The sequence below is a fragment of the Ochlerotatus camptorhynchus genome, unplaced genomic scaffold, assembly GCF_037179485.1.
Source record: "Ochlerotatus camptorhynchus isolate MF236.1 unplaced genomic scaffold, CSIRO-AGI_Acam_v1.1 ptg000216l, whole genome shotgun sequence".
Classification (NCBI taxonomy): domain Eukaryota; kingdom Metazoa; phylum Arthropoda; class Insecta; order Diptera; family Culicidae; genus Ochlerotatus; species Ochlerotatus camptorhynchus.
Window position 1 is genome coordinate 1,146,735 of NW_027040706.1, and position 237,678 is coordinate 1,384,412.

At 38.4% G+C, this 237,678-nt stretch overlaps 16 protein-coding genes and 1 long non-coding RNA gene across 21 annotated transcripts; 6 read left to right on the forward strand and 11 right to left on the reverse strand.

Annotated features, from left to right (window-relative positions):
- Nucleotides 1–1,507: 1,507 nt before the first annotated feature.
- Nucleotides 1,508–3,313, reverse strand: LOC135703622 (uncharacterized). The gene is made up of 2 exons (XM_065224900.1): nt 2,762–3,313; nt 1,508–2,704 (listed from the first exon to the last, which is right to left on the reverse strand). The coding sequence occupies exons 1-2, from the start codon at nt 3,311–3,313 to the stop codon at nt 1,508–1,510; spliced, it is 1,749 nt and encodes a 582-aa protein (XP_065080972.1).
- Nucleotides 3,314–3,733: 420 nt separating this feature from the next.
- LOC135703623 (trypsin-1) lies at nt 3,734–32,742 on the forward strand. Its single transcript, XM_065224901.1, has 4 exons — nt 3,734–3,803; nt 4,287–4,343; nt 30,831–31,005; nt 32,086–32,742. The coding sequence occupies exons 1-4, from the start codon at nt 3,734–3,736 to the stop codon at nt 32,708–32,710; spliced, it is 927 nt and encodes a 308-aa protein (XP_065080973.1). The 3' UTR covers nt 32,711–32,742.
- Nucleotides 32,743–39,380: 6,638 nt separating this feature from the next.
- Nucleotides 39,381–49,121, reverse strand: LOC135703558 (uncharacterized). Of its 2 annotated transcripts, XM_065224804.1 has the most exons (6): nt 48,738–49,121; nt 41,903–41,980; nt 40,431–40,507; nt 39,896–40,303; nt 39,693–39,829; nt 39,381–39,415 (listed from the first exon to the last, which is right to left on the reverse strand). In XM_065224804.1, the coding sequence occupies exons 1-5, from the start codon at nt 49,068–49,070 to the stop codon at nt 39,724–39,726; spliced, it is 1,002 nt and encodes a 333-aa protein (XP_065080876.1). In that variant the 5' UTR covers nt 49,071–49,121; the 3' UTR covers nt 39,381–39,415; nt 39,693–39,723. The 2 variants fall into 2 exon arrangements, with proteins under 2 accessions (XP_065080876.1, XP_065080875.1); XM_065224803.1 differs by lacking the exon at nt 39,381–39,415 and having other exon boundaries at nt 39,472–39,829.
- Nucleotides 49,122–50,356: 1,235 nt separating this feature from the next.
- On the reverse strand, nt 50,357–58,297 carry LOC135703560 (putative inositol monophosphatase 3). Its single transcript, XM_065224805.1, has 4 exons — nt 57,662–58,297; nt 51,146–51,294; nt 50,927–51,044; nt 50,357–50,841 (listed from the first exon to the last, which is right to left on the reverse strand). Exons 1-4 carry the CDS (start codon nt 58,170–58,172, stop codon nt 50,585–50,587), a joined length of 1,035 nt encoding a protein of 344 aa, XP_065080877.1. The 5' UTR covers nt 58,173–58,297; the 3' UTR covers nt 50,357–50,584.
- A 27,008-nt stretch (nt 58,298–85,305) lies between these two features.
- LOC135703561 (uncharacterized) lies at nt 85,306–87,245 on the forward strand. Its single transcript, XM_065224806.1, has 2 exons — nt 85,306–86,285; nt 86,348–87,245. The coding sequence occupies exons 1-2, from the start codon at nt 85,441–85,443 to the stop codon at nt 86,925–86,927; spliced, it is 1,425 nt and encodes a 474-aa protein (XP_065080878.1). The 5' UTR covers nt 85,306–85,440; the 3' UTR covers nt 86,928–87,245.
- A 6,562-nt stretch (nt 87,246–93,807) lies between these two features.
- On the forward strand, nt 93,808–103,635 carry LOC135703578 (glycolipid transfer protein). Its single transcript, XM_065224826.1, has 4 exons — nt 93,808–94,074; nt 94,142–94,197; nt 94,262–94,531; nt 102,958–103,635. Exons 1-4 carry the CDS (start codon nt 93,942–93,944, stop codon nt 103,123–103,125), a joined length of 627 nt encoding a protein of 208 aa, XP_065080898.1. The 5' UTR covers nt 93,808–93,941; the 3' UTR covers nt 103,126–103,635.
- Nucleotides 103,514–104,116, reverse strand: LOC135703580 (uncharacterized). The gene is made up of 3 exons (XR_010517747.1): nt 103,933–104,116; nt 103,663–103,766; nt 103,514–103,600 (listed from the first exon to the last, which is right to left on the reverse strand). It is a non-coding gene; the product is annotated as an uncharacterized LOC135703580 (long non-coding RNA).
- Nucleotides 104,117–119,430: 15,314 nt separating this feature from the next.
- LOC135703616 (bombyxin B-1-like) lies at nt 119,431–126,114 on the forward strand. The gene is made up of 3 exons (XM_065224895.1): nt 119,431–119,860; nt 125,456–125,794; nt 125,856–126,114. The coding sequence occupies exons 1-3, from the start codon at nt 119,852–119,854 to the stop codon at nt 125,979–125,981; spliced, it is 474 nt and encodes a 157-aa protein (XP_065080967.1). The 5' UTR covers nt 119,431–119,851; the 3' UTR covers nt 125,982–126,114.
- A 5,132-nt stretch (nt 126,115–131,246) lies between these two features.
- Nucleotides 131,247–135,213, reverse strand: betaCOP (coatomer subunit beta). Its single transcript, XM_065224827.1, has 7 exons — nt 135,123–135,213; nt 134,758–134,873; nt 133,179–134,688; nt 132,275–133,092; nt 131,935–132,208; nt 131,752–131,857; nt 131,247–131,686 (listed from the first exon to the last, which is right to left on the reverse strand). The coding sequence occupies exons 2-7, from the start codon at nt 134,843–134,845 to the stop codon at nt 131,612–131,614; spliced, it is 2,871 nt and encodes a 956-aa protein (XP_065080899.1). The 5' UTR covers nt 134,846–134,873; nt 135,123–135,213; the 3' UTR covers nt 131,247–131,611.
- Nucleotides 135,214–137,160: 1,947 nt separating this feature from the next.
- On the reverse strand, nt 137,161–143,497 carry LOC135703624 (uncharacterized). The gene is made up of 2 exons (XM_065224902.1): nt 138,931–143,497; nt 137,161–138,023 (listed from the first exon to the last, which is right to left on the reverse strand). Exons 1-2 carry the CDS (start codon nt 143,495–143,497, stop codon nt 137,161–137,163), a joined length of 5,430 nt encoding a protein of 1,809 aa, XP_065080974.1.
- Nucleotides 143,498–147,639: 4,142 nt separating this feature from the next.
- Nucleotides 147,640–150,101, forward strand: LOC135703562 (uncharacterized). The gene is made up of 2 exons (XM_065224807.1): nt 147,640–147,916; nt 149,321–150,101. The coding sequence occupies exons 1-2, from the start codon at nt 147,773–147,775 to the stop codon at nt 149,798–149,800; spliced, it is 624 nt and encodes a 207-aa protein (XP_065080879.1). The 5' UTR covers nt 147,640–147,772; the 3' UTR covers nt 149,801–150,101.
- A 3,099-nt stretch (nt 150,102–153,200) lies between these two features.
- LOC135703563 (putative OPA3-like protein CG13603) lies at nt 153,201–154,366 on the reverse strand. Of its 2 annotated transcripts, XM_065224810.1 has the most exons (4): nt 153,886–154,366; nt 153,690–153,832; nt 153,508–153,624; nt 153,201–153,449 (listed from the first exon to the last, which is right to left on the reverse strand). In XM_065224810.1, the coding sequence occupies exons 1-4, from the start codon at nt 154,194–154,196 to the stop codon at nt 153,382–153,384; spliced, it is 639 nt and encodes a 212-aa protein (XP_065080882.1). In that variant the 5' UTR covers nt 154,197–154,366; the 3' UTR covers nt 153,201–153,381. The 2 variants fall into 2 exon arrangements, with proteins under 2 accessions (XP_065080882.1, XP_065080881.1); XM_065224809.1 differs by having other exon boundaries at nt 153,206–153,624; nt 153,886–154,365.
- Nucleotides 154,367–165,230: 10,864 nt separating this feature from the next.
- On the reverse strand, nt 165,231–166,696 carry Rpt4 (Regulatory particle triple-A ATPase 4). The gene is made up of 3 exons (XM_065224811.1): nt 166,517–166,696; nt 165,580–166,420; nt 165,231–165,521 (listed from the first exon to the last, which is right to left on the reverse strand). The coding sequence occupies exons 1-3, from the start codon at nt 166,611–166,613 to the stop codon at nt 165,278–165,280; spliced, it is 1,182 nt and encodes a 393-aa protein (XP_065080883.1). The 5' UTR covers nt 166,614–166,696; the 3' UTR covers nt 165,231–165,277.
- Nucleotides 166,697–172,249: 5,553 nt separating this feature from the next.
- LOC135703610 (uncharacterized) lies at nt 172,250–176,052 on the forward strand. The gene is made up of 3 exons (XM_065224881.1): nt 172,250–172,513; nt 172,574–172,714; nt 175,603–176,052. The coding sequence occupies exons 1-3, from the start codon at nt 172,359–172,361 to the stop codon at nt 175,982–175,984; spliced, it is 678 nt and encodes a 225-aa protein (XP_065080953.1). The 5' UTR covers nt 172,250–172,358; the 3' UTR covers nt 175,985–176,052.
- LOC135703596 (beta-galactosidase-like) lies at nt 175,897–196,474 on the reverse strand. Of its 2 annotated transcripts, none has more exons than XM_065224857.1 (9): nt 196,330–196,474; nt 187,333–187,422; nt 187,121–187,278; nt 186,844–187,058; nt 186,623–186,787; nt 186,462–186,566; nt 184,181–184,527; nt 183,847–184,125; nt 175,897–176,609 (listed from the first exon to the last, which is right to left on the reverse strand). In XM_065224857.1, exons 2-9 carry the CDS (start codon nt 187,411–187,413, stop codon nt 176,061–176,063), a joined length of 1,899 nt encoding a protein of 632 aa, XP_065080929.1. In that variant the 5' UTR covers nt 187,414–187,422; nt 196,330–196,474; the 3' UTR covers nt 175,897–176,060. The 2 variants fall into 2 exon arrangements, with proteins under 2 accessions (XP_065080929.1, XP_065080927.1); XM_065224855.1 differs by having other exon boundaries at nt 196,262–196,474.
- Nucleotides 196,475–201,593: 5,119 nt separating this feature from the next.
- Nucleotides 201,594–210,228, reverse strand: LOC135703565 (beta-galactosidase-like). The gene is made up of 9 exons (XM_065224812.1): nt 209,933–210,228; nt 209,668–209,825; nt 209,392–209,606; nt 203,323–203,487; nt 203,147–203,257; nt 202,940–203,090; nt 202,638–202,873; nt 202,329–202,570; nt 201,594–202,269 (listed from the first exon to the last, which is right to left on the reverse strand). Exons 1-9 carry the CDS (start codon nt 210,023–210,025, stop codon nt 201,694–201,696), a joined length of 1,947 nt encoding a protein of 648 aa, XP_065080884.1. The 5' UTR covers nt 210,026–210,228; the 3' UTR covers nt 201,594–201,693.
- Nucleotides 210,229–216,704: 6,476 nt separating this feature from the next.
- LOC135703566 (beta-galactosidase-like) lies at nt 216,705–234,075 on the reverse strand. 2 transcript variants are annotated; one of them, XM_065224813.1, is made up of 7 exons: nt 233,932–234,075; nt 219,014–219,328; nt 217,851–218,543; nt 217,513–217,788; nt 217,323–217,454; nt 217,004–217,255; nt 216,705–216,941 (listed from the first exon to the last, which is right to left on the reverse strand). In XM_065224813.1, the coding sequence occupies exons 1-7, from the start codon at nt 234,043–234,045 to the stop codon at nt 216,753–216,755; spliced, it is 1,971 nt and encodes a 656-aa protein (XP_065080885.1). In that variant the 5' UTR covers nt 234,046–234,075; the 3' UTR covers nt 216,705–216,752. The 2 variants fall into 2 exon arrangements, with proteins under 2 accessions (XP_065080885.1, XP_065080886.1); XM_065224814.1 differs by lacking the exon at nt 233,932–234,075 and adding an exon at nt 219,416–219,531.
- Nucleotides 234,076–237,678: the final 3,603 nt, after the last annotated feature.

Here is a 237,678-nt window from a genome sequence, read left to right on the forward strand (position 1 = left end):
TATCGCATGATCAGCGAATCCAAACATATAAAGCAACAAACGATACAGACAAAACGGTTGCTACGACTGCCATGACAAACTCGCTCTGTAACTTGCTCGATCGGAGTGGTAAAAGGAAATTGATATATTGCTTGCCGGTTTTGTTGCAATATACACGGATGAGGACATAGCTTGATCTGAATCGAGAAAAGACATAACAAAAAAATTACCACTAACACACGGGTATCATCTTCGGCTTTACTTCGTGAAGCAGCTTGCCAACAATTTGCTCGTTGCCTTCTACCGCCCCGAGTGAGCTGTGTCGCATGGGCTGCTTGTCATGAATAAAAGGAAGAAGATTATGCATAACTAACCCTAGTGGCGAAAACGTCATTTTGAACTGCTCGAATGATATGATCCATTAGTAATGCATCCGTGTACTGAATGGGATTTGTAGGTTCAAATTCCGCCGGTTGCTTTTTTCCGAAAATTATATCATACACACGTGTCCTGCTGTTGTTGTGTGTTTTTCTTCTCAGTATCTTCTTTCTAAAAAAAAAAAAACTTTCAAATTAATGTTAGTAAATTTATGTACACAATGTATGTACCCTCTGTAAGTTTCTGCAAGAAAAAAATGTGGTGCAGAAAGTACGGATACATTATTTTACTTTTTGCTGAACATAATCTTACAGAAAATCAAGTACGAGACTAAACCTTGTAACTCAAGAAAGTGATCATACAGCTGTCATTAGACTTTGGAAAATGTACCAAATTCTTTGAATTTTTGCTCATGTGTTATTCAAGACCTATTTACATGCTGCAAATTTTACGAAAATCCACTTACTATGAAAAAAGCTCCTACTTGAGCTAAAACTATTTAAACCTTCCGTAGGCCATTCTTAAGTAGGGGTACTGGGGGTAAGACGGACACCCTAAGGATTTGCTCAGTTTTATCTACGCTGAATGCAATATTTTGCCTGCAATCTCAGTATTCTGTAGGTTAAACGTATGCTTTGAGAAACTACATGCCTTAATTTATTTGAAGTTACGAAATTTAATGATTAATTTTGAAATTAAAAATAGTGTAATAATTCATAATTTGAGTTAGGTGTGGGTAAAACAGACAGGTGGTGGGGGTAAAATGGACAGGTGGTGGGGGTAAAATGGACAGGTGGCGGGGGTAAAATGGACAGGTAGTGGGGGTAAAATGGACAGGTAGTGGGGGTAAAATGGACAGGTGGCGGGGGTAAAATGGACAGTCTTGTAAATTTAATTTTTCTCTATTTTAAAAATTATGCAATGCATTCTCTGAATGTGACACATTTAAAGAAAGATGGTTTTTACGATGATGGTGTTTATTGCTCTCCTTACAGTAAGTATTCTTATGACATTACAGAACGGTAGTGCTCTAAAAATAGCGATAAAGTTAAATGCTTAGGTACAGGTATAATGGATTAATTTTCACATTGTATGTACATGTCATGTAAATATAACAATAACATACTAAAAAGGAACCTTATGAACTTGTTTAGGTGCAGGAGGGACAAATAGTATCAACCTTACTGTAGCATTGAGCATGGAACCACTTCAAGCACTTCAGGCATTTGTTCCAGCCTTGCCCTTCAACTGATCCAGAAAAACAAAATCCACATAGTTCGCATAGAACATCTTCAGGATGGCTGTCCACTTTTTGACGTTTAGTAGACGATTGTTTCTGGCCCTTTTTGATTGATTTAATTTCCTTCAAAGCCTCAGCTGTTGCTAGACCTTGGCGATAATGTCCAGAAGTGATTTCTACCGCTTTTTCTGATTTGCGTTTTCTCTTTGATGCTCTCGGTACTGCCATTTTTGGTAGCGGACGAATCTGCGACGGTGACACCTCGAACGAAGATTTCGGAGGAGTTTCAGAAACTTGACTCAGGGCGTTATTTCTGTTTTCGGGATTACCTGAAGAAGTACCAACTGTATATGGTTGTTCTTCGGCCGAGTCGTTCAACACGACGATAGCCGAGTTTTGCATAGGCGTACCACAATGTTGCACATCCGTTGAATCAGTTGCTTCAGGCTGGTCGGTCACTTCGGATGGCGCGAAGGCTTCGTCTGGAAATACTGTTCGATCTGCCGGCCATATTCCGGACTTTTTGAAACCGTTGATGGCCACGCTTGTAGTGGCGGCTTTTACAAACGCAGTGCCCATCAATTCGGCTACGTCATATTGACCGATGTTACGTCCCGGATATTTCCGCATGAAGGCTTCTGCTGCACTCGCGTAGTGGATTTTAAACGGCCCCATGAAAGAGATGTCGAGTGGCTGCATTTTATTGCTGCAGTGTGGTGGTAAAACCAACACTGTTACAAAATTCGCTCGAGCTCTTTCTGCGAACGCCAAGTTCTTCGTATGCGAACTATGACCGTCTATGATCAAAAGAACGGGATTGCTCACAGTTGGGTGCACATTTTCCAGGAAGTGCTCAAACCAATCCAGGAAGATATCTGCGGTCATGTATCCAGAAGGGTTACAAGAGAACTTGGTTCCACTTGGCGCTCCCTTTTTTAACGATTCGTGCATCCGTGCCCTAGCAAATATAACGTAGGGTGGCAGGTGATGACCAGCCGCAGACATGCACATAACTACTGATGTCGTGTCTCCTCTATCTGCCGACGTGATGGAACCCACCTGCTTCTTCCCCTTTTTTGCTGCTATTTTCTGTTTCTTGGGAGGGACCTAAAATATTACAGTAAGTGTAAGTTTCAATTATAAGAAAATTGTAAAAGAGCTTACGGTACTGATCCCGGTTTCATCTGCGTTGTATATACGCGAAGGCGGGAACCCTTTGTCGGTCAATGTTGCTTCCAGCATATCAAAAAAAGCATTCACAGAGGGTTTATTGAACCCTCTGGCACGTGCCGTAGATGTCGCTTCCGGTTTGCGGAAGGATAGAGTTGGATTCCGCTTTAAAAATCCGTGAAGCCAGTCTCGTCCCGCTAGCTGCTTCTTTCTGTTGAACGAATGGGGTATCCCATTCTTTTCCGCCAACTCATACGCGAGCTTCTGCACGTCCGTCATATTAATTCCGTAGAACCGCGATTCCAGATCATGCAGGTGCCGAACAAGTTCCTGTTCTTGCTCAAGCGTGAAAACAGTAGATTTCGGTCCCATCTTCTTGGGCACATCTGGTGAGGCGATCCGCCGGATGAGAGTACTTCGTGGAATCTGATACTTCGCAGAAGCTCCATACACGGACATGCCACAATCGATGGCATGCCTAGCTGTAGCTAATTGCGCTTCTGTCCAGGACTTCCGGCTTGTTTTACGCTTGTATACACGCGGCATCTTTAAAAAAAATTAAACCACTGTAATATAAACTGCGTATTTTAAGATATCAGCACTGTTCGTCTTGCCCCGGGAGAGACTGTCCGAATCACCCCACTGGTAAGTTATTTATGAAAGTGCCAGTGCACGCACTCCAGATAACAAAATTTACCTACTTACTTCATCCAACAAAACAACCGGAATTGAACCAGGAACAGAATGACAACACGTTTTTTATGTATTTGACTGTTTATAAGCAGAAAAACCTTAAAAATTCAACACCGAAATTAACATCGCTGCGTTGCGCGAGCAAGCTAGATTTGTTTTTGTTTATATTTTTACATTTGACAGTTCCTGCACATAGCAGGGTGTCTCGAAAGGCATTCAATGTTGTGAATGAAGGGTGGGTGTGATAGTTTTTCAAAAAATCAAAAGATTAACATGCAAACAAGCAACTGTCCGTCTTACCCCCACTGTCCGTCTTACCCCCAGTACCCCTACCTTGCCGAAGGTGAGAGAGTTTTAATATCATGTTGAAGGCCTGCATGGGGGACCAAGACATTGGCCCATAGTATTTGAAGTATTTTATCACAAAAAAGTGTTACTTAAGACGGACAAAGACAAGATTAATGTTGCAGGTCAATGTAGACAGGTAGCATAATAAGGAGATAGAGAGAAATTTTACTTTTAGGCTGTTTTCGTGGGAAAAATAGGATGCGGGGGGTCCGCATACGAAGGCAACTACTATTGAAAATAGAAGCTTCGAAAATACGGGAACCGGGACAAGCAATAAAATGCGTAGTTTTCTACTGTTGCCCAACGCTGCAAAGCTGTAAAATTTATTAAGCTCTTATAAATAGTAAGTCAAATAATTATAATTTAAATAACTCACATCTTCAGTGATTATTCATAGCGAATAAGTAACGCAATTAGTTACTTATTTACTACGCCGGTGCTTTCGCTTCTAATTACCATATCACTTCTCTTGTTACAGTTGCTTTAGGTTGTAATCAAACCGCTAAAGTGCTAAAGCCCTGCCAATGTAGAATCGGTATGAAAGCGGATGTTTCTCAGAATTTGTTTGGTTTAGAAGAAAATGTTATGTATTTATTGTAGTTTAAACATACAATACCAACCATTGAAATAGCATCCTTAGCCATTTTTCCACTCTTATTTAGTTAAGCTTTAGCCCCAATACATTTCGATTGCGTGGAAGATGTAGGAAAGTATGCATATGCTTACATAGCTGAACGCACAAAATTGAATAGGGTAACTGATGATGGTTGGACCTATTTAGGCCGGTTTCACACGACGTCAATATTCATGTCGTAATTTTTTTTATGAATTCAACATATAATTATGAAAAATGCGTGATTAGGGGAAAGATCTACCTTTCTTGTTTCTAATAATAACATAAAAAGTTAAATATTATCAACAAATTATTTTATAAAACGTTTTTATTCAGCAAAGAATTATGATGTTGGTTGGACCTATACTGATCTTGGTTGGACCTAAAAAATGATGATGGTTGGACCTATTTTTGAAAATGCTAGTTTAGCCCATATTTGTTCAAAAACTTTGTTTAGAGCTTATTGGTATCATAAAAAAACCTTTTTTAAACAGTTTTTAAGAATTTTCTATTAAAAAAAATAAAGAAATTTGAGTTTAACTTCGTTTTTAAAAAAGTTCACTTTCCACGCATTAGCTATTCATCATGGCTCATTTTCCCGGAAATCATTGACCCGATTTGGAAATTTTTTAACGTCAAACTATAGGTATTGTGGTCCCATTGAAAGCTATCGAATATTTTTGGAATCGGTCAACTGGTTCCGGAGATATGGCCGGAACAAGTTCCAGGGTATATGGAACATGGACCTAATTTTGAACATGGAAGGAATAAAACCTATCATGCGACATTTCACATTATTTCCAAATTCGATAACAAGATCAATAACAAAATTGAGTGCCTTGGACCACATTGGCCACTTCCGGGCATGTTCCCCCGGGGAATTTAGGGGATTAAAATGACAGAATATCAGAACTTAATTCCGATTTTATGGGTTTTTTTTTTGGGAAATAAGTTTCAGTTAGCAATTTTTAGTTTGTTAACATTTTATTTCAAGTTAATTCACTCACAGAAGGTGTATGAGAAGTGCTTAATGTAAATTCATATTAACAGATTCTTTCGGCGCTTTCGTGGTAGTTCGGAAATCGGTGGTTACCCTTTCAGCCAACCTGACGATGGAATTCCTCCTTTAAATTTACGCCCAACTAGTGACGCAAGGTCTTTAGCAGCTTCCAAGATCTTTTTGGCCGTCTTGAGACTGCCAGAAGCAGCGCACATATAAACCCAATCCCCTAGCTGGTTCTCCAAATCAACACTCAACACTATTTCCTTTCCATATTTCTTGCCGTGGCTTCCCTTAATTGTTGCGTGAAGTGTCGTTTTCGGAATATTGTACCTTTTCTGTGCCTGATACGCGGTAAGTGATTTATTTCTTACTAACAGCCTCTTGAAGATTTTCGACCGTATAACTCTTTTCTTTAGCCATTTTTTCAATCGAAGACACTGATCACTCGGCCAAAACAAAATCGAATTTCAAATCAGCTGCGCATGAAGGATGTAGACAAACCGAACCGCACCTAGCGGCCGTCTTAGGAAACACATAGGTCCAACCATCATCATGCGTAGGTCCAACCATGATCATATTTATCGATTCGAATTTCGTCAATTATTCAAACATTTTAGTGAAACCAATGGATAAATGGCATACTAACGTGTTGTTTACACCTTAAAGCAGTATTTTACTGCATGAAAATAAAAATAAATGTAAAAAGTATTCCTTTTTTGTATGTTTGAAAGTAAGGCATAATGACGAGCTAATGCGTGGAAAGTGAGCTGTTTTGAAAACACATTGAAACTCAATTGTTTTGAAGTTTTTTCAATAAAACACCCATGCAAATTGAAGAAAAAGAGTTTTTTATGATAGTAAAGTGATCTTTGAAAATAAAAAATTAGCGAAGATTGACTAAACTAGCGATTGAAAAAATAGGTCCAACCATCATCAATTTTTGGATAGGTCCAACCAGAATCAATTACCCTAATAGGTTTAGTTGCAGCACATTTTTGGTAAAGTGTTGTATGGCATATTATGCATTGGCTATTATCGAACTTTTGTGCATAACCACTACCACCACTAAGCTAAAATGTTGTAATAATTCATTTCTTTTAATAGAATCAAGAATCAACCAAAAAATTTCTCTTTGGTAATCATAAAAATGGGAATGACTTCTCGTATTTTCTCATGTTTCAGTTCGGGATATTTTGGTATATTGTTTCCGTAATAATTGTACAATTACAGAGCTGATATAAAGTTGAATAGGATTAAGTTTTTTCATACTTCAAATCTCCTTCTCCCTCTCTCCATCAATAAAATTGTCATCCACGACCTCGAATATTCGGTTGAATTTCTTTAGCTTTAGATTTAAGACAATAATAATGTATAACGAAGAGAAATGAAGATAGCTGTATGCTGGTGTATGGAGAGGCTTGCAGTGATTGGAAAGGTAGAGAATCATTAGTAATTGGGGAGTAAGTGTAATTGAAAAAGAGAAGAATTAATAGTGAACACGTGTTAGTAAACACATATTCGCAACTGAACTTACGAACGTTGACCGAATTTTGTTGCATGTGCAAAGCGAACTGTAAAACTTGCAAAGCGTTTTTCTCGAAATAAAGAGTTTATTTACGGGTCCCACGATATCTCAGGACTGGATGAACCAAATTGGCTGAAATTTGGGGTAAAGACTCACAAGATATATTCCGTGTGCATCACGAAGCCGGATCTTGAAAAAAATTAAATAATGATTAAAAACTGACGATTTTTTATATGAAAAAAAAACATAAAAATGGGAAAATGGCTTTAATGTTGGCCTATGGATCTAAGATTGGGCCCATCGCTAAAAATCTGCTATTTATCAATTTTATCTAGATGAACGCGTTATTGGGACGGTACTAATGGATATTTTTGGTCGCTATTGAAAATTTATTTATTTTTTTATTAATTTATTCGTCAATCAATCAAATCGTAGACTACATATTAACATTAGGACTTATGTTCTATGCCTTCGCAGGGTTCTGAAATATATTTTTAATTCTGTTGAGGGCATATTTAGGTCAATCATTTCACAATGATGATTATAAACAGTCATCATCTGATTTACAGGTCCAAATTTAGCGTAATTGGTCCGATGGTCTTGACAATAGATCAGCTGAGTAAATGCGTTGCGAAATGATATTGTTTAATAAAGAAATCTTTGCGTAATCCCGACATTCTGAATGCTGATCAGCAAGCAACGTGCTTCATATGACGGGAGAGGAAAAGCCGTCCAACCTAACTTACGTAGTGCATATAATAAAAATTACTTTTGGATTGACTTTATTCGTTCTTCATGTTTTTCATATAGGGTGACCAAACAACGCTACAATATTCTAAAATTGACCTCACATGAGCAACGTAAAGTGATTTTATTGTATAAGGATTGTATAAAGATCTTTAAAGTGGAGACCGAAACGTTTTATAAAATTAAGCATATTGCCTGCTCTATGTATTATTGTGTTATAATGGTCCACAAATGTCAATTTAGAATCTAGAATTACACTTAAATCTCTTACATTTTCACATTTTTGAACATTTTCATTACCTAATGCAATACGAAGATTTTGTTTGTTTAGTTTCCTACTGTACGTTATAAGATTACATTTTTAATATTTAGTTTCATTAAACTTTTACTACACCATCTGTAAAAAACATGTATTTCATTCTGAAACACATTCATATCGTTCTCGCTTCCTATTTCTAAAAATAGCTTCATGTCATCAACGTATATAAGTACTCTGATATTTTTAAAAATAAGAGAGGCGTCATAAATGTACAAAATAAAAAGAAGGGGACCTAGATGCTAGCCCTGGGGAACCCCTGACGTGACATGAATTGGCTTAGATGTTTTCTCGTTGAGTCTTACAATTTGCTGGCGATCAACTAAATATGACTTAATTCAGGTGAGGAGCTTCATCTCAATTCCCATTTTTTTCTAATTTAAAAATCAGCATTGGGATATCAATTCTGTCAAACGATTTGCTGAAGTCCGTATATAGAGCTTCTACTTGGTTACCTCTGTCCATTGCATTTAATACGAAGTCCACAAATTCCAAAAGGTTTGTGGTGGTTGAAAGGCTATTAAAAAAGCCGTGTTGTGCACTAGTTATTCTTTGTTTTATTTGGCCAAAAACGTTTTTTATTTATAATTGATTCGAAGAGTTTTGGAATGCACGAAATGACGAATATCGGATTTTTACCAGATTAATATATGGGTATTAAGTAGGATTTTTTCCATTCCTTCGAGAATATACCGAAGTGACATATTAAACAGCCAGAATAAAGGGGTTGTGAGTTCAGTTGCTAAGTTTTTCATAAAAATTGGTGGGATTCCATCTGGTCCTAAACCTTTAGTGACGTCCAAATCTTCCCAATATCATGAACCGAAATGTTATTAACGCCAACAGTAATTGAAAAGTCAGCTGAAAATTTCGTGCATGTTTCTTGAAAAAAGTGGCGAAAAGATTACATATATCATCCGAATTATTACCTTCCTTTTCATCCAATGTCATTTTTGATGGAAAGCTACACGATTTCATTTTAGTTTTGACGTAATTGAAGAAGTTTCTTGGACATGATTTAATTTCATTCTCAGTTTTTATGTTATACTCAGACAGTGCCAAAGAAATCGCATCATTAAGTTGATCACAAATACTTTTCGAGATTATCACGATTTTTATGATTTCTATTTTGTGAGCTGTTTTGTTAACGGTCTTCGTCAAGCACACGGGACCTGCTTAACCCCAAAAATGAGCCGATTTGGTCAAAGTAGTGATGAGATATCGTGGGACCCGTTTTTTCAAACCACTAACTTCAATCTCAGCAATTTTGTTACCAAATCAAGCTGAACATTGCATTAGGTCCTAAGTAACATTGATCGATTCTCTTCGTCAACTTTCTCTTTCGTTAATAAATTGAGCACCTGACCGTTTCTTGTTGTTTTTGTCATATTAGATGGTAGATAAAAGCATCTTTTATCGATCTGTGTGCTGAAAATTCTTGGGAGTGGCATAACATGGCCGTGGGGATACAAAGAGAATGTCGACGAATAGAATCTGCCACGGTTACTTAGGACCTAATGTAATGTTCAGCTTGAATTGTCTTCATATGTATTTTGATTACAGTTGAAAATGTATATTTTGATACCCTGAAAACTTGTTCTTTCAAAAAATAAATGTGTGTCTATAGGGTTAACTACCCCATTCCCGGCCTATTAAGAACAACCCGCACTTAGTCTTTCTTAATCTAGCGCAGTTTAACACCAAACGGAATGTTATTATTACTTATGGCTTCCTAAATGAATGTGGACGTAAGATTTGATAAAGAGAAACCAATCGTTGAGATAATGTTAAAAGTCTAACATTGTTTCTTGACGCCAAACTCGGCCTACGGATTCAAAACTCGGCCTACGGATTCAAAACTCGGCCTAACGCATTGAAACGCCATTGAAAAGCCAAATAATTCACTTCGGCCTATCGGATGAAGATAAAAATTGATTCGGTCGGAGCGCTTCTTTTGTTTTTGCGAATAATGGGTGCAAACCTTCATATCACGCGTTCTCATTGACTTCTTTCGGTAGCTTATTAACTAAAGTATTACACCAAACGCATAATTGACTTGTTAACTCTGAAATCATGGATTAATTTAAAGTTTTCTGCTTGAGTTTTCTGCTAAAGTCTTCTGGCCCAAAATGGGCGATTGAGCCGAAATAGTTCTCTACCCTACCAACCTATGATTTTTTTTACCGACTTATAAGCATTTGAACAGGGATAGAAAATAAGGATCGGCAATGTAAGTAATCTTAAATTGGTGAGCGCAGATAGAAAAGAAATTTGTAAATACGCATGTGATGTGATAGGGAAGAGCGCTACTTCGTCGTAATCGCCCATTTCCGTTCTATCGAGCAGAAATCATCAATAGATCCGTTAGTTCATAAGCCACAACATGAAGCCTTTTACAGCGCGTTGTCCTCAAAACAAAAGAAGCGCTCCTAGCGAATCCACTTTTTCTACCATCATCCGTAAGACGAAGAAAATCTAATGACGTTTCAATGCGTTAGGACGGAACTAAAGAACGTAGGACGAATTTAGAATCGAGAAACAGCGTTAGTTTTTTTTAATAATATCTCAACATTGTTTGACTCTTTATCAAATCCAACGGTACGTATGGAAGGTGAATAAATTTAGAAGTTATCTTTGATGAAAACATTTCAAGTTTTGTACAAACCCTTTCAAAAAAGAGAGGTAAAGTGCGGGATGTGCTTAGTACTTCTATTCTTCACGAGTGCCTACTTTGATTTGCTAATTGCACTCGTATACCTCCCCGTGGAAAATTTTAAACCATCATCACTTTCATAGTTCTTCTATTCTCCACGAATGCCAACTTTGATTTACCAATAGTGCTTTGAAGTAAGAAGAATGAAGGTGAACGTGTTTAGTTAACAGTTTATGCCGAGTAGACGTGAAATGATTTCAGTTGATTAGGGTAGAGTACTACTTCGGCCTAATCACCCATTTTGGGCCTATCGAACAGAAAACTAAAAAGAAATCCATTGTTTCAGAGTTAACAAGCCAATTATGCATTTGCTACGATACTTTAGTTCAAAAGCTACCGAACGAAGTCAATGAGAACGCGTGATATGAATGTTTACACCAATGTTTGTCAAAAACAAAAGAAGCGCTCCGAAGAAATTAATTTTTATCTTTATCCGATAGGCCGAAGTGAATTCAATGCCGTTTGAAGGGCGTTTCAATGCATTAGGCCTAATCTAGAATCCATAGGCCGAGTTTTGTTTCTCTTTAGCAAATGTTACGGTACGTCCGGAAAGGTAAATAAATTTAGAAGACATTTGCAGAGAAAACAGAGAAAGAGAAAGAGATTTTGTGAAAAAAAGTCCACTCGAAAAATCAAGGAAAATGGTGGGTTTTTCTTAGTAGGCCTAAAGTTAGATCTAAGCCCTATTAATATCTGTTGATTGAAAAGATGAAACGATAAAGGAAGAAAACTAGAATTGGAAACAAATGCATTCTTGAGGAAGAAGGAGGAAAGCAGTGACGATAAAGGGTGATGGTCGAAAAGGATTGCTGGACTTTAACTTTAAATTATTTTTATATCTTGTTTTGTGTGGTTTACATGCATGAATTATCAAGTGACACAGATGCGTCTATTCAACTTTAATTTATTTGAAATTTTTAATGATTAAATGCATTAATTATGTCACGCTAAATCGAGTAAACATTAACCCCCCCCCCCCCCCTCTACTATCACGTTTTTCATATACCTAATGCATTGCTTGTCACAAAATCTCAGACCCCCTATTTAATGAAATTGAAGTAACATTTTAGCTGATTTGGTGTCTACTCATTTTGCGGAATAAAAATGCCTGAGCTGTCAAGGTTTTTCCAAAACTTTTCGGGTAGTTTCCGTGTTTATAAGAAAGCTGTTTTCTAAATGCGTTAAAACATATGTTACTTTTGGTAAAACAAAAACTTTATTTCCTCAAACAATTTCAAGACATGACAGTTTTGCAATCAAAACCATTACTTATGTCTAAGATCTCATGAAATATCAAAGCCGTAATGTTTCGCACTCCAAGTTCAAGATCTAGAAACTTTTCATAGTGCCAAAATCCTAGAATTAGAAGAATGAAGGCCTATTTGATTAATTTTTCAGCTCGGAACCTTAAATTTCAAAGTTTGGCTTTTAAAATATTTTTGCTAGTTTTGGAACTTGAAAACTTCTCATGTTTCCTAATCTTCTTCGTATTCCCCCTTCTATGTCCGGAATATTTAATTTTAAATAAATCACCCTAAATCTTGAAGATTTTTGCTAATCCAGGATCATATTCAAAGCACGAATTCTTTTAAAATCTAAGCCTCAGAAATTCTATTTTTGGTCATTCCTTTTCAGAGTTCAGGATATCGAAATTAAACATCGAAAAATTGAATTCTCTTATAATTTTCTCCATAATACTTTTTAAAATCTTCTGCTCTTCATATTATTAATGATTCCCAGCAGCAATTCCCCGAAAAACACTCCTGAAAAAAAATACCTTGGAGTTCTACTCAGCACTAGTATTTTTCTGAAATTCCCGCGGAATTTTCAACTTTATTAGTTCTGCCATTAATTCTTTGAAATGGTCCTCATAAACTATAAAAAAGGAAAAAAAAATCACCGGAATACTCCTCAGAATTTTGAATTTTAGAATTTGAAAGTTTTGAATTTGAAATTTTTCGCATTATTTAGTTAGAACTATCCTCGGAATTCAGAAAAAAACTATTTTGGAATACTTCTAACAATAATTATTTTCTTACGATTACTATTAAAACAATTACTATTGTTCTTAAAAATTGAAGCCTCAAACAAAAGATATTACATGGTAATTCGTTCTATGCACCTTATTTTTTATTTGGATGTTGATCATTTTCAAGTTAATTTGCATTTCAAATGAAAACGCATAAATGTTTTAAAATAATGTTTCAGAAAAGGTAGGCCGCTTTTATTTAATAGAATCTTGTAATATAAGGGTGTTTTATTATTTTTACTAAATACTCAGAATTTATATTACCAAGAACATTAGCAACTGAAGATGATACAATGATAGCATGGATGGCTCTCAATTTGGAAGTGCTTCAAAGAATACTAAGTTGAGAGTAGACAAAAAGCTAATATGCTATAGGAAAAAAGCTTGGAATGTCATGTAGTAGTAAAACAAATGATGTTTTTAAGCAATGAAAACAGTTTTTTATTTGTCGCAGATAAGTATTTGAAGTCGCGGATTTCTTTTGAGCAATTGCGGATGTCACGGATCAAATTTTGAAAATCTTGCAACAGCCCTGAATTTGACATACATTTTTGCTTATACCCCTTACTCCCCTATAAAGTGTACCCCGTATTCCCCTAATATCTCATGAACTGTTGTTTAATGACATAGTATTCTAAAACCATGCATAAAGTGCTTATGTTTTTCGAAAAACAGAGCTGTGAAAAAACATTTCCTCCAAAAATTAGGGGAAAATGGGGTAAAATGTTCCAAAACACATACCTACAAGGCTCTCCGGTCTATGGGACCACGTGCAATCGATTCCCCGGACGATTTCTCTTCGGAAAAGTCGTTTTTCATGGCCGGAATTCAGCGTGATGTTGAGATATTGAATTTTGGGTAATTTTGGACCCATTTTTGCCCATAGTGCGATGCGTTCAAAAAACACGAAAATGCACTGTACGAAACCTCATAAGAGGAACCAGATATAACATGATATCAACCAGATATAACATGATATCATTCTCTTTACAGAAGGACACATACACATAATCGAAGATCTTTTTTTTTTATTAAAACATATTCCTTTACGAATTTGGAAGGAACATTTTGTTTACAACTTATTTTCGATACAATCCTTTACACCCCATACAGACTATGGCTTATAAAATGTAATATAGGTTGTCTTGCAATGAGCACTCATACATCTTGTTATCACTGGAAATCCTATGTATGAGTGCTCATTGCAAGACAGTCTATATTACATGATATAAGCCATAGTCTGTACAGGGTATAAAAGCATATCAGTCCCATCTGGAAAAACAGCAAGCCGTGAAAAACGGTGTTGAAAATGTATTTCTCCGTAGACTCTTATGGATTGGACAACCTAGTTTTGGCTTCGTGATATATTATGAACAAAACATGTAGCTTTTAGTGCTCAGTGTAAAATGCTGGTAGTTTACAGTATGCGTGATAATGTTTTCACCATTCATGAAGGGGATAAAGTGAATACGGTATACACTTCCGTGTGACGGCAACCCGTAGTAAGTATGTCCTTCCGTGTGTTACTGAGCAATATGGATCGGAGCCGAATGTGGTATTTCAGCACGCAGAATTGGCTGAAGGAACATCTTCCGTTTTGACCGAAAGATATGTGGCCACCATCCAGCCCCGATCTTAACCCCTCGGATTATTCAGTGTGGCGCCTCATGAGGCCAAGGCCTGTGCACTGATAAAACAGCAAAGATTCTGTTTATGTGATTTCACACATAACTTTCATAGAAAGCTCCACACATACATTTTATAAGCCACACCTAAACGTTATGTCTTTTACATATGCCATGTTTGTATGTCTAAATATATGTCATATGGTGAAAAATGATGTGTGTAGACACATAGAATAGATTGTACACCCAACGAGGGAAGGTGAATTGCAAAATGGATACCCAAACTGATGTGGGAAAGTTGTGATCGAAGATTCGATTTTTGATTAGGAAGTATTGCGTATTTGAAGGTAAATATGAGTGAAATTACTTTTAAAAACCAGAATTTATCCACCTATGGTGTGATCAGATCCTTCTTACTTATTCAAGTTTATTTATTTTATTGTCATTATCAGTGACCAAGCCCCCCACCCCCGTGTCATCCAGTGACGCTACGCCACTGCCTGGGGGTACCCGGAATATATCCGGGTGTAGTCTATTTGGTGAGGCTACCAATCACCTTATCATCGTATTTTAATGTGATTTAATGGGTTTTAATTCAATTCATATTCAAGCAACTTCCCCGGGGTACCCGGAACATGTCCAAGTGTGTCCAATGTGGTCTGGAACACTTAACACGACTTGCATTGATCTTATTTTTGAATTCTGTAGTAATTTGATGTGTCGCATGATGGTTTTGATACGTTTTCCGTTAAATCCAGCGTAAAGGCCCATATTCACCGGATCTTATTCCGGCCATATCTCCGGAACCGGTTCACCGATTCCAAAACCGTTCAATAGCGTTCAATGGGACCCCAAGACCTATCATTTGGCGCCGAGTTTGTCCAAATCGGTTGAGCGGTTGCTGAGAAACGTGAGCGCATTCATTTCGTTACATACACACACACATACACACATACACACATACACACGTACACACACACACACACACAGACATGTTCCGATCTCGTCGAGCTGAGTCGAATGGTATATGATGGTTTTGATACGTTTTCCGTTAAATCCAGCGTAAAGGCCCATATTCACCGGATCTTATTCCGGCCATATCTCCGGAACCGGTTCACCGATTCCAAAACCGTTCAATAGCGTTCAATGGGACCCCAAGACCTATCATTTGGCGCCGAGTTTGTCCAAATCGGTTGAGCGGTTGCTGAGAAACATGAGCGCATTCATTTCGTTACATACACACACACACATACACACATACACACATACACACGTACACACACATACACACAGACATGTTCCGATCTCGTCGAGCTGAGTCGAATGGTATATGACACTCGGCCCTCTGGGCCTCGGATCGATAGTCGGTTTTTCAAGTGATATCTATACCCTTCTTTGTAAGAAGGGTAAAAACATCTAATGTAATGCATGTGCTGTGTTTTTTTAAAGGAAAAAGCTCCTGCTCCAACAATGGTGAAGTAAGAGACAGCTTCATTCAGAACAGCAATAAAGCTAATCATGAAGCGAACAGATTGCATAAAGATATCGTTTTGTGCAAAGGAAAGTTTAGCATTTGTTTGTTGAGTACGCTTTCAGTACGATGAGGTACTGCTACCAGAATACTGAAATCCTTACTAGCTATTATACGAAACATTATCATTATCATTAAGAAGGATCCGTACATAAATAAATAAATAAAATATTTCCGAACATTGATTGACATGCAAAAAATAGAAGAAATGAATCGGAAAATGGAAATCATATGTCACTAACGAGTGTATCCCATTAGGCATAAATACGTTAGGCATACGGACGTTAGGCATACGGACGTTAGGCATAATGGACGTTAGGCATAAAGTCATTAGGCATAATGGACGTTAGGCATAATATACGTTAGTCGTAATGGACGTTAGACATATAATACCTTGCTGCTGTGCAACTCTAGAAACCTGTTTCGAGCATGGTAAACAATGCTTAAATTAGGCTAAGCGTTGAATAAAAAAAATGATACAAGTTAAATAAACATAGTTTATTTAATAAGCACAGTTTGGAATCCATTATTTATCATTTCATAAGTGACGAAGCTACATATTTACTTAAATCCAAGATAAGTAGCGATAGCGGTTAAGTAATCTGGCAATGAAAACTCAGCATAGTTTTGAACTATATCTTGAAATCAATCGCATATAGAAATAAAAAAAAATAACATATTTGTTGTAATATATTCTTACACACATATTGCAATTGTCAAAGAAGAAAAAGGTTTTCCTCAAAGAACAGCTCATAAAATAAAGAATGGTGAATTCTGTGATTTTTCATTCAATAACGAAAAAAAAAACAGCTGAGGTTGAATAAAATATGATGCCAAAGAACAGCTCATGAAATGAAGAATGGTGAATTCTGTGGTTTTTCATTCAATACCAAAACAAAAAACCCGAATTTATCCACCTATGGTGTGATCAGACTTATTCAAGTTTATTTATTTTATTGTCATTATTAGTAACCAAGCCCCCCTCCCCCGTGTCATCCAGTGACGCTACGCCACTGCCTGGGGGTACCCGGAATATATCCGGGTGTAGTCTATTTGGTGAGGCTACCAATCACCTTATCATCGTATTTTACACTTAACACGACTTGCATTGATCTTATTTTTGAATTCTGTAGTAATTTGATGTGTCGCATGATGGTTTTAATACGTTTTCCGTTAAATCCAGCGTGAAGGCCCACACACTTAGATTTTTTTCCGAGATGGGCACCACCGAGCAGCTTGGCATTTTATTTTGCTGGAAATTCAGCAAAAAATATGTTTGTTAGCTGAGATCTCGGCAAAATTCCCGTTTGTTAGCTGAAACTCGGCAAGTTTTTCACTGAGATCCAGTATTATAAAATGCCGAGCTGCTCGGTGGTGCCCATCTCGGCGAAAAAATCTAAGTGTGCATATTCACCGGATCTAATTCCGGCCATATCTCTGGAACCGGTTCACCGATTCCAAAACCGTTCAATGGGACCCCAAGACCTATCATTTGGCGCCGAGTTTGTCCAAATCGGTTGAGCGGTTGCTGAGAAACGTGAGCGCATTCATTTGAACTGATTTCATGCGGTTTATCTGAGTATCTTGATATGGAGCCCAGATTATGCTACAGTTCTCAATGAGGGGCCAAACATATGCAACGTATAATGTTTGATTGTGTATGGATCATTGAAATGAAAGTAAACCTTTTAATAAACCCCAGCATCCTGATGAATGTGGGCGTCTTAGAAAGATTAGTAATTTCCATTTAATTCCACTACCTTATTTGTTTATCCGCGTATTTCATCTACAATGTGCAGACTTCTTCAGTGTCTTGTACTAATACCAAAGATGAATACTAAGATGAAACTGTCGGAAGAAAAACTTTCTATTTTAGTGTCCTCTTTCACAGTCCCTTTCATCCAATGTATACCCCCGTATTAAAGGTAATTTTGTGGTTTTGCTGCCCCCTCGGTATAGAGATGAAATTTTGCGCTGATTTTTATCAAAACAAACACACCAAAATCAGAGGTGTCCCATTTTTTAATTACTCGATTAACAACTCATCGATTTTTTTTTGTTCGCTGTGCTGCCATTTTTCCACCAATGAGAGTGCAGCACATGTTTGAAACGATTGGTGCTGATCCTCTGGAGAAGTTAATGCTTATATCGGCATGATATAACCGATTACAAATATTTTACTCTTCGGTTCGTTAATCGATTAATCGATAATTCGAATGAAAATCGGCCATCACTAGATGAATGTGAAACGTCATTTCAAATATAAGGACCGTACATTACTAATGATACAATTTGAAAGGGACCGGGGCTCATCACAAATTACGTTCACACGGTAACTGAAATAAACACGAGTGTTCACCGGTTGCTAATACTCGACTAAATCCTAGCGTGTTGCTTGCCTTGTAGATAATGCTTTGTAGATAAAGATAAATTTACGGAAGTTCTGAGTTATTTTTTTTTTTATTCTTTATTTTATCGGCTGGTTTACCTTGGCTTCTGAGTAGGTTATACATAGTATTAAGCCAATATGAACAAAAACACTCAATAGGACTGTCAATTCTTGAAATTTAATTTTAGTCGCATGAAAAGTTCTGATTCATGGTAAGATTTCGCTATTTGCCCCAAGGTTGACCAAAATAGTCATGAATTATTGACCATTTAAAACTCATCAGATTTGATCTACCGCACAACGGGTGGTGCTTCTAGACTATGAGCGCTTCTTATTCGCTTTTAGCCTATACATTGGAGAAAGCACAGGTCTGATAATAGCAACGCTCGTGGTTCGGGTCCCAGTCGGCAACCTTTTTTTTTTTCGACATGAATAATTTCACTCACTTATCACTCCACATTTTTCTTTCCCCATTTTCTTGCATTGAGCCGGTATAGGGAGCTTCAAAGTCGGGTTAACCTTACTTTTTTGACATCTGGAAGTGGTTTGTTTACATGGACTTAGAAAAAAAAAATAAAAAAAATATTTTATGTTTGTTTTTAGATTTTTTGGAGAGGAATATTTTTGAAACGAACATACTCGGATATCATATCTTTTAATTCTTTTTTATTTAAAACCTCAAATCCACTTGAATCGACTAACAAGCAAACTTAAACAAACAACCACTGGATGTCAAACTGATGAATGCGGGCTCATCGCGTTCATTCGTGACGTCAGCGTGCAGCATTCTATATCGCATCCTCCGTTCATGCGGTCTCCACTAACATCGTCCGATGATGAATCCCACATAATTGTAAGCGAATCATGGGTGTAGATATTTGCTATTTGAGTTCATTTCTCGGGCGCTAAATAAGTTTTCAGACTCTTTAAGGTGATTCCTCGTAGGGTCCACAAATTGCCCCCACGTAGGCTATACATGCACTTCCACTTCGAATTTTCAATTACACAAATCTCGGTAATCAGTGCTCCTTTTCCAATGATATTGCAACTTCATGTATGTATGTCAAACGTGGAGTAACAATTTAAATGTTGCACATGTCATAGAAGCTGATATGTGTGCACTTAAAGTTCCGAAGTGGTTACGAGAATGAGGATATCACAGCGAGTCATTTCTCTCATGAATTTGGGGAGAATCGGGCAAAATTTACCACATGTTGAGGTCTGCTCAGTATGAAATGGGTGACATTTGATTCGTCTGATATTTTTACAATGTATTATACATGGATATAATAGGTGCTACTTGAGTTCATTTCCTATGCTTTACGTAATTAGAATTGGACTGTATTTCCATTACCATCTTATGAAGCGCACTGCATGCTCATCAATATACAAACACTTAAAGAGCGTAGCCAATTTGCAATTCTTTTCTTCACAGATTCGACAGAAATTTTCGCATAATTAAACTTTTACACACCTTGTTGACATCTTAGAACACGGAATTTACTTTCTGAAAAATCGTGCAGAACAAACTATGCAACAAAAAAATAGTCCAATCAATCGAATGATGTGCCTGTATATTTTGCATTGTTGAACTATTGACATTAATATGTCCAGCAAATTAAGCTAAAACAGAATAAAAATAAATCCTGATGAATGTTGGTGTTTAGTGGAATACCTGTATAAAGCGAGAGAGAAGGATTAGTAATTTCCATTTAATTCCACTACTTTATATACCTACGTATTTCGTCTACAATTTGCAGACTTCTTCAGTGTCCTGTACTAACACTCGACTGCTGAGTATTAGTACATACAAGACACTGTAGAAGTCTGCACTTTGTAGACGAAATACGCGTATCTGTCAAGGATAAGCAAATAAGGTAGTGAAATTAAATGGAAATTACTAATCTTTCTCTCTCTCTCTCTCTCTTTATAGAATATAAATAATGTATAGTATGTAAGTAAACATTATAATAATCATTGTATGTAGTCTACATTGGCTTGACGAAATCAATATGTGAATAAATATCGTGCGCTTAAACAGATTTTTTGGTGCCGTGAGAGGAGAACCAAATGGCACGGTTGTACACTCAGGTATTTTTTTACACGGGGGATACGTACCGTGTAAAAAAAACCTACGTTATTTTGATTTTTCACAAGTTTAAATGTTTTTAAAAAATCGGCTTTTAATGCCATTTGTAATTATAGCATACTATGGTCCATATAGACATATTTTAAAAATTTCTGTACACCGAAAATTGTGATTTTTTTTTAAAGTATGCCTTTCGATTACCTATAGCTTGAAACGGATAATGTGATTGAAATCAAGTCGATAGATTGTATCGTTGTCAAGAAATCGTTAAAAACGTACCGTGTAAATCACGAAAAACCGTGTAAACAAGACAGCGTTCAATCATGAGTAATGTTTGAGTAAATCTTGAGTAGCTCAAAGTTACTCGCGTTGCTGAATAATGAATATCGTTGTCAACATGTCAATTTGTATCGCAGCAACTCAGTCAATGAGAGAAAACTGTTGATCGAATTATTTGTCTCCGCAGAAGTTCAAAACAATTTAGTAGTCTGGTGATACCTTGTTGCAATTTTCTATTGTTCTAGTGTATTCGTTGATTACTTTGGTTAGCCATATTTAAGGAACAAGTCGCTTCAACTATGGATTATTTCCACTTATCGCAACCTGTCTCTTCAGTGGCAGTGGAACATAATTTTAAATTGAAAAGTATACTCCGAATGCGAATATTCTTACAGTAACGTATTGTTAAATACATATACATTCTTTCAAAGAACCAATAAGTTGTGAAACCAAATACAAAAATATCATTTATTTCCTCATGAAGTACAAACTTTTCGACAATGTAGACATAATGAACACATTCGAAAGACGAAGTTATTTGTATATATGAGTCAGTTTATTGTCAAATTCGTTTCAAATTCTGAGGTTGCACTGGAACTGTTTCGATAGTGGTTATTTCATAGGGATTTGCAGGAGGTTCAATCGGCTTCAGAGCCGTAACTACATGTACATAGGAACAACAAAGTTGAACAGGTTTCTCTCCTTATTTATATATTTGTGTTGCTGCTCACGCAAATGAAAATGACATATTAGTTCTTGATAATCTGGGAATAAGAATACGGGATTTGATCAGGGTAAAACTAAACGACGGTATACATTATAACACTATCCTTCTCGTTACTAACGAATGTCCAAATAAAAAGATTGTGGATGTTTGAACATAGACAAACGCTTTCAGCTTGCATCAGCATCTAAACATGAAAAATAATGGTTTTACCTTAGGTAAATTAGTAGAGGCTATTATAAAGAAAAAATTTAGACCAACAATTGAAATAGGCGGAACAACCAAACGTAAACAAAGGCTTTAATGGGAAATTTTTCGAGAATCAAAATACATTCAAGCAATCTAGTAACAGCATATGATAGAGCAAACTTCCTTCATCTAAAGGCATTGTTAGTTAACGTGAGTGTGTTTTGGTTCTCGAGAAATTTGCGTCTAAAGCCATTGTTTATGTTTGGTTGTTCCGCCTATCTCAGTTGTTGGTCTAGAAATACCTCACTTGCAATTTAAAAAATCTGTTCAAAATGGCAGACGTTAGTGTGTTTGTAAATATAGCTGTTTGAAAAAAGTAAAATTGAGGTTACTTCGTTAGTTGTTGAGAAAATACGAGTAACTCACAGTTACTCAATGTAAAAAATGGAAAGCCTAAAAAATCTACCGGAAAATGCGGAAATTGACGAAAATTTTATTCAGTCTCGGAGTAGTACCAACAGACTGTGTGATTCCAATCTCAAATTCGGGAATTTTTCACTGAAAAATCCTGGGAAAACATGAGACAAATTTTACTCATCGCTGAGTTCCTGCACTTTTGGTGATTATGAGTGAACTAAACTCAAATTTGGGTCGTTCTCATTCGCCGTGTTGCTACCATTGGCATGCCGCCATCACATCGCTGAAATTGTATTCAAACACGTTTTACAACACGAAATATATGGCGATAAGTCCAAGTCGAACAATCTCGATTCTGTCAATGAATTCAAAAAAGAATTCAACCAGAATCGGAGCAACTGAACATTCCGGACCGTTATTGATGATCCGGAGCTGAGGACCTTAACTGAACCATGGAGAGACGGAATCATCGCGTTTTGTAAGGACCAGCTGTTGATTAAACAACAACGATCAGATTACGAAGAGCTCCTCGAATTGGTCGTAATGTTTTTGGGTGGAGTTCCTCCAAAAGGATTAAGTTTCCACAAAGCAGGTAGCCTCAGCCGTGCGAGGTGGATCGGTGGCGAAAAATCATCATTTTGAAATCGTGGATGTGCAGCGAAAACTTCGATGATCAGTCTATTTGGAAGCATAACACAACTTTGGCTCTATTTCTATCACAATGCTTCATTCGATATTGGTATCGTCTAAGTCTGTTTCGGCCTTTCGAGTGGATCTGGAATTTTGAGCAGATCTCCACAACTGTCACGATCAACATTACGCTTTGATTGCCATGAAAGCCTTTTAAAATCATCTATGGTACTTATCAGAATGGAACGTGGCCCTTGCTTTTTTCGATTCAAAAGTAGAATAGACTCTGATTGATTGATTTCTTTATTAAAGACGAAAGAGTAAAGAAACTACCAGCTTTAAATGAGCCAAAAAAATCGATCAAAAAATCCGGAAAACGACGCAAACTCAGCGAGGATAAAGTTCCCGTCAGAGCAACTAACATCTGGGACCATTCGACCCTTTCGGACTTTATTTCTGAGGCTTCAAGTGAGTTTTTTACTGTAACGAACATCTCCACCGATTTTCTCGGTGCAAACCCTGAACAAGATTATCTGAGAGGTAAGTAAATATAACAAATCATCAAGATCAAAGTTATTTTTTGTTAATTTATCTTGTTCATGAATATGTATTGACTGTTACCAACCGAAAGAGAGTGACATATTTTCATAAACATTGTTTCGATTTTGAAGAAAAAAAGTGCTTCAAAATTATTGAAAGTGACGGCGGTTCTTTTCTACTTAACAGCGCAGCAGCGAGTTCATGCTCTTGGGGTTGTGAATGATGTCACGGAAAGGGCCGTAAAGCTTGTTTCCGACATCAACAACTCGGTAACCAAGAATCCCAAACAACATGAATACCTACTGCAAGTTGTGGAGTACCGTGCCGATTCAAATTTCGGACACTTAAACTCGAATTTCGGACACTTTTAAAAGTTGATTATCTCGGTCGAATATGATCCACATGTCTTGTAAATTTTAAATTTTTTTGACTAGTGCCCTCCACGATCATCTAACATTATTACTTTGTTTCTAACTGGATTTAATATTTAATTAAAAATGAAAGTGTCCGAAATTTGAATCGTCCGAAATTTGAATCGGAACGTTACCACCACCAATGAAACCGATGAAATATTGAAGTCTGAGCAGCAGCACATCGCCTGATAAGGTTTGAATAAATTGTGCGCCAAAGCAAATACACCCTTGTGAATAATCACGCTTGTTTCCAAATGACCCCCGTAAAACATAATTCTTGTACTTTACCGGAAACCTGTGTAAAGTTTCAACAAAATCGAAGATTCTTTGCGCATGATATCGGCTTTCCTCCATGCTGAGTGAACCCCCACACAACGTGACTGCCTCGCGCAGACAGCAGCAGGCGGCAGCAGGCAATGCTGCTAGAAAAAAAAAAAGAATAATGAGCAGTTCGTTTGGTTAGCAATCAGTAATGGCTAAATAACTTTTTCCACAAGCGTTGGTCTTCTAAGAAAAGTTTCCTTGTAAAATTTCCTAGAGAAAAATTGGGTGGGTTTACTTTTAGAGGATAATGGGTGACTTACCAGATTTTTATTTGAAAAAGTAAGTTTTCCCATCGAAAATCCTATGTAAAATTAAAACCGCTGGCGCTAAAATATAGTTCCACCGACCGACCTGAAATTTTACACAGTTATTCTAGGACCCAGAAGGCCCCCGGAAATCATACTGGAACTGGAATTTGAATTTTGTCCCACCCTAGTAAATATATTAGCTCAGAGTACAGCTAACTTACCCCTAGGATTGGAGTGAATGATTGAGATTAGTGATGAAAGTTCGTCGGTCATAAAAGTACCGCTCGCAAGATACTGAAAATTATACGGAAGAATGGTTAATCATATCAAATTATCGTGCAGCTTTAGAATTGACAGCATAAAATTTGCGACACAAATTTATATTATCACTTTTATCAGTTCAGGCAAATCAAAGAATGTTGTAATGGACGAACAAACTGATTTATTTAAAATTAATTTTATTTTTCACATTGTATCAATACCATAATCACATCACTTATCAAGGTCAAATATCATCAAATCTTGTTATAATAGTCCGCTGAAAATTTGATGAATTCATTTCAAGGAGAATACAGACGGCATTGTACCTTTTACAAAAAGACGAAAAGTCTTATTTTCAAAACTTTCTTTGGAAGGAACAGAATTAAAATTTTCGTCAGAAGTTAAATACTTAGGAGTAACTTTAGATAGTAAACTTTATTGGCATTGCATGCCCTTAAATCAATGATCTACACTTAAAAGTTAGTGTGATAATGCTATAATCAGCTTGATAAATTGTCCTGTCGCAACAACGAAAATCTATATTGGGTCGAAGAAATCGAAGAAAATGAAAAAGCTGATCAATTAGCAAAGCTTGGCTCATTCTAGCAATTTATTGGTCCAGAATCGTTCATTCTTCTATCACCTTCCAATCTGAAAATAGAATTTAAGAACTGGGAAAAATCAAGGTACAATCCAGTTGGGATTAACACCTCAGCAACCCGGTAATCTAAACGATTCAATGGGCCCAACGCTTTGAATACGCAAAGGTTACTCAATCTTTCCAAAAAAGATTTGAACATCTACATTGGGTTAATAACAGGAAATTATCCGAGTAAATACCATTTAAAAAATGTTGGAAAGTTTAGTGATGATGGATGTCGCTTCTGTAATTTCGAGAGTGAAAGCTCTGAATATTTATTGTGTGATTGCGTTGCACTATTCAATAAACGATGCAGATCTCTCGATAAAGGACTCACCGTACCTGGAGAAATCTGGACTAGTATGCCCAATAAAGTTGTAAACTTCAGTGCAATTCCGTGTTGGGAAAATGCCGATAATCAATGGTGAAAATCACTCTATCACAAGGATCATCAAACACAAGGCAAACAGCAAAAAGAGGATACACCACAATAGATCAAAGCACTGGTCGCAGTGGTAAATGTTCACGACAAGGGAAAAAAAGGTGAATACTGATGATACAAACCTAACCCTCTAACAAAATTTCCCTTCCGTAATCTTTGTGGAGATGCAGAGGTAAACTATGTCTCCAATACACCAAAGATCACGCTCAACCATTCCCTTTCCATTCCCACCTGATTGCAATGATGTGACCGGCACCAATATTGATCCTTAGATATTTGGAATCACTGAAAATTGTACAGTGAGAATGAACGGCCAGTCAGTCATTCAGTTGATTAATTGCACAGAGGAGTATTTGGGCAAAAAGCTTCTTAGCACATAATTTTGCACGCCACTGTGTTCCTAACTCTCCAGTGCACTATGTGGCAGCCATTTTATGTTCCTTTATTTTGTTTTCATCCCGTTGTCGGCTGTCAAAGTTCTGCTGTTAGTTGCATCACCGACAAACCGACATGACACTTAATTCTGACTTATGCCCGACGGCCGATTTAAATGTGAAGTGATCCGAACTGTCAAAACCATAGGATTTTTTGATCTAGATAAAAATAATTTGTCCAGAATAGATCAGACACGAATTCAAAACTTTTGCATGCGGTTTCATGGATTAGCTAAATATTTCCCGCGAACACGGAGCCAGATGTCAGTAGTGTGCTTTAGCGAGAAATTTTATTATTTTTGCTATGGTCATTCATGTTGGTTTGTCGGTGGTTGCATGTCGAAATTTCGTTTTAAAATAAAGACTTTCTCTCAAAAGTTTTTCGAATTTTAAGCTAAGCGCCAACCTGAATCAAAACGGATTTTCAAGATAAAGGTATGTAGAATATTTGGAACTCAAGAAGCAATGAATTTCAAAGTAGTAATTATCAAGGTAGAAGCAAGTCACGATTTTTGCTTATGTGTTTATGTTTGAAAGGTATTTTTGTTAATATTCCGGGCATTTCCGGGCAGAATGTTTGATACTGAAGGATATATTAGGGTTCTAACAAATGATCTACGGCAGAAAATTATATGAATTTTTGCGATATAAGGTACACTAGTTAAGGAAATTAAGCTGTTTTCTCGTTAAAATAAAAAGCAATAGTGAATACCATGTATTGCCTAAATTCTCTTGAGCATTATTCAGTTGTTTATATTCGCAACATACATGAAAACTTTGAAAAAATACCTATTGATTTTAGAAATTTATAAAATAATCTTGAAATGCCACTAATCGCGGCAAAATGCACCTACACGGTAACCGCAAAATACCCAATAATGACTACTAAGTAAGCATTTTCGATGGAAACTGGGACTACCCATTAAATGAGTAAAATTTTACCCATTTATGAGTAATTACAACTACAAAAACAAGTAGTAAGTATTCATTTTTGAGTAGCAAATACTCATAAATAGGTAATATATTTATTCATTGAATTGGTAGTCCCAGTCTCCCTCGAAAATGCTTACTTTGTAGTCATTATTGGGTATTTTGCGATTACCGTGTATGCTGGAGTAAAATACACAAAGGGGCAAGACGCACTATAATGATGAGGCAAAATATACCCAAACGATGGGGCAAAATGCACTTCAATAATGGGGCACTATTTAGTGTTTCGATTTAAATGTTGTGAATACCAGGAAATGATTCAAATATTAGTGCCAACACCGCCCACCACCCATTGGACAGCACTCAACCACACCACGAAGTTCCGCTACTCACAGCCAGATGCCGCTGACATCAGGAGTGGTTGGTCATCGGAAGGTGGTGTAAAGGGGGCCATAATGAGGCGAAATTGGGCAGAAGAAAAATTGATCAACGATCGAGAGCGCAAGGAAATCACCCGCCATCGTTGCTAGCCAATTGACTGGCAAAAGTCAAAAGTTGTAGTCGAAAACCAAGCTAGACAAACCCAAAACGAATATGATATACATCTATACTTAGTGAAAGATCGTTATTCGAAAAGGGAAATAAATTGATTAGTCTGCACGAGTCTTGAGGCGTGAAACTCGATCAGTAGTGGAGGAGGAGCCAACCTACTAAAATATCCAGGACCCCGTAGTTTACCGTTAGCATTTATCTACGGTGCGGTCAGATCCCGTAGTGTTCGTTGTTTTCGACCTACTGCTGTCAAACCCCAAAGTTACCGTACAAATACAACCGTATTCACTAGTCCGTGTTCATTTTCGCCATTTTGGATCTGCCTTGAACGTCGTGGACTCGTTATACCGTTCGCGAACGGCTCGGCAAACGGTACCGTTGGAGCACCCGTAGGAGGAGAGGAGAGTGAAGTGGTAAGAGGTGAATCGACTGGGCAACCCACAGTCGAAACCGAGGGACGAAGGACAGAAGCAAAAGAAAGGAGAAAGTGAAGTTGAAGGTGTAGCGGAACGGAGGAGAAGGGGTCCTCCCCCCATCGACGACGGAAGACAAGGAATAACTAGTGAAGGCTAAGGTAGGAGATAGCTGATAAGAAAGTGGGAAAGTTTAGAGAAATAAAAAATACCTGTGTGAAAGTTCATCGGGGTGTGTTAAAAGTTTTTGAGTGTTTTTTTTTGCCGCGATAGTCAATCGTGTATGCCGACCCTGAGGCAGTGTAGAGGGGGGTCTAATTAGTGCTGGGCAGGGAGTACCCCACCTGTTACAACCATTTGTGGCAGAAGAACGTCTTCGTTTTTAGCTGCCTCGAGTTCCGATCGTAGTTGTTCAAAGGTCCATGACCGCTAAATAGACTTCGGAATTTTGCGGATCATTTCTGAAGAAAGAATAGCACGTAAACAAAGCTCGTTTACTAAAGGATCATTTTGCCCCGAACTTAGGAGTGCATCTTGTCCTGAATTCATATTTAAATATACCGGTATTTTACCAGAACGATGTAGCTCTGATCTCAATCAAATGCTTAATGTCTTTCTCCGATGCTTAATAATGTTTGAATCGCAAAAAATCTTAACAATGCGTAGGACAAAATTACACTACATCCAATGCAAACTGGTTTATGTTTTTATTTACATTATCTTATAACATAGAGCTGCCAAATTGATACGGTGTCCAAAGCAAACATAGATTTAACTTGTAGGGTGACTACTTTGTTGTGAAAATGTATTATAGGCTTTAAACGAAGGAAGTACATCTTTCCCCAATGGTGCATGTTACCCCAGGTACCCCTATTGGTATTTTTTGCCAAGGTAAATATTTCATTCTGCATATGGTTGCATGCAATTATTGAAAGTTTTGTTCATTGAATTCATTGCTTTAGAGTCTAGAACATAGTATTTGAGTATATTAAGAGTATTTCTATAATCGATGATGAAATAATGTTGCAACATATTATATACCTTTAATTAGATGAATTATAAACAATAGAGAAAAATTCAAATTGCACTTTTAGGGGGATTTTTTTTTTCTTTTTTCATACAATTTTACATGAGAACACATTATAATCAAATTTCAACAAAAAATTATCGATTTGTAGTTTTGGCCAACTTTTTGGGTCAAATACTCCTATGTGCATTGTGCAATTTCACTGTTTTGGATCAAACGCTGAGTAGCAACCATTGATATGTGCAGTCAGAGCTGACTGCACGTTGCTACTCCGCGATTGATCCAAAACAGTGAAATTGCTCTAAGCTTCGTCATTATTTCATTGTACTTTTCAAAACGTCTTATGGAATTTCTTCGGAAACTAAATACTTTCACAAACTTATAGGCGGACTATTTTTGGTCTTCCAGGCAATTGTGCACAATTATTTTTCAGGCACGGTTCATAGCATAAGATTTATAGGGGAATTTACGTATTCTCGTCAATCTAAGCAGCGTCCGTACTTCTATTAGCGATTTCTCAGCGTCACACACACACATGACAGGTTTGTTTGTTGACATTTATCTGCTGCTTGCTGTTCTACCAATTCCAATCGACAGAATTGATCAAAACGGGTTGAACATGTTTTTACAACGCTGCAAACTTCTCAGGTGAGTGTGACTATTGTTGGCAGTCTCTTTTTCTTCGGCACCCTTTCCATTTGAACTGCGTTCTATTATCGGCAACTCGAAATCAGCCGTATTTTGTAGTGTGTATATTTCATTTAAAGAAAAATATGGCAGAACCGGATTGCACAGTCGTAAAAATGTAATCCGATTGAAGCTGAAAAGGTAAGGAATCGGCTTAATACATTCAGCGAAGAGTTTTGATGGGAAAATACAGTGAAATTAACGTTTCAATTTCGGTTGCCGAAAACAGTCAATGGGTGCCGAAGCCATAAATTACCCTACATGAAATGGATGTGTTTCACAATAAGGGCAAAAATGAGTGTGAGATACATGATGGTGACGTGTGGATTTTTTGAGTACAGAAAGTTTAAATTCACTCGTTGGCGATTTTCTTCTTCAATGTTTGTTCTATGGATATGTTTGTTTTGAAGAGTATTCCAAGAAAATAGTTCATGTAAATATCAACTAATATTTTTGTATATTTAGACAAGTTGGCCCAAACTCAAGGCTACTTTTGGTTCGGAGTTCGCTAGTTGTCGTCTTAACTAAACGACGTCTAAACGTCGGACGTCTTAACTAAAAAGCAGTTATCTCGCCAGAAAATTGTGTCAAACTAGCCTTGCAATTTTATTGTTGTTACCTGGGAATAATCTTAGGGCATAGATTCTCAACGCTGTCTCAATGTGAGATCATGCTCGCTCTATATCGCTTCTTTTTATGACCTTTTCATTCAATGGAGGCAGGCGATCCCCAGATTGAGCATCGATGATCTAGTGAGCTGTTTTGCATCAAAATCTAAAGTTTGACAGCTGCAATGAGCGAATGCTATTCGATAGATGGGATGAGGTTGCGTCAACCAACAAATGATAACAGAACCCCGACCTACGTTGACAGCTAGTACTGATAACCGACCTTACTGTTGAAGGTGCCTATGTCGGAATCAATTAGCATTAAGAGCTTGACATTTTATCAATTTTTTTTCGTTTTCTCTCTTCAAATAACTGTGAATGAAAAAATATTTCCCACGGTTTGCATAATATTTACCGTTATACTATACTTAATGTAAGTTATGCAAATTAATTCGAAGCTTTTTACGGATGAACGGAGAATGGTAGGAACTGTATTGGTATATCATACGGGTGTTTGGGTTATTAAACTGCAACTGTTTATTGTTTGTTTTGTGTATAGTGTGCTGTTTAATTTATTTCTCCACATTTGTCATGTGTCATCTCACTCAGTTACTAATCAATTTTGTTTATAAACTAATTGTTAAAAAATTCAACCAAAACTGTTATTGTACCTCATCCAAATAGTTTCATCAATTCCTTGTACCGGAACCAGTAGGCAGCAAAGAATTGTCGGTGGTCAAGATTCTGCCCGTGGTCAAACTACGTACATAGCTAGCCTTATGAGGCGTGGAGGCCATTTTTGCGGTGCAACTATACTCAACGAGAAATGGTTTCTCACGGCCGGCCACTGCGCATGCAAGTAAGTTGATGTACAATGTTATCGGCACAAATGACGTTATTTTAAAATTCCAAAGACCTCACACTAAAAGGTGTATCACGTGGAGTTATAAAAACACTCAAAATTATGTTGTCTTAATGGTCATAATTGATTATTTATTGCATGTACAAACTTGATTTAGTACTAGGGGAAACGGCTCTCATGTTTGCCTACACAGATAAAAATACTTTGTAAATTTTAGCTACCAACGGAAGCAGGTGAATATAAAATTAAACGTTTAACTATCTGCAATTAAATTAATTAAAAATTAAATTAACACGTTCATGTAAATGTAAATCGTTGTTCGTTCAAAATTAAATCAATTTCAATTAAACAAAATCAGCGGCGCCAGTGGTGTAGTGGTAAGCGTGATTGCCTCTAGCTTCAAAGGGCCTGGGTTCAATCCCAGTCACCGCCGTTGGGATTTTCTGAGATGAGTCGATAGGTAAGGTCCAGGTGTGGAAGCTGCCGCCCTGGCGTCGGTAGTATTGGTACTCAGTACAAGATCGACTGAAAAAAAACTGAACTTTTGACATCCATGGAGAAGCACTCATGCATGTAAAATGCAATGCAAATGAATGTATTTCTAAATACTTTGATGTAAAATTAATGTTTTTTTTGGGCAGAAAATACATCAATGTGCCAAATGGAAACTTACAAAGTTTTTGCTGTGTATGGATCTAAAGATTGGGCTTATCGATAAGGAGGAGAAATCTGTCCATAAACTTGTTAATATTTGAATGGGTGATTGTCAACGGAGATGGAGGTGGTCAAAAATTTCGACGTGGTTTATGGAAGGCCCCTTATCGGAATTGTTATAGAAAGTGCCGAAAATGCACATTACACTTCTTGTTTACATTTACATACTGTTGACATAAATTTGGACGGTATCGTCATTTGTGCCGGGTAACCCCATTCTGGAGAGATATCGTCAGTTCAGAGAAAAATTAGCATCCTGCGTCAGATTATTTGACAACCGCATGTTAAACAACATGCTGTGGTTGTCAGTTGCAATGCTATTTTTTCTCTGAACTGGCAATATTATTTACATATTATTTCTAGTGGTCTTAACAAGCCTGTTCGCTCCAGCCAGATAAAAGCAATAGTAGGTTTGTACAAAATTTCTGAATTCAACAGAAACCGAATAGATAATAGTGTAGGTAACTCATATGAGGTGTCAATTCAAACAATCATTTTCCATCCGGAATACGCGTGTAGTCAGCCCTACAATGACATTGCGCTGCTAGAGGCTACTAAATCTATTTACTTTGATCAAAATATCCGTCCGGTTTGCATAGCCAACAAACAGGACTCTTCCGCACATGTCGAAGGTAAGACTGCTATTGTCTCTGGCTGGGGTTGGAATCAGGAGAGCCAAAAGGACGGAAACAAACCAGATACTCTACAACGTGCCATAGTCGACGTGTTCCGAAACGAGGATTGTGAAGGATTCTACCACGATGGAAACCGACCGCGAACCATCGCCAGTACGCAGTTATGTGCGGGCAAACGAACCGGTGGGGTTGATTCCTGTTGGGCAGATTCTGGAGGACCACTGGTAACCAACGACGACGTGCTGATTGGTATTGTTTCCACCGGGATCGGTTGTGCACGACCCGGATTTCCAGGAATTTACACACGAGTTAGTGAATTTACTAATTGGATAAGTGATGTCGTACGAAAATGAAGTTGAGGCAATGTAATGTGTTAGGCCACATCTCTAGTCAAAATAAAAACTAAGCAAATGTGATACTTTTGATTATAATGTACAATTGGAAAGTATTTTAAAGTTAAAATTATATTATGTACATACAACTGTAGTGTTATGTTTATTTTTCCGAACTCTCATCAGTTATAGTGTAGCACTTTCATTTCGCTATCAGCTGTTTTTGAAACCGGCAGCCAACCGCCCGAAAAGTTATAGTCGATAGCAGCTATTGTTTCGTTGCGCTTTGTTCGTTTTATGTAGCTCGGTCGATACTCTTGTTGTCACCGTTTGTGGATGAGTGTTGAAATAAATAATTCACTTTGCTTTCATTTTGCCAATGGAAGTGGTGTTGAAAGAAAACTACAGTAGCAAGAATTGTGGATTGCAGTCAATTTTACTCTTATGAAACGTCATTTAACTACGCAATTAGAAAAAATGTAATTAGGTTTTGTTAAATAAAAGTTAACTAGTGCTATTCTTCGAACCGGTAGCATATTTCCCTTTTCCCAAAATGTCCCTTTCATTCTTGATCCATTAGTCCCATTCCTAATTTCCCTACTCCTTCATGATCCGGGTGAGTGGGTGTTGTTTTCTGTATGCTAAGTGTAGGTGTATAACAGTTGGTGTGTTTCTGTATTTCATTCGACCGTTCATAGTGGAGTTAATGTTATTCAGTTCCCTAACTGGGTTCTTTAAGGGTATTGAAGTAAATGCATATTCGCAATCCTCTTTAAAAATGGAATCCAAACCCAAAATTTCATCAATTTTGGTACATTGGAACTATTTTAAATAAGAACGATTACATTTGCAAAAATCACCTTATTTGCGCCCCTCGGTGTCACTTTGTATGGGAGCGAGCTGTCAGTTTGTCAGTTTAGTGTCAAATAGTGAAGTTATTATTTTGCTTTAAATCTTGATTTAAAAATCGAGATGAAAGTGTGTGGATTCGAAAAAAATATCGCTGTGCTCAGAAAACGGAGGTTTTTCAGATGATACATAAAAAACGATATATTTTTCAAAATTAAAGAACCCAATTCCTATCTGTTTTATGTATATGAATGTACCATTTGATGGAAACGTAGATCAATGTGCAGAAAAAGCTCCTGGAACAGCTTGTGAAGCTGAAGGAGAGTTCCTGATGGAGACACTCATACGATCCACGAAAAGGAGTGTGAGTGAGAAGTGTTTTCCAAGGATGCAGCTGCACAAGAAGAGGTAAACCGAGTGTGAATTTTCACCTGGTTCAAAGGTGAATCTCTCAACGGTTTAGCTTGCAGGTAAATTATTACTTACCTCTTGGAGCTCCTGGAAATGAAAGGCCACGAGTTCTGGGTTTTCAAATCTACGAAGCATAGCCTACTTTGATCAAATCGACATAGAGTGTACTTCGACTTTAGTTCCGTATACATTTCTACCGAATCATTAATACACCCAACAAACAATTTCAGCTGCAGATTAGCTTATACAGCCAAAATTTGCCTTATGCAACTAATTTTTGCCTGTATAAGCTAAGCTGCAGCTAAAATTGTTTGTTGGGCAGCTCATTTCACACTTTCCTAAGCTCATGACTGTATACCGCACACCGAGTAAGATTGCTGTTGCAGAAACTGAATTCGATGGATCACGGCCGATATGTGAATTGTATACTACACTCAAAGAATTCTAATTATTTTATTCATTAAAACAATTTAATTATTTTTATAGCTGAAAAACACCATAGTTTTTATGAACCTTGCACATATAATGCATCTACTTTCTATATACCTTGTATTTCTTTACCCAATAAAAGGTATAAGTCATGCTTCATGACTGAAGGTTATAAGGCTTGACTTATAGTTTTTATGTTTTCTGGAATTAAAAGAAACAGCGTTCAATATGGCGCTCGAAAATTTTGAATCCATGGTGTTGGATGAGTTACAGCTGCGAGAAGAAATTTTGCGAAGCTTATAAGGTAAGTTATGCAAAGAAAAATCATATACTATTATCCTCAACTGAGACTAATGGCATCCTATGGTATTTGGTTTTTTTTACAGACAACGGCATCGACTCACAAAGGCTCTCAGTAATAAGTAAAGACGAACTAGGAAGAATTGGTATATTGCCGAACTTTTCAACCAACTCACTTTTTGGAGACATAATAAGGTGAGAGCAAAATATGCTTGTTTTCACTAACAAATAATAACGCTCTACTATTTTTGCAGGGTTTTCAATTACTTGGATTTGAAGAAGTTAATTTTGAAGACAGCCAAACATCGGAGTCCACCGAACGCGAAGAATTACTCGCTGATGTTGAGCAAGACAAGTGTGGAGTACTGCATTCAGAAGTTCCAGTCAAACCGGAGGAGGAGAATTGTGAAACACTGGAAATACTATATTCGGAAGTCTACCAGTCTCCTGTCAAATTGGATCGGAAGGGAAATCTAAAAACAAAGAACGGTGTATTTCCGTAAAAAGCATGATTTCAACACAATGAATCTTTAAATTTGTTCTGCAGAATGAGGGTTGTTGTACGAATACTTGTAATAATATACTAATAATGTACTTTATATAAAAAAGTGTTTCGATTGAAAACGGATATGGATAAAAGAAAGCCAATTCCAATACTACCATGGATAATCTATATTATTTAATATTGTTTGTGAGACTCATAATATTAATATTCTTTATAATATAATATAAATGAATTGCTTCAATGAGAAATCTTTGGCGTCTAATAAAGAGTATGTTTGATTGTACATGAAATGTATAAGTTTATGTTATGAAATTATTTTGACATGACTTATACACTTCATATGTATTAATTTTAAGCTTTATGGGAATATATCCATTGCAAAAATCTATGTTGTGTGTGTGTGTGTGTGTACAATCTAACCCCCACTGTCCGGCAGTGTTATTATGGAAGAAAACTGCTTTTTATTACCCTTAAATTAAAGCAGGTTTAGTCCGGGAGTTAGAAGGTGTTAGCTCTATTGCAGCTCCAGTGACCCATTTCAGAATGCCTGGTAATTCACGACCACTCCGAGGTCACTTTTACTTACAATAAGCCCCGTATGTTCACTCTACCTTTATCAAATGGATAATGGTATCATAAACACACTTCCAGATTCAAAAAATATTATTTCCAAATCTGGCACGTATATAGTTTTGAAATTTGTTCAACTGTATTAAATCGATTTGACTGGACATTTCTTATCAATTTTGTTTCGAATACCTCTTGATTCATCTGCTGGCAGCACTTACTGGCCCTTACCGGCGACCAACTCATCTGCCCGCAAATGCAATCGAGATATGTATAAGAACAATCTTCAACTGGAACGTACTCACCAAATCAATACATCCGGGAGCAAATTCCCGATGCTTATTTTTCTTTCGCAAACCCGTCGTCGTCGAACGGCAAAAAAAGGACACTCGGTGAGCAATTTTGTGACACGGAATTTTCACTGAACATAAACCGCGAATTCACGAATTTCACCACAACCAACTGCGAAACACGTTCAGAAGCACTTTTGGTACAATTTCGATCAATTTCTTTCGAAAACACAACAAAAAAAGCATGCCGTGGTGGGGTCAAAACTTGAGCATCTAAATATAAATATAAATCATAATATGTAAAATACTGTGGTAGCCACAGCATAGCTCTGTCAAAACTGTAGGGAAAACCGTTACTTCAGAATAGGTCTATTTACGCAATTGCCCTATTATGGAAACACCGGACGTTTTAATAACGAAATTCAGGATACGTTTCTCCTATCCATTGCAAAAATCTATGTTGTTTGCTTAATACATTCAATATGAATTTTTTTTTCGTGTACCGAGGACCCCACGAGAAGTAACGTTTTCGGATACAGTGAAAAAGCTGAATCAAATATTCGGACACCAAGCATGTGTGCTTTTCCGTGGTTTCGAGTGTTTTCAGTGGAACTTTGACGATTTTGTCACCAATGCCAGTGCTGTGAACAAATCCTGTGAAGACTTAGGGTGCCGGTGGTTCAATCCCAGTCGGCGCCAGTGGGATTTTCTGAGATATAAAATCTCTGATCACGCGAAGTAAAACCGTTCGTCCCCGGTTCATGTGTTGATGGGTCGATAGGTGGTAGGATCCAGGTGTGGGAGCTGCCTCCTTGGCGTCGGTTGCATTGTGATACAGTACGGAAACAAATCAAGGAAAAAATCCTGTGAAGATTGCAACGTGAACACCATTACTGCTGATCTTTGTCGCTGGGCTGCACTCGGAAAAACAAAGAAATCGAACGAGATTTCTAGCTAAGATGAAAAGCGTAACTGCGGTGGATCCAATTACGCTGAAGAAGTTGTTGTTGGAGTGTCAGCAAATGTATAACCTTAAACACGACACCTCTGTTATTGAGAATCATTAAGCTGCCGTGTATACTGTGTGTGATGCTGTTCGATATAACAAAAAACAGACAGAAATCGGAATCACAATTGGACACTGGAGAAACATAATGCATCGAAGGAAGTAAAACATTGAAATTTGTATCAAAGATTTACCGGTAGAGATACAAATCGATTGCTGTTCGTAACCACACGAGTGTTTCTGAGGAGTCACTAACACAGCCAACATGTCGAACGAATCTAAAAATGGCTACATCCACAACCGCTGAATTCCGAGTTCGAGTGCCAGGTCACGTTGACGGGAGTGACCTAGCGATCGTTTTCCCTTTGACATCAGTGAAAGGCTTCAACGTTATTGAAAGTGATCTCATGGATGCGTTCAGCTTAATTCGTTTTGCAAACTGATTACAGAAGTAGGAGATTCGGAGTTGTATTGTCATGCTTTGATGGCAACGTATCAATGCGGTGCTCGAAGCAAACAAGTTCCCTCTTCCAACTCCCGACGACATTTTCGCAAAGCTTGGCGATAGTCAGTTGTACAGTGTGCTGAACCTTTCGAATGCATATCTGCAGATGGAGGGCAGGATGATTCCCAGAAGTTGTTGACAGTGAATCAACTCCTGAAGCTTTCCAAAAAGTTATTTGTTTGGAGATTTGGAAGGAACAAAATCGGGTGACTTTATTGTGGGTAAAACGCAAGCTGAGTATAAAGGAAGTGAATACGGTTTTCGGCTCAAGATTATATATGAGTCAAGTGAAATATGTGCCTGCGCCGGTGGTGTAGTGGTAAGTGTGACTGCTTTCTAACACCCCGATGGGTCTGGGTTCAATCCCAGCCGAGGTTGGTAGGATTTTTCTGAGGCATAACAATCTCTGGTCACGTCTTCCTTCGGAAGGGAAGTAAAGCCGTTGGTCCCGGCCCATGTATGTTGAATGGGTGCGATATCCTACGCAGGTGGGGAAGCTGCCTTCCTGCACATTCGATTGCCGTCAATGGATGGCAATCGATGTCCGTCGGTGATTGGCACTAGATTGCGGAACAGAGATCGACGTTAAATAAAAGAAAGAAAAAAAAAAAGTGAAATATTTGGGGCATATTATCGACTTCGATGGCATTCAAACAGAGAAGGTATCGTCAATTTTGCCTCCCCCCAGGAATGTCACGGATCTAGGTACTTTCTTGGAATCAGTGCATGCATGCGAAGCACCAACTGTGTAAACCTTTGGACCAGCTACTCCTGAAGGACAGGTAGTGGGACTGAACAGAAGAATGTCAACGATATGAGGTTCAAAGAACTGTTGAAGTCTGACCTGATGTTTACACACTACTCAACTGGAGCCAGTGCTGGTATCTGGGCTGGTTTATCCGACGGGTTCGGTTCGGGTATGTATGTATGTAAAAAAACAAATTTTCGAATTCGGGTTCGTTACATCTTATCTAATAGAGAAAATAATAATTTTCTAATACAAATCACGCAAAACACCACAAATGATCATGAAAAAAGTAAAAGTGGCAATTAAATTTTAGATGGTTAGGAACGGGTAGGGGTATTCAAAAAACTAAATTTTATGGTTCGATTCGGGTACGGTTTCTTGAAAATGCTATCAAGATATCATCCGATGGAAGGAATGAAAGTGACAAGAAGGCTAGGGCTGCCGTTGTGAGTTTGTGTAGTATTTGGAGATCGAATGCTGAGCTCCATCGTCGATGTCATCAGAAGCCGATATCAAATGAAATTCGAGAACAGAAGTGAATGTTGGTTGGTATTACACTACGATGTACAAGTACAATGTACAAGTAAGCACTGGATTGGAACCCAGCAGGACATTGCAGCAGAGGCAGGCCCCAAAGCTCATTTCAGCGGAGCCTCAACAAAGAAACACAGCAAAAAATAACTTCAATCATGTCGAGAATCTCATGTAATTTTAGGTAATTGCAGTAAAAGCAGCGTAATATCAGTTCATGCACTGTATTAATGATAGTTTTGTCCTTTTTGGCAAATAATATCAAACCATATTTTTGACACGATTGAAGTGCATCCACTTTGATGTGATATCAAAGTATTGTTTTACTGTGAACCAAGACAGTTGACACGAATTTGACCTTTGCCCAGGAACGCAATGCCAATCAAGCGCTCATAACAGGAGCTTTCTACGTTTGTCCTCTGCTCCACAGAAGATTCCCAGGATACTTTAATTACTTACAACAGTAACTAATGTCATAAATATCAGATTTGAGGAAAAACTAGCTGTTAGACAGAAGATTCAGTTGTCCTTACAACAACGTATTAAATCCGGATTCTATTTGCTATATGCTGCGTTACTATATATCTGAAAGGAGAAAGAATAAATCAAAATTAATGATAAGTCTGAGAATAATTCCGTTTATAAATCTTTATTAGTTCCTGGTGTATGATAACCTCAAAATACTGAGCTCAATACAATTTTTATTCCGATTTTCAATTAGCATAATTCTTTACATATATTGCATATTAGTCGCTATCAATATCATTATCGTTTAAAATCTAATATCACCTTAGAAGGGTTAGGCCTGACGTTAAATTTGCTTAATGGGTAAGCATTATTGTTTTCTATGATAAGCGCTTACAACTTATTGATGCTAACTCCATTTCACCTATTCACTGGTCAGCTCGCCTCTGTTGGCTTTTGCTTACGAATTCAATCATATTTGGTTTTAGCCGTTGTATGCCAGTAATCGCCGCTAAAACGTCTTCGTCATAAATCCTGCAATAAGAGATTTCCGTTTCTTAACCTTTTGAATTGAAAATTCCAGCTAACGGTTGTACTCACGGTAATACATAAGCCTCGTTTTCTAGAATACCTTCCAATGGGGGATTCCAAAAGTCTCTATCGGAAAGGCATTCCTTTGAAAGGCACAAACGGTCGAGCAGCACATCCTCATTCCAAAAAGTAATATCACTAAAAAATTCGGCTTCCGCAGATGTCACGTAGTCATCCTCTATAAACATCCCTTGTTCTGAGCAATGCGATGCCTCCGAAGCTTGTTCGTCATCCAGATGGTTGCGCATTGAACTTTCCCAATCAATTTCATAATGTTCCAGAAGGCGGTCCAAAGGGTCCATTACATTATATTGACGCAAGATGTCATTGTAATCATCGTCTTGGAAACCATCACCGTCCTCATCTTCAAGATATGTAACGAAATGTATATTTTCATCCACCGTATCACCTGAAGAACTGAAAATTATGTATTTAGTTTAAAAATAATGTATACTATTTTCATTTCAATGATGAAATGGCTATTGAATGTAAGCTATCATAATATGATCTCAAAAACTGTTTTTGTATTTGAAGTAATACTTACTTTAAATCTATGTTGTTGCCCTCAACTTGCTTTTCAATAAATATCCACGAATTTTCATGTATCATTTTGAAAGGTTCCTGAAACAAGCAAAAGTCATTTAATATGTTTTACAAAGTTACATTTGGCCAACAATCATGTTTTACAAAAACCAATCAATTTATTATGAATCAAAGGGGTGATTATTGTCATGAAAATCAGCCCTTTCGACTTATATACCCTAACCCTACCCTAATACACAAACACCATAAACGAATGGTAACCCGGATGGTAGAACCATCCCACAAATGGTTAGGATGATACCCCGAACACTTCGTTAAGCTCTTTCTTATGGTTATTTTAATTAGGGTAGCCCACTTAATTCAAAGCTTTCGTTAGTTTGACTGATCTGTAAAAGCTGGTTGAGATCATTATCAAAATCGTTTAGCAACTATGCAAATTATTCGTTCATAAGCCCCTTAAAAGGAATCAGCACTGTCATAAATGACGTTTGACTTCGGTTTAGGTGGGCAACTATCGGGAGCCCCACTAAAACGTAGCCCACTTAAAGATAGCGCAACTACAAAAATTCGAATGTCACACCATTCACACCATGTTCACACCACTAGAAAACTACGTGAAATCGAGCGTTAAACAGAGAGAGCTGAGACGATGAACAGATGCAGTAGAATTAGGACATGGTGAAGAATGCTAGATGGACCTAAGGCTAATACTGAAACTCTAGACCTGGGTGAACAGAAAGCATGAAGAGGTAAACTTTCACTTGACATAATTCCTATCTGGTTACGGTCGCTTCAGAAAGTACATACAGCGTATTGGAGATGCAAGGTTTTCCCTCTGCCCAGAGTGTAATAATGTGGATTACACATCAGAGCACGTGGTCTTTGACTGCCTAAGATTTGAGCCAGTGGGTAGAGAGGTGCCAAATAAATATTGTCAGAGCAGCAGTGAAGGTGTTGAGAGGATCAGAGCAGCGGTTAGCTGGGGCAAAGATTGAGATGAGATGAGATGAAGATTCTCGGCGCGAAGATTTTGAACGTATTAAGAACTGACCCGGAATATGGCCGTATGTGGCCAGTGTGGTCTTGGGCACTTCAAATGACTATCATTTAACTGGTTTTTGAATTCTCATGTTAATTGATGTGTCACATTATGAGTTTTATTCGTTTCAGGTTGGATTTAGTCAAACCGGAAAATGCTCCGGCCATATCTCCGGAGCCAGATGCGCGATTTCAAAAATATGGGCGTTCTAAGAGACTTTCATTTGGTGGTTATTGTCCGGATCTTGTTCCGTCCATATCTCAGGATCCAATTGACAGATTTTAAAAATATTTTGCCAATAAACACGTCCTAATATTAATAAATTATTAATATATTATTGAGCTGAGTTGATTAGTATATGATGTAAGCGGTATGTATATCCATCTTTGTAAGAAGGGTAAAAACACACACGCATGAATTCATGTTATACTCACCATTTCACTTAAGTCGTTGCAATATTCTTCTTGATTGACTATGATCCATGAATCGTCGTAGCATAATTCATCCGAGGTCTGAAAACAGATTTTTGATTTTATTATGTAATTCAATGTCAAAATCCAAAATATTTCTTGCAATAGGGGAAATAAACCAGTTAGGGGCCATGTATTAGGAGCGGTACACAACTTACAAAACGACGAAAATCCGGGTTTTGGACACCCTCTCCCTCTATGTAACAATGCCTTCTAAAATTGCGCATAGGACTGTTCATAAACTACGTATACCGAGACGTTTACGAACCTCCGTTCTCCCGCGCATACAATCGTCCGTACAATCTTAGACATACCGTAGGCGCTCGTAGAATAAAAACAAGAGATCCCAAATGAGAGCCTTGGTGGACACCTGAATTGGATTCGATTTCTATTACAATTTATTATGATTTGGCGGTGATAAGTTAAGTATGATCTAAGCCATTTCAGTAGTCCATATTAGAAACCTCGTAGAAACGATTACAGCAGACATTCAGTGGTGTCGTGAACTGGTCGAGGTTTCAAGCCTCTTCCATGATTCACGTCAAAGGCGATGCTGAATTATCCAGAGCTGAAAATCAGCAACTATCCGCTTTGAAAATCGTTTACAGAATGAAGAGTCAACCTGAACGAACTCGATGTACCAGTACACACCTCATGTCGCACTCTTCCAACCCAAAGCCTCATACAAATTATTCGTATAATTTCGCTCACTTCGCATCTTATGCTCTCTTCGTTTCGAAGCTGAACATCGATTCTCATAACACGAATTATATTCGTGTATATGGAGCTTTCCGAAGCTCAAGTTCAATCAACCTCAGACCTCAGCGCATATGGAAGAATCAAAGTGGCGATTGACTCACAGATGGCAAGTGGGCGAAAATGGTAATGACATTTTTTTTGCGGATTATCATTTTTGCAATTGCGGATCTTAAAACTAGGTGTCGCATGACCAGTTTTGGATTTGCTTTGATTCGCCACTCCAAATGAAGGTTAATCAAATTTTCATTCAATTACTACAAGTTGGTTGTTCATTCCATAGGCAGGGCGGTGATTCGATCGGCGGAAGAACTCAGGATGACGCGTCACTCAAAACAGTGTGTTAAAGCGGAGTTTTCCAAGTATGTTCGCACATTCGTTGTCGTCTGTCAGGACATCAAAGACGAGCATACGATGAAGAAAAACTCGTTCCACATACTGTGTTACGTTGCATAATATTTGTTATCATTTTGCTCATTAAAATTCATTTTGTCTAGCTAAAGAAAATGATCAGTAATAAATAACTGAAAAGTTCAACCGTCAAAACACCGTCGCCTTGCCATGAATTCGTATCGCCGGTGCGAATTCCTTGGCTCAGTCGGTAAAGGCGCAGCTACAAAGCAAGACTATGATGGAGGTGGCTGAGTTCGATTTGAGTTGGAAAATTTCTCGACTTCTCTGAGCATAAAGTATGATTGTACTTGCCACACAATTATACTAAAGCAAAAATGGTACAGACATCGAAAGCTCTCTATTAATAACTGTGGAAGTGTATCTAGAACATAACGAAAAACTTGATTGACGAACATCTGCCTTCTATCGTTGAATGGCTGCCTTTCAAACATGTTCTCCATCCCAGCAGGTGTTCCGCATGGAAGTCTGTTGGGCCCTTTGCTTCATAGCATCTACACTTCTGACATTCCTCCCCTCGGAGATGGTTGCGCGTTTTTCCTGATACCGCAATATCCGTCAAGGGTAGAATGCCTCGCGAAATAACAAACAAGCTCCAACGATGCCTTGACGCCTTTGCTGATTATTCCACCACGTGGAAAATTAAAATCAATGCTTCCAAAACACAAACAATCATGTTCCTTCATCGACAATCACCCAAACTAAAACCGGCTCCCTCTTGTAATGTAATCATGGATGGCGCAAGGGTTGAGTGGTCCGCCGAAGTAACCTATCTCGGTATGTTGTTTGACGAAAAGCTCCTATTCCGCTCGCATGTGGAGAAAACCGTAGTCAAGTGTTCCGCCAAGTGAGGTCTAGAAAATTGCAGGCGACGGTTGGCATACCGCAGAGGCCAGGAAATTGTGGACCAATTTAATGTGTTAAACGTTGTTTCTCTTATTGAAAGACGCCGGAAGCTCTGATTATAATCATAAAAGTTGTTACCACTGTTTCAAAATTCTGACTTATATTCTTAAAAGCTAGTCTAATATTTAAATTATATACCTCATACATGTCATTAAATAGTCTACAACATCTATCCAGAGGATTGTTATATCCATATGCAGTGTGGTGCCGGGGAGTCTACAAAAAGTAAATGTTGCTGATAAACGCGTGGATGTTGACGATCTGAAGCATACTACTGCAATCAATATGATTACTCAGCACATCATAAACGAACATCCTCTGCGGTAAACTAAGCCGGCTCGACAAAGATTCAAGTACAATCAGTGCGCATCTATGTTCGTATGGAGGCAGATGTTCCAGATTGGTTCACAGAAACCGCCGTAATTCAGCTTTAACGAAACTTTTTTGTATTCTCTAGATGCGTGATACATGTACACACTAATCCAGGCCTCCGGCGTTCGGTAAATTTTGAACTACAGAACTGTTCGGTAAAAGTTAAAAAATCAGTGTAAAATCCAAATATGAGAAAATTTATCCCGATCTTGTACAGCATTTGTTCAGTTTACCCCATTTATTGATGAAAAATAAAATTTATGAATTTTCTTGGTTTCTCACGTGTAACGGTCATTTGAAAATTTTACCGACTTGTTCTGCTGTTCAAAAACCCGGTAAATTCCTACCGACTTCGGTGATCTGAATTAAGTGTGTACAGTATGATACGGAGCCCAAATTTTCACTTCATATTGAAGCACGCTACAAACCAGAGAACAGTACAATTGTTTCATGCGTGCACGTCGGCGAATTGTGCTGTATTGTGACGCAGGAATCCAAGCACAGAATTTGCCTTTGCAATTTTCATGAATATGTCCTCGTTGAACCATCTAAGATAAGCCGAAGATCCATAATAATGCTTATTCTATGATTGATCGAGTACTCGAATCTTATCGGTGATTGACCACGGCTGAAGGTAATAATTTTGCACTTGGCTGCGTTGGCTACCATTTCGTTCGTTTGACTCCACAATGTCAATCGCTCGATATCGGTTTGAAGTGCGCAACAATCAACGATCGACTTGATCACACGGCAAAGTTTCAAATCATCTGCATATAATGGCTTACAGAACCTTAAGTGGTTGCACACGTCATTTATGAACAAAGCGAATATGAGAGGTTGCAGGTTGAGAAACACCTGATGGTATATTGAACGAGGGCTTTGTGGATAGCGTCATGACAGAAATAGAGCTGCTGCCGACGACAAATATCAAAGCTGAGTAAGTTATATTGCTGCGGTGGTGGAGCCTGATCGACTTCGTAGACGGTTCGGAAGAAGGCAGCAAAGAGGTTTGCAGAAATAGCAGCGTCGGAGGAGCTTTGGCTATAATATGTGACGTCCACTGAAATACGAGCTGAAACTTTCCGAGAGTTAACAAATGTCCAGAAAGACGATGGATTTTCCTTAAATCTATTCTGCAGGTTGTCAATGTATTCTAGAAAGCGAACTTCGTGCAAACCAGCGTATTCGGCTTCTGCTCCATACAACGGCTTCCATGTGAAGGCAGGTTCGCTCCAGTTTAGGGTTCATATTTCGCATATGCGTTTGAATTCATTCGTCCCAATTGATGTGAACTGCATGGTACGGGGCCTAAACTTACACCTCATATGCTAAGACGCGCACAAGCAAGCAATACAGCGTCTTTAGGCTGTAGCACACCGACTGCCTCTCAGTCCAAAGGGCCTGTGTTCAATTCCGGTATTCGTGAACAAAAAATCACGATAACCTGAACTGCTAGTTCATTTGAATTCATGACTTTGTTCCCGTAAACGTAACGTGTCGAGCAAATCACGTTTTCATGAAATAAATCCCAAATCCATGAACTTGGTTCACGCCTGTTTTGCTCGACTAACGATTTCGTAACGCTACAGAAAACACAAAATAAAATCATGACTTCGTGATTCATGAACCCATAAATGTGATTTTTGTTCCTGAAATAGAGCACAGCTGTCTGTTACCGCGAGGGAATTAATTTAAAACCAAAACCATAAGATACCTACATAGTTGCATCTCGTATGCATAGCCCTAGCTGACGTTGATACCAAGGCCAAGAATATGAAATGAAAAGTAGGGCAAAAGGAGCGAGAGCTCGTTTTACATAATCTAACTGCAGTATTTACTTAGGAACGTTTCTGCGTTCAAGTAGGATAAACACGCCCACGCATGGCATGCTTGCGCATCTAGGTTACGTTTAGCTTTCCCTCTCTGTTTATCCTTAACGAAGGATATAATTATAATGTTTAAACGTTACAAATTTCTCATTCTTATTTGTAGAGCCATATTAGATCTGAGTTACGAAAATAAATAAACTTACAAGAAATCTGAGAAATCCCAGATCTGAGAGGGCATAGTATATAAGGCCTAAACAACACAAATTTACCCTTTCAAGGGCGATCGGAATCCTAGCTAATTAGAATAGGCAAATTAGGTTAAAGTTCGGTATTGAAAGGAATATGTTAAACCCTGGACAAATCATGTAAAAGTTTTACATAATTATAAGTTGCTAATGCAACACGTAGCCGTAAGATCACTTTGTACAATTTTGTTGAATAAAATTAAGTTTCGTAGGTTACTCCAGATTCTTCTCTTTTTGAATCCGAAAGAACTTTCGGCCTAGAAGTGAAAACTTCTCTCCTTAATCGGAGAAAAAAGTAGCTCCTAGAAGAACTCTTGGCTTGGAAGTGAAAACTTCTCTCCTTAACCGGAGAAAAAAGTAGCTCCTAGAATCGAGGAACAGTGTCTGACCTACACACTTAGATTTTTTTGCCGAGATGGGCACCACCGAGCAGCTCGGTATTTTATTTTACTGGAAATTCAGTAAAAAATATGTTTGTTAGCTGAGATCTCGGCAAAATTCCCGTTTGTTAGCTGAATCTCGGCAAGTTTTTCACTGAGATCCAGCAAAATAAAATGCCGAGCTGCTCGGTGGTGCCCATCTCGGCGAAAAAATCTAAGTGTGTAGTAAGCGAAAGACTCTCCCTAACCGGAGAAGAAAGTAGCTTTTGGCGGCGACAGCTGTCATTTTCAATTGTTGTCGAATTTACAGAATGCTCGGATCCGTCGAGAATAGTGTGTTGGTTATTGTGTGAATGCAGCTGAGCCGTATCATCCCAATGGTGGTCCGATATAATAAGGTGATTCAAGAGACGTTTCTCAGTGGAACTGACAGCTCCGTAGCAGAAATCAAGAGTGCGTGAGTGATTTTATGTTAATGGTGCTGAATGTAAATATAAACAAAGCAGAAATTATATGAGATTTTGTGACAAGCAATGCATTAGGTATAAGAAAAACGTCACGATAGGGGGGGGTAAATTTCTCCTAGATTTAGCGTGACATAATTAATGCATGGGCCCTTTTGAAAAAAAATCAAATCCCTTAGTTTGGATTTGTTTTACCTATTATAGTGGAAACATACCCAAAGTCTAAATTACCTTGGTAATTGGCTTGTAGAAAATTTCTCAACAATTTTAAAAGAATTATCATCGTATTTTTTTCAAAACTCTTTCAGGCTTCCAGTCTCTTTAAATTTCTTACATCACACTCAAATTCCATGGAATTTTGATCAGAGCTAATTTGTGTACTAATGTTAAACGACTTTTAGACAAATTAATATTTGTTTAGTAAAATTTGAAGATACTGAGAAGCAAAGCACACAGCTATATTTTTGTTCTCCTGAAAAGGCCCTTAGATGTATTTGATTCCCCTTGAAATTCTCCTCGGAATTGCCTTGAAACTTTTTCGAGAATTCTCTTCAAATCATATCTAGAATTGCTTCTCATAGAACATGAAAGTGTGTTTTAAACTCTTCTCAATTCATTCAGAGTCACTCTAAGAATTCAATTCACTTGGAATTCTTCTTGGAATTTCCAAGAAACTTTGTTCTAAATTTCCTTGGTATACTCTGCAGTAATTCTATGAAGTTATCCTCAGAAATCCGTATAAATTATTTGAAGATTTTTTTTCTCAAGAAGATGGTCTACGATACGTTTAGGATCTAGATGCGATAAATGAAAGAAGATTAATTCACTATTCATGAATCTTCTGTTTGAGATTTAGACGTGATACCTTCTTCAACGTATACGAAATTGCGATCAGCAGTCAAGATCCGTACGTATAACAGAGGGATGTGACTCTATCTTCGATGCAGAAATGATTTCGTTTTACGGTGCTAAGCTGCGTTTACGCTGAGTAGAAGATTAAAGAAAATTTTACCAATTTTCTGCAAAAAGATGAAACGTGATGGAAGTAGATGTAAAAAATGAAAGTAGATTTTTCGTAGATTGATTTGCTAGCCTGAAATATTTCGAGCATCTAGGATTGAGATTTAGATTTGTCGTACCCCCTGCATTTAACGATCTGCAACTAATATTGGAAAACTGTTCGCGATATTGGTGCTAAGTTTAATACAGAAAGTAACGATTCTTTGAATTCACATACGATGCCTTTATATCAATCGCTAGGGTCAGATCGGCATTTTTAGGGTTTTACTTCGAGTTATACGTTTCCAAGATTTTTGCTTCTGGGATGTCTTACAACGTTTCTTTCAATTTCATTGTGATGTGTAACCTCTCCCATCAACAAAGTGTAACAAATTGCAAAACTTTTCACCTTTACCTTGCCACGAATGAATACTTACTTCATTTTCCTCAGCTGCTGCTTCCGAATGTGTTCTTGAATCAGTATATGCTACCATTGAAGATTTTCTTTGCATCTGGTGACACGATCGAAACCGTCTCATTTTTTCAAAAGTCTTATGATACTGCCATAATACACCCCAAAAGAGATTGTAGAAGACAAAACAAATGAATCTGTATAATGACAATAGGAAATCTATGCGCCCAAAACAATCACACACAGCGTGTTCGTAATCACCACCGATACTCTCATCGAAAGATGTTTTTAAAGGATCCGTATTTGCGTTGTTCACAATCCTTCTTTTCGAAACTACTGTTTCTCGTGTTTCACTCATTATGATTATTTTCAGTTATTGTCCTTGAGTGGACCACTTCCAAACAGCTGTTATCTTACCGATGCATCGATCGTAACTGATCATGTATGGATACATTCCACTCAAAGTGAAAGCGAAAACCGATCTTTCTATTGTTGTTTATTATTCTGTTTTGCTTTTAATGTCCGTTGTACCTGTAGTCCATCTTCTATAGCAAAAAAAGTAAACTCATGCAGAAAATTCTGTTTTTTTTTTCGCTCGGAACCATCCATTAAGTACGTCACGCTCTAGGAAGGAACGGGGGGTTTACAAATATGTGACAAGCAATGTATTAGGTATAGGAAATACGTGACCAAAGGGGTGGAGGGTGTCGATTTTCATCAAATTTAGTGTGACGTACTTAATGCATGCTCCCTTATATTATTACCTGATAACAAATGTGTCGATGAATCTTCGGAGGCGAACCAGCCTCAGGCTGAAAGCCTTCCTAATAAAGAAAACTTAACTTAACTTGATGAATCTTAATAATTATTGTGGGTAGTATTATTTTAACTTGGGTGGGGGTAGCTTTGCATAAAACATTTCTAGTTGTAAGTTTAGCATTTTGAAACAATCCAATATTCCTTCCAAATTACAGAATTACTCGTGCAGACCCGATTGAATAATGATAAACAGAAAAACACTGGGCTTTGGTTGAAAGTATGAAGTATCTACTTGTGTGGTTTGCCATAGAAAGCTCTTAATTAACTCTTTCCCGCTCATGGTTACTCTGATGCACCACGCCTTTTTAACATTTTATGCAATGGCTCTATGAAAGTTCAACCGATTTTTGTGAAACTATTGCCTACTAAAAAAAAAAAAAAACAAGTGAATATCTTAAGACACTTAAGAGACATTTGTTTTCAAAGCTTAAATATTTTACCAAAACGCCCTGGGCGGGAAAGAGTTTGTGAACATTTCAACAGGCTGACTCTACTTTTGTAAATAATGACTTCAACCGCCAAAGTATCGTAAATAAATGTTCACTCTAGCAAACAATTTATACCAACCAGTAGAGGTTCCCTACCAGGCAATGTTGTTAGTTTGAGTATATGAGCTTATAGGTTATTGTTTGCCAAAGCAGTTCCGTCCTATTGCATGATGAAAATCTGTGAACGTGGCCAAAGAACAGCGATATGTTTAGTTTTAGATTTAATGGGTAAAGAATCAGTCAAAAAACTACATTAATCGGTGAAAAATAGATCCATGCAGGCAGGATGTTTCGTTTGATGTTTTAGTTTGAAAGTTAATTATGTGAAGTAAAAACTATTCTATATTGAGGAAATTTATTCGATTTCAGAGCGAATGTCAATCACAATCTTACATAGACTTACATGATTAAACTATTTCCTAAACAAAAGTTAAACCCGAGGAACTCAAATGCGTGATCACAAATTAACCAAAAAAAGTTGGTAAGCTATGTGTATGAGTCTTTTACGAAATCATTTCACCCCGAACGTACTCTTATGTGTGATGTATTTGAAGCGTGACTTATTTTAGTGCTGCAATTTTTGATCGATTATTTTTTTAATATACATCTCGTGTATGCTCTCGACTGCCGTTGCCAGCAGTCCATTTTCATTCAGAAACGAATCCTTGTCGCTGTATGCGATATCCTGATTCTTCAGGTTCGTCATTTTACCTCCTATGGCAGCAAGGATAGCATTTCCTGCACATATGTCCCATTTTTTTATTGCCGTAGAGTGGAGGTACGCAGTTGCATTGTTATGCAGTACCTGCAAGACCTTGTAGCCTACGGATTAAAGAACATGAAAATTAAAGATGAAAAGAAGTGAAACAACGATCCGTTACCGCTCGGAACAAACCAATCAACTAACCTGCTCCTCCTGCCGGGATAATATGTAAATTTTCACCAAAAACCTCCTTGGCTATGCTCTTCACTTCGCCACTATGAGATCGGGAAATAATAACAACAGGATGCTTAACATCCTCGTCCTACGATATAGAAGAAGAATGCATGGATAAGAAAAGCAATTTCAAAAGCGCCCGTTTTCTAAATATTTAGCTTACAGCCCTAATCATCCTCGCATACCTACCCTCTTAATAAAGGTCAGTGGTTCGGATACGGCCTTATTGGTCCAGGCCCAAACAGTTTTCTTCGTGAAGGGGTTGTGAATTACGCCGATCGTTGGAACGCCTTTTATCGCCACGCACACCATTGTTGTGACGTACTGGAACAGGTTCTCTGCAAGTCAAAGGTAGCAGAATTTGAATTAATTTTCTGGTGGACTCTTTAGAACACAACAACGGCTACTACTACGCACACCAATGTAGGCCTTCGCTGTTCGGTTTTTTTTTAAACTACGGAAGTGTTCGGTAAAAGTTAAAAGTTGAAAATCAAAAACTAGACAATGTATTCCGACTTGTTCAAACTTTGTCAAGTTAACTCCAATTAATGATAGAAATATAATAAAATTTGCCGATTTTATCGATTGAACCATAAATTTACTGACTTCTTTCTGAAGCGCTTTGAGTGAGTTGGTTTATTTCCTTTAAATTCCGTTATAATTGCTTATCTTTTGACAGATACGCGTATTTCGTCTACTACTTGCAGACTTCATCAGTGCCAAGTACTCAACACCACTGTTGTGTTGAGTGTTGTTGAGTACTTGGCACTGATGAAGTCTGCAAGTAGTAGACGAAATACGCGTATCTGTCAAAAGATAAGCAATTATAACGGAATTTAAAGGAAATAAACCAACTCACTCAAAGCGCTTCAGAAAGAAGTCAGTAAATTTTAAATCAATCGATATTTAAAATCGGAATTTAAAAGAAATAAACCAACCCACTCAAAGCTCTTCATAAAGGGATTCCGTTAAAAGGTTCGACAAATTTAAAGAATTGAATTTTTCTGCTGTTCAAAAACCCTGTAAAATTTTACCGACTTTGATGATCTGAATTCAGTGTTTCAAAAATCTAACTAATCAAGATTCGCGAGAAATCGACGGCTAAAGCCATTGTTTACAAATGCAATTACGCCCCTTTGAAATGTTGGCACTGAATTTTTTCTTCATTTGAAACCAAAGTTTTTGAAACTTTGGGAGTTTCTGTTGCAACAAAATTTGGACAACTTACGTTTATAGCTGCCTATTTGCCATTCCAATGCGTAGGCCAGCAAAAGAATTTTCTTAAGGTTGATCTTCAAAAATTTACCCGTCATAGGCAGGCATGGACAATCATTTACATTCATTTCATGCATTCATTTACATTCATTTGCCTCTAACTTTTTTCATCAACAGCATTTCACAAAATGATGTCTAGAGCTTTAGTAGGTTTTGTTATAAGCTGCAACTTTTGTATGTAACTCAAATCTGTATCTCTTATGCATCACGAATTATAGCGGGCAGAACTCGTTACTGTTTTTCAGTGAATGTAAAATACATTCACTGAAAAACAGTAGTGAAAAACAGTAGTGGATTCTGATTTGAGTTACAGGCAAAAGTTGTAGCTAATAACAAAACCTACTAAAGCTCTATACATCATTTTGTGGAATTCTGTTGATGAAAAAAGTTAGGGGTAAATGAATGTAGATGAATGCACGAAATGAATGCAAATGATTTTCCATGCCTGGTCATAGGTCTAAATTCTGGATCAACAATAGAAAAGGGCCCATCAGCATTTGTAAACAAACCGTTCCAAAGCCTTTTACTCACAAAGCTAAGGCTATCCACGCAAACCAACACCATCATTGGATAGGGGAAACTTCTACCTACACGAAGATGGTGTTGGTTTGTGTGGGCGGCCTTCGATTTGTGTGGAATAGTCTTTGAAACGGTTTGTTTACAAATGGTGATGGTCCCTTTTCTATTGTTGATCCAGAAATCTTCATTCTTGGTGATTTTAATGCAAAAAACTGCTCATATTCAAACAGCCCAACATGCTTTTCTTCAGCATGAAATCCCTCAACTATTGATTTGGTATTAAATGATTCATGTCAACGTTGTAGCCAATTGGTTACCCATGCTGATTTCGGTTCTGATCACCTTCCAGTAACTTTTGAAATATCCCAAGAAATAATTTCTAATCCCAACAGCTCTACTTTCAATTACCATAGAGCTGATTGGGAGTAATATCGATCATTTATGGAATATAGCTTTGATCCAAACATACCTTTGCAAACCAAAGACAATTTTAATCATGCTCTTGAATCTCTGACTACTTCTATAGTTGAAGCAAGAGCTGCCTCAGTACCAAAATGCGAGGTTAAATTCGATTCACTTATAATAGACTACGATCTTCAGCTCTTGATCCGTCTTAAAAATGTCCGTAGAAGACAATATCAAAGAACACGCGATTCTGCCATAAAAGTTATCTGGCGGGATTTGCAAAAACAAATTGTGATTCTCTGCCCTGAGGAACAAAACTTTTGAAAATAATGTTTCTAAATTAGACCCAAGTTCCAAACCCTTTTGGAAACTCACAAAAAATTTTGAAAAAACCTCAAAAGCCTATTCCAGCGCATAAAGAAGGTGGTAAAATTTTGATCACAAATACGGAAAAAGCTCAGAAACTTACTAAGCAATTCGAGAGTTCCGATAATTTCAGTTTGGGTCTTACTAGTCCCATTGAGAATCAGGTTGCTCGGGATTATCTGAATATTTTCTCACGGGAAAATATTTTTGATGAATCCTGGGGGACGGATTTGGACGAAGTAAGATCTATAACTAAAAAGTTTCGTAATATGAAAGCTCCAGGTGATGATGGAATTTTATATATCCTCATCAAAAAAACTCCCAGAGCGTACCTTGTATTTCTTGGTCAAATTATTTAACAGATGTTTCCATTTGGCATACTTTCCTGATAAATGGAAAAATGCAAAAGTTGTTCCAATTTTGAAGCCGCATAAAAATCCAGTGAAACTTCTAGCTACCGTCCAATAAGTTTGCTTTCTTCAATAAGTAAACTTTTTGAAACGATAATTTTGAATAGAATGATGCAATATGAACTCGATTTTTGCAGATGAGCAGTTTGGATTTCGCCATGGGCATTCAACTACTCGTCAATTTACCCATTTAATTCGTTCAAACAAATCTGAAGGCTGCTCAACTTGAGTTTCTCTTCTAGACATGGAAAAAGCACTCGACAGTGTTTGGCATGAAGGTTTGATTGCTAAATTGAAAAAGTTTAATTTTCCACTCTATATTATGAAATTACTACAAAATTATTTAACTGGCAGAACTCTGGAGGTAAATTATCAAAATTCCAAGAATGAACGACTACCTGTTAGAGCAGGAGTTCCTCAGGGTGAGCATTATTGGGCCTATATTGTATAACATTTTCACTTCGGACCTCCCTGATTTGCCTCAGGGTTGCCATAAATCATTGTTCGCTGATGACACAAGCAAGAAGTCTTCGTGTTATTTGCAGCAGACTGCAGAAAAGTTTGGATATTTGCTCTTCTTATTTATAAAAATCGAAGATTTCTCCCAATGCTTCCAAAACTCAACTTAAAATATTTCCACATAAGCCTAGAGCTTCCTTTTTGAAAACTAGTAGTAGTCACATTTGGAACAAATAAATAGTATAAAAAAATTATGAGATTACAATGCTTGACGATCCATAAGAACAATAACCGCATTCTTTGCTTCTGAATGTTTGGCTCCCGTTTGACAGTTCACACTGGATCCCAAGTGACAAGCACACTGAGTGAGTCCGCAGTACCCCGCTAGACAATTGTAGTGGCCCAACCAAATAATATAAAGGCTAATACAGAATAAAACCTGAATTTATCCACCTGTGGTTATATCTTACCAATTTAGGGGCCATTCATAAACTACGTAGACAGTATTTGAGTGGTTTTACACTCCCCTTCCCCCTGCGTAGACACTCGTCCATATACTTTTTTTTCACGCCGAACCACCCAATCTAAAGTGTCTATGTGGTTTATGAACAGTCCTTTATTTAAATTCTTACAAAATTGTTCAAGTTCGCATTCTGGGAAGAGATTCAATTTGACGTATCGTTTGAAAAGTTTTGGGCCTGGGATCTCGTTATGATCGCTAATGATCTTATTGGCAACTCAAAGTTGGTTCCCGTGGATAATAGAAATACTATGAAAGTGCTCATGATTTCAAAATTGTCCACGGGGAGGTATACGAGTGCAATCTTAAAATGTTTTTATTTTGTAAATGGAGCATTTCTCTTAATCTGGTTAATCTGGTGATAGAAAAGCTGAAACCTATGTATGCAACTAAAAATGGGAAAAGAAACCAACCAACATTTATTGAGTAGCCCTCAAGTTTTCTACTAACGTATCATTAACCAGATTTTATTGAAATAATTTGTTCGCTAAATAAATGCATTTTAAGATTGCAAAATTTTGAAACCATCTTTTATAGTTAATAGTTGCCAATTATTTAGTACTCATGTGATTTAGGTATTTTGTGTTGGCCAATGGTTAGGGCCCCATTCGTTATGACTACCATTGAACTTGGTTTTGAGTTCTCATGTGATTTGAGATGTCGCATGACGAGATTAGGTCCAGAACAGAGACTGGCCACTTCCTCGGGGCTAACGAAACGTGTCCGGATGCGATTAATGTGGTCCTTGGTACTCGAACTTGGTTTTGATTTTTCATGTGATTTGAGGTGTCACATGATGGTCTTTAGTCCATGTCAGAAACTGACCACTTCCCCCGAACATGTCCGGATGGTAACAATGTTGTCCTGGGCATTCGATATAACTACCATTGTACGTGTTTATTGTATTTTTTTTATTTGCTTTGAGATGTCGCATGATGGGTTTTGGTCCACGTCAGAAACTGGTCACTTCTCCGGGGCATCCGAAGCATGTCCGGATATGATCAATGTTGTCCTGAGCACTCGAAATAACTACCTTTGAACATGTTTTTTTTTTATTTCGCATGTGATTTAAGGTGCCGCATAATGAGTTTTGGTCCATAACAGAAACTGATCACTTCTTCGGGGGTACCAGAAACATGTCCTGGTGTGGCCAATGTGAACCTTGGTACTCGATATGACTAAGGGGCTGTCCATAAACTACGTAGACAGTTTAGGGGGGGGGGGGGTTTGACAATTATCCACGGCCCATACAAATTTTAAATTTTTTGTATGGACAATTGTCTACGCAGGGGGAGGGGGGGGTCAAGAATCCCAAAAAACTGTCTACGTAGTTTATGAACAGGCCCTAACATTGAGCTTGGTTTTGAGTTCTCATGTGATTTGAGATGTCGCGTTATGGGTTTAAGTCCATGTCAGAAACAAAACACAATCGACGGTGTCCATCTCGACTATTGCTTTGGCGAGATTCGGTGCAGTAATAGCGATAATATAGAGTTTGTTTTTGATTCAGGTCCAACCTGGATCGGGTATCAAGATTGGGTCTGCTTGTTGTCTGTTAAACGTCAGTGTGAACGTTTGTGTGTGTATCCAGGCTCGGGTTGTGATTCGCTCTGACAATAAGCTCGGGTTCGCATGCTATCTTGTCATGGCAACTTTTTTAATTTTCAGAATTTATAATTTTTTAGGTACATCATTGCATTCAATAATCAAATAATGGATATCAAAAAATAGACGTGCAATCGATCTAATTCAACAGAAAGATGGGGAATTTTAGGTTTTCTGGTGTATTGTACATTTCCCAAGTATTTAATTTATTTGAAACCTTTTACAATTACTTTCAATGAATTCGACATATTTGCGAAAGTAATAATAATAGAGGTTCACAGTGAATTTTATTCAGATTTTTGCAATATAGCCAATCCAGCGAAAAATTTGCATCTTGTATCAGATAATTTGACAACAGCAGCTTTAAAAGCATGCTGCGGTTGTCAAATGAAATGTTATTTTTTCTCCGTTAACTGGCACTAGTAGCTGAATAGCTAAATTTGCAATTACTCAGCGCTCATTAAGAATGTGTTTAACTCGTACCCCTACACAAGTGGTCAATTAAATTACGCACCTGTGTAGGGATACCAGTTAAACAAATTCTAAATAAGCACCGTTCAATTGCAAAGTTTAGCTATTAATATTGGGTATTTTCCACCAAAGTAGACTCCTGCGCTGAAAATAATTTCTCAGACGAGGGGCAATCAGTAGAAATATAACTGAATTCAAAATGCGTAAAAAATGTTAATTTTCAATTCTATTGTAAAATGTAGCGCTATATTACATTGAAAAGTCAAATTTTGTATCTAACTCGCCTGAGCAAAAACCATGGTGCAAAATGCGCAAAATCAAACTCGTTAAAAAAAAGTCGAAAAATGTCATGGCTTGCTACAAAAGTTTTGCTCTTCATAAATGTGACGTTAAACATAGAAACTGATTGGAAAATGTATGTCGGTCAGGGGTCTCGACTGCATTTTTTGTTTCTATATCATCATGATAAAAAGTTAGGCCCAAAAATCGACCTTTCGATTTTGGTTTTTGACCAACTTTTTATTATGATATAGAAAAAATGTTTAAAAAAACATATTTATTTTAACATAAATCTTATTTAGATTTTTAATCTCATTCTGCGAAAAGCTTCCTTTTCGTGCTTTCGTTGTTTTGTTCTTCTCCGAAATGTATAACTAGTAGTGAAAAATAACCAACCTGTATATTCCTGCGTGGCATCAAGTGGATCGATCCATACCATAACATCTTCGATCCCAACTATTTCATCCGGGACATTGGAGTTTTCGTGTATCACGGTCGGATCAAGATCAAACAATTTTGCATCAGGACAACTCTGCTTTCCTTCGTCCTCTTCTGATATTATTTTCAGCTTGGGGAAAATTCTATGCAATCCACTGGCCATAACGCAGTGCGAACGGAAGTCAGCATCTGTCACCGGATCATTGGCACCCTCTTTTGTTTTGCCTTTGCTTTGCACCTTGAAATCCGCACTCTTGGATACCTCCACCACCTCGAGGCCTCCACGCTGGGCTGCTTGGATCGACCCAATAAGCAACTTCCGCAGGTTTACTTCATTGGGATTTTTATTCAATGCGTAGTTTGAGCTGCGTGATTTTCCGGTTGATACATAATACACGAAAACGAGCAAAAGTGCTGTGATGATTAGTACACCAAATTTATTGATACGAATTGAGCCACCCAAGTTCATTTTGGTTCACTTTTTATATCCCAAAGGTTTAACAATAAATCATTTCAGTGAAAACGGGATGTGTTTATTCTAATTCTATGCAATGTTTTCAGTAAAATTGAACTACTTCAACGTAGACATTTTCACAAGGTTTGTTTTTATCACCTTTCCCTTATGGCTGACGTTTGCGCATAACAAAAGAAACAAATCCAATAGTGTATACGCTTACAGACTGATAGAGGTAAGACTAGCACCAGGATGAACTGTTCTACATAACATACATACATTCAAGCATACATCGTACTCGAACCCTACCCTACCTCACATTGTTGTAGCATAGCTATGCTAGCCAAGTAGTAGTTGCAACAAATGGAAGACCTTTGAAGATGTTGCATTCGATAATCGATAAGCTACATCATTTGTAAGAAAAAGGATCCAAAAGCTCTAATGACGATGCAAAACTTTTGCATCCCTTTTAGAGCATCCGGTCTATTACTGATCCTATAATCACAGAGCTAAATCACATGAAATGATAATCTGAATGATCTTGAATCTGGAAAAAAAATGAAACATTGTCCCCTCCAATTATGAAATGTAATGTAATATCATATGAAAAATTTTCACCTCCAATTATGCAAAGGGGGGACCAAGGTGAACATATCATATGAAAAATTGTCACCTCGAATTATGAAAAGGGGGGACCAAGATGAAAATATCATATAAAAAATTGTTACCTCCAATTATGCCAATTAAATTAAAAAAATTAAATTAAAATTAAAATTAAAATATCCTATTAAATAAAATCTAAATATGATGGAGAAATCTACATTCAAAGCATTTTTTTTTAACATTCCGAGATTAGTCTTTGTCACATGCTTCTTGTGCTACAGAAAGTGGCTAAAGCTTGTTGTTATATAAATTTATATGGCAAAAACAGATTTTTTCGGTGTAGTTTTCAAGACAGACATGTTAGACAAACGCTGGGAAAAAAATTATTTACTAGTTGTTGGATCAGTGGACTGTAACACCTCGTTACCAAACGTTCATGGAGCGGATTTAAGCTTTGGATGTCTTGACCAGTTGAACACTTAACCAACGTAATTTTTAGAATCAGATACCAAACTTCAAGAGTTTCTCTTTACTAGGGGAATTTACGTATTCTCGGCAACCTAAGCAGCGACCTTCTTTCTATAGCCTTTTTCTCTAAGGAACGCACACATATGCAGTATTGGTTTGTTTACAATCTTTTGCTGCCAGCTGCTCTAACAATTTCAGTCGAAAGAATTGTCAAAACCTGTTTTGAAACGCTTTTACAAAGCTCCAATCTTCTCTAGTGAGAGCGAGTATTGTCGGCAACCAGTTTTTCTTCGGCAACCGTTCCATTTGAACTGCATGTAAATCTGCTGTTCTATTATCGGCAGCTCGAAATCAGCTACAATTTGAAGTGCGTGTGTTTAATTTCAAGAAAACCCTGCTAGATTGCTTTTTCTCAGTGGTAAAAATATAGTCAAATTGAAGCTGAAAGCATAAAGAATCGTTTGCATGCATTCAGCGAATTGTTTTCGTAAGAAAATCCAGTGAAAGTAGTGTTTCAATTTGGGTTGCCGAAAATAGTCTGTCATGCCGAAGCCGTCATTTCCCCTATTTCTATTTTCCCTAAATTAATTTAAGTAAAATAACTTCGTTCGCGTCGTTATTCCAAACTTCAATGGTGAACGATCGATTGCCGGCTGGCTGCACTCTCCACACGTCGATTGGTACGCAAAGGTTGGTAGCGCCGCTGTTATTGCGTATGGAAACGAATCGTAGTGGTCTGGGGCTCGGTCGCTTTCATTGCCATAAAACATTCGAGCTGTCACATTGTAGCTCGAACATCCTCCCCCCGGGGAAAACAATAGATTTTCCAGAATAGGTAGTGAGCTAACTTGCTGATTGGGCGCATCAAGATACCCTTCGCCGTGCGCAGCTCCACCACTCGCACTATATGGTCCTTACCTGGGAAATTAGTTTCGATCATTCCAAGTTTCCAGCATAGCGGAGGTAAGTTGTCCTCCTTTATAAGCACCACCATTCCCGGTCTAACGTTCTGTTTCTTCGTTCTCCATTTGCTTCTTGTTTGTAGCTCCATCAAGTACTCTCCGGACCAGCGTTTTCAAAATTCATTCCGAATGTTGGCTCGGGGATTGCTGTCAGTGGGCGATCGATCATAAAATGTCCATTCAACTCTTTCTTAGCTCCTACAAAATTTGTACCGTTATCGGAGAAAAGGAACTCCACGGCGTGATACGAATCGTTGGAGGGTAGCAATAAACGGTTCCGAGGAAAGGTTTTCCACAGCTTAGAAATTGGATACCCATGGTAACCATGCAAACACACAAATGTAACCTTTGGCTGGTACCAACGTGCTTCCACTTTGCTTTATCATTATAGGACCGGCGAAATCGATACCACCTTCTGGAACGCAAGTGATCTGTCACACCGACTAGCCGGGAGATCACCCATAAACTGCTCAAGAGTAACTGGCTTCATCCGGAAACATTACACGCAGGCACGAATTATCTTACGAACTGAAGAACGGGCATTGGTGATCCAGAAGTTTCTACGAAGTGATGCTAGAACTCCCAGAGGACCGGCATGGAAATTCTCTTGATGGATGAATCGAATCAAGCTTTCCACAACTTGATTATGGCTGAGCAGAACTAGCTGGTGCTTATTGTCAAATTACAATATTGAATTCGCCACACGACCTCCAACTCGTAGGAGACCCAAGGGGTTGGTCACTCTACACAGTGTGCCAAAATCAAACTTGGGCACACCCGGGCGTTGTCATTGACGCTGTTTTACACCCGTGGTTACAATTTTTATGATCTTTAAAGTTACTAGCAACACTGAACTTTTTATGCGCTTACGCAGTGTGCATGTGTCAAAATTTGTTATTGATGTTGCCACAATATAATCAAATTATTTTCAAAACAACCGTGAACCTCCACCAAGTCTCGCCATAGATTCTCAAAATCGTTACACCCGTGACGGCAGTCGCATCCACATTTTCTCCCAGACGAAGAACAGTTGACAGCGCTATCATGACCTGACTGAGGTTTCCGGCCATGGCTACACGAACTAGCGATGCAGCTCCCACGGCTGCTTCCAATGCTGCTGCTGGTCCTTCTTTTTTATGAATTTTAGAGGAGATGGACCAGCAGAAGGAACAGCAGCAGCAGCAACTGAAGCAGAAGCAGCATTGGAAGCAGCCGCAGCCGTGGGAGCTGCATCGTTAATTCGTGTAGCCGTGGCCAACGCTGGAAATCTCGGGTCGGCCACGACAAGTAGTGCTTGAGTTTTAATCTGAAAGTCAACAACCAAACAAAAACTATACCATTCGACCATTCGAACATCCATGGTGGTGGCTGCTACACCAACCATTCCATCGTCCAACACATATAATGTTGGAGGATCGTCTTGGCAAAATCTCAAATAGTTCAACAAATTATATGTACTCTCCTGCCTTTTTGCACTTCCAACTAACACAATAAAAAATTATAATTACGAATCATTACATTAACTACACAGAAAAAGGAAAATCCTTTTTTTTCTCAGAAAAAGAAAGCTGATGTGTTTTCGATGTTCTCGTTGCTCCTCGCGCCGGTCATTTTCTTGGAAAAGAAGAAGCACAGCTTCATAATGAACGGGAATTTTGTGCATTTGTGATCGATCGCGCTGTGGTTGCACTTCATGATGGCGTTCACCGCCAGGGCTACGCTCGGGAACTCGACCAATCCGGAGGAGGAAATTTCCGATTTCAGCGGGAACATTCGCACTTGCGACGGGTGGCAGTCCTTGGTGGTGAATGCAGTCAGCAGCAGATCCTCGGACGGCATCCGGGGGGTATTGAAGAAGTGGAGAATGCGATTTTTGCTGGCCTGGGAAGTGATTGTTCTTGGAGGCGCTGTAGACCTTGAAGCTGATCGAATTGTTCGGCAGGGTATATGTTCGGCTGGTTCGACTGCGATGGCGTTTTCCATTAAAACCATGGCGGTACCCTCTTTGGTCTTCAGGAACTTTATTCTGACATTTCCATACAGGAAGAACAGATTGAACAGCTTATCGGTGTTCGCTGTGTTGTTATCAAGTCCGTAGACCATCATCATTGCTGTGCCGGTTGAATGAAGTTGACTGGTCCGTTTCGGGTCAGCGATGCGTCCTTCATCAGTCCGATGTGTGTTCCGGCCGGTGTTTCCAGTTTTCCGACGGATGATACTCGAGCGGTGAGAAATTCGGAGCAAATCCGTTTCCTCTGCCGGCTCCCAGAAGGGCTGGTTGACGTTCGTTGTGCGGGGACGGTCTTGCTCCGAAGATGGATGGTTTTGAAAACATTGAAAATCAAAACAAAAACAAGAGCTGTTAAAATACCGGGTTGCCAAACAAGGCATTATTCACACGCAAACAAAAATCAGTTCAATGACTTCTTGGCACTGCCGATACAGCTGCGGCACACTGAGGTACACTGAGAAAAATAATGGCACAACATAAGTGTGTAGAGTGACCACTCCTTGAGAAGACCATTGTTGTCGATGAAAGGACTTAATGGCCTTAATTTCTTGCTTGACTCACCTGACTGGACCACGGCAACTTCTTCAGCTAGATGTTGGTTCTGTAGAACTCTCAAAATCACCTTCATCGATTCCCTCAGTTCCGAAACCGTTGGGAACAGCTTGAGAGTACGTGTCTCTTTCTTCTTCTGCTTTGCGTTTCAGTCGAACCTCAACACATACGCTAAAACGCGCTATAACTTTCGGAACGATTCAAACCGTTTGAAAACAGGTAGCTCCGTATATTGATCCACCGGATGGATCACAACTACACACTTTAATGCAGGAACATCTTCATCCGGAATTGGAACCCGATCTTCCCTTGCGCTGAACTGGCCGGCTTGACGTGCCGCAAGGGCTCAGTAAGGGTTCCTACTTGTAGAGACCTGAAGCTAAGTGCTAGTTCCACAGTGACAATATCACATCATTAAGTTTTCAATTGTTGTACTAACCCTTCATTTCGATGATTGTATGATTGCCAAAATGATACGGAAATGGGTTAGTGATCTGATATTGTTTATACAAGCTGAGGTGACATTGATCGAGTCTCTTTATCGATTTGCTTCTGTGTTAATAACTTTGCTAAAAAACCGTTTCTTTTCGTGTTTTGTTTATTGTTTATTGTTTATTGTTTATTGAAAAATTCAACTGACAAATACTGTCTAAATGAATAAAACTTAAACGGTCAACGGTACGGAAAAGGCCAAGTAGCCGATGACGAAACACGTCAGCTGATACATTGAAGTCGAACATATAAAAAAAAGTTGTTGTATTGCCGGCTGATTGCTCGAATTGGCTCGTGTTGTGTATAATTCCGGCTCCGTGGTTCCAAAAACAGAAAGTCGCGTTGACGAAGAGACCTCTCGGGGGCATACATATTTAGTTGTGACAGCAGTGTTGGGCAGTCAATGTCACCTGTAAGCAGCTTTCCAGCGAACATAGCTTGAGCGACCGTCCGTCTCACCTCTAATGGCTCGATTCCCAGGAGACGGCAACGCTCCTCGTACGGTGGCAAGTTCGTTGGGTCACGCCAGTTGAGGAAACGAAGAGCATATCTCACAAACTTGCGTTGAACGGATTCAATTCTAGTGATCCAGTTAGCATGGAAAGGGCACCAAACAACTGAACTTGACTCCAATAAGGATCGCACAAGCGAGCAGTAAAGTGACCTGAGACATAGCGGGTCACGAAACTCGTCGGCAATTTTGAAAATAAAGCCCAATTGTCGATTAGCTCTGGAGATGATGTCATTGTAGTGGATTCTGAAAGTGAGTCTGCAGTCCAAGGTAACGCCGAGATCCTTTATGTGCTCTACACGAGCAAGATATCGTCCCCAGAGAACATAGTCAAACATGATTGGTTCAATTTTTCGGTGATATGAAATAATGTTACATTTTTCTATGCTTAGACTCATCAAATTTCTTGAGCACCAGTCAGCAAAAATACCTAACATATTCTGGAGATCCCAGCAGTCCGAGAGGCTTTTAATAATTTTGTAGATTTTCGTATCGTCTGCATAGAAAACGCGGCATCCAAATGGTATCAGCAAGGCGACATCGTTTAAAAAGATCGAAAATAGTAGCGGTCCTAGGTTACTGCCTTGCGGAACTCCCGAGTTGTTTGAGAAAACATCCGATTCCGACGCGCCAATCTTGACATGTACATAGCGATTAACCAAGTAAGATCTGAACCAATCCACAGCAGTTGACGAGATGCCAAGTATCTCCAGCTTGGCCAGCAGGATATTATGGTCCACCGTGTCAAATGCAGCTTTTAGATCCATATACGCAGTATCGACTTGCCATCCTGAATCCATGCATCGCAGACAGTTAGAAGTGAACTGCACCAGGTTCGTGGACACGGAGCGCTTCGGGTAGAAACCGTGTTGTTCTGTATCGATATAATTTTTGCAGCGTGCGAACAGAGCACCATTTATGATAATCTCGAACAGTTTTGAGCAGGCACACAGGGAGGTGATTCCACGATAATTTATGACATTCCGTTTATCTCCTTTTTTGTGCACTGGGAACAGATAAGAAAGTTTCCAGCGGCAGGGGAACTCACATTGCTGTGCCGAGAGATTGAATAGCCTCGCAAGTGGAAGGCAGAGATTGGCTACACAACGTTTTAGAACTGATGACGGAGTGCCGTCAGGTCCGGAGGCGAACGATAGCTTCAGTCTGCGTGTTGCGGCTATCACCATGTCTTCTGAAATGCGCGGAATAACGAAACTAAACACATCACGTGGCATCCCAACAGCAGCATCCAGCACTTGTGTTGGCGAAGCGGAGAAATCGTTGAACACTTGCTTGAAATGACGAGCAAACAAGTCGCATTTTTCTCTTTCACTATTAGCCGAGTCATTCCCGAGAAACATGGAACAAGGCAATCCGGATTCCTCCCGTTTTGAGTTGACAAACGACCAAAAACTTGTCGGATTCGTGCGAAGGTTCGCTTCCGTGCGTCTCACGTGTCGATTATAGAGAAAACGATTGTAATTTCGATAACTACGACTCGCAAAATTGAACAGTCGTTTGTAGTACGGCGAGCGAGAGTTACAATACTTTCGGATGGCGGCAGAGCGTTGACGTTTTAGCACGCGTAGGCGTGGGTTAGACCATGCAGGCTTTAGCGGAGGTCGTCGAGCTGGGACAATGCGGAAAATAGCATCTTCCAGTGCAGCACTGAAAAAATCCACTGCATCATTCACGCTAGCGGCAGTTTCGATAAATTGCCAATCAATTTCCGCAAGCGCATTGTTCAATGCAACATAATCGGCCCGGCGAAAGTCCAAAGAGTAGCACTCAGATGACGGTGTAAAAAGAATCGGCGCAGGTAAACTAAATGACACGACGAGAGCGGGATGATCGGCATCTAGATCAATCAGTGGCTCGACGGGCAAGGAAACAGAAGTGCCCGGTAGTGCGGAATCATTTGCCAGGACAAGATCTAGCAAACGTCCATTTCGGTTCGGAAAAGTATTCACTTGTGTGAACCCGTAAAAGTTAAAACCGTCCAAAAGAGCACAGCAAGCAACCGGCATATGCGAAAGCAGTGGATCAATTAATGGTGTGCCACTGTCTGTAAAGCGCCACTGTAGACCAGCTTGATTGTAGTCACCAAATACGAAAGCGGGAGAGCAGGGACTTAATTGTGACGAAATTGACCCTAACGATTCCACATGCTCACGGATGATCGTGATTCGATGATCGTGATTGGATCATATTCGGCCTCCGCAACAGCCAGGAAAAACGAGTCGATTTTAGTCCTCAGCCCACGCACGTTTTGGTAGTAAATCCGGAGACCGTTTAATGCGCTAGATAATAGCTGCACATATCGAACTGCGTGCTGCAATGGCTGAAAATTTATTTTCATGGCCGTGGGGATGCAGGGAGGGGATCGATGAAGAGAGTCTGTCGGTGTCGCTTGGGACCTTATGCAGTGTTTCGCTTGTATTATTTTCTTTGTTTTATTGCTAATATTACGGTTTTCTCTTTTTGTTGTTTTCTATGTCACGTTACAAACCATATCAAATGTATTACGGACCGAGCGCTCTTTCAGATGCTGAGCGGACTGTCATCTGGAAGGGTTGTGCACGCATTTGCTTACAATTAAACGATTTTAAGAGCTCTGTCAATGACTCGCGCTTGTTGGCGGTAATTGTTGCTACAGATAGTAGTAGACCGAAGTCACAGTCATCCGCAACCGAGAAGACATCGTAGTTGGATGCCAAACAGGACCCGACCAGGCCATACTCGGTATGCATTCGCTTCTCCGTAGCGGAACCGTATAGGGTGTCCATCCAACCGGGAAAAGCGGGAAACCCAGATTTCACTGGGAAAGAAGGGCTTGAAAAATCCTGTTAACCTTTAAATTTGCAATGTTATTTGGAATTAATCAATTTTATATCACACACACCATTATATTATCTAGTTTAAAACTTTCATATTATGTGGTAAAGTGTAAAAAAAATCCTAAAAATCACAAAAACTATACTTTTTACTCTCACTTTCAATCTGTTCGAGCCCGGGACACGCCGTATTTTTTTCGCTGTCCCTACAACGATAGCTTACAGAGCAAATTTTAAGAATTTCATTTGGCGACATTTGAAGAAAAATGCTTGAATACTTTTGCTACAGTTTTCCGAGTGAAGTAGTTCTGAGCAAGACATATCCTGTTGCAAAGCTACTTGAAGATGTCATCTCATGTCATTTTTTTTTTTTTTTTTTAGTCACTTTAACACTCTTGGGTCATTCGTGACTTGTCCGGGGGTGAGATTTGAACTCGTGACTTTGGCGTGAGAGGTATGGATGTTAACCACTACGCCGGGCTCACCCCCCCTCTCATGTCTCTCATGTCATTTCATGTCATCTCAAACTGCTGCCCGATCATGCTTGGCATGCAAATGTTCGACACCGCACACAATCAACGAACTAAACAAATCAGAGATTATTTGTCAAACTAATAAAGTAATTAAATTGAGTTGTTAGCAGAATGCTTTAAATAAAACAGCAAAGAAGGTTATTTTCCATTAAATTCCACTTAATTAATTTTGACAGATGACATAACAGATACGTATTTCGACTACAATGTGCAGTCTTCATCAGTGTCATTCCCACTAAAGAACTTATCAAAACCTAACCCCCTTAAGTACTAATCCCCTAGGTAAAAATGTCAAGATCACAGGTATAAAAATGAAACTACAACGTGTAGAATCGGAACCTACCTAACTACTGAAAAACCACAGATTTAAGTAAACTAAAGGAGAAAAATCGATACAAATCTCTAATATGGAAAATTCCGAAAGATATTTGTAGTTTCATGTTTATACTATATATATATTTATATACTCACTGAGTGTTAAAGAGAAAATTAACATCTGATCTTTAGAAATTGTGGAAAACCTAATAAAACAAACCAATTATGTTATGGGGCATCACGAAGGTTCACTCATTCTATCATTAAGTCAAATCACGGTATCAACTAGTTCAGTCTGCAGAACTTCAAGATCTGATATCCGGGATGATTTGGATAACCCAACAAAGTTATTTTTACACACAATTAATAATTTTAAGTCTCCGTGAAGTACCAAATGCTCAAAAATTCTGAGTGGACATCGAACAACGTTTCGATTTGCCTTTAAAATATCTCCAGGCCAATTTAGAGGATGATAAATATTTTGGTAACACATGTTTGTATTCCACAAAATATGGTTTGGCTTCAAAGTTGAAGAATTTTTAATACTGCGCTTCTCTTGCTCAGGTCCATTGTATTGATGTATGCTTTTTCCAGCATATCAAAACAACATGTAAGCTCATTTTTTGCAGCGAGACTCTTTGATTTTATACGAACTCATTATGGAGACCTAGATCATCAACATGTTAATGTAAGTTTCATCTCATATATTTTGCTACAAACTCAGGGCTGGTAGCAGCTCACTTTTTAGAAGCTAGGTCACTATTTTTGAGCCAGTCACTAAAAAATCACTTTTTTCACAAAATTTCTCGTTTGATGAGTTTTCCTAGACTCGGATCTTAATTATTTTGTAAGCATGAAATCGTAACAGCTGTTCAAAGTCTCAGAATTTCAAAAGCTATTTGCTCAATCCTGAATGTTGAATTTCATGAAAGGAGCCCGAACAAATTTTTAATCTCTGTATTACCTATGTAGATTATTTCTATATTTCTAGAAAATAACTCTTCATTAGATATCTTTGGATTTTTTTTTTGATTGGATTTGGGTTTTATCATGCGCTTGTGATGTTACTTGGGGTATTTGATCATATTTAACTATTTCAATTTACTCGGAAAAACTAGACTAACAACCGGAAATAACCGAAAAAAAACAGGTATTTAAGTTCTTGAATAGAAAGGCCAGAGTGTATTTGTCTTTTTTTTTCCTTTGTCTATGCTCTCGAGATATCACAAATTTTCTTAAGTAACGATAAAAAATAAACTATGTTTCCGATAGCTTGGTTTTTTGCTTCGCCATCTTGAAAGTTTTCCAAGTCTAAGATGTTGAAAAATGGTATAAGAAACTTTCGAAACGTTAGAGATTTTTTAAAAGACCTGAAAACATGGCCGGTAGCTTTAGTATCTGTCCAAACATCGAAAAATTATGTAGTAGAACCTTTTTTAAGAAGTTCTTTTCCTAGTCCATCAAATTATATTTTTTACAAGTCCTTAATCAACAAATTTCCAAGTCCGGATTTTAGAGAAATTCTATGTCCAAAATCATGTAATCTTTTGTATGTTTTAGAAACATTTAAATTGTTCTAGGACTGTGAAATTACATTCTTACATATCGTAAATTATTCTATGTGTTCTTAATTTGTTTGTACTAGAGATCGCGAATTACTAAGTCCCAACATTGAACAAAAATGTCCAATATCTCTAAAATGTATACCAGAATCATGCTTGGTTTAAAGGGTGTCCACGATGAAATTGCCACACACAAAATTGATTCGCAAAATTCGAGTTTTCATCCGATTGCCATCAAATTTTCAGGGATTGAGAAATAACTATTAAACTTCATTTTACCATTTTACTCGTATTTTATTTACAGTCCATACGCAAATGCCCGCACCTTGGCCTTAACCCCGGCCATAAGATTCTGCACAACCTGTGAATCAACCGTTTTTTGCATGTAAACCCATACTTTCTTCAGTTCCTCGACTGTCTTCACTACCTTAGGTCGTTTAAGAAGGTGCTGCTTCATAATCGCCCAGTACTTCTCGATGGGGCGGAGCTCCGGAGTGTTGGGAGGGTTGAACATTTTCGGCACGAAATTGACCTTATTGTCCGCATACCACTTCAGCACGTCCTTGGAGTAGTGGCATGAGGCCAAATCCGGCCAGAAGATTGTTGGGACGTTGTGGGCCTTCAGGAGAGGAAGCAGCCGCTTCTGGAGGCACTCTTTTATGTACACCTGTCCGTTCATCGTGTCCTGGGTCACGAAAGGTGCACTCCGCTTCCCGCACGTGCAGATGGCTTGCCAAACCAGGAATTTCTTCGCAAATTTGGACATCTTCTGAGTGCGGACATGCTCCGGAACGCTGAACTTATCCTTGGCCGTGAAAAACAGGTTGCCGGGGATCTGTTTGAAGTCGGCCTTCACATATGTTTCGTCGTCCATGATGCAGCATTCAACTTTCGTCAGCATGTTGAGGTACAACTTCCTGGCACGGGTTTTGGCGGACTTGTTCTGCTTCTCGTCGCGATTAGGGGCCTTTTGTACCTTGAACGTTCGAAGCCCAGCCTTAGTTTTGGCCTTCTGGACAAAACTTCGGCTTAGGTGCAGCTTCTTAGCCACATCCCTAACGGAGGCGTTCGGATTTCGGTTGAAGGCCCCAACTACGCGGTTGTGATTTTTGGTGTTGTACGGAATACTTTTTCCTTCACTTCTGGGCTTCCGATCGGTGATCAACCGTTCCTCGAACAGCTTAATCACTCGCGACACCGTGGAATTCGCGATTCCCAACGTTTTAGCGATGGAACGATGCGAGAGATCCTTGTTCTCGTGATGAATGCGCAAGATTTTATCACGCACGAGCTGATCTTTCGACTCCATTTCCGCGAGTTTTGATCACAGGACTTTAAAACTTGCAGGATGTAAATAATGCACTATGAACTAAATCCACCCAAATTTTCATTAAATTCTACCCAACGGTTAAAAAGTTAGAGCAGTTTCATAGTGTGGCAATTTCATCGTGGACACCCTTTACGCTGTTTTGGCTCATTTGCTAACCACTTTGCACACAGTTGACGAAACATAATTCTTTTTGAAGCAGTCGATAAAATTGAGTTTAAGCTTGTTATAGATACGTAAAAAAGTAGATTTTAATTCTAGTAATAAACTGTATTTGTTTTTGCGTTGTAAAACTGAAGTGAGAAATGCTCACTGTACATCTCGGACTTTAAGTGTAAAAATTCATTGGTGTTGATTCAAATGTTAAGCGTTACCTACTCCTTGCATATCTATAGTTAACTAAGATCCTAATGTATCAATTACTTTAATCAATTACTACAACAACTGAGTGTGCAAGCTACCAGTTACGCCAAATCGACGATCAAATGCATTGTTTACAAAAACTGATACGTCCCTTTGAAAAAGTAATCGAGATATCTAGATAGAGCTGGAATTATGGCGTAACAGCTTTTGTAAACAATGACTTCTCTCGTTGATTTCTCGGAAGTCATGGCTCTCCCTGGCAAATCGACATCAATAGAGGAAGACTTCTCTTACCTGATGGATACGTTGGTTTGTGTAGGCGTGCCTTGAATTTGGAGAAATAAATAAAAGAAGTCAGTGTTTACAAAGGCTGTTACGCCTTAATTCCAGCTCTATCTAGATATCTCGATTCAAAATTATTGAAAAATCATAATGACATTACGAAGCACTTCAATTTCTATTGATATCGTTTACCATGTGGCTCGACACGCGGTAAGATGGGCACTACTGAAACTAATGATTCTGAATGAAAGATCACAGATGGCTTTGACTTTGATGATGACTGTCAAGCTGCCATTCAATCCCAGAAGCTGTTTGAATATCATTATGAACAGTTGAAAGAACGACAGGATGGTTCTTGAAGATTTCCAGATTGCTTGAAAATGGTTCCAAGGTTTGAAGTTGACTAAATCTTCTGCAGATTGATCCATTGCACGAAATCTACAAGAACTTGCCCCAAGTGTCAAAGTCTTCATAGTTGCTAGTTTCAACTAAACAACAACTGGAGTTTTAAATTGCAGTAACAGGTAATTTCTGAGATAGATCATTATAATTCTAATTGCATTTCCTTGCTTGTTCTCTATAGGATGTGTAGGAAAGTGATGCTGTGTAATCATAATAATATAAATAATAATAAAATATAAAATAGCAACTAAAAGTAAACTTACTGTTTAATCACATCTGTTTGTGTCCTCCGAAAATTGGAAGATTACGATTGGTTGACGGCTTTATCAGTAGCAAAGCAAATACTATAAGAGCAAGCATTATCATTTTCCCGTCATTTAATTGACGGACGGCGAGGAGAGCACATCTCCATAAAAACAGCAGCGGTGCCCCACTCGGGCTCATTCAATTGACGGACGGCGAGGAGAGGACATCTCCATAAAAACAGCAGCGGTGCCCCACTCGGGCTCATTCAATTGACGGACGGCGAGGAGAGCACATCTCCATAAAAACAGCAGCGGTGCCCCACTCGGGCTCATTCAATTGACGGATGGCGAGGAGAGCACATCTCCATAAAAACAACAGCGGTGCCCCACTCGGGCTCATTCAATTGACGGACGGCGAGGAAAGCACATCTCCATAAAAACAGCAGCGGTGCCCCACTCGGGCTCATTCAATTGACGGACAGCGAGGAGAGCACATCTCCATAAAAGCAGCAGTGTCCCACCCGGGTTCATTCAATCGGTAGGCAGCAACCGCTTTGGCCAGCTGAGGGTTTTTCTGAGTTTACCTCACTGCGGCTTTAAGCGATCTGCAATCCCCATTCAGCGAACTCCCAGTATACCCAGACGGTGCCACAACCGTGGTGGATCTGCTCGGCGGACGGAGAGGAAAGCAGCAGCCGTGTCCATATTCCGTGGCCGACGAACAGTAAGCAATACGCTTCGGCCAACTGAGGGTTTCCTTGAGTTTACCTCACGGCCCCAAAGCGATCTGGAATCACAACCCAGTGGTCATCCGGACAGTACTGGACAGCGGGACACCCAGATCTGCTCGGCGGACGGAGAGGAAAGCAGCAGCCGTGTCCATATTCCGTGGCCGACGAACAGTAAGCGATACGCTTCGGCCAACTGAGGGTTTCCTTGAGTTTACCTCACGGCCCCAAAGCGATCTGGAATCACAACCCAGTGGTCATCCGGACAGTACTGGACAGCGGGACACCCAGTAAGGCTCCCTCAGACTTGAGACATCCCACACCTGACACCATGGAGCAACACCATTTTGTGAAGGCACCCGACAGGCCCGCTGAAAATCACGACAATGGCGCAGCTGGTACGACGAACGACGAATCAAAAAGGTAAAGTTTTTTTTTCTTTTTTTCAGGTAATGCTGTTGCTGTTGAGGCCTCCGGTGGGAAGACGGAGAGCTATAAAAGTTATGCTTAAATCTTTCTCCGATGAGTAGGCGGAGATACAGTTAAATTAAAAAAAAAAAAAGCAACCTCTGATGAGAAGGCAGAGGTTGATCAAAATCGTTTAAAATCGGTTTCTGATGTGAAGACAGAAAACCAATATTACGATCTAGTTAAAACCTTCACCGATACTGCGATCAGTAACGATGTTGTATGGTCTATTCCACAGGAAGCGCAAGAAAGGAATTACAAAAAAGATGCTCATGGAGGAGTTATCATCCGTCAAAGCGGAGTTAACTAAAATGCGGAACGAAAGGGAGGCTTTACTCCTCACCGTATCGAGTTCAAATGTGTCCAACGAGTTTGAACAGGCAAGCACTGTACGTGAGGATTCCACTAACGACGTAAATGAAACACTTCTTGCAAGCGTGAACAACATGTCGCTTAGCACAATGAGCATCCCAGAGTGTAAGCCATCCGACGGGGAAGTTGACATAGATAAAAAAGGCTACGAATATTGGAAAAATATTCTTGTCGCTTCGTTGAACCTTTTTCAAGCGAGCGATGAGAAGACCAAAATGGACGTATTCAGAATTAAGGCGGGACCTAAACTCTTGGAGTTGTTGCAAGGAACCAACTCCTCGGCGGGTATGCCTGACGAAAACACTCACCCTTTTGCAAACGCGCTCTCTCGGTTGGATTGCTATTTTGGGTCGAGAGCTTACATGCTTTCACAACGAAGCAAACTTCTGAACACGATGCAGCGTCCTGGAGAAACAAATATCCAGTTTGTCCGACGTGTGGCTGCATCCGCAAAACTTTGCGGTTACGACAAAGATGACGATGAAATGGAAGCAGTTGCACGCACAATAATCAAAAGCTCAACCGACAAGCGTGTGCGCACGTTAGCGCACCGTAATAGGGTCAAGCAAGGTTCATTAAATGACCTAATAGACCTTGTACGAGATCATGAAACCGAGTTGTCTAATGAAGAAGAATTCCAGAAATTACGCAAGCCACAAGGGACCGCTACGGTCGCAGCAATCACTGGTAATACAGATGGACGCGGACAATTCTATCGAAATTCTATGAGCAGAATCAACCACGGAAATCGCGGTAGGGGCACATTTCACCGTGGAGCAATCCGCAAGCGAGAACTGCCGAGAAAAGCTTGTTCACGTTGTGCAAGCATTTACCATGGTCCTGCACAATGCCCATGCATCGACAAAGTTTGCCACAACTGCAACAGGCGAGGACACCTCTCTCGATGCTGCCTACAACGGAATCGAGCCAATCCGTCAACGCAACGCCAAGCCGACTCAGACGATGAAGCCCCTCCTCGTAAAATTGCGGCTATCAAGAACGAAGAAGAAAATGATGCAGCAACAGTTGATGTAAGTGAAATTGAATAATCTCAAACGTGATCTTTATTTTTTTAATTTGACATGTTATCTACGAAAACGGATTTGTTGAATTCTGAGAAAATGGTTAAATAAAACTTGTTATCGATAAATTTGTTGGTTCACTACATATTAGAAATAGTACACTCACTCCCATGCTTCGATATCAGACTTTTATCAGTAAGCGTTGATTTCCTTAAAAAAAAAAAAGAGAAAAAAAGAAATCTCTAAAAAAAAAAAAAAAAACATGCGACGCTGCTCGCGAGAAAATTTGCTGACAAGACCTAATTTTCAAATCACTGTTCTTTCGCTTCGAATTTCCCGTCGATATCGACTCATGGTTGACCGAGAATAAAATCAAGTTGTAACCGTCAAAACAAAAACAATCTTTCAGGTACAGATTCCACCGCCGAGTTACTCCGTAGAAATTGATAAAGTTGCCTCAACGATACAAAATTATCAAGACGAGGAGGATGCCTTCGTAATAGCACGTGTAGCCGGAACACGTGTCATATTCTTTATAGACTCTGGAGCGCAAGTTAACACAGTAACAAAGTCAACCTTTTACAAGATCCTTGAAAAAGAGTCAACACGAAATAAGTTGATTGACTTGAGCTACACACCAGATAAATCACTTAGAGCCTATGCTGCAAACTCCGATATCAAGATAATAGCCACGTTTTCGGCTAAACTGCTCATATCCAAAGATCGGCCTGTCTGTATCGAGAAATTCTACGTTGTAGATGAGAAAAGATCGCTATTAGGGTTCGACACTGCAACAAGATACAGCGTTCTTGCGGTGGGCTTGAAAATCCCAGTCGGTAATTTTCATGAATACAGCAATTGGTCATGTGAACTAGCATCAGTAAATACAGTATCTAAGTCACCCGGAGAGGAGTTCCCCAAGTTTAATGTCCCACCAGTTGTTCTGTACTACGACAAGAATATGCCTCCATCCAGAAATGTGTTCACCCACATCCCGGCCGCATACAAAGAACTGACAAAGCGTAAACTAGACGAATTGCTAGCTTCTAGCATAATAGAGGTTGTAACTGAGGACATGGATCGTTCATTCTGTTCGTCACTTTTGGTTGTGCCAAAAGGTCGTGATGATATACGACTTGTTATCGACCTAAGAGGCCCTAACAAATGCATCCATCGGACACCGTTCAGTATGCCGACATTTGAGGAGATATTGATGGATCTTCATGGAGCCAAATGGTTTTCAACCATTGATCTTAAAAGCGCTTTCTTCCACGTCGTTCTTGACGAGAGCTGTCGTCACCTTACCAACTTTTTCTCCGGCGAGTCCATATATAGATGCTGTCGATTAGCATTTGGGCTCTGCAATGCCCCTGATATTTTTCAGGAGATCATGCAATCGACTATTCTTTCGGGATGTAAAGGCGTAGTAAATTATCTAGACGACGTTCTTGTTGTTGGAAAAACAAAAGAAGAGCACGATGACAACCTGAAGGAAGTTATGGCACGATTAAAAAATCATTACGTGAATATCAACCTGAATAAATGTGCACTAAATCAGCAAGCGGTACCGTTCCTGGGTTTCAGGTTGTCCGAAAAGGGTTGGAGTATTGAAGATGACAAAATCCAAGCAATAAAGCAATTCCGGAGACCAGAAACTCAAGCCGAAGTAAAGAGTTTTTTGGGCTTAATAAATTTTATAGAGAAGTTCATACCACAACGTGCAGATAAAACACGATATCTCAGGGAGCTTGCAAAAGCGGACAACTTCTATTGGTCACACGATGAAGATAAAGAGTTTGAATATCTCACACACAACGCCTGGAAAATGATTCAAACATTGGGTTACTATAATCTAGAGGACGTTACGGAGCTTTTTGTGGACGCTTCACCATATGGACTAGGAGCAGTACTTGTACAGTTTGATCAAAACTTGAAACCTAGAGTGATAGCCTGCGCTTCTAAAGCACTCTCAGCTACCGAGATGAAATACCCACAGACACAAAAAGAGGCTCTGGCGATGGTGTGGGGGGTGGAAAAATTTTCTACTTATCTCATGAGTATCAATTTCACAATAAGATCCGACGCAGAATCGAACGAGTTTATATTCGGCGGTATGCACCGTATTGGTAAAAGGGCAGTATCACGTGCAGAGGCGTGGGCGCTCAGATTGCAACCGTACAACTTCAAAGTGGAGCGAATACCCGGAAATAAAAATTTAGCAGACGCACTATCCAGATTAGTCCAGGAGCCACAACCAACAGAATCGTTCGATGATACAGCAGATCGCCACCTTCTGTACTTGTTGGATGCAGGAACAATGGATTTCTCATGGCATGAAATCGAAATACATGCCGAGGACGACGAGGAACAACAAGAAGTCAGAGAATCCCTCAAAACAGGTCACTGGAAAAGACAGCATCGTTGTTACGAGTCTCAAACAAAGCTTCTTCAAACCTTAGGAGCACTGATTTTTAAGGTGGATCGTGTAGTTTTACCAAACATACTTCGAGAAAAAGCTCTCAAGATAGCTCACCAAGGCCATATGGGAGCTGCTGCTATGAAAAGGATTCTGAGGAATTATTTTTGGTGGCCTGGGCTGAGCAAAGATGCAGACAACCACGTTAAACGCTGCGAAACATGTTTAAGACTATCTCGAAAAAATGCCCCATTGCCTTTGACGAGTAGAGAACTCCCAGAAGGACCGTGGGAAATACTTCAAATCGATTTTTTTACTGACCAAGATTTCGGCTATGGAGAGTTTCTTGTGGTCGTCGATACATACTCCCGTTATCTACATGTTATCGAGATGAGAAGTATGGATGCTGATGCTACTAACCAAGCTCTTATGCGAATCTTCGAAGTTTGGGGCTATCCATTGGCCATTCAAAGTGATAACGGCCCACCATTCCAAAGTGACAAATTCGTGAAGACATGGGAAGAAAGAGGAGTCAGAATTTACAAATCTATTCCCTTGAGTGCTCAATCAAACGGAGTGGTTGAAAGACAGAACAAGGGAATAAAAGATGCTCTGGCAGCAGCAAGACTGGATAAAGGCAATTGGAGAATGGCACTTGAAAAATACATTCATATGCATAATAAAGTGAGACCACTTTCACGGCTAGGGGTGACACCATTTGAGATGCTAGTAGGATGGAAATTTAGAGGTACATTTCCGAGCCTCTGGAGTACAAATCCAACGGAACAATTAGATCGAACGGATATAAGGGAGAAAGATGCGGCATCAAAGCTGGACAGCAAGAAATATGCAGACACGCGAAGAGGAGCGAAATGTTCGGACATCGTTGTCGGCGATAGAGTGCTTATTGCGCAGCAAAAAAGGCGAAAATCAGACCCAACTTTCTCAGAAGAAAGGTATATTGTAAAAATAATTGAAGTCAAATTAATTTCTGTTTAAAAAAAAAAAAAAAATTACAGGTTTACTGTTGTTGCCAGAGATGGTGCCAAGGTGGTCATCCAAAGTGATCGAGGTATCCAGTACTCTCGGAATGTCCAGGATGTAAAAAGAGTACCTGAAGAACAAGAAGCGGAAGCGATTAACCCGGCAGATGACCAGATTGAAGGAGATGTAATTGGTCCCGAGTTACAGGATGAAAATGTAAATAATAACCAAAATAATATGCTGGTGCGACCTCAGCGAAACATTAAGAAACCTAATAGATTTAAGGACATGGTATTGTACTCAATTTTCGAGTGAAGAGTAGGGGAAAGGGGTAATGTAGGAAAGTGATGCTGTGTAATCATAATAATATAAATAATAATAAAATATAAAATAGCAACTAAAAGTAAACTTACTGTTTAATCACATCTGTTTGTGTCCTCCGAAAATTGGAAGATTACGATTGGTTGACGGCTTTATCAGTATCAAAGCAAATACTATAAGAGCAAGCATTATCATTTTCCCGTCATTCAATTGACGGACGGCGAGGAGAGCACATCTCCATAAAAACAGCAGCGGTGCCCCACTCGGGCTCATTCAATTGACGGACGGCGAGGAGAGCACATCTCCATAAAAGCAGCAGTGTCCCACCCGGGTTCATTCAATCGGTAGGCAGCAACCGCTTTGGCCAGCTGATGGTTTTTCTGAGTTTACCTCACTGCGGCTTTAAGCGATCTGCAATCCCCATTCAGCGAACTCCCAGTATACCCAGACGGTGCCACAACCGTGGTGGATCTGCTCGGCGGACGGAGAGGAAAGCAGCAGCCGTGTCCATATTCCGTGGCCAACGAACAGTAAGCAATACGCTTCGGCCAACTGAGGGTTTCCTTGAGTTTACCTCACGGCCCCAAAGCGATCTGGAATCACAACCCAGTGGTCATCCGGACAGTACTGGACAGCGGGACACCCAGTAAGGCTCCCTCAGACTTGAGACATCCCACACCTGACACCATGGAGCAACACCATTTTGTGAAGGCACCCGACAGGCCCGCTGAAAATCACGACAGGATGGTGTCTGAAACGTTGGGAACAACACGAGGAACGTACCTTTTTTTAAAGAAAGGCAACTTCGCATCTGGTACAGCGTGAAAAAATCTCCATGCCTGTGCTTTTGGTGCTGAAGAGCAGAAGTTTTGTGAGTGCAATTTAATTTTTTTTAGTTATATTCTTCATCTCTTCGTAAACAAACTCTGTCCCGTTTTCTGTAATCTGAGGAAAACCTTAACTAGTTTTTCAAAACACAGGCTTCCCCCAATAAGATGGCACCCTCTAATTTTGTTCCTCACCACCTTTTCTCAGCGGGTTTTCGACCAATCGGTCAGATGTTTTCCATGTGAGCAGTGTCAATTTTGTAGAAAAAAGTGAAAAAGCGGTGGGTACAACTCAGTGGGCGTCATATTATTGAAGGGAAACCTATATACTGTATTCCCACGAAGAAGGCGGAGGGACAAAGTTGCTATAGTTTGGCTGTTTTGTATCCAATCGGTGGGCACTAATCACAAACAGCAAATCAGATCTAGTTATTGGATACAAAACAAAACAACGGTGGGTCCGACTTTGTTCCTACCACGTTCTTCGGGTAATATTATTATTATTTAGCTTTATTAAGGAGGCTTTCAGCCTTGGGCTGGTTCGCCTCCAATTCGGGTAATAAGGAAAATGTACGTAGGGTGTTTAACGGTTTGAACATAATCCAAACAGCTCTGTGATGAAGTCATCGAATTCATCGTTTGCCACCGATGGAGCACTGCCATTGTTTGATGTAGTGGACGTAGAGGGATTGAGTTGTCCAAACGGTTTGTCAAGCTAAGTAGTACCTGGGAGGGGAATGGATTTGATTGCATTTTGCGGCCGCCACTGTATGTAAAAATCACCAAGAGAAACATGCACTGCTAGCATTTTCTTTGTAGCCAGATAAAGTGGTTTGAAGGCTGTTCATAATTAGTGATGAACTCTCAATGACTTGATAAATCTATACGAAAGTTTAATGCAAAATTAGGAATTGTGAAAACGTGATTTAAAATTTGTGGCAATTATAATCTATTCACCATATATTTACGTGGTAGAAACACTTGATTGGAAATCCCTATTTATTTTTTTCAAAACATCTGAGCTACTAGGGGAGAGGATTTACTTGGCGTTTGAACTGTCACATGTTATTTGATAGCTTTCTGAAAATGGTTTGTAATATTTGCACATATTCCGGGAATCGGGTTGCATTCATAAATTAAATTAGGCTGCACTGCCTAATCCTAAATTGAACACTTAATGTTGGATATCATACTTCTTGATGAGATCAGATTTTTGTGATAACACTAATAACACATTTATTTATTCTTAATATGTACCAGTATGCGCCAGTACCAGAGGACTAAAAATACTTCGCGCCTATGGCAAAGTTCCAATGCCGGATGGTATTACCTCATATGGTTTCTGGTAAGCCATGGTCAAATAGTTTACTTAAAACGTGATTATTAGTTTACATAGAAATTTGGGCCTCGATTAAAATTATAATACTTAATTGTTAAGTGTTCGGTTTGAGAAAATGTTGAACTTATACTGTTGCGTTTGGAAAAATATGAATTTTTTTACTAGTTTCTAAAAGGATAAGTTTTCAATATTCTCCGTAAACGTTTACACGTATCAAACAAACCACGTAAATGGATCGATGACTGTATAAATACTTACCAAGTTCTGGAAACAAGTTTTGTTGATAAAAGAAGCTTTCCATCATAACGTAAATTCCTCCCCATCGAGTTGACCCCAGATGGGGGGAAATGAGGTGCCATGAAACTCGAAGTTACCCTTGTATTTTATTTTCTGATACCTATTAGCAATTGCAGTTATCTTCTTGACGAACTCGTTAGACTTGTTAACTACCTCCAATATAGCGAGCTGCAACGTGTGTGCAGCCCAACGGATCAAATTTAGTTTATCTTGTAACTTACGGCTCCACAATTCCACAACACAATAAGAAAACGCAAGCAGATCAATAGCATTAAGCAGATTAACAAGGAGAGGGATAGTTTATGGAATAAGTAAAATTAGAGGCATGTGACAATTAATAACTTTTCAATCTTTTATCGTTTATTGTACTCGATTACTATATTATTCTCTCAGTACGCGAAATCTCTTATATATGCGGTTAACGCATTTGAGTTATCTGATTTCTTACCGTTCAAGTACTTACATTTGTAAACAGCAGTCAATGTTAATCTGTGAACTAAACCCTACATGACTGTAAAATCGATCTTTCCTCATGTGGTATTGATGCATGTTTAACTTTTCGCGGCTGTCGAAATCAACGCGCCTACGTCTACGGAGCTTACATATAAGTGATTCGCAATTCGGTAGACCTTACCAAAAGTTTTTTTTTTAGCTTATGTAGTTTAGAATGTTCGGTGCGGTCGCGATATTTTGAAATGGTTGATACGTTCTTTAAATTAACTAAATTAACAAAGCTCAGTAGTAAATAAGTAGAATATCTAGGGAGGAAATCAAAATTAATCAACTTGCTGACGTAGGCTGTCACATTTATTTTGGTGATTTAAATGATAATAAGCCTTTTTGTTCGCTTCGGTTGTCTCGCACGGCTTTCGGAATTTGCGCGGTTTTCGTAACTTACATAATTTAGATATTTCGTTCTAAACGGATTTACTTATTCAATCGGATTACTACGCGGATGTATCTACGCGCACACATCACAACATTTTTTCCATAACTATCTTGAAACAAAACACACGGAATCCACTGTTCAAGGTGCCAACATAGACTATTCCTTCTGCTGTATTGTCAAGGCTTATAAGGGGAAATGGATGTAATATTGGCCTAAATGTCCCTAATTTGGGCCTATAAATAAATTCAGCAATCGACTAAATTTTCAATAGCAACCAAAATATCCATTAGTACCGTCCCAATGACGCGTTCATATAGATAAAATTGATAAATAGCCGATTTTTAGCGATGGGTCCAATCTTAGATGCATTTCATAACATACGCCCTTTCAAATGCTGCAAAAAAACTTTTTTTTTTGTTTGCTCCAACCAGAGATATTAACATTTGAAAAGTGTATATTTTTAGTATACAAACGTCGATAACTCTTGATCGGCGAAAGATATTGACAAGCTTTGTGCAGCAAAAATTTGCGCCTTCTCAAGATCTAAAAGTTATCTGAAGACACCTTTGCTGAGAAATTCTAAATAAGAAAAAAAGAGCAAAAAACCTGTTTTTTTAAGAGTAGGGTGGCTCAATTCAAGAAAATAGCTCTAAATCGGCCAATTTAAGAGATACAAAAAAGTTATTTTCAACACGGGGGGCGACTCCGGCGTAGTGGTTAGCATCCATACCTCTCACGCCGGAGTCACGAGTTCAAATCTCACCCCCGGACAAGTCACGAATGACCCAAGAGTGTTAAAGTGACTATAATAAAAAAAAAAAAAAAAAAAAATATTTTCAACAAAGTTGCTTGAAATTAGCTATAACTTTGCCGAAGAATGTATACCTTAATTTATTCAAACAAAAAAGTTAGATTTTTGATTTAAATGATAATAGGAACCACCCTAGAATTTATTGTCATAAAAATGAGGGCCTAACTATAAGGAAAAACTTTGTAGAAGAGACTTTTAGTCTAAAGTTTCAATTTCAGGCTCAAAACATATCATTCCACCTAAATCTGCATTCTGTACCACTGTGCATTGTCCAAAAGCGTCGAATTAACTAACAAATCCACCAATTTCCTACATGCATACAGAAATAGTTCTCCAGCTCTGCTAGCCATTAAAAGAGGTTGTTGTATAACCCACCCTCACTGGTAGGCCGTTGCTTTGCCAAGCCCGCCAAGGTGTTTGTCCTGGTAGCCCCCTAGGTACCCCACCCTAGCAGCAACAAGTTATTAAATTTCGTTCCATATTATCCCAGGTTTTATCATTCAATTAGCTGCTGAAGAAGCAGCTGTGATCTTCACGATATTGTCCAGGTAATTCATAATAGAAATTTATGATTGATTTTCTTGATACATCCTTGATTCAAGCAGCAGATAAGGTACTGTGAAACCGAGTTTGGATTAATTTTACTGCAAACAAAATCGGGATGGTAATTTGTTCAAAATATGCCGCCTAAACTTTTCTTTTCAGAACTGATGTAATCCTGGTTTGGCAAGGAGATGATCTTTGTGAAGAAGAAAGGTGCAGTTCAATTTTTGTCAAAATTTTCGTAATGTCGTTGTCGAACGGAATTTGGAAGAACGATCATCCGTATGGCGATTCCAGTCGTAGTCACTGCAGCTGGAGGAATATTTGTCCCTTTGGCGTGATTTATCGACCGTAACGGAGAACGGGAGTAAGAACGAGCCATGTCTGGACCAAACAAAATCAATTTCAATAAAGTTCAGTATTATTATCTATTGTAATTTAATAATAAACATTTTAAATAAACAATAAAAAAAAAAAAAAGATTAATAGTATGCAGGACACTCAATTCATATATGATAGACAATAGGCCTTTTTAATAGAAACTAAACGATCGATTCAACCTCTGGTGGTGAATAGGAGAACGTCAAAAAGAGTGTTGTGAGCATAAATTTTTGCCTTGAGACATAGGAAGCGGAACACTTTTTTACTTTTCCTGATAAATTGATGCATCTGAGATGCTGCAAAACTTAATCTACAGTTGAAAAATTTAATTCTGTAACGTTTTTGAAAAGATCTTGCTGGTGTTCAGCAATATTTTTGTTGAAAAAAATCGAAAATTAGAAAAGTGCCTTAGTGGTTATGATCTTCCGGATTTCTTGTGTGTGAATAGTTAAGGTGCAAATCAGTTCAGATTTGTGGAAAATCGTACAATAAGACAATTACCGATGGAAATTGGCAAGATTTTGAATGAAAAATGCTGTTATTTGCGTTGGGGAAAATACTTATTCTGATGAAAACAAACGGTTTGGTTGACTTTCTTCTTGAACTCGCGTGGCGCACTCTACATTGGTGGTGCATTAAAAAAGCGTATATGATGTTAAGAGTAGAATATTCGACAATTATGTGATTGGTTGTTGACACTGACATTTGAAGTCCATGAAATCCAAATGTGTAACAAATGGCTTTATAGCGTTACTGAATAGATTGTATTATCTGATCCACACATGAAATAGATGTGTTTAACAATTTGTGCGAAATCAAGTGTGAAATACATTATAGTGACGTGCTCATTTTTTTGAGTGTGGACAAACTGGCTCTGTTGCGTGGAAAGTATTGTTATCGAAACTAGAGGAAACTTTCACAACCCACGGTAAGTCATCCGAGGTCTAAACAAAAACAAAGGTTGCCGAAAATGCATATTGATCGACATCAATGCTGCAAGCTTCACTCTGCCTAACTCTTCTATTATCCTCGCTATTATCAACTCTTATCGTTATTGCAGGAAGTTTCAATATTTACGTTATTTGACAATTCCCAAGTAATCATGAAGTTTAATTATTTAAAACAAAATTAATGGCGAACAGATACCTACTGCTGTCCTGATTATCTCGATTACCTGGATTTTCTCAAGTAATGTAAATATAATTGGCATGAAGAATTTTATATCATATAACTACGGGCTACTTGTTAAGGAATATGTATATACACCCCTATTCCCGTTCTTGATGGAAACGGGTTTTCCACATAAAAAAAAGTATTTGCATGGAAAATTCATTTTTATCAAAACGGGGTAGGGTAAATGACGGCTTCGGCAATACCTTATTCTAGAGTCGGTGTATAATGAGTCACGCCAAGAGAAAAACAGTTGAACTCGCATCACGGTTTTCGAAAGATTCCCATTCTTTTCACTTGGCAACAGAAGACTACTACAACAACTTCAAATGACTTCTAGTGATGCGGCTGTAGTAAATCATTATATCAGTGATTTTGTCAAATTATCTTAACAAAAATTAGTAGAAATTCTCATTACTGATCATTTCCGAACGTATCCCATGACAATTTAATGCTCATTGCAATCCAATGCTCATTTCTTCGATTATATTTTATATTTTATTGCAATACCTTTCGTGAATTTTTCATAGCATCGTAAAGTTTGTTTACTTTGCCCGATAGGTAGCCGGTTTGACGGTTCAATAGGTAGACTTGGCTTCACTCTTGGCGTGACTCATTATACACCGACTCTACCTTATTCTATTACCGTCAGGGGGTAAACAACGTCCTTGAGAGCTCAATTCTGGCATGTGAATACATTGTGTTTCAGATGTATTGGCCAAATTTGACTGCTTGATAGGACTTTGTTTACTCCCCTGACGATAATAGGTTAAGGTATTGCCGAAGCCGGCATTTCCCCTATCAGTTCACGAAAATATCGCAGCAAAAAAAAATAACTAGGAAACAAGTCATATTTTGTGACATCATGTGTTCTAAGATTTACGTTTCATCACGAACGCTAGATTCAAAATCCTCAATGCAACAAAATGATAAATGTGTGTGACATTTAACTCTTGTTGCACGCCGACTACGATGATTCACAACAAAAGCAATCTCGTAGAGCATCAATTTCCTACAGGCCACTGCTAAACATATGATTTTGACAATTTGCTTTCTATGAATTTATGCTACCTCACGGCATGTTATGCTCAGCGGTGGGTGGTAGGTGGTAAGTCCATGGTTCGCAAGCCATTTCAGTCATTCAGTTACATTCCACCCACCAGTAACAGCGAATCGGCGATTTACCGAGTATATTCAAGAAAAACCGGTTAATATTACTTCAAATCAAATCGAAATTTTTAAACCTGCCGAGAATGTGTAACTTGAGCCATTCCATTGAGTCTATCAATGTTACCGACAACGAAAAATTCACCCATCCGATTGTTTTAGTTAAGGGTGTGATAGTCAATCGTTGTGAGGCAGGTGAGTTGAAATTGCAAATCGATAATTGCGATTGGCCAGCATCCAAAGATGTAAGATTCATCAATGACAAGCGAGGTCAATTTAAAGTGATATTTAGGCTTAACAACGGTGTAAATAGGGTGTCTCTTGTTTACTGCCATCATGAGATGGAAATTAACTTATTCTTCGAGGCTTCAGAGAATCCTTATTCGGTTACCCCTCTATATATAATATGCGAAGGGCACGATGGACGTTACCAATCGGATACAGAAGAAAATGATGTCGAAAATGCGTGCCGTAAAATTTCTCTCGGAATCGAGCTAGTGCAAAGCCTGTACGCGGAAAAACTTTCGGAGAAAGGCTGGGGTAGAAAAACTTTCACTATAAGCTCGACCTGTTTACCATTTCATAGTTTACTACTGATCGAAGAGTCGAAACAAATGTCTGATCAACAACTGTGGAACTATTTTGCCAAGGAAATTCTGCAGTCAGATTTATTCTTATCGGAGAAGCAGAAATTCATAGGCTTCATCAGCAGTACCTATTACGAAGGGATATCAGATAACGATTTCTCGTACGAGAATATCAAACGCAGAACGACCGGTAATGCTGCCCTAGGAGGAGGCGGCCTGGCCCTGTTCGGCACCGGTTGCCTCTACACGTGGCCTAGTAAACTGGAAGATATTGTACCTGCATTTTTGAACACTGCACTAGTTGATCGAACACTGATGATGGATGATAGCAATTACCGACACACGTAAGTATTTTGAGTACATGCTTTATGAAACAGAGACAACACCATGTCCTCATTTTTTCTAGCTACGGTGGTTGCTACGCTACTACAATCGGTTCAGTTTGCCATGAGATGGGCCACATTTTTGATCTTGGTCATACGAAGGATGGCATCATGGGTGCTGGTTTGGATCATATAAACCGTGTTTTCACCTTGATAACGAACACCGAGGATCTGCCGGATCGAATCGTCGGTCGTCATGCGCCCACACGAAAATCAATGAACAGTAAATTGACTCAGATAAAACGCCCGGGAGAATTCTTGCGAAAGTACCAACAGCAAAAGGAAAGTGATGTTACATTTTTTGCAGACAATTGTGTCATAACGTTACAGTTGCATAAATGGTTCAATTGCGGTATAAGCACTGGGGACAATAATTGTGATACTAGGATAAGCTTCAATTTTGTAACACGGCACGTAACAAGTGTTAACTCCACGCTCAAACTGATTGAGCTACGTGACAAAGAGGATGGAATGCTTAAGATATATTGGTCCTTTTTAGACAGCGATACTGAATGCTTTCAGATTCCCGAGGAGATCCAATTGGAGGGACTGACGTTGTTTGTGATTGATAATTTTGGTAATATTTTGAAGCAGGATTTATAAAATATAACAGTGATAATAAAATGATAATTAAACAAACATTTATAGTCGGTATCAGAGTCTTGTAAAGCATAGTTTTAGCAAAACCCGACCAAAGTCAAATCAATATTTATTGTTAGAACAAAAAATGAGAAGTAGCTGATAGCTAAATTAAAATTAAAAGAAATCAAAATGTATTTAGAAGACCCCGTAGAGAGATTTCGATTTTCTCTTCCAAATTAAATGTGTTCCAATGAATGCTTAAATCGTTCAAATCTAGTCATAATATAAACTGAATGCTATTTATGCAATGAATCTATGGCATACTAAAAAATAAATAGATCTGCAACAACAATGCTTTTATTATTTTAAACTTACTAACAGCGTAATTTAAATTTAGTTTAAGGTAAACTATAGTACGTCGCTAGTCTACTGTTGTCATCTGAATCACTGAATATGATCATTTTTGTTTACTGTTTACTTAAGCTGAGTTCCATTGTTTCCATCAACCATTTAGTGCACGGCGAATGAGAACTGTTCAAATTTGGGTTTAGTTTACTCATAATAGCCAAAAGTGTAGGAATTCAGCGATGCCTCATGTGGAAAACTTCAAAAATCTGCCGGAGAATGAGAAAATTTGACGAAAATTATACTCAGTCTAGGAGTACCCAACAAACATTGAAAGCAGGAAGTAGCTTCTTCAATTTAAAATATGCTTCTTCAGCTAAAAAATGGTTATTCAGCTCTTAATCAGTTCTTATTGTTTGTTGGGTAATAGGAGGCTGAGTGAATCCAATCTTTACTTTTTTCATATTTGGGAATTTGTTCCTGGGCAATCCTTGAAAAAACAAGAGGTAAATTTACTCATCGCGAGTTCTTGCATTTTATGTGATTTATGAGTAAGCTAAACTCAAATTTGGGTCGTTCTCATTTGCCGTGTATATATGCTTGAGCACAAAAACTTTGTTAAAACTCTCTGCAACATTCTCCAGCAGCAACGAAAATCTCCCCCGAATGCGCGGAAAACCTGCTCCCCTGAACGCGAGGAAACTTCGTTGGCAGCATCGGAAATCGCCACCGGAACCTTGCAAAAGCTTCTACACCGAAATTGTGCGGAAGCTTCTCTACCGTGAATGCGTGAAACTTCTTCGAAACTCCCTGGAACCTCCACTGGCAGAATTGGAAACCTGCACCGAAATCGTGCAGAACCTCCTTCGCTGAAAACTAGAATGGGGTACGCTTATAGATGTGCTTGGGACCAATATGCTAGTCAAGTGGTGAGCAAATTTTGAATCGTTAGTTTTCACCGGTTGGTAGTACCAACAATCAATTCGAAACTAACGATTTTAAATTGGCTCATTACTTGACTATTGGTCCCAAGCAAATCGATTAACGTATCCCATTCTAGTATAAATTCCAGTACTACACTATGTTTGTTTTGATTCGCTATGAAAGTTTAACAGATAAAATGAGGGCTTATTGGATTTTCCTATGTTTCGAGGGGTGAATCAATTAGCTTGGGACCGAAGATAGTGCCAGAGCTGAGCCAAAAAGTTTCTTCAGGACCTTCTAGTCTTAGAGTTACCTCTATGGTAGTACCATAGAGGTAACTCTAAGACCAGAAGGTCCCGAAGAAACGACCGAATCAAAACAAACATAGTGTAGTTCTAACGGCGCCGGTGGTGTAGTGGTAAGCGTGATTACCTCTCACCCCAGCAGGCCTGGGTTCAATCCCAGTCGGCGCCGCCGGGATGTTCTGAGGCATAACATCTCTGATCACGCCTTCCTTCGGATGGGAAGTAAAGCCGTTGGTCCCCGGTTCATGAGTTGATGGGTCGATAGGTAGGGTCCAGGTGTGGGAGCTGCCTTCCTGGCACGTTGGTAGCATTGGTGCTCAGCACGGAAAACAAGATCGGCGGAAAAAAACAAACCAAAAGAAAAAAAAAATAGTGTAGTTCTAGAATGTCGACTAGAATGGGGTACGTTATTCGATTTGCTTGCGACCAATAGGCAAGTCAAGTAGTGAACCAATTTGAAATCGTTAGTTTCCACCGGTTGGTATAACCATAGAGGTAACTCTAACACTGGAAGATCCCGAAGAAACGTGTTCAACTTTTTTGCTCAGCTCTGGTACCATCTTCGGTCCCAAGCTAATCGATGCACCCCTCATTTTATCTGTCAAACTTTCATAGCAAATCAAAACAAACATAGTGTAGTACTAAAATTTCAACTATTTTTCCGATTCAATGACTCTCAATGTTGCCACTTTCAAGTAAGTACCAAGTTACATATGTATGCTATTTGACATAATTTATATGAAATCGATTTATATGAAGGAAAATATTATTTTTCAATTATATCAAGAATACCATCAACCGTCTCCTGATAAAAAGCTATGAATATTTCACTTGACGCCTTAACCGTAAATATAATAAATACTTGCACTATGATCAATTTCACCTCGTTGATCAATTTGCCCCCGATCTATGGTGTGAGGTTAAATGAAGAGTAACATGCATGGTAAGCCGAAGATTTCAAATACCGTAAGATGGGGTGACATTGGGCCTACTGTGTTTCCTGACTTATAACGAATATACGTTGTGCCCGCGGGCCCCGGACACAACGTATACGTTGTCTAATTTAACATAGCATTTGCAATGCAAAATTAAACGAGATCGTGTTCCCCCAGCATACAACATAATATTTAAGATTTCTCGAATGTCATGGCTCTCCCTGGCAAATCGACATCACCATCGAGTAGGGGAAGACTTCCCGTACTTGATGGATGTGTTGGTTTGTGTAGGCGTGCCTTGAATTCCTAAAAATCAACATTGTTTACAAAGGCTGTTACGCCCTAATTCCAGCTCTATCTAGATATATTCGTTATAAGCCAGGTAATACCAACAATCAATACTACAAATTCGCTATGATTCGCTATGAAAGTTTGACAGATAAAATGAGGGGTTCGTGGATTTTCCAATGTTTCGAGGGGTGCATCAATTAGCTTGTGACCGAAGAGAGTACCAGAGCTGAGCCAAAAAGTTGAGCTCGTTTCTTCGAGACCTTCTGGTCTTAGAGTTACCTCTATGGTAGTAAGACTGTGGACCATTTGCCGAGTTAAATTTAACTAGTGGTTAAAAATGACATTTTGAAAGTTATTTTCTATGTTCGAAAATCCCCGTGCTGTCGATCGACCGGATTTCGAGCCATGGTTGTCAAAATTTAACTTCTTTTCTGTCAGAAATAACCATGCTCGGATAGCAGGGTTCATCGATAAGTTTCCATCTGTCAAATTTTAACCAAAAGTTAAAAAAAAAATCGCCAAATCAGGCATAACATTTGATAACGACACAAAAGCATTTGTAAACAAACTTTCTAAGGCCCTTCACACGCAAACTAAAGTACGCCCACGCAAACCAATACCACTTTCGGAAAGGTGATATGGTAAACGCTCCTATAGTTGCGGTACGTTAGAAGCGTTAGGTTCCTATAGTTGTGTATGGAGACTCCATACACAACTATAGGAACCTAACGCTTCTAACGTACCGCAACTATAGGAGCGTTTCCCCAGTTGCGCCTAAATATCTGATGATGTTGGTTTTAATTGTTCAGAGCCTTAATCCATAACTTTCCATCTGTTAAATTTTTACCAAAAGTTAAAAAAATTCAAAGTTGGTTGGAAATGCTAACAGTTTTTAGTGTGATGATTTATTAGCTAGAGAATGATCTTTAGAAGAGGGTAGGTGGATAGTTCCGTTAGAGTACGGCAGTATGAAAATTGAATAGAAGTTGAAAATGAGCGAAGGGTCATTAAAGCGACAGTTTTCAAGATATACGCACATTTTTGCCTAGCCCGTACGATGTACGCGGGGACTTGAAGTATGTCTCCAAGTCCACAGGCAAAAATGTGCGTCCCTCTTGTTGCTCATAAACTGACTGCGGTTGTGGAATAGTTCTAGCGACGTTTTCATCACTACCTAAAGCCCCACGTTGCGAGAGCATTTCCAGTCGATGGTGTGTTATAATGCAGTTCTTCTTTACCCAACTACACGCAGAAAAAAATATTTTAAGCGTAATAATATTTGACGTAAATGCAATAAGAATTTCATGTTGTTTTGGCTGCAAAAAGAAATCATTATTGTTTCAACAATCCAGTATTGTTGTCCCTTAAAACCCATGGATTGTTAAATCAAAAAGAAAATCTTTTCGAATTTACAAGAGCTTTCATGGTTTTGACGTAAGCTGTCAAATTTGGCAGCTGGGTCAACAAGAAAATATGTTTGTTTTTAAAAGAGATTTCTTGTTGATTCAATCAAATTTATTTTATGAAGGCTGACAATTCACGCAGTAGAAATAACAATATGTTTATTGATTCAAAAATAATGTCGATTTTTTTTTTGTGTTTTGTTTTCTTTTTGCAACAAACAGAATTGCAATTGAATTTTTGAGGCATAAAATCACTGATCACGCCTTCCTTCGGGAAGGGAAGTAAAGCCGTTGGTCACCGGTTCATGAGTTGATGGGTCGATATGTAGGGTCCAGGTGTGGGAGGTGCATTCCTGGCGTCGGGAGCATTGGTACTCAGTACGGAAAACAAGATCGACGGAAAAAAATCAAGGAAAAAAAACTTAAAAATTGATTATATTTAACAACTGCAGCTTACTTGCTTACCTCAAGTCTCAAGATTTTCGGAAATCTCGTACTTATTTCCCGAAATTCACAATTAAAAACAATACTTAATCAAATGAGAATTTTTTTGTTATTATTTACATTTTTGTCCGGGTGAAAACGAGGGAATGGTTGGTAGTTATTTTTGTATTCATGGCCCGGGGAATAGACACAGCAAATAAATGCTAAATTAAAATTAACTATTGTTGGCTTAATAATAGAATATTGTTATTTTTACAATAGTTGCAATTGAAAAGTGGCTTATTAAAACAAAAAGAATCTTATGTTGAATTTATTTGAATAAATTTTATAGAAACAATAAAATGCAATATAATTTCAACCGGAATTGTTTGTTTAAATACAACTAAAGTTTTGTTTGGTTCAATGCAAACAATTTTCTGTCCGTGTATTGTGTTGCTCCTCTCGTCATGACCAACGTGATCATCTCAGAGAGAAAGCAACGGAACTATCCACCTACCCTCTTCTAAAGATCATTCTCTAGCTAATAAATCATCACACTAAAAGCTTCATGTTAGCATTTCCAACCAACTCTGAAAATCGTTAACTTCGCGTATGAAGTAACATAAAAAACACTTTGAATAAAAAAATTCGCCAAATGGTTCAGAGCCTTAAAATTGTTTTCCTTGCTAAAATGTGAACGTTAGTCCAATGTTACCTCCACTTACTGAATTACAAACAAAGGTAGGAATCTCTTTCGTTGGTACCTATACTAGCTAGACCTGTTTACTAACATTCAGCTTCTACACTCTATGTACTAACATACACGCCATGCGCTAATGCTACCCGGTTTATATTATCTACAAAGCTTATTAGGGTGAATAGGGGTAAAATACCCATACCGGAAATAGGTGCCCCCATATATCTCAGCTGCTACTATATGCTACTATATGAACGGAAGCAACCGGTTGGTATTAGCATAGAGGTATCATTTGAAATTTATAAAAAATTAAAACAATTTTGGCAGAAAACATCGCAAGAAAAATTATTTACGCTTATTTACGTGTTTTTCAAAACAATTTTCAAGGGTTTTCTCCCAGAATCGCTGAAAGAGCTGCTGAACCGTCATCTGGGAAACTCACTAGGAAACTGTTTATATGAGTTAGTACGAGAAAAGCTGTTGATCATATTACCGTGTGGTGCGTATTATCCCACTTTACCCTATCTCTGAACACTACCAAAATTAACGAATTGTTTATTAGAAAAATACAAGGTACACTGGAGTCGCTTTTTACGCGGTTTTTTTACACGGTTTTTTTTACGCGGATTTCGGAATTTACGCGGTTTTTTTATTCGGATTTTTGTTTTGTTTTTTACGCGGATTTCAGATTTTACGCGGTATATCGTTATACACTAGAGTCGCTTTTTACGCGGTTTTTTTACACGGTCTTTTTACGCGGTTTTTTTACGCGGATTCCGGAATTTACGCGTTTTTTTTTTACGCGGGACGTATCACCCGCGTAAAAAGCGACTCCAGTGTATTTTCAACATTACTAGGGGTATTCACTATGCGAATTGTAAACATATACACTATCGTAAAAATACCAGGGTCAATTGGAGTGTAATGGAAGTTTACACATTTACGAAGGTGTATACGTTTACGATGCGCTTTGTGAATACCCCTACTCTTTTTTTTTTTGCTCTAAGTGGATCATGCGAATTGTAGCGTTGAAAGCATAAACATCAGGCGTGAACCTTTAAAATGAATAAGAGAAGATTCATAGATAAAGCCTAAATGTATGTATGCGCATTTTCCCCGCAGTATTTCGTAAACCAACATAAGGGTCTTTTTAGTTTTCCAACTTAGTCGAGAATTTAGCAATTTTTGTTAAGCATATCAATTGTAATATCTGGCCAATAGCTCAATACAACATTTAGATGGCATTAAATATCGATTCACTTTGTGGAGATTTTCCTTAGCATGGGCATTTTACCCCCATCTCTCCTACTATACAAGTGCTACAGTGACACGGGAACTATGAGCGGCAGTACTTACACCACATCGCTCAGTAAGGGTATGTGACAAAACATTAAAAACCGTGTGCCGTGTAAACATACTGTCAGCGATACGGCAAACAGATAAGTAAAGTTCCATGTGATAAAGTAATGCCAGTATCAGTGGTTTGCAGAAGCCTTACGACGACGACAAGGCAGATAAAAGTGCTGATTGCTGATATTGTATTGGTAGGGCGCTGGGATGAATCAAGAATGAATCACCGTTGCTTGAATCAATCAGGGATGTGCTGTGTTCGAGATTGTTCCGCCTTTGTAGTTTCGTGACAGGTTCGAGCCGTACTACTAGGCATAAAGTTTGTTCGTGCAATCATACTATATCGTCTCTCTACTCCAATCATGGGTGAAATAGAAGCCAGGATAGACTTTTCAAAACTGAAATGCTTTCCAGAAACAGGCACCCAAAATAACAATAATAAAATCATTTCTAAAGCGTTCCTTGAATCAGCTTATCAAGTAGTTGAAAGTATAGGTTGGTACACATGTTCAGCTCGATGAATACATTTTTAGCAACTGATTAACTCCTTTCTATTCCGTAGAATCATTCGGAAAACTATTCACGCCTATAGTGAAGGATATGCGCGGCAATGTGAAGGTTTGTGCTTTATTCAATATTCAATTTCATTAACAAGTTTTAATTTGGCATTGTTACATATCAGCGGCTGGAGACAAAATACAAGGTAAACGAACAAACATTCTACTACCTAGAAGACCTGGTCCTGTTAGACAAAGATGGAAATGAAAATATCTTCGACGCGGTTACAGAAGGACTGTTGTGGCTCAAACGTGCTCTGGAAATGATTGAAATATTCTTCAGAAATATGCTTGAGGATGAGAGCTGCAGTGATAACGTAAAACACCACCTCAGGAAAGCCTACGAAGACGCTTTGCTACCTTATCATGGCTTCTTGGCACAAAAAGGATTTCAGGTGAGAGTGAACTTGAAGTGAAGCATAAACTGGTTAAAACATTTTCTTGGGATGAAGACAGGAATGCACCATTTAAAGTTGACAATCAAAAAACATTTAAATCAAGTAGATGACCCATTTTACCGCGTGACCCATAATGTCCCAGCCTTTTTTACATAATCATGAGCATGATTGACCGCCAGCGGATGCTACTCTGTTATTGCCAGATCAGCTGAAATTACACAGAGAACCAATAGACGTTGCTTGGGACTAGAAATCATCCTCAATGTGTAAAAACTGGTGATCTAGGACTAGGCAATACCATAGAGGTAACTCTAAGACCAGAAGGTCCCGAAAAAACGTGTTCAACTGTTTGGCTCAGCTCTGGTTTCGATCCCAAGCTAATCGATGCACCGAAACATAGGAGAATCCATGAACCCCTCATTTTATCTGTCATACTGTCAAATAGCGAATCAAAACAATCATAGTGTAGTACTAGAATTGTGACTAGAATGGGGTACGTTAATCGATTTGCTTGGGACTAATACCAACAATCAATACGAAACTAACGATTTTCAATTGGCTCACTACTTGACTAGCCTATTGGTCCCAAGCAAACGATTAACGTTCCCCATTCTAGTCGAAATTCTAGTACTACGCAATGTTTGTTTTGATTCGCTATGAAAGTTTGACAGATAAAATGAGGGGTTATTGGTTTTTCCTCTGTTTCGAGGGGTGAATCGAGTAGCTTGGGACCGAAGAGAGTACCAGAGCTGAGCCAAAAAGTTGAGCACGTTATTTCGGGACCTTCTAGTCTTAGAGTTACCTCTATGCTAATACCAACAATCAATACGAAACTAACGATTTTAATTTGGCTCACTACTTGACTAGCCTATTGGTCCCAAGCAAATCGATTAACGCATCCCATTCTAGTCGAAATTCCAGTACTACACTATGTTTGTTTTGATTCGCTATGAAAGTTTGACAGATAAAATGAGGGGTTCGTGGATTTTCCTATGTTTTGAGGGGTGGATCGATTAGCTTGAGACCGAAAATAGTACCAGAGCTGAGCCAAAAAGTTGAGCACGTTTCTTCGGGACCTTCTGGTCTTAGAGTTACCTCTATGCTTGTAGTAACATCGTTTGATTATCGTGTGCTTTGTGAACCTTAACATCATAATAAACGTCACCTGGCCGGTTTTGAATGGTTACAATAACAACGCGATCGTAGCTTATATGATGTATGATATGAGGGGCTTGGTGGCCTTAGAGCGACCATTTTTGCTTACTGAGTAGAAGATTATGAGTTTAATCTCAAGCTCCTTCACATTCAAGCTTCGTTAACTGCTTTATTTGTTAATGTGAAAACATTGGAATAACATCTAATCGATCATTGGTGTATTGTAATAAAAGAAGCTCGTTTGCAAAGTGGCAAACGTTTTTGCTTATTGAGCAGAAGACCGTGGGTTCAATCCCAAGCTCCTTCGCGTTACATGATCGTTCGGACATCAATTCAGCTTATCGTTTACCAAAACGAACCCTGCTGCAAACCCAACCCTCTTATCCAATATCCCAGTGATTCCTCGTGGAAGTGCAGAGGTGTTCTCGGCTTCCATCAAAGCGAGTGTCACGTCAACATATTCCTACACAATCCTTTCTTAACCAGTGTTCGGGCGCCTTCGTTTTCTGAGCACAACGATATTTTTATCGATCCCGTAGACATTCATCTCGATGTTTAAATGAAGATTTAAATTTTTAATCGTTGACACTAAATCCATTCGTTGACAGCTCGCTCCCACACAAAGTCCCACCAAGGGGCGCTAAGATGGTGATTTTTGATAATGTAGTTGTACTTATTTAAAATAGTTCCAGTGGAAATTTTGGATAACGAATGAACGGTTTGTTTTGTTTTCGCTGGCGCTGATTTCATCTGTTTTCCGCATATTTTAGAATTGTACCAAGTCAAAAAATATTAGTTTTAGCGTTTGGATATGCGTAAATTAAAATCTATCACGTTTTAATGTGCTTAAAGTGATATTGTAATTATCGTGAGTACTGGGACAATAAATTGTTCCGAGAAACTGTGTTGCTGCGGTGTCGGTTTTTGCCTCCCTCCCAAGAAAAGTTTTACCGGGTATATTTTTCTTTTCTTGGTGCTAGCGTTCGGCCTTCTGGAGGATGCACGCGAATGAAGTGTTAGGCAAAAATTCGGTGCAAATGGGAAACTTCGCATGTGATTCAAAATGTTGTGTTAGGTTGAAAAAATAACGCTTAAGATTTTTTCGATTACCGCGAGTGAATAAACCGGTGCTTTTTCGGAGGCAGACTTTGGTGAGATCCATCTGATTATAAATCAATCATAAATGCATATTTCCATATATTACTAAATACGCGCCAGATTTTTAAATATCACATTTCGAAATCTAGAAGTGTGTTTGCAGTACCATATGATTACGGTAGTGTTTACATGCGAGGCTTATTGTATGTGAAAGTAATCTCGGAATGGACGTGAATTACCAGGCATTCTGAAATGGGTTGCTGAATCTGCAGTAGAGCTATCGCTTTCTAACTCCCGGACTAAACTTGCTCTAAATTATTACATCAAGGATTGTTGTAAGCAAATTTCTTCCATAATACCACTGCCGGCCAGTGGGGGTTAGATTGAATACACACAATACACACAAACACACACATTTTTAATGCAAATAACGAATATGTATTAACCTCGATACCCCTAAACAACCTGATTGGTATATGGATCAAAAGTAGTTTTTTTTTTGCAAAAAGGGCAATAAAAAACAAATAAGTTCTATGTACGAATTCCTAGCAGCTAAGCGCATCTAAACAATCTTAAAAATTACGATTAAAGAAAACCTAACTTTGATCTCTTATTGTCACATTGAATCGCATCAATCATTGCTGTATGTGATGGCAAACAGTGTAGTTCAATTTGTTGTGCAGTGAAAAAAATATTTTTAATTACGTGTGAAATTGTGTTGTGTGCCGCGATTGATTAATTGCAACGCGTGCCCAATTGTATTTGATAACAGGATAAGTAGGAGAACAGGTTACAAAAGTAGCCGTTCTCGTAAAATTTTGCTTATTCTTCGATCCCCCCGGCGCACTGAAAGGAAGCAATTGCTTTCCTATAGTAGCTGCGGCGGTGAAATCGATATTTGATTGTCTCTTCTGTACCCTGTGTATTGTTGCATGCAGCGTCTGTTGACTGTGTTTAGGTAGAAATGGAATGTCCAAAATGCGAGTCGGGGGTAATGGCAAGCGATCTGCCGTTAACCTGTAGTGGTAAGTGTTCTCGTGTGTTCCACATGAGATGCACTACACTTACTAGGAGTACGGCAAAGGTTGTCATGGAGAATGTTAATCTCCTATACAAGTGTGACGATTGTCTGTCTAGTTGTGATGAGCCGAGTGATTCGATCTCGCATGTTAGAAATATTGAGGAAGAAGTGAAAAGAATATCTTCTATTTCGGCCTCGATCACAAACATGCGAGATCAGATTGCTGCTCAAATTGATAACGCGTTGAAGACCGGTATGGAAGCTATCCGTTTAAATGTAAATGGTACCCTGAAGGAAGCCGTTGGCGGACTTGAAATATTATTAAATGAAAAATTGGAAAATATGACTAGTTCATTTTCGAGAATTATTGCGGACAAAAATTTAGTTGCAATGAATAATAGCAGTGGATCTAGGCCGATTCCCTCTGAAGCGGGTCAAATCCCCGATGTTAATAGTAATAGTCATGACGAAGAGAATTCTACTAATGATAAAGTTAAATGTAGTTTCTCGGATGCTTTGAAAAACGGACAAGGGGACGGTAAAAATAAGAATATCAGTAAAAATAAAGTTGAAAATGATAAAAGTAAGTATGAAAGTAAAAAACAGAACAACCGTAAGGCTCGCCCGGTCATTGTGAATAAACCTAAAGAGTCCAAACAAGACTGCGAGGAAACTCGCAAGTTTTTGAAAAAAAACCTGGATCCAAAAACACACAAAATTAGTAACTTTAGAAACGGGAAAGATGGCTCCATTATTGTTGAGTGTGCAACAGGATACAATGTAAATGAGGTGAAAAAGGGCATTGAAAGCAATTTGGGTGAAAACTACAACGCTGTTGTTCCCACATCGGTGCCAATGTTAAAAGTGGTGGGCATGAGCGATCAGTATTCCTCCGATGTCTTCATTGACTTCTTAAAAAGTCAAAATGAAGACATCGCAATTAATGATGTAAAAGTAGTTAACATGTTTGAAAATCCACGCTTCACTTACAACAAGTTTAGTGTTGTGATTGAAGTCGATATCGAGACGTATAAATGTTTGTTATGTGCGAAAAAAGTAAATGTAGGGTTTGATCGGTGCTCGATAGTTCCCGCGATTAATGTTTTGCGATGCTTCAGATGTGGAGAATTTGGGCACAAAAGCACGGATTGCAAAAATTGCGAACGATGCTCTAGATGCAGCAAACAACATAGCACCTCTAAGTGTACGTCAACTGTATTGAAATGCGTTAATTGTTTAAAAACTAATAAGGAGCGTAAATTAAATCTGGACGTCAACCACGCAGCATTTAGTTCTAATTGTTTTGTGTATAAAAAACTATATGATCAGAAAAAAAGCAGCTTACATTTCAATAAATAGCAACCAAGTTCCAGTAGTAATGTGAGTAAATTAGAGATTTTATATTTGAATATTGCGGGGTTATCTACAAACTACGTAACATTACGTCAGATTGTAGAAGAAAATCGTCCACTTTTGGTTTTGTTAGCAGAAACACATATTGTAGAAATTGAATCTTTTGATCAGTATAGCATTCCGGGATATAAAGCTGCTGCTTGTTTGTCACATTCGAGGCACACTGGCGGTGTTGCTATTTATGTCAAAGAATCAGTTCAATTCAATATTCGCCAAAACGAAGTTATTGATGGCAATTGGTTCTTAGGCATTACAGTTGAACGTGGCATGAAGATGGGTAATTATGGTGTTTTGTATCATTCTCCCAGTTCAAGTAATCAGCGTTTTATTGAAATTTTAGAGAACTGGTTCGAGACATTTTTAGATTCTAGTAAATTAAATATACTTGCGGGTGATTTTAACATTAATTGGCATGATACTAGCAATTCGAACCATCTGAAGCAATTAGCTGATTTTTTTAATTTGAAACAATTAGTAAGTGAATGTACGCGTATTTCCCGGCACAGTAGAACTTTGATTGACCATGTTTATTCTAATTTTGATTCTGTCAGTTCAGTTACTCAAGCTGATTTGAAAATAACCGATCATGAAACTTTAGTAATTAATGTCTCAGACAGTGTTAACGATAACGATAATTTTGTAAAATTGAAGTGCTGGAGGAAATATTCGAAGCAAGCTGTTTCGAATCTTGTTGAGAGAAGCATGGATTTTCCATTAGTTACCGGAACTTTAGATGAAGATGCAGCTGTTTTTACTAACGTTTTGAAAACTTGTACCAATAAATTAGTTGAACAAAAGTTTGTTTCTTTGAAAAACTCGAACAGCTGGTACAATTTGGATCTTTTGCGTCTTAAACGTAAGAGGGACAAATGGTACAAAAAGTTTTGTAGATCTAATAGTGATAATCATTGGAATAGGTACACGGTCGTGCGTAATAAATATTCACAATCGATTAAGAAAACTCGATGTGAATATATTCAGAGGAAAATTGATCAGCATCAAAACAACAGCAAAGAGTTATGGAAAATTTTGAAATCTTTGATGAAGCCTAGTAATTGTAAATCGCGGACCATAACTTTTGATGGCATATTAGAACAGTCAGAACCAGTAATTGCTTCTAAGTTTAATGATTATTTCGTCGAGAGCATTTCACTGATCAATCAATCTATTGAACTGATCAATGAACCGGACGAAATAAAACAGCCGATTAATAGTAATTGTAGATTTAATGGTTTTCACCCAATAACATTAGATGAACTTAAAAATATTTGCTTTTCATTAGGAAAAACGGCTGGAGTAGATAATGTTAATGCTAGAGTTATTCAAGATTGCTTTCATGTCATTCGACACACTCTGCGGGACCTTATTAATCAATCATTGCAATCTGGGCACGTGCCGCATATTTGGAAAGAATCTTTAGTTGTTCCTATACAAAAAGTTGCTGGGACGATTAAAGCCGAAGAGTTTCGTCCCATCAACATGTTGCACACATTAGAGAAAATTTTGGAACTTGTTGTAAAAGGCCAGCTGTTAGAATATTTAAATAGTAACTGTTTGTTGATACCGGAACAATCGGGATACCGGGAAGGCCATTCTTGTGAAACCGCGTTAAACTTAGTGTTAGCTAAATGGAAAGAAAATTTGGAGCATAAAGATACGATTGTTGCTGTGGATTTGGATCTAAAACGCGCTTTTGAGACAATTTCTAGGCCCTTATTGTTGAGAACAATCAAGCGCTTTGGAATTTCGGGTTCTGCATACAAATGGTTTGAAAGCTATTTATCTGACAGAACACAAAGGACTGTTTTTAATGATTTTGTATCTTGTCCCGTTGACAATGACCTTGGAGTGCCTCAGGGAAGTGTATTAGGGCCCCTTTTATTTATTATGTATATTAATGACATGCGACGAGTTTTACGGTTTTGTGATATTAATCTTTTTGCTGACGATACTGTGTTATTCATTGCAGCTAAAGATTTAGAAGAAGCCGTTTCACGCTTGAATGAAGATTTGCGTTCTCTAAGTAGATGGTTGAAGTATAAACAATTGAAATTGAATATAAGTAAAACTAAATTCATGGTAATTTCGCGGAATCGTGTAGATGATGATGTCTCTGTTGTTATTGATGATGAGACACTTGATCGCGTTCAGGAAATTAAATATCTTGGCGTGATTATTGATGACAAACTCAAGTTCAATTCTCATATTGACAATGTCATCAAGAAAATTGCCAAGAAGTATGGAATCCTATGTCGCTTGCAAAACGATTTAACTATTGGTAGTAAAATACAGTTATACAAATCAATCATCTCCCCTCATCTAGACTTTTGCCCTTCCATTTTATTTTTGGCCAATGAAACACAAATATCGAGATTACAGCGTTTGCAGAATAAAGTAATGCGTTTGATTTTAAGATGTAATAGATTCACTTCCTCAACTTTTATGCTGGACGCTTTGCAATGGCTGTCAGTGAAGCAAAGAATTGTGTTTTTGACTATGGTGTTCATTTTTAAAGTAGTTAATGGTTTGCTGCCTCGATATTTGTGTGATCGGATTGAAAGAGGAAGTGATTTTCATAGATATAACACTAGAAACGCGGATGAAGTAAGAACACCACATCTTTTGAATAATGCTTCACAAAATTCATTATTTTTCAAAGGTATAAATGTTTTCAATTCGATGCCTAGACACATCAAGCGTGCAACTACACTTACAGAATTCAAGAGACGCTGCATTTCACATGTAAAAGCTGTTTATTGAGCAGTTAAATTTTTATGAATGGATAAATCATGTATCTTGACAAAGTTATCTCTAACGGATTATTTTGTATGGAGACTGTCATATAGACATTTTAGTAATTGGTGTAGCATATACAAAAAACTACATTGTTTGCCTCGATGGTGATGATGGATTTTTAGTTTTTTGATTTTGTAGTAGTAATAGTAAAAATAGCTTTGAGTAGTCTACGATGGTTTGAGCCTCGCGCGCGGAATACAGGTATAAATGACTAATACGTGGAAATTGTGGCAAAAGCCTTGAATTAATAAAGGGTTGGCTGGAAGTCGTTTCCTTGGATATAGTCCTGGCACTGCGGAAGCTTAAACGTGTAAATCCCAGGTCACGTGTAAATGGAAGTATTGTCGAGGACTATACTTGGACTTTTGATAACTAGTTACACCTTTGAATGTTTTTGGTTGATGCCTATAGCATATTTAACAGGACATTTATATCTGTAATTGTAACCAGCTCGATTTTGTTTGCAAACCTGGTTAAAATGTTTATATTTAATTATCTTAAAGATAACTCGTCCAGCTCAAACCTTTGTAGGGGTAAGAGGTGGGACCATCATCATCAAATCAGAAGTATGATTTGCAACATCGTTTAACTCTTGCATCATCATCAATTTCGAATTAAAATTAACTGCACTGTAACTAACGCAGATAACGAAATAATAATATTTCAAGCAAGCAGGGGACCTCGAAGTCGGTATAGCTTTATGAGCGACAATTAACAATAGTTTAAAATATAAATTCAGTGACTAAAGATGATAGCGTTATTTGCTGATAATGAAACATTGTATACCATATCAAAAATAGTGACAAGATGACAAATGTTTGTTTAGTCGCACAGCAGACGATCATACCAGACAAGTACCATACCATACCAGACCATACCAGACAAGTATATATATTACATACATACATCAACAATAATCAACCTATTTGTATATTTTCAGTTTCTGCACCATTGCGTTCCTACGAGAACGACACTTCTAGGCCCATCGGAAAGCAATCGACAAAACGTGGAAGCTTTGAAAAACTTTCTTGTCACATTCCGTGCGAATCTTGATCACTTGAACAACTTTTTCGAAGTTAATAATTTAAACAGAACCTACAAAGTCTAATGGTAGATTATTTTATTGCTCTATAGTAAAAATAATCAGTCACTAATAACAGAAATGTTGCTCCCCGGTCGACGTTCCATATCAAACAAAGCTTTCTCGTTCTGAAATTGTTCGCGGCGGAACCGGGATGCCCTACGAATGGCAGTAAAACTCGAAGCAATCTGTAGAAATAGCAAAAGACACTGAATTGCTTGGGACATAGTGCTGGTTTTGTATTTCAAAATTTGTTCACTAGTCATAAGATATATTTGCAGAGGGGTCTGTATAAAAACCGACAGTATCCAAAAGCCAGCAAAATCAGGAATCTGCAATGATGGATAAATGAAAGCGAATACTTCGTGAAAACAGCAACACCATTTACCTTATCCAGCAGATTTCCTGAATATCCTAAGTACAACCGTAGACATTCGACTGGAGCAGCTATGATTAAAGACAATACCGATAAAACACGGTGAATAGTTGATAAGTTCCAGTACTAAAAATAAATGTATACGATTCGAATAATCTTTCTTGAGCTTCCTTCTTCAAAAGAAATACCTGATAATACAATGTGATAATGCTGGAAGCTAGCCAAACTCCACAGAAATGCACATTTAAGTAAAGAAGTAATTGAACCCACACGTTGGCATAATACCTTTCCTCTGTAAGATTTCGAGTAATTTAGTAGAGAATAATTATCACCCATATTCTTGTTTTCGTTCGAACCGTATTTTCCAAACAAAAAAAAACTTTTTGTATAGAAAATACGGTTCGAACGAAAATGAGAATATGGGTGTATGCTATTGATCAACAGATGTAAAAACGTACCTCGATATTCAGAGAACTGACCAAGCCTTGCTTTATGTCTTGCAGTACTACTGCCGATAATGACACTCGAAAATAATTGATCTGTTGAAGTTTCCATCTTTCGATTGTTGGTTGTTCGATTTGATTAAAAAGAAACACACCTACCTAGTAAACATTGACTTATGTTGTCATGGTAACGGACTCGTACACACAATGCTATACTTTTCCCTACAGATTGTCTGTTCTTATTGAAACAAAACGCGCCGAAATCGTCGCCATAGGAATTCCTAAGGAGGAATGTTCAACATCCTCCTTCTTGAACAAATCAAAAGGAAAAGATTATTCTTCTTAAACTAAATTTTAAAGGTCCAGATTATTGTCTAGATCAAAATATTTTGGCAGCTAGTGTCATGGGTTGTTATTATGAATACAAATGTAGATTAAAAATACAGTTTATTTGTGCTTTCAACATCGAATTCTCGTTAAGAAGAATAAAAAAAATAAGATTATTGAAGAAAGTTGAAATTCGATTTTTTTTTGCTGAAATTTTTTATTGAATTTGTGTGCAATTAAATATTTTTTTTTTCTAAAACCCTATGTGTTTTGTACAGATTCTCCATAAATTTGTAACCGCAAATAAATGTATTGCTAATTCAGAGAAAAATTAGCATTTGGCGTCAGATTATCTGTTTTAATAGTATGCTATGGTTGTCAGTGCCGTAGCAATATTTTCCCTGAATCAGCATTATGAGTATAGGCTTTCGAGTAGCTTCCATGAGATATTCTTTTTAAAAATGCTTATTATGGTTTCCCTAAGGCCTTGTACGAAATATATTTTCAGCAGATATTATGGAATATATATTTATTGAATGCAGTTGCGCATGAATGTAGGCATTATTTTATTACCAATGGTATAATTTTACAGAAAATCATTAATTTCTAGCATTCGAAACATTTTACAACATTTAAAAATATTCGCTTAGTTCAATGAAAAATGTCACTTTAAAGTTAAGGTCAACTATTGTTCCAAGCCTATGATTCGTATGTTTGAAAACCGATATTGAATGCTATTTTGATTTTTGATTTTGATTTTGATTTTGATTTTGATTTTGTGAGACAGAAGGGGGTCGTATGAAGGCCAAATCTCAAGTCTCAAGGCCACATTCCAGAACGTGAGTGGATCATGGTGATCACGTCAAACTATAATGTCTAAAATTAACCACATGCCCCAAACAACCCCTAGAACGGCTTGCATACGCTCTACATGCTGAATCGTGAGTCTCCCTTTTTCCCATATGATTGTATGCAAAATAATAACCCAATGCAGGTCAATTGAATATGCCTCAATGAAATAAATTGAATAAAATTAATATTTACCTGTTACTAATGATCGAGATTGGAGAAAAGCAAGGGAAGTTGTTGGTTGATTTTACCATCACAGGGTTTGAGAATAGCGCGATGGTATATTATTATGAAGCTGATTAGACGAATCCTGGGAAAGCATCATAGTGTAGTGGTAAGTGTGACTGCTTTCTCACACCCCAATGGGTCTGGGTTCAATCCCAGCCGAGGTCGATGGGATTTTTCTGAAGCATAAAAATCTCTGGTCACGTCTTCCTTCGGAAGGGAAGTAAAGCCGTTGGTCCCGGCCCATGTGTGTTTGAATGGGTGCGATATCCTACGCAGGTGTGAAAGTTGCCTTCCTGCACATTCGATTGCCATCAATCGAAAAATTCAGTTTAGCGACTATCGTTTTTGTAATTTAGAAAACGAAACTGCAGAACATACACTCTGCAATTGTGGAGCACTGTTCAAACGAAGAATGTCAATATTTGGAAAAGGGCTATTAGAACCCTTTGAAATTTGTCAAAGCAATCCCAACAGGGTATTAAACTTCATAAAACGAGTTGGGCCTAGGTGGGACTGCATGCTATGTCAACCAGTGTCTATCACACCTTAATTTTGATAAGATATGCGACTAGCACCCATTACCGTAACTAATGGGAGTGCCATGGGGACCTAGCCCCCTCCCCCTAGAATTTTAGGTGTTTTTTTTTATGACTCACCGGTATTTTGTCAAACTTGTCAAGTTCGACGTTACTATTTAACGGCGATTAATAAAATTTGACAACTATCAACGATTTTTTTAAACTCCTTTGTGTTGACTACTTTTCTTATGATCTGGACTAGAAGAAGCAATTTTGAGATATTATATTATATCGATATTTAATCGATGACATAATAAGACGTCTCAAGGCTCTAAAAATTGGCCATTAGCACAGGGATTTTCATCTAACTTCTGGAAACTTCGTAACTCAAAGATCAGGGAACATCGTAGAAATTGAGGAAACTTAGTAGAAATTCTGGGAACTTCATATATCTTCACAATTTTTTTTGTAGAAACAAGGAAATTGGAACAGGAAAATTTATTTAAATTTGGCGAGCTTCGTACAAAATTATTATATTTCAGAGAAGCTTTTTGGTCGGCAACCTCTATATAATTTCAGGGCACTTTTTTGAAGCCTCATGGACTTGGAATAGTTATGGAAAGTCCGTACAAATTCAAGAAATTTCGATCGTGGAATGTCTCGGAAAATCAACGAGAAACGTAGAAGTGCAGCAAACTTTGTAGAAGTTTAACGAATTTAGTAGCATTTTGTGGAGGTGCGTAAAACTTCATATATATTTATAGAAAATTATAGAAAATTTTGTAAAACTTAAGGCCCAAACGCAATGTGGGCGGAAGCGGAACGGAAACGGAAAGTTTGACACTTGTCACTAATGACATCAAGATGCCTAACCGAAGCCGATTTGGATCTAACTAGTTTTCAATCCGACAAGTAGGCTTACTCAGATCGGGCTTTTCCGCTGCCGTTGCCGTTCCGCTTCCGCCGTCATTGCGCTTGGGCCTTTAAGGGAGTTTTGTAGATGTAGAAACGTTGCAAACTAACGATTTTAAATTGGCTCACTACGATCGGTTTTCGAGCAGAACTCAGCCACTGTTGTCAAAATTAACTTCTTGTCTGTCAGAAATAACCACGCTCAGATAGCAGGGTTAATCGATAACTTTCCATCTGTCATATTTTAACCAAAAGTTAAAATAATCCACCAAATGGTTCAGAGCCTTAATCGGTAGTGTGGGTTTTTGCCGAGCAAGATTGATTGTGTACTTTCGATTGAATCCAAGTATTGTCGTGCGCCCACAAGGATGACGAGAACCAACAATTTTAACAAATAAAGAAGCTTAAGCAAAACTTGAAACAACATGGAACAGTTAAAATCCAGCATCAGCTGTTACTTAGCCAATAATTATCAATCATTAGCAATCAACTTTAAATTCTCGACGACCGTGATCAACAAATGTTGATAAAAATCGCAAACGTGCTATCGCTGAATTGCAAATAAATCATAAAATGTTTGTTAAACAGCTTTGTTTGAAAACAAGCTCTGTTGAAGGACTTTGACCGTTCACTCTCTCAAAGAGTGACCTGTCACATAAGAAAACTCGTTGTGAATATGTTCAGAGGAAGATAGATCACTACCAACATGTTATAGAAATATTTGATTTTCATTAGGAAAAACGGCTGGAGTATATAATGTTAACACTAGAGTTATTCAAGATTGCTTTCATGTCATTGGTCACTTCTTTTTGGATCATATTAATGAATCATAGGTAACTGGAGACGTGTCGATGTCAATTATACAAGCTCTAGCCAAACTGGCTTATTGGTATAAGCGATATGTGGAAATGTTTAGGGGTGTTCGTATTTCATCGCAATGTTCGCAGTATAGAATTTAGTGCAGTCGTGAGGTCGTCATTTGCTTGCTTATCAATGTTTACACGCTATTTCAAAACTATCCAAATTTGGGTAGAATCCACCCAGATCGGTCAAAACTGAACCTACCCAAAAATTGGTAAACTGTGTTGGGACTGACAAGTTGACAAATGAACAATGTCGATCGGATTCATGTCGATGTTGTTCATTTGTCCACTTGTCACTCCCAACACAGTTTACCCATTTTTGGGTAGGTTCAGTTTTGACCGATCTGGGTGGATTCCACCCAAACTTGGGTAGTTTTGAAATAGCGTGTACAGCATTTCTGTTTCTAACACCAGACTGATTGACACCGGCCACATGTTACTGGTTCGGAAGGAATTGTTGTTCATATTCAAAAAGTTGCTAGATCGATTAAAGCCGAAGAGTTCAGTCCCATCAACATGATGGATCGCTCTTTTGTGACTTATTCATAACTTTTTAGCAGAGAATGCTTACGTTAAATCATATTGAATTTTCAGTTGACCCATCTTAAAATAGATAGTTTAGTCACAGACAAACAGACGTAACTCTTTGAAAAAGTATTTCTTGAAAACATAGTATCTTAAAACATAGGACCTCAGTAACGACACCTCTCGGGCTTTTCGCGGAAAACAAGCTTACTCGCTAACTCGCAAACAATATTGCATAAAAGATCTATAGAATGTATAGAAACGTCAAAGTGATCCGATGCCAGCGCTGCGGCGAGTAGTTCGCGGAACTGATAATATTCAAATCAACCGTTAAATGCGTGAACGAAGATACACAATGAAGGGCTACGTCTGTTTGTCTGTGGTTTAGTGCAGCTAATCTCCCTATCAAAATTCAACACATCCTCGCCGCAGAGCCACACTCTTTGTTTTCGCTGAAGGTACACTCGAGAGCGCCCTCGAGTTTCAGTGAGAGTGTGGATCTACGGTGTGGAAATTTTGTATTTTAATATGGAGATTAATAGCATTAAACTATCTACTTTTCGATGGGTTAACTGAACATTCAACTGGATTTTACGTTAACATTCTATAAAAAAAAAAGTGGTGAAAAGCCCCAAAAGAGCGATCCATCACTGGTCACATGCATTAGAGAACATTTTAGAGCTGATTGTGAGCTGTTGAAGTAATTAAATAGTAATAGTTTGTTGATACCAGAACAATCGGGATATCGGTTAGGTCATTCTTGTGAAACCACGGTAATAGCACAAACGAAGTGACAGACGACTAACTGGCGAAGAAATCCATTAAAATAATGTGGTTCTTTATAAAAGAATTTTCTTGGAAGCTTGTACCATAATCCACCAGATGGGTTAGTTTTTTTTGTTTTGATTTGAACAAAGTTGATTTTGTGTACAATGATTCTTTGACAGTGTGCAAAGAGTGCGTATCATTTTGTCATTTTTTTATGCATTTCAGTTTTGAGTAGAGTGAAAGAGATAGAACCAAAACATTCTACACGGTGTTTCGTGAAACCCATTTATGGGTAAAAAAATACCCATTTTCAAACCATGTATGCAGCTGTCAAAAAATGGGGAAATTTGGAAATCATAAAATGGGTGAAAAAATACCCATTTAAAGAATCAGTTCACGAATGCATAATGGGTATATTTTTTACCCACTAATGGGTGAAAAAACACTTGGAAATTTTATCGTATCATTCCGTCACCGACCATTGGGAATGCAATCAGTTTCTGCCCGCTTTTATTTTTAGCAAAAATGGACGATCTCCGGAAAATGTTAGATTCCGAAACATTGGAGAGGCTTACGGATAAGTCCATACAGTTTTATCCAATATGATATTATACCTTCTCGTGTAATAATTTTTTTCGCTACACCTGCATTTATTTTCAATGTAAATATTAGTAAGTTTTTTATACCAGCATCCTCCATTTGAAGAAATGGGTATTTTTTTACCCATTTTACGAAAAACACAATTCAAGAAGATGGGTAAAAAAACACCCATTTATTGACAGATCCCCCATTTACCCATTAATGAATAAACCATAGTTTACCCATTAAATGAGGAGGGGCACTTTTAGCTGAAATGGGTGTTTTTATACCCATTAATGGGTTTTCACGAAACACCGTGTAGTACATTTGATGAAAATGCTAGTTCAATCTAGTAGTAGTGTTGCCATGTGGTACAATCCAGTAGTAGTGGTGTTGGCATGTGGTACAGTGAAAAATTGCAATAGCAGGTTAGTCACCAAAGTTTTCGCGCCGCTCCGCCTGTCACTTCGTTTGTGGTAATAGCGAAGAGGAATGATAACTTAGAGCGTAAAAATACGATTGTTTCTGCGTCTTTTTTTTAATCTAAAACGTGCTTTTGAAACAATTTCTAGGTTCTTATTGTTAAGATCAATCGACTGCTGCACAAACTGCATAAAAATGGTTTGAAGACTATTTGTGTGACAGAACTCAACGAACTGTTTATACTGATCCAGTGTCCAGTCCCATGGGGAATAACATTGCTGTGCCCCAGGGAAGTGTATTAGGGCGCCTTTTATGTATTGTGTATAATAATGACATGCGCCATGTTTTATGATTTTTCGACATTAATCTTTTGACAGATGATACTTGAATGACGATTTGCGATTTCTAAGTAGATGGTTTGTGTGGTGAAAACTCAAACCACTCGATAGGACCACTGTGGGTTTCGTGGTCGTGCGGTTAGCGGCTTCAAGCCGGCGCACAATGGATAAGTTTTCAGGTTGTTTGACAGTTAGCATTATCGGTCAAAAAACCCGGAAACTTGTACATTGTGCGCCAGCCTTCACCCGTCGTTCAAGATACTGGGTGTCTAGTGTTAAGTATTCAGTCTATACAACCTTTGGTTGAAGACTTTGTCAATTATCTTATAGACTTATCCTATTAATATTCATAATTTTTCAAAATATTAAGATACATAGAAAAAAATCATTGAAACTTTGTTTTAGAAATAGTAGAATTTTAGAGAAAGAGAACGTTATTAATTTTTGGAAATTCAAAAGCAGTTTTTTAATTTAAAACCAAAACTCTGTGAATGACAATGAGTACATAGTGTTCCGGTAGCAATGATTACATTTTCATGAACGTAATTTTGATTTTAAACCAAAAACTACTTTTGAATTTTTGAAAATTAATGACGTTCTTGAAGTCTGCATCATTACGATGATTTTCTAGATGGCCTCGAGAGGCCTTGTTTTATATCAAAGGCTTACAAATGAAATGAAAGATTCAAATGAATGCATTCGCAAGAGTGCCATTGACATTTTCCAATCAAACCTTAAAACCGGTCCAGATTATCTTTAAGGACTTATTCAAGAAAATCCATGGGAAATTTTAACACCATAAACATCATACAATGCAAAAGTAACCATCGAAAACCTAGTAAACAGTGTGTGTACCATGATTTACACAAGTTAGTGGACAATATGTCAGGGTGAGAATCTTTATACACACCAATTATTAAACAGTTAGCAGATCATGTCGATTTTCTGCCATGAAAAAAATAATCTCAATGCAAAAACATGGGAATATTTTTGGTGCTCATGGGAATGCGTGTACGTGAACATATAAACATTCTTACCCCATAATACAATGCTTTCCCGATTTTGTCAGCCCCTTCTTAAATTTTAGGCTTTAGGCTTTTTAGTTAGAATTATTGAATAATCACTTTTCCAACATTCATTACCAGTGCGTATTAAATTACGTACGAATTATTGCGATTATTATACAATTATTACACGCTGATTACATACTTATACAATACATACATACAATTATTCACTGATTACATACTTCGTGCTGCATCGAGTAAGAACTGTTAGCGTAGTAAAAGATTCAAATACGTTTCGACGTGCACATAAACATCTTGAAGATGCTTTGTTTCTTTGGTTCCTCAATCAAAGGCGCCTGGACAAAACAGTGTCGACGACGATGATTATTATGAAAGCCCAAGCGATAATTGAAGGTTGCAATGTTCCAGAAACGTTCAAATTTTCGCAACATTGGGCTCTTATCTTCAAACTATAATATGGAATAAGAAAAATCAAATTGCAGGGAAGTATTGTTCAGTGGCACAACAAGTATTGAGGGTTTCCTGAAACAATTTCACGAGGAAATTTGCCGTCGTGAGCTTTCAACTAAAATGATTTACAAAATTGATTGATTTTTAAAATGTTTCCGTCAGAATCGTTTGTTGGGTCGATCGAAAAAATGCTCCAGGGCGTAACAGTATCAAGCAAAGCATCCCATTTATGCCATGTTCTAATGTCACGGCAAACAACAAACTTCGATTGGTAGTTATTGGAAAGTCCCATTCGGTAGCATTCAAAAATGTTTAAATTTCCGTAACAAAAAATGGTTGGATGAGACCTGAGTTGTTCCAAACCGGGTCCATAATAACTTTGTTCCAGGAGTCCGACGCATTGCTGCTGTACAACTGATAACTGCTCAGCTCGTCATCTAAACGATAAACGATATGCTTGTAAAGCTCATACAGATGACGATATTTTGAAACTTGTGATGAATGATCAGCAGGTGATAAATGAAGAACAGCCAGAAGACCCGGAGCAAAATGATTCTCATATCTCCGAATTCATCGAACCAGCAAATCCAGGAGTAAACAGCAACATAGAAGCAAAAAGAATGTTCGATAAATAATTGATTGAGCTGAAGCATCGTCTTTTTCAATTTACGATGTTATTTATCACCGTCGAAATCAAGAATTTGTGATGACGAAGTATCTTGAAAATTAAAAGTAAATTAAAACATTTAATTTTAATTTGCATTTTTAATACAATATGTAATGCTCTTTTTTATTATCTAGGAATAAATGTTGTTGAACATGAAGCAATGTTTTTTTATTACAATAGCAAAGAAGATAGCCGGCGCCGGTGATGTAGTGGTAAGCGTGAATACTTTCTCACGCCAATGGGTCTGGGGCATAAAAATCTCTGGTCACGTCTTCCTTCGGCAGGGAAGTAAAGCCCATGTGTGTTGATGAATGGGTGCGATATCCTACGCAGGTGTGGAAGTTGCCTTCCTGCGCATTCGATTGCCGTCAATGGATGGCAAATAATAAATTTATGATGAAATTTATAAATAAAAATTATTCATAGCGAAAAGTTTGAGAATCCATGTTTAAAAACCTGAAAGTTTTAGTGAAATCTGCATGCTGACAAAATCGGGAAAAAAAAGCTGACAAAATCGGGAACTGATAAAATCGGGAAAGCACTGTATGTCCATGCCTTCATCGACAGTGCGTCAGATTTTTGTTAGCATCTTCATGTTCCCCCGGATACAACGTATAATATTCGTTATCAGTCAAGTATTACAGTAGCTGAGAAGACATAAACTATCGGTAGTAAATGTCTTCACATATCACACCTCTACTTTTAAAATATGCTTGTGGGGAAAGGTGTACACTATTTCAGATTTATAAAACAGGGGCCTTCAGAGGCAATTCAGAACGTCATTTGTTTTCAGGAAATTCCCTAAAAGACTGGGTTCTTCGTAAAAGTTTAGGAAATGTTATAACATATCAAGGAACTTCATACATCCCAGAAACATTATAGAACTTAAGAAAACTTCTGAGAACTTCAGGGACAGCGCACACAACAAATTTAAATCGCTAACAAAACATGTTGTGTTGGTTTTAGACTTGATGCAATCTTTAAACTTTCCAGCAATTCAGCAATCCAGAGAATGACAACATTTTACTGTAAATTAGCAAAGACTTCAGCAATATTTCTTTACTGATTTTTTCAACAATAAAACATTCTGACATTACGCAGCATTTTGCTGAAAAAGCTCAGTAAATTGAATTTGATTTCACTTGAAGCTGGCAGCTTCTGCAAAAGATCGTTGATATAAATACACAAATAATAACGAAAAAATCGCCAGGCTCTTTTCTATATTTCTTTCACTTTTTATTTTGAACCCCGCTAATCTGCACTCCATGCAAACTATAAATTTCTGAAACGTCATTTAACTCATGAGATGGAGAAAAGCAAAATGAAACGATGCAAAACTGAGCGCAAATAGCAAATAAGGCTACCAGACGGGTTACTAGAAGTTTAAATTAAAAATGAACCCCGGTAATATGCACGAAGTGTCGTTCAGATTAACGGGGGTCCATGTTGTAGTTTTTTTTCTGCTGCAATGGAAGCGCTCTGCCTCACGTTGGCGATACTGCCATTCAATTAAACCATTGGAAACGGATTCCGTTCTGATGGAAGATGCTTATTGGATAGCGGAATATGAAGTGTTTATTGTGAAGAAGAATCCTCGGCTCTGTAAAGTTAATTCGATTCAGCCTTATCAAATAATTCAATGAACAAACAAAAATGTGGGTTGGAGCAAGCACAAAGAGAGCTCAAAATAAACAGAAGATAATCGATTATCAACCGTACCAAAATCAATGTAAACATAAGTAACATTTTGAATGTTGATTCCATAGCATGGAACAATATTATACTTCATTCAAACTTTAAAAATTGTTATGTTTTTGAAAATAAGCACATTCTGCATGAGCGCACATTTTTCGCTAGCACAAGCAAGGTTAAGCTCATTGCATCTCTATTTATTTTTGACGTGCAAGCACACAGCCCAACTAACAATTTTCGCAATTTAAACGCTTTACTCATTTCATTTATACAGCCTCAAGTTGTATTTAAATGCTATACAATATGAGGAAACCTTTACTCAACCTCTCTACAAGCAAATCTGGCGAACTTAGTCAGCTACTTATGGCTGTTATGGCGGTTGGGACCAACTCTTGTTGCATATCTATTTACGCTTCTATACAGCTGTTATCCTGCTGTTTAGATGTGTGTGAAATTGAAAGGCGCTTACTCAACCTTTACCCGATTATCCAATAATCGCTTGACGCCAGTTTAAATATTGTTTACGCAAATTTTTTTTTTATTGGAGGAATTTATCAAATTTATTTTATTACGAATCAAATAAATCGGAATTAGTTATAAGCACACCACCAAATGATTTACACTGTACCGCACAGCAAAAATAAATTTTAATATTACATCCAAAAGGATGCACTTCAATCATGTCGAAAATCTCATGTAATTTTTATGGCCACAAAAATAAACAAATGCAGTGAAAGCAGCGTAATGTCAGTTCATGCACTGTATTGATGACAATGTTGTCCTTTTTTGCAAGTAATATTACACCATATTTTTGACACGATTGAAGTGCATCCACTTTGATGTGATATCAAAATTAATTTTATGCTGTGCTGGAATCGAACTCGAGACGATCGCATTGACGAACCTTGATACTACCAACTTCGCTACGCCAACACTTTGAACTGACGTTAACAAAAATACACGTCCTTCTACAACAACATTGCTGATTAGAGACTTTATAATAGTGCACACGAATCACTTTTCTAGACTAGTTAATTCAGCTTTGTATAGAAGCTGTAACCAACGCTTCCACGGTTACAATGATTCTTTGATTACTGAGGCAGCTTAATTTATAAAAATGAATATATTGTAAAAAATAAATATATTGTTAGTAAATGTTCAAATATAAAATATTTGTATATACTTCATGTTATGTGCTTTGGGTGTCAAATATTGAGTATTTATTAGCCTAAGGTTGGTATTGTCTCTCGGCATTGTGAATATTTATTCAGCAGTATTTAAATTTGTTTCATTAAATTAATTACCATGCAATATAAGGCGAACAAGCAATGAAATTATCATGCCATAAAAATTTAAATTCAAATTATCATTGACCGTAATACCAACCTTCTCAAATGAAATTGTTTGTTGCTGCTGTCATCACCACTGACGCTGAGTCAAGAAGGAGCCAACGTTCGCGGCTTTTGTGTAGGGGATCCTTTTGATGCGATGCTTTCCCGATTCCGGGGACATGGTGATGCTCTCTTTTAATAATAGTTCGTCCGGAGGAGTGAAATTCGCGGCTAGTCATTTTTTACACGTGACTTAGCGTTTCCACGTCAAGTGCTAGTTCAGATCCTTAGGATCGAAATTGTGATCAACTAGCGTCACCACACACTCGCCAAGGGCTAGTTGATCCGTCGAGTGGGATAATAGTGTGGTGTTAAGTTTCTGTGGTCCACGGTTCAGAAGGTAGAAGAAAAATAAATCGTACTAGTACGACGCGAGTGCACGGACGGTCAGTGTGTGGCAAGTAAAACGCCAGAAAGTGACTTTGGTGAACCGTTGGACCTTTTGTTAAGACCGTCCAAGAACTTTCGTTAGAAATCCCACTCGACTAAAGTTAGACACTCGCGGTTAAAGTGCGCGCGCACAAAAGTGTACCACTCCCCGGACAAAGCGAAGTGAAACGCTGGCCTCCGTTACATAAAGGCCACCTGCCGCCGCATCTGGATTCCCCCCGTCGTCTGGAAGCCCTATGCAGCTGCGTACGTTTGTTGGCAGCTCGCCGACGCCGCCACGTGGGCCATTCCCGCCATCTCATCAATGTCGACCACCGATTCATCACGGCCGCAACGAGGAGCAAGTGAATGTCCAGAGTGAATAAATGCGCAAGTAAAATGAACCCCTTTTAGCTTATTTTCACCATCCTACAAAATCTCACACTCTTTTAGAAAATCCCTCAAAATAAAATAAATGTCAGGTCTAACTAAATTAAGCTGTTAATTATTAATTTGTTTGAAAATTCACTATGTTCTCTGCTTATTTTCCACTTTGATATATTATCCACTTTGAAACTGAAATATAATCCCTAATAGAACATAACCCAGTCATCGAGGATTAGCACAGAAGGTGCAAAAAAACGTTGAAATTTTTCTAGGTTACCAATTATTAAAACGACCCTAACAATTCTCACAAAAGAGGCCATTGTAAGGCCCACCCCGGACGGTTGCCGTGGCATGACCAGCAGCTAGGGGCGTAGACACGGGTCCTTCTGACCCTTGTGAAAGAGAAAATAGTTTCAAAGCAGTGCAAAAGCTGTAAAACTGCACTTTGCATAGAAGTGACATTAGCGTTTATTGGCTGCTGTTATTCAGTACGACTGACAAATTGAATAATGGTTGTGAAAAAGTTGAGCAAACGCTCACCAAAACCAGTTTGCTAGCTTCTGCTTGTAGCTGTATCTGCAGCTTTGTTTCAGCTACTTTACAGCACAACGCTGGAAAAGTTGGCTTACAAAGCTGAAAATGTTAGTTGGGAGGTGCTGTTCCCTATCCCAGTTTCCCTAAATTATCGTATTGTAAACTCAGTGGCGTCCCGTAACCTCACTTTTTACCTGTGCATTAACTTTCAAATCCAGATTTAATGCCATATTCATACTCCAATCGGTTGAAAAATACACTTAATCTTCTAGTTTACTCGATATCTATCCATTGTAAGCAATATTTTGATAATTGTTTATGTTTTGAGAGTTGGTGCACAGGTAGATTGAGGTTAAGGAAACGTACTGTAAAAACTTAAATTTGGTGTGCAGAAGTGCTGGAACTATCCAGAAGTGCAAGAAACTATACAAGCGATAAGGTAGCTTTGAAAAAGCTCAGCGAACTTCATGGAAAACCAATGAACTTCGTAAAACTTCAATGAACTTCATGGAAAAACAGATAATTTTGTAGAACTACATCAAACTTTGTAGAATGTTATAGAAATTTTAGAAATTCATTGTTCAGTTAAGAAAAATGAACTTTTTTTGATTTTCTTAAAATTTCAGTGACTTTGGAGATATTTTAGAGAAATGGAAGAAATGCAGAGAATCTAATATGAATTCCGAGAGCTTCGAAATAATTCTAGAAAACTTCGTAAAACTGCGAAACTTGTAGAAGTTTGAGGAACTTCGATGAAGTGAATTAAACTTTGTTTTATCACAGAAAACTTTATTGAAATTTCAGGACCTTCTTTTAACATTAGAGCTTCTTTAAAGATAGGAGTTGGAATAGTTAAGGGGATGCCGAAGAAGTTGAAAATTTGTATAGAATTTAAGGAAACTTGGCAGAAAATCACAGAAATTCTCAAATGTTCGGGAAGCATCATAGAAGTGAAGTGAATTTATAGCAAGTAATTCAGCGATCTTTGTAGAAGTTAAGCGAATAATGTTGAGTATGTTTAAAGTTCAGGGTATTTCACAGAATTTCGGAGGCAGTGGGGAATATTGTAGAAATTCAGCAAACTTCTAAGAACTATTTTTGGAACTTCCCGGAACTTTTGAAAACTTCGTTATGTTCAGAAAAATTTGTAAAAAGGTTAAGGGTCTCCCAGGAAGATTGGAAATTGTCATTGATATTCTCAGATCCTGGACAAATTAAGAGAGCTAGGAAAATTATAACAGTGGTATAATTGGTAATTTCGCATTTCTCAGGAAGTATTTGAAAGATCTCCAGCTAATCGAAGATTTCTATAAAGATCTCTAGATGTAATTTCAAGGTTACAGGTTGATCTAGTACCATTCTGAAGATTTTCGCTAGATTGCTGGTTCAACAGATATTATCATAGGAATGTTTTGAAAGCCTGAGAATAAATTTCAGTACAGTCCTCTGGTTCCTTTTTCAACACTTCAGATTGATAACGCTCATTCTGAAGTTCAAATTGCGTACGCTGATATTCTCCTAAGACGGCACGTTTATCAAGAAGTATTTCCAGCTGATCGAGGATTTTAATTAATTCCTTTGAATATTTCTAAAGACTTCAGGTTGATTAGTTCTTATTGTGAAAACCGAAAACTGTTCAAAGATTAAAATGTCGTCCCTTAAACATACTCTCATAATGCCACCTTTACAAGAAAGTATTTAATGATTTCCAGCTAATTAAAGATAACAATAAAATCATGCGGTCGATCAAGTATTGTTTCAAAACAAAACAAAACAAACAAAATTGGTTACATTATCCATAATTAACATGTATACAGCAAAAATCTTCACATGTCTGCTTAAAATTCAAAAAGCCTTCGGATGTCTTCCTCAATTTTCTCATATTTTCAAACAATTCAAACATCTTCATAACATATCTGCACATTTTTGCAGGGAAAAATTACTTTATAGTCAATTGAATTCAAAATGGAATGACATGTCTTAGAATCTGGTATCCCTGCTAAAGAAAATCAACCTTTTTATAAGAAGTTTGCGTGTAGCAAAGAAACAAATAAAAGATGATGGCCAATTATCATCAGTAGGTAATATATTAAAGATATTTAAAATCGCAGCAAATTGAAATGCAAAAATAGATTGCTCCGGTATTTATTCCCTACATTGTCTGGGGGGAAGCCCACCATACCCCCCCCCCCCGTATTGTGATCATCATGTGTTCTCAAATTAGCTTCCATGGATCGGTGTGAACCACTATCAAGCGAAAGCTCACTCTTGACTTGGTGATAGCAACATATTCCAAAATATGACGAAGATGATGGGAAACCGCGCATACTGAAGGAGATTCCGGCGGAACAAAACAAGCAGAGAAATGCAAAAAAACACATTAACACCGCATCCTTGATACCAAGTGTGTTGTTATTGTTACGTGATAATTGAAAGGTTACAATTTGATACCCCTTTTTAGCAAAGCAATTCGAGCACGTCTTCAAGTGAGGGAGCAAATCATGTAGTGCCAACCTAAGCTCAAAGACTCCTATCAGCTATGTGTTACAGGACAGATTAGCCTTATTTTGCGCTACAGTTACAATAGTCACAACATCACCACAGTGGAGCTCGGCATCGCCGGGCAGGTTTGGCTCTATTGATCCGGTTAGTCGAGCTGCTCAGTCAGAGCATAACAAGATACTGCACTGCACGGAAGAGCATTCAATCCAATCGGCTCAAGAAGACGTGGTGCTGTGTCTATAAAATTGGAAAAGGTCCGATGAAGTGTTTCATTTTCAGCTGCACGCTGAACCGGTAGACACCTTTCGCTTTACAATGTGAATAAAGTGTCACGTTTTGTATAAAGTGCTACAAGGAACACCATGGACAGTGCCTCGAACATAAGCTCACCAATGTGCTCTAGAACGTCTAGAAAGTGCTAACGGAAAGAGGTCCATGAGAAGTGAAGTCTGAGCAGAGTGCTTCCTGAACGGTTCCAGTGTGTGTTAAAATCAGTCGAGAAGACACTGTCGAAGAAAGTTTCTTCCGTGAGCCTTTAGCTACTTTACTACGAAAGTGTGTCAGTATTGTGAACAAGCAGGACCATGAAATTGGTAGGTTAAATTCATCGAAGATTTGTTGCAATCGTGAATGAATGTTTAAAAAACAAAATCAACGGCTTATTATTGTAAAGCTAGTGGTGACCGGTATTTTCAAGCCTCAGAGTTTTTGCAACAAACAGCATGAATGTTGATAGTCCGAAAGGTTACAAGAATCACGCCCATTCTAGCTGATCAGTAGGGTGAGCTTGGGATTTGCGGAAGATAATCGTCTTTTTGATTTTCGCAAGGATGGGCTTGATGTTTTCAAGACCTCTTCCTTTCCGAAAATTAAGATTATGGATTGCATTCAGTTGCAATCAGTGCATACCGTTGGGACGAAGAAAACCTTAATGCTGTCGGACTTGTTTCGTATGAGCTTCACCCGATCGGTACTACCGGCAACTCGAAATCGGCAGCGTGTGCTTCAAGAAAACTCTGCTAGATTGCTTTTTTTTTAGTTTTAAAAATATAATCAAATTGAAGCTGAAAGCCTACAGAATCGTTTGAATGCATTCAGCGAAGTGTTTTCAAAAGAAAATCCAGTGAAATTAACGTTTCAATTTGGGTTGCCGAAAATAGTCTGTCATGCCGAAGCCGTCATTTCCCCTATCTGACTCGATGAGAAGCTTTATAAATTTAATGCTTCCTGTTGGGGGGAGCCCTTGGGAAGTTGATTCCTTCATTGATTGTATTTTTGGGAGGTGCTCCACTCCTCCAACACGAGTGGAGGACAGTGTGTATGCCTTGATTCAGGACCAATCACCTTCTTCGTATACATTAAACACGCATAAACACATAGGCAACCGAAGGGGATGACTCTAGCTACGCTGCAGGAAAGATTGTGTTTTGCTGTGGCTAGCTGCGTGCACGCTGAGTAGATAGAAAGAAGATTGATGAAGATTTTGAAGATTTCCTCCAAAAAGATGATGCGCGATGCAAGTAGATGCTAGAAATGAAAAAAGATTTTTCGAAGATTGATTCGCTAGTGTGAGACTTTTTGAGCATCTAGAATTGAGATTTAGATGTGTCACACCACCCACCAACACCCCCCCCCCCCCCCCACCACTTAAAGGCAACGGTAATGTTCCACTACTATACAGCCATTCCATAGCAAAACGACACAGTGGTACTCAGAATTTCGTAAAAATTCGTAGTTGTGTTCCTTATCGCAAAATATTAGGCTCGTATTTTTTTTTATTTGGTCATTAAGATGATCATTTCCATGTTAGGGTAGCTCAAAAAAATTTTGTTTTTTTTTTTTCAAAAATTACCACTAAATCGTTTTGCTTGCAATGGCTGTATATTTAAACATAGAACGACTACATACAGGTACAGGTACCTAATTTAAATTTATGATACATTAAACATTGAACACATTAAACTTCTGCACGGTTGCCAATCCATCTTCCTTGGAGGACTAACCGACACTGAAAATGACCTAATTAATTGCCTCTTATCGTCGTCTTCAAATGCTGAATGGCTGAGAGCGAGAGAATTTCTTCCATCTCCTATCGCTGGTGATCGATGATGTGTAGGTGCTTCTCCGTTGCTCCATGTATGTGTCAGGTATACACCTCGCACTAATCCCGTATGGTGCGCACTGAAATATTGTTTGACCGGCTTCCTTCCAATTTGGGGTGGGTTGCTCTCCAACAAACTTTTAAAACTCTTCTGAAGCAGGTAGCTTCTAAGTGGCCCTTGCTTACTCCGATCATACATTTTGATGGATAATTTTCCAAAAAAAAACATCGAGTATATGATTTCTGTCCTGCAGTGGAATTGTAGAAGCGTTATACAGAAGCGTGACGTGTTTAAATTTTTACTTCACAACTTACATTGTGATGCATTAGCTCTTTGTGAAACATAGCTTTCTCCAGATATCGATCTCCCTATTAAAGATTTTAATAACAAACATCTCGATCGTGGGGAGCCCATCCGGAAAATTTGATAAGGTTTTATCGTACAACCATTAGGGGAAACCGCCCTATTGTTGCGGTACGTTAGCAGCGTTAGAAGCCTATACACAACAATAGGCTTCTAACGCTGCAAAACAGTGAGTGTAGTAGTGTGGATGATTCCTCACTTATTATTTTTTCCATGCTGAGCCTTTTACGATTGCATTCTGCTGAGTGAACCCAAGTAACAATTTTGGTTTTATGAGGGTTCTGTAGACCATGATTTAGACTTGTAGAATGCTATAAACCCGCGATAAAACCAGCAATGTTACTTGGGAACTGAATGAGAATTTTGCAGAAAGAATCACATTTTATTGTCTAGTTTTAAACGTTTTAAACATATACACCAAGTTGTTTTTACAGTTGTCGGTAAACATTTTACTGAATTTCAAACAGCTGAACATTCGGTTATCAGTTCGGCAAAGGTTTGGTTCACTGAACGATCAGTAAACTTGCAATGTATACTCAACTGTCAAAAAATACCGACTAGCTCATCACTCAATACCGAAATTCGGTAAAATTTACAAAAAAATCGGTAAAAATAGAAACTTCGCCAAAAATTACAGTTCTTTCGATAGTTCTTACTGAAAACAAATGAAATATAGGGAACTGGATGCAATTCGTTCAATTTTTATTATACGTCAATCTGTTTATCCAACAAGTCAGCGATCGCCAGCCAATGTATTTGAGTGCTAAAAACTTAAAACATTAAGATAACATAAATAGTACTTACTGAAAAGATCCCTTACTCCTTTATTCCCGTCATTTCTACTGAAGCGTTTAGTAGTAATTACTGAACTCCTGTATTTTTTTTTTTACATTTTTCGTCAGTATTTATAAATTGTTCACTGGAAATCGGTAAAACTTTTACTGAACAGTAATTAAATGACATTTCATGGCTTACAAACAACATCGGTAAAATAGATGCAAATTTTCAGTAATATTCTCATAGAAATTACCAAAAACTTGTAGTTATTTGACAGACAAGAAAATTAAAGCAATTTTACAGATCACTCGGTCAAGATCACAGATCAAAACCGTAAAAAAAAAATACAGAACATCAAAACTAGAATTTGGTGTACACACGCAGGCAAAAGAACGTAAGAATTCCATAAGAAACACTTATGAATTTTAGCCATAAGAAATGAGTGTGCCTTTCATTGATTTGCCTTATGAAAAATAATGTTGGCAAAAAATAAATAAATCGGAGCAGACTAGAACCGGAAAATGAACGCTGAGGTTAGGGGACCCATGTGTTGACCACTCGTCTTTCAGCGCTTAGGAATATGAAATGGTTAAAGCCGTATACGAGCTACCTCATGTTACCCGAAAATCATTCATAAGTCACGCTTATGAAATTCATATATGTTGTTCGCTTATGAAATTCTTAGGTGTATTTGCCTCAGTGTACATTGACACATTTAAATTGCTATTATTATGTAGAAAACGGTTATGCTGTAACACATAAATGACGATAAACGTCACGCAAATACCGTAAAACTGATGTGGCCAATTCAACTGATTTAAATCAGTAAGCCAAAAACCACAGACAAACAGACATAACACTCGCAAGTGGTTCATCGAACAAGCATTTAACGGACAATTTAAAAGTATCGTAGTTGGTAGCACCGCCACATGTGGCGCGCATAGTCAATTCCCTTGCGTTTGACGTTTACACACTACTGCCATATGTGCCAACAGATGGCGGTAATGTTCTACCGACGATGTTTTACAGAGAGATGTTCTATGTGTTAGTGTGTATTAGTGAGGTAAATTAGTTATATCGAAAAAAATTGAACACAGACTGCCGGCTGGACTCGAACCACGAACGTTGCGATTATCAGACCTGTGCTTTCTCCACTGCTCTCTACATGCTTCTGAATATGGAGAGCCTAAAAGCAAACATGAAGCGCTCATTTTCTCGCATACTCGACTTCGTATGCTTTTTCTGCTGAAGAGATTCGAGACAAGTGTGTGCGTCGTTCTAGAATGTTCTACAATGTGCGTCGTTCTACAAGCTTACTGGTATAGTCGAAAGCGTAGATAGAACACGATATATCGCCTTGTAAGGTCAACTTCTAACATTCGCTGGGATGTTCATGAACAGAGGATGATAGGAAGTGGAACTAACATTCATTGTAATAAATTTTTGGTTTGCGTGTATGTTAGCAGGTATAAATATGAGGTAGGGTAAATGATGACTTCGGCAGCGATCGACTGTTTTCGGCAACCACAATTAAAACGTTAATTTCGCTGTATTTTCTCACTAAAACGCTTCGCTGAATGTATTTAAACGATTCCTTAGTCTTTCAGGTTCAATCCTAATACATTTGTACGACTGAGAAAACCTGTTATGCCAGGTGTTTCTTCAAATGAAACATAAGCACATGAAAACACGGCTGATTTCGAGTTGCCGATAATAGAACAGCTGGTTAACATACAGTTTAAACGGAAAGGTTGCCGAAGTAAAAGAGGCTGCCGACAATAGTCACACTCACCTGAGAAGTTTGGAGCGCCTTAAAAACGTTTTCAAACCATTTTGGACAGTTCTGTCGATTGGAATGGATAAAGTAGCCAGCAGCAGATAAATGTAAACAAACAGACACGTCATATGTGTGCGTGACACTGAGGAAATGCTAATAGAAGTGCGGAAGCTGCTTAGATTTCCGAGAATACGTAAATTCCCCTACCTAAGCTGGTTGAAGACATTCTTGAGACGAATTTTGATGGAAAAGCAGCAGCAGCAGCAGCAGGAGAGCAGCCGAGAGCATCGCGGATTCGTGTAGCTGTGTCCGAGGCTACCTGATGTTAGGTCACGACATCAGGTATTTAAATCGTTTAGGATTTTACGCATTTCATCTAGTTTTCTCTCGGTTGAGAAAATTGTTCGGCTGCCTTTCATTTTATCCTTCTTTCCTTCTACTGCTGTCAGTTGTGAGTCGACCTGCAGAGTCACTTGGTTGGAAGAATTTACACTCGTTCGGCAATCTGTTTGTAGGTGAGGATGTCTATTTTGATTATGTGGTGCTCGCGCGTGTGAATGAATTTTCCCATGCTTGGCCACGATCTCAAATATATGAGGTTGATTTACAATTTTCTAATACTGATCGATTTAAGAATTTCCTAAGTCCACGTCCAACCTGTTTGAAAATTGTATTCCTTAACCACGAGTAAGTCGCGAGTATCCCCCCCCCCCCCATTCTACTAACTTTAGTCATAAGAAATATTGTTATTATATATCGAATTACGGCTCCGTAAATCTAACGCAATTGAGCCTTGACAAATAAAATAATTAAAAAAAACCCTATTTTGTTCATTTTTTAATGCGATATCTGCTTTACAAGTGTAACCATGGATGTGCTCATAATTTATTATACAAATAATGCTCATGTTCATAGTTTGTCATACATTATGCGCGGATACACTTGTATGACAAACTATGAACATGTGCATTATTTGTATAATAAATTATGAGCCCATCCATGGTCACACTTGTAAAGTTTGAGTATAGTTGTTGTATAGTGCTCATGATTATTATACAAATGATGCTCCTGCTCATAGTTTGTCATATAAGTGTATCCGCGACCTTACACTTTTTGCATATTGTACATAGAATATTATAGTCGATCAAAAAATTTCCCTTTATTTACAGACGTTCATGGCCGTTGTCCTCTTGATAGTACTTTGCAGTTCAAATGTTAACGCAAGAGCTTTAAGAAGGTCATGTGGAAAGTACTTGGCGGATCGAATTTCTGACCTGTGCAAAGCTCGAGGTGGTTACAATCAACTGAGTTCCACTGATAGCGTACTGCAGACTCATCACCGTGCCAAGCGTGGAGTAGTAGAAGAATGTTGCAAACAAAGCTGTACTGATACTACACTAATGCAATACTGCATGGAACAGGCTGAAGAACCGGAAGTGGTGGTTATTTCCAACGAGGAAAGTAAATTGACTACCCCAGCACCAACAGAAAAATCTCTCGAACAATTTGTATGTATGCTTGCACGATGCTCCAAATATACAAACTGCTAATGGCTTTGATTTCTTTCAGAAATTTACTACGAGATTTCCCATGCATACAATTCCAATGGAGATAGGAACAGTGCGACCGGAGTTCAACAATATAAATGCAAAATATCTGGGCAACAGGCGGAAGCAGTACTATTTTTACTACTAATGGAAAGCGGGCGATTGTGATACGTAAATAGAAAACGCTCGCAAAGAACTGAACCTCCCTAAAGGACCAGATCCTAAGGCTGTGAATGAATTTAAGCAACAACAAAAAACAACTTCTAGTCATCAACATATAATGCAATGATTTCAAACTATATTCAAATGTTGTCCGAATTTCCAATATTGTACGGGAGTACCTATTATTGTAAACGAGATGCTATCCTGTTTCCGTGTGTATCTTCATATAACATAATTTTTTTAGGCCCATTGCTAAAGCAGTTTGTGATTTCAGTGACTCAAATCTCGTCATCTGCCGTGTTGATCTGATAATTTTGTAATAGGGTATAGAACTACTTCGGCCTAATCGCCCATTTTGGGCCTATCGAGCAGAAAACTTCAAATAAATCCATGATTTCAGAGTTAACAAGTCAATTATGCGTTTGGTACGATACTTTAGTTAAAAAGCTACCGAACGAAGTCAATGAGAACGCGTGATATGAATGTTTGCACCCATTATTCTCAAAAACAAAATAAGCGCTCCGACCGAATCAATTTTTATCTTCATCCGATAGGCCGAAGTGAATTCAAAGGCGTTTTAGTGGGTTTCAATGCAATAGGCCGAATTTAGAATCCTTAGACCGAGTTTGGGGTCAAAAAGCAGTGTTAATTTTTTAACAATATCTAAACAAATTGATACTCCTTATCAAGTATTACGGTACGTACGAAAAGGTTAATAAATTGAGAAGTCATCTGCAGTGAAAACATTCCATTTTGTGAAAAAAAAAATCCACTCAAAAAATAGGAGCAAAGGGAGGGTTGTGCTTAGAAGGCCCAAAATTAGATCTAAGCCCTACTTCTTCCGCGGTTCGCTGCTAAAACCTCTATTCCTTATCCTTCCTCCACTATCTGCTCTCCTTGTTGCACCGGCGTGGAGACCAACGAATTACACTATCCTCCGTACCGCTTTGAGCCCATCGCATACTTTTGGGACAGTCTTCACGGTACAACATGAGTGCGATGATTTAGATTTAAATTACACTCACTTGTTCTCCACATTGTATGTTCAGCTATGTTCATGTCCATTTGTACACAAGTTTGTTCGCAAGTACAATGAACAACACTGTAAACTTCACCTCGTACCAATATACAAACTCATGTACAAGCGCAAAAGCTCAGAAGAAGAAGCGAATATAGAATGTGGGGAACAAGCGAGCGCAAAAACATGGAAACGAAAGTATTCAATCCGGATACCACAGCTGGAAGGCTTCGAAACTGGAGATAACCTGGTATGCCGTCTGAAAAAGTGTTTGTATGTGTTGAAGCAGGCGTCGCGTGCGTGGAACGAGCGGTTCCATAGTTTTGTGAAGAACAGACTAAAAATTGTGCGAAGCTTAAACGATCAGTGCTGCTTATACATGTGGAAGTCCGATAAGGGAACAGTGATTATGGTTATTTACGTGGACGATATTGTAATCGCCGTGTTACTGGTGAAGACGGTGAAAGATTCCCAACAAACATTGAATGCTGAATATGAGCTTATACAGGCCGAAATTTGCTTCTTCTGCTAAAAATTGGCTTATTCAGTTTTTAATCAGCTCAAATTGTTTGTTGGGTTGCTCGGCTCAAGAATTTGAAATGACTGACTGTAGGGAGATTAAGTGTTTCCTTGGAATGCGTATTGATCGCAACGTGAAGAAATGTGAAATACGAATTAGTCAGAGACAGTACCTCGAGGATATGTTGTGGCGGTTCAACATGAAAGACTGTAAGGCGGTTTCAACACCAATGGAAAATCGCTTGAAGCTTCCTCGTGGTGAAGACATGGATCGAACGACTCAACCTTTCAGAGAATCGATTGGGTGTTTGACCTATGCTACGTTGACAATCAGGCCGGACCTGGCATCATCCGTCAACTTTTTCAGCCAATATCAGAGCTGCCCAACTGGGGGTATTTCAAGCAAATTTTGCGCTACGTAAAGGGGTCACTGGATATGGGTCTAGTGTACAGGAGGAGTACTGAGGTAGGCACTATGGAAGTGTTTTCGGACGCAGATTGGGCCAACGACGTTTCGGATAGGCGTTCTGTTAGCGGTGGTGTATTCAAAGTGTTTGGTTGCACCGTATGGTGCATTACGCGGAAACAGTCAACTGTGTCTCTTTCTTCGACATAGGCGGATCTGACTGGCAGCTTCCCATGGACAGTGGTTGACACGATTGTCGCGAGTCTTGGGGTACGATCCTGGAGAAACAATCGTACTCTACAATGATAATCAGTCTACGATGCGTATTGCGAAAGAATCGAAGGATTTCGGACGTATCAAACATGTAGATGTCAAGTTTCACGTACGAAACCTTGTGTGACAGAAGAGAATCAAACTTCAGTGCTCTCCTTCAGCAGATCAACATGCCGGCATAATGATTAAGAGTCATCCCGTGGCGGCTTTTCAGAAGCATTGCGCTGGCATTGGGCTAGCTAATTCCAGTGGTTGAACAGGTGTTGTTCTTTTGCTCTCTTTAAAAAATATTTTTTCGTGAATTTGTGTCCATCCGAAAACCATTTCATCAACAAGGGATTAGAAAATGCGATCTCCTCAAACATGACGTGGAATAAGCCATCGTGTTTTTTTTTTATCTAGTTCGTTTATTTGGAAGGCTCAATCGCGTTAGCTTTACGTGGTTATATATAAATAATCATATTTTGTCCTCTAAATTCAAATGGTAGCACTGTATGAAACGAACAACAGAAATATGTAAACTAATTTGTATACGACGAACGTATTCGAGTGTTTCTCTCGCGAAAACCATCACATTCCGAAATCGTATTTTGAACCAGTGAGCTATCGTGGAACAGTTTTGTTTATAAAAGTTGATAGTACCTTTTCAATTGTTGATCTACAATATATTGAATTGGTTCCGTTTTTTGATAAATCGAAATTCTATCCGCCAGACTATAAATATAGCGACTATACTCCGCTAATTACTTTTTCCTACCTTCCTCCGTATGACGAATAAAATCCAATGGCTGAATTGAAACTCGTATAACGAAATTGAAACCAAGACACAGTGTTAGATGTTATTGTTATTGTTATTGTGTCATGCTGGAGGGGGCATTGAGCCTGGTCGCCAGTGTAATTTTGGTGACCAATTATACACCTTCCATGCAGCAATCAGATAGATAAAGATGAGATGGCTCTTAGATAATGACTTATGCGAGTCGATTGAAATCAGCCGAATATTGAATGAGGGTTTAGGTGATCCTTAACATAGAAGCGTAGATGCATAGATGAAGGATAAGAGAAAGGAGAGAAAAAGGTATTGAAAAACAGAATTGGTAGAGAATGAGTGCTGATGAATATGCATTTATGTTTCATTTAGTTATAATGATTATCAATAATACTTATTGTATTATTGTATTGTATATAATCTAGTTATGATTATTGTCAATAATACTTACATTTCGATAAAGATGGTGCTGCCTACTTTACCTGTTATGTGATACTTATCATCACAGAGTCCAACCTTGAATAGCAGACCAGGTCCACTAACAAAACACTCGTTCCGAGAAGGGGTTTATGGTCTTCTTCTTCTTCTTCTTCTTCAGGTTCGCTCACCACCCGGAATGAAGGCTCGGTGCGGTTAGTAATATCAAACAGTGTTACATGCAAACGAAAAAACGAAAAAGAGATACAACCAGGATTAGTTTTTTAAAGTAATAGTTTCATCTGAATACCCAACTAACCATATCTCAGTGACATTGTACCACTCTGAACCCACACCTAAAGCTATTTTGTGATTATATGGTTACTTTGGTATTCAGATGAAATGTTGTGCAAGTACCAGAAGTTCAACAACGCCCAACTATGGACAGCTCAATGTTAATACCATTTACTCTTTGAATCAGCTTACACCAACATGATAATCTACTAAGAAACATCTAAGAATGTATAGAGATAAAGTTCAAATATACAGTTTTAACTGATGCTACTTTATAAACGTCAAACTGTCCAATATTGGACCCTGCCAACACACGGCGCCTGCACGGCAATGTGGGCCGTCAGAATGGTTCATCGGTTGCGAAGTGAAGTGCTTCTTAAACTGAAGCGATACATTCCTCAATGTTTCAACGTTATCCTAACGTAAACTTAATATTATCGCCCATATGCCTGTCCACGCCCGAAACCCATCCACCACACAAAATCAAATAAAAATGTTTCTGTATGGCAAACATGTCCAGACATAAACGAGAATATGGGTGTATATCTTCACTGTAACAACTACGGGTAATCATCGAAAATACTTGCATTTTACTCAGGCACTTTTGAGCAAACTGCAATCACTCTCTCATACTCGAAATGTGCCACGACCAAATTGGCACAACGACGCCCTATACGCTCTCTGACCAAAGCGCAGGGACCAAGACACAGTGTTAGATGTTTAACAATATCTTAACAATTTGTGACTCATGATCAAACTTAACGGTACGTATGGAAAAGTAAAATTAAAAGTTATCTTTAGGATAAACACTCAATTTCAAACCCGTTCGAAAAAGAGCGGTAAAGCGCGGGTTGCGCTTAGAAGGTAGAAAACAAGATCAAAATCCCTAGCTCCTTTTCGGATTCAAAATTTTGATATAAGGTCCGTTCAAATATTACGTAACGCTTGAAATAGCATTTTTACATAGGGTGGATGTACCGGTTAGGACTATACGTTATTATTATAGTGTGTTCCAAATATGGCATAGGTGAACACCTATAATTGGGACACACCATAATAGGAACGGATATAACTTTTTTTTTTTAATTCTTTATTAAAGAAAAAAAAAAAAATATATATATATAACAATAAATTATAACGGATATAACGATTATTGTCAACCCCACCTCCACCCCTAGTGTTAATGCATAACAACGCTATTTTTACAACAACAAAAATACAATATGTGTGAACAGTGTTTTATGCTCTGTTTTGAGTTAATAAAAAAAAATCCACGTCACGGCCACAAAAGGGCCTAGCTGTTGTTTCGTCTTTTGGAGGATTAGTGAGTCCAAGTTTCAGAAGTTAACGCTTAATGCTCAAATTTCGTTAAGTGTCCGGAATAGAACATTTATTCTCCACGAGGACTAATACAACAATAGTGAAGAACCCACTGATCTAGCCGCTATTCGCATAACAGCCTCATGTCCTGTGACATTCTTATTCACAAGGGACTGTTATGCGAACAGCGGCAGTATACTACAAAGAATTTCTTTCTAAACTAAATCCATGAGACTCGCATGTTTTGGAATATATTAATAGTCAATAGTTTGTGTTAAACAATAACTTCATGCATAGATTTTGATTTTTCAGAATGTGTTATTATCAACGACAAAAATATTCCATATCCGTTTTGCATGTTCTGTTGAAATGAGAGTGTGTAGTCGTTATTTACCTGTTGCAGTTAATATTCACTTTTTCTCGTCATCAGAAGATTATTTCTAATACTAGACGTATTGTATAAGAATGGAATCTACACTATGCTCCTTGCTAACAAATTGCATCGTTGAAAATTGGGATAGGTAACGACGATGCAAGTGAGATGCAAAAAAGAGTAAAAACATAAATTTATCAAGCAGCTAATACATATGTATGGTCCTCCTAAGCCGCAACAGATTTTTCCTGTAGACACTTCTGGGTGTGATTGATTTTATCGCCCAAACTGAGAGCCATACCCTAGTAGTAAATGGTAACATTAAAAATTGCAATTTCAACAAACCAAAATGACCTAAAAGTCTCACCTGACTCTTGGCACGTATCCTTATGTGTCCAGAGACTGGTGCATCTGGGCGATCCAGCGGCTTCTCGATGCTCAAATTGGCCAGAGCATCTTCCCCGAAAATTGATCTTGAAGTTGAAGAGGATAAAAAGTTTTATAAGAGACGTACATTTCTTCATTTCACTTTGCTATTTTCCGGCCATACCTAGCGTACATATTGGCGGCCATAAATCCGCACTGTCCTGAGAGGGCTTTCTCCGGTGTGAGACATTTCATGTTGGTCGACTTGAGCAGCATTTTCAGATACTCATGCAGATCGGTAACGGTGGTATTTACCGATACTTTGTTTTCCCATTCGAACTCGACCCACATGGTCCGGAACTCGGTGTCCGTGCAGCTTGCCGGAAGGATGTAATCCATGATATCGATGTGAATCGTGTTTAGCACTACCACGTTCGATGCACCAGTGGTGTCATATACTGCAAGATGAAATCGAAGTGAATTTTGTACCTAATGCATACAATTCTGTGTAGAAGTTAACTCACCAATGTTTCCGAAAATGATTCCATTCTCTGTAGACGACACCTTAACATTGGCCTTGATGTTACAGAAATCATGCGGAGCCAAAACAACCGGATGTGGACGTTCTACCAGCTTTAAGTCACCAACTGTTGCCAACTCCAGCGTACAATTTTGCAGAGTATCACTTGTCTGGTTAACAATCAGCACATCCAATACGATATCATACTGATTGACATGTACGTACGCTTCGGCGTATACCGGATCCGAGAATCCCGTCAACTGCGTCACTTTGTTCAGCTTGTTGTTTGGTGAAGCGACGTCAGAAAGACTGGTGTTCTTGGTACCAGCCAAAGCTTGATTCAAACTCGACTCGAAAACATTCTCACCCAACTGATCGTTCTTTCCGTTAGCCAGCTGCGTGAAAGCAATCGGATCATCCGGTTGAATTTTGGCGGCCGTTTTCTGCTTATCCTTCTGGGTTTGTTGTTCCTCTTCGTTTTGAGCATTCAACATGCCAGCCAAAGCCTCACGGCAGGATTGTTTGAAGATTTGCACTACATCCGGTGTGCGTTGGCTAAGAGTTTTGAGACAGAGGAAAATCCTGTCCGTATCATCATTTGTTATAGCCTTCGTTGGTAGACCCGATTTGCCCAGATGAAGAATCGAACTCATAATCAGCATAGCGCTAGTGCAAAGTCGGTTCTGCTTCTTTTCGTTAGGTTCCATTTCGATGAATCGCAGCACCAACTTGGTCAAGGTAGAGGCAAGAGTTGCACCAATGAAGAAATCACCATCCATCAAATACTGACGCAGCGGAGGGCGTTCCACCTTCTTGGAGACACTGAAAAAAAAAAAACATGTAGGAAAACAATCAATCAAACTCCCGTTACGAATTACATAAAGTGGATTGATTGTAAGAATACTCACGGAGCAACACTAAATGCACTCTGCGTAGCGTATGTTCCATCGGATGTGACCTTATTGTTGGGAACGCCAGTGGCGTTCGAAGTCTTATTTTCATCATTCTCACTCTCATCGCCAGCTAAGCGTCTTTGTTCGGCTTCGACAATCGGAACCTCTCCCAACGTTTGATTGACGACGGCAATCACGTCCATGATGTCCTTTACCGAGGTGGCATACTCTCCCAAAATCCAAAGAGCAGCCCGTTGAATTTTGGACGATTTGATGGCTGGAAAAGCTTCCAGCAATTTTTCAATGACGAGCTCCTGAAGGTGAGGGAATTTTTGAATCGCTTCTCGCACAAAAATCAATACATCTGCGGCAGCCAGTTCATTTGAATCCGACAAAAATTCAACAAGCACAGGAATAACAGTTGCAGCCACATCGGAAAACTTGATGCAACAGCTGTGTAGAGTTCGAACCAATAACTGACGGTACTTGCCGGTATCTTCATGTTCGATATTGTGAGTTTTGGAAACCTCCTTTTTCAACACTAAAACCATCTCTTCAATGTTTCTCGAGGAAACGAGTTCCATGGCAAGGGTAAGTGTTTTACGACGAACTTCAATGTCCGTAGCGGACAACACACGAAGAATGTCCATTACCAACTCTTGCATAACTCGTTCCATGTTTTCATTCTCCTTCAATGCAATCAACCGGTCCAGAACTATTAATTTTACGTTATTGTCACTTTCCTTGATGATTAGCTCGATGTAACAGCTAACGGCAGCTTTGATCGCTGTAGGAGCAGTGGAAAGTGTGACCAACGTTCCTGCGGCTTCATAACGAACCGCATTTGAGGATGAGTTCAGTAAGTTATAAATGCAACGAATGAAACGAGATCGCTCCGCAGGGTTTGCATGACACACCTTGTAGATCAGTTCCACAATGACCAGCTGAAGAATATCACCGAAATTATTCACCTGATCCAGACATGATGCCAGATAGTTCAGGGCTCTCTCTTGGTCAGCGTGCAGCAACATCAGAAAAGCATTGCGCTTGCACGACATATCCTGTTGCGTATCCAAAAAGTTGGCAATCAATTCTGGTCCATCTGGCACAAGCCATTCGAAGTTTTTGTAGATCGTGAATATCGCTAGAACAGCATTTCTTCTCACATATGAATGACGGTGCTCGAGACAAGCTCTAATCGCCGGCATTAGAGGTTCCAAAAGTTCCGGCTCTTTAAGCTTACACAAGAATCGCAAAGTCGATCCCCTCAGAAATTCGTTCGGATGCTGAAGGTCCTTCCGGTACGCATCACACACTAGAATCATTTCCTGCAACAGTTTTCCATCGGGTGATGTTTTCGGTACAATTTCCCAATAAATCAACAGAAGTTTTTTAATAGTATGGTTCTGCAGTGGAAGAACAAACCGAATGATAGTCATCAGCAAGCTCGGGAGTCGTTCTCCATTCAGAAGCAACTGGATGACTCTCTTCAACGTATCTATTTTCACATTCAACTCGCCTTTTTCTGCAAAAAAAAAATAGGTTTTATATTATTAATTACAGATCTACTACTAAAACTTAGAGAGAAACATACCAAGATCAATTTTCAGCTGCATCTCATTGTAGGGCTCAGTTTCCTGTGCGTTGATGATAGTATAGCAAGAGGCTTCCGACAGCGACATTTTTACGCTTTTATATTTTCCAGTATTCCTGATATAAGAGAAAAAGACATGCGATTAAAAACATGAATTTCATCACACTCAAGCGGCGATGTTCCACGAAGAACAAATTGCATTGCGGCGGTAGCACCCACATCCATCCATTTTCCAATCGACGTTTTCTCGTTTAAAAGCCATGATTTTTTATCTGCCTTTTCGCCTTTCAACCAAGACGAAATTTAACCGATTTTAACACCACTTCGAAGCGATTGGCTCAAGCGATCTATTGCAACTTACTTACCTTTAATAAACAATAAATCTACAGCAAAACTCTTCAATTTATTCTTACAAATTTTCTCTGCACTTCATGACAACCAGATACGTGTACAGAGTTTGATTTTAGCACATAAATTTAGTACAATCGAAATGACATGTTGACGTTGCGTCATCCCGGTGCAAAAGACTTTACACGCTATTTCAAAACTTTCCAAATTTTGGTAGAATCCACCCAGATCGGTCAAAACTGAACCCTACCAAAAAAGGGTAAACTGTGTTTGAAGTGACAAGTTGAGAAATAAAGAACATCGACATGAATCCGATCGACGTTGTTCATTTGTCAACTTGTCACTCCCAGCACAGTTCAACCATCTTTGGTGAGGTTCAGTTTTGACCGATCTGAGTGGATTCTACCCAAATTTGGGAAGTTTTGAAATAGCGTGTAGTATTTGCTTTGATCCCGGTGGAAATGCTACGGCGTGCTACACCGAAAATAGTTTACTCAAAAAGAAAAAATATCAATTTATACATTCAAAGTGTTTTTATGTTACTTCATACGCGAAGTTAGCGATTTTCAGAGCTGGTTGGAAATGCTAACATGAAGCTTTAGTGTGATAATTTTATTAGCTAGAGAATGATCTTTAGAAGAGAGTAGGTGGATAGTTCCGTTAGAGTACGGCAGTATGAAAATTGAATAGAAGTTGAAAATGAGCGAAGGGCCATTAATGCGACAGTCATGATGATGGTACAGCACGCAACAGATGACCAAGTTTTTTTTTTTATTGGATTGGATTGAACCCAGCCCTGCTGGGGTGAGAGGTAATCACACTTACAACTACACCACCGGCACCGCTATCAATTTACACTTATTTGTATGGCTAAGAGATGAACTAGCCTATGGCTAAAAATTTCTCAAATAAAGGAAAAAAAAAAAACATTTGTATGCAAAATCTAGCCTCACCGTATTACCTCTATGGTTCTTATATGTACACACAAGGGGTAGGTCACTCCGCACACCAATCTTGGGTCATATTGTTTTTCAGTGTGCCGCAGGTGTGCCAATTGTGCCGATCATAGAGCAAGCTGTGATTGTGTGTAAAATATCCTGATATCTGAAGGTCGGCGCAAAATGCATACGTTTTCGGTTTTTTATGACAGATAATGCATGGGCTAACTGTCAAAAAACCTGAAAACGTATCTATTGTGCGCCGACCTTGACACCTTAAATGTTTTGGTTTGAAATCGCAAGGATAAATCAGTTTACCGGCACTTCGGATTTAAATCTATAAGTGAACCGAGAAGTGAACTGCTGGTCTGAGTTCCTCTGGTATATTTAATTAGAGGATGTTCCTGAATATACAGCCAAACAGCCTAAGCTGCGCCGAATATAATTGCGGCACAATATGCTGAGTGACTTACCCCTTGTGTACACATCATATTCATGTGTAACCACACACTATTCATTTGACTCATACATTTCATGTGTACTTCTGAGTGGATTCTGTTTATGAAAATCATGTGATATTTGACATGAAAATTCGCCAATAAAAATGTGTCGAATTTTATGAGTGCATCCCTAATCAAAATTGTATTGTTATTTTGCTTAACGGCGTGTTCGGGGTATCATCCTGTAAGAATCGTCCTGGTCGTTGACGGCCGGGTGTTTTCTCACCTGTCGAGAGAAGGACCAAAATGTAAGAATCGTCCTGGTCGTTGACGGCCGGGTGTTTTCTCACCTGTCGAGAGAAGGACCAAAATGTAAGAATCGTCCTGGTCGTTGACGGCCGGGTGTTTTCTCACCTGTCGAGAGAAGGACCAAAATGTAAGAATCGTCCTGGTCGTTGACGGCCGGGTTTTTCTCTCCTGTCGAGAGAAGTTCGTGTCCAGGCTATTTGTTGGGGAAGGAATTTCAGTTTATTCGCCAGGGGTTCCCTCAGCAAAAGACGACACGAACTGACCACAAACTTGGAGACAAGTCAACTAACTTTTTCACTCTGAACAAATTTTTTACTATTTTTTCACACCCGCTTGCCCCGATCGTTATTTTGTTGCTATGGTTACGCTCAGGGGTGGCCTGACGGTTGACGGCGCGACGACTGCGATACCCGAGTAGAAAAGTTCGGACTGGCAGTGTTAGCAACATTCTCCGGGCCAGGAACCGAGCTGATTGCCTGGAGCAGCACAACCTTGCTTACAGGTCTTTTGTAGGTCGACTTTGAAGTCCGCACTGCAACTGTTCTCACCTTTCCATCCGGTCCTTGGTAGATCTTCTCTACAACTCCTTTCGGCCAGCTTCCTCGGTGTAGCGATTCGTCCACTATCATCACTAGATCACCGACGTGATAATCGTGGTAATTCCTGCTGTCCGGCCACTTGCGGCTTCTGATCAACTCCGGACGGAACGAGGCTATCCACCTGCGCCAGAAACGATCCGCGTAAATCTGAGAATGCTTGTAGGCAGCACGACAGTTAAGATCTCGTTCATCAAAATTATGGTCGAACTGGATTGAATTGTTTCGGCCAAGCAGCAACATGTTTGGAGTTATCGGTTCAGGGTCCAGGGGGTCATCCGGAACGTGTGTCAAAGGTCTGTTGTTTACGGTGTTCATTGCCTCGCATAAAGCAGTACGCAGCACCAAGTCCGTAGGGTGCCTATCCCGTAACATTGCACGAAGGGCAGTCTTCACAGAGCGTACTAAACGTTCCCAGCAACCTCCGAAATGAGGAGCACCAGGTGGAATAAACTTCCACTTAACACCTCTGACGCTCAGCGAATCTTCAATCTGCGGCTGATCCAGAGTTCTCACCAGTTTCTTCAGTTCAGCATCTGCACCAGTAAAGTTGGTACCGTTGTCGGTCATGATGCACTGTGGTAAGCCACGGATGGACATGAAGCAGCGGATGGCCATTATGCAGCTGCCCGTGTCTAAAGATGGCACGACTTCAAGGTGTACAGTAGACTGATGCAAAATTTGACTTTTTCGCTCCACAGTGCTTAAATGGTTTCAAATTGGGTCCTGATTAGCCTCCCAAAGTTACAACTCATTTGGTTAGAAACAGACTTCGCACAAGCCATTTGAAGTTTACATGTAAATTACTATGGGAAATCTCAACTTTTTGCTCATTGCCTTCTAGTCTTTTTCCATATTGAGCTGCGAAACAGTTCGATAGCCATTCTTATAGAAAATTTTCTCAGCTACAACATTGCTCAAGATTGTTTCTATGTAAAACGAGACAGGAAAATGTTATTAATTATTTAAGAGATTGGTAAACATATGACATGATCAGGCAGCTGCTCTGTAGGCAACACTGTATTTTGCAGTGTGACATAGTAGCCATGATTTTTGTGTCCTATTCAACGCCCCAGAAACACCAATGTTGCCTGCTGAGCAGTTGATTGAGCATGATCATAAGACATCAGTGCATTGAACCATTGATAACTTTCGATCCTAACATTTAATCAAAAAGTGTTCTTGAGCAAAATTGTAGCTGGGAAAATTTCCTACAAATACAGTTGAAAGTTTTTGAAGCAGACCGATATGGTGAATTATTAGATAGACATGAACAAAAATCTTGGTTTTACCATAGTAATTCCCATACAAACTTCAAATGGTTTGTGCCATCTCAGTTTTTCCCCAAATGGGTTCAAATTTTGAGAGGTTCGTCAGGATCTGATTTGAAATCGTTTAAATATTGTGGAGCGAAAATTTCAAATTTTGCATCACTCTAGTGTACAGCTCTTGATGTCATACACGTGAACAATACTACCCACCTCTTTTCAACACGACGACCCACTTTTACAGACAACGGTCCAAAATAATCAATACCCGTACATGTAAACGGGAACACGAACGGGGTTGTTCTTTCCGGTGGTAGGTTTCCCATTTGCGGAACGGTCGGTTTTGCTCTAAGCTCACGACACTTGACACAGGACATCGTGTACTTCTTTACCTGTGAGCGAATCTTCAGGATACGGTGCCGTTCCTTGATATTGTTAACAACGGTTTCCATTCCTTGATGTGCGTTGGCGATATGGTACATACGAATCAGTAGAGTTGAAAACTGGTGGTTGTCAGGAAGAATCACAGGATTGTTCACTTCAAACGACTTTCCATCATCCTGCACACGACCTCGCATACGGATGATTCCGTTTTCCAGAAACGGCGAATATGTTTTCAAACGACTATTGCTTTTCACGAATCCGGTCTGCTTCAGACTGCGCAACTCTTCACAGAAAATTTGCGACTGTACCTTCCTGTACCAGGCACTCTTAGCTTCATCCATGTCGTTCACGGAGATTGTCAAATATCTAGGCTTTTTACACTTTGGCAGTGCTAAAATCTTTCGCATTTTCAGGTAGTACGCAGTAGATCTAATCAAGCGATTGAAATCAGAGAACCTCTCAATATCGGGAAGGTCAACTAACTCAACTTCAACCACGGTACAACACATCGGATCCACGGAAACGTCAGCAATCACTTCCATATGGAAATTTATCAACTCAGACGAGGACATCTCTAGCGGTTCATTGTTCGGCCAATGGACACTATCCCGATACAGAAAGTCAGCACCTTTCAACCATTCCTGCATACAACCAAACTTGGAGGACTTCGTAGCCAAATCAGCTACGTTCAGCTGTGATGGAACCCAATGCCACAGATCAACTCCATGATCATTCTCCTTAATTTTCATGACACGAGAACCAACATATGCCGTGAGCTTCTGACTCGTCTTCAACCAACTCAAGCAGATTTTAGAATCGGTCCAGAAGTACTGCATATTCACTTCTATTTTTAGTTCGTCTTGAACTACCTTCATCATTTGACTTGCAAGAACACACCCTTGAAGTTCAAGTCGTGGTACCGTCGATGATTTCAGTGGAGCAACTCTTGCCTTGGCATACACCAATGCAACGTGTGACTTACCGTTTCGACGATGAACCATGTAAATCACACATGCAAAAGCCTTATCGCTTGCGTCACAGAAAGCATGCAGCTCAGCATCGGCAAAGGACGATACCTCCGGGAAGTAGCACCTCGCAACACGTATTTCTTCCAGCTTAGCAGTTTCGCTCAACCACTCCATCCATTTCGGGACCAGGCTATCAGGAATTTCGTCGTCCCATCCGGATTGCAACCGCCACAGTTCTTGGAACATAATCTTCAGGTGTATCGTAATCGGACTGAGTAAACACAATGGATCGAAGATGCTCATCATAAACTTCAGCAGCTGCCGTTTGGTAGGCACCGTGCCACCAGTACGGAAGTTCTCATCCAGTTTTGGAAAATCCAACGGGAACACAAATTCATCTGAAAGAAGATCCCACCTGATACCGAGTACACGAGTGTCACTTCCTTTCTTCTCGGCTACTAAAGAAGGGTCAAGCGAATCCAGAAGAGTTTCAGAGTTCGATGCAAATTTCACCAGTTTGAATCCTCCGTGATCATGTGCCTTCACCACTCGCTGCACCAGTTCAATGGCTTCTTCCTCCGTGTCCACGCAATCAAAATAGTCATCGACGTAGTGTTGTTCCAGCACAGCTCGTTCAACGCCAGGGTACTTTTCTTCCAGTTCCATTGCATTGAAGTTTTTGATGAATTGTGCCATCGAAGGAGAAGACACAGCGCCAAATATCATCACCATCATAATGTATACGCTGGGGGGGCTAGAGCGATCCATACCACGGAAGAAGAAACGCTGGGAGTCCTGATCCAATCTACGAATGATGACTTGATGGAACATCTCTATAATGTCTGCCACAAAAGCAATCTTCTTCTTCCTAGCGCGCATCAGAATCGCAATCAATGCGGGAACGAAATCAGGACCTTTCAGTAGCAGATCGTTCAACGAAAATCCGTGAGATTTGGCCTTGGCGTCCATAACCAATCGGAACTTATCGGCAGTTACCACGCTGAAGTGAGGCAAATACCAGGTGTTCGGTGTTTCAGCAAGTTCTTCAGGCTCCAGTTTTCGAGCATATCCCTTCTCCACGTAGTCCTGGATCTTACTACAGTATTTCTCAGCGAAATCAGGATCGGAATCCATCTTCTTCTCGGTGATTTGAAGTCGACGCAGTGCATGTGGCTTGCTATCCGGAAATGCGAAGTTATTGTACTTGTAGATCTGTCCTACCTCAAAGCGTTCTCCTCGTCGCGTGATTGTACGGTTCATTATATCCAGTGCACGTTGATCTTCGTCTGGTATCTTCGGGGACTGACCAGTGATGCCAAAGTCTTCCACCTTGTACATCTGCTTCACCAGATCCGTTAGCTCGGTGTCATCGTCTTCAGAACACATCAGGAAAGCATGATGATCGTTTGATCCAGCAGCGTTCGGTTCAATTACTCCGTGAATCGTCCAACCCAGGTGGCACCGAGTCAACTGCAAACCGTTCAGTGAGTATTGCACCGTCTTCAGAGGTACAATCAGACCAGCGTTGTTCGAACCAATCAGCATACAGGGACGAGCATCTTGTATCGCAGCCAGTTTATCCTCATCCAACATCGGGTACAACAGCTTTACTCTGTCAACGTCAAATTTAACCCGTGGCAAGTCGATGTTCTGCACCGTGCGAATATTGTTTGCCACGAACCATTTCGCTTGTTCCGACGGTCCAGAGATTTGGAAAGATAACATCATGGAATGTTCCTCCTTGTGTGAAATGCCGTTAGTCCATCTATAATTCACGGAAGAGATCGGCCCTTGCATTCCAATCCTCGTCGCTACAGCAGCATCCATCATCGAGAGAGAAGAGCCTTCATCAAAAAGGGCAAACACTTCCTCGACGGCATTCGGACCACGAATCTTCACTTTTCCCACTCGGAGCAGTGTGTTGACGTTTTTACCGTTCACGTTACATACGTTCATCTGACTGTCTTGAGTATCCGGTCGGCGAGACGCGGTGGTCATTGGAAGTTCATCATTATGGACCAGTTCGTGATGATTCTTCTCACAGATCGAACACTTCTTCTTGGATTTACAGTTTCTTCTTGTGTGATCCGCGCTCAGACAGGTGTAGCAGACCTTGCAAGAATTAGCAGCAGACCGACGTTGAGCAACAGATAACTTGCGGAATTGCTCGCACTTCTCCAAACTAGCATGCGATCTTGACGAGCATAGCGGACACTTCGCTGTCTCTTCCGCCTCACGACTGTTGACGTTGAGAACAATCTGCTTCGGCTTCAGTGAGAAGTTTGATTTCTTGGCACTGAAGACAGGATTTAGACTTGCGAGTTGATTGTCCATCTCATCCTCCAACCAGCGAGAAAAAATGTTGAAGTCGATTACGACATCTTCCTTCATCAAAGCGGCCTTGTGTCGAACCCACATCTGCTTGCTGAATGCAGGCAGTTTTTCAGTCAGGTGTGAGATGAGTTCCGGATTCATCAAGTAATTATCCGCCTTGACATTCTGCATCGCAACCTTGGTTCCAATCACCGCGTTGTAGAAAACACGAAAGGACTCGATGTTTCCCTCCTTGATGCTCTCCAGGTTTCTCAGTGTTTCCAATCTATTCGCCACCACCCATTCCGTGCGTCCAAAGTTAGATTTCAGCATCCTCATGATCTGCTGTACATTATCAGGAGATGAAAGCAATGATTCCACGGTCTTGCGCGCTTTACCTTGCAGCGACTTATTCAACCGCCTCAGGTTATCGCGATCGGTCAGCTTAAACTCTTCAGTGGACGTTTTGAATTCGCTCTCAAAAATCGTCCACTCCATTACGTCACCAGAAAACGAAGGCAGGTCTTTTACGTTTCGACTCTGCAACGCCTTGAAAGCCTGAGACAAGATTTCATTCACTCCTGGCTCAGGAGCAGTTACATGATTTCTAGCTCCAGGTTCGTGAAATAATGGTCGGGCCAATTGGTTAGACGGCTCAATGTTTGCATTATCTGTCTTCATTTTATCTGATTCAGACAGCCATTTGCAAACACGTCTCGATGTACTGGTGCACGCACTCGATCTGCTGGAGATGCTCGAGTCGTGACTTGAACCAGACCTCAGTTCATTCTTCTTCGATTCGCGTTCATGCTTTCGCTTTAGGAATTCCACTTTCCTCTGTTCCGTCTTCAGCGCTAGATCTTGTTGAATCTGCAACGCAGCCAGTTGCTTTTCAGCCAGGATCCTGTCTCGTTCGATTGAAGCCTTTAGTTCTTCTTCCTCAATCTGCTCCTCCAACAACAGGGCTCTGAGTTGGCTATCAGCTTCGCTGATTTTGGAAGACCGGCTTCTACTTGAACGTCGATCAGACGAGGGCGCTCCATTTGAACCACGGGAACTAGCGACATATACCTTATCCGTGCGATTTTCATTTGAAGCTAGAACGGACTCATCGTTCCTGGATTGCAGGTTCGATTGATCTTGCGGATTGCTGTTGACTGGAGGAGTTCGATACATGTTCGAATGACGTGGAAGGCCCACGAGAAAGTTTTCGAATCGTCTCGGTACTGCGCCCCGAGTTTCTCTATTGGAGCGGCGTAACTGCGGTTCCATATAAACTGTCGTTTGACATTCGAAGGACCAAAATGTAAGAATCGTCCTGGTCGTTGACGGCCGGGTGTTTTCTCACCTGTCGAGAGAAGGACCAAAATGTAAGAATCGTCCTGGTCGTTGACGGCCGGGTGTTTTCTCACCTGTCGAGAGAAGGACCAAAATGTAAGAATCGTCCTGGTCGTTGACGGCCGGGTGTTTTCTCACCTGTCGAGAGAAGGACCAAAATGTAAGAATCGTCCTGGTCGTTGACGGCCGGGTGTTTTCTCACCTGTCGAGAGAAGGACCAAAATGTAAGAATCGTCCTGGTCGTTGACGGCCGGGTGTTTTCTCACCTGTCGAGAGAAGGACCAAAATGTAAGAATCGTCCTGGTCGTTGACGGCCGGGTGTTTTCTCACCTGTCGAGAGAAGGACCAAAATGTAAGAATCGTCCTGGTCGTTGACGGCCGGGTGTTTTCTCACCTGTCGAGAGAAGGACCAAAATGTAAGAATCGTCCTGGTCGTTGACGGCCGGGTTTTTCTCACCTGTCGAGAGAAGTTCGTGTCCAGGCTATTTGTTGGGGAAGGAATTTCAGTTTATTCGCCAGGGGTTCCCTCAGCAAAAGACGACACGAACTGACCACAAACTTGGAGACAAGTCAACTAACTTTTTCACTCTGAACAAATTTTTTACTATTTTTTCACACCCGCTTGCCCCGATCGTTATTTTGTTGCTATGGTTACGCTCAGGGGTGGCCTGACGGTTGACGGCGCGACGACTGCGATACCCGAGTAGAAAAGTTCGGACTGGCAGTGTTAGCAACAATCCATACTATTTGTAGAATTGTTCTATTATTTGGGTTATCGTTCGCTTATGGTATTTTTTATTAGGGATATCTACGAAAATCACTTCCTTTTTCAATTCGATCTCACACATATCGAGGCAGCAAATCGTTAACTACTTTAAAAATGAACACAATAGTCAAATACGAGGTTAAATTCAAGAGCAAATTTTCATTATGTCGTAAGTAACATTCGCACCGATCCGAGAAAAATAAAGTTTTGTTTTGATGACCGAAAAGTTATTCCTATTTCCAATTAAACACATATAATCTCATAGTGATAGCAATGTTTAACATATTTAGCCGGGTTTTAATCATACAAAGGTAAATCGCTAGCTTTCATGCTAAGAAATACTGGTTTTTGAGTCAAAAGTTATTATACGTCTTTTGGTGGCCCCTATTGTTACTTAAGTCAAAGTGTATTTACCAGGATATTCGGGAGAATTATCAATTACGTCTCCTAACACACAAAAAACAAAAATTGTATCAATGAAAACCATGTATTTTCAAAATAAAAATTTCTCAGCTTTGATAGTTTTAAGCACGGAAATTCTCAAAATGAAAGTGTTTGGTTTGTTTTGAAAGTGTATTTTTCATTTTCTACTTGTATTTTTAAAAGTGCATATTTTCAAAATGAAAACTGTTTAACTGTCAAAAAAACTTCGTCATAGCAACGTTTTTGGCAGCACTGGACATAGATTTGCCGCTAATTTTAACCATGACGTCAAAATTTGCAAATCATGTTCTTTGTGTGGAACAAAACTCGAAGCAGAAATTAAATTCGTTAGATATTTTTAAGGCAATATTCTTTCTTGTCTGTTATGCCGGATATGTAGTTCGTGCGCGGTGAAATCAACAGTTAAAATTGTAAGTATTTAACTATCAATATTATTGCATGAAGTCAACTTGATTTTATTTCCAGACGATGAAATCTACCGTTGTCATCAATAAGTCTGAGTCAATAATCGGCGGAAAAATCCATCTGGGTTCCGGATTCCATGAAATTTTTGTGATATCGCAGTACAATGGCAACGATTTTATACTCGCTGAGAGCTTATGGATAATGTCTACCGAAACCGGGTGTAATTAATATATTTGTTATATTTTACAATACGTATATTCTAGTGGATATTAATAAATATATTTGAGGTTATTTTTTAAATTCATAAAAAAAAGAATTGATTGAATTAATATTCATAATAATTTGAAATAAAAACTGATATTGTAATGTTGAAAATGCTTGAATTTAAATTGAAAATATTTATGTTATAGATTCAAAACGGCACATGTTATTTCAACTATACCAAACTTTCATGACAAAAGTTTGATTCGATACAAAAATAATCCACTTTTTATTATAACACTATCATGCTTTTCATTTGACAGAACTACAATTTGTTTTGAAAGTTTCAACTTTTAAAAGTAGCATGCACACTAAGATTTTTTTGCCGAGATGGGCACCACCGAGCAGCTCGGCATTTTATTTTGCTGGAAATTCAGCAAAAAATATGTTTGTTAGCTGAGATCTCGGCAAAATTCCCGTTTGTTAGCTGAATCTCGGCAAGTTTTTCACTGAGATCCAGCAAAATAAAATGCCGAGCTGCTCGGTGGTGCCCATCTCGGCGAAAATATCTAAGTGTGTGCGCGCAACTTTTGAATTGACAGTTAGCTGACTTTTGTTTTGAAAGCTAAAGACTTTCTACCAAAAAGAACCAACGAAAACTTTTAATTCTACCAATGTTTTTTTTCAGTTTTACTAACGATAATTTTTTGTGTGTACGTGCATCCCATTCATCATTTTAGGACCACCGAAATCATCTTAGCAACAAACAGTTCGATTTATTCACTTTAATAATGAGAAAGCGAAACGACGAAAGTACACTTTTCACGGGTTTCTCAGTGCTGTTACTTAAGGCAAACGGCATCTCCATAGAAATCGGGTGACGTAAGTAACATCGAAAACTATTTTGATCGGAAGGTGATTACGTCAAAAAGCAATTTGACTGGTAAATAAATTTAAAAATGGGATGTGATCCTATATTCGGACAGTATATAGTGTAATAGCAGGAGCATCGATTGACACTGATAGCTCGACTTTGTTTACCTTTGTTACATTCGACGTAATGAAAATTTGCTCTTGAAATATACAATTCTTTTCTTCACCGACAACCATTTCAAAGCATCTAGCACAGACAAACAGACATAACACTCGCAAGTGGTTCATCGAACAAGCATTTAACGGTCAATTTAAAAGTATCGTAGTTGGTAGTACCGCCACCCGTGGCGCGCATAGTCAATTCCCTTGCGTTTGACGTTTACACACTACCGCCATCTGTTGAGCGTACTACCCATCACAGTGTACTCAACAGATGGCGGTAATGTTTTAGCGACGATGTTTTACAGTGAGAAATATTCAATGTGTTATGTCTGTTTGTCTGTACATCTAGCATCAAAGTTGAGTAATGTCGTTTTCGTTTTTGCGGTGTAGCTACACCGGTGCAACACTGCCGTACACCGAAATATTTTAGGGTGTAGATATAGGATGCACCTTTGTTTACAAACAAATGATGTTGAGCTGTCAAAGACTCGCGCTTATTCCTGCTTACACTACACCAGTGCTACACCGCAAAAACGAAAACGACATAAGTGAATTTATTAAATCTCAAAGTCAAACTCATTATTTTACTCTGCAAGCGCCTAGGCAAGCGCTTTAATCTCGATTTTTGTGTTTCATTCCCTAATAAAATTGTTGTGGCTATTTTGCTGAACGACTTGTTCGGGGTATCATCCAAACCATTTGTGGAATAGTTCAATCATTTGCACGGATAGAAATCTCCTTATACCTTTTGGCAAATTTTTATTCTTGATTATTCATAAAATGTATATGTCAACTAATAAGCAGACGCCTTGCAAAAAGTTCATGAAGATCATGTGTCAAATGAAATGTATAAGCTGTCACACATACCTTTTATGCATTCTTATAGGACCTATGTGGTTTGTCTTATGGAATGTATAGGCTGATGTTTTGGCAAAAATGTATAAGTGAAACACATGAATAAAATAATTGATTTTCGTTTCGTGTGAGCTATCATTCGTTTATGGTGTTTGTTTTTATTAGGGAAGGCGCCCCCTCTTTCGCTATGTAATATTTGAGTGAACCTAAAACTTAGAAAATGTTAGTAATCCATTTTTTTTCACTGGACCCTTAGTCTAAAAACTGTCAGCGACCGACGACGGTCATAACAAAATAATTCGCTGGATTTTGTGAAAATTTTGTGATTAAAATTTTACTTTAGATAGAAAATTTCGTTTTTGTTGTTCGAAAATCGTAAAATCAACTAAGCTGCCTGCATTTTCGAAATGGGAAGCATAGAAGAAGCGTGTATTACCGGTTTTCTGTGTAGATTGTGCTCTCAAATTCACCGATCAGTAATTTTTATTTATGGTGCCGAAGGAGACAGACATAAATTGGAACAGAAGATCAACAACTATCTTCCCGTGAAGGTAGGTAAAATGGCCCCATTCTAATCTTACTTCTGTAAAGTAATGTTCTTGATGCAGTGCCTACCGAAACTGGAAGCTAGTAAGGTGCAGCGTACTTCAGTTTCTTTTTATTTGCTTCAATTCCTGTACGTCAAAACAGCAGTTTTCGCAGACTTCGACGCAATTTCCTATTCATACCTAGCGGTTCAACTGCCTATTAGCGAAATCGAATTCTGTGCAAAGTACCTATCTCGGATTGAAGTAAAATTCAGCAAATTTTCGGTTTATTAGCCGTATCATATGATCCGTCCGTATGCTATTGTGCATGTGACTCTTGAAACGGTTTACGAGAAGATGGGGCTAAAGGATCCGCTTATTAGTGTCTGAAGTTGATTTAAGATGCGATATTCTGCAACATTAAGAGATATCAAAATATTCAGGGAATGTTTTTTTTCGTTTGGTGCTTCGAGAAACCGTTACAAGCTTTATTGATATTCTGCATGCTGCTAAAAGCGAAGAATGTACCCTTAGTAATTAAAGTTTTTGAGTAAAAAAAGAGGATACTGAAATATTGCCGTTTAAGACTAAAAACTTTCCGATCCTACAAATAAATTATTGGTTTTTTTTTTTTTCTAAACAGCTGCTTCAAAACGTTATTTCATTATTAGTGAATAGGGCCAACGTAAAAGATTTCAACTGCAGACGATTTGCAATTTTCGTCCTAACATGGAACTAGCTGAGGTTTTTGTCAACTGCCTTTATTTATCAATGGAGGACGCTTCTCGAATTTCTGGCGGTATCGAGCTCAGCGTTTGAGATCCAGTTATAAGACCGCCATGCACAAATTATACACCGCAGGCTGGCATTGGTCGATGAGATGCAGCTTTTGAGTATTCTCAGCAGATACGAACCACATTTTGCCAGCGTAATGTACGGATTGCACGTGGGAATTAATAATTCGGATTTTAGTGGACAACCAACGCTCTTGTTTCGTAAACTCGCAGAGGCAAACATAGCCTTCTTGTTTCGTGCAACTATGTATATCAATGCTGATCTTCGGGTTAGCAGTCAGAATCACATTGAACATTCTCAGGCATGTTCCGGATATCCCTGAAAGTGGTCAGGGATGACCTTGACAAAAAAAAATCATTTTCATTTTTTCATTATTGAGTATTGAGGACCATATTTATCTCTTTCATATTTCAGGGCAAACACACATTTAACAAATATTTAATTTTTGGAAAGCCACATGGATTAACCTATGAATGATTTCCAAGGAATGCGGATATGATTTAAATTTTACATTGGATGAAATAAATGTTCTCAATAATTTTACATTCATTGGTCGTATGTATGAATGTACAATTTATAGGAGCATTCTGAATATGCATATATTGATTGTTTCATTTTTTTTTTTTTTTATAGATCGCCCCGTCGGATCCACTTCCGAAAACCGTATGCGAAGGATGTATGAATAAGGTCATTCAACACCATGGAATGATAAGAAAAATCGCCGAAACACAGAAAAAGTTTAAAAAGCTGCGAGAAGAGGAAATGCTGCTTCGGCAGCAATTGAACAGGCACAACCAGAGCGCCAATCAACAAACAAACCAAAACAGTACGTCCTCTAGCGCGAGTGGAAGTAGCAGCCGTAGCACCGGTAATAGCTCTACTGCATCGCATCTATCAACATCGACCGCACCAGTCTCAGGTCGAACAGTCAGCACTAGTACAACGGGAACGCCCTCAGTCATTACCCCTAATTTGAACCGCAGGATAACTCGACAGGCACTTCGAATCCACCAGCAGCTCAATAATGACATTAATAACTACATCGAAACCATGGACAGCAGTTCACCCTCATCGGAAGATGACAGCGACAGTGACAGCGGTGATGGCAATTAAACGCATCCAACAACAAAATTACTATATTTATTTTGGTATGTCCTAACAACACCGCACGATCACAGTATCACACTACTGTCATCGGGCGCAAAGACATTGGCACATGACGATTTTAGAGAGTAGGAAGGCTGTATTACTTTTCGGTATAATGATAAATGAATCCACTGAGCTCCAACTTCCCCTCTTTTTCGTTTGAATAGATTGGATAGACGGACTGCAAGCTATCGTGGTATATTGCGATTAATGTACTCTTAATTGAACTAAAGTGTAATAATAAAGTATGAATAGTGTAACATCTGAATCGTTAGTTTTACGAAACTTTTTTAGGAAGATATCACTGCCTAATATTTTACGTAATACGTTCATAATTATATAATAGAATTCCATAGAACATGGGTCAAGTTGTCAGGATTTTGAGACTTTGAGCCAGTTTTTTTTTCTTTTCACATTCTTCTTCGAGATTTCGAAATTTCAAATATTATGTAGATTTTAAATTTTAAGAAATCATGTCTTGCACACAATTTTAGGGTTCTGCCAATTCGAACAATTGTGTACTAATACTTATTAACTGTAATATCGGAATATTTCAGGAGTTTACAGATCAGATGAACACAGATCGCTTCAAGTAACTATTTTTGTGTTGCTTAATGCCGCGGATAGACTTGGATGACCTACTATGCGATGACGGAACGTGGATGAGGCGAATGAGCCATGAATTGCACTAGCTGCTGGGAGAACCATCCATCGTCCACATTGCAAAAATTGAGCGACTACGGTGGGCTGGGTACGTCGTAAGAATGCCGCACGACGACCCAGTGAAAATGGTTCTCGAAAGTTACCCAACAGGAACAAGAAGAGGCGCGCAGCCGGCAAGGTGGATCGAGGAAGAAGACGACCTGCGGACCCTTCGCAGACTACGAGGCTGGTGAAGTGTGGCCATGGCTCGAGTAGAGTGGAGACGACTTCTTCGGACAGCAGAGAACAACAAGGCCTTAGCCTGATTGGTAAGGTAAGTAAGTCGAACTGTTTCCAATTCGGATGGTAAATAAATTCGCTGTAAGATTATATCCTCGCGAAATTGATATTTACAAGCTACAGTACCAATTAGGGTTTTGACGTAGGACTACGTCTTTAATTTCTATACTGGGAGTTACATTAAAAAAAAAAATCGAAATTTAGACATGTAACGAAAAACCCCAACCACGGACGCAACGATAGAGTGCAAATCGAACAAACGACACATTGCGCATGTTCAATGCTCGGTTGATCGCTCACCATTTCACCAATGAAAGGAAGGGAGGAGAAAAGCAGCGATAATAAAAACGCTTGCCTAATTGTTTTCTTCGTCATTCACTGTCGAGCAACGGACGGATAAGCGTCGAACACGATGTATGGAGTTGTTCATTAACTACGTAGACATTTTTTTTTGGATTCTCCTGCTCCGTCCTGCTACTATGGAAGTTGAAGAGGACTGTTCCAGTTATATAAAAATGACTTGTAACTTTTTCATTTTTCATTGCATCCGTATTGTTTATTCTGAAAATGTATAAATGATGATCCAAACAAAAATATAAATTGCTTGAATTAATGATAACCAAACGCATATATTTAGAATGAACCATCAAAGCAAGTATTCTAAAAAATGCATGACAAAATACCAAAAACATTATATTCTGTTTCCATCTTTTTGTTTTCTCACGCAGACAAACAAGTTTTTTTTTTAATTTTGTCCATATGATCCTTTTTATACATTAACGTAGAAGCGAAGAACATATCAAGAAGACTGGCAACTCTGGCTATGCGCAGGTACAATCGCGTCATCTGCCGCTCAAAGGTAAATGCTTCGAACGAATTTGATAGCAAAGATTACATCCTAAGAAGAAAGGTTTGTGTATTTGCCTATTTTTCTATTTTTTTTTCACCTTCACTCAAGCGCAGCGCTACTGCATCTGTCGCTTAGATTCTGGTAAAGTTGCCAGTCTTCTTGATATGAAGTCTTCGGTAGAAGCCTATACAAAATCTTATCATTTACAGTTGTTAGGTCATTCAATTAGAACAAAATGTGATGAAAACTGTGGTGACACACTTAATAGTCAGAACTAAATTTATGTTATGTGTTTCAGATGTGAATATTCAATGAAAACTGTCACTTATGGTATTAGGAAGTATCAGAATTTGTATATACATTATTGTCAATTTTCCACATTTTTAAAACGTAGGCCGAAAAATGACACCGAAAATTATGCAAAATCGTACACACACTTTGTTCTACGAAATTCTTATTTATTTTAGTTGTGCTAGAAGATTTATTTTAGTTGGTGTGCTTAGAATAGCTGAAATAAAAAAATAGCTTGCTTTACACAATTGCAAAATTTATCCTGGTATTCAAGTAATATTGACATGAGTATAAAATTTGCATTTTAGAGCACATGTGATTTAAAATTTCGTAAGAACTACATGCTGCTTCAAATATTTGGTTCATTATTTTTATATATATCTCGATCTATATTGCTTATAAGTAGAGCTTAAAGGCCCCAAGTAGAGCTTAAAGGCGGACCGGACTGGAACGGAAACGGAAAGTTTGACAGTTGTCACAAATGATATCAAGATGCCTCACCGAAGTCGATTTGGTTCTAACTAGTTCTCAATCCAACAGGTAGGCTTACTCATATCGGGCTTTTCCGAAGCGCTGCCATTCTGCTTCCACTGTCAACGCGCTTGGGTCTTAAAACTTGCCGGAGAAAGCATTAAGCTAAGTAGTCAAATAAAATAGTTTGGACTGAAAGTGTGTGTCCGTTGTATAACTTGAACAGTCATGTTTCTGTTTGGTTTTTTTTAAGTTGAAGAATATTAAATTATTTCTAAGCTCGGTATAATAAATAATAAAAAAATGTTTAGATCTAGTTTCCTAAATCTTTGAATTGCGAAAATTCTTCTATGTCCAGAACCTTAAATATTTTTCAAGGCCATGATCCAGAATTAAACAAATTTCGAACTTGATAGGATTTGGAAAATTTTAAGTCCGTCTAGGATGTTTATTCTCAAAGTCCTAATTCATTAATATTTTTCGAAATCTTTTTGCGGATAAATGCGGATGAATTATAATGCCATACTTTACCACATTACTTTATACACAGCCCTGGAGAATATCGATAAAATGATCCGTTAACTCGGATTAAATCGGCCTTATATTACCTAAGCAATTATGATGCAGTATTCGGTTTTAATACAACTGTCACTATTGGCTTCATCGGAAGGAACCGATCCTAATTGTAAGGTCCCACTAGTAAATACATAGGGTTAGTTTTAAGACGTATTTTCGCTAATGGCAGCATTAAACAAAGTATTGCAACTGCTCAATCTGAAATTTCTTTCTGTCTAAACCTGGCATTTCAAAAAAGGGCAAGCAATAATTCAGGCATGTCTTTTTATTCAAACATTTTTTGTAAGTAAGAGTATCTAGCAATCTAAGCATACCCTTTCAAATCTATTTACAAAACAACAACCTAAGAGCAAAACGAACCGAACGAAAGAACAATACATTTATCTACTTCTATTGCTGGTGTCACCCACCAGATATATTATGGCTTTCGTGATAACGTCCGCTCTTCGTCCGGATTCGTCTTCTTCGCTGTCCGGTTCGCTTTCTCTATAAAAGACTTCATTTTCAATCACATTCAATGCTTTTGTTACCACACCGGAATTACCGCTGGTTGGCGGTTGTTGTGGAGTCGGTTTATCCGGAATATATAACGGCTGCTCCGCACTGTTTCTTTTGCTGGTCAGATCAGCCAAAATCTTTGGCTTCCATGATGATTTAGATTCTGTAAGGCATAATGTTGATATATAGTCGCAATAAGCTTGTAGGTGCTTGTTTCTAATATGTTACCTAAATCTGCCACTACTCGAGCCATTTCCCTAATTTGAGTGTCTTGCCGTTGCACCTGAAATATCAGTTCATTGATTGTTGCTTGCAGTTCGAGCTTTTCCTGCATAACCATATCTTCTTTCATATCTTCTTTTCGCACTTGTCTGCAAGAGTTTGAATTAGTCAGGATAAAAACAAAACACAGCAGTTTCTTTACCTCTGATACTCCAGTAGGAGTAAGCCGGCACCAATGGTAAAGATCACAATTTCACCCAGTAGATTGGCTCCTAGTTCAATGGCCATAGCTTCGTTCAACACAGGCACATTGGTGGGCTTTCCGAGATTCATTGCCCACATTTTGGTCTTCACTTCCATCCAATTGTAGAACTGTGCCGGTGGCATACAAACATACTTCCGAAAGAATGGACTGTTCTTGGCTCGTGCCTTGAGTAGACTGGCTATAGGTTTGGAGATTTGTTTCATGGCCAGAACGCCCAGTTTGGCGGCCGGAAAAGCTCCTACAACCATGTTGGCGTGTTCTTGGTGGTACGTTCCAATGGAAATGATACAGCCGAACACCGTTCAATTGGAAACAACCACAAATTGTGCTACTATTTTAAGAAAATTTTAAATTTTGTGCAATTGTTCTATTTATGCAATACTTTGTTTAACACCATCCCATCACCGTTTCACAACTTTTTGCACCGTCTGCGAGTTGAAGTTGAGTTCCATTGACATTTGTCGCTTTTTTAGGAGTACGTTCTTTGAATATTACCAGCAGCTGTCAAATTTAAAAATTAATCTCGTGCACGATAAAAAAAAACACCCACACTAAACAAACCGAACCGTACTGTTCATGATAATTAAAAAGAAACCACTTGCTTTTTTTTTAATTTTAAAACTACGGTTTTACATCAAATCTTATATTCATTATGAGCCAAGAAATAAGTGCCCGAAGACTCCTGATAACTCCTCATAATCAGCGAAATCAACAAACTTAATCACGGTTTCCTTGTTCTGTAATTACTTTTACAGTTTTCAAATTGTAAATCATATTTTTTTCCTTTGTTTAGGAGATTTTTAGCTGTAGGCTAGTTCATCTTCGAGTGTAAATCACAAAAACTACCGAGCATGCAGTTATTTTAAATACAACTAATTACCGGAGACGAACCAGCGTTCGGCTGAAAGTCTCCTTAATAAAGATAACCAACTAACTAAATGCAACTACTGATGTTCGGTAGCTTTTGTAACAAACTACTGAATACGGTAATAGCAATTACTGAATTTACGGTAAATTAACAGTTTTACCACACACAAAGTTTTACGGCAAATAATTAAAACTCAGTAAAATAGAACACCGACTTATCATATTTTACTGAAACAGTCATTGAACGAAATTCCAAAATTACTGAGCACACCAGTAAATTGAATTATTTTACGTCAACCGTCGCTTGACTTCGGAATTTTGTGAGTGAAAACTGCAAACCTTTCTGAAAATCAGTGAAGCGACTTCTAAACATGTTAACCTGTATTCTCAAATAAAAAATCGTCATACACCGTCATGCTGTCAAATCCGAGCCGAGTGGAATAAAAAGGACAGAGGGAACGCATCAATCTGCCTGACAGTGATGCCGGAATCAATGTTGATGTCAATGGCTTTGTTAATTGTTTGTATTTGCGAAAGGAAAGTTGTAAAGTTGAGCGCACTGCGTGTTTTAAATGATGGATATTGTTGTTTGTTTATGGTTGTTTTTATTGTGTTGAGCAAAAATGATGTACAAGCCTAGGGGCACGCAATAACCTTTAACTACAACGCAGACAACGGCTGTAATTCAATTAATTCCATTAACTACTGATTTAATTACATTAATTACACAATGTGAAACATTAACTACTTTTTAACTCCATTAATTGCAGCTGAAATTTTGTAATTAAAGCACATTTATCACATTTTCAATACTTTTAATTACATTAATTAAGGATAGATAGTTTTAATTACCGTCAGTACTACTTCAAAACGCATTAATTACTTTAAGTACTTTTGATTGCATTTTAACTTCAACGCACCGGTTCTTTGTATTGCGTGCCCCTCGGTACAAGCGGCTAAACCAACAATCAATGCGAAACTAACGATTTTAAATTGGCTCACTACTTGACTAGCCTATTGGTCCCAAGCAAACGATTAACGTACCCTATTCTAGTCAAAATTCTAGTACTACACAATGTTTGTTTTGATTCGCTATGAAAGTTTGACCGATAAAATTAGGGGTTATTGGTTTTTCTATGTTTCGAGGGGTGAATCGATTAGCTTGGGACCGAAGAGAGTACCAGAGCTGAGCCAAAAATTTGAGCACGTTATTTCTGGACCTTCTAGTCTTAGAGTTACCTCTATGGCTAAACTGCGGTAGAAACTCCAAATAAAATCCAAATTAAAATAGAAAAAAAAAATTTACTTTGGTGCCAGATTGGTCAACTCCGTCAAACACCACGCACAAATTTCCGAAGGACATTCTTTAAAAACACTAAGAAGAGAGAGAACCTCGATTGACAAGTCCCGCCCTGGACTGCAACAAGGGTAGACGCGACACGTGATGCGACGCGATGAGACTCACGCAAGAAATAATAATAAATAATAAGATTCTTTTGAATTGGTCGCGAATCGCGTCTACCCTGGTGTGTGTGTGTGTGTGTGTGTGTGGTGTGTGTGTGTGTGTGTGTGTGTGTGTGTGTGTGTGTGTGTGTGTGTGTGTGTGTGTGTGTGTGTGTATGTATGTGTGTGTCTGTGTGTGTGTGTGTGTGTGTGTGTGTGTGTGTGTGTGTGTGTGTGTGTGTGTGTGTGTGTGTGTGTGCGTGTGTGTGTGTGTGTGTGTGTGTGTGTGCGTGCGTGTGCGTGTGTGTGTGTGTGTGCATTGCCTCTAAGTCCCACTGCCCGGCAGTGTTATTATGGAAGAACTCTCTCTACAATGTCGCATTTATGGTCATTGTAGACAGCTTTAGTCCGGGAGTTAGAAAGTGATAGCTCTATTGCAGATCCAGCAACCCATTTCAGAATGTCTGGAGAGTCACGCCCATTCCGAGGTTACTTTCACTTACAATAAGCCCCGCATGTATGTATTACCTCTATCAATTGGACATTAGTATTACACACACAATTCCAGTTCCAAAATGTTCTTTTGAATCCTGGCACGTATTCAGTTTATGTTTTTAAATTATAAAAAGTATTTGGACTGGTCTCACCATGTTAATTTGATCGTCTAATCCATGGGTTCCGTAGTTTTGTTTTTCTCTACGCTTTGCATCTCATTTCGTGATTCACCTTTGTCGTAATACTTCCTTCGACGAACACAAATTGTCTTGCATTGCCATGGTCATCTGGGAGGAAGTTCGCGTCTAGTGCTTTTCCCAGGAACCTTTCGCGGCCACCAGCCACCACCCGTCCAATCCTGGGCGCATCCAGCGAGGCATCCTTCATATTGCTCACAATCTCCGACACCAATAGCGGAAAACTTGCTGATTCACGGCAACATCGGCCACCGAATCACCACCAAAACTCGCGACGGAGACATTATCAGCAAGTTCCCGGGCCAATTCACCAACCGGACCGGGTTCAAACTCGCCCACGGTGACGAATCTCTTAATAGAACAAAACTACACGTCGAAAATGTGACATGCAATTTTCGACACCGAACAATAAAACTGAAGCTGCGTCGCAGATTTTGGAGGTTAGGCCCAAGGTCAACCGAGTCACTCAAGGCAAACACAGCCAAAACACGATATATCACTAAATGATAACTTTATGAACACTTGAAACTAAATTTCAGCACACAAATCAACAAATTTAAAGCAATAAATATTTAATTCGCTGACGAAAAATACACAGCAAAAAAAAACACGTCAGCTTTCAACCGCGGTCTACTGCGATCTCCCTTATGTTGTGAAGACTAGTACTTCAAAAAGGGTAACTTTTGAGGCAAGACAGGGTGTCCTCAACAAGGTAAGGGAACAGGATGCACTAAATGTCCACAACAGGTACAGCAAAACATCACATAGACTCCCTTATTCACACTAACTACTCAGGGGGTAGAAGGTCAAGAAGAGCCACCACCGCCAACTAAAGCTTGAACCGGGTACCTGGGACTCCCACGATATACCCGCGGCAATGGTCAGCAGACGATGCCCTGTGCGTATTTAGTATGTAATAAGTTTTATTTGGATACACAAAATGTTTGAAGCCATGCGTCATCTAAACCATAATTTGCATCACCACAAATATACTTGTCAACAATCTTCAACTGGAACGTACTCACCAAATCACTTCACCCGGGAGCGCATTCCCGATGCTTCCACGTATATTTTTCTCTCCACGCCAATCAAACAACAACCAAATATCACTTTTCTTTTTCAAGTCACTCCGTGCACAAAAGTAATGCACATCGCAAAACCCTAACAATAGATCAGCGCCGTTCTCATCACCGCGTAAATAAACATAAATTAAAATTATCAGAAATTAAAATCAAACAACGCAGCGTCAAATCTTCTGTTGCTTGCAATCATGATAAATCATGTTTTCTTTCTCGATTCTAAAACTTTTCGGAAAGCGAGAAAACCACCACTCACTCACACACGTATAACCGTCCGGGAGGCAGAGTGCCAGCGCTAATCCGGCAAATGCAAAAGAAAACTATGAATGCGAACGCACGCACAAAACAGAGAACAAACTTAAAACGCAACCGTATCCAAAGGCGTTCGAAACTCGACCACAACCTGTTCTGTTAATACTCTTCATTGAACAAATTCTAGAAAATTGTTTCGCTTAGCTGTAGCAATGCAAAGAGAAAATCGATGAAGAGACCTTTTTGACGTGTAATCGTCTTTCTCTATCTAGCACACATAAATGAATTGACGGTTTGTTTTCCCACTAATCAGAGACGTTGAATAGAGACACGCATAGACTGAAGCAAGAAGAACCAAACGAACCGTCAAACGCTGAACCAAACGAGCAAAGTAAATAAACATTACTGTTCGCTCAATTCATCCGAAAGGAGTATTGTTCTGAATGATGAAAAAAGTGTTTAATTATTTTCACGAAATATTTTATATCTGTTATTTATTTATTTATTTATTGTTGATTCAATTAAAAAAACATTTATTAGTGATCAAAACAACTTCGAATCAAAACGTTTCATTTAGATAATACAAATAATTGCGCTGCAAACAAAACAGTAAAATATGACAAAATTTATACTGTCATGGAGCGACTGTCTTCGCTTTATTTTTGTAAAATGTTGCCGCGCACTATTTTTATTCAGTTCCGATCGAACGTTCAAATTTTCTCAACAGCTTTGCGGAACTGTATAAAAGTCATTTGAAGAGTCTCGAAGAAACATGGATGCCAGTGACATTGCCAAAAGATCTCTCAAAAACCGTACTGCTGTTTTGACAGAAATTTTCCTTAAGCGTCTCTATCAACGTCTCTGCCACTAATCTGTTTCCCTCTTGCTCGCACTCGTTTGATTTAAATGGTGCAAGCTCTAAAGAATCGATCATCGCGTATACGCCTTTATGCATGCTCACTGTCGAATTGGTCTATTTTTACTAAAAATTTACATTGATGTCTACGAAAATAGTTGGTGTCTTTAGCAAACTTACTTATTTTGATGTAGTATTGGAAAAGGGCATATAAATTTTTGTAAGCAAACTTTTGTAGGCCCTTTACTCGCCAATTGAAGTACGCAAACCAATAACAACGTCTGATAGGAGAAAGATTTTTTCATTACTGCAGGTGTTATCCTCCAATTACGGTTATAATAATTATTGTTGCAAGCCTGTGCAAAAAATTGATGTATTAAAGAATATACAATTACGTTTTCACATATCGTTACGATTCAGTTTGTAATCCTGGTGTAATATCTTGAAGTTGCATTATTTTACTCTCATATCTTATATATTATTTAAATTGTGCCTCATATCGTCAACATAATGCATGTAATCCATTTAGCATTACTTGATGTTACAATATAACGAGCACACATAATAAGATGATCATTGAATGATTTATCTTGTCGCTATTACAACTGTAGTTTATACTATGTCTCAAAACGTTACCATCTAAGAAACATTTAAATTGATCGTTAAATGCGTGTTCGATGAACAACTGCGAGTTTTATGGCTGTGTATGGAGCATCGATTCTTCGGACTTAAATTTTATGAAGAAGGATTTCTCCTCAGCTATCCTGTATGTCGCTTCCATTTGAGTGCTTTCATTAACATTATTAGATGTTATTAAAAAAAAAGCAATTTCGCTCATGGTGCATGAGTTATTAACAAAAGAGAAAATCGACGAAGAGAATCGATCATTGCGTTTAGGACCTTATGCATGCTCACTGCCGAATTTTCGGAACATTTTTTTTTACAAAAATGTGAATGTTTTTAAGCCAAATGTCAACGTCAATCAATTGTTTCAAAATATTGAATTCGGGACTTTTCGGATACATCTTTTTTATGTTACTTTATATCACATTATTTACTCAATAGTCTACATTACTTCACAATAAAACGTCAGGTAAACATTTCAAAAGATGCGTACTAATATTTCAAGCGCCCCGTAACGTGGGTAGATCACCTTTTCGTGGTACGTTACGGGATGTAAGATCTACCACCGATTCCTAGTCCCGACTACTTCAAACTAGGGCAACATGATTTGTCAGTAATCAAAGGAACACATCTTAGTCCTTGTTACTTTTTATGCCTTGTTGATAGTGACAAGACTCGGCTTTGTCCATCGAGGATGATCTTAAAACAAGGAAAAAATGAGTTAGTTAGTCTTCATCTATGTGGTTCCTATTATTCTATTCGTTGTTCTCTAGTTTGAAGTGGTTAAGACTAGGGTTCTGATGCATGGTCATTATCGGTGTCATTCCTTAATTTTATTGCTGAGGAATCCAATTTTGACTGACAAAGGGGCGCGCCTTTGGAGGGTATTCCAACACTCCGAAGGGTATAAATAGCGGGACCTTTCAATTAGAGTCGGATCCTTGTGATAAAAGAATGACAACGTAAAAAAATCGAATACTTCATCATTTCTCAATAGTGGTGGAGTAATACGACATGCCCTAAACTAAGGAAGGACACGGGATATACTACAATAGATCAAATTACTGGTCGCAGTGGTGTTAGGTCCCGAACAGAGAAAAATAAATATTTCAAGCAACTTCTCTCAAGACACTTTACCTCTAAAACGTCCCAAAAGCTGAGAAACACCTTTTGACCGCTTTCTTTCAGAACGGCCCCACTGTGTAATGATACCTCTCTGTATCTTATCTAAATACATTGGAAGGAGCTTTAGAGGAGTTAAAGAAGCTGCAGATGAGTGCAGAGAGCTTACATTTCTGACTCATTAGAGGTCCACTGTTGTAGAAGCACGTAGAAGGTTTGACTATATTATATTTCGGCTTATCAGTCAGGAACCCAAGCCACACAGATACATGTCACAAAAGATCAATGTATAGGTCGCAGTAATTATGACCCTGATTACCATAACAGAGGGGGATAAAAAAAGCTAAAGCTGATATTCGGGTTAATGGTAATTTCCCCTAATACCATTATAATACCATTAGTTATAGCATAATGTATAGGTTTATATATTTATTTTTTCATTTCGTTTATTCGGCAGGCTCAAATGTTAAAAAAATAAACTAGCGGAGCCGAGTAACATGGAATACCAATGTTGGTACTCAAAATACCAACAAAAGATATAAAAATGCATATTATTATAGGATTTTCCTGGGTGGCGATCGAAGCGGCGACAAAGCGATCTTCTCCCGTGCACGCAACTTCTTTCTTTCCCGAATTTGTTCCTCATTTTCATTGAACCCGAATCGTGATCGCTGCTGCTGCTTCTGAACGTCGTTTCCCGTTGCATGCTTTGCGCTACTTTCGTCGGTCGTCGGGGTCGTCACGTCCATTTCGTTATTTTCATTCAACATCTCCAACCCCGTGTCCGTTTCCTGGTCGCCAATGACAAACGACGCACCTTCCACCACTACACCAGCATACTTACTGCTGATGTTTTGTTTTCTTTCACTTTGCTTTCCTTTTTCCATTAGTTGCTTCTCCGGTTCCTTCCGAGCCTTCCGCTTGGGGCAGGAAAGCTTCCGGTGTCCGTCCGTCTTGCACAGAAAACATTTATCTTTGTTGCCATCATAAAATATATTTCCTTTGCGATCGAAGAAATAGAATGACGTTGGGATTTCCTTCTTCACATCCATATATATACCGCGTATCCCTGTATATACCTCAAAGCACAGATCAGTTCGAAATTTCTCCCGGATGATGCGTTTAATTTTTCCATATTTCCCCAGCCCTTTATCCAGCTCGTTGTCGGGTACCTCTGGTGGCAAGCCATACACACGTACATACTGGATGAATTCACCAGCATGCGACATGCGTACCTTTGCCGTCGTTTCATTCGCATAATGGAAGATTAAATCCTCCGAATTGAATGTCAGAGCATGGAGCATCGGTTCCTCTGATTTGAACTTCATGAAGACTCCCCTTTCCTCACCAATGCGATAAACAGCTTTCATTTCCGCCAGATCCGCGTCGAGTGCTTTGGCGACATTTACAATCTCTCCGATGTTTGGTTTAGCATCATAATGGCTGAAGCTAAACTTGAAGGTGTTTTTTACTTCACACATCTTGCACCGTAGCAACAAAAGGCACCGAACTTCTAGCAACGAACAAAGAGCAACCATATAATAGCGAGTCGCGAAAACAGGCTATCGCGAGGTTCACACCGAAATAAAAATTCGACTGCTGCTGTAGACAGCTGTGGGACAATTGATGGTTTATATATTTAGATATAAAGAAAAATAATACACGCTCTTCAACAGTATTTTTGAGAGTGACAGGCGTGGGCAATCGTAGCTCAGCGGCGTGACGATCTCTGAAAAACTGGTGCGCCGTTAAAATATGTGTCTGCCGCGGCGTCTCCTAAAACATGACAGCGGCGTACACCTTGCGTCCCATTCGGAATTGAAATTAAATAAACAGACTGCTCAACAAATTTTAACGTTTGGAGTCATGGCAGTGCAAAATGTGCAGTATTTGGATTTCCCTGCTTTCTCTGGGGTTTTTGTCGATGCAGTTTGAAGGGGAATTTTCAATAACTACGTAAAAAGCTAATAGAGATTTTCCGTTCAGATGTACCTTAAAACATACCTCAGAATTTCCTTTAAAATCACCTAACTTCTTTTGAAATTATGCCCGAATGCTTCGTTGAAAATTCGCTTCCTTGGGAATACTCCTATCAATTTTTTGTTTTTTTTTTTTATTATTATAGTCACTTTAACACTCTTGGGTCATTCGCGACTTGTCCGGGGTGAGATTTGAACTCGTGACTTTGGCGTGAGAGGTATGGATGTTAACCACTACGCCGGGGTCGCCCCCCGCTCCTATCAATTTAATTGGATACTCAGAATATTCATTGAATTAATTTCAGAATTCTTTTTGGATTTCTTCTTCCCTTAGAATTCTACTCACAATTACCTTGCAGTTCTCTTCGCAAATCCCTTAGAATTCTCCTCAAAACTACTTTTTCAATCAGTTAGCACTCTCTTGGAATTTCCTTTGAATACTCCTCAGAAGCATAGGCGTAACTAGGATGCTGAGCTAGTGGAAGGGGGGGTGCATGGTCCTAGCTGACAAGACATAAACCATCGGTAGTTTGGGGGGATCGACACAATATCTTCACTTATGCATTAAAAAATTACGGGTGGCGAAAGATGTACCTACCGTAAACCTACTAGTTGAGAAAAACGATGAAGAAGTTATGTAGCTACTAGTGATAAACTATTTCTACCAAAAAGTAGTGTTTCTGAAGGTGTATACAAGAAAACTATAAAACTACCAATATCTGGCCATTTAAAAAATGGGAATCCTAATTCTACGCTTAAAATTGCCGAATTCCGCGCACTTTTTAAATCGTTATAATTGTTTAATATTTGTGTTTATAATACTATCGGAATCCAGTGGCACATCTAAGTAGGCATGGGATAACGGGAGGGGAGGTTATAGGGTAACTGGATGCGAGACTATAGGGTAACGAGATATGCTCTCGGTCTATGCTCTTTTCCGCATACATAGTTTGTGTTTTTACAAAAGTTCAGGGATCTTCTTAGAAATCAATGAAAATTCGTAGAAGCAACGACTTAAGACAATCATTTCAGGAAACTTCGAAGATTGGTGGGAAACTTTTTAAAAGTTTAGAAAATGTTATATAACTTCAAGAAACTCCATAAATTTTCAAAAATTTCGTAGCAACATAGAAAACATTTTAAAATTTCAGAAACTTCGTAGAATTTCTGGAGATTTTTTAAAAGGGCAACAAATTTTATATGAGTTTATAGGAGCTACACACTTAATCACGGTTTCCCTGTTCGGTATATTTTTTTTTTACAGTTTTCAAACTGTAAATCACAAAAATTACCGAACATTCAGCTATTTTAAATACAACTACTGATGTTCGGTAGCTTTTGCAAAAAACTACTGAATACGGTAATACAAATTACTGAGTTTACGGTAAATAAACAGCTTTACGGCGAAAAACTAAAACTCAGTAAAATAACACCGAGTTTTCGGTACTGATTATATTTTACTGAAACAGTCATCAAACGAAATTCCAGTGATGATCACATAGGAGATACATACATTTAGGCTATGTGATCATCGATGATCAACCAATGATTTTTGTGATGTTCGAGAACTTCTAGCGATTCGATCTGCTTATAACTTTAAAGAAATAAAGTTTAAAGATTATTTAAACTAACTCATTGATTATTTTGGTGCCGCAATAATTGTTGACATGCTAAATAATGTTTCGAAAATGACCAATTTCCCATACATTTATGTATGCGTCCTTGTATTTATTTCCGAAGGAGAAAAACACATTTCCATTTATTCTCCTACGTATATGATGCAATTGTTTCTTTCTCAGGCTCATATTGTAGCATGATAATGTGGATTCCAAACACACATGATATAGAATTCCTCTGATTCTTAGATTTATAATATTATTTTACCATATAAAAATCGAGAAAATTCCAACCGGAATATTTTTCATGAACCTGCCGACTCTGACTTGGCAATAGCGTGTCTCAACAGATTAGGCCAATGATAACTAATTATGTTGTTAAGTTATTTAACTAAGGGTCAAAGTTATTATGTCTTCCAAAATGATAGAATATAGGAATTCCTGTTCAAAATACCAGAGAACAGTTATAACATTTTTTTTATTTCTACGATCTTTTCAAACAGTTTATGCCATATGACCATTATGCCAAATGACCGTCATATTTTTCGTTTTTTTTACTTTACATTTTATGCCGAATGACTTGTTGGTAAATGAGGTAGCCCCAATATTAAGGGTTACCACGAACTTAAGGGGAGGAAAACAGAGCTATAAATGGAAAGGTTCTCATTTTTTCTACTGGTGTGCAGATCGCAATAATTATAGTAATTGTTATTACATATGATTATTATTATTATTATGTGAAGTTAAAGACAAAACTGAATATACTTGCGCAATGAATGGATGCAAGAACGGTGACCACTTATACTGGTTTGTAGTCCAATTTGCTTTCCAGTCTTTTGTTGTCTGCGACCTTCCGAACGGCCTTCATAAAGTCCTCTTGAATGACGTACTCCCGTTCAGCACGTATAGCAAACAAACCAGCTTCGGTGCACACGTTACGCAAATCAGCACCATTGAAGTTGTCCGATAATTTCACTACCGCTTCGTAATCGATATCACCGTGCTTGGCAATTGGTCCGGCGTGGATTTTTAAAATTTCCAACCTGCGAATAAATTCACTCATCAGTAAAGGTAAATCAATTTCGTACCAAACTCGCATACCTAGCTTGCTCATTGGGAAGTGGGATTTCAATTTTCCTGTCCAAACGTCCAGGACGTAGCAGAGCTGGATCAAGCGTATCTGGCCGATTGGTAGCCATAATCATCTTGACCTGTCCCAACGAATCGAACCCATCCATTTGATTCAGCAACTCCATCAGCGTACGTTGAATTTCACGATCCGCTGATGTTCCCTCGGAGAAACGTCGTCCTCCAATAGCATCAATTTCATCCATGAAAATTATACACGGCTGGTGGTCTCGAGCATAGTTGAACATCTCTCGAATCAAACGAGCCGATTCTCCGATGTATTTATCAACAATGGCCGATGAAACGACCTTTAGGAAATTTGCATCCAGTTGAGAAGCGACAGCTCGAGCAAGCAATGTTTTCCCCGTTCCAGGTGGCCCATACAATAGACACCCCTTGGGTGGAGTTATTCCTACACGAAGGAATAGCTCCGGATTGAGAAGTGGTAGTTCGATAACCTCACGCAATTCACGAATCTGTTCAGACAAACCACCAATTGCGGAATATGTAACTTCTCCTGGATCTTCGTGTGACATGTTGTACACCAAAGGATCAACCTCCCGAGGCAGGTATCTCATAATCGTTAAAGTGGTCATATCCAGTGCTACTCGAGTTCCCGACTTCAGCTTGGTCTTATCCAATTGCCTACGGCATCCTACCACATATCGAGGGCCATTCGTTGCCTTTACAATGAACTTGTCCTCCGTGAGCTGTTTCAATACTTCTCCCACGATCTGGCCGACGCTTTGCAGTGCCTTCAGGTCATTTTCCGACTTATCAAACTGTTTTGTAAGCTCCTTCAAAGATTCTCGCACTGCAAGTAAATATTGCGAACAATCATGACAAATCATTTTTCCGCACATAACCTCCATATTAGAAAGTTAAACAAAAAATATACAAAGCAACTTACACTCCTTTAACCTGGATTCCACTTCCTTGTGATCTAACAGCTTCTTCCGATAATCTTGGAGTGCTTTTTCACGAGTCGGTTCAACTGCAGTAGTCATTTTTACACAATTTTTCAACAAAGTCTGGAACGAATTTGTTTTCTTTCCACAAACGACGAATCAGTATCTGATCGCTCTTGCTTTGCCTGACGTGCATCAGAGCTGTCAAACTAGAGGGTCACGCTATTGCAGAGCTGCCAGGTGGTTTTATAAAAAATCTGTATCCACTCTATTAAAAAATCTGTATTTTCTGTATTGACGATTTTTTTCTTAATTAATCATGTTTTGTTGTTTTACAAATACAGTGCATACAAAATAACCATAAAAAGTGCTTAACCACCTATTCGGGCTATCTTACTAATCATACGGGATATAATTGCGCCATTTGTGATATCTTCCGTACTTATTTATAAGAGTGATATGAAGCCGTTTGAAAATGTATGGAGATTTTAGTTTCTATTCCTTATCTTCCTGATAAGCAGTTTTAAATGCAAAAAAGTGCACGAGTTCATTACTATTTGATATTTTTAATATAGATGAATACAATTAATTACATCATTTGTGTGGTAGTTACACCGAAAAGTCGAGAGATGTCGCCCCGTCAGTGCTGGTAAAATCATTTTTGCAGTATGGAGAATATCAGAAAATCCGCAATTTCTTACGCAATACATTTTCAATGCAAGTAAAATGTTTACGAGTACTTGTATTTGTACCATTTTAATGTGCTCGGGCACTTTTCTTGTATTTAACATACATGCTTATATTGGAAATATTCAATTAATACTGTAAATCCCCATACAATCTCAAATCGTTTACTACCAGCTCCATATGCATCCGAAAGCGGTTGGTCCTCTGGGTGTGAATGCTGTCAAAAACACCATAACATTCATTTTATAAAAATCTGTATAAATCTGTATTGTAATTTAAAAATCTGTGATAAATCTGTATTCTGTATCGGGTCTGTATTAAGATTAAAAAATCTGTATAATACAGATAAATCTGTATAAATGGCAGCGCTGCGCTATTGTGAGGCTACTCAGTGACTGGGTAGAACGCACTCATTGTTGCCTGCTGTATGGAGTACACAGAAAATGAAAATTACCCAAAGCTTGAGTTTAAACAACGCAATATTAAGCACGCTAACTTGAAAGTACTCATTAATGAGTAAAAAAAGACCCATTTTGAAGAAAAGTGGCTTAACTCATTAATGATTAAACAATTTTACCCATTAATGAGTATCTGTTACCCATTAATGATTAACAATTACTCATTAATGGGTAACAGATACTCATTAATGGGTAAAAAATTTACTCATTTAATGAGTTAAGCCACTTTTTTTCAAAATGGGTCTTTTTCAAGCATTAATGGGTACTTTCAAGTTAGCGTGAGTAAAACCGTTATAGTTACCTCTACACGGAGATGAAAAGCTACACGGAACCGAAAAATCTCGCGTCACTTTTCAAATAGACCAATGTAACAAATATAAATAAATCGAGTTGAGCGATACAAACTATTGCTCTTCTGCCATTGTATGTGATACAAAAACATCCATCCAAATTTACTTTAATTTTTTTAAGATAATCATTGATCAAAAATTGTCCAATGTACAGTTTGAAATGATGGGTACATGATTGTTACTTCGGTCATTCGGACTGCCTAACATGATTGGTGATCATTTTCCAAAGGCGGAGCCAATCTATAGTTAGGTACTATACTCTGAAATCTGTGAAAGTCCAGTATCATGTAGACAAAACGTCCAATGTAACACTCATTGATTATGTCATTGAGAAAAATCGTCCAATGTAACATGTCCGATGTACAACTCGACTTGTCAAAACGTCCTATGTGATTTTTTCTATGTTGTAGCATGAAATTCAAAGTAAAATTGTGATTTTACCGTTTCTTCTGAATTTTCAACGTTATTATATGCTGACTACATTAAAAATAGTAATGCAAAATGTATTGTTTTTAAACAGTTAAAATAATAATGTGTCGAACTTCAACTTCGATTTTCTCAAAATGGTGGATGTTACATTAGTCTATTTGAAAAGTGACGCGAGAAATTACCTAAAATTAAGTTCTTTTCACTCATCTCCCATGTTCCGTTCAATAAGCTAATATTCAGTAAACTGCTTATAGTAGTTTACATTTGACTGCGGCAAAAATAATTACTTACTCGTATGTATTTTCTACCCAAAATTAAGTTCAATTGACTCAAATTTGAGAATATCTCAGTGCTAACATTTGAAAACGGCACAAAAGCCATTTGTAAACAAATGGTTTGTGGGCCCTTTACTCACTACTTGAAGTACACCCACGCGACACAACAGCAACATCGGGTAGGGGAAATTTTCCCCTTCCTGACGATGCTGTTGGTTTGCGTGGGCGTTCTTCGGGTAGCGAGTAAAGGGCCCACAAACCATTTGTTTACAAATGGCTTTTGCGCCGTTTTCAAATGTTAGCACTGAATCTCATATACTCACTAGTAGCTTATTGAACGATAGTCATGAGAAAGTCGAAACTCTCGTTCCATTTTTGACAACAACAAAAAGTGAGAGTGGGATGCAAAACTCAAAATTACCCAAAATTTAGTAAAAAGAACTTAAATTTAGGGTAATTTTTTTTCTCTGTGTACCTAAAATTAAGTACACTCAAAAATATTATAATCTAAAGAGTATAAAGGCTACGCTAAATCACAACTCTCCAGGCCCACGCACATTAGATCCGGATCGGACGCGTTGCCGCAAAGTGACAGCTAAATCTATTGTCTAACTGTTAAATTTACGTCAACGCAACGCAAACGGATCTAATGTGGGTGGCATAGCTTGGTATAAAGGGAGAGAATATGAACTTAGTGGAAGCACCATATTCGAAGCGTCCCTAAATAGACGCACTCAATAATGTTCGACTATTTTAATGGTGTAACCACAAACGAAGTGACAGACGACTAACTGGCGAAGAAATCCATTTAAATAATGTGGTTCACTGTAATAGAATTTTCTTGGAAGCTTATGCCATCATCCACCAGATGGGTTAGTTTTTTTGTTTTGATTTGAACAAAGTTGATTTTGTGTACAATGATTCTTTGCCAGTGTGCAAAGAGTGCGTATCATTTTGTCATTTTTTATGCATTTCAGTTTTGAGTAGAGTGAAAGAGATAGAACCAAAACATTCTAGTACATTTGGTGAAAATGCTAGTTCAATCTAGTAGTAGTGTTGCCATGTGGTACAATCCAGTAGTAGTGGTGTTGCCATGTGGTACACTGAAAAATTGCAATAGCAGGTCTCCGCTCCGTCTGTCACTTCGTTTGTGGTGTAACCAAGGTGACTACATATAGGTGTTCTAATGTGTCAAATTCATGATTCAGCCAGGTTGGATTTTTGATTGAGATAGCGACCGAGTTTGTTTACAATTTGCTCTAAAACCACACTTTTCCACCCCGCGACCTCCTTGCCTATATAGCGACAAAGCTGTATCACCATTTATATACCCACCATGAGCTGAACATTCGGTACACTGATAAATTGAACTATTCCCATTTTGCTTGAAATTTAATCAATTTGACATTAAACTCAGTTTAATCATATCGAATGATTTAAAATTAATCCTCTCTTTCTAAAAAATAAGCATCTGATATTAATCCCAGTTTAATCATGGTTGATTAGATTGTAGATTATGTTTTTTTGAATAATTTTTAATCATTTTTGATTCTATTTTAATAATTTTTTATTGAATTTTAATATTTTTAGATTATATATCAGTATTGAAAAAGAATAAAATTTAATACTGGAAAGATTATTTCGAATTTAATCATGCATTACCACTACCGAAGTAATCACGGCTCGGACTCAATAAGGTGAATTATTAATTTACAGGCAACCAATTCGCGATATATTCCACATAAAGTTGATCGATGTTACAAAACCATTCATGGGCCTTACTGACTACCATAACCATTACCATTAATGTTCTCAAACCATAAGTAAAAACGTTCTAATATAGTTCTCTTTCCGAAAATGTATGGAGAAAACAAGAATTTGAAATGGTAATGGTTCTTAACGACCCATTATTTGTAAGGTCCGCTTCCTAAAAACCATAATACATAAGGTTAAAACTTTACCACACAAACGTTCATGTAAGGTTCCAAAACCATTTCAGTTAAAGTTAAGGAGGGATTATAAACAATTTATGACCATTATCGTTAAGGTCAATTTATGGTTCGCGTTTATGCGGGAAGTACCGAACAAGATTTAATAAATTTGGTGTGTAGTTTCCATTTAACACCAGCAAAAAACTTACCTACTATTAAGTATATTCTACCCAAAATTAAGTTTAATTCACGTAATACCCTGGACAGACTATGGCTTATATCATGTAATATAGGCTGTCTTGCAATGAGCACTCATACATCTAGTTTTCACTGGAAATCCTATGTATGAGTGCTCATTGCAAGACAGCCTATATTACATGATATAAGCCATAGTCTGTCCAGGGTATAAGTTTGAGAATATACATTTTACTCAGAAGCAACTTATTGGGCTGAACTATATCGTTGGGTCGAATATCTTGTTCCTTTTTTGACAACAATAACGAGTGCAAGTGAGAGGCTGAAGTTAAAGCCCTACCAGTAAAAGTATGGACGACTGTCACCACAAAACTGCAAAAAGCTGTTCCAATCGAGCAAAGCGGTGCAATTTGACGGTTCGATTGGAACAACTTTTTACAGACGTCCATACTTTTACTGTAGGGCTTTATACCCCGTTCACATTACAGCGTATATCACGTGATATACACAGCAAAAAAAGTTGTTGAATATTACATCCAAACTGCTGCAACCAGGTCAATCCATCGGTTGTGTAATATAACGTTGTACGATGTACATCGATTTTGCGAACAAAATTACATCCATTGATGTAATATTGTATTTGCTTTTTGCTATTACATCATTATTTCGTACATCAGCTTGAATTACGTTGATCGATATTACATTTTTTTTTGCTGTGTACGCTGTCTTGCAATGAGCACTCATACTTCTAGTTTTGACTGGAAATCCTATGTATGAATGCTCATTGCAAGACAGCCTATATTCAGGCACAAAAGCATTTGTAAACAAACTTTATAAGGCCCTTTACACGCGAACAAAAGTACGCTCACGCAAACCAATACACTTTCGGAAAGGTGATAGTTGCCCCTATCCGATGTTGTTGTTGGTTTGCGTGGGCGTACTTTGGTTCGCGTGTAAAGGGCCTTAGAAAGTTTGTTTACAAATGCTTTTGTGCCGTTATCAAATGTTATGCCTGATATCACGTGATATACACAGCAAAAAAAGTTGTTGAATATTACATCGAAACTGCTGCAACCAGGTCAATCCATCGGCTGTGTAATATCACATTGTACGATGTACATCGATTTTGCGAACAAAATTACATCCATTGATGTAATATTGCATCTGCTTTTTGCTATTACATCATTATTTCATACATCAGCTTGAATTACGTTGATCGATATTACATTTTTTTTTGCTGTGTAGGCTGTAATGTGAACGGGGTATTAGTTGAAGTCAATATTAAGAACTCAAATTTTGGGTAGTATTTTTTCTTCGTGTTCCTTCCTTCATCAGCTCGATCATCAGCAATCATCAAAAATAATTAATTTGGCACGGTTGTTGAGTTTCTCAACACACCAGCGTGCCGGCTGATGTTTGTTTGTAGGGAATTTTGTTTTGGATCAGGCGAGCGCGCAATAATCTAAATTTATTATCATTCCGTATTTGTGGTTCCGTTTAGAGCCGAGTCATTAGAATAATGAACGAAGCATTCCGTGCTATAGATGCTGGTGGTAGCCAGGACGAAGTAGAGGACGAAGATGGCTTGGTAGAGGTGACGGATTTCTACGACCCGATCGCGGCTTTGCTTTCCAGCATTGGTGGAGAGGCTGAGAATCTCACCGAGGAACTCAGGTAAGGCGAACAGTAACTGTTCAACTGCGTAACCACTATTTACCGTAACGAGTATTTCAGGAAATATGAAATCAAATACGAACATCTCTCCGGTTTATGCGAAGAGGATCTCATTATTATGGGTCTGAAGAACAAAAAGATCCGGGAGGAAGTGCTGGCCGATATTGCAGCTCTACCGAATCAGATTGATCATTATGACCTGTAAGTACTGCGAACGTATTTTAATAATGTGTGTGTGTGTGTGTATTCAATCTAAACTGGCCGGCAGTGATATTATGGAAGAAATTTCCTTACAACAATCCTTGATGTAATAATTTAAAGCAAGTTTAGTCAGGGAGTTAGAAAGCGATAGCTCTACTGCAGATTCAGCAACCCATTTCAGAATGCCTGGCAATTCACGTCCATTCCGAGGCTTCTTTCACATACAATAAGCGCCGCATGTAAACACTACCGTTATCATATGAATAATGGTACTACAAACAAACTTCCAGATTTCGAAATGTGATGTTTTGAAATCTGACGCGTATTAAGTAATATATCGAAGACAACTTATCTTGATTTGATGTCTTCGAATATATGGAAATATGCATTTAGTTTTATGTTTGATTTATAATCAGATAGATCGCACCAAATTCTGCCTCCGAAAAAGCACCGGTTTGTTCACTCGCGGTAATCGAAAAAATCTTCCTCGTTGTTTTTACAACCGAACACAACATTTTGAATCACATGCTAAATTTTTCATTTGCACCTAACACCTCATTCGCGTGCATCCTCCGGAAGGCAGAGCGCCAGCACCAAGAAAAAAAATAAACGATAAAAAACTTCTTGGGAGATAAGCAAAGCACCAAAAACAAGCGAAAAGAAAAACCGACCAACGCGACACCACAGCTACTCGAATCAGATTCTTGTCCTAGAGTTTTCACGTTAATTACAATATTACTAAAAAGCTTCTTAAACGCTCCCTCCCCCTTAGAGCGTGACAAAATCGACATAATAAATGCATCACGCTGGCTTTATTATGTCCCCTTACGGTGGCAGTTGTTAATTGAGCGCTTACTAAGTCTGTGCCATTTATGCATTTAGGCCTACACGGTGTTTCGTGAAAACCCATCAATGGGTAAAAAATACCCATTTTCAAACCATGTACGCAGCTGTCAAAAAATGGGGGAATTTTGAAATCATAAAATGGGAGAAAAAATACCCATTTAAAGAATCAGTTCACGGTTGAATAATGGGTATATTTTTTACCCATTAATGGGTGAAAAAACACTTCGAAATTTTATCGTCTCATTTACGTCACCGACTTAACAGTTAAGGGCCACCCACATTAGATCCGTTTGCGTTGCGTTGACGTAAATTTGACAGTTAGACAATAGATTAAGCTGTCACTTTGCTGCAACGCGTCCGATCCGGATCTAATGTGCGTGGGCCTTTACTGTCCGCAGCATATTTGGCGAAAATAGACGATCTCCGGAAAACGTTAGAATCCAAAACGTTGGAGAGGCTTACCCGCATAAACGCGAACCATAAATTGACCTTACCTAAAATGGTTAAAAATTGTTTATAATCCCTGCTAAACTTTAACTGAAATGGTTATGGAACTTTACATGAACGTTTAATGATAAAGTTTCAACCTTATGTATTAAGGTTTTTTGGAACTGGACCTTACAAATAATGGGTTGTTAAGAACCATTACCATTCCAAATTCTTGTTTTCTCCATACATTTTCAGAAAGAGAACTATATAAGAACGTTTTTACTTATGATTTGAGAACATTAATGGTAATGGTTATGGTAGTCAGTAAGATCCATTAATGGTTTTGTATTATCGCTCAACTTTACGTGGAATATATCGTGAATTGGTAATCAGTAAATTACAGGCAACCAATTCGCGATATATTCCACATAAAGTTGATCGTTGTTACAAAACCATTCGTGGACCTTACTGACTACCATAACCATTACCATTAAAGTTCTCAAACCATAAGTTAAAAGGTTCTAATATAGTTCTCTTTCCGAAAATGTATGGAGAAAACAAGAATTTGGAACGGTAATGGTTCTTAACAACCCATTATTTGTAAGGTCCAGTTCCAAAAAACCTTAATACATAAGGTTGAAACTTTATCATTAAACGTTCATGTAAAGTTCCATAACCATTTCAGTTAAAGTTTAGCAGGGATTATAAACAATTTTTAACCATTTTAGGTAAGGTCAATTTATGGTTCGCGTTTATGCGGGTACGGATAAGTCAATACATATTATCCAATATGGTATAATAATATTTCGCGTAAAATTTGAGCGGAACACCTGCATTTATTTTCAATGTTTTAGAAAGTTTTTTATATCAACGAGCGCTTGCATCCTCCATTTGTAAAAATGTGTATTTTTTCACCCATTTTACGGTAAACATAATATAAGAAAATGGGTGAAAAAACACCCATTTATTGACAGACTACCCATTTACCCATTTATGAGTAAACCATAGTTTACCAATTAAATGAGGAGGGGCACTTTTAGCGGTAATGGGTATGTTTATACCCATTAATGGGTTTTCGCGAAACACCGTGTATTCTGCGCGGCGTGTAAGGTGAGGTGACTCACTGTCACTACACAGCAAAAAAAATGTAATATCGATCAATGTAATTAGCAACGAGCAGAGACAATATTACATCAATGGATGTAATTTTGTTCGCAAAATCGATGTACATCGTACAACGTTATATTACACAACCGATCGATTGACCTGGTTGCAGCAGTTTGGATGTAATATTCAACAACTTTTTTTTCTGTGTAGTGAAGTGACAATTGTCACCTCGGGTAAGGTGACTCTCCATTTGATTTGCATGGAGAGTCACCTCACCCGAGGTGATAATTGTCACTTCACCATCACTTCACTGTCACCTCACCTCACAGGCCGCGCAGAATAGGCGTTCAAGTGGTCCGCATAGACTATTCAGCCATTACCCTTCCTTTATCCTCCGCTTTGGCTTGACTTGCGCTCCCATTGGCACCAAACGCTGCAAAATGAAAATGAAAGTATTTTATTTGAACAGTTCTTATTATAGGTACATATTTTCTTTCAATTCACAGCGCTATGAAATCGATAAACATCCAGGGATACATTCGGGAGGTTTTATTAAATGCTCAAAAGCATCTGGAAAGCCTGACTGCGTTGCTTACCCTAACCCAGCTAAAAAACTCCGCGCATCATGTGGAAAACGTACAGATTGAAGAAAACAAGTATGCCTCAGATGTAGCGGTAAGTGTCTGTGAGAAGCTAGCGACTAAAAGTTGCGAAATAGAGCAGTTTGTAAAGGATCTTAAACAGGGACGATTCTCGCGAATTCAGATTTCTTCAAATAAGAACAAGGAACCCAAAAAGGGTGATTGTTGCTACAAACTTTTACTAGTCTCAGTGCTGCTAGGCTGTGCGTACATTGGAGTTAAACTTTTCAAACCACTAGTTAAGTAAAGTTTACATGAGATGAGAGCATTATTTTCTTAACAAATATATTAAGCATTTATTTTGCAAATTGAAAACTAGTTGTCTATGGTCCATCAAGCATGGGCTCATCTCTGAAGGTGATGACAGCATCCTCCAAAATATCCTTTTGATACTCGATTACAATAATTGAATTCTTACCCTGAACCAGGATGTGTCGTGGGACATACAACGTCACTTGAGGACCTACCAATGGCCAGTATCGGCCCAAATTGAATCCATTGATAAATACCACTCCTTTTCCCCATCCGGTTGGGTCCAGGTAAGTGTCGTAGATTTCATTTGTTGCAATCATAAAATCGCCTTGGAAAAATTTCACCGAGCTCAGTCTGTCTGCATTGTCCTCAATACCAGTGTACTGATCGATGTAATTTTGTAGTAATGAATAATCATCCAGCGGGAAGCCTGTCATGGTCCAATTTAGAAGCTCACTATTATCCAGAGTGACTACGCCTAAAATACCTTTGAAGTCATTTGCAATGCCATAGTTGATGCGCCCTTGATTCTCTACTATCAGCTGAAGTTTTCTTCCCACTCCAAGGTTAATCGGTAGAGAGTAGATGGCATTTTCTCGTGACAGAACTCCGACGAATTTCTAAGTGAGGAATAAGGATTTTTTAGAATGTTGTATAACATAGGATTACGAACGGCTTAGGCCTCCCAGACTCTATTCTAAGCACTAGATTTTTCAAAAGAAAATAAACCGAAAATCCATCCAAAAGATGCTCTAAAATGTGATGTATCATACTGCAACAAATTAGTGTTGTAAGTTATTGTTTACCCCAGGGTTGCTTCCACTCACTTACTATAAAAACATATTTTTCTGAATTATGCAATCATTATATGATATAATGATTTGTTGTACTTGTAACAAGTTGTAAGTAACAAGAAGAGGGTGTAAATTATGTGTATGATTCGTGAGCGTTCACTCAGAATGAGCGCTCACGAGTCGTAAAATCGCTGATTGTGACGCACTAAAGGCAATATTGACAGATTTGATGTGTCAAACACATACGTTTCTATCAGCGGATCTTACGATCGCGCATCTGAGAGCGGATCGAAAACATCGCGCATTAATAGAGCGGATGGGAAAAAATCCCGCAGCGGATTTTTTGATCGCGTGGACCCGAGAGCGGAGCATAGAATTACGACTGAGAGCAACCTTAGTATTACTAGCATAATCCCTCTTCTAGCGAAACACTCACGCTAATTTGAATGTTTGCGCTTGTAATTTAAGAATAATACAAGGTATTTAAAACGAAAACAAAATGGCGAATGATGACAAATATGTTCGAGTGATTGACGAACCAACCGGCCAACCAATGTTCCAATCGATAACCAATCGACTCTGAGATGATGGATAACCGAGAAATCTCTAGTAGTGACAGTAGCAGCACCTCAGAGAGTGATGCTAGTGACTCTGGCAATCGGTGATAAGTTTGATCACCATTGCAATAGTTGGATAGTTGTGTAATTTTCAGTAGTTACTTATTTAAAATTAATATAGTGTTCAATTTTGCAGATTCGTACCTAAATTTCTAATCAATTGGCTTGTTTAGAATTAAATCCATCTGCTATTGACAGAGTTATATGTGGTCAACCTGACCTCTTTTCTTAATGCGGTCAATTTTGGTTTTATGTTGCCGTAATACGTAATCCTACGTAAAAAATACTCTTTACAAAATTTATGGTGGTCCTGAAAAGGACCGTTTTGTCGTAATGTTTGATTAGTGCTGAGCTATTAAGGTGTTTTACGCAGATAAGGCTGGCGAGCTGTATTTTGTTTGGAACGGTGACGCGCTTGGAAAAGATGGCCCACAGCAGCTCACGACGAGCAACTGAAATCCGATCAGTAGCGGGGCAACTTCTTCCTCCTTATTCGACGAATGGACCGCTCAGTGGGCTGCAGCTCGCGCTTGCGGGCAGCCTTTCGTCGTGTACTGGAGAACAATCTACTACGTCACGCACCGAAAGCACTGCTGCTGCTGCTGATGATGACCACTGGACACCACCACTCACCACACATTCGGTGAGACCGGAGTTAATTCGATTTTTGAATCAGTGTCAGGGAAAGCGCTTTTCGCAGTCAATTGGTGATAATTTTCATTATTATAGCAACAGTTGCACATTCGTGCAGAGTTAATATCCTTCCGCTATTGACAAAGTTATAAGTGGTCAAATCCTGAGCATTTTTCGTAACGCGGTTGATTTTGGTTTTTTGAAATTGTACCCCCAATATGTTGCCGAAAGACGCAATCCTATGTCAAAATACCCATATTGATGGGTCAACAAACCACCCTGTCTTTGGTTAATGGAACAAATATTAGCTTATTCTTTATTTTATGAGTGAAGGGGAGATATGCTTCTCGGTGCAGTGTGCTGAACATTCAGCACTATCGCAGGGACTCGTAGTCAGCCATGATGAGCGTTACGAGGACAACGAACTGGATACTGCATTCTCGTGTCATTCAATCTCCAACCACCGTGCGCAGATTCCGGCAGATTCCTTTCCAGCTGATGGTCAGTCATTCACAATATCGATCAATGTAATTCAAGCTGATGTATGAAATAATGATGTAATAGCAAAAAGCAGATACAATATTATATCAGTTGATGTAATTTTGTTCGCAAAATCGATGTACACCGTACAACGTTATATTACACAACCGATGGATTGACCTGGTTGCAGCAGTTTGGATGTAATATTCAACAACTTTTTTTTCTGTGTATATCAATTGTGCATAATGTCTCGTGACAGCCACTTGGGTGAGCTGAGGGATGTCGTCGGTTTGAGAAGGCTGTCATGACGATAGAAACATTGAAAACCTGGTCATAAAGATATGTATAAATACAGCCCATTCGGTTCACTACATTCCAAGCACGATGATTTTAGCAAAGTGGGTATAGATGTGACTGTTCTAATACAGATTTCATTCGTTCGTGCGTGCACTGTTGCCAATACACTTCGAATTCAGATCTGAACGTACGGTAGCAAGCGGTAGTGAAGCACACAAAGCAACAGTCAATTCAGGTATAAACCAACTGTCGTGAGAAGGCTGTACTATTTGTAAGCCAAGCCGTGCTCCGGCCAGCATTGAATTGGATTGTTGTGAAAGAACAACTAGCGTTACTTGGCTCTTTCACACCAGTGCAAGTCGATGCCGACCGGATGACGGCAGCCCAGTTATGCTGCCCATTGCGGGAAACCTTTCCTCCGGTGGATGTAGATGCATTCGTTGTCGTCTTCGTATTGGTGCGATACGTGCTATTCCACTAAATGTCGTGTTCGACGCTTATCCGTCCGTTTCTCGAAAGAAAATGACGAAGAAAACGATTTGGCAAGCGTTTTTATGACCGCTGCTTTTCTCCTTCCTCCCTTTGATTGGTGAGCGGTGAACCGAGCATTTGCGTAATTTTTGAATAGCCAATAGCGTGCAGCGTTGGCCAAGAAAGACGGCATATTTATTACGTTTGTTTAGCAATGATTTCGATACGTTGCGTTTTTTCCATGTATACTTCTATGCAACTTCTATTATGTTGAGTAACAGCTTCATAAATCATCAATTGTCGATTACTTTTTCGAAGGGACGTATCTGCACTTATTATTGTTTTCTCAATAACGGCGCCGGTGGTGTAGTGGTAAGCGTGATTACCTCTCACCCCAGCAGGCCTGGGCTCAATCCCAGTCGGCGCTGCCGGGATGTTCTGAGGCATAACGAGGCTTATTACGGATGTCACTTCACGGTGAAAACTTGTCACTTGTCGTCACGGTAAAGTGATTACCATTTGATTTGTACGGCAATCACGGCTCTTATTATGAGTATCACTTCCTTATCACCGTGTAGTGACACCCGTAATAAGGCCCAACATCTCTGATCACGCCTTCCTTCGGAAGGGAAGTAAAGCCGTTGGTCCCCGGTTCATGAGTTGATGGGTCGATAGGTAGGGTCCAGGTGTGGGAGCTGCCTTCCTGGCACGTCGGTAGCATTGGTGCTCAGCACGGAAAACAAGATCGACGGAAAAAAAAAACAAACCAAAGAAAAAAAAATTGTTTTCTCAAGGTTTTTTGATGCGTATAACGTGGTAATGATTGAAAATGGATGCAATCATAACGAAGTGAGAATCTTGCTATCGCAATATAATGATGATGACATCGATCATTCGCTTCCCTCGGCTGATCATCAACGTCCACGCTAGTATATGTCATACTGACACCTGTCATTTATTGAGCCCTGGTGGTAAAGTTGGCCGGGGACTCCCAACATTTTCAATGTGCACTCACGAGATAGCACTGCGATCACATAAGGGTGGCGTATCCATTGCCTTGTTCGAGGAATTGATTTGTGGGATATCTTGTTAATGAAATATCTTTGATACAATGTAATACATTTTTGGTTTGCGTGTACAACATCATTTTTAAAGCAACACTCAAATTGGTTTTTTAGCAAGACACATTCTTTTACATGTTCATTATGTTCTGCAGTGTTTCTTCGAATAAATTCTAACATCCTCATCACGAATATGAAAATCTCAATGTTTATTTACATGTCATTCAGCCAGGGTATCAAAATTTAGCTAGGTGTACTATGATTAAAATCAGTGGTGGAAGATGATTTTTTTTCTTGATTTATTTTCCGTACTGAGTACCAATGCTACCGACGCCAGGAAGGCAGCTTGCACACCTGGACCCTACATATCCTCCCATTAACTCATAGACCGGGGACCATTACGGAATTTCCGGGGGCTTGATCAGAGATTTTACCTCAAAAATTCACGGCGGCGCCGACTGGGATTGAACCCAGGCCTTTTGGGGTGAGAGGCAAAATCATGCTTATGCCGCGGAAACACTTGGATGACAAACTACCCGAGCAAAGTCTGAGATCAAATTGAAATCTAAATTTGATGTTGTGATTTCGCTGATAATGATTGCTCATGTTGCTGTAGTTTTGGTCCTTTTAACGGTTAAAATATCAAAATTGAGAGCAAAAAAACCCTTGAACTAAGTATCGTAGAATTTAGTGAAATCGTACAGAAATTATCTCAGCAGTCCATAAAAAATATAATCTGAATTATCCACACACATTTTCATGGTTTGAGAAAATAGCAAAAAAAAAATCAGGAATAATCATTTTCCTAAAAAATACTTTCTTGCATGAAAGTTTCTTATCTTACACTGGTGAAAATTTCAGAGTGGCGTCTCTTACCATTTTTGACTTGTGGATTTTTAAAGTATTTGAAGTTCGGGAATATTGAAAAAATGAAATAAAATTTTCCTGGCAGTTAATGTTTAGTTCATTACTCAGAACTGGCATGAGACACCACTTTGAAATGTTCACAAGTGGAAGATATTTTTTCTATGCATGAAAAAAAAAGTTGGATTAATTTTCATCTCTCAGAAAATGGTTTTTTACTTTTCTTTATGATTTTCCTCCATCGTGAAAATTTTCGTGGGAAACAGATTATATTTTATATGAGTTGCTAAGATGATTTCCTTATAATTTTATTATACAACATTTGTTCTACGATGAGCTATGACTTTTCAAAATAAGAGATTCCAAAAACGTCAACTAAAGTTTTTCTCGGATATTTTTTTTTTCATTCATGTGATCTCATATAAACTCTACCGTGGGCGAAATTTTATATCATCCTGGGAACCTTCGCCCCATTTTGACAGACAATAAAAAAAAATCCCATTGGGCATATCAGCCATCATGACGGTCGTTCGTGGACTCGTCAAGGAAACACCTTAATGGAAGTGAAAAATCAATGTTAAAAACTTGTTTTTGTTAAGGTACACATAGACTTGTTCAAAGTGGTAAGGGAGCATGCATTAAATACGCATGCATGGAGAAAAGGCTTAAAAATACGATGTTGTTGTCTGTATCCCTTACCCCGGCCTACTGTGGTATATTTCACCAACAGCTCTCAAGAAACGGAAAGTTCATGAAGTTTCAGAAGCTTCTTAAAAAATAAGGCTCGAAATAAAGATCAATTCTTCTACTATCGCGGAACGCTGGGAAACGTTTAACTTATCCGAAGAAAATTTGTTTGCCCTGCAGCAGTGTAATAATAATGTTCAAAATGACAGAATGTAGGCTTCCAGCTCGGAAAATGTGTCAGGGAGTAACAGAAATATTCCACGGTTCCAAAGTACCGCTCCAGCGATGGTTTCTGGAGGAATATGCATGTGCGGCAAATTACATCGGTTTTCATAAAAAAAAGTAAGTTATTATTATGAAAAGGTATTTTTGGAGAATGTTGTCAAACCAAGTGTGATTGGAAAAGATCATTATGTGTTTAAATAGGATGGAGCACCCTCAGTCGAAAGTCAGAAAGCCGTGCGTATCACCTGTTAGCATTTGGAAAACGTCAGAAGCTAATCAAACAGGTTGAAGACAGGGTAATTCCAAAACATATGCTGTAATTGATCAATATTATATTGCCTTTCAGTTACTACAATCATTTATAACATCTGAATTTTACTCATGCGATAAAATACAGTTTGAATTTAATGAGAAAATATTGGGCTCGGTGTATATCTGAATAAACCAAGTATAAACATATTCTTCGTAATCAAAGGTTTTAATAATGTGGAAATAACGCAAAAGAGTGTAGCAGCCACTGCGTACTAATCCGACTTCACACAAGGAACTAAATTTAGCAGTATATTTCGGATTAAATGATCGAAAGGACTGCTAACCTGAACTGGAGATCAAAGTGAAATCAAAATTTGTTGTTATGATGTAATTTTTTATTACTCCAGTTGATCTAATTTTGTATGGATTAATAATGGTTAACACAGCAAAAATGAGAGCAAATTTTACACTGTTGAGTCAAACGGAAAACTAATCCTGCTTTCGATTAAATCAATTTAATTAATGATTTTGCATTCATAATATTTAACTGAATACGGGCATACATAATGGTTAGCATCTATGCTTCTCACGCTTTTGCACTTCGTGTATGTACATGGACCAGGGCTGTTAATCGATAACCGTTGATAACGTCTGTGTAACCGCCTGCAATTCAAATTCACCATTGCACGTTATCGACGGTTATTGATTAACAAACCTAACATGGACACACGCATTCACACGATCGTCAAATTAGTCTATGGGTGGTATCATCGACGGCAATCGAGTGCCAGAGAGGCAGAACCTATCGAACCCATCAACACATATGTAGGGACCAACGTGGTCTAGACATTGACGTCCATACTTAGCAGCAAATTATAGAAATCTTAATCAAGTTTAGACTTTACTTAGAGGAAAATATGGTTTAAAAATATTTTATTTAAAATACGGCAATAAAATAGTTGCAGAAAAGAGGCTGAAGAACATTGAAAAAATCTACTTATTGCCAAGATTTATAGAAGCCACAAATGACCGGTATCATGGCTGATTTTACAAGGTAAATCAGTCATGACAACGGCCATTTGTAGATTCGGTCAACCTTTGTAGTTAATACCTGCAGAAAAAAAGTTTATAAAAGCTATGCCTCAGGTGGCAGCCATACCACGATTAAATGGAGAACAACTGCCCGAAACCACGATCCCGAAAATTATCAATTTCCGAATACCTCCCTTCATGTTCTGAAATTTCAACTGCTGCCCTCAACTTAATGTATTTTACTTCAACAGTTCATTGACCATTTGCATTTGTATATTCTGTCGCAATTCGTATAACGATCACTGGACCGGGAATCGAGCCCACAACAAACCGATGTGGAAGTTACATCTCTCTTAGGTCAAGTAACAGCGTTCTACAATCCGTGCCTAATTACTTATTGCGCTAGATTGGATCGACTTTAGCACAATGATAGATTATACTCACATTATCCAAATGAACATAAGCACGATCACATAATTTGTTGACTTTGAGATTCAAGGGATCACGTTTTAGACTTTTGGGGATCTCAGTTTCATAAACAACTAAACCAGAGTGTTGATTCAGTGCTTCAAAACCCAAAGTACGCTCTGCTCTAAACGAATACATTGCAAGTGCCTGTCGTGCTTCCTGTGACAAAAGCGTACCAAAGCGATTCAATTTCACCGAGGAAAGCTTCATTTTAGGGAGTTTCTCTGGCACAGGCACGCCCGGATCTGGAAGAAACTATGAAGAAGATGAGCGTTATCTGAGACCATTATCCATCAAATATCTAAACTACCTCTAATATGACATTTCTGAGAGCGAAGTACTTTGGCGTTGGATCACCTGCCTCATCAAGGGGAGCATCGTAATCGTAAGACGTAATATCGGTGTTGAACCGCCCAGGACCTCCTTCGTTTGCACCGGCAGTGAATGCAAAGTTGGTTCCTCCGAAGAACATGTAGAAATTGACGCTAGCTCCTTGTTTGAGCATTTTACGTAATGTGCTTACCACGGGTTCAGTTGCAACCCGAGCCATTGGTTCCATCCAATGTGTAAGCCAGCCGGGGTAAAACTCCGCGTTTACTAGAGGTCCTTTGGGCTGGTATTTGCGTAGTTGCTGCCAGGGACGATCAAGACTGTCAACTGTAAGACAATAAAAAAAGTTACCTGCTATTATATATGTCTTGAGCACTATCAAAAGTGAGTCAAAACCAGAAGGTGCATGGGCTTTGGTTACCAGGCGAGGAACTCCTATGGCCAGCCATATCTGAGTAGTATAGAAAGATGATGATTCACGTTGCCGAGTGGAGACTTTGGAAGCAAAATGGATTATACTTTTCTGTCGCTGAAATCGCAAGATGACATATTTGATCTTTCAAGCAATATTTTTCGCATAATTTCATTCGGTGCACGCTATGGTAGCACTTGTTTGAGCCTATTCTTCCACAAAATTCGATGAAAGATCTGAAAATTCTGTAATCAAGCGATTTTTTTCAAATATAGGATAACAGTTCAAAATTAGCTCAACATTTGTGCCTCTAAAGCTCTCTGCTTTATCGAGCCAATATTTTGAGAAAATCAGAACTAAGTACCCTAATAAAAATAACAATAAAAGAGAGCTTAACGACGTGTTCGGGGTATCATCCTAACCATTTGTGGGATAGTTTACCCATCCGGGATACAGTTCGTTTATGGTGTTTGTTTATTAGGGTAGTCTAAAAATGTTTATTCTGTAAAGAGCGACGCACAATGCATCGGGATCTAATACGTTCTGGTAAATCGGACAGTTGTTTCAAATCGGGATGCACTGTGCGCCGCACAGTTCTTCTAATCGTCAAAATCAACCAATCAGCGACTATAGGCGTGGTTGAGCAAAATAATCGAAACTAGCCAAAATTTTGTGCAACTTTAAAGTGCCACAGTTCCATGAATAATTAACCGATTTTGACGAACCTAGAAGCATTTGACGGGGGACGGGGAACTATTTTAAGTTTTAGTCGATTGGGCAGTGGCTACCGGATATCGAAGATGTTCCAGATGTTTGCAATTTTTCTGCCACTGATAATTTTGGGATGTAGGATAAAATACAGAAATATTATATTTTTTCTCAAAAATAAAGGTTTTCTTAGAACTTACACCCCTAATAAAATTTATATGGTTATTTTGCTTAACGACGTGTTTAGGGTATGATCCAAACCATTTGCGGAATAGTTCAATCATTTGGGTTATTGTTCGGGTATGGTATTTTTTTATTAGGGAAGTCAACTGTAGGTAGAAGATCTTAAATCGACTCATAAAACAACTGAGATACGACCACATATGACCATTTTCTGGGATTTTTTTTCTGGTTTTTCTCAAAAAATGTGGCTATCAAACTTCTTGATTTTGCAAGGTGATGTCAATAACATTTTGACCACCAATTGCTTTTGTCACTCTGTGGTATTTTCCGAATACCCTCGGGGAAGCAGCTAGAACTTGAATAATTCCAAAACCGGTCTTACGACGTTTCAAACAGAACCCTTTCATGGTTTATTTTTAATCTTAAGGATCACATTTGGCTACATCCAAACATATTCTAAATCAGGTCCTGATCATTCTCCCAAAATTTGAGCTCATTTGGTTGCGAACTCATACTGCACTGGCCAGTGAAGTTTATATGGGAATTATGTAAACTTTTACTTGACGCAATCCCTATCAGATGTGGTCTTTGATTGTCCAAGATTTGAAACAGTGCAAAGCGAAATGCTTGAGTGATCATCAACACAGATAATGTGGTACAGGAAATGCTTAGACAACAGATTGAAATGCCATCAGCAGGACAGTTATTCTGATATTGTCAAAGCTTCAGATCTGGAGATCGAGATCAGTGATCGACCAACAACGGCTAGCAGAGACAAAGACAGCTGCGTGAGCTTAACCTCTCCCTAAAGGAATACTTTATGGTGGCCCCGGTGGGGCAAGGCAAGTAAGGAGTATTTAATAGGTAAAAATCTCTCATACGGGAATCATCTGGTTTTCAAGGGGCCCTTTTGCTGCTTGATATAGCAAATCACTCACACACACATACTCAAACTCACCTGATCCAAAATCAAGAGTAGCAAATACATCAGGAATTTTGCCACAAGGTAATTGCTCTGGTCCATCGTTCGTGAATAGCACGGCATCGTTCTGAATGTATCTCTCTGTTTGAAAATGATAAATATGTACATATATTCTTCACAAATTTTTTGCTTATTACCAGTCAAATTTTTGAGAAAGGATAAATAATTTCCGTCGCACGCAGCAAAAGATCCGTATTCATTTTCAATAGACACCATTATGACTGGTCCACCTCGACCGTACAAATGCTTCTGGATTCGTGGCATTAGAATACCATACCACTTTTCTACCTCTCGTAAGTAGTCTAAAAAAAATAACCATATTATCCATACGTGATCAGTTAAAATACTGGAAAATGACCTGTATCGTAGGTGCGCAGTCGAACATTCGGATATTTCCTAAGAAGCCAATATGGGAATCCTCCCATATCCCTTTCAGCACAAATGTACGGGCCAGGCCTAAGGATCACGTACAAATCCTCCTCTTCGGCAATCTGTATGAACTGTTCCAAATTTGCAATGCCATTCCATTTGTATTGTCCTTCCGTGGGCTCATGTGTTGACCATTCAATATAGCTATTTTTGAGGGAAAGTATATCTGAATCACAAAATCATCTAATTCAACGGACGATACGTACGTCATTACTGCATTAAGTCCTGCGGCACGAATTGAACGTAAAATCTGTCGCCAAGAGCCCGGCAAAGCGCGGAAATAATGAAAAGAACCGGAAACGAATCTGAACGGCTTTCCATCCATGAGAAACGTGTCATGTTCGTAATCGATTGTAAATGATCTCTAAATGGAAAATTTGTATCACTAATGTCCAGTTCATCATATATAACATCCTACCTTATTATCTCTAATATAGTCAGCTTTACATTGCGAAAATGCAATGGCTGCTAGTATTAAAAATTGAAGTATTTTTACCATGGTTGACCCCTGTAAACGAAAAAAAAAAACAAAAGTACGTTCAGTACCGTACATAGAAATATAACAGAGTGATTTTTTCTCTCTCTTCAAAAATGTTCAAAGAGCTGGAACTTTTCTGGATGTACAAATTTCGGAAACCTTGAAAAATGGTTGATCACATACTCAAGATGTATCGGTAAAGTTTTCGTTTGATTGGCTTAATCTTTCAGAAACTTGATTTTTTTTTGTATAGGGTGTCCCAGAAAATAACAACACACTTTCAACACATCACCATTTGTGTAACGATGACGTTTAGCAGCTTACACCCTGTTTGAAAAATTCATGTAATTTTCTGCGATATCTAGACACACGTTGTTAACGCTAGATTTAGCGTAAATTTACACGATATTTCATGTAACTTTAAGATATAGCTGATATGGCAGAAATAAGCAATGTTGTATACAAGCTGGCAAACGATTTCGTTGTCCATGCCAACTACAGCTGAAAATAAAACGAGGAAAGATTTTACGCAATGGTTAAAATTCAGAATTATTTTCTGTGTAGGTGCTTGGTGCGCCCTCGCTTCCATTTGTTTTCGGTGTGACTCGCCCTCGTTGATCTATGGTTCGGTTTTTGCGATGAGCATTGCTTTTGTGCAATCATCCACGGTTCATACAAATTTAATTTTTTTGATTGGACAATTGTTTACGCAGGGGGGAAGGTCAAGAATCCCAAAAAAACTGTCCACGTAGTTAATGACCATTCCCTACGCCTTTAACCTTACATTTTCCCAAGCGTTGAAAGACGAGTGGGCCCCGTAATCTCAAAGTCCACTGTTCGGTTCCAGTCTGCTCCGATTTATTTTTTTTTGTCTACATTATTTTTTATAAGGCAAATCAATGAAATTCATATAATTTTTTAATGTTTCATTTTTCGATCGTGTTGCAGATGCAATGGTGCTTGGTGTGCTCTCGTATTTCCCTTAGTTGCCCGGTATGCCTTCGATCGTGCATGATACATTATTTGTTTGCTGCGATGAGTTACACAATAGTTCGCGCAGAGATAGTGTGTTCGCAAACATATAAGAAAACGGTACCCGGCCATTTGGCCGAATGGGTCGTTTGGCCAAATGCCGTTTGGCCGAATACTTTAAAAGAGATTTCCAATTTTTGAACACTACTTGAACCTAAATGGCAGCCCTGTGGACTTTTTTTTAAATTTCCACTATTATGGTTTTTTGATAGTATACATAAATATGGGGTTCTTTAATTGAATTGTATATTGTATAAAACTGAAATTTTATACTGTCGATGAATTCATTATTTTTATAAAAATGATCTTTGAGTTATTTTTTTTGGTTTTTTTTTCTTGATTTGTTTTCCGTCGATCTTGTTTTGTTAGCTGAATCTCGGCAAGTTTTTAGCTCCAGCAAAACAAAATACCGAGCTGGTCGGTGGTGCCCATCTCGGCAAAAAATCTAATTGTGCAGGCCTTTTGGAGTGAGAGGCAATCACGCTTACCAGATCTTTATGTTAGGTTATTAGTATTTTTTAGTCACCCTTTTTAACATAAGCAGTTGGAGTTTTGATGATATTATTATTTGTTGCACAATAAACGCAGCTTGTACAAAAAATTCATTAAAAATTATTTTAACAATTTTTAGAGATTTTTCTTCTTTCAAACATGAGCAGCAAGCTTGCAAATGCTCATTACAGCTAAAATGCTATTTTTCGGATCTATGAAGCTATGAAATATTTTAATTCTTAATGACAAGATGCAAGAAGAGAAGGTAAAGTATTTGTATGATACATAAAACATGTTAATTTAGCTTTCAGAGGGTCACAATAGCGATTAGCTGTAACAATGAGCAACGTGATGAGTGAGCAATCAGAGATCATAAAATCGTTAGTTGTGACCTTCTGAAAGCAAAATTGATAAATTGTGTATGTCATACACAAACTTTACCACCCATTCTTGCTTCTTATAAATAAAAATTATCTTTATAGTATCTCATATTTTCATAATTCCAAAAAATAGCATTTAAGCTGTAATGAGCAATTGCAAGCCTGATGAGCAGTTCTTTGGAGTTTTGTTGTTCTAGTTATTTTTCGCACAGTAAGCGCAGCTTGTCATAAAATTAAGACAAATCAGAATTTAATGAAAATAGGAGATTTTTCCTTCTTTCAAACATGAGTAGTTCTTTGGAGTTTTGTTGTTCAGCATTCGGCCAAACGACCCATTCGGCTAAATGGCATTCGGCCAAACGACCCATTCGGCTAAATGGCATTCGGCCAAATGGCATACGACCCGGAACTACGGGTCGACGTCGTGCACTTCCGCTTTCGACCGTTACACAGTCCGTCGTTCGCCGTTGTGGTGCAAGCAGTGACGCTCGCCGTGCGGTCCAACCAGCGGCCGTCACACGGGTATCCGTTGCTGGCCATTGTTCTGCCTCCGCCTTCTGCCGTCGCCCAGTCCGTCGCTCGCCGAACGATCGCAACTACTACTCGTGCAGAGAAGTCGAAGATCGTAATAAAGAGAAAAGCGCACTGGAAGTCGATCCATTATTTTTAGCGGAGAAGATTCACATTCGGTGCAACTCACCCTCGTATGGGACGCTTCTTTCTCCTTCCACTTCGGTTGCCTTCCGTGTCCGAGCGATTCCCACGCTGTGACGATAACGTGCTAACATGTCTCGACTGAACAAGTTTAGCCTATGGGCAGTCCGTGTGAGATTCCGTTGGTTCGCGAGCTGTTGGTTCTTCACGGTCAGACCGAGCCGGAATCAAAACGTGCTGCCTGAGCCCGAACAAATTAATTAGCGTCCCCTCTGTAGAGTTTTTATTATGAAATTACCTTTTCCCACTGTTTCACTCGATCGAACCAGTACGTGCTGCGACCAAATCTTGTGGTTGGCGTCAGCCCAAATCGAATGGGAAGCCCAATACTTTACCGGGTGCGGAATGCACTATTTTTTCGGAAACTCGTGTCGGAACTTGCTGTGAGATGGCAGCGCCGGTGTCTTGTACGTGTGTGTTTTACCATCGGGCAGCACTACTTTTATCTCGCTGCTTTGTAAAGAGGCCTTTTCTCGATGATCGATTATTTGGTTCGACAGTTGTGAGGTGTAATTTGAATTGCCCGTTGGTGGAGCTAGTGCAGTTGCTCTTCCTGCTTCTATACTAGTTTATACATATTTCAAACAAACTACATCGTAACAATATTTGGAGTCCCTGAAAGTTGTACAGTGAGAATGATCGACCGATACATTGTGCAATTTCACTGGTTTTCCGATCAATCACGGAGTAGCAACCATTGATATGTACAGTCAGTCTAAGCTAAGCTAAGTTAAGCTAAAAATCTTGCAAAATGGTTCTCCATTCCCAACGTGTCACTCAGGAATTGGAGAAAGTGGAATAAGTAGGCATCAAAGTAGCCCGAACCACCATCCGGAAGTCTTATGAGGTATAACCTTTCTATCTGGCCGAAAACAGGAAACTGTGAACCGAAAGCTGGACTGGATGTTCAAGATTTGGCTAAAAACTGGGAACATCGACAAGTAACGTCCATCGTGCCATGGCAAGAAACGGTATAAAGACGTTCAAGAAACAGAAGAAACCGAAACAAGAACAGGCCGCATCCGACAAACCGAAGGCTCGGATGTTGTTTGATAGAATGCTGTGGTATTGGGTGCTAAAATGTAGTACTTTTCGACACTGTTATTTTAGTTAGGAAAAGTAGGCCATTATGTCATTCAAAACTGTGTCGAAAAGTGACACTAAGTCTTTTCAGCACTGAGTGCCAAAATCGATGGTGGTTTGATTTGAAGCCAAATTTAATTAAAAAAAGGGGAGGAATATAGCTAATGAAGAATAGAAACATGCAGTGACAAGAAGGTCCACGTTGAGTGACTCGATTGACATTGAATCTAACCTCCAAAATCTACGACGCAGTTTCAGTTCCATTGTTGTGTGTATGTGATTGCCTATAGTTTTGCGCATTCATCTTCAACATATTCGCCTCAGCGGTTTTCATTGCCTTCGGGGAGCCCGGTTCTCCAAGCTCGGATACCACACTTTCAGCGTGTAGTTCTATTGAGAGATTCGTCACCGTGGGCTGAATCAGCAAGTTTTTCGCTTGCAAAAGTGCTCGGCTGCTGATCTCTCGCCGGTTTCGGAGAAAGATGCCTCGCTGGATACGCCCAAGACTGGACGAGTGTTAGCTGGTGGCCACGAAAGCTGGTGGCTGGGGAAAGCACTAGACGCGAACCTCCTCCCAGATGACCATGGCAATGCAAGAAAATGTGTGTTAGTTGAAGGAAGTATTACGACAAAGGTAATTGCTATTACAGGGTTGGTAGCGGGTCACTTTTTAGTGACTACCCTAATAAAAATAATAATAAAATAGAGCTTAACGACGTGTTCGGGGTATCATCCAAACCATTTTTGGAATAGTTTACCTATCCGGGATAAAGTTCGTTTATGGTATTTGTTTATTTAGGGTAGATCAGTCACTAAAAAGTCACTTTTTACACCAAAAAGTCACTAAAGTAACTATTTCCCTAAAAGAGTCACTAAAGTCACTTTTTCCCATGTGGAGAATATCATCAAAATGTTTAAATTGAGTTCTTGGCACTAAGGAAGTCTACTGTAGCAATATGCATATCTGTCTAAAAATAAACAATTATAACCAGGGTGACCGCGAAAATTCAAGGAATTTTAAAACCGCGGGGGATAAACTGCGAAAAACCTTGAAATCGAGAATATCTTCCTTTTTCCGAAAATAAATTCTGAACCTTGGAAACTCTTCAAGGATACCTAGATTTTCAGAAGTCTTAAAAGATTTTTAATGAAAATTTCAAAGAAAATTTGAAGAAAAATTCATAGGAATTCTAGGGATAACACCAAAATATTCCAGAGAAGAATGTCATACTACATACTAAGAAAGTGTCATGTAAATTTAGGTGCTCTAAGGGCCGATTTTTTCACCTCGGCTTAAATATTAAACCAGGTTTAACCATAAGTTAAAACTGGTTTAAGGCTTAAGCCGAGGTGAACAAATCGGCTTAGAGTCTGACACATACGAGCATCACTTTTGATATTAAATGATTAAAGCGCAAAACAATTTTTGGATGAATTCCAGGAGCATTTTAAAGAGAGTTCTGAGAAGCATTCTATGACGATTGGATGAGGATTCTTGGTCCAAATTCTTATAAATATTTAAAATAAGTTGGGATACTTTTTTAAGAGAGCTCTGATGAGAATTCCAAGGAAATCCCGTGCGCTCAAAAAGGTCTCCAAACTCAGCGGATAGCTGTAGAGGAATTATGGTGCGATTTCTGAGATTGATTTTTGTTTTGAGAATTCTGAGGAAATACTAGGTTCCTATGTTCCTAAAAAGAATAAGAAATGCAGGGTCTAAGAGCACTCAGATAAGAAATTTGAGACATTTCTGAGGTTAATTGCATGAGAGTTCTAAGGAGAATTCAAGTAAATCTAAAATGGATTTTGGAATGAACCTTCAGGGAATTCCTGGAAGAAACATTAAAACTTCTAATTTTGGGGATTGTTCTGCAGAGAATTTCAAGAATGCAATATTATTTTTGTTCAGCTTATTTCAGAGGCAAGCTTAAAAGAAGAGGAATAGCAAATTATCAAGGTTAACTTACTTAGATATATACATTTTTTTAAGATTTCGAAAGCAGAATCAAATTCGATATCTAAGAAAAATACTGCTGTTGTAGTAATGATCTATTTAGCCCTGTTTAACCTAATGGCTTTATTGGTTTATACGTTAGTTTAAATCTATATTGCACAACCTGTAAAAATTACAAAACTCCAGAAAATCCGGTAAATTTCAAATTGCTTCTTTCTGGTCATAATGTATAACGTAATATTAAAAAAAATGTTCAAATCTCTTCCAATGTTCCTCATATGAGATTCTGTTGAGAGATTCGATATAATTAGTGGAATATATTAAGTGTAATTTTAGGTTCCATGACAAAAAACTGGAGTTTATTTCAATATCAAACCGTATTTGAATTTCTGAGTCACCATATAAATGTCACTATTGGTTACTTATTTATTATTTAAAAGTCACTATTTGGTCACTATTTCCGTATTGTTAGTCACTAAAGTCACTACTATTATATCGCATAAGCACTACCAGCCCTGCTATTAGATATTTAAAATTGACCATTAACCCCTGAACCTATATGAATTTTCGCGTATCTCTGTTGTTCATTACATACCAAGCGAAATCTCATATTTTGTCGTGGAATGTTGTGGTTTTTAGCATAAAGCATAAAGTTGAATTGTTTAAACCATGAATTTCGGAAAGAGTCTATGCGTGATCCATTTTGATAGACATTGCTAGTTGCTTTCTGGGACGTTACTTCATTTGAATAGCTTTTGTTAAGTCGGTCGTAGATTGTGGTAGATCGTAGGTTAGAACCCAAGCACCTTTCACTATTGAGCGTAATGAAATTTGGTTAAAATGACGGGTACGTAAAAGAAGTAATATTTGAGTTGTAGGAAAGATGTATTGATTGGAAATCCATATCTAATTCTTCTCAAGAGCAATTGTTGTCGTCGTCGGTGAAGTTTATTTATCGTAATTGTTTTGTGATATAAGAAGCTCGGTGGCCTAGTGGCGACCGATTTTGCATACTGAGCTGAAGACCGTGGTTCAAACCTAAGCTCCTTCATGCTAGTGAATCGTTCGAACATCAATTCAGCATATCGTTTACCAAAACAAATCCTTCTGCATTCCCAAACCTTTTATCCAAGATCCGAAAGATTTCTCGGGATAGTGCAAGGATTTCTCGGCTCCTAACATAGCGGGTATCACGTCAACACATTCCTTCCCATTCCTTTCTTGACCTGCGTTCGGGCGCGGCCGGCGCTGGTATTGCCTAGTTTGAGATCACCAGTTTTTACAAATTGAGTCCCAAGCATCATCTATTGGTTCTTTGTGTAATTGCAGACAGTGTGCTTAAGAAAGTTATTTAAGATATGGTCAAAAATTTCCCAAATAATAGACTTCAGAAATATATGGCTAATTAGTTGGCCATTTTCAACCAGCCCGTCAATTTCCGACAAGCGCTTCCAATAATTTGATATTACGAACACGCAAAATTCAGCATATTTGTAGTTCTGTGTCATAATTTCAGCTCAATTGATCATAACAAAACATAGTTGCAACATGCCAAAGTTGGCTAGTTTTTATGAAAATCGGTCTATTGCGCTAATTTGAAGGCCACCACTGTAGGTATCAACAGTATCGAGAGTAACAACAACGGGGTTTTCCAAATCAAGTTTGCAAATGTTCATTACAGCTAAAATGCTATTTTTTCGGATTTATGAAGATGCAAGAAGAGAAGGTAAAGTGTATGTATGACACATAAAACCTGTCAATTTAGCTTTCAGAAGGGCACAATAGCGATTACCTGTTACGATGAGCGAGCAATCAGCGATCATAAAATCGCTAGTTGTGACCTTCTGAAAGCAAAATTGACAAATTTTATACGTCATACATAAAGTTTACCACCTCTTCTTGCTTCTTAAAAATAAAAAATAAATCATTATAGTATCCCATAGTTTTATAATTACGAAAAATGTAAAATGTCAATGAATGAGGAATTGCAAGCCTGTTCCAAATATTGCCATTTCAGGGAAAACATTACGACGCAACTGACAGCCGCAGCATGCTATTAAAGTTGATAATATGATAAGACAGCAAAAAAAGGTGATCCACTTAATTAATTATGGTATCCATGACATGGAAGATAACCTTTTTTTTTGCTGTTTTATTTAAGCATTCCGCTAACAACCCAATTTCATTAATTCATGATAATATGATGCCAAATGCTATTTTTTATCTGAATTTACAATACATTTGATTATTTTTTTCATTTCATGGAGTTCGATTCCGATTTTGTCGGATTAACGAGGGGAAACGGTAAAATCAATTTTGGTCGATTGAACACCCAGATTAAGTCTGTGGTGGTGATGGGATTCTTCAAAATATCCCAATAATTTACCTGAATGGAAATGTGTAATTTAGTTTAAAAAATACACATTGCTGTAGTTGAAAAATCATCTTTCTAAAATTACTGAACTTATCAATTAAAAAGAAACTTTGTACTTTGACCGTTGGATTATTTTTTCTGTGCCACTCGTAGCCACACGTGTTTACACATATTCGCACATCTGGTTCCTTTTATTTAGTGTGAAATTAATGAGAGATGAGACAAATCTATGTTTCACTCGCAAAAACTAAATTCAGAAGTAAGAAAGAAAGTCTGTAATTAAAGTTTTGTTGATATTCTATGTTTCTCATCACATGCAGAAAACATCCGTACTACCGTCAGGTTCGCTTCTTCTTCTATGGAACAGTTTTTAAGCCAACGAAGCATTATCTTCTATGCTTGTATGGTGATTGATGATGATGGCGAGTGAGTACTTTTGATAGTGGTCAAACTTCTTGGAAACGTAATCATATAATGGGCTTTATGCAAAACATACGAAGTGAAATGTGTTTGTTCAATATTTCAGCACCAATTAAAAATTGTATTTTGTACATCCAGATGCTACGTTTATCTTGGAAAAATAATAGAATACCGGAACCCAAGTACGTGATATTTAAATTTATCAAATTGAGCTTGATCTTTATAGTTGACTAAAATAGATCATCCACATTCCAGTGTGTTCAATATTATTCACTACTTGTAACATTCAATTTTCCCTACAGATTATAAGTCTATTTGAAATTTTCAATCAAGGTTACGGATCACTATATGTTTATTATCCACCAGACCGGTGTTTTAGTTTTATTCTGCTGCAGCCCTTGTACATATATGATCAATTACATAAAGCACTTATTGTTTGTTACTGTATTTCTCGGTCACACCAAACAAGAACCTTTGAACAACTTTACCGGTCAACTACTGACACACGACTGTTCAATAGATAATTATGCTCGCTCAGACACAAAGCCGTTTCAATCGAAATTAAAGAGGGCACTAAAAGCGCTTCGTGTCGGCTGCAGAAGCGCGCAAAGATAAACGAACTGCGGGAGGCTTGGTACTAAACAGTGAGTAGAAAAATAAGCTGAATTAAAGTTTTCTTATCTGAAACGATTCATTGCTGATGTTACCGTAGTACCTTCATGTACGGTGAAATAGAAACCTGTTTAGTTGAGTAGAACAAAGGTGCTGGATCTTCTTACATTATTCCGTTAAGCATTAAGGTGTTTCCTTGTAGAGTCCTTTTTCTTTTCACACTTCGCAATTTCAAGAACATAAATCTTGAGATTTACCAAGTGTATAGCGAAAAAGGAAGCTACAAAGAATCACCTTAAGTTGATCCGCAAACCTGTTCGAATGGTTCGAAAAGAGGGAACGAGAAGAATTATATCTTAATACAAATGCATTCTAAGCAGAGGCATCTAACCGGACAGAGCCCTGATGCTGAATTCGATTCCCTGAGCAATCGTCGAATATTTTGACGATTTTCTATTGATTTGACCGATTACAATCATTTAACTCACTGTGAAAGCTTTGCAGTAGAGTTAAGATTCATTAAGATAGATTCGAATGATCGAACACCTAGCCTTCCAGGAAAAAAAATGTTTCTGCTGTTCCCGTATGGCAGATATGGGGAAAGTAACAGTATCTGTACAGCATCTGTTGTCACGGTGTCTCTGAATGAAAACCTTTTTTAAAATCAGTATCGCTGTAACACCCACCAAACGAAAGCATAGGTTTGCCCCTTTCATATGTGACTACAATCGCAATGAGGGTAGCACAATTTCGTTTTTTGTTTTTTATGTGTAAAGCACGTCCAATAAATGTATGGAAAATTAACATTTTGATACTAGCCTCAAATGAAAGATTAAAACTAGCCTCAAATGAAAGCCTAAGATTTCGTATGGTGTGTGTTTTAGTGATACTGTTTCATTTCTAAATAAAAGTTGTTCTGGTCGTATGATAACGAAGACCAACACACTTAAAATAGATTCTCGGACTGATCTGAAACGACAATTCATAATTTCGCTGATATTTTTTCAGAGATTGACCTGAAATTTCAGCAAATCATCTTTATGTAGTGAAACTTGGCAAAGTACACTGATAGGCAAAATAAAGTGCCCACCCCATCATTTTTGAAATTTCTCTCATTTATTTGGTTCAAATTCAAATAAACACACCGTAGTCTGTTTCGATGTCTTACCTTTATTATTCTTTTAAAGTTACACCTATGGAATACTGAAAATATAAAGTTTTACTTGAAGTAAAAGAAAATCAATTTGGATTGAAAAAGAAAACAGTGACAAAAAAAAGTGCCCACTTCAAAAATCGGTATGTTTTCGATAAGTTTCCATCGGAAAACCCCTCGATTGTTTTTGTTTTGAAAGTTTGACATGTATTGAAGCAAACGGGTGGAACTGGTGCATTTGTACACGTGATCGCATTTGAATCAGTTGAAAAAAATGGAGGACGTAGTGATTTCGAAAGCAATTCCCGTGTGTATCCGAAAATTGGTTGTTCGTGATGTGCAAAACGGTGAATCGCACCGGTCTGTCGCTAGGAAGTACAATATCAGCAAAACAGCGGTCGGGAAAATTCTGCAGAAAATGAAATCGTTCGGATCAGTGGTGGATCGCCCTGGCAGAGGCAGGATGCGCAAAACGGATGCGAGAACGGACACCAAGATCATGCGTGAAGTGAAGAAGAACCCGAAGGTAACTGTCCGCGAGATCCAGGAGGCTCTTCAGCTAACAGTTTCCAGTCGAACTGTTCGTCGCCGTCTCGTAGCACAGGGGTTGAACAGCAAAGTTGCTCGGAAGCGCCCATTTATCAGCAAGGCAAACAAAGTCAAACGGCTTAAGTTTGCTAAGGAGCATGCTGATAAGCCCCTAGAGTTCTGGAAAACGGTTCTCTGGACGGACGAATCAAAATTCGAACTGTTCAACCGGAAGCGACGGGTTCGTGTGTGGTGTAGATCGGGTGAGGAGCTTCAGGAGCGCCACATACAAGGCACGGTGAAGCATGGAGGAGGAAATGTGATGGTCTGGGGGTGCTTTTCGTGGGGTGGAGTGGGAAGCCTGGTGAAAATCGACGGGATAATGACGGCAGATTCCTACATCGACATCCTGCGGGAAAATCTGGAAGTTTCGCTGATCCAGACGGGCCTTGAGGAGAAATTCGTATTCCAGCAGGACAACGATCCGAAGCATACTGCCAAGAAGACTAAGTCTTTCTTCCGGTCATGTCGAATTAAACCACTGGAATGGCCTCCACAAAGCCCGGACCTCAACCCCATCGAGAATTTGTGGGCGATTCTCGATGCCAGGGTTGACAAAACTGGTGTTACCAATAAAAATAACTATTTTGAAGCCCTGGAGCGCGCCTGGGAAGAACTAGATCCACAGCACCTGAAGAATCTAGTGGAGAGCATGCCGAAGCGCCTGCAGCTGGTCCTGAAGGCCAAAGGAGGACACATTAACTATTAGGCTGGTATTCTTTTACTTTATTTTATGTTTTCTGGAGTTAAAATGCAGTGGGCACTTTTTTTTGTCACTGTTCTTTTTTACACCCATTTTGATTTTTTTTTCTTCGAGTCAGTCTCTTCTTTTTATCTGGTATTCTATAAGTGAAACTTAAAAAGAATATAAAGAATAAGATATAAAAAATACTACAGTGTATTTACTTTAATTTGAACCAAATAAATGAGAGAAATTCAAAAAATGATGGGGTGGGCACTTTATTTTGCCTATCAGTGTAAGTAGCTGAAAACATTAGCTTAGTTCAACTCTCACATCGACAATGTCATCAAGAAAACTGCCAAGAAGCATGGAATTCTATGTCGGTTCAAACACTATTTAACTATTACCAGTATAATACAACTATACAAGTCAATCATCTCTCCTCATCTGGACATTTTTATTTTTGGCTAATGCAACACAAATATTAAGATTACAGCGCTTCTAGAATAAAATAATGCGTTTGATTTATTTACTTCCTCAACTTTGCTGCTGGACGCTTTAAAATGGTTGTTCGTGAAGCAAAGAATTGTATCTTTGACTATGGTGTTAATTTTTAATTTTGCTGCTGTACTCGAAGAGAAAGTGAGTACTAGAAACTGAAATAAGAACACCACATTTCTTGACCGGTGCTTCACAAAATTCATTATATTTCTAAGGAATAAATGTTTCCACTTCAATGCTCAGATACATTAAACGTTCAACAACACTTATCGAATTTAAGAGACATTGAATTTCACACGCTAAACCAGTCTTTCGAACAGTTATCTAGTGAATTGACAAATTATGTATCTTGATGAAGTTATCTCTAACGGATTATTTTGTACGGATAGCTATCATAGTGATTTTTTAATAATCATTGTAGCACTGCAAACACTATTTTGTTCGCCACGATGGTGATGATGGATTTTCAATATTTGATTTGATAGTAGTAGTTAATAAAAAAAAGTTATTTTGAGTAGTCTACAAAGGTTTGAACCTCGCGTGCGTATTGCGGATATAGAGGATTGAATTTAATATTTGGTAAACAAAATGGAACTTTGAAGCTTATTTGGAAAATGCCTTGAATTTGTAGTAATTTTTCTGGCTGAACGTTCGTGAGCATTTCCCTGAAATAGCTGAACATTATGATAGCATTATAATATTGCGGGGTTGCTAATGTAATAGGATGCTTTGTTGATTATTCATGCACTCTTCGCTGTGAATATTTGAGGTGGACAAAAGGGTGAACAACGGAGTGAACGTCTAAGCCTTTTCACATTTATATCGCTTTTTCTAACTTTTTATTTATTTCAAATTCAAATTAATTTTATTTTATTTTAACCTAGGTGCTCCAGCTACAGTAACTTACCAGTCTTAATTGTTATGATACATCTAAGAGTTTTAACATTGTTCCTGCATTGGCAATTCAGTTTTTAAACAGTTTTTCTAAACCTGCATGTCCGTAGACAATTGACATCTTAAAACTAAAAACTAAAAACAAATCTTATAAATTAAAAAAAGAATAAAGGGAATTCATTGTTGCAATTGAGGATTGCAACGATGGAAGGTGATCATAACCGAAGACAGCATGGGTTGAGAGTTGACATAAATCAGTTAAGACCAAATCAATAGTTGAGGGATTTCTTGCTGAAGAAAAGCATATTGGGCTGTTTGGATATTGAATAGTGTAATAACCTGCAGAACAATCATCAAACAGAGTATTGGAATTGTTTTGAGTATTATTCCATGAGCGGTATTTTGTATTAAAATCACCAATAATGAAGAATTTAGACCTATGACGGGTAAATTTCTGAAGGTCACCCTTGAAAAAATATTTTGCTGGCCTACGCATTGGAATGGAAAATAGCTATAAACGTAAGTTGTCCAAATTTTGTGTCGACAGAAACTCCCAAAGTTTTTTAAGATGAACAGAAATAATTGCATGTTTTAGGACTAATTAAATATTTGTATCGTAAACCACATTTCAAACCTCCTTCTTCCCTTTTCCCATCCGAAAAATTGTAAATCTCCACTAACCTCGAGACAACTGCGAGTACTCGGTCCAGTTCCTTTAACTTTAAATATAAGACAGTAACAATGTATAACGGAAAGGATAACTCGGCTCTGTAAAGTTTATTCGATTGAGCCTGTACAAATAAAGTAATTATTAAAAAAAAAGAAACTCCCAAAGTTTCAAAAACTTTAGTTTCAAATGAAGAAAGAATCTGATGTTTGATACGTCTATGAACAATGATGGTAACGCCACCACAGGCTCCATCAAGACGATCATTTCGATAAATGAAATAATTTGCGGTCATAGAGTAAACTCTCATTAGGAATTCCATACAAAAATCGACCCTGGCTGAATCATGAATTTGACACATTAGAACACCTAGCTATACTCATCTTGAATCAAACAAGACAGGATTTAATCATACCAGTTGGAGCTTACCACCATAGTGATTAGTGATGATAAAAGTGCACCCAATACTTTCGTTGTCTACAACATCAATACCCATTAAATAACGATAACGTACAAAGCACGCGTGAAGGACCACAATGGATGATGAGCATACGGAGAAGTTTGAATGAGAATGATGAGCATACGGAGAAGTTTAATAAATAAGTATTGACTATTTAGTGCTAGATTGGCAAACAACTAAAGAATAATCAAAATCTGAATGCTGAGACATTCTATTGATTTTTATTTTATTTTATTTGAAAGATTTTTATTCGACATACACTCATAACCCTTTGTAAGTATGCTGCCCTGCACAATCAGTTGAACTTAGGTGAGCTATCAAATCCAACAGTCATAAACGGAGCCTTGACCGTTTGATACTCGACAAGTATAATCTCATTCATCGTACTTTTAAGAATATGCCGCGGCAAATAGAGCGTTATCTGCGGTCCCACTCGAGGCCAGTATCGTCCTAGGTTGAATCCATTGATATAAACAATACCTTTGCCCCACCCAGATGGGTTCAAGTAGGTATCGAGGATGTCTATTCTTGCAATGTCGAAGGTACCGTAGAATAGCATTGGACCATGGCGTAAGGGCGTTCCCTGATTAAACCTGCTACGTTTAAGTGGGTACCTACTATCCAATTGAATCTTTTTGGAAACATATTCGCTTATATCTTTTATATTGTCCAACGGTATTCCCGTCATGGTCCAATTAAGCACTTTTTGAGTATTGATGAAAACATTCCCAACTAAACCTTTGAAATCGTTTGGGGTGCCGAAGTTAATGCGGCCTTGATTTTCAACGATTATTTGTAGCTTTTCGCCCAATCCTAGAGTTATGGGAAGAGTATTGACTGAGTTCTGCCTAGACAGTGTTCCAATGAAATTCTGGAAACAAAGAAGATACATTATTAAACAAAATTACACTAATTACGTGTTAGGATTACCGTGTCTACAAAAACGTAACCCAGGTCGTTTACTTTTTCAACGGTCAATTTGAGAGGATCTGTCTTTAAATTGTCCGGCAAAAGTGCTTCATAAAGTACCAGTCCAGAATATTGGTTCAGAGCTTCAAAGGTCAGAGGGGTACTGTTCAGCACCTCAGGTGATGCGATTGCACGAAGGACAAGTTTGTTCATTAGATTATCAATTGGTCTCAATATGACAGAGGGGAGTGACATTTTACGAGCTGCAATAGTTACAATTGTGTTTTCTATTAATATAATTTGAGTAGGTACTTCATATTTGCTACTTACTAGGAGTTGGAATTGGTTTGCTGGGCATAGGAAAAAACTCAGAAATCACTTGACGAATAGCTTGGTATTTTGGTGTTGGGTTTCCCGATTCATCCAAAGGTGCATCGTAATCGTATGAAGTTATGTCCGGAATAAACCGTCCAGGGCCTTGTTCGTTAGCTCCTGCAGTGAATCCAAAGTTTGACCCTCCATAAAACATGTAGATATTGACATTCACCTTTGAACTTAGCATATGTCTATAACAAATTGTAGTTTGTTAAGTGTTTTTCAAAAATAAATAAATGGGATGTTTTTAATATTACCGTAATGATATTACAATCGGTTCAATCGGAACACGTGCCATTTGCCGTTCTTGCCAATGAGTCAGCCATCCTGGGTAGTATTCTGCATTCACTAACGGACCTTTCGGTTGGTGTTTACGAAGCTCCTTCCAGAAACCATCAATTTCGTCAGCTAAATAGAAACAATTATTTTGCGAAGCAACTTCATAAATAGAAGTTTTAACTCACAAGATCCAGCACCAAAGTCCAAACTGCATAAAACTCCTTCAACACCTCCACATTGCGTGAGACCTGGACCATTGTTTGTGAAGAGTACAGCGTTGCCTTTTACATATCGGTCTAGAAGAAAACATAAAAAAAAACTATAATTTTCTTTCGTCATGCAAAAGTATATTAACTTATACCGGTTTCATCCCGTAGCCATTTCATGTACTTGTGATCACACGCATAAAAAGATCCGTATTCATTTTCCACTTGTACCATTATTATTGGCCCACCGTTTCCGTAAAAATATGGCTCCAACCTTGAAAACAACTCTGCATACCACGTTCGAACTTCGCGCAAGTAAGCTGTAATATTATAAAAGAAAAGTTAAAATATCACAATCCTACCGAACAGTTTGTAAATCCGGACTTTTTTGTTAAATATTTCATCAGCTTTGCAACATAATAAATTTTGGTGATGATTGTAAACGATACTATGAAACCATGATAAAATTTACGAGCTATTTTGAGCATGCTCGGCATTCATAATCATCTTTTTCTTCATATAATATTTTATTAAATACAAGGTGAGTGTGCCCGGCCTTGCTCGGGATTCAATATTAGCTTGAGTTTATGCGCCGATTCAAAAAAGCATGCTGTTGGCGAGCCCCTCGCTGCCAGCGCACCTGATGTTACATAAACCTTGCACATACAACAGACGGTCGGAAAGCGGCATGACAGGTAACGTCAACGACTGTCAAAGGACAGCGACGACAGCGAAAATACACGATCCGACTAGACAGGGACTGAACGTAAGGGACTAAACGGAAATTATAATCAATCGTTTAACAACACCCACATTCTGTATTTCATTGCGGTGATTATTATTCTGGAAATAACCCTTGCAGTACCGTTGGTCCGAAAACCAACACCTTATAATTTTCGTTTATGTCGGAAATGTCGAGTCGCGATGCAAATGGTTCCGGTAAGAGAGGATAAGTTTCAAGTAAGGGTAAAACCGTCGAAAGTAAACTCAGAGAAAGTGGCTGAAAGGGTAGATGTGTCAATAGTAGTCACGGAAGCTACAGTGGAGGATCAAACCTTGGCTGGTCGGACTTGCAAATCCTGCAAAGGTGCAGATACTGACGAGATGGTTCAGTGTGATAAGTGTGACAAGTGGCATCACTTTGGCTGTGTTGGAGTTACGGAGGAGGTAGCGGACCATAGTTGGATATGTCCTAAGTGCGTTTCGGCAAAATGGGCACAGCGAACGGGATCTACTTCCAGGAAACGACTTCAACCAACCGGTGTCGCAAATGATAGCACGGAGATACAGGAGCATGAGAAGTCGTACAGCAAGGAGCAACAACGTTCCGAAAGCAAGAAAGCTGACGGAAGTGTGGCATCGAGTATCCAGTCGTCGTCATCCCGTAGATCGTCCAGGACCCTTTTGAAGCTACAAATGCAGCAGCTAGAGGAGAAAGAAAAGTTGGCGAAGCAGTTTATATACCTTCCGTTTGTAAACAACACTATGCCCATGACCATGAATCCCAATGATAACACGTCCGCACGATTGATAGATCAATTAAACTTTTCAAATGTTACGGCGATGAATTCAGATTCAGATTTGAATTCAGGTTCATTCAGTCAACAGTTGAATGATATGCGAGCAGAAATGCACTCGTTGAGGCAAGAGAATGGTTGAACGGGTTGATTGAAAATATGAGTGGACTTTCAATGATCCAAACATCGTGCAGTACTCCGCAGGAAAATCTTGGTCGAGACGTGAACACTTCAATTTTGGACCGTCGCAGCGTGAAGCGGTTAAAACATTAAAAGCAGCCCTATGTACAACACCGGCGCTGAGACTCTACCGTCCTGGTAAAATAACTGAACTTCACACAGCTAGCAAAATAGGTTATGGCGCAATACTGCTACAGAAAAACTTAGGGGAAAACGTGTTTCATCCCGTATATTTCTTCAGCAAGAAAACCTTACCAGCTGAAGAAAAATATCCCAGTTACGAGCTTGAAGTTCTGGCTATAGTATCGGCTTTGAAGAAGTTTCGAGTATTTCTATTAGGCATCCCATTCAAGATTGTCACTGACTGTGCAGCCTTCAAAATAACGATGGGCAAAAAGGAGATTTCTCCACGTATTGCGGGGTGGGCCCTGTTATTGGAGGAATACGATTACGAGCTGACACACAGATCGAGCGAACGCATGAAGCATGTGGACGCACTCAGCAGAAACCCAGCAGTATTTCTGGTGCATAGCAACGTTATTGAGCAGATTAAAGCATACCAGCAAAATGACGAAAAAATAGGAGCAATCACCAAAGCTTTGGCGATGGGTGATTATGCAGATTACTTCTTGGACCATGGAATCCTCTACAAAGCTTTCAGTGGAAGAAAACTTCTTGTTATACAGCAATCAATGCACCATTCAGTGATCCGACAAATACACGATCAAGGCCATTTGGCCATTTGGATAGATAACCTTTCAACGAAGTTGGAAAAATTCGTAAGAAACTGTGTGAAGTGCATTTTGGCGTCAGGAAAGTCGGAAAAAAAGAAGGGTTCCTTCATCCCATTCCTAAGGACGAAGTGCCACTATCAACATATCATATTGACCATTTGGGACCTCTCACTGCGTCAAACAAACAATATCGTTACATCTTTACCATCATTGACGCTTTCAGTAAATTCGTTTGGATTTATCCAGTCAAATCAACCACTACGGATGAAGTGCTAAAAAAACTCGACGCACAGAAATGTGTATTCGGGACTGCAAGGCGTATTATTTCGGACCGAGGTGCTGCTTTTACATCCACATCATTCCAAGACTACTGTGAAGCGGAGCAGATTGATCACGTTCTAGTAACGACGGGCGTTCCACGCGGTAATGGTCAGGTGGAATGTACATGGTGTTATAGTGCCCGCCTGTGCGAAGCTGACTAGCGGTCGTCCGGAGAACTGGTTCAAGCACGTAGCAGATTTACAACGATTTCTCAACAATACTGTTCAACGAAGTATTGGGCGAACTCCCTTCGAACTTTTGTTCGGCACTAAAATGCGCTCACCGGAAGATGTCAGACTGGCGGAAGCAGTTGAAGCAGAATGGATTAAGCTGTTCGAAAATTCCAAAGAAGCAGTCAGGATCGAAGCTCGGGCCAATATCGAAGAAGTTCAAGAGAAGATGAAGAAAAATTTCGACAAGAATCGAAAGGAAGCCGAAGGATACGAAGTTGGTGACTTAGTGGCTATCAGCCGAACCCAATTCGGTAGCGATTTGAAAATTGCAGCTAATTTCCTAGGACCATACCGGCTTACCAAGAAAAAGCGGAACGAACGAATCGAGGTTGTGAAGGTGGGAGCTCACGAGGGTCCGAACAGGACTTCAACGTGCGCAGAATATATGAAGCGATTTGTGCCGAACGACGATGAAGACGACTGCTACGATTGCGAAAGAAACGATGAACATGTATCAACGGGAGCAGAAGTACCAACAGCAACATAGTAAGTGCCATCCGGGACGGATGTGTTCCAGGAGGACCGAATGTGGAAAGAAAGTGTGGAACAACCCTAAATCCTATCCTTTGCGCTCTCACTCTCTTAAATATCTTGCCTTTTTACCATAAACTGCAGTGAATTCGAACTATACCGGCAATACTCAAGTGAAAGCGCAAATAGCCGGTCCTATTGCTACGATTCTTTGAATTTGAATAAATTGTTACTTGGAAGTCACGACTTGATTCTTAATAGTTATCCGAAAAGTATGTATATTATATAGTATATATATATGTATATATATAAAGATAGGGAGATTAGGGAACATCCATAGATGACCCCCCACCCTCCTTCGTAGCGTAGTTTGCTATACCTAATACATGGCCGGTCACAATTATTGAAACCCCTCTCCTCTTCAAATTATACGTAATGTATGCATGTTCCCTGCAATGAATTAAACGTATGATATTCAAGATCAGAATAATGAACCTCGAAGCAAGCGTCCAAAACTCTTTTTCATAAGAAATCGTATCAAATTATTACTTTAAATTTGTAAACCTGTGCATGGTTCTTATGAGTTGGATTTATTGTGCAATTTGACTTGATCAATCACGGAGTAAGCGGCGCCGGTGGTGTAGTGGTAAGCGTGATTGCCTCTCACCCCAGCAGGCCTGGGTTCAATCCCAGTCGGCGCGGCCGGGATGTTCTGAGGCATAACATCTCTGATCACGCCTTCCTTCGGAAGGGAAGAAAAGCTGTTGGTCCCCGGTTCATGAGTTGATGGGTCGATATGTAGGGTCCAGGTGTGGGAGCTGCCTCCCTGGCGTTAGTAGCATTGGTGCTCAGCACGGAAAACAAGATCGACGGAAAACAAATCAAGGTAAAAAGAAAAAATCGTATTAGTATCGTATAGTAACATTTTAAAAAATCTTGAAACACTTAAGGCCGATTTTGCAACTGTGCTTAAATCTTGAACCCATATAATAAAACCTGGGGTCCCCGGTAAAGGTTAAGAAATCAGCCCTTAGATTTCAGGTTCAAATCTATGCTTTTTTTTTTACTTATTCCAGGTGCGCACTATTTAAACTATTTAAAAATAAAGCCCTTCAGCAGGAGTGCTATGGTGATTTCCACGAACACTAATTTCAAACAATTATCGATGTACAATGCAGGGTTATGTTTTATTTGTTCAGATGGACATATGAACAACTCTTCACAAGTTTGCGAATTTCTGTGACAAATAATACTACTCATTGAAACGTTATATATCGTATAACGAATACAAGTTGCGTTGGTGGATCTCTGATACAATGTATACCTCGTCTAATTTAACATAGGATAATGAATGTAAAATTAACTCTAATTTGTTGTTAATGTTCCCCCAAATACAACATATCTAGATAGAGCTGGAATTAGGGCGTAACAGCCTTTGTAAACAATGACTTCTCTTGTTGATTTCTCGGAATTGAAGGCACGTCTACACAAACCAACATATCCATCGGGTAGGAGAAGTCTTCCTCTACTCGATGGTGATGTCGATTTGCCAGGGAGAGCCATGACTTCCGATAAATCATCGAGAGAAGTCATTGTTTACAAAAGCTGTTACGCCCTAACTCCAGCTCTATCTAGATATATTCGATTTGTGACAAATATACAGTAGTAACACACATCACTGTCACTTTTGAAACTTTCAAGAATAGGTATATAAAAATATAAAATTTAGAACAAAATAGGAAGTCATCGAGTTATTTTATTTATTTAATTGAGTAGTTTTTTTTCATAAAAACTTTATCAGTCACATTCCGAAAAAATCAATCAATTTAAACAAAAAATCATAAATGATAGAATCATATGGAAAGAAATACTGAGATTAAAAGTCTAGCCCACCAATTCTCAGAGGCGAATCAGCCAAAGACTGAAAATCTCTTTAATAAAGAAAACTAACTAACTCTGACCCGCCAACTGATATGCATTACCACATTTGGCCCACGATTTAAAAACGTTGGGCTGGCCTGAGACCTGCTAAGCCAGCATTTTTCTGTTGTCTGCTATTTTTTACCCACACACTTACAAGCAACGCAAAACAAACACATGCGACAGCTGTAAAATATGCAATACATCCGCAAAGTTTAAATGTGTTGTTCAAGCTTGTTATGTGCCATAAATTTATAGACCAGTTAAGAGGGTACTGTCAAATTTGTGAAATCCCATAGTGGAAATATTTGATTGTAGTCCCGTGCCTAGCTGAGACTAGCTGAGGCCCAAGTTATATTAGATTAGGTTTTACTGTCATACAGTTAAAAAATAAAGAAAATCAAAATGTTGATTAAGTGCATAAGTGTAAGTAACCAACAAAGTGGACATTCCGTTTTAATCTAGAAAATATATGACCTATATTATAATTCCTAAAATATTGTTCAACAAACAAATATACAAGATCATGAATACAGCTTTTCCATTTCAGAGAATAAAAGCTGAGTCTCTATTCACCATGTTTTATCGGAATAAATACACTCCATTCTGCTTTTACGCGATTTTCATTTTTTTTTTAAATTTGCCATGATGTATGATAGGAGCAGCATTTTTAATACCATAATATTTTCATTGATTTTTTGTGATGTTTTTTTAAACCGGTTGCATTAAAATTGGATTCAATTTGAGATCACACGGTCAAAAGTAGTGGTGAAAAAATCGCATAAAAATAGATTTGAGTGTAAATTAATGTAAGTACATATCGTAAATTTTCACAAATAATCACTTACCAACATCAGCCGTTCTTAATTGTATTCCGGGATACTTGTGGAGTAACCAATAAGGAAATCCACCCATATCCCTCTCGGCACAAATATACGGCCCCGGTCGGAGGATCACCAGCAGATCTTCTTCTTGTGCCATATGGATGAATCGCTCAATGTCGGCCATCCCTTCCCAATTATACACCCCTTCTTTTGGATTGTGTAGTGACCATTCCACGTATCTGAAATCAGTAGCGTGTAATATGATCTGTGGCACATAGAGACAATTTAAAATGTACGTACGTAGTTATTGCATTCAAGCCAGCAGCCCTCATCAATTTCAATATTGGACCCCATGACTGAGGCAAAGCTCGAAAATAGTGAAACGATCCGGAAATGTATTGAAATGGTTCTCCGTCTAGCAGAAATGTGTTGTTTTCGTAGTCAACCGTGAATGTTCGCTATAAATACAGTTAATTGTCAAATCTTCCGGATCCCGGTCAAGTGTGTATGTACACACTTGAATAATGGAATAGTAGTTAGCAACACCACCTTCATCAGCACTTACCTGCCTGTTATCAAGAAGTCTTTGACCATTGATGGTATTACTAAAGGTTAACGCTGTAATAAAGATTAACAACAAACACTTCGACAGTGCCATTTTTAATTAATCATGATTATAATGCATTATCATGTACAGTTATCCACTAGGCGTAAGCCGTACGATAAACGCTTTATCTGAATGCTAAATATAAACAAGCCTTTGCTAATGTGACACAGATCACAATTTATCTCAACAACCTAGACTGCGACTGATGCGCGCAAATTTAAATTCAAGACTGAGAATAGTACAGTGAGATGAGACATTCGTTCTCTCTTCGTTAAGAACAGATTATTTATCCTACATTCATTCAATATTAACGGAGCATGCGCGAGTTGATTTGCGCTCAAGTGGATCGGCTGCTGCGTCTGGCATACTGGTGCCAACGAAATTTTATCAATGGGACACATTCCAAACATATCCGTTCTACACGATGGAAGTAGAAAAATATAGAATTTTATACTGAAAAAATAAGAGCGCTACGCGACATCATCTTAACAAATCGACGTTTTTCATGCGTAAATATTGTTTCGATAACCAATCAAACATGTTACAGTCATACCTTGATATAACGTAACCTCGACAAAACGTGTCTTCGATATAACGTAACACGAAATAAAGTAACTTTTACTTCGATATAACATAACTCTAAAAAAACTGAAACCTAAACAATAGATGTGCTCGGAAACTAGTTCTGAGGACGTAAACATATAAAGGACTGTATTATAATTTATTTATATTTATTCATCTGACTCTTATGTGGTCTTAATGAACTCTGAAATGTATACACTAGACAAACCAGACAAAAAAATTAAACATAGAACATTGCAAACAGTTATCGTCTTAAATAGAGTCGTCGTTGAAAAGTCCACATTGTCAAGTTAATGTCAAATAAATCAAAAACTTCATTAAAAGTGCTACACATAAATCTAATGGGGCCATGTTGTCCGTATTCCACAATTCACGAATCAAGATGAAGGACATCCCGCTGGCGTAGTCTTCTCTCTGGTGCGTAGAAATTAATTTGTGTAAGGATATTCGGGGCATCATTTTCTCATTTCAGCTTTTTCGCCACAAAAACTACTTGAGCGCTGGAACGCCGTCGTTTGAGCGACTCTAGTTCGAGAAGTTGGCCACGTTCTTCATATGGTGGTAAGTTGGAGGGATCATTCCACGGAAGAGTGCGAAGAGCGTATCCAACGATTTTTTATCTTCACTGTTTCGATCCTAGCAATCCAATTGGCGTGATGCGGACAGCAGGCAACCACACTTGATTCTAAAATGGATCGTACGAGCGAGCAATATAGGGATCTTATGCAGAGTGGATTCCGGAAAGCTGAAGAAAGTTTGAAGGTGAATCCAAGTTGCCTATTTGCTTTAAATATTACATCGCTTTAGCGTACTCGAAATGTAAGGGCACTATCTAGCGCAAGCCCAAGTCTCGTACTTGAGTTACTCGTTGCAGAGGCTGTCCTGACAAACGGTTTGATCTTTCGATGGAAGAAAATAGTACTGCATTTAGAAATGCTAACTGTCATGAAATTACGAGAACACCACATTTCAAAGCAATCCACCATCCTTTGAAGCAAAAAATCTACTAGGCTCCTAATTATCATGTAGATCTTTACATCGTTGGCGTAAAACGTACGGCATCCAGGTGGAAGCATAATGTCGATTTAATTAATGAATTGCACGAATAGGAATGGCCCGAATTTCTAACTTAAGGTACAGGTATACCTCGATATAACGTACCTGTCACTTTTGACTTCCATCGCTGATTTTTCGTAAACGATCATTCAAACGCGCAAAGTAATAGCACCATTGGACAAATGAGATAATCCTCCATCTATTGGTATTATTAATTTGTATAATTCAATTGTTATTAGCGAGATATTGACATGGAAGTCAAAAGTAACAGTTACGTTATATCGAGGTATACCTGTACTCCGGAAGTATTGGAAAATGTCTCAGATAGTTCAGATCCAATTTTGACAAACAGCGTGCGTATGATCTGAGCCAAGTGACAAAGGAAGGAGATATGCCAATTTTTTTCCAGTTTAGGTAGTAATATTCCATGGTCAACACGAACGACCGCGGTTTTGAGATCCGTATAAACAGCGTCGATTTGGGAACCAGAATTCATGCTTAGTAGGCATGTGGAGAGGAATTGAACTAGGTTTGTTAAGACAGATCGTTTTTGGAAGAATCCGTGCGAACGTTTTTGTTCTGTTAGAAAAGTATTGAAATAATTCCTAGCTTTTAGCGCACACCCGTTATTTATATTTGTATTCTTACCGATAACAAAGTCCACATTAGAAATATTTCCTTCGATAGTTACATCTACTCTTTATTCTCCGACAAAATCAGCAACTTTAAAAAATATACGCTATTGGACACTTTCGAATGCATTTCTCCAAAATGGCGCGGTAATCGTTTTGATTTCCGACTATCCGGGGCATTATTTTTATTCGTGTTACCATATTAATATGGTAACATGGTAAATGTGAAATAATTGTTCAACCATGAATGTTGTTAACAATACTACATGTAATTGCTTTATGTGTTGATCAGTTAAAAAACGTTGAATAAATATTGCCAACGAACAGAAAAAAATATTGATGGCAATATAGTTGCCACTGCCTTATTAGGGTTACTCCCTTAAAGGATTAAGTCGGTTTTGAGCAAGAAAGGCCGGTTATGCGCTGTGTTATGTTTTTGACGTAGGACTACGTCTTTCGGGAAGGGTACCAATTCAGGGAAATTCAATGAAAATTGGTCAGACTTAAAATACTAATAACTTGGCCAATAATCAATGGATTTTGATGATTTGTGTGTCGATTGATTCACCAGTGTTATAATATATGTGTGGTATATAACACATTATAATTGTTGTACATTTAAATTATTAACAATGAAGAAATATGAAAATAATCATATTTCCCATACATTTTCTTCGACTGCAAGGTGCTCACCCCTAACACAGCCATCAGAAAGTTGATCCCTAACGACACAAGCCGACGTCGCACAATCATTCAACGTTGCACGTTGAACGGTTCGACCTCGGGCTCGGACTTGTTCGCTGCAGCGTGGACATCGCCCAACTAACAATTTTCACAAAGTAAACCCTTTACTCATTTCATTTATACAGCCTCAAGCTGTATTCAAACGTTATAAGATATGAGGACACCTTTGCTCAACCTCTATACAAGAAAATCTGGAGAACTTAATCAGCTACTTATGGCTGTTGAGACGGTTGTGGCAAGCTCTTATTGCATATCCATTTACGCTTCTATACAGCTGTTATTCTGCTGTTTGGTTGTTTGTGAACTTGAAAAGCGCTTATTCAACCTTTTCCCGGTTATCCAATAATCACTACACAGCTTTCTGTTGAAGCCGGGTTAAATATTGTTTACGCTTTTTTTGTTAGAGGAATTGAATGAGTTAATTTTGCTGTGCGAATCAAATTAATCGAAATTTGTTATAAGCACAGTACCAAATTATTTACCCTGCACCGGAACCTGGAATCGAACTCGAGACGACCGTATTGGCAAACCTTGACACTACCAAACCAACTTCGCTTCGCCAACAATAATATCGTTGAGTGGAGGCTTTGTAATAGTGCACATGGATCACTTTTCTCGACTAGTTAGTTCAGCTTTACTTTCAGCAGACGTTTAAAAATAAACCTAGTTGACTGTAAAAATGCTTCCAAAGTAGCGCTAACACAGTTTATTAGCTGAGTACAGGTTGTGCATTTTTAATGTTTATGTTATTCAGCAAAGAGTGGTTGGTTGTATAGAAGCCATCAAATGAGTAATATATTCACTTTATTAGATTTCATTTGCAGCTACAAGTTGAAAGTTGATTAATATTTTCATAGAAGTGGCATTAGCGTTTATTAGCTGCTGTTATTCAGTGCGACTGACAAAATGAATAATGATTGTGAAAAAGTTGAGTAAACACTCTCCAAAACTATTTTGCTAGCTTCTGCTTGTAGCTGTATCTGCAGTTTTTTTTTTCATCTACTTTACAGCACAATGCTGGAAAAGTTAGCTTATAAAGCTGAAAATATTAGTTTGGCATAGCATTCCTAGCAGCTCCATACACACCCCAACTAACAATTTTCACAATGTAAACGCTTTACTCATTTCATTTATACAGCCTCAAGCTGTATTCAAACGTTATACGATATGAGGAAACCTTTACTCAACCTCTATACAAGAAAATCTGGAGAACTTAGTCAGCTACTTATGGCTGTTGAGACGGTTGTGGCAAGCTCTTATTGCATATCCATTTACGCTTCTATACAGCTGTTATTCTGCTGTTTAGTTGTTTGTAAACTTGAAAAGCGCTTATTCAACCTTTTCCCGGTTATCCAATAATCACTACACAGCTTTCTCTTGAAGCCGGGTTAAATACTGTTTACACTTTTTTATGAAGGAATTTATTGAGTTTATTTTGCTGTGAATCAAATTAATCGAAATTAGTTACAAATCATCACCAAATTATTTACCCTGCACCGGAACCTGAAGTCGAACTCGAGGCGACCTCATTGGCAAACCTTGACACTACCAACTGTGCTACGCCAACACTTTGAACTTATGTAAACAAATCAACATTCCCTTCTACAACAAAATCGCTGTGTAGAGGCTTGATAATAGTGCACACGAATCACTTTTCTCGACTAGTTATAAAAGAGCGGAGTAAAAGCTGTAAATCTGCACCCCGTCTAAAAATAAACCTAGTTGACTGTGAAAATGCTTCCGAAGTTGCTCTAACACAGTTTATAAGCTGAGTACAGATTGTTTAGTTGTTGAAAAAGCACTTTTGATGTTTATGTTATTCAGCAAGAGTGGTTGGTTGTTTAGAAGCCATCAAATGAGTAATATATTCACTTTGTTAACTTTCTTTTGCAGCTACAAGTTGAAAGTTGATTAGTGTGTGTATAGAAGTGACATTAGCGTTTATTGGCTGATGTTATTCAGTGCGACTGACAAATTGAATAATGGTTGTGAGAAAGTTGAGTAAACGCTCTCCAAAACTATTTTGCTAGCTTTTGCTTGTAGCTGTATCTGCAGCTTCTTTTCAGCTACTTTACAGCACAACGCTGGAAAAGTTGGCTTACAAAGCTGAAAATGTTAGTTGGGACTCTACGAAAAAGACATGTAAATTTCAGTGCCCTGAGACCGACATATGCAAGCGGCCTTTTTGACATAAGAATCAGTTAAAAGGACGGGAAAATCAATTCAATCAAACGCACTTTTCGTCGAGTTGTCTATGTTTAAGTTTCAGGACACTTAATTTTACATGTCATTTTTGTTTACGTTCCATGATTTACGTCTCGTGTTAAAGTAATACTTTCTAAGTGTGCATACATCTCACACCAATAAAAAACAAACAGACGCAGACACAAACGGGTCAAGGGAAATGGAAAAACTGCACTTACCGTCGTGAGATCCACCACCATGGTCCGTGGGTTATCTTTGCCAAACACGTACCTAAAATTCCTTCGAACATCCAGCTCATCGGAGTATCTGTGATCCGTCGATATCAGAGGAACATTGCAATCAGTAGGAACTGTTCAATTTATCAGTCAGCCATAAATATATAGTGAAAACAAACGGCCTTTTTCAAGGCCAGCAATAAATCTTTACATAAGAGCTCTAGTTTATTGTAAATAAAAGTAAACCGTCCTCAAAAGTGTAAAGCTTGTGTAATAGTGCGCGATTAGCTTGTATCGTTTTGATGCGTTCGGCAAGCAGGGAATAAGCTTCGTGCGCCAAAGATACCGATTTTGACAAATTTACACTTACCAGATCGTGATCCGGCCGGAATCCAATTTGTATTCGTGTGAGCGCACGTCCGGTATTGTGCGAATGCTACTCAAAAGCGAAGTTTTACAGCTCATCTCGCTGCGAGTTACCATGTCATCACACCCAACGGTTCTTCGGGGGATTGTTTTTTTTTGGGTTATTTGGGGTATTTTTCTTTTTTTTTTATCCCACAACATTCATGACGTCTTTTTGGACTTTAATGGGGTGCAAACCACAAAAAAATAATCAAGTATTGAAGTAGTGTTAAGTTTTGAACGCTTAGGGTCTGTTCATAAGCTACGTAGACAATTCTGGAGGGGGGAGGGTTGATGAGCTGCCTCCCTGCATTGGTGCTAAGCACGGAAAACAAGATCGACGGAAAACAAATCAAGGAAAAAAAACTAGGGTTAAGATATAATTTCCGTCGTAACATGCACAACCCACACTTTACTTCTTTTTTTTTAAACGGGTTTGAACAAAAAATGGAATGTTTTTATCAAAGATGATTTACTTTTCCATACGTACGGTTTGATTTGATAAAGAGGAACAAATTGGTGAGATATTGTTAAAAATCTAACACTGCTTCTTAACTCCAATTACGAGTTTCAATTCCGTCCAAACATATTGAAACGTCATTGGGTTCACTTCTTTTTGAGAATAATGGATATATATATTCATATTATGCATTCTTATAGACTTTGTTTTGTACCTTTTGAACTAAACTATCAAACTAAAATGGGCGCTTATGCCGAAGTAGTTCTGTACCCTATGTGGTTAGACAATGGAATGGCTAAAAAATTGCAGACAAGCATCTATGAACCGAGGTAATTTTTGTAACATAAGTCTCACCCAAAAGCATGGAATTGGGAAAATTAAAGTTGTAAGAAAAGTAGGATCTCATCGGATGTGTTCTAAAGTTTAGGCAGGGTAAAGTCAATGATCAGGTTTTATTTGAAATCATGTTGTAAATATTGTCAAGCCTCATCGAGAATGGCAGAATCGGTAAAACGAATCAACTTATCGGACGGAGCTTTCTGCAGCTCTACTAGAACAATCTCATTTGACCTCTGTGTCAGAAGTTCCTTCGGTAGATACATGGTCACTTGTGGTCCTATCACTGGCCAATATCGCCCAAGATTGAAACCATTTACAATGATGAAACCCTATAATCAAGGCAAATAATTAAAGATACCGCATCGAAGATCGAATAAGACATTATTAGTACCTTTCCCCAACCGGTCATGTCAATGTATGTGTCGTGGATATCGCTGCTATCAATAAAAAGACTTCCTTTGAAGATTACTGGGCCATGAATTGCCATTCCTCGTCCATTTAATCCTTGGCCGTCGGACACCGTATCAGTCAACTGTTTAAGTTTATCAAAGTTCTCAAACGGATAACCAGTGATAGTCCAGTTAGATAGTTCCTGGTTGTACGGTTCATCATATGTCTGAATGGTTACGTTCCCAAGGATTCCCTGAAATCAATAATAACAGGTTGAAGATTAATGTCGCAATATATTTCAATAGCTAGCAAGTACTTACTTTATAATCATCAAGAACATCGAAATTAATACGACCTTGATTCTCCACCAATATTGAAAGTTTCGTACCCCATCCAGCGGAAATTGGAAGACTATTTATAGCGTTTTCTCTTGCAAGAGTACCAACATAAAACTGCAGAAACATACAGTGTTTTGTAATAATCATCCCCATAAATTGATTTAATGTTTACCTCATCCACATAGACTTGTGCTCTATCTCTCAAATCGTTGATCGTCAATTGGCTTGGATCACGCGTGAACTTGGGCAACGTAGTCTCGTATAACAAAAAGCCAGAGTTTTGATCCAATTCTTCAAAAGTCATCAAACGACTCGATGTCCTTTCGGGAGACCCTAATAGGCTTCTTGAGTTCGATGAGAAAATACTATCCACACTTGCCATCTGTACATCACCCAGTTTCATCTTTGGAGCACGATCTGGTACAGGCACGGCTGGTAGTTCAATGTACTGAAAAAATATTAAAGTTTATTTTTCGGCACCGGAAATCGTAAAGTATTTTTATATATTACCTCTCCAATAATATTCCTGAAGATAGTGTACTTCATTGTTGGATCTCCTGCTTCATCCATGGGGGCATCATAGTCGTAGGATGTAATATCGGCCATATATTTTCCTAGACCCCAATCATTAGCGCCTGCCCAAAAACCAAAATTGGTTCCTCCAAAGTACATGTAGAAGTCAACGTTCCATCCATCTCGGAGCATTTTGCGCAGCGTATTGGCCAAAGGTTCAGCAGGCCGACGTTGGTTACTTTCTTGCCAATGTGTCAACCATCCGGTGTAGAATTCGGTGTTTACCAGCGGACCTTTTGGCTGAACAGATCGCAACTTTGCCTGGTGGGTGTCAACCTCTTCGTCGGTCATCAAACCAAAATCGGTTGTGACAAAAACGCCAGGAACTTGACCACACTCAAGTTCATCCCCGTATGGTCTATCCACCGTGAAAAGCACAGCTTTATCTTGAGTGTACTTTTCGGTTTCCTGTTTCAGGAAATTAAGGTATGGTTTATCGCATTTTCCGAACGCTCCATACTCATTTTCAAGTTGCACCATGATGATGGGACCTCCGTTGCCGTACATGTATGGAGTCAATTGAGACATAAGTTTCTCGTACCAGATTTCTACCTCTTTCATGTAGTTGGCATCACTGGTGCGCACCTGGATTCCCGGATATTTCGTAAATAACCAGTATGGTAAGCCACCCTATAGTTTGTAAAATGGAATAAAATTTATAACTAAACTGCTTCATTTTTTAAAAAGTATTCAGTGGAAATAAAAAAATTAAAGATAATATTCAATATAATACGTCTAGTGAGTAGCCCTTGAGCTTTAATTGGTTTGAGAAATAGAAGCTTTTAAAGATTTAACCACAACGTGCGTCACAATATGTACGTCGATCACGTGACATCAACCATCATAGTCAACATACTTAAATATGTCACATCCGGACGGTATGTATTACTGCCGGGATTGTTTGCCCTTTTATTCACGCCAAGTACACAAATTGTGCCTACTAAGCAGTTGATGGAGCTTTCCAGGAGAGCATCATCTTCATAATCAGTATGAGTTCACATGCAATTTTAAGAGAATTATCTGGACCTGATTTGAAATCAATTGAGCTCGGTGGAGCAAAATCTACATTTTGCACCACCCTAGGATGTATAGCTACTTACGTTGTCAATTTCTGCGCAAATATATGGTCCTGGTCTCAGGATGACATACAGATCGGCCTCGATCGCAGCTTCAATGACATCCGTGATATTAGCTATGCCATCCCACACGTACTGGTTCTCCTTCGGATTATGCAGTGACCATTGCACATATAGATCAACGGCGTTGAGTCCTCCCGCGCGCAGTGTTTTTAGCTTTGAACGCCACGTTTGTGGTAAGGCTCTGAAGTAGTGAAATGATCCAGCCACGTACCTGAAATCTTTGCCATCCATCACAAATGTGTCCCGGTCATAATCGATGGTGAAGGACCGTTCATCCTGCTGAGTAAATATTTAAAGAAAGATACTTTAGCATCAATAAAAACAAACAAAAAACACTTAATCATAAAACACTGCTCTGCTAACATTTTTCTTAACTATATCCAATTTTGTTGTTTCACCGTACACAAAAAATCCTAACAGACAAAGGCATAATTTTAACTTAAACATTTTGCCTTGCTTCTCGGTTTGCACTGCTGCTACGATGTCAGCAGTCAAGAAGTTGCGAAAATAGTGATTGGAAGCAAATTATCGTTTGAGTGTCCATCCGCGTCTCGAGTTGAATGTATATATAGGTTCTATATGCTATATCTCGAAGGAGAGGCTTAATTTGATCGATTGAGGTTGTCCAATGAACGCAAAGTAGATGAAATAGATATGTTACTAATTTTATACACTTGCCAATTTGATGATTATATAATATGAAGGAAAGCTGTTGAAATTGTTTTCTTGGATCAAAACAACTATGGAACTACTTAAATACCGCATTGTTAAGGGACCATGTAAAGTTCCAGTTAAACCTAATAGCCAAAAAAGAAGAAGGGATATAATTATCCATAATATGTAAGGACAATAATTGCATTCAGTAAGCAGAAATGCGAAACTCTATGCTCAAGCCTCGTCTTGTTGCTAAGCTGAACCAGTTTTGAATAATGAATTTATACACCGTTCATAAAGCTCAACAATAAGCACGCTGTTAAAACATGAACGTTTAGTGTTGTAGGAGCTATTTTTGTCAAACTGTAAAAACTTTTTTTTTATTAAACTGTTGTAATTCTTTCGTAGCGGAAGGATTTTAATAAAATTTGAAGTATCTTAAAGATCAATCCTGACCTAATGAATATAGACGTCTAAGTGGAAAACCTGTGTAAAGAAAGATAGAAGGATTAGTAAATTCCATTTAATTCCATTACCATTCCAAGGATAAGCATATACCTTGACAGATACGCATATTTCGTCTTCGCGTAATTTGCAAACTTCTTCAGTGTTTTGTACTAATACTTGACACTGTATTAGTACGAGACACTGATGAAGATGATGCACATTGTAGACAAAATACGCGTATCTGTCAAGGATAAGCAAATAACGTAGTGGAATCAAATATAAGTTAGTAATCCTTCTCTCTTTCTTTAAAAGATCATTGGTTTGACTACAAATCAGCAAAATTTGTCTGACCTTTTCCGATTTGCCGTAAATTATGTACAATTAGATTTCATGGGAAATCATTGACATTTCTACTGAAATTTATCCATTTTATTTTTTGGCGTATTTGATATTTTTCAATAAATAATAGCACAAAACCGTTAATCCGAAAACGAAAATATACGTGGTTAGCCCTTATTTGCCTGCGATTTTTTTTTTTTGTTTTTTTCTACACCGTGTTATTGAAATAGGAACAGGGAACCTCGTTACACCGTCACGCACATAACGGTTGAACAAAAATTAGTTTTATGCAAAAAAAATGTTCAATTCTTCAGCTTCGCAAGAAATAACCTTTGTCTGTGAGTACTGTGAATAATTTACCATTGAAACATTACAGATTACATCGGAAGAGGAACAGTTAGCATAAACGTTTTCCTACGCGATTTAAGCAACTGTTTCCCGGGAAAAGATTTTCCCCAAAAATTGCCGGTTTTCCTTAGAGAATTTTGCAACCATCATCCTTATAACAGTTTTCACTTTGAAATGTAGGTGGCGAATGCTCGAAATTTTTTAACTGCAATGTTCTCTAAAGTTTTAAGACTGTTTCTGTAGTTCCCAGGATGTATTTCAAAGTTTTAAACGGCTCATAACTCTGAAAACTTTAAACCCTCTTGGAACTTCCACGACCTTATCAGTTCCCTAAATACCAATTGGGAATGCACTCCTTTGGAGCTCGTCTCCAAAGCTCTTTGAACCTCTCCGAAGTCTTAACAGCTCTGAAAATCGCAGATTCTCTCTTGTGAAATTTTAAGATGTTCGAAGTTCACTGAATTTATCTTTAGTTCATCAAACCTTTCAGTAGTTCTTTTCTTTGAGAAATGTTATGAACTTCAGAGAAGTTCATAGAGCTTCGTAGAAGTTTAGTGAGCCCCAGGAAAGTCTTGCAAATTTGAGACACATTTACTTAATTAAAAAAAAAACATAAGTGTACTTCAGAGAAATTTAGAGAAGCACGCGGATTATTATTTATGAAATATCTACTCTACCTATTCAAAATCCTACTTTTAAAAACATTCTTAGAAATCATAAAACCATAATGGACACCTACGTCGTTGAAGGCTATCAGGCAAGAATTTAGTGTGTTGCTCTGACCGAAGGCGGTTCTATGTTCAGATACAGCAAGAAGAAGAAATCTATTTAGTTTCCTAGGTGGAATATAGTGATGACTTCCCAGGAGCAATTGAGGGCAGTCAATGTTTCCGCCACGTAGGTCGAAAATAAACAGTTGCTGGATCCTTTGTCGCCTTCCATGCCATGTTTCCAAGTCAATCATTATGATAATTGAGGTATGGAATGGAGCCCAGATGGGAGCAACGTATTCTATGAGGCTACGGACTAAACTGTAGTACAGTGTCTTCTGTTTAATGTCGAATGAAGCCGATAACAGCCACATCATTAAACCTCAATTTGGAGTCAAAAAAACCATAAAGCTTCCCGTAAAAAAAAATCATGATATTTACTGTCTAAACATTGGATATTTTTGTTGATTACCATAACATCACAACGAAATTCATGGTTCACAAAAATGACAATCATAGTATATGAGACATTTACAGTAAAAAGCATCTTAACAATAAAAAAAACTGATTTTTCTTGAACAAATTTGATGTCATCACATTAATTTTTATTGTGTCAGATCGTTAAAAATCGATTATTATTTTTTCGTCCGTACAAAAATTTAACAAAAAAATTTATTGCACTCTAAATTCAACTGTAAAAATCATTGTAATTTCGTTGTTTTAATATAATTATTTTAAAGTTTGTTTTGAAATGATCCTCTTTCAGTGCTGAAAAGTTCACCACGATTCATTTTTTTTAAAGAAGTTATACTTGATGGAAGTCGCGAACCGAAAAATCAGACGTGGTCAGGTTCAAAAATCGCGAAGTCGTTGAAATTGTCTAAATCACCCGTATGCAGTGTACTCAAACGTTTCCGTGAGCGGCATACTATCGATCGGCAAGATCATAGCAAGCGTCGTAGTGGAACTAAGCCAGCCAAAGCACCGTCAGAAGGATTCGTCAGTGAGAAGGATTTCGATCTTTCCGGGCCAATAAGCAACCAACAGGACACTGAAGCAGAATCTAGTGGCCAAAAGACATGCCCGGAAGTTGTACAATGAGGTTCTTACAAAGTACGAAGGATACATCCTCATGGACGACGAAACGTACTTGAAGATGGATTATGGGCAGCCTCCCGGACTGCTAGTGGAACTAAGCCAGCCAAAGCACCGTCAGAAGGATTCGTCAGCGAGAAGGATTTCGATCTTTCCGGGCCAATAAGCAACCAAACAGGACACTGAAGCAGAATCTAGTGGCCAAAAGACATGCCCGGAAGTTGTACAATGAGGTTCTTACAAAGTACGAAGGATACATCCTCATGGACGACGAAACGTACTTGAAGATGGATTATGGGCAGCCTCCCGGACAAAAGTTCTATAAAGCCACTGGTCGAGGTGATGTCCCTAGCAAGTTCAAATTCGTTTTTGCCAGGGGGAACGACACTTCAGGATTATCCCATTTTTACCCAAACCTCTCATATAATTTTCAACGTGCACAAAATTTCAATCCATCCTATCTATTCTTTCTATTCCCAACTTATCCCTTCTGTATGCACACAAATTGGCAAGCAAGCCGTGCAGTTTCTCGAAGTTTTCAGGTCGACCGCGAAGCACTCTGCCATACTCACTGTCAGTTTACAACACTCTCCACAACAAACACCACGTATAATCGGTCTCGGGGGCAAAAAACATCAAGTGCATCACGGAGGAGACGGCAACGCACATCCATTTCCCGGACTCAAACCGATCGAATTCGACGGATAAGAGCCCGGGTCTCTGTGTGTTGTAGCATGGAAGTTACCGAACAGGCGCGAAGCAACTGTTGATTTCGTTCGAACTGCTGATTCTAGCCCCGGGAAAAGCCTTACCAATGAAACCCCCTACGACAAGCAGGTGGAAAAGGAATTCAGGTCGTTTTTTCCACTCGGCCCAAGTTTTACTCGTCTCTGCTGCTGGTCAAGGGTTCGGATAAGAAAGAGCTAATGGTGAAGTAAGACACCCACCGGGTGATGTATTTCTATGCGACAATATTGCGGATCAAATTCCCATCCAAATACAGCTGGGAATATTAACTGGAACTTTGTAATCCATCGCCATCACCCGTTCATCCTACTGTGCAGTTTCGACCTTTTCGGTGCGGAACCGTTTTCTGCACTTGAGCTGTGAGCTTTGATTCCGTTTCGCTAAAAATCAATATGTTTGACCCCCCCCCCCCTTGGAACAAAACGTTACACTGAAAATAACCCCCCCCCCATTATTTATTACGCAACGCTCTATAAACCCCCCTCCCCCACCTTTTCATTTAATTAATGTTTGATTTCGTTTTGTATTTTTTTTATTTTTAGGTAATTAATTATATTATTAATATTCAAAACAAAAACAAAAGATCAGTGTACCATCGAGTACCTCCTTTTCAAAAGTTCAAGATAGCAAAAATCTCAATTTATAAAATTAAAACAGATCCATTTAGTAAAGCAAGATTTAGTGATGATAGCCTTCGTTGTCGTTGCCAAAAACGTCAAAAAAGACCTGTATTTTCAAACTTTACATCAAGAAACGAAAAAAAAAACAAACTGTTCTCTTTTTTACGCAACGCAAGGCTTTACTACTCCTCCCCTATGTATAATTCGTAACAATATAGGTGACCCCCTCTCCCCCTATAAGTGTTACGTAATTCATGGACGCTTCATTGCAGCAAATTTTTCTTCTTTTTACACCTATCCTCTTCGCGTTCAGACTCGTATCCCTCTGAAATTTTTTAACATCCCTCACATCACATCTAGAGTCGGTGTATAATGAGTCACGCCAAGAGTGAAGCCAAGTCTACCTATTGAACTGTCAAAACGGCTACCTATCGTGCAAAGTAAATAAACATTACGATGCTATGAAAGGTTCACGAAAGGTATTGCAATAAAATATAAAATATAATCGAAGAAATGAGCATAAACACGCAGTGAGTGTTAAATTGTCATGGGATACGCTCGGTAATGATTAGTAATGAGAATTTCTACTATTTTTTGTTAAGATAATTTGACAAAATCACTGATATAATGATTTACTACAGCCGCAGTATTTTTTCTCTCGCTAGAAGTCATTTCAAGTTGTTGTAGAAGTCCTCTGTTGCCAAGTGAAAAGAATGGGAATCTTTCGAAAACCGTGATGCGAGTTCAACTGTTTTTCTCTTGGCGTGACTCATTATACACCGACTCTAATCACATCAATTGCCTGTTCTATTCCCATCTATTTTTTCTATCCCTGCTCTATTTTCGTCAACACGACACACTCAAAAAAATCCCATCAATTATGTTTTTTTCCCAAAAATCCCAAGTAATTACTAGACTGAAAAAATACATCCAAATGAGTGTCGTTCCCCCTGGTTTTTGCCCATAAATTTGCAAGAAAGCTTATGATCTGGCAAGGTATTTGCAGCTGCGGACAAAAAAAACCCAGGTTTTCGTGACAAACAAAACTATGGATTAAAAAATGTACAAGCAGGAGTGCCTGAAAAAAATGTATTTTTCCGTACATTAAGGCTTACAATGGACCTGTAAAGTTTTGGCCTGATTTGGCAAGCTGCCGCTACAGCGGAAAAGTTCTACTGGGGAATCAAGACAACGGGGTAGATTTCTTCGAAAAGGACATCAATCCACCCAACTGCCCTCAATTCCGCCTAATTGAGACATATTGGGCAATTGTCAAACAGAAGTTGAAGAAGAATGGAAATGTGACTCGGGATGCGACAGAGATGAAGAGATGGTGAAACAAAACGGCCGCTCAGGTTAGCCAACAGAGTGTCCAAAATATGATGAGTGGTATTCGAAGAAAAGTTCGAGATTTCATCAAAACCAAATCAGAACAATTTTTTCGCTGTTCTTTAAAATGCAATAAATAACCTAAAATTTCTCCGTTTATCCGTAGGACGAAGAAAATCTAATGGCGTTTCAATGCGTTAGGACGGAATTGAAACTCTTAGAACGAATTTAGAATAAAGAAGCAGTATTAGATTTTAAATAATATCATTTCAAATCAACAATTTGTGACTCTTTATCAAATCCAACGGTACGTACGTACGTAAGGTAAATAAATTTAGAAGTCATTTTTTGTTTAAACTCGTTCAGAAAAGAGAGGTAAAGCGCTGGTTGTGCTTAGTAGGACGGATTTTAGATCAAAAACCCTACCATCAATGTACAATATACACGAAAAGTTTCCTACTTTGTTCAGAAAATGTCGCGAAAAATACCAAAACTGTGTTGTCCCATCCATAAGAGCCCATGGAGACAAAAATCTTCAACAGCCTTTTTCTCAGCTTGCTGTTTTAACGAATGGGAGAACTATGCTGAAAAGAGCAGTAACACTACTGCGACACTATTGATCTATTGTGATTGAGAAATGATGAAGTATTCGATTTTTTTACAGTTGTCATTCTTACATTTATCGCAAGGATCCAACTCCAATTGAAAGGTCCCGCTATTTATACCTTTCGGAGTGTCAGTCAAAGATTGATTCTTTAGCAACAAAATTAAAGAATGACACCGATAATGACCATGCATCAGAACACTAGTCTTAATTTCTTCAAACTAGGGAACAACGAATAAAAGATTAGGAATCATATAAATGAAGACCAACTAACTCGTTTTTTCCTTGTTTCAAGATCATGGACAAAGCCGAGTCTTGTCACTATCAACAAGGCATAACAAGTAACAAGGACTAAGATGTGTTCCTTGGATTACTGAAAATCCTGTTCCCCTAGTTTGAAGTAGTCAGGACTACATTCCGTAACGTACCACGAAAAGGTGATCTACGGGGCAAAGGGCAGTATAGGAGGGATGATATAATGACCAGTGATCATGAATATTGAGTACGGAATATTTATGAAAATTGATATCCACGCATATATTAACAAATTCGCAAGTATGAGGAGTCGTAAACAAGTTAAGTTTATTCTGTTTAAATGTGTGTTAAAAAAAAGCAGGTTAGAAAAATAAATTTAAACGAAAAAGGATTGTCGCAAGTAACTATTTTCATTTAATGTGTGCTAGAATTTGAAAATTGATATCAAATCATAGGGGGTCCACAGTAAAAAAATAGACCAAGGGCCCCAAGGCTGGTTAAGACGACCCTGCTTGGAGCAGATCCGTGGGCCTTAACATATAATAAAATCACGATGGGCAAAACAAATCATACGACTTGCACAGTCTACACAACACGAATAAACCGAAGACAAGTGCGATAACAACAATAAAGTTAAACTATTTTCAACTGACTGCTTTATTTTCAACTTCTTTTCATGTTGTTATCGACCCAACAATAATATCGTTTGTTTTAACCTAACCTGATCTAACCTAAGGTTTCAATTTGAATGTATGTATTTAGCATGAGTCATTTCATCATCCCAAATTTTGGTTAAAACAAATTTGTTTTCGGTTCATAACTACTGAAATGATGGGTTGAATTATCTAAAATTAATGTTGATGCAATATGATTTGATGGGTTGAATCCAGCTAAAAAAAAAGTCGTTTGCGGATTTAAAAACAACCAATATTGACAACAAATTTTAAAAGCTTCAACCATATTTTAGGTTAGTCTCATTTCTTCATGGTGTAATGGAAATTTAAGAGTGAAAAAATAGTTCAGCAGTGCAAATACCGATGAACCAATTTGTTAATAGATATTATACACAAAATACAAAATAATTTTTAAGTTTTATTTCCCGTTTAATATATAAGATCGCACTGCTTTCACTAAAGCCAATCCAACCATACCAAAATGATCAATAATGATCTAGCACGCCTGTAATAGATGACGCGTAAGGATAAGTAAATATAAATAATACATAGAATTATGTATACAATGACACCAACTAATTAAAACCAGCACGTAACGCTTGTCTCGAAGGTAGATGTGATACAAATGATTCAACTTAACTGCATTACCTATCTCATCCTACCAGTTAATTAAAATTCCCAAACTATAAACATTCGTCAGATGCAACATTGATCAATGTTATCAACTCTTCTCAACAGAAGTGGTTTTCAAACACATTATATGCCAATCTGAAGCAACAGGAAAGTCACGTCACAACTGATAACGATTGTAAACTAATTAAGATACTATACGCGCGACGCGTTGTCTCGGTAATCTTAGCGTTGGTCTCAAGCTAGGTAGGTATATAGTTATGTGAAGAATACCGACCCACACGAGTAAAATGTAAAAGTCATCTCTCATCTCACACTGACATTCGTTTCGTTATCACCATATTTGCAAACTTATCTTTGGACAGAAAAATACCTTGCACTGTTTGTTGGGAGATGACATGATTTTAGCAAAAATAAATCAAATTCACTCGAAACTTCCTGACCACTTGCACACGCGCAGGCGAATGTCCAAAAACTGAAAAAGAAAGTGTTGAACATAATCAAACCGTCGTGTTGCATTTACAGTCGGGTATCCTTATTCCCGGATGGTTTTTTACCCGTATTCCTTTATTCGGATTAGTAGATGCTTGATCTTCGGCAGGTATACCTATAGAATGTTGACAGGATATGCTATTGCTCTTCCAAAGATTTATTTCCGATTTACGGATTATTTTCAAGAAGAAGCAGCAAAAGTAATTCAAATTTGTCAATGCACACTATGTTTTGTTTTAAGTATTTCCAATTCAGAGATAAAATTAGCATTTGGCGTCAGATTATCAACTTTAATAGCATGCAGTCCCTTAAACGGCAAAATTCAGCTCATTTTCATACTGGTGGTTTCTGTTTAGCGAATTAACGGCATCCAAGTATCCGGAAAAAAAATAATACGGACGAAAAATCCATCCGGGAATAAGGATTCCTCACTGTAGTGCGTACAGAGTATGCAGACGATTATTCAGCACTCTCCATACCGGATTTTTAATGCATGGTTATTAAGGGAGCATCCGTTAAATACGTTAGATGAAAGTAAGGAAATTAAGGATTTTTTTCTATATCTTATTCAATGCTTGTCATTGCTTTAGACAGACGTGACAGACTTAATGGATCGTCCCTTAAGGGTTATTATCGATTTTTGTTCCAGATATCGATTTTATAGGGGCCTCTCTACATGCTGAAGCAAACTAATTGTCACCGATGTGACACATGTAATTCTCAATGGATAAAATGGATACATGTTTAGGTATTTTTGTTTTAATATGTATACAAACGTCAGCTCAGTTTAAGGGTTTGAAATTTCAATCAGCTATGTACGTGAAATGGGAGGATGTTATAAATCTGTTTTCAAAAATCATCAATTGTGTGACATTTTCTAGATCATCGATTGTCAACATAGGATTCGCGAACTCCCTTTAAGCGTAAAGCACATGAAAAGAAGCGATGTTGAGCGAGCGTGACTGCACGATGGAAGACCGTTGAGAATCGATGTTCTAGATGCTGAAATCATTTCGAGTAAATGAAACATGTATTTTTTAATCCATCTTAAGTCAGTCTTTAAGGTGAAGGTAACCCCTCCGAAAATAATAATTACGTTTTGATTTTTCTAAAAAAAATAAAAAAAGTCAAAAATCTTTTCTAATTTTTCAAATAAAATTCCCGTTCAAAAAACATATTATATAAAAAATCATGGCATACAGTTGTACTACAAAAAACCACAAAACATCGACTTTTTGGTTTTGCTGAGGGTCCATTCTTTTATGATGGGATAAAAAAAAACAAAAATTTTACATGTAAATTTTCCCAGGAATTTAAGGAAAATACTGATTTTCTTGGATTTTTGATAATTTTTCCCAATATTTTTAGAAACATAGAAACGTACCGGAATAAAATGTCCTCGGGGGTAATAAACTTCCCCAACAGCAAAAATAATCTGGCACGTTTTAGTTTTTCTAAAAATATTGGAAAAAGATATAAAAAATCCACGCAAAGTTTTGTTCCTGAAAAAATTTAAATGTAAAATTTCTATTCCTATCTCATCATGAACATAAGTTGGATTCCAAAAAACCCGAAAGATCGATTTTTAAGGTTTTTCGAGTATAACTCGTTGCCATAACGACTTCAAAAAAATGTGTTCTAAAGGTTTTTTTCCCTTTATTTACAAGGTTTTCAGCCATCGGCTGGTTTGCCTTGGATGTTTTACAGGAGAGTTTTCTTGAGAAAAGGAAAAAAATGATTTTTATAGATTTTTGATATCTTTTTCCAATATTTTTAGAAAAATCAAAACGGTAATGGTAAGTTGTGGATTTGAAAAAAGCAATCCCGGATCCAGTTCGCTCTCCACTCTACAGACTACAAAAATCCTCATGATTTTTGGTTTTTGTTGAAGGACTGAGATTTTTAAAATATTTTGTTCTTTAAATCCAAATTGTAACATTGATTTGTTTTCTCTTCCATGAAACTCTAATGACTCTAAAACTTTCCCAAGGATCTGACATATTGAAATATTTTCAAAGTTCTTATAATTAGCTTGTTTGTTGTCTGGCACTTCAAAGGTTAACAGTGTTGGCTAGAATTCGAAAGAAATGTTTAGCTCTAGAGATAATTTCAATAGGTTCTTAATAAATATTAGGGAATTTTAAGGAGTTCTGAGGAATTTTTCAGGAGTGTTCTGAGGAAAGTTTCAAGAAAATTATTAGCAAACTTTAGTAGAAGGTCGGAGGTGAATTTCAAAAGGTTTCTGAAAAATGCTTATGGGTTAATCTGAAGAAATTACCAAAGGAACTGTAATGAATATAACAAGAGTATTTTATACATAGAATAAACTAAAGTGCGAGGTTTCATGAGAATATCAGCAATACTGTAGATTAAATTTCAAAAAATTCAGTGGATGGTGAAAGTTTGAAAAATATTCCAATTAAAATCCAAATTGTTTCTAGTGTGTCAGAAATTTGACATATATTTTTTAAATCATCACAATTGGGTGAAAAACAAAATAAAATTGTCGATTTTTGCGGCTTTTGCGAAACTGTTATCCCCTGCGCTTTGGTCAGAGAGCGTATAGGGTGTCGTTGTGCCAATTTGGTCATGGCACATTTCAAGTATGAGAGAGTGATTGAAGAAATACACACACATTATTGAAAAACTGTTATCGAATAAAATGGTAGATCTCTACCAAGACTAAGTTTTCAAACATAATTTTGTAAGTTGTTAAAGGTAAATAGATGAGATGAGATGAGAAATTGGGATTGTCTTCGACAAAATAAGAAATCTTTAAGTATTGAACGTTCACCAAATTGTAGAATATTAAAATCCTTTTCATGAAAAAAAAACACTAAAGATTTTTTGATCATTTTGCTTTGCTCAGTTGTCGGAGTCACAAAATATTGTAAAATTTTCTAAATGCTAATCGTTTAGAGTTGATTAAATGGACAACATTAAAAGGACTATTATTGCAACGGCATGATCCTTTCACACTAATAGCGAATTCATTTATTATCGGGTTTGGAACCAGTTCCAATCCAGTGCGAAACCGAACTTTTTGTCAGTGCGAACCTCAACCTGAGCTGGGTTTAAAAAACAAACGAGCAAACTGACGTTTGTCAGAAAACAAGCAGACCCAATTTTGATACCCGATCCAGGCTGGAACTGAATAATAAACGAATTCGCTATAAGAAATACTTAATCTTATACGTGACGGAATCCATATTTGACATAAAGGATGAGACGTAAACAAGCATGTAATGTAAAATTAAGTGTTCCGAGACTGAACAGCTTGAAGGTACGTTTGATTGAGCTGAATTTCGCGTCTATTTGGACTGAATTTTATGTCAAAATTGACGCTCGTATATGTCAGTCTCAGAGCACCTAAATTTACATAATTTTTAGTTTAAAAAAAAATACGTTCGAAATGCTCAACATTTACCGAGGCATGACAAATTTAAAATTATATTAGACTCTGAATTTTAAAAATCTGTCACTGTCTGGTGAAAATAAAATTGAAATATCGAGCAAAACATGAGTTCGTAATCTTAAAAAAAAAAAATTCTTTGGATCTTAATACCCCGATCACAATACAGCGTATATCACGTGATATACGCTGTCTTGCAATGAGCACTCATACATCTAGTTTTCATTGGAAATCCTATGTATGAGTGCTCATTTCAAGACAGCCTATATTACGTGATATAGGCTGTAATGTGAACGGGGTATAATTTCTGACAAGCTTTATACCCCGGACAGACTATGGCTTATATCATGTAATATAGGCTGTCTTGCAATGAGCACTCATACATAGGATTTCCAGTGAAAACTAGATGTATGAGTGCTCATTGCAAGACAGTCTATATATATATATATATATATATATATATTTTTTTTTTTTTTTTTTTTATTATAGTCACTTTAACACTCTTGGGTCATTTGTGACTTGTCCGGGGGTGAGATTTGAACTCGTGACTTTGGCGTGAGAGGTATGGATGTTAACCACTATGCCGGGATCGCCCCAGTCTATATTACATGATATAAGCCATAGTCTGTACGGGGTATTAGACTCTTTAAACAATTCGTAAAACCAATTTATCGCTTTTTCACCCTGGTTAATTATTAATTCTGATTTCCTAATGTTATTGAACATGATTCCCGTCATCTTTATCAATAATTTGAATGAGATAAGTTGAAACTTGTTACTAGAAAAATTCTTAGGAGAATTAAAAAAGAAATATGTTGTTAGGGGTTTCTAGTGAAATTAAAAAGATTCGGAAGTGGAAAATCAGAGGATTGTAAGACTAGAAAAAACTTGAAGTTTTAAGACAATCCCTAGAGTTTTGACAGGTTCTGGCCCAGACAACCAGAATGCACGTATATTCAAAGTTGTTTTTGTGATATACAAACATATGTACAAACAAACAAGTCGTATATAATGCAAAGAAATGGCTTATACGTACAAAAGTGGAGGCCATATACGTGCATATTTTCGTTTAATTTTAAACGAGTTGATTTAACATCATATGCGATTTGATCTGTAATAACAATTCCATTTTGAAAAGTCTTACGATGTAATCCGATTAAATTTGTGATACAGTACGTCGGAAAAATGAGTCATCGCATATAAGTCGGAAATTTGCATTCTATACGATTTAACTTAAACATAATGCGAGGTATGCCATTCTAATATGCGATTTTGACTTAAACTGTAGCAATTTACGATACTGTCTGTACATTGTTATACGACTTCTGGTTGTCTGGGGGCACCCTGGATACATTATTTATAAACATATTGTATTTTTATACAAATTTATAAAATACCGACGACATATGCCGAAGTATGACTAGTAATCCATACGGTAAACCCTCCCCCTAATTCGAAACCTGCCTACCTAAATTCATGAGTTTGCGTGGACGTTTTTCTAGATGGCCTTAAGGGGTCATGTTTTTAGCCTTTAGACTTCTCTGACGTTTTTGAATTGCACAAATATTAGTGCAGAACTTTGGATAAATTCAAATGTTTTCTTGCACTGATACTTGTGCATTTCACGAACGTCAGAGAAGTCTATAGGCTAAAAACATGACCCCTTAAGGCCATCTAGAAAAACGTCCACGCAAACTCATGAATTTAGGTAGGCAGATTCTGTATTTTATAGATTTTATTGTAGTTTAGTCTATATTGTTGACTGCTCTCTGTGTTTTGATTCTATGATGGCAGGGTAAGCAAGGAAAAACAGGATTGAATAAAGCGTCATTGTAAACATCGGACAGGCGTTCTAGTGAGCAAGCTTCGTGATTAAAATGAGATAGGATGATTAACTTTTAAGCAAAACCTGCGGGACTTGAACTTTATTTATTAGAATTCTATTAGCATTGCACCACAGACAAACAGACATAACACATTGAATTTTTTTTCACTAAAAACATCGTCGCTAAAACACTATTGCCATCGCCATCGGTTGAGTATACTGTGATAGGCAGTACGCTGAACAGGCGGTACTACCAACTAAAAAAAAACATTTAAAATGACCGTTGACGAAATTACTAGCTCCGAAACGAAGCATTTTCGTGACTTTGTGTCTCGAGCAAAGTTGCTTATTATAATGAAGAAGGAGCACCGATTGACATTAAAACTCACCCGCATTCATGGCGTCAAAATCTAACATTTTACTCTGACATTCTGGATACTCAGGTCAGCAAACACAATAATTTACCATTTTGAATTTAATATAGTGCTTCCTTTCACGATAGAATATCATATCGGCATAGTAGCGGTTGTAGCACATTAAAAGTTGGATCTAATTGTTGGATCAGCAAAAAAATCGGAACTCAATGTTTAAAACTATTTGTTGTCGCGCACAGTCTTTAGAGTATCTTGCAAAATTGCGAAACTTAAGTATTTAAAAATAAATTTCCATAACATAATACTCAATGACTGTCCACTTACCTCATTCTGTACACTAGAATTTTCCAATCCGAGCACTAATCCAAGTGTTAGACCAACTATCGCTACCACGATAACGGCCCCCAAACCTAACTTACTTATCCTGGTTAGGCTCATTTTCAGTACAACAAGACTGCTACTACAAGACTGAACAGTTCGAAGAATTGCCAACGTGTACGCCTAATCTTTCCTATGTTATCATTGAGTATTTAATTACCTATATATTGTAGGATAATCTTCACAAGATTATTGTAATATAGGACACACGTTTGTCTATCATTATCATAGATAAACTCACACTACTGATTATTAACTGGAGAATATAAAATACAGTACTTTCCCGTTTTTGTCAATCCCATCTGAAATTTTAGGCTGACAAAAACGGGAAGCTGATAGAATCGGGATTTTTTTTTTCAATATTTTAATCATCAAAATCAAGTTTAACCAGAGAGAGAGGGATTAGTATTTTCCATTTAATTCCACTACTTTATTTGCTTATCCTTGACAGATACGCGTATTTCGTCTACAATGTGCAGACTTCTTCAGTGTCTTGTACTAATACTACGTACGAAATACGCGTATCTGTCAAGGATAAGCAAATAAAGTAGTGGAATTAAATGGAAAATACTAATCCCTCTCTCTCTCTCATTATACAGGTATTCCACTAAGACGCCCATATTCATCAGGTTTCAAGTTTAACCGTTATTTATCCACTATTAATGGAATTACTGATAAATGTTTACTATTCTTACAACAAAGGGTACACCAAATGTTGTTGAAATGAAAAGTTTGCGTACGGTTTATTGAGCCGGTACGTACTGTTCGGTTTCCATAAATTTCGTTTGATTTTCAGCGCTGCAACCAAGGCTGAACCTCCATATCTCAGTATCAACGTAAATACACTAGCCAGGAGCCGTCCCGAGATGTTCGGTATGATTCTGGCTACCGCGTTGATGGCTGCCTTCTCGTAAGCGTATTGTACGTGGCTATTGAAGCCAAACGGTCGTTGACCATGACTCCCAGGCATTTCAACACGCACTTCTAGTTTATTGCGTGATCCCCAACGGTAATTTCTGACCGCTACAGCGCTTTAAAGTTACTGATCAATACCACCTCGCTTTTGTTGTAGGCTTTCTGCAGCTTCACTCCAGGCATTAGGTTTCCAATCATGTCGACCGAGATGGTCGCCAACATTTCCATCTATTCCAGTGTCTTGCCTGTTATCGTAAGACGAAATCGTCCGTAAAGCCAACGATCTCAACTCGTTTGGGTAGCTTTAGCGTTACACCGCCGTTTTGAATCACGTTCCAGAGCGTTGGTCCAACCGTGATCCTAATCGATCTCTGCCCATATTTGGCTCTTAGATCCGAACCCGGTTCTGACAATAGAGTCGGCCTCCCAGCTGGAGCTGTTGAGTGCATTCTTGACGTCGATCGTTATCACAGCGCAATATCGATCTCCACTTCTGTTTCGACGCCTTCTCGGCTCTCCGACAAACCTTGCTCACTCTCCGTGCATTTCGTCAGCCTGTTTAGGATGATCTTCTGGGGCTGTTCATTAACTACGTAGACAGTTTTTTTTAGATTCTTGATCTCCCCTCCCCCTGCGTAGACAATTGTCCATAATTTTTTTTTATTTGTATGGGCCGTGGATGATTGCCAATCCCCCCCCCCCCCCTAAACTGTCTACGTAGTTTATGAAATGCCCCTCTCCAATAGTTTTCCTGATACGAGTTGCTCGTTGCCCAGACAACCAGAATGCACGTATATTCAAAGTTGTTTTCGTGATATACAAACATATAAACAAACAAACAATTCGTATATAATGCAAAGAAATGGCTTATACGTATTAAAGTGGAGGCCATATACGTGCATATTTTAATTTAATTTTAAATGAGTTGATTTAACATCATTTACGATTTAATCTGTAATAACAAATTCATTTTGAAAAGTCTTACGATGTAATCCGATTTAATTTGTGATACAGTACGATGGAAAAATGAATCATCGCATATTGGTCGGAAATTTGCATTCTATACGATTTAACTTAAACATAATGCGAGGTATGCCATTCTTATATGCGATTTTGACTAAAACTGTAGCAATTTACGATACTGTCTGTACATTATTATACGACTTCTGGTTGTCTGGGTGGTGACTTCGTCGTTATCTCCCTCTCCGTCTCCGTACGATGTAGGTGGCCAGTTCGTTGGGTCGTGCTTCGAGAAAAGTCCTTCCACGATGACTTTTATGTTCTCTAAGCACATTTCAGCGGGCATGACTTGACATCTGATCTTCGTCATCACGACATGCTGTGCGTCGTTGGCAGCAGCATCTATATCCAGCTCCAGTTGACAGTTTGACTTGCTCTGCTTTATCTCTCGTTCATGTGCTCGGAACATTCCTCTACGTTCCTCTCTGTCTGCTTCTGTTCTTGCTCTCTGAAGAGGACGTCTCTGGCTTGAGACAACTAGCGCCGAGGGTGTCAATTGCCTCGTTGCAGCAGTAAGCAGGAGGCCATCTGTTATTTAGCTCCAGTTTCCTCGGCATGGTCTTTTCACATGCTCTCCCTAAAGATTCTGTCAACTCGTCTTCCACTTTAGGTCGCAAGTTCTCGTCCTCTGTACTACCACAGGATTCCGTTGGCCGATGCCATATCGGATTGCCTGATGGTCACTATGGGTATATCCTTCACACACTCTCCAATTCATGTTTTCCACCAGCGATGGACTGCAGTCTACATAAAGTGACGTCGATAATGGATTCCCGGCCAACCCTTAGCGAAAAGTGCTGGTAATGCCTTTACTGAACAGCCTGATTTTCAGCTTCGCCAGAGCTTCCAGCAGAATGTGCCCTAAGCATTAAAGTCTCCTCGGATGACTACCGCTCTTCGTCAGATCAGCTCTTCGGTAAGTCCAACCAGCGTCCCGTGGAACTGCTCCATCGTCCATCGGGTGCGTAGCAACTGCATATAAATATTCCGTTAATTTTGGCGGTCACAACACCTTCTTCTTGAATGGGGTATCTGCCCATAACTTGTATTGTAGTCATCCCAGCTCTATCCGCCACCTAGTTACCTTTATCGGGAGGGACTCGATACAGCTGTGCAGTGTCGCAATAATTGAGGTTTATTTAAGTTACCTCTGTTATTGTTGCCACAAAACAATTAAGTGCCATTTAGTGTGAAATGCTTGAGAATTCATGCTTAAAAACCAAAAGTTCAGCAAAATCTTCATGCTGACCAAATCGGGAAAAAAAGTTAAAAAATCAGGGGTAGACAAAATCAGGAGCTGACAAAATCGGGAAAGCACTGTAACTCAAAAGTGCTCGCCAATTTTTGATTTACGAGCATTCAGCACATTGCCAGTTAGTTGTCTATTTAAAATGAAATGATTATTCCTATTAGTCATTATTCCTTCATGTCTAATAATTTTTATGCATACAACATCTGTTTTGTACTGCTCTTCTATGTATTTACATATCAATTGTTCCATTATTGACACAATTCAAGCTTTAATCAATAAATGCACTTCAATGTAAATTAATATTTGCAAAAATTTCAATGAATGGAAATTAATATTTATAATAATTTCGATTAAACAATTTATTTTTCGGAATTATGAAATATTTGGATTTTACTATGTCATGTTTTAATTTTACGTTTAACCAACTACTTACCTCTTGCGTTTGACGTTTACACACTACCGCCATCTGTTCAGCGTATTGCCCATTACTCAACAGATGGCGGTAA

Coding starts and splice junctions, on each gene's coding strand:
- LOC135703561 (XM_065224806.1), top strand. CDS start 85,441: ATGTGTAACTTGAGCCATTCCATTGAGTCTATCAATGTTACCGACAAC. Junction 86,286..86,347: donor GATAGCAATTACCGACACAC/GTAAGTATTTTG, acceptor CATTTTTTCTAG/CTACGGTGGTTGCTACGCTA.
- LOC135703563 (XM_065224809.1), bottom strand. CDS start 154,196: ATGGTTGTAGGAGCTTTTCCGGCCGCCAAACTGGGCGTTCTGGCCATG. Junction 153,833..153,885: donor CTCCTACTGGAGTATCAGAG/GTAAAGAAACTG, acceptor AAACTCTTGCAG/ACAAGTGCGAAAAGAAGATA. Junction 153,625..153,689: donor TCGAGTAGTGGCAGATTTAG/GTAACATATTAG, acceptor TATGCCTTACAG/AATCTAAATCATCATGGAAG.
- LOC135703578 (XM_065224826.1), top strand. CDS start 93,942: ATGGGTGAAATAGAAGCCAGGATAGACTTTTCAAAACTGAAATGCTTT. Junction 94,075..94,141: donor TCAAGTAGTTGAAAGTATAG/GTTGGTACACAT, acceptor TCTATTCCGTAG/AATCATTCGGAAAACTATTC. Junction 94,532..102,957: donor TGGCACAAAAAGGATTTCAG/GTGAGAGTGAAC, acceptor GTATATTTTCAG/TTTCTGCACCATTGCGTTCC.
- LOC135703558 (XM_065224804.1), bottom strand. CDS start 49,070: ATGAGTGAAACACGAGAAACAGTAGTTTCGAAAAGAAGGATTGTGAAC. Junction 41,981..48,737: donor CAGCAGCTGAGGAAAATGAA/GTAAGTATTCAT, acceptor ATCTGTTTTCAG/ACCTCGGATGAATTATGCTA. Junction 40,304..40,430: donor GGCAACAACATAGATTTAAA/GTAAGTATTACT, acceptor CATAATTTTCAG/TTCTTCAGGTGATACGGTGG.
- betaCOP (XM_065224827.1), bottom strand. CDS start 134,845: ATGTCGCTGTCGGAAGCCTCTTGCTATACTATCATCAACGCACAGGAA. Junction 134,689..134,757: donor GCAGCTGAAAATTGATCTTG/GTATGTTTCTCT, acceptor TTTTTTTTGCAG/AAAAAGGCGAGTTGAATGTG. Junction 131,858..131,934: donor GCCGCCAATATGTACGCTAG/GTATGGCCGGAA, acceptor TTCAACTTCAAG/ATCAATTTTCGGGGAAGATG.
- LOC135703622 (XM_065224900.1), bottom strand. CDS start 3,313: ATGCCGCGTGTATACAAGCGTAAAACAAGCCGGAAGTCCTGGACAGAA. Junction 2,705..2,761: donor ATGAAACCGGGATCAGTACC/GTAAGCTCTTTT, acceptor GTAATATTTTAG/GTCCCTCCCAAGAAACAGAA.
- LOC135703616 (XM_065224895.1), top strand. Junction 125,795..125,855: donor AAAAATCTCTCGAACAATTT/GTATGTATGCTT, acceptor GATTTCTTTCAG/AAATTTACTACGAGATTTCC.
- Rpt4 (XM_065224811.1), bottom strand. CDS start 166,613: ATGACTACTGCAGTTGAACCGACTCGTGAAAAAGCACTCCAAGATTAT. Junction 166,421..166,516: donor GGAATCCAGGTTAAAGGAGT/GTAAGTTGCTTT, acceptor ATTTACTTGCAG/TGCGAGAATCTTTGAAGGAG. Junction 165,522..165,579: donor CTTCCCAATGAGCAAGCTAG/GTATGCGAGTTT, acceptor ATTTATTCGCAG/GTTGGAAATTTTAAAAATCC.
- LOC135703624 (XM_065224902.1), bottom strand. CDS start 143,497: ATGTATCGAACTCCTCCAGTCAACAGCAATCCGCAAGATCAATCGAAC. Junction 138,024..138,930: donor GTTCGTGTTCCCGTTTACAT/GTACGGGTATTG, acceptor TGCCATCTTTAG/ACACGGGCAGCTGCATAATG.
- LOC135703565 (XM_065224812.1), bottom strand. CDS start 210,025: ATGGCACTGTCGAAGTGTTTGTTGTTAATCTTTATTACAGCGTTAACC. Junction 203,258..203,322: donor ATGGCTACGGGATGAAACCG/GTATAAGTTAAT, acceptor GTTTTCTTCTAG/ACCGATATGTAAAAGGCAAC. Junction 203,091..203,146: donor GGACTTTGGTGCTGGATCTT/GTGAGTTAAAAC, acceptor GTTTCTATTTAG/CTGACGAAATTGATGGTTTC.
- LOC135703560 (XM_065224805.1), bottom strand. CDS start 58,172: ATGAACTTGGGTGGCTCAATTCGTATCAATAAATTTGGTGTACTAATC. Junction 51,295..57,661: donor TGCCACGCAGGAATATACAG/GTTGGTTATTTT, acceptor TTTGACTTGCAG/AGAACCTGTTCCAGTACGTC. Junction 51,045..51,145: donor CACTGACCTTTATTAAGAGG/GTAGGTATGCGA, acceptor TCTATATCGTAG/GACGAGGATGTTAAGCATCC.
- LOC135703566 (XM_065224813.1), bottom strand. CDS start 234,045: ATGAGCCTAACCAGGATAAGTAAGTTAGGTTTGGGGGCCGTTATCGTG. Junction 218,544..219,013: donor TTTGCGCAGAAATTGACAAC/GTAAGTAGCTAT, acceptor TACAAACTATAG/GGTGGCTTACCATACTGGTT. Junction 217,256..217,322: donor ATGTTCTTGATGATTATAAA/GTAAGTACTTGC, acceptor TATTGATTTCAG/GGAATCCTTGGGAACGTAAC.
- LOC135703623 (XM_065224901.1), top strand. CDS start 3,734: ATGCAAACAAGCAACTGTCCGTCTTACCCCCACTGTCCGTCTTACCCC. Junction 4,344..30,830: donor GCCCTGCCAATGTAGAATCG/GTATGAAAGCGG, acceptor TCATCCAAATAG/TTTCATCAATTCCTTGTACC. Junction 31,006..32,085: donor GCCGGCCACTGCGCATGCAA/GTAAGTTGATGT, acceptor TATTATTTCTAG/TGGTCTTAACAAGCCTGTTC.
- LOC135703610 (XM_065224881.1), top strand. CDS start 172,359: ATGAACGAAGCATTCCGTGCTATAGATGCTGGTGGTAGCCAGGACGAA. Junction 172,514..172,573: donor AATCTCACCGAGGAACTCAG/GTAAGGCGAACA, acceptor CGAGTATTTCAG/GAAATATGAAATCAAATACG. Junction 172,715..175,602: donor CAGATTGATCATTATGACCT/GTAAGTACTGCG, acceptor TTCAATTCACAG/CGCTATGAAATCGATAAACA.
- LOC135703596 (XM_065224857.1), bottom strand. CDS start 187,413: ATGGTAAAAATACTTCAATTTTTAATACTAGCAGCCATTGCATTTTCG. Junction 186,788..186,843: donor ACTGCGCACCTACGATACAG/GTCATTTTCCAG, acceptor TATTTTTTTTAG/ACTACTTACGAGAGGTAGAA. Junction 176,610..183,846: donor CTTATGTTCATTTGGATAAT/GTGAGTATAATC, acceptor TTCCTCACTTAG/AAATTCGTCGGAGTTCTGTC.
- LOC135703562 (XM_065224807.1), top strand. CDS start 147,773: ATGGGAAGCATAGAAGAAGCGTGTATTACCGGTTTTCTGTGTAGATTG. Junction 147,917..149,320: donor ACAACTATCTTCCCGTGAAG/GTAGGTAAAATG, acceptor TTTTTTTTATAG/ATCGCCCCGTCGGATCCACT.